This window comes from Mobula hypostoma, chromosome 6 (genome assembly GCF_963921235.1).
Source record: "Mobula hypostoma chromosome 6, sMobHyp1.1, whole genome shotgun sequence".
NCBI classification, from domain to species: domain Eukaryota; kingdom Metazoa; phylum Chordata; class Chondrichthyes; order Myliobatiformes; family Myliobatidae; genus Mobula; species Mobula hypostoma.
The window spans coordinates 176,183,634-176,471,991 of record NC_086102.1 but is presented as its reverse complement, the minus strand read 5'-3'; the positions used below and the strand labels follow the sequence as shown (position 1 = coordinate 176,471,991).

At 41.3% G+C, this 288,358-nt stretch overlaps 1 protein-coding gene across 1 annotated transcript; it reads left to right on the top strand.

Annotated features, from left to right (window-relative positions):
- The first annotated feature begins 88,242 nt into the window (after positions 1-88,242).
- Positions 88,243-274,387, top strand: ly75 (lymphocyte antigen 75). Its single transcript, XM_063052314.1, has 35 exons — positions 88,243-88,424; positions 90,864-91,241; positions 115,681-115,851; positions 123,343-123,507; positions 125,449-125,559; positions 126,640-126,783; positions 129,785-129,973; positions 132,930-133,087; positions 141,289-141,402; positions 143,555-143,643; positions 160,316-160,485; positions 163,995-164,191; positions 166,176-166,318; positions 167,635-167,716; positions 172,340-172,411; positions 178,244-178,358; positions 181,156-181,191; positions 188,884-189,059; positions 195,501-195,565; positions 206,702-206,796; positions 212,182-212,324; positions 213,762-213,867; positions 223,546-223,700; positions 226,811-226,934; positions 229,283-229,509; positions 231,909-232,077; positions 232,709-232,876; positions 233,129-233,245; positions 238,275-238,472; positions 239,929-240,152; positions 245,347-245,521; positions 249,234-249,398; positions 264,071-264,193; positions 269,079-269,252; positions 271,302-274,387. The coding sequence occupies exons 1-35, from the start codon at positions 88,328-88,330 to the stop codon at positions 271,505-271,507; spliced, it is 5,241 nt and encodes a 1,746-aa protein (XP_062908384.1). The 5' UTR covers positions 88,243-88,327; the 3' UTR covers positions 271,508-274,387.
- The last annotated feature ends 13,971 nt before the right edge of the window (positions 274,388-288,358 follow it).

Here is a 288,358-nt window from a genome sequence, read left to right as displayed (position 1 = left end):
AATTGATAAAGGAATGTCCTGTCATGGTCCGGTCTGTGAAGTCCGCATTCCGGTTCACGGTCCAGTCCATGGACTCAGGACTCCGGGTCTTCCAGCTGTCCCTTGCTTGAGTTAATCATAGGCACCTGATTCCCATCTTTGGGCTTGCAATATAAGTAGCCTTGGGATTGAGTGTGGGCTGCTGATTTGTCTTGTCAGTCCTCCTTAGAGCAACCTGCTGATGGAAGGTTAGTGAAACAATTTGTGATCTCTAGGCCTGGTTGGAGGGCCACTGCTTCATGGAGCCTTGTTGCCACTTGTTGGAGTGGTCTTTGTGGTATGGATTTGGCTGTTTCCTGGGCCAGCTGACTGGCTGCCAGCCACTCTGAGCTAGGTATGGATCTGGCTGTTTCTGTAGCCTGCTGAGGTTGCTGGCTGAACTGAGACTTGGAGCTACCCCAGAGCAGAGATGGAACTGTCTGTTGTTCTTTGGTGTTTGTCTCTTCTTGTCCTTGCCTCTGTGGGGTAAGTCAGGCTGTCATGCTGTTGCCCTATGGGGTGTCTTGTCTTGTCCTTGCCTCTGTTGGGTAAGTCTGGCTGTCCTGCTGTTACCCAACAGATGGACCTGTCCCACCTTGGTGTGGAGAAGTTGAGTCCCAGCTTGTTGAAGGATGAGCCCCAGCTCTATGTTGATGTTTAGTTCCCAGTCTGTCTGAGCTCCAAGCACCCAAGCCTCGATGATCCCGCAGCCAAGCTTGACCCAAGACCCTAGCCTCAAGCCATGTCATGTCCTTGCCTGGTTTTGGGGTCTGAGCCTGAGGTAAGACCCAGGTTCTGGGTCCTTGTCCAGTTTTGGGCTCAGAGTCCAAGCCTTATCTCCTAGTCCATGGTTCCTGGTCCTGCTTTCCCTAGCCCAAGTCTGCATTCTTGTCCCTGCTCCTGGTCTGAATCCTGTCATGTCCCTACTCTAGTTAAGTCCTATTTCTTGTACTTCAGTGTCTGTTTGCATTTGGATCTGTTCCTAGTACCCCCTTGTGACATATCCTGTCTTAAGCTCCATCAGCAACTGCCTTTTGTCAAAACAAAAAGGTGTGAAAAGTCAGGAGAACATTTTTTCTTTTCAAATCTTTTTATTGTTATATTATACAAAGGAAACAACATGAATACATTGAAGTAACAACACTTACAATATCTCAAAAGACATTATCTTAAAGATTAGAAAAAAATTTGATAACAGAAAAAACTTAAGCAGAAAAAGTGAGGGGGGGGGAAAGAAAGAGCCCATTAGTTGTACAACCCTGGAGCCATGCATCATACAAAAGCTTCTAAAAATAAACATCAAATTGCCAGCAAGAAAAGGAAATGTACCAAAAAATTTACAATTAGATCGTGGAAAAAATCTATCAATTTGCTCAAATGATAATAGCAAGCAAATGAGCCCCATCTTTTCTCAAAATCAAATAAAGGTTCAACTTCTAATTTTCTCCAAACTAAGACATAGCATCACTTGAGAGAACCATTGTGACAAAGTGGGAGCTGATGTATCCTTCCACTTCAACAAAATGGCCCTCCTAGCTATCAATGTAACAAATGCAATAACATGTTGGTCAGACACTGAAATACCATGAATATTTTGAGGAATTATTCCAAAAAGCACAGTTAATTTATTAGGGTTGTAGATTAATTTTAAGTTCTTTAGAAACTGTTGAAAAAACCGACTTCCAGAACTGTTCCAATATAGAACAAAACATATCAGTGTAGCGATCTCAGTTTTACATCTATCACAATGACTATCAATATTAAAAAGATTTTAGAAAGTCTCTCCTTTGTCAAATGATAACGATATTCAATTTTTAAATTGAATTAATGAATGGCTAGCACAAATTGAAGAAGAGTTAACCAACTTCAAAATCCGCATCCAATCCTCAGTCACGAAAGTCAAATTGAGTTCCTTTTCCCTATCCTGCTTAATCTTAGATAAAGGATGTTTATCCCATTGTAATAATAAATTATAAATTCTTCCAATAGAACCCTTGATCGAAGGATTTGTACTCATAATAGTATCTAACAGGTCAGCCTCCAATATGCAAGGAAAATTACTTAAATATTTTTGTAAAAAATGTCTAACTTGAAGGTATTGCAGAAAGTGGGAGTATGAAAGAATATTTCTCAATTAATTGTTCAAAAGACATCAATCTGTCTTTAAATAAATCCAAAAAAATTAATACCTTTATTTTACCAAAGTAAAAAAATTGGATCACCCAAAGAAGGCTTAAAAAGTAATTTCGATGAATTAAACTACAAAGTTTAAATTTTGAGATTTTTATAAAAAAAAATTGCAGAACTGGAGCCAAATTTGTAAAGAATACTTAATCACAGGATATAGGTTTAAATTAACAACTTTAGCTAATTGCATAGGTAAAGCAGCTCCCAATAACGAGGTTAAATAAAACTGTTTTACAACTTTCAGTTCCAGGTCTACCCAAATTGGCCGATCACTCTTATCAACCCCAATATAACCAAAAAGACATGTATTGCACATTAACAGCCCAATAATACATTCTGTGTGCATACACCTATTGGAGCTTCTGGACACATCTTCAGTGATGTTCCTGGAATCATCGGGTGTTTCAGGTCTTTCAACATCATACACCCTCCTCCAGGTGACCCAGCCGGGGCTGATCAGACCCCAGCTTGTGTCCAGATGGCTAGCTACTTATGATTCCATGGCTCTCCTCTTTTGAGCCACAGCCATCTTGAGGCCCTCTCTGCTGCTTTGGTGGTACTGCAGATGGCTCTCCTCTTCCTCTCTCCCTCGATGCCCAAAATGCTGAAGGCTCTAACTAAGGAACAGGCTACGAATCCCCTACAACCAACCTCCACTGGGAGACACCTCACTCTCCATCCAGCCTGCTGACAGTTGCTGACCAGTCCTGCATACTTGGAGAGCTTCCTTTCAAACGCCTCTTCCAAGCTATCTTCCCATGGGACTGTCAGCTCCAGCAGCACCACTTGCTTAGTAGACTCAGACACTAGGACAATGTCTGGTTGCAGGGTGGTGGCTGCCCTTCAAGGTCCACCAACAGCTGCCAGTCCCTTGCAGAGGTCAGAATGCCTGCAGATGTTCTTTTAGTAGGTATTGGCTGCTCCCTAGCTCTGACAAAGGCAATGGTCTACTTGGAGGGTCGGGACCACTTCACCCAATCATCTCCTGCGCTTCACCGATGGTCTTCAGGACCTGATCATGCCTCCACCTGTACCGTCCCTCAGCAAGTGCCCTTGCACAGCCACTGAGGATGTGCTGCAGGGTTCCTCACTTGGAGCGCAGTGGGCACGCAGATGTTAGATTAGGCAAAGCAAGACCTCCATCCTTTTTCAATTTTTGTCAGTGACATTTACTAATTCTTGGTCTTCTATTATTCCAAATAAAAGATAAAATAATAGAATCAATCTGATCAAAAAAACTTCCTAGTCAAAAAAATCAGGAATATTCTGAAATAAATATAAAAATTTTGGTAAAATCATCATTTTAACTATATGAATATGACCAACAAGTGAAAATGTAAGTGGACTCCATCTACTAAACAAATACTTCATAGAATCTACTAAAGGAACAAAATTGACTTTATAAAGATCCTTATTTTTTAGTAGTTTGTACTAACTAAACTTCTAAAAGAATCCGTGACTTTAAAAGGAGTATTATCATATAGAGACAATCATTTAAAGGAAACAACTCACTTTTACTAAATTTATTTTATATCCTGTAAAACCTCCAAATTCATTAAATTTTAGCAAGGCAGGAATAGATTCATCAGGATTAGAATCATAAACCAATAAATCGTCAGTGTAAAGAGAGATCTTATGCATGTTCTCATTCACAAATATCCCATGGATATTTTTAGCCTCAAGAAGAGCAATAGCAAGGGGTTCTAATATTAAACAACAAAGGACTTAATGGACAGCCTTGCCTTGTCCCCCGTGAAAACTGGAAAAAAAAAGGAGACCTACAATCGTTAGTGACAACAGTAGCAATAGGGGCTTTATATATCATTTTAATCCAATTATTAAAATTAGCACCAAAGCCAATTTTCTCTAAAACATTAAATAAATATTTCCATTTGACTCGATCAAACATTTTTTCAGCATCCAAAGATACAACACGTTGTGGAGTTTTAAGAGGATGAATATATAATATTAAATAGTCCCCGAACATTTGAAAAAGAATAGCAACCCTTTATAAAGCCTGTTTGATCTTTAAAAATAATTTTACCCAAAATATTCTCCAACCGATTGGCCATTATCTTTGACAGAATCTTAGCGTCGACATTCGGTAATGAAATAGGTCTATATGAAGCACAGTCAGTGGGATCTTTATCTTTTTTAAGAATTAAAGAAATACAAGCCTCATTAAAAAGTAGAGGGTAAGTCACCTTTCACAAAAGAATCTTTAAACATTTCCAATATATACAGAGAAAACAACTTTCCAAATTTTTTATAAACTTCTACAGATTAACCAAGTCCTGGGGATTTACCAGATTGCATTGGAAAAAATAGCTTATGAATTTCAGCTTCAGTGATTTGAGCATGAGTTTTTTGATCCTCAGCCGAGATTTTAGGAAAAACAATCTTTCGTTTTTTAAAAAAAAAAGCATTCATTTCAGAGGAATCTAACAGACATTGAGATTTATAAAGTTCAGCATAAAAATCTTATTTCTTCATATTCCTGAGCCAAGGTACCATCTTTCCTACGAATTTTCATGATTTGCCTTTTGGCTGCAGCCATTTTTAATTGAGATGCAAGCAGTTTATTATTTTTATCTCCAAACATATAAAATTGACTCTTTAACTTAAGCAAATATCCTTCAATGGGATAAGTTAATAACAGGTTATATTGTGATTGAAGTTCCACCCTTTGTTTAAATAAATCAATATTGGGAGAAATTGCATAGATATTATCTAAATCTTTAATTTGTTTTAATTCTATCTAATTCTGCTTTAGTCTGTTTTTTAAATTTAGCTGAATAAGAAATAATCTGACGACGTAAAAATGCTTTAAATGTATCCCATATAATTTAGACGTGCCCCCTATATCATTAAAAAGAAAAAAAAAACTTTTATCTGGGTTTCAATGAACCTGACAAAGTCAGAATTTTGCAGTAATGTCTGAGACATGCGGCATGGTGGGCGGACAAGAATGACATCATCAAATTCAAAAGACAACTCAGGTGCATGATCAGATATAGCAATAGTGTCATATTCACAATTTTTAACACTAGGCAAGAAGTGGGGATCGATTATAATATAATCGATCCTCGAATATTTTTTTATAAACATATGAAGAAAGAATATTCTGTTATCGGGATGGAGATACCTTCACAAATCAATCAACCCAAAATCAATCAAAAAGGAATTAATAAATGACGTGGATCCATTTGGAAGTCGCTGATTGGTTGAGTTCTTATCAATCATAGGATTTAAGCAGCAGTTAAAATTCCCGCCTATTATCAGCATATATTCATTTAAATCAGGCAGTAAAGCAAATACCTTATTTTCAAAAAAAAAGGATCACCTAAGTTAGGACCATACAAATTAACCAAAACAACTTTTCTGTTACAGATCGTTCCTTTAACAATTAAAAATCTACCATTAGAATCTGATTCAATATCCTCTTGAATAAATATATTAGATTTAATAAAAATAGACACGCCTTATGTTTTACTCCAAGTAGAGTGGAATTGCAAACCATTCCACCATGCAAAAAATGTATTTTGATCTCCCGCCCCAATATGTCTCTTGAGCAAAAATTATCAGGTTGGAATTGGTTCATATTTTTGTCTTTTTTCATTTAATAGAATGATTCCAACCATGTACATTCCAACTTATTATATTAATCCATTTAAATACCATACTATAATTTTATTCTACTTTATACATGCGCAGAGCACATACCAATACGGGATGAACAAAATTGGCAGTGATGAGGAATACAACCACATTAAAAAAAACATGTATGCTCCAGAACCACCCATTGGGGGGGAAAAAACTTCTAACTCTAAACCCACCCACCCACACCCGGAAGCCCGAAAAAGGCAAGCAATCTATGATAGAGTTCAAAGCTACTGACTGCTGTTTTCTTTCCCTCCCCCCAGTTAGTAAAAGAAGTAGTGTCCTTGTAAAAACAGTCTCAGCAAAGAAAGGTATTTACATTCCATCATCTAATAAACAAGAACCAAAATAATGTTATCTCAGAGAAAAACCAGCGCCATCTTTAAGTTTAATATTAATTCCCTAAAAAAACTTTAAATTCAATTATAAAATGTTATAATAAAACAGAAAAAAATAGTATATTTGGCCCAGCTGAATTTTCAAAAATACTAATTAATAATATCATAAGTAATTAAACCCTCATATATCCCTATTAGTAGGAAAAAATTACCAATTAGCTGATTTTAAAAAGAAACAAACCAAGTATTAAATTAAAGGAACAAATCTGCTGCTTCTTTCAGTCAAATGTTCAAATGATCATTTAGACAGTCATACTTGAGCCGTAAATCTTCTTTCCAAAGGAAAACCAACAATATGCAATAATGAACAACTCCCCTTGTCTTCTTTAATTGGGCTCTCAATGAAATATACAAATGACCTTCATAAATCTTCTTTCCGAAATGTGAATAATATACAGATAGTTCATTCAGCAGCGGTGTCAGTAACAGCGGCGGGTATAACCTGAACAAAGTCCAGTGCAGCTTTTGGATCAAAAAAAGTACGAGGAGGAGAATTAGCAGGAAAAACTTTAAGTCTTGTTGGGTACCTCAGAGGGAAAGAATTTTTTTTATCATATGCCTGTTTCATTACCAGGGCAAATTTTGATCTTTGTTCCATTATCTTTCTTGGGTAATCTTCGTAAAATCGGAGCTCGGACTCCATAAATCTAAAAATTCTGTTTTCTTGCCTGTCGCGTTATTTGATCTTTAATTTTAAAGTGATGAAAGCAAACCAGAACAGATCTTGGTTTACTAGAATCCTTCAATTTCAAAGTAAACACCCTGTGTGCCCTTTCTGTAGCAGGCAGCTTTGATAAAATGGTACGAAATAAAGTGTGGAAAAGTTTACCAAAGAAAGCAATTAAAGCTCCATCTTCAGCTCCTTGCAGCCCAACAATTCGTATATTCTTTCGGTGAGACCTAGTTTCCAGGTCTGTGATCTTATTTTGATATCTTTCCAAATGAGTTGTAGCTTCAGATAACTTTTGTTTAATTATCTTCAATTCCTCTTCATGTGTAATGACTTGAGTTTACAGGTCTTTAAGTTTTCCCAGAAATGACTTCATTTCATTACTATTCTTTTCCAGCTGGTCTTTAATTGATCCATTCTGATCCTTAATTGAATTCAGTGTCCGAATGATATCTTCAGCCCACGATGGCATTTCATCAGATCTTTCCTTTTGCACCTTTCCTTTCCCATTACCTTTATCACTAGATTCAGGTAAATTCTTCCCATTTCTCGTAGACATAGACGTATTGTTCCCCCTCAAGAATCAGCACAAAAATTTTAAATTCAAAGTTTAAACTAGGGGGAGAGAAAGAAAACTAAGAGCAGCACAAAATTACTGCTACTCCATTTGCAGACAGGGGTGGTCCTCCAGGAGAATGTCTTTTGTGGAAAACTTAACTTTATGTGGAAAAAGTCAGGAGGCGTCTTCTGTGGAGAACTTAACAACTTTATCATATGCTTATGTAATTTATGGTTTTTATTATGTATTGCAATGTACTGCTACCATACAGCAACAAATTTCCTGACATGTGATATTAAACATGATTCTGATTCTGACATTGGCCAGGCTAGTACAAGGTCTTTATTACTTGGGATGTAGGATAATTAGAGTAATTAGGATAATTAGGGGGACTGATAGAAATCACTAAAATTATGAGAAACATGGATGAGGAAGACGGTCAGTCTTTTCCCCAGAGTAAGGGACTCAAAACTAAGAGGTATAGAGTTAGAGTAGGAAGGGGAAAGATGGTCAAAATGGTGCCAGTGAGCAACGATCCCTTGGGCAACATCTTCCAGATAGCTGATCTCTTCAATTGTTTCACTTTTTCAACAACTGCTTGTTCTTTATGACTTGATTGTGTCATGGAAACTGTTGGAACTTGTGACGTGCTGTTTGGAACTTGATTGAACGATCTAGCTCTCTGCTGTGTCTGAAGAGCTGCCTCGTGGAGAAGATCAGAGACGGGGTCTCAAAATGGACTGAGAACACGAGCTGACTCCTGGAAAAGACTAGAGGCAGGGTACAGAGTCTTGAACGACTCCACTTCAAAGCGTTTGAAGAAGATTGAAACATTGAGGCAAATAGGGTGGGGGGGGGGTTGGTGGCGGTCAGTGATTACACTCAATGGCCACCAGGGCAACAACCATCAGCAGATGGGTCAACAGCATTCATACCCAGCATATGGATTCTTCATATTCTTTGTCCATAACTAATAAAAGATGAATATGAAAAAACATATTACTTTATATAGTATATAGTCTTTATAAATATATGCCTTGCAAATTATCCCATTAGTAGTGCTAAATGTACCATATTGTCATGTTGGCATATAGAACTTCAAAATTCATTACCATTAATTTAAACTGAATTTGCTTTCAGAGGCATGATACAACCCAGCAAGGAACTACATGATTACTAGGCAATAGTTAATAAATTTTACATCAGCAAATTCAACATTTCATACATTTAAAGAATATCAATATTTATAACTAAAAACCTACACCATAAAGAAACTTTACTGATGACAATGGTTATTCTTACAATGTTTCCTAGTTTATGTACCAAAGGACAAAAGTCAACTAAATAAATAAATAAATAAAGACATCCATTAGTCTTGCAAGACCATGGATCTGCACCTGGTAAGTCTTCACTCTCCAGGGCACAGGCCCAGGCAAGGTTGTACAGAAGACCAGCAGTTGCCCATGCTGCAAGTCTCCCCTCTCCATGACACCAATGTTGTCCAAGGGAAGGGCATTAGGACCCATACAGCTTAAGTCAACTAAAGCATTGGTATTCTTCTCAAATGTTCTGCACATTCCACCAAGAGGACCACAGCCTTGTCATGCTTTGGAGGCTTATGTGCCTTAACAATCTGGAGAGCTATGTTGTCAGGGCTCTATGGTAGGGTCACCCATGCCAAAGCCAAATAGGTCAAAGGGTAGAGGCCAGTCCACCGATCCTCCAGGTTCAGGGGTTCATCTCGGGGCTAACAACCCTGACTGGTTAAAAACACAACTGTTACAGAAACAGCAATGAGGAATCCTTCTACATCTGAGAGTGATGATATTCCTGAGTCTCCACCTGGGACTTGCATGACTGACAGCTGTGAAAATCGAGAGGAAGTTGAAGGAAGCCTGAGCTCCACCAGAGATGGAGGACCTTCGTTGCTGTCTTAAATGCCAGAGGCGTAATGGACAGCAAGTAGAAGTAAGCCCATTCTATGTGATACATGGAGTGAATCTACCTACAATAGAAAATGAAAGGGAGCAAAGTAATTGAAATCAGCTTGTATATATTATGCATTCTTTACATCTATTTTTCAAATAATTGCCCGTAATTGACTGTTCCAATAACTGTTCCAGCTGCTATCATTTGAAAATCGGTACCGCAGCTTTAAAACCAGGACCAACAGGCTCCGGGACAGCTTCTTCCACCAGGCCATCAGACTGATTAATTCACACTGATATAATTGTGTTTCTAAGCAATATTGACTGTTCTGTTGTATATCTTATTGTACATACTATTTATTACAAATGACAATAATTTGCATATTTTCAGATAGAGATGTAACATAAAGATTTTTACTCCTCATATATGTGAAGGTTGTAAGAAATAGTCATTTCAATTCACCTGGAGGGATCAAATAAAGCAGTGATGTGGGGTTTCACAGGTGGAAGAAAAAAATGAGAATTCCTTCCACAGTTGAGGCTTATGATTCCTGGTTGGGGCAAGTGTAACTATATTATAGTTTGTTAAGACAAAAATGCCAGTTACAAGTTTCATTTGTTTATTTAGTAGCAAGCATATTGCCTCAAAAGTAAATCAATAAAAGTTAGTAAAGTAATAACTTAACTGCTGCTACAAAGAAAAGTTCTAAGAAAATCTATTATCAAAGTAGATATAGGTCACCATATACAACAGTGAGATTCATTTTTGTGGGTATACTGAAAAATCCATAATAGAATCATAACCTTAATAGAATCAGTGAAAGACCTCATGAACTTGGGTATTCAACCAGTGTGCAAAAGACAGCAAACTGCAAACACAAAAATAAATAATAATAAATGAGCAATAAATATTGAGAACATGAGATGAAGAAGCATATATTCTAACAGGTTGTATCGTTAAGAATTTTTAATCTACAAAATATTGTAGACAACTATTCTAAAATCACCTTATGTCCAAAATGCAGCCAACCTTTTGGACACAAGATGCCTGGCAGATAACGGTCAATGGTGTGAACCTCCAGCGGTGATATATTGGGATATTTATATTTTAAGAAAAGGAATACAGCCCAGGCCTTGTGTTTTGTGTTTGGTGTTTACTCTGTTACCTTGTTTCTTGTGTTTGTTTAGTCAGTTAATTTGCTTTTTAAAAAATCTTATGTTTATTGTGTCTTAATCTGTTACTTTTTACTTATTTCCCAATCTAATCGGTTTAGGGATAACTCATTTTACACTGGCCATATGAAATTTGGTAGAAATTTGGGCAACTTTATTCCTGATATGAAATCCCATATTTCAGAGGAAATTGAGCATCTGCAGAGTAATTCCAGTAGTAATACTGTTTTTGTGTTTTCTAAATACCTGGTGACTAATCAGAAGCAAGTGCATTTGTATCTTCGTGCATTTGCATCTTCCTGCATTTAGAATGGAATAGTAGTGGATGCTGACTTTTGTGGGAGATCCTGTGATATATTCCTGTGGATGGCATTTGAATTTGCACACCAGACCAATGGTTCAGATCACTGAATTTGTATGAAGACTCCTTACAACATCACAGAAGAGATGCTACTCATACAGATCCCTTTGACAACAAAGAAAAGACTGTTGGGGAAATTATCTGGCTCTTTGGGTTTTGGCTTTCTGTTTTGGGGGAGCCAGGAGCGAGTAGTCTATTTCAGTCAACCTCAACCCAGAGTACAGTAACAGCCTACGCACCATTTATATAATTGGAATGTCCTGACTCCTAAAGTGATTTCCCCACCTGACAGTGTTGGTGTAGCTGGCATGTTGAGTACTGGTACAAGGTACAAGATGGATGGCAAGTGTGAGCAGGAACAGTATGCTGGGGCGGCCGTGTCTCTGCCAAAATGTGCTGTGAAGCTGGGCACTTGTTGGACACTGAATGGCACCTACTGGATGTGCAGTTCCTGGCCTACCCCTTGTTCCCACTGAGTGGTGCAGTTGAAATGTAAAGCTGTATGTATGCCACCCCAATGCCCTGGATGAGCACCTTAGAAACATAGAAAACCTACAGCACAATACAGGCCCTTCGGCCCACAAAGCTGTGCCAAACATGTCCTTACCCTAGAACTACCTAGGCTTGCCTATTGCCCTCTATTTTTCCAAGCTCCATGTACCTATCCAGGAGTCTCTTAAAAGACCCTATCGTTTCTGCCTCCACCACAGCCGCTGGCAGCCCATTCCACGCACTCACCGCTCTCTGCGTTTTTTTTTAAAAAAACTTACCCCTGGCATCTCCTCTGTACCTGCTTCCAAGCACCTTAAAACTGTGCCCCCTCATGCTAGCCATTTCAGCCCTGGGAACAAGCCTCTGACTACCGACACATTAGTCAGAGTCTGGTTGGTGAGAGGGCTACTACAAAGGAAGGATGTTCGAATGATAACAGGTATTCTGCAGATGCTGGAAATTCAAGCAACACTTTTCGATCATTAAGTTCCCTGGCTCCCACTGCTTTATTGTCACCATGGATGTCCAGTCCCTATATACTTCCATCCCCCATCAGGAAGGTCTCAAAGCTCTACGCTTTTTGGATTCCAGATCTAATCAGTTCCCCTCTACCACCACTCTGCTCTGTCTAGTGGAATTAGTCCTTACTCTTAATAATTTCTCCTTTGGCTCCTCCAACTTCCTCCAAACTAAAGGTGTAGCCATGGGCACCCGTATGGCTCCTAACTATGCCTGCCTTTTTGTTGGCTTTGTGGAACAATCTATGTTCCGTACCTATTCTGGTATCTGTCCCCCACTTTTCCTTTGCTACATCGATGACTGCATTGGCGCTGCTTCCTGCACGCATGCAGAACTCGTTGACTTTATTAACTTTGCCTCCAACTTTCACCCTGCCCTCAAGTTTACCTGGTCCATTTCTGACACCTCCCTCCCCTTTCTAGATCTTTGTCTCTATCTCTGGAGACAGCTTATCCACTGATATCTACTATAAGCCTACTGACTCTCACAGCTATCTGGACTATTCCTCTTCTCACCTTGTTTCTTGCAAAAATGCCATCCCCCTTCTCGCAATTCCTCCATCTCCGCCGCATCTGCTCTCAGGATGAGGCTTTTGATTCCAGGACGAGGGAGATGTCCTTTTTTAAAGAAAGGGGCTTCCCTTCCTCCACCATCAACTCTGCTCTCAAACGCATCTCCCCCATTTCACGCACATCTGCTCTTTCTCCATCCTCCTGCCACCCCACTAGGAATAGGGTTCCCCTGGTCCTCGCCTACTACCCCACCAGCCTCTGGGTCCAACATATTCTCCGTAACTTCCGCCACCTCCAAAGGGATCCCACCACTAAGCACATCTTTCCCTCCACCCCTCTGCTTTTTCGCAGGGATTGCTCCCTATGTGACTCCCTTGTCCATTCGTCCCCCCCATCCCTCCCCACTGATCTCCCTCCTGGCACTTATCATTGTAAGCAGAACAAGTGCTACACATGCCCTTACACTTCCTCCCTTACCACCATTCAGGGCCCCAGACAGTCCTTCCAGGTGAGGCAACACTTCACCTGTGAGTTGGCTGGGGTGATGTACTGCATCCGGTGCTCCCGATGTGGCCTTCTATATATTGGCAAGACCCGACGCAGACCGGGAGACCGCTTTGCTGAACACCTACACTCTGTCCGCCAGAGAAAGCAGGATCTCCCAGTGGCCACACATTTTAATTCCACATCCCATTCCCATTCTGACATGTCTATCCACAGCCTCCTCTACTGTAAAGATGAAGCCACTCTCAGGTTGGAGGAACAACACCTTAAATTCTGTCTGGGTAGCCTCCAACCTGATGGCATGAACATTGACTTCTCTAACTTCCGCTAATGCCCCACCTCCCCCTTGTACGCCATCTGTTATTTATTTTTATACACACATTCTTTCTCTCTCTCCTTTTTCTCCCTCTGTCCCTCTGACTATACCCCTTGCCCATCCTGAGTTCCCCCCTCTGTCTTTCTCCCTGGGCCTCCTGTCCCATGATCCTCTCATATCCCCTTTGCCAATCACCTGTCCAGCTCTTGGCTCCATCCCTCCCCCTCCGTCTTCTATCATTTTGTATCTCCCCCTCCCCACTTTCAAATCTCTTACTAACTCTTCCTTCAGTTAGTCCTGATGAAGGGTCTTGGCCTGAAACGTCGACTGTACCTCTTCCTAGAGATGCTGCCTGGCCTGCTGCGTTCACCAGCAACTTTGATGTATGATGTTCGAATGATGGTCCTTCTCAGTGTGACACGGCCAGACTGTCCCAGGACTGATTTTGATGTTCAGGATTTACTTGCTCAGAAGGAAGGTGGCATTCGTACCAGTATTGGTCATGAACACTACCTATCTGCCTGATGGGATGGTGAACATCACTCACCTGGTTGGTCATACCTCAAATTCAGTGTGTAAGATTAAGTGGGGGACCATCTCATTGACTAATACACTCCATGGTTGGGCTGGTGTCCTTTTGGGGCACAGGAAGGCTGGTGGACTACTGTAGTATACTGGGAGCTGACTATTGAGTTTACAGTACTGGTTAGAAACATAGAAAATCTACAGAACAATACAGGCCCTTCGGCCCACAAAGCTGTGCCAAACATGTCCTTGCCCTAGAACTACCTAAGCTTACCTATAGCCCTTTATTTTTCTAAACTCCATGTATCCATCCAGGAGTCTCTTAAAAGACCCTATCGTTTCCACCTCCACCACTGCTGCTGGCAGCCCATTCCACGCACTTACCACTCTCTGCATTAAAAAAATTACCCCTCACATTTCCTCTGTACCTACTCCCAAGCACCTTAAAAATATGCCCCCTCGTACTAGCCATTTCAGTGCTGGGAAAAAGCCGCTGACTATCCACATGATCAATGCCTCTCATTATCTTGTACACCTGTCAGCTCACCTTTCATCCTTTGTCACTCCAAGGAGAAAAGGCCGAGTTCATTCAATCTATTCTCACAAGGCATGCTCCCCAATCCAGGCAACATCCTTGTAAGTCTCCTCTGCCCCCTTTCTATGGTTTCCATATCCTTCCTATAGTGAGGTGACTGGAAGTGAGCACTGTACTCCAAGTGGGGTCTGACCAGAGTCCTATATAGCTGCAACATTACCTCTCGGCTCTTAAACTCAATGCCATGATTGATGAAGGCCAATACTCCGTATGCCTTCTTAACCACAGTCAACCTGCACAGCAGCTTTGAGTGTCTGATGGACTCTGACCCCAAGATCCCTCTGAGCCTCCACACTGTCAAGAGTCTTACCATTAATACTATATTCTGCCATCATATTTGACCTACCAAAATGAACCACTTCACACTAATCTGGGTTGAACTCCATCTGCCGCTCCTCAGCCCAGTTTTGCATCCTATCGATGTCTCACTGTAACCTCTGACAGCCCTCCACACTATCCACAACACCCCCAACCTTTGTGTCATCAGCAAATTTACTAACCCATCCCTCCACTTCCTCATCCAGGTCATTTATAAAAATCACAGAGTAGGTGTCCAAGAACAGATCCCTGAGGCACACCACTGGTCACCAACCTCCATGCAGAATATGACCCGTCTACAACCACTCTTTGCCTTATGTGGGCAAGCCAGTTCTGGATCCACAAAGCAATGTCCCCTTGGATCCCATGCCGCCTTACTTTCTCAATAAGCCTTGCATGGGGCACCTTATCAAATGCCTTGCTAAAATCCATACACTACATCTACTGCTCAACTTTCATCAATGTGTTTAGTCACATCATCAAAAACTTCAATCAGGCTCATAAGGCACGACCTGCCTTTGACAAAGCCATGCTGACTATTCCTAATCATATTATGCCTGTCCAAATGTTCATAAATCCTGCCCCTCAGGATCTTCTCCATCAATTTACCAACCAGTGAAGTAAGACTCGCTGGTCTATAATTTCCTGGGCTATCCCTTCTCCCTTTCTTGAATAAGGGAACAACATTCACAACCTCCCAGTCCTCCAAAACCTCTCCTGTCCTCATTGATGATGCAAAGATCATTGCCAGAGGCTCGGCAATCTCCTCCCTCGCTTCCTACAGTAGCCTGGAGTACATCCTGTCCAGTCCCGGTGACTTATCCAACTTGATGTTTTCCAAAAGCTCCCAGCACATCTTCTTTCATAATATCTACATGCTCAAGCCTTTCAGTCTGCTGCAAGTCATCCCTACAATCGCCAAGATCCTTTTCCATAGTGAATACTGAAGCAAAGTACTCACTAAGTACCTCTGCTATTTCCTCTGGTTCCATAAATGCTTTCCAACTGTCACACTTGATTGGTCCTATTCTCTCACGTCTTATCCTCTTGCTCTTCACATACTTGTAGAATGCCTTGGGGTTTTCCTTAATCTTGTCCGCTGAGGCCTTCTCATGGCCCCTTCTGGCTCTCCTAATTTCATTCTTCAGCTCCTTCCTGCTAACCTTATCTTCTAGATCTCTATCATTACCTAGTTTTTTTAACCTTTCATAAGCTCTTTTGTTCTTGTCTAGATTTACAACAGCCTTTGTACACCACGGTTCCTGTACCCTACCATCCTTTCCCTGTCTCATTGTCATGGCAGGCTGAAACCCCATGCAAATATCCCCTGAACATTTGCCACATTTCTTCTATGTTCCCCTGAGAATATCTGTTTCCAATTTATGCTTCCAAGTTCCTGCTTGATAGCCTCATATTTCCCCTTACTCCAGTTAAACATTTCCCTAACTTGTCTGTTCCTATCCCTCTCCAATGCTATGGTAAAGGAGATAGAATTGTGATTACTATCTCCAAAATGATCTCCCACTGAGACCTGACACCTGACCAGGTTCATTTCCCAATACCAGATCAAGTACAGTCTCTCCTCTTGTAGGCTTATCTACATATTGTGTCAAGAAACCTTCCTGAACACACCGAACAAACTCTACCCCTTCTAAACCCCTCACTCCAGGGAAATGCCAATCAATATTTGGGAAATTAAAATCTCCCACCACAGCAACCCTGTTAATATTACGACTTTCCAGAGTCTGTCTTCCTCTCTGCACCTCGATGTCCCTGTTACTATTGGGTGGTCTAAAAAAAAAAACACCCAGTAGAGTTATTGACCCCCTTCCTATTTCTAACTTCCACCCACAGATACTCAGTAGACAATCCCTCCATGACTTCCTCCTTTTCTGCAGCCGTGACACTATCTCTGATCAACAGTGCCATGCCCCCACCTCTTTTGCCTCCCTCACTATCTTTTCTGAAACATCTAAAGTCTGGCACTTGAAGTAGCCATTCCTGCCCCTGCACCATCCAAGTCTCTGTAATGGCCACAACATCATAGATCCAAGTACTGATCCACGCTCTAAGCTCATCAGCTTTATTCATAATACTCATTAAAGTAGACACATCTCAAACCATCGGTCTGAGTGCATCCCTTCTCTATCACCTGTCTATCCTCCCCTTTTCACTGTCTCCAAGCTTTCTCTATTTGTGAGCCAACCTCACTTCAGTTCGGTTATTGTACTCTTGTGTTTTATGCACAATTTAGTTGGGAGTTTGTAAGAGTCATACTGGTCTGAGGGTTGGATCATCACATTCACAACTTTTGAAGGGGCAAGTGTCCTGTGAGGGTGTGCCTTATTCTGATTATCGAATGTGGCTTCCATTGTGATGGATTGCAAAAGAAGCTGCAGCTGCTTTTCCCATTGGATAGCTGCCTGGTGTCTAGTTTCAAATATCCTGGGTATATAAAACAGCACATGGAAGGAGCTTGCTCTCTTCTTCCTTTGTTTAAGGCAAGGAAGCACATGACCGTTGAGAAGGTATGCTCTGCTGGCACTTTTAACTAAGTATGTTTGTTGAACATTCAGCCTTGTGTCTGTAACTTGGAGAATGTAAAGATTTGGTTCAATTTTTATTTGTAAATAAATGATGAATATACCTATCTGCAGAGAGTGCTTTCAATTGTGAACCTGATTGACAATATATCCACAAAACAGCTTATTCTTTTCTCATGTCTTTCTTTCCTTTTCAAGGTGGCTGGGGTTCTGTTTGAGTCTGTGATCTACAGCTTTAGCTCAAACTATGGTTCTCTATGTGTGGTGGGTCCTCATGTAGGATGGGCATGCGGTTTGACGTATTAATGTCTCTAGGAGCAGTCTGGAAGACGTGCACCTTTGGGGTGCAACCTTGTAGGTGACTAAATTCTTCTCTGATATCGCCGGCTGAAGAGTCGTGGCAGGCTGAAACATCAAGACTGCAGGCGGTGTGCGTGGCCATTAGCAAAAGGCCCTTGTACTGGAGCAACCCTCTCTCTCGTTCTCTCTTTTTGATGGTGAGTGAGAGCCTGACAGTCCTCGAGTCGGGAGGCTTGAAGAAGCAACACTGAAGATTATAACATCGGAACAGTGAGCTGCTGGTCCCCACTCTCGTTGCAGGAGTGATTGCTCTCTCCCTCGCTAGCGAGGGACAGAGGCTGTCTGACACACTGAAGTGTTGGGTTATGGACTATAGATCAAGGTCTCTCTGGGGCGGCTATTGCAACTGCTTACATGATGTAGGGGAGAGGATCAGTGTTTTTGCTGTTGCAAGTCGGAAGCGGGGGTTCAATACTTTTGCTGCCTCGTGTGTGAGGGGAAGGGGGTTCTGGGGTTCTGATGTTTCTGTTCATTCTTGTGGCTGTCTGTGGAGAGTAGGACTTTCAGGTTGTACACTGTATACATTCTGATAATAAACAGAACCATTTGAAGTGGATGAATAGCAACTCAGTGGCTTCTGTATAAACCTACACACAATTTTGAAAATGGAGCTTTCAAGTGTTAAAATCTTAAATAAACTTGACATTTCCTGTAGTTAGACTACGTTTGTAAGATTAATTAAACGATTCCTTTCTTCAGGTCTATGGAACACAAAAATTTTGTTGACACATGACATGCAGTGCCACCCCTTGATTCTTTAAACTCCACTCATAATAAAAATACATAATGATTATCTTTACTGCCAAATGAAGCAGTATGATTTTTTTTACAACCCAAGCAGTGAGATGTTTTTACAGGAAATATCTCACACCTACTTGGAACCAGCAGATGCTTGTAAGAACACATGATGTCAGATTATACATTTCAAAATCCTGGTGTACACATCAGTATTTGAATAGCAAATGGTTGGGCCAGTTGGCATTGGTTTCACCCTGCTTACATTTTTTTTCCTTCTGTTAGAGTGAACACAGACTATTCAGTGATAATAATGGTAAATATTGTGCGTGGTTTAGCACCTCCAAGAATATATTAGTAAAATTGTTATTTATGTTTATTGTTGAGATATTTTTAAATTGTTTACCTGTTCCAGCTTGTTCAGAATGTCAGATACAGTATACCAGCAGAGAAATGTTCAAATGATAGAAGAAGCAACAGAGATGTAATGTAGTGAAAGATTTGGCATGATTAAAAAGATGCATCTTATGTTCTGAAACTATGGTGTGCAGGACTTCCTCTTTAACAGCATTGAGACTATAAATAGCTTTGCGAGCTATAACAAAAAGTGCATATTTTGCAAGAAATCAATAACGAAGTTTTTATATTTGACGTCATTCTTGATTGGTCAGGACACGAAGGGATACGGAGAGAAGGCAGGCAATTGGGGCAGACAGGAAAAATGATCAGCCAAATGGCCTAATTCTGCTCCAAAACCTTATGGTCTTATAAACATTTATTTCAGGTAGTTCCAACTTAGTTCCTGCTAGTTTTGAAATTTCAAGGATTATTGCTCAACACTGAAAACCTCTCAGTAATTGGGAGTATGTAAAGAATCATGGCTAGAGTGTGCTCCTTTATGATGGTTCTCCAGAAAAAGAAAAAAAAATATTCAGCATACTAAGGATTTGCCAGTAAGCAGAAACACAGTAAAAGATAGAATATTAATGACGGGAACAAACATAACAGGCCAACTAACAAAAGATATCAGTTCATGTAAATTTCTTTCCATTTGTCTTGAGAGCGCTATTGTTAGATAATCACCTAGGCCAGCCAATATTGCTCAATTTTGTGATGAAATATGCAGTGCTAGTTAATTGGGTAACATTATTTTAATACACTACAAATGCTGAAATATGTAAGGCAGCAATAAATGAATTGTCTGGTCGCCACTTTCAAAAATGGTTTCTGTGACAGTCAGTAAAGAGGAAAGGCTCAACCTGTTTGCAAAGTACTGTATTTTAGACACCACTAATAGGCTTTCATTGCAGAATACATGAGGCAGCTTTATTTGCTAAAGCTGGCCTTAAGGAATTTGAATAAGTGATAAATTATAACCAAGGTATTTCATTTTTTTTGCCTGGATCTGCTTTGTGAAAAAAGCAATTTGGGAATTTATAAACACAAGAAATGCTGCAGATGCTGAAGATCCAAAGCAACATGCCCAAAATGCTGGAGGAATTCAGCAGGTCAGGCAGCATCCATAGAACTGAACAAACAGTCAATGTTTCAGGCTGAGACTCTCCTTCAGGACTGGAAAGGAAGGGGGAAGCACCCAGAATAAATGTTGGAGGAGGGGAAGGACGCCAAGCCAGAAGTTGATAGGTGAAGCCAGGTGGGTGGGAAAGGTAAAGAGCTGGAGAGGAAGGAATCTGAGAGGAGGGGAGAGTGGTCCATAGGAGAAAGGAATGGAGGAGGGGCACTAGGGGGAGGTGATGGGTAGGTGAGAAGAAGTAAGAGGCCTCAGTGCACAATAGAAGAGGGGAGGAGAGTAAATTTTATTTTAACCAGAAGGAGGAATTAATATTCATGCCATCAGGTTGGAGGCGACCTAGATGGACTATAAGGTGTTGTTCTTCCACCTTGAGGGTGGATTCAACACGGCACAAGAGGTCATGGACCAATATGTAGGAATGTGATTGGGAATGGAATTAAAGTGACGGACTGCTGCAAAGTTCCACTTTTGGTGGACGGAGTGGAAGTGCTTGAAAAGGAGGTCCCCAATTTACTATGGGTCTTACCAATGTAGAGATGATCGCATCGGGAGCATTGGATACAATAGACAACTGCAGCGGATTTGCAAGTGAAGTATTGCCTCACCCGGACAGACAGTTCGAAGTTCTGAACGGAGGTGAGGCAGGAGGTAAATGGACAGGTGTCGCATTTTGGCCGCTGGCACGGATAAGTGCCAGGAGGGTGATTGAAGGGATATGAATGGACAACAGTTATGGAGGGAGCAATCCCTATGGAAAGTGGGGAGAGGGGGTGATGTAAACATGTGCTTAGTAGTAGGATCCCTTTGGAGATGTGAAAGATGCGGAGAATGATGTGTTGGGTACGGAGGCTTATGGGTTGATGGGTAAAGACAAGGGGAACTTTTATTACTCTTAAGGTGGCGGAGAGTTGGGGGAGCGTGGATGTCAGGTAAATGGAGGAGATGGAGGTGAGGACAGCATCAATGGTAGAGGAGGGAAAACCTGGTTCTTTGAAGAAGGACATTTCTGATGTCCTGGAAAGGAAAGCCTCATCTTGGGAACAGATGTGACCAAGACGATAGAACTCAGAAAAGGGAATAGCATTTTTTCAGGAGACAGGGTGGGAATCAGTAGGTTTATCAAAGATGTTGGTCAACTGTTTGTCTCCAGGGACAGAGATATTGAGAAAGGGGAAGGGGGTGTCCGAAATGGACCAAGTGAATTTAAGGGCAAGGTGGAAGTTGGAGGCAAAATTGACAATTTTAGCATGAGTGCATGAAGCAGCACTAGTGCGTAGGAAAAGCTGGAGAGTATTATTGGGGAAGGCTTGGAACATGGACTGTTCTCCGTAGCCGATGATGAGGCAGGCTTAGCTAGAGCCCATGCAGGTGCTCATGGCTTCCCCTGGAGTTTTTAGAAAGTGGAGGAGCTGAAGGAGAAATTTTTGAGGGTGAGGACCAGTTCTGCCAGATGGAGGAGGGTGGTAGTGTTGGAGGAGAAATTTGTTGGTTCTTTTATTGAGAAAAAAGTGGGGATAGTCACGTATAGGGACTGTACATCCATGCTGAAAATGAGGCGGTCAGGACCAGGGAATTGGAAGTTAGTGAGGAGACTGAGAGCATGAGAAGTGTCATGGATGTAGGTAGAAAGGGACTGAACCAAGGGGGTTAGAATGGAGTTGAGGTATGAGGACACGAGTTCAGTGAGGCGGGAGCAGGCGGAGGCAATGGGCCCAAATAGTCAATCAGGTTGATCTTGGTAGAAAGTAGATGTGAGCAGTGTGGGAACTGAGTTTGGTGGCAGTGGCTGGGAGTTCTCCAGAGTTGGAGGTCATTAATGGTGTTGGAGGGAGTTTACTGATGAGGTGAGGTCCTCTTCAAGAGGTAGGTATGAGGAGATGTTTGAGAGTTGCCAGTTGGCCTCAGCAAGATAGAGGTCAGTGTACCACTCAATAACAGTATCTCCTTTATCTGCGGGTTTGATGGTAAGGTTGAGGTTGGTGCAAAGAGTGGAGAGCAGAGCATTCAGAGGGGGCTAAGGTTAGAGGAGGAGAGAGGAGTGCTAAAGTTGAGCCAGTTGATGTTTCAACAGCAATTAGAGATGAAATTTAGGAATTTACTGAGCAAGGTGAATTCGATGTATACAGGGCTATTTATGTCTAACAACGTTCATTGGCTGAGTAGAGGTTCTTAAGTGATATGTTGAATACTTTGATGAAATTCATCTATTTTTGATGAATAGAAAGTTTTCTTGTCAAGAATTGTATGACAGTGTGGATATGAATACTGATGTCTTTTTGCAGATTTCTTCACATTTGAGCACATTGTAGGAATCTAACAAAACACTAGATATTATATTTAATAATATGAAAGCTTTGAAATGAAACTGGAAGTGTTTATACATGCTGAAAATAGCACTTTTCAATATTTCCCAAACCTAAAAAAAGATATGGCAGATATTGAAATTCCTGAGAAGTCAGACATTCAGAGCTTTCCATGCAATTTTTGATCATCATTGGTTCAACTACTGAACAATTTTCTGTAAGTTTCACTGAGTTTGGGGTCATTTGAAGAAACTGCAACGTTGATACAGTGTGCAGACTGTGCAACATTATACAAACTGAATTAGGAAACATTGCAGTAGATTGATTTGGATAACTTCAAAATGCAATTAATTGATTTTTTAAAAAAACAGATCAATTTGCAGGCAAAAATTTGTCAACTTAAGAGCTAAAGTAAAAAATATTGAAAGAGGTTGATTAGTGACTGGATCTAGGCATAAAAATCCAGGCAATGAGGTTCACAAGCTCTGGAGCTCCATACCTGGAAAATCTTGCAATGGTAATATAGAGATGTGTGCATGAAACATGTGAGCTTCAGTAATGAATTTGATCAAGTCTAATCATCACAGTAGACTTACCAATGAACTAGTGTTTCATCCATAGCTCTCAAACAACAAATACAAGCCAGGTATGAAATATTTGTCATTGTTAGTGCAGCAACAAAAGTCTTATTCAGAGTAAGGTATGCACAATGACAATACTATTTAGAAATGATGCTATTTCTTGATTATTTACTTAAAAGATTAACATTAATAAATTCTGAACAGGTTTTCTAATGTGCTTTTATTTCCAACTGTCTGTTATAATGTTATTAATAAAACAATACACAAATAAGTAAACAGTTCAAAATTATTGTTTCTAATCCATTAATCACTGATGATCTCTACTCAAAGTTACAATGACACAGGAAAGAACAGTTTTGAAAATTATTGCCAATTTTGACACTTTGAAAAAGGTTCACCACTTTGAAAAAGGTGTACACACAACTTTGCTATAGGGGTGAAATTGTCCTCAATTTTTTTTCCAAATCGTTATGACATGATATTTTAATGCATTTGTCCTTGTCTCTGGAATCAACTACATCTAGAACAAAAACATCAAATAAAGAACAATAACAGGAATTCTGCAGATGCTGAAATTCAAGCAACATATATAAAAGTTGCTGGTGAACGCAGCAGGCCGGGCAGCATCTCTAGGAAGAGGTGCAGTCGACGTTTCAGGCCAAGACCCTTCGTCCGGACGAAGGGTCTCGGCCTGAAACGTCGACTGCACCTCTTCCTAGAAATAAAGAACAATATCTTGTTTAAGCTCTCACATTCCTCAGTCATTTCCGAGAGCACACCCTACTATAATTTCACAAGGAATTGGACAAACATCTTTCTAACGAGTTGAATGCTTGTATCTGAATTACTGAAAAGAAAGTTTGACTCGTGGGAGACTTTGTTCAGGCAACTCAAGAAAAAAGTCCAAAACTAATGAATAAACAGTTTTTGTAGCCTGTATAGTTATTACTTGGGATCAGTTACAATGAAGGAAAGCCATATAGAAGCATCTGTAGATTGGTTAGCAACATTACCGATTGCAGAGTAACTTCGAGCAATTCAGTCCTGATGAAGGGTCTCAGCCTGAAATATGGACTGTTTATTCCTCTCCATAGATGCTGTCTGGTCTGCTGACTTCCTCCAGCATTTCGTGTGTGATTTTTTTTTTGTTGATCGTTTAAGAATGCAAATATTTAAGTATGCTAAGATTGCTAACATTTGAGTACGCTTAAATACGGTTATACTGCTTATTTCATTATATCATTAGTTTTAGTTTCAAGTTTTTTTTATCATTACAAGATTGTTCACCTTTGCTGGTTTCTTAATAAAGGATCAAACATATTTTCTTCCACATAAATCTTTGCTACTCTTAGTGTGTCACGTTGTGTTCACACCCCACCTCCTACCCCATAATCAGACTCTTGAATGGTTTCAGTTTGTTTTCAAATAACTGCTACAGTAGGCATTTGTAAACTGGTGAATACTTGTATTATGAATAACTGTCTATGGATTGAAACCTGAGATACGCCTCTGGGCGTAGCTTGCCTCTCAGAAAATATGTTTGAGAGATATATATATCAAACATATTTTCTGAGGCAAGATATATATATATATATTTTTTTTTAATATATTTATATTTCAACCACAAACTGTTTGACAATTCTCTGCAATTATAAATTGTTTGAATTACTATTACCGTTTGTGTTTATATACTTAAAAAAAAACTTTGTATGCATATAGCAAGCAGAAAGCTTTTTTTATGGACATGGAAAATTACAACAAGCTGCTTAACCTTACAGCTACAAAATCTTTCATTTACATATGAAAGATGGAGAGGAAAATGATAGTATTCTTCAACAGGTAAAACCTACAGCTATACTGCAGATGTAATCTGGTTGGGTAGCATGTTTAACACCAATGATAGTAAAGACTAAGCTCACTTGAAGACAGTGAGGAGCATTTATTAAAAAATCCAAATCAAAAACCAGAGGACCATTTATTAAAAATACTACCTTGTAATAAACAATCCAGGAGTTTCTTTCAGATATCTTTTAAAATATCCACTTTGTATTTTAAAATCTAGATTTGGTGATCATTATTAAGATTATAATGGTGCTAAATATATGAAAAAGTTAAGTCTGTACCTTTTAAGGATTTCCAAGGAAAAGGCATAAACTACCTTTTTTCCTCTTAATTTTATAAATGTCAAATATGTTTTACTAAGTAAGTGTTATTTATTGCCTCTAAGCATCATTGGTCACACTCTATGAATTTCACTTGAAGTAATGAGCAGAAATATATAGGCAGGGAATTGTTATTAAGTACCAAATCAAAAACTGAATTTATCATTTCCCACACAGTGCTTCTCAGCAAATTTACGGTATTAACCTCGACTTAATTTAGGTAGATAATGCAATCATAAAGTCTGAGGAATACTTTACACTTTCAGAAGAAATTTGGATTATTTTCATCCTTTAATCTTAAATGACTTGGCATCTGCACCACTCACCCCTCCCCAACCATTTTCCCTGATCCCCATCTTGAGCATCAGCTTGTTCATTTTCTTCTGTTGCACAATGTCATTCACAATTATATGTTGATTGTTAGTGTGGAGAGCAAGTCTTAGAAGATCAATGAAGTAACATTACTGCTTTGGGACCACAATCTTTGTACTTTTGCATTTGCCACTGCATGCATTTAATCCATTGGTCATAGAAAATATTACATTAGAATTGAATTGATTTTATTACTTACATCCTTCAAATACGAGAAATAAAAATCTTTATGTTATGTCTCCATTCAAATGTGCAATGTACAATTATAGTAATTTATAAATATTATGTATGACAAGATGGTCAATATAACAGAAATAGTTACATCAGCACAAATTAAGCAGTCTGATGGCCCGGTTGAAGAAGCTGTCCCGGAGCCTGTTGGTCCTGGCTTTCATGGTGTGGTACCATTTCCTGGATGGTAGCAGCTGGAACAGTTTGTGGTTGTGGTGACTCGGATCTCCAATGATCCTCCAGGCCCTTTTTATGCCCCTGTCCTTGTGAATGTCCTGAATAGTGGGAGGTTCACATCTGCAGATGTGCTGCAGAGTCCCGCAATTGAGGGAAAGTACAGTTCCCATATCAGACAGTGATGTAGCCAGTCAGGATGCTCTCAATTGTGCCCCTGCAGAGAGTTCTTAGGATCTGGGGGCCCATACCAAACTTCAACCATTTGAGGTGAAAGAGGCGCTGTTGTGCCTTTTTCACCACACAGCTGGTGTGTACTGACCATGTGAGATCCTCAGTGATGTTTATGCTGAGGAACTTAAAGCTGTTCACCCTCTCAACCTCAGGTCCATTGATGTCTATAGGGGTTAGCCTGTCTCCATTCCTCCTGTAGTCCACAACCAGCTCCTTTGTTTTTGTGACATTGAGGGAGAGGTTGCTTTCTTGACACCACTGTGTCATGGTGATGACTTCCTCCCTGTTGGCTGCCTCATTATTTGAGATTAGGCCAATCAGTGTAGTGTTGTCAGCAAATTTGATTAGCAGATTGGAGCTGTGGGTGGTGACGGTCATGGGTATACAGAGTAGAGGAGGGGGCTTAGTACACAGCCCCGAGGGACACCTGTGTTAAGAGTCAGAGGGGCAGAGATGAGGGAGCCACTGTTACCACCTGCCGGCAATCTGACAGGAAGTCCAGGATCCAGCTACACAAGGCAGAGTAAAGGCCAAGATCTCTGAGCTTCTTGTCGAGCCTGGAGGGAATTATGGTGAATACTGAACTGTATTCCAAGAACAGCATTCTCACATAAGCGTCCCTCTTCTCCAGATGTGTAAGGACAGTGTGTAGAGCTGTGGCTATTGTGTCATCTGTCAATCAGTTGTGTCGGTAGGCAAATTGTAGGAGGTCCAGTGTGGGTGGTAGCAAGCTGCAGATGTAGTCCTTGACAACCAAATTATTGAGGTGAGCATGACAGGACGCCAGTCATTCAGACGTTACCTTGGTCTTTTTAGGTACAGGGACAATGGTGGATGTTTTGAAGCAGGAGGGCACTCTACACTGGGATAGAGAGATTAAAAATGTCTGTTAATGCACCTGCCAGTTGTGCCATGCACATCCCAAGTACTTGCCCTGGGATGCCATCTGGTCCCACAGTCTAGCGACTGTCCACCCATTGGAAACACCTGCGTACTTCGGCCTCCAAGATGACCAAGAAGATTAGCTAGATTATGCTAGTCATAGCATGACTTAGCATATCCTTGTATCTTTTCTGTATGGAATGGGACATTTTGAAGGTGGGGACTTCAGAAAGCAAGATGATTGCCTGACATCTTTTAGATTATGAAGACACTCAGTCCTCGTTTATTGTCATTTAGAAATGCATGCATTAAGAAATGATACAATGTTCCTCCAGAGTGATAGCACAAAAAAAAGACAAACCAAAGACTAACACTGACAAGACTGCATAATTATAACATATTAGTTACAGCAGTGCAAAGCAATACCATAATTTGATAAAGAGCAGACCACGGGAACGGTAAAAAAAGTCTCAAAGTTCCGACAGACTCCCGATGGTCCCTGATAGCAGACGGCTGAAAGGAGAAACTCTCTGCCATAAACCTCCAGGCACTGACAAATGTCAATGCATTGGAAGCACCCAACCACAGCCGACTAAGTCCGTCCGAAAACATTGAGCCTCCGACCAGCCCTTCAGCACCGAGCACCATCTCTGCCGCACGCTTCGACCCCGTCCCGGCCGCCGATCTACAAGCAAAGCTGAGGATTCGGGGCCTTCCCCTCCAGAGATTCTAGATCACAGCGAAAACAGCATTTCAGAAGTTTCTCCAGATGTTTTTCTGTTCTCTCACATCTGTCTTCATCAAATCAGGATTGTGCACGGCACCCTACTTGACAGATTACAGATATTCATCACCGGAGTGGCCGCGCAAGCTGTGTCGCGCCGCCATCTTCTCTTCCTCCAGTACATTCAGTATAGACTTGATTTATTGAATGGTGATTATCACAGGAAGATGCCCAATTCTCATAATTGTGGAAAGCAATGTTCATATATGTGGATCTACAAAACTGAATTAGCTGCTTATTTAGTATGTCACTGAACTGGATGTATTTCATGGTCACCTTCATACTGCTGCATTACAGAGAATACATTAAAATGGTTTGATGGCATCCCAGCAATGTATTCAATCTGGGATGCAGAAGAGCTCACCACAAATCATCTTTCAACTCATTCCCGTGCTGCGGTGAGATCCCTCAGATGGTACTTGGTTTTTGATTGATTGTGAAGAGTCCCTTGGAGCAGTTTGTCAAACAGGTATGTGCTAAAATGTTTCAAAGATCATGCATTGATAACAACAATTAGTGACGCACTTTAGTGGTCACGGGTACATGCTTTAGTAATGATTTTAAATTATTAGATGCATCTGAAGCCCGAATGACAAATCTCAAATTTAGTGGTTCTGAAAATATGCACAGTAAATAACTGAGTTTTGCAGAGGAGGATGATGCAATATTGGATATTTTATCTGTCCTGGGCCCAGCAGGTAAGTGCAATGACGAAGAAAGCACAGCAGCACCTCTATTTCCTCAGGAGTTTGCAAAGATTTGGTATGACATCTAAAACTTTGACAGATTTCTATAGATGTGTAGTGGAGAGTATATTGACTGGCTGCATTACAGCCTAGTATGGAATCACCAATGCCCTTGAGTGGGAAAACCCTACAAATGTAGTGGATAAGGCCCAGTCCATCATGGGTAAAGCCCTTCCCACCAATGAACACACTTGCATGAACTATTGTCGCAGGAAAGCAGTATCCATCATCAGGGACATCCACCACCCAGGGAATTATTTCCTTTCACTGCTGCCGTCAGGAAGAAGGTACAGGAGCATCGGGACTGACATCAGCAGGTTCAGGAACAGTCATTACCCCTCTGTCACAGGGTTCTTGAACCAAAGGGGACAACTTCACTTGCCCCATCATTGAAATGTTCTCACAACCTATGGACTCACTCCCAAGGACCCTTCATCTCATGTTCTCAATATTTATTGCTTATTTATTTTTTATAATTTGTATTTGCACAGTTTGGAAAAGAGTACAGTCAATGTTTCTAACAGAGACCCTTCATCAGGACTGGAGAAAAAGAGGAGGAGTTTGAGTTAGAAGGTAGGGGGAAGGGAGGAAGAAACACAAGATGATAGGTGAAACCCGGAGGGAGGAGAGGTGAAGTAAAGAGCTGAGAAGTTAATTGGTGAAGGGGGAATCTGAAAGGAGAGGACAGAAGGCCGTGGAAGAAAGAGGGGGGGAGGAGCACCAGAGGGAGGTGATGGGCACATAAGGAGAAAAGGTGAGAGAGGGAAAGGGGAATGAGGAATGGTGGGGGGATGCATTACCAGAAGTTCAAGAAATTGATGTTCAAATCCATTATGTAAGCTTTATATATAAATATATTATGTATACTTTATTGTATTTTGGTCAAAGTTCCTGTGTAGGCTTTGAAACATTTTGCTGCCTTTAAAGGATTTGGATTAGATTAGATTATGAGGACACTGTCCTCGTTTATTATCATTTAGAAATGCATGCATTAAAAAATGATAATGTTCCTCCAAAATGATATCACAAGAAACACAAGACACACCAAGACAAAAGCTGACAAAACCACATAATTATAAAATATAGTTACAACAGTGCAAAGCAATACCATAATTTGATAAAGAGTAGATCATGGGCACGGTAAAAAAAAGTCTCAAAGTTCCGATAGTCTCATCTCACGCAGACGGTAGAAGGGAGAAACACTCCCTGCCACGAACCTCCAAGCGTCACAAACCTGCCAATGCCGCACCATTGGAAGCACCCGACCGCAGCCGACTCTGAGTCCGTCCGAAAACTTCGAGCCTCCGACACCGAGCACCATCCTCTGCCGAGAGCTTCGACTCCACCCCAGCCACCGAGCAACAAACAAAGACGAGGACTCGGGGCCTTCCCCTCTGGAGATTCTGGATTACACAGCAGCGGCAGTGAAGCAGGCATTCAGAAGTTTCACCAGATGTTCCTCTGTGCTCTCACATCTGTCTCCATCAAATCAACATAACAGACATCACCAGTGTGGCTGTTGCGAGCTGCATTATGCTGCCATCTTCTCCTCAGAGTTTAATAAGTGTGATGAATGGTCATATGAACAGCTGATGCATATCACAAGTCCTGATTATGCAACCACTGATGCCAGGCAGACAATCTCGGAATTGTCTTGTAAAGACACTGCCCAGCTGGCGGCAAAGGAAAACCACTTCTGTAGAAAAATTTGCCAAGAACAATTATGGCTATGGAAAGACCATGATTGCCTGCGTCATATGATGTGACACGATGATATAAATGAAATTAGTTTTGAATCTGAAACAGGAGAGACAAAGAACAGCTGTTGAAGCATTTGAATAATGATTGACACATTCTGGGAGTGAATTGCTTTTTTGTATTTGTAAGAGGATTTTATAAAAGATTTTCTTGAAAATCAGAAAACTTAAAATCCTAACTCCAGAATAGGCAACAGGTCTGAAAATCTATGGAGAGAGAAATAGAATCGATCAGTATTTTATTCACCATTTCTTGTTTTGTCAAATAGTTATTGTAAAAATGTCAAATGATTTCTCCCAATCCTGAAGAAAGGTCTCAGACCAAAATGCAGACTATCTATTCATTTCCATAGATGTTGCCTGACCTACTGAGTCCCTCCAGTATTTTGTGTGTTGCTTTGGATTTCCAGAGTCTGCAGACTTCCTTATGTTTAACACTGTTTGGGAATCTTCACTTTTTAAAAGATTCTAATATGAAAGTAATTATGGTAAAAAAAAAATTGTTAACTACATTCTGAGAAAGACAAAATAAGATTATAATTAAAAATAAAGCAAAATTATACTTTATGTTTAAAATCTATTGAACCTGGGATAGAAGTGTTGAAAGCAGAGGAGTAGAAAGAAATCAGAATAGAGATTTACATGAAAAATGTAGAGAGATGACATGACATTATGAAATAAAGTACAAAGTTAGGATGGTCCTGTGAAGAGAATTTACTCCTCTGCTTTCAACACTTCTATCCCAGGTTCAATAGATTTTAAACATAAAGTATAATTTTGCTTTATTTTTAATTATAATCTTATTTTGTCTTTCTCAGAATGTAGTTAACATAATTTTTTGTTTACCATAATTACTTTCATATTAGAATCTTTTAAAAAGTGAAGATTCCCAAACAGTGTTAAACATAAGGAAGTTATATATAAATATATAAATATAAATATATATAAAAAAAAAGGAGAATCCTATCTGCAAGCTGAGAATAAATGGAGAAGACATAAAACAAGTACAAAACTTTTGCTGCTTAGGAAGCTGAATGACAACAGATGGCAGGTGTGACATGGACATCAAAAGAAGAATAGGGATGGCAAAACCTTTATGAGAATGAAGAGTATGCTGACCAACACTAAACTAGGCATGAAAACCCACCTCAGTACTGAAATGTTACGTTTATCCAGTTATGTTATATGGTTCAGAATGTTGGACAATATCTAGTAACATGAAACGAATTGAAGCAGCAGAGATGTGGTTTTTGAGGAGGATGCAAAGAATATCATGGATGAAATGAATATCTAAAGATGTCATGAACAGAACAAACACAGAAATAATGTATGAGATCATGAAAAGGCAACGTAACTTCATTGGACATGTGATTAGGAAAGAGGAGTTAGAATGCATGGTAATTATGGAAAAGATTGAAGGGAAGAAAGCAAGAGGAAGACAAAGACAAATGATGATGGAGACAGTAGCCAGAGAACTGGAAATGAATGCCAATGATTTGATCCACTTGACCCGAAACAGGAGTGTCTGGGCCATGGCAGCCAAAGCTCACTAGGCATGGCAGCTGATGATGATTATATTTCCAAAAAGACCATTGAAGGAAATCTTCCAGCTTGGCAGATTCACTGTCACATGCTGTGTAGCCTTGCTAAAGTCCATTTCTTTGCTAGTTTGAAATGACAGCAGTGTTTTCCAGAATGTCACCATATAGAGACAAACAGGGCAGCATGAGCATTAATAGAATTTCCTGGCTCTTCAGCTTACAAATCTGCTGATTAGTCTTGTACCATGTTTACCCTAGTGCAAACAGAATATTTGTTCATGTTTATGACTGTTTGGGACACATTTGGCACATATTTCTGAACATATTTCTGTTCTCTTCCCTCAGAATACCAAATGGAAAATGCAACAGTGCCCAAATTCTATCTATCTATTTACTTATTGATTGATAGACAGAGTGGAAAGGGCCCTTCTGTCCCTTCAAGCCACATCGCCCAGCAATCCCCTGATTTAATCCTAGCCTAACCTCGGCAATTTACGATGACCAATTACTGTACCAACTGGTACATCTTTGGATTGTGGGAGGAAACCGGAGCACCCAGAGGAAACCCACGTCACAAGGACAATGTACAAACTCCTTACAGGCAGCAGCGGGAATTGAACCGGGGTCTCTGGTACTGTAAAGCGTTGTGCTAACCACTATGCTACTTTACCATCCTCACAACTGGGACAGCTTTGCTGATAACTCTGGTTGTTGTGGTAGTTAGTTATTACGTGGCATCTATGGAAGTGGCATCAACATTCTATTAGAAAAGCATCTTAGACAGCTTGCCCCTGAAGCTTCTGACAATGATGAGAATATTCTCATTTTTGCCTTTGAAAGGAAAGGTGGAGATTGAACAAGTGAGTAGATTGTATTTATAGGCAAAAATTTCTTGTTGAATTAATGTAGTGATATAAATGTTCAACAATATTGGTCATTTAATCATGAGTATGTTGAATTTGTTATATTGTGCACTCAGTACATGGATAACAAATATTTTTGAGGCTAAATAGCAGCAAGTGATTAGTCTATAGTTTTTACCAAATGATTCAGTGTTTCTATTTTTTTGTACTGTAGCAAATTGTCCAGTTTCAGTTCTGAGGTTTGAGGACTTTTCACATGGGTATCTGTGCAGATGGATATATCTCGCGTTTGGTATGTCTGATGCGTCTCCATTACGCACATTGATTCAAAATGGGAATTAGTTTTGGCGAGTGCAGGCAGTACCAGAACATGTTGCAATTTCTGTTGTTGTTCAGTCAATGATTGAATTCCCTTGATGTCCTACCAAATCAAGAGTGGATACTCTAAAATTTGGATTAATTAGAAAGAGGGTAAATACTGGAACATGGAAGGAGATCTTTATTTAAATATTTAGATATAACCAGTCATTTTGAGGCCAACATGTTCTCATTAGTCAATCGCTCAGCTGGTGTTGCTCCAATAGGGAATGATGTCAAGTTAGACTGACAGCAGTTTAAATATAATCATTACTGGACCAAAAAGGACCGCTACATACCATTTTGATTGTCAGTTTTGGTATCTGTTTGGCAGAGGGAATTATAGTCCTCTCCCCACCATTCCACTCTGGCCATTTGTACTAGATGTTAGGAAAGAAGACAGATGTTGTAGCCATATGTTAAATATGTCTGGAATTAAAACTTCTGAACTTAAGTTATGTATGAAGTAGATGGTTTTGGCCTGAAACATTGACTGTACCTTTTTCCATAGATTTTCTTGTTTGTAACATTACATTCATTGCTGATATTAATATGACCCTTCAGGGTTCTCAACCTTGCTTAATGGTATTGGTCCACATTCTAAAAAAGGTTTGGAACCCCTGCATGATTCAGATTGGTATTTTCAGTCTCTTCGTTCGAAAGTATATGTAGTTTTGAGGAACTTTTTTTGAGAGGAAGTGCATTACTCCAGGTTTAATTATAATGTGCAATTACACCTGAAGCAAAGCATCAAGTCAAAATATTTTAAGGTTTGCTCACTGAACACCCGCGAATATTAAAAGAAAATGGGTGAACTAACATTGCATTTATCACTTGCAATTAAAGAATTCAAATCACATTTCACTGCTGGTTTTGCTCTAATTTCTACATCCATAAACACAAAGGTGTAGTTTGTCCCTTCATCCCATATGGTGAAGATGAGCTCTTCATATACAAAGCTCAATAAACCTATTTCTGCTGAATAATTAATTCTAGCTTTAAATCTTATTAAAACATTTGAGATACAATGCTTGTAAAATCTACTATTGAAATATGTCAGGAATATTATAAAGTTTGTTCATTATTCGCCATGCTGTATGATATGGGTGATCATGGTCTTTCCATGACCATGATTGTTCTTGAAAAATTTTTCTACAGAAGTGGCTTGCCATTGCTGCCTTCTGGGCGGTGTTACAAGACAGGTGACCCAAGCCATTATCAATAGCTTTCAGAGTCTGTCCGAATGGCATTTGTGGTCACATAACCAGCAGCTCATACGACCATCCACCACCTGCTCCCACGGCTTCACATGAACCTGATCATGGGGCTAAGCAGATGCTACACCTTGGCCAAGGTTAGCAGAGGGAAGGATTGTCTTGCACCTCATTTGGTAGAGACGTTATCTCCAACCCACCACTCAAGCTAATAGAGAATATTTTTATTTAGATTATGCAGATTTTTTTCATTTTTATTGCTATCATGATTCTGATTCTGCATTAAACTGAAGATGGGCATACTGTAAATATTGAGTGCACACCAGAAGCTACTACAAATAAGTGTTGTTCAAGTGTGATTTTTCATGCGTAAAATGTCTGATTTGTTTATATCCAACAGCATAGATAATGTCTGCAGTTAGGCTTGATTTCTCTAGGAACAGAGTGTGCTGTTCAGTTATGTTTATTTTTGCCATTTTATTTATGCCTTGCCTGAAATCTGACTTTGGTTTATCTCCAGTCTGCTCAGAGTCCTTTATCCCTGCTAACAAAAGTTTTTCCAAACCCCACCTTAGATTTACATTGAAGGCAGCTTTTGAGGAAAATTGTCTCACTATCTTTGGACAAACTTGGTTTCACTCTGAATTGATATGACTGCAAATTTTTTGAAGATTACATAACTTGTTCTGGAATATGATACTACAGGAAATAACTTTGTAAAACCCTGTTAAAATGCTCCAATGCTGTAACTAAAAAATACTCCAGTCTTCTGAACTTAACCTCAAGAAATCGCTGTCATTCTGGCAAGTCTGCATTGAAAACCTCTCTACAAGTCCATTATATATAGGTTAAGACTTTTATTCCTTGGAAGGTAGAACATTGAGAGGAGATTTGATGGAGATGTACAAAATTATGAGGGGTATAGATGGGGGAAGTGCAAGCAGGCTATTCTACTGAGGTTGGGTGGGACTCCAACTAAAGGTCATGAGTTAAAGGTGAAAAGTTTAAGGGGAACATAAGGGAAAACTTTTTCAGCACAAGCTTGATTTCAACATTCAATTGAAGTTTGGATAGGGACATGAATAGAGGTATAGAGAGCTATGGTCTGGGTGCAGGTCGAATGGAGTCGGCAGCTTAAATGGTTCAGCACAGCTAGATGGGCAAAAGTACCTGTCTCTGTTGTACTTTATGACTCCATAGCTCTACATTTATATTCTGTACAAGGGAAATCAATCAAAGACTGAACAACAACAGAACTTGCACCATATTCTGGCAATGTCTGCACTTGCCAAAACAAATACCCATTTTGAATCAGTGTACATAGCTTATACAGATTAGTCACACCAAACAAGAGAATTTTCCAAACATAAGCAGTACATTTATACAGTATATATTTACTGACTGGTGATCTCCTAACGTCAGTACTCCCAATGTCATTTGATAATGCTCTGCAGGAAGCATCATCTCCTCATTTTGATATCCAACCCTAATAACCAACTATTCTGTTGCCAATCTTACTTGATTACTTGGGCCCTTTGCTCCTACGTGGAGCACAGGCCATTGATGACCACCTGTCTCCATTGTCCAAAGTTGATGGTACGGTTGGAGTTCATCAACACTTCTGCAATCCATTGCATGCCCTGGACAGAGGATTGGCTGTCACAGCTTCACCAGAGCCTCTTTGACTGGCCTTATAGTCTCCACCTCTCACGATGGGGATGTATTTGGACTTCGAGAGGCCTGTTGCCATTCTACTTTTTCTTAAAGGATGAGAATGAAATAAGATGCACTGTGCGATAAGATCACCTGCCAAATGGGATCACTGATTTGACTTGTTGGCCAATTAAACACAAAAGTTGTTGTATACTTACTCTGATTTGCAATAAAATTCTGGCTTCAGTAATGAAGACACATAGCCTGAGTATTACATGCAACACACATCAAAGTTGCTGGTGAACGCAGCAGGCCAGGCAGCATCTCTAGGAAGAGGTGCAGTCGATGTTTCGGGCCAAGACCCTTTGTCAGGACTAACTGAAGGAAGAGCTACTAAAAGATTTGAAAGTGGGAGGGGGAGATCCAAAATGATAGGAGAAGACAGGAGGGGGAGGGATGGAGCCAAGAGCTGGACAGGTGATAGGCAAAAGGGATACGAGAGGATCATGGGACAGGAGGCTCGGGGAGGGGGGGGAAAACCCAGAGGAAGGGCAAGGGGTAGAGTCAGAGGGACAGAGGGAGAAAAAGGAGAAAGAATGTGTGTGTATATAAATAACGGATGGGGTACGAGGGGGAGGTGGGGCATTAGCGGAAGTTAGAGAAGTCAGTGTTCAGTCATTATGTACTGAGTATTACATAATGATTTTGTGACAGTGTTGCAAATCACTCTCTATAACTTCATTTATACTTTCACTGTTGAATATATGTAAAAATGTAATCTTAATCACGGGGGAGGGTGAAGTCTGCTTTTATCAAGAGTACTGCAGAAAAATATGAAGAATTGGATATTTCAAGAATTGTTCAATTAACAAAATTTTATGCAGAAGTTAATTTTCTAGAATGCATTTTTCTATTGTGTACTACTTTAATTAACACAGCCACTAACCATATATTCTATTGTTTAATGACTGTTGAATATGAAATGTTGCAGTGTTAGTTTGTCATGTTCACTTTTACCCAGTTATCAGTCAAAGGGATCTGCAGTACTGTGCAAGAGCCTTGGGCACATATATGGAACATAGATAAGGTGCCCAAGGCTTTTTTTACAGTACTGTATTTGTCAACATGGAGTAGGGAGCAAGTTGGTAAATCAGGATAAGGTGGAGGGGTGTGGGATAGGTGGCAGAGAAGGAATGCCAGGGGCAGGGGGTGGCATGGGTGCAGACACACCCAGTCCTGAGACACCAGGGAAGGTCATTTGATTCCAAACAACTGGTTTATTGATCATTACAGAATATCTCTCTGGTGCTTCCCACTCCCTCCCCTCTCCTTTCCCCTTTTCCCAACCATGATTCTCCTCTCCCTGCCCCTTCCCACCCTCGGTCTACATTGGAGACCCATTCCAGAATCAGGCTTATCATCACTTACATGTGTCATGAAATTTGATTTTTTTGCAGCAATGGTACAGTGCAATACATAAAATTACTACAGTACTGTGCAAAAGTCTTGGGTATCTTAGCTATAAATATGTGCCTAAGGCTTTTGCACAGTACTGTACCTATTCTCATGCATTGAAAGCTCGAGAGCACTTGGTACCAAATGAACTTTTATTACTTTTATATGATTAACCAGATATAACTTATGAACTTAACATTAGATTAAAAAGCTCATTATTATCAGATTTCTATCTGCAAGGGACTGGCAGCTGTTGGTGGACCTCGAAGGGCAGCTGGAGTTCCCCAACCATATCACAGCCACCACCCTGCGACCAGACATTGTCCTAGTGTCTGAGTCTACTAAACAAGTGGTGCTGCTGGAGCTGACAGTCCCATGAGAAGATAGCTTGGAAGAGGCCTTTGAGAGGAAGCTCTCCAAGTACGCAGGACTGGTCAGCAACTGTCAGCAGGCTGGATGGAGAGCGAGGTGTCTCCCAGTGGAGGTTGGTTGTAGGGGATTCGTAGTCCATTCCTTAGTTAGAGCCTTCAGCATTTTGGACATCGAGGGAGAAAGGAAGAGGAGAGCCATCCGCAGTCCCACCGATACGGTAGAGAGGGCCTCAAGATGGCTGTGGCTCAAAAGAGGGGAGCCATGGAGTCATAAGTAGCTAGCCATCTGGACACAAGCTGGGGTCTGATCAGCCCCGGCTGGGTCACCTGGAGGAGGTTGTATGATGTTGAAGGACCCAAAACACCCGATGATTTCAGGAACATCACTGAAGATGTGTCCAGAAACATAAATAGATGTATGTACACAGTACCTGGACCTCAGAGGAAAAATATCTTGGTACTTCATTTACTCATGATTTCCTTGATATTCTTTGTATTACAGAAAACATTTCAACTTGAGTCTCTTGCATATTTTCAATTTTTTAAAACTCAAACAATTTAGACAATTGTTTACTATGCAAGACGTAGTAAAGAAAATTTAGTGTGGCCTTGTTCTATTGAAGTTTCACTACAAATGTTTTAATAACTTGATAAATATTGTGGCTGAGAAATTACTTGATAAATAATACATTTTTGGATTTGCACACAATGTCATGTCTATCCTTCTGACTATACTATCCGCAATTACTACTACATTTCCGTTTTTCTCCCTTCTTGAGTGGCTCCCTGAACTACAGTGCCACAGTCAGGTTGCTCATCCTTCCGACAGCCCCCACTCTCATCCTTCCGACAGCCCCCACTCTCATCCTTCCGACAGCCCCCACTCTCATCCTTCCGACAGCCCCCACTCTCATCCTTCCGACAGCCCCCACTCTCATCCACACAGGGAGCAAGAATCTCAGACCTGCTGGACAAGCTCAAGGGCTGTGGCTCCTCTAGCACTGTCTCTTAGATCCCACCACCCACTTCACTCGCAGTCACACCCTCTTGCCCCTGACGACAGACCAAATTTGAGGCAGTTAATCTAATTGGTGTGACTACCTCCTGAAACAGAATCCAGGTAACTCTCTACCCCCCGCATCGCGTATCACAGATGACGCAGTGGCATGATGACATAGGATGATGATGACGTCGATTCACACCTGAGGCCAGCGTCCGGCATTTTCATGCCTTACAAGGCGCAGTTCGAAAGGCTGTGTGGGGCGCCTCTCCTCGCACAGACATTTTGCAATATTATTTTTCGAGGCCAAGTTGCGAGCTTGACATCAACCGGGCGCGGATGGAGAGCGCGCTCAGGGGCTGTCTGTCATTGGATCGAACTTGGGAACCTCCGTTCTCGAGCCCGGCGCTGATCTCACTGTGCCACCAGCCGACCAAATTCCGTTCACATATTTTGTACGTATAACCATAATGAATTATTTAAACAAAGAATGCTTAATCAAACTATATTTACAATATTACTCAAATAGTACTGATATATAAAACACACAACAAGAAGTTTATCCTTACCTGGTGCTGCCACATGGCCCATCTTGGTAGTTCAAGAAACCTTCCGGTTGTAGTGCTGTGCTAAGAATTGGGAGTGAGTCATAGCTCTGAAACAGAGTACACAGCAGTCTCTGAAGTGCCTCTGATAAAGAAAGCATTCTTGTTTACTAGAAACTGTACATTAGCTGGAAAGGTGCTAGAGAGGGAGGGCCTTAAGAACCTGCACTTGTCTTTTCTGAAGCTCTCCCCATAAACCATGTTTTCTGACCCAAAAGAGGCTTCCATCTGCTGTAATCGCCTTCTGGGTAGTAGTTCCAAGTACGCCCGTTCTGTCTAGGGTTTAGTGATTTAGTCATTTAGTGAATAACTTTAAAGCACGTTGTTTGCTGGAGTAGTTTCCACGGCAGTTTTCGGGTTTAACAGGTCAGATCTGGAGTATGAAGCTGTGTTGCTGTCAGCTGCCAGCAAAGTGTTGCCTCTCTCCTGCACCACCTTTCAGAACAGAAAGGATCCAAAACCTTTGCCAGGTCTGGAGGACCTGGGTTATCAGGAAAGATTGAGTAGATTAGGACTTTATTCCTTAGAACATAGAAGATTGAGAGGGGATTTGATAGAGGTATACAAAATTATGAGGATTATAGATAGAGTAAATGCAAGCAGGCTTTCACTGAGGTTGGGTGGGACTACAACCGGAGGTCACGGGTTGAGGGTGAAAGGTTTAAGGGGAGCATGTAGGGAAACTTCTTCAGAGGATTGTGAGAGTGTGGAACGAGCTGCCAGCACAAGTGGTGCATACGAGCTTGATTTCAACATTTAAGCAAAGTTTGGATCGGTACATGAATAGTAGGAGTATGGAGGACTATGTTCCCACTGTGTAAATGGTTATGGCATGGACTACATATGCCGAAGAGCCTCTTTCTGTGCTGTACTTCTATGATTCTTTACCATAAACCGAACTAATCTCCCAAAGCTAACAGCCTGAATACCAGCCTTTCAAAAAAGCTGGTTGAATTGTCGATAATTGTCTGGGATTTCCTGTGTTTTGGAACAGTCCCATAGGTGAGTTATTACAAAACTACTTTTGTTAGCAACATGATGAGGAACAATCATTACAAAGAAAATAGTATGCAAATATCATGCTTAACCCATCAATTAGCCTGTTCTCAGCTTCCCGAACATTTTCTGCTGTCGGGTTTAATCGTTCAAGGCTCTGTAAGATCGTTTGACTGGAGGTCAAGCTGTGTTTGCCATCATGCAAGGTGGAGCAGACCACAAGAGATCATTAGACTCCAGTGCTCGATCCTGTAGCCTCGATCCTGAATGCCCCACTGGTCTTCGATAATTCACCATAGTCAACAGCCATCTGAATAGTTTTTAAATGTATCTAACAATAATGGAACTAATTTGAAAAAAAGTGAATAGTTATATAAAATATATTAAAATTAAATTTCAGAAAAGTAGAATAAAGACAAATGTTTTTAATCAAGATCAGTAAATGTGAAAGGTTACAGGGAGAAGGAAGAAGAATGGGGTTGAAAGGGGAAATGGATCAGCCATGATAAAATGGTAGAGCAGACTCGATGGGCTGAATAGCCTAATTCTGCTCCTATCTCTTATGGTCTTATAGACTTTCTAACCTATCCTTGCATCATCATCATCAAATTTGTGACAGTGCAATCTGTCCCTTCATCTAAAGTAATAAAGTAGGTTGAAAATATTTGGTGAAAACAAAATTAATCCCAGTATCTCCCCACTAATTATCACCCTCAAACCTGAAAATGACTGATACATTTATCCTAACAACCTGTTTATTAAACGGTAAGTTGGGGTACCATTGCTGCAATGGAATTAATGGCAGATCTAGCACAATCTGTCACTTATGAAGTCCTGAATCACAGTATTTGAAACTAAATGTAGAGAAGTCTGTCATTTCACAGCTAATCAAACCACTAAATACTGACAGTTCCAATTAGAAATACAGATCATATGCCTTTTTAATTTAAATTGTGGCGTCAGAAGAAACTGAGTCTACCAAAAAAAACATTAAATATTATTTATGCAGTTAAGCATGATTAGGCAACCAGGAAGACGATCACACCAAGTTCCTAATGTCAGCAGGCAACGTCTAGATTGGCAAGACTTGTCATGCATCCTGTTAACTTGTTGACTATTATCAACTAGTCTAGGTCGAGGTTAGGTAATTCACTACACAACTTTTAATTAATCAAACCTTGTGCATAATCGTTTCTGCACAAGCAACAAAGTAACTATGTTGACCCCAGACCCACAGCTTAAAATATGAATTCTACTATCCTCCCTGTACCAACACTCACTAAGACCACTTCTCCAATTTATAACACCAGATCTCCCAGTGGCCAAACAATTAGTCCTCCTCCTCCCAGGCCCTGGCATGGGGTTCTTTCTTGCGATAGTTAGTCTCTGGACTTCTTGTTGCTTTGCATTCGAAGCTCCTTATTCTTGTACTCTTTCCTTATCTGTTCAAATACTACATATCAATCTTGTTGGCTCGAGGTCATCTGATTGACCTGTGTCACATTCCCATTGGATCTAGTCCAAGCCAGCATCAATTTATTGCCCTCCTGCAAGTGACAACTCATAATTAATGTGTCTTTGTTCTGAATCAGCCGGCTACCAGTCTCGAGTTACTGAAGTCAGACACAGAGTCCCCTATTCATAAACCTGTGTCTCCTAGAATACCAAAGAACAACTCACAAATAACTACTTCTTTGGAAAATTTCCCTAGTTCAGCAGATTATCAGGAGCATCACTGTGTCAACTTTAAAGCACTTTGTTTGAATGATTCCTGAGCAAAACTAGTTCACAAGACTGCTCACACAATGGAGGTTACAAAGCAGCTTCATAAAATGACAGCACAATGACATCTACTTTGCCTACTCCATTGTGCTTGACCCATCTGAGTTTGATGCTTTTTCCATATTTTAATTCCTTCATGGCCAACAAATTTACCACCTGGGAACATGTGGAAGAACTGATTGAATTTAATTTCCATCTGACAGGCAGAAATAGCCCATCAGAGTCATAGAGTCAAAGAAAAGTACTGCGCAGAAACAGGCCTTTTGAATCATCTAGCTTGTGCTGAGCCATCTAAACTGCCTGCTCCCATCAACCTGCACTGGGAGTATAGCCCTCCATATCTCTACCATCCACGTATCTATCCAAACTTCCGTTGAAATCGAGCTTGAATGCACCACTTGCATTGGCAGCTCATTTCACACTCTTACGACCCTCAGAGTGAAGAAGTTTCCCCTCATGTTCCCCTTAAACTTTTCACCCTTCACTCTTAATCCATGAAATCTAGTTGTAGTCATACCCAAAGTCAGTGGAAAGAGCCTGCTTGCATTTACTCTACCTACAATCCTCATACTATTGTATCCCTCAATCAAATCTCCCCTCAATCTTCTACATTCCAAGGAATAAAGTCTTAATCTATTCAATTTTCCTTATAATTCAGGTCCTCCAGAACTGGCAACATCCTTGTAAATTTTTTCAGTACTCCTTCAACTTTATTTACATCTTTCCTATAGGTGGGTGACCAAAACTGTACACATTATTCCAAATTAGATTTCACTGATGTCTTATACAACTTCAACATAACGTCTCATCTCTTGTACTCAATACTTTAACTTATGAAGGCTAATGTGCCAAAAGCTTTGTTTATGAACTGATCACCCTTTGACGCCACTTTCAATAAATTATGGACCTGTATTTCGAGATCCCTTTGCTGTACCTAACATTCACTGTGGAGACCTATCCCAGCTGGCCCTACCAAAGTGCAACTCCTCGCACTTGTTTGCATTAAGTTCCACCTGCCATTTTTTCACCCATTTTGCCAGCTGGTCCAGATTCCACTGCAAGCCATGATAGTCTTCCTCACTGTCCACTACATCCCCAGTCTTATAATCACCAGCCTACAATGACCTGACTTATTTTTTAGAGCCTTTCGTAAATAGCAGAACAACATTGGCTATCCTCCAAATCTCCAGCACCTCACCTATCACTAAGGATGATTGAACTATCTCTGCTAGGACCCTGGCAATTTCAGTAGTTGCTTCCTGCAGGATCCCAGGTAACACCTTGTCAGGCTCTGGGGATTTATCCACCCTAATTGGCCTGAAGACAGCAAATACCTCTTCCTCTGTAATCTATATAGAATCTAAGAGGGTGATGCTGTTTTGACTTGCTTCTACAGACTCTCTGTCTATCTCCTGAGCAAATACAGGTGCAAAAATGCACGTAGTACCACCATAAGACAATATAGGAGCAGAAATAGGCCAGTTGGCCCATCGAGTATGCTACGCCATTTCATCATGGTTGATCCATTCTTCCTCTCTGCCCCAATCTCCTGCCTTCTCCCCGTATCTCTTCATGCCCTGAAAAATCTATCAACCTCTACCTTAAAAATACATAAAGTCTTGGCCTCCATAGCTGTCTGTGGTAACAACTTCCACAGACTTGCCACTCTAGCTAAAGAAATTCCTCCTCATCTCTGTTCTAAAAGGACACCCATCCATTTTGAGGCTGTGTCCTCTGATCTTAGACACCCACACCAAAGGACAATCTTCTCCACGTCCACTCTATCAAGGCCTTTCACCATTCGATAGGTTTCAATTAGGTCACCCCTCTTTCTGCTAAATTCTAGTGAATACAGGCCCATACCAATCAAATGCTCTTCATATGACAAGCCATTTAATCCTGGAACCATTTTCATAAACCTCATTTGAACCCCCTCCAGTTTCAGCACATCCTTTCTAAGATAAGGGGCCCAAAACTGCTCACAATACTCCAAGAGAAGCCTCACCAGTGCTTTATAAAATCTCAACATTACATCATTGTTTTTATATTCTAATCCTCTTCAAATGAATGCTAACATCACAGTTGCCTTCGTCACCACAGACTTGGCCTGCAAACTAACCTTTAGAGAATCCTGCACAAGGTCTCCCAAATCCCTTTTGCCTCAGATATTTGCATTTTCTCTCCATTTAGAGAATAGTTAACCCTTTCATTTCATCTACCAATGTGCATGACCATACACTTCTCGACACTGTATTCTATCTGCCATTTCTTTGCCCATTCTCCTAATCTGTTTAAGTCCTTCTGTCTATTTCCTCAAAACTACCCTCCCTCCACATATACACGAGGAAATCTGCAGATGCTGGAATTTCAAGCAACGCACATAAGTTCACCAGCAACTTTTATGTGTGTTGCTCCCTCCACATATCTTCATATCATCTGCAAACTTTGCAACAAAGCCATCAATTCCATCATCCAAATCATTGACATATAAAAAAGAATCGATCACAACAGACTCCTGTCGAACCCCACTAGTCACCAGTAGCCAACCAGAAAAGGGTCCCTTTATTCCCACTCTTTGCCTCCTGCCAATCAACCAATGCTTTATCCATGCTAGTATCTTTTCTGTAATACCATGGGCTCTTAACTTGTTAGTACCTTGTCAAATGCCTTCTGAAAATCCAAGTATGCAACATCCACCAATTATCTTTTGTCTAGCCTGCTTGTTATTTTTTCAAAGAATTCCAACGGATTTGTTAGGCAAGATTTTCCATTGAGGAAACTGTACTGAATATGGCCTATTTTATCATGTTCCTCCAAGTACTGCAGAACTACATCCTTAACTATCAACATCTTCCCAACCACTGAGGTCAGACTAACCTTTTATATTCCATCTTACCTTCTTAATGACTTTTTAGTTGCCTTCTGTTGCTATTTAAAAATTTCCCAATCCTCCAACTTCCCACTAAGTTTGTTCTATTATATGCTCTCTCTTTTGCTTTTATGTTGGCTTTGACTTCCCTTGTTAGCCATAGTTGTGTCATCTTGCCTTAGAATACTTTTTCCTCTTTGGGATGTATAAATCCGATGCCTTCTGAATTGCTTCCCGAAATTCTAGCCGTTGCTGTTCTTCTTTCATCTCTGCCAGTGTTCTTTTCCAATCAATTCTAGCCACCTGCTCTTTCATGTTGCTGTAATTTCCTTCACTCCACTGTAATACAGATACATCTGACTTTAGCTTCTCCTTCTCAAATTCCAGGATGGATTTGATCACATTATGATCACTTTCCCCTAAGGGTTCTTTGACCTTAAGCTCTCTAATCAATTCCAGTTCATTGCACAACACCCAACCCAGCTTAGTGGAAGAAGGGTGGGTGAGGTCTTTGACTATGCTGGCTTCTCTCCTGAGGCTGCAAGGTATAGACAGAGTTCAGAGAGGGGAGGCTGGTTTCTGTGAAGTGCTGAGCTGTGTCCATAGCTCTCAGTAATTCCTTGTGTTACATGAAAATCAATTTCCATACCAGATAGGTATGGTAACTGCTATACATCCAAATAGGATGCTTTCTATAATGCATTGATAAAAATTGGTAAAGGTCGATGGGGACATGCCAAATTTCTGTCATCTCCTGAGGAAGTAGAGGCATGGGTGAGCTTTCCCTGCATGATGTCTACGTGACCAAGGCAGGCTATTTATTGGTGATGTTCATTACTAGGAACTTGAAGCCCTCAACCTTCACAACTTCAATACTGTTGAGGTAGATGAGAACATGTACAACCCCTAGCTGCTTTTGGGAAGTTAATGACCAGGTGTTATGTTTTGCTGACATTGGGTGACACCATGTCACTACGTTCTCTATCTCCTTCCTGCACCTTGGCCCATCGCTATTTGAGGTATGGCCCACTCCAGTGATATCAGCTGCAAACTTGTAGATGGAGTTGGAGAAGAATCCGGTCACACATTCATGAGTGTTCAGAGAGAGGGAAAGGGCCTGAGGGTGCAGGCTTGTGAAGCAGCAGAGTTTAGAATAACCAAAGCAGAGGTGTTGTTGCCTATCCCTACCGAATGCAGTCTGCTGTTCAGGAAATCAAGGATCCGATTTCCAAAGGAGGTCTTGATTCGCAGGGTCCAAAGTTTGGTGATGGGTTTGTTTGGGATTAGTAGTCAATAAACAATAGTCTGACACAGGTGTCGATACTGTCCAGATGCTCCAGTGATGAGTGGAGGGCCAGGGAGATGGTGTGCACTGTGGACATGTTTCAGTGTTAGGCAGACTGCAGTGGGCCAAGGTTGTCTGGAAGACTGGAGTTAATATGTGCCGTGACCAGCCACTCAAACTATGTCGTCATGGTAGATATCAGAGCCAATGTAGGAATATTATCTTGTTTCTCATGAGTACTGTACCAGGATGGTAGTGGTCCTCTTAAAGCAGATGGGAACCACAGATTGAAGCAGGGAGAGGGTTAGAAGTGTCTGTAAATACTCCTGCCGGCTGATCTGCACAGAATCGAAGGACACATCCAGGGACACTATCCAGGCCAGGTGCTTTCTGTGGGTTCACCCTCCAGAATACTGATCTTATGCATGCAACATGTCTTTCTATCGATTTCTGTTCTCACAATCTGAGGTACTTCAGTGATATTGTATACGTTCTGAACAAGATGAAAATGGAACAAATACAAATATATTGGAAACACTCAACTTTCCATCTGTGGAAAGAGAAACAGAAGTTGTGTTTCAGGTCCTGATGAAATATTAAATGCCACTTCACCTGAGGATTGTCAAGCCTTCTCCCGCACGCACCTCCCAGTTGCCACTCAGCTAATAGGATTCACCTGCATCCTATTTAACCCCACTCATCAAGCAAGCTGGCCTCAACCAGTGGCTTTAAATGCAAACAAGAGGAATTCTGCAGATGCTGGAAATTCAAGCAACACACATCAAAGTTGCTGGTGAACGCAGCAGGCCAGGCAGCATCTGTAGGAAGGGGTGCAGTCAACGTTTCAGGCCGAGACCCTTCGTCAGGACTAACTGAAGGAAGAGTGAGTAAGGGATTTGAAAGTTGGAGGGGGAGGCAGAGATCCAAAATGATAGGAGAAGACAGGAGGAGGAGGGATAGAGCCAAGAGCTGGACAGGTGATAGGCAAAAGGGGATACAAGAGGATCATGGGACAGGAGGTCCGGGAAGAAAGACAAGGGTGGGGGGGGGGTACCCAGAGGATGGGCAAGAGGTATATTCAGAGGGACAGAGGGAGAAAAAGAAGAGTGAGAGAAAGAATGTGTGCATAAAAATAAGTAACAGATGGGGTACGAGGGGGAGGTGGGGCATTAGCGGAAGTTAGAGAAGTCGATGTTCATGCCATCAGGTTGGAGGCTACCCAGACGGAATATAAGGTGGTGTTCCCCCAACCTGAGTGTGGCTTCATCTTTACAGTAGAGGAGGCCGTGGATAGACATGTCAGAATGGGAATGGGATGTGGAATTAAAATGTGTGGCCACTGGGAGATCCTGCTTTCTCTGGCGGACAGAGCGTAGATGTTCAGCAAAGCGGTCTCCCAGTCTGCGTCGGGTCTCGCCAATATATAAAAGGCCATATCGGGAGCACCGGACGCAGTATATCACCCCAGTCGACTCACAGGTGAAGTGTTGCCTCACCTGGAAGGACTGTTTGGGGCCCTGAATGGTGGTAAGGGAGGAAGTGTAAGGGCATGTGTAGCACTTGTTCCGCTTACATGGATAAGTGCCAGGAGGGAGATCAGTGGGATCTCCGCCACCTCCAACTGGAAGAATTAGTCCTTACTCTTAGTAATTTCTCCTTTGGCTCTTCCCACTTCCTCCAAACTAAAGGTGTAGCTATGGGCACCCGTATTGGTCCTAGCTATGCCTGCCTTTTTGTTGGGTTTGTGGAACAATCTATGTTCTGTGCCTATTCTGGTATCAGTCCCCCACTTTTCCTTCGCTACATCGACGACTGCATTGGTACTGCTTCCTGCACGCATGCAGAACTCGTTGACTTTATTAACTTTGCCTCCAACTTTCACCCTGCCCTCAAGTTTACCTGGTCCATTTCTGACACCTCCCTCCCCTTTCTAGATCTTTCTGTCTCTGTCTCTGGAGACAGCTTATCCACTGATGTCTACTATAAGCCTACTGACTCTCACAGCTATCTGGACTATTCCTCTTCTCACCCTGTCTCTTGCAAAAACGCCATCCCCTTCTCTCAATTCCTCTGTCTCCGCCGCATCTGCTCTCAGGATAAGGCTTTTCATTCTAGGATGAGGGAGATGTCTTTCTTTTTTAAAGATAGGGGCTTCCCTTCCTCCACTATCAACTCTGCTCTTAAACGCATCTCCCCCATTTCACGTACATCTGCTCTCACTCCATCCTCCCGCCACCCCACTAGGAATAGGGTTCCCCTGGTCCTCACCTACCACCCCACCAGCCTCCGGGTCCAACATATTATTCTCCGTAACTTCCGCCACCTCCAACGGGATCCCACCACTAAGCACATCTTTCCCACCCCCCCCTGCATTCAGCAGGGATCACTCCCTACGCAACTCCCTTATCCATTCGTCCCCCCCATCCCTCCCCACTGATCTCCCTCCTGGCACTTATCTGTGTAAGCGGAACAAGTGCTACACATGCCCTTACACTTCCTCCCTTACCACCATTCAGGGCCCCAAACAGTCCTTCCAGGTGAGGCAACACTTCACCTGTGAGTCGATTGGGGTGATATACTGCGTCCGGTGCTCCTGATGTGGCCTTTTATATATTGGCGAGACCTGACACAGACTGGGAGACCACTTTGCTGAACATCTACGCTGTCTGCCAGAGAAAGCAGGATCTCCCAGTGGCCACACATTTTAATTCCACATCCCATTCCCATTCTGACATGTCTATCCACAGCCTCCTCTACTGTAAAGATGAAGCCACACTCAGGTTGGAGGAACAACACCTTATATTCCGTCTGGGTAGCCTCCAACCTGATGGCATGAACATTGACTTCTCTAACTTCCGCTAAGGCCCCACCTCCCCCTTGAACCCCATCTGTTACTTATTTTTATGCACACATTCTTTCTCTCACTCCTTTTTCTCCCTCTGTCCCTCTGAATATACCTCTTGTCCATCCTCTGGGTTTCCCCCGCCCCCTGTCTTTCTTCCTGGACCTCCTGTCCCATGATCCTCTCGTATCCCCTTTTGCCTATCACCTGTCCAGCTCTTGGCTCTATCCCTCCCCCTCCTGTCTTCTCCTATCATTTTGGATCTCCCCCTCCCCCTCCAACTTTCAAATCCCTTACTCACTCTTCCTTCAGTTAGTCCTGACGAAGGGTCTCGGCCTGAAACGTCGACTGCACCTCTTCCTACAGATGCTGCCTGGTCTGCTGCGTTCACCAACAACTTTGATGTGTGTTGCTCAACCAGTGGCTCCTAGCTTTTTCTCTCCCTGTCTAAAATTTACCTTGTTGTCTCTTGTGCTTAGTTTCTGTTCTCTCTTGTTTTGTGGCCCCTTGTGACATGTTATTTTGTAGAAGTTATTGTTTCCTGCTACATTGTTTCCACTGTTCTGCTTTTGGGTCAAGCCTCCTCTACATTTCCTGACAAGTATTTGTAGCATTTTCTGTTTTTATTTGGAATTTACAGCATTTGCAGGTTTACTCTGCACATCAGAATGGGTTTTTAACCCAGGAAGGAGGAGAAGATGGCGACGCGATGGCAGCGTGCGCGGCCTCTCCAGTGAATATCTGTAATCTGTCAAGTAGGGTACCGTGCACAATTCTGATTTGATGGAGATAGACGTGAGAGTACGGAGAAACATCTGGAGAAACTTCTGAAATGCCCGCTTCATTGCTGCTGCTACTGTGTGGTAACCGGAATCTCCGGAGCAAAAGGCCCCGAATCCTCGGCTTTGCTTGTTTCAGCGGCCGGGGTGAGGTTGAAGGCGCTCAGCAGAAGATGACGCTCGGGAGGCTGTATCAGAGGGGCCGGTCGGAGGCTCGAATTTTTTGGATGGACAGACTCAGTGTCGGCTGTGGTCGGCTGCTTCCAAGGCATCGGCAAGTTTACGGTACCTGGAGGTTTATTGCAGAGAGTTTCTCCCCTTTGCCGGGAGTCGATCAACTTGGGGACTTTGAGACTTTTTTTGCCGTGCCCATGGTTTGTTCTTCATCAAATTATGGTATTGCTTTGCACTGCTGTAACTATATGTTATAATTATGTGGTTCTGTCAGTGTTGGTCTTTGGTTTGTCCTGTTTTTCTGTGATATCACTCTGGAGAAACATTGTATCATTTCTTAATATATGTATGCATTTCTAAATGACAATGAAAGAGGACTGAGTGTTCTCATAATCTAACAGTACTCAGGGCTTCCTTTGTACCTCAAAGAGATGAGAGTGGCCGGACTTGATATTCAGCAACATAAGTACATCAAAGAGCACTGGACATCAAGGGTAAAACTCTCTATAGTGGGAATCAAAATTCATACCAAATAGAAAAATTCATACCTAATAGTGCTTATTTAAGGTCAATTATCATATCTCCAGAAGTACTTTCAGATAGACTGCTAGACCTGATCTTCTTCAACTGCTTCATTGATGAGCTTTCATAATTTTCTTTTGCAGCTGGAGCATCTCTGCAATGAAGTAGCCATGCCTACATGCATATGACAATGTTCAGATATAGTGTCAACATATCTACTATTGCTAGGTTTGAATCCTGAAACAGTGCCATGAAGTATCTTCAGAAAGACAACAGAAGTTTAGAAAGACTTTCTCAAGGATAAATGTGGATGGGAAATGGATACTAGCCTTGTCAGTGGTTCCCAGATCCTGAAAACTGAATAAAGTAAACTACAGTGGCTTCAGGTTAATTGGGACACATTGAGACTACTACATTTTGGCCCAATTAAGCATCTGCACCAGTTAGCCAAAGTTTCATGGAAATAGTTAAAAAGATATAAAAAGACAGTTGAGTAACAAATTATGCACTAAATGAAATACAGAACAAATTAGAACACTACCAATGCCACTACTGTACTACAAAAATGTACATTAGTTCCTGATTAGTAAGCCTGAGCACCCAGAAGAAACACATGTGATCACAGGGAGCATGTACAGGCAGCAGTGGGAATTACAATTATCACATAACAGAGGAAGTAATTTTTGACCTTTTCCTCTCTGAAGCATCATGACTTAATGAAAATTAAGATATTTATTTGCATTGTTTGTTGAAAGGCAAGGACGTAAGTAATACTACAAAGAAATCTGTACAGATATGTAACACACACAAAATGCTGGAGGAACTCAGCAAGTCAGGCAGCATCTATGGAAATGAATAAAAGGGGCTGAGACCCTTCTTCAGGACTGAAAAGGAAGGGGGAAGACACCAGAATAAAAAGGTGGTGGGGGGGGGGGGAGGAGGAAGGAAACTGAGAAGGGTCCAGTGATGACAATGCCATTAGTTGCAATATAATTATGGAGAAGGATAGGTCTAGACCCAGGGCTGAGATTTTTGATTGGAGAAAGGCTAACTTTAAGGAGATGTGAAAGGATTTAGAAGGAGTGGATTGGGAAGGATGTTATAGAGAAACGGAGATCATTTAAAGGTGAAAGTTTGAGGGTACAGAATCTTAATGTTCCTGTTCGGTTGAAAGGAAAGGTTAAAAGTTTGAGAGAGCCATGGTTTTCAAGGGATATGGAAACTAAGTTCGGAAAAAGAGAGATATCTACAATAAACATAGGCAGCATGGAGTAAATGAGGTATTCGAGGAACATAAAGAATGTAAAAAGAATCTTAAGAAAGAAATTAGGAAAGCTAAAAGAAGATAAGAGGTGGCTTTGGCAAATAAGGTGAAAATAAATCCCAAGGGTTTCTACAGTTATATTAATAGCAAAAGGATAGCGGGGGATAAAGTTGGTCCCTTAGAGAATCAGAGTGGACAGCTATGTGTGGAGCCAAATGAGATGGGGGAGATTTTAAACAATTTCTTTGGTATTCACTAAGGAGAAGTATATTGAATAGTGTAAGGTAAGGGAAACAGATAGGGAAGTTACGGAAACTATGATGATTAAGGAAGAGCAAGTACTGGTGCTTTTAAGGAATATTAAAGTGGATAAGTCTCCGGGTCCTGACAGGATATTCCCTATGACCTTGAGGGAAGTTATTGTGGAAATAGCAGGGACTCTGACAGAAATATTTCAAATATCATTAGAAACGGGGATGGTGCAGGAGGATTGACATATTGCTCATGTTGTTCCATTGTTTAAAAAGGGTTCTGAGAGTAAACCAAGCAATTATCGGCCTGTGAGTTTGACGTCAGTGGTGGGTAAATTGATGGAAAGTATTCTTAGAGATGGTATATATAATTATCTGGATAGACGGGGTCTGATTAGGAACAGTCAACATAGATTTGTGCGTGGAAGGTCATGCTTGACAAATCTTATTGAATTTTTTGAAGAGGTAGCTAGGGAAGTTGACGAGGGTAAAGTGGTGGATGTTGTCTATATGGACTTCAGTAAGGCCTTTGACAAGGTTCCACACAGAAGGTTGGTTAGGAAGGTTCAATCGTTAGGTATTAATATTGAAGTAGTAAAATGGATTCAGCAGTGGCTGGATGGGAGATGCCAGAGAGTAGTGGTGGATAACTGTTTGTCAGATTGAAGGCCGGTGACTAGTGGTGTGCCTCAGGGATCTGTACTGCGTCCAATGTTGTTTGTCATATATATTAATGATCCGGATGGTGGGGTGGTAAATTGGATTAGTAATTATGCAGATGATACTAAGATAGGTGGAGTTGTGGATAATGAAGTAGGTTTTCAAAGCTTACAGAGAGATTTAGGCCAGTTAGAAGAGTGGGCTGAAAGATGGCAGATGGAGTTTAATGCTGATAAATGTGAGGTGCTACATTTTGGTAGGACTAATCAGAATAGGACATTCATGGTAAATAGGGAATTGAAGAACGCAGTAGAACAGAGGGATCTAGGAATAATGGTGCATAGTTCCCTGAAGGTGGAATCTCATGTGGATAGGGTGGTGAAGAAAGCTTTTGGTATGCTGGCCTTTATAAATCAGAGTATTGAGTATAGGAGTTGGGATGTAATGTTAAAATTGTACAAGGCATTGGTAAGGCCAAATCGGGAGTATTGTGTACAGTTCTGGTTACTGAATTATAGGAAAGATGTCAACAAAATAGAGAGAGTACAGAGAAGATTTACTAGAATGTTACCTGGGTTTCATCACCTAAGTTACAGAGAAAGTTGAGTAAGTTGGCTCTTTATTCATTGGAGCGCAGAAGTTTGAGGGGGGACTTGATAGAGGTATTTAATATTAGGAGGGGGATAGAGTTGACATGGATAGGTGTTTTCCATTGAGAGTAGGAGAGATTCAAACAAGAGGACATGAGTTGAGACTTGAAGGGCAAAAGTTTAGGGGTAACATGAGGGGGAACTTCTTTACCCAGAGAGTGGTAGCTGTGTGGAACGAGCTTCCAGCAGAAGTGGTTGAGGCAGGTTCGATGTTGTCATTTAAAGTTAAATTGGATAGCTATATGGACAGGAAAGGAATGGAGGGTTATGGGCTGAGTGCAGGTCGGTGGGACTAGGTGAGAGTAAGAGTTCGGCATGGACTAGAAGGGCCGAGATGGCCTGTTTCCGTGCTGTAATTGTTATATGGTTATATCAGGTGATAGGCGAAGCCAGGTGGGTGGGAAAGATAAAGGGCTGAAGAAGGGATCTGGAAGGAGAGGAGAGTGGACCATGGGAGAAAGGGAAGGAGGAGGGGACCCAAGGGGAGGTAATAGGCAGGTGAGTAGAGCTAAGAGGCCAGAATGGGGAATAGAAGAAGGAAGGGGGAGGGAATTTTTTTGCCAGAAGGAAGAATCAATATTCATGCCATTAAGTTGGAGGCTACAGAAAAAGAATACAAGGTGTTGCTCCTTCACCCTGAGGGTGGCCTCATCTTGGCACAACAGGAAGCCATGGACCGACCAGATATGTAGTGTTTGTTTGAACAAAGTCAGCTTTGAATAATTAAATACAATAAACAATGTGAACAGAGTGAAAGTGACACAATAGCCAGTGTTACCAAATCGCCAACAAGAGAAAATCTGCAGATGCTGGAAATTCGAGCAACACACACAAAATGCTGGAGGAACTCAGGAGGCCAAGCAGCATCTGTGGGAAAAAGTACAGCTGATATTTTGGCCCGAAACATCGACTGTAATTTTTTTCAATAGATGTTCCCTGGCCTGCTGAGTTCCTTCAGCATTTTATGTGTGTTACCACATCATGTTTGATTTTTTTAAACTTTTGGGCTAAATTATGATCATAATATGTGCATAACTATGAGCTTACTGTTCCCTTTAGTCTGCTATCTAATTTAGCCCAAAAGTTTTAAAAAAAAATCAGACATGATTTGGTAACCCCCCGCATCCCACTGGGCTCATATGAAAACTTGCCTCATTAGCCAGTTCTGCTAACAGCCATGAGATTCAGCAGTGAGAAGGCCACCCTTTATAAACAATATATGTCTAGGGTCGGTATAATACGGGGTTCAGCCAAACGAGAACGTCATGATGTTCCAATTAAAGCAACCTTCCGAACTTCGCTCGAAATCCATCTTGAACAAATGGGCTTCCTCTTGCAAGTATTGGTCCTTCCTCCTTGGAGCCATTCATCTGCTCAAAGCACTGGGGACCTTCCTTCCCACAGCATTCTCAGCCATCTTCCTTCCTGTCCTCTTCGCGACTCCCGCCAAAAAAGGCCGCAAACACCACCAGTGTCAGTGACAAGTGTTTCTGCACCCAATTCTCTCTAGAACCTTTTCCCAATTCCACCATCCTGGTTGGTGGAACAGTTGCTGAGTTGAAGATCATAGCCCCTTATCTTTAGCCGAAACCAAAACATTCTACCAGCAGGACACATTGTTTTTGCAGAAGCTACTAAAATGAAATATCTGCAGCATAACAGTAGAAATCTTAACCAGGGCTTTGCATAACGCTTGCCTTTTAGAATAAGTTTAAAACATAACCAAGGTTTCTGCTCTCACCACACTATCATGACTTCTGTATCCTGTCAGCTCTAATCATACAGGTGGTTATATTCATCATTATCCATGAGGACCATTGAAAGTGGTGGTGGAATTAATTTGACAGGTTTGACAAATTTTAAAGGCATCTGTGGGTCTTGTGAGACCATGGATCTGTGCCTGGAAAGTCTTCACTCTCCAGGGCGCAGGCCTGGGCAAGGTTGTATGGAAGACCAGCAGTTGCCCATGCTGCAAGTCTCCCCTCTCCATGACACCAATGTTGTCCAAGGGAAGGGCATTAGGACCCATACAGCTTGGCATCGGTGTCGTCGCAGATTAAGTACCTTGCTCAAGGACACAACACGTTCCCTCGGCTGGGGCTCAAACTCACAACCTTCAGCTCGCTAGTCCAATGCTTAAACCACTTGGCCACGTGCCCACACCAGGTTTGACAAGGCCATGATAAAACAGAGTCAAGAATAGGTTTTCCAAAATTTGAATGAGGTCTTCATTATCCAGAGGGAGGGAGTGAAGAAGATCTCAAATGTAGAGATCTAGGAAGCACAATGGAAAGTCAGTGTAACAAGTGACTTCCCAAAGACATGGCACCTCTCTGCAAGAACTTTTATTGCCTCATAAGCTTAGTCCAGGTCATATAACATGGAATTAAGATGGCAATACTAAGCATCATTTTAAAACTGCTGCATTTGTGAAGAGAAGAAAAGCTCTATGGTGATATTGGTAAAGAAGCCAATATTTAAACCTATGTACTAGCAACAAATGAGTGCCGTATTTCCAAGCTACTGTTATGAATGGTTGGAAAGGAATCTAAGCCTAAATGTTCTGTGGATCTCAAATTCAAAGTTCAGTGTCATCCGACTGTATGTATATACAACCAAACGAAACAGCATTCATCGGACCATGGTGCACCCACAAAACATACATCGCACACAGCACATAAACCAAAATATTACCATAATTAAATTAATAAATTTTAACTCAAAATGCATGCAGTGCACAGCACAAGTAAACAGCTTGTTATTCTAAAGACGAGAACTCGGAGCTGGCAAGGTATTCATTAGTCTCACAGCTCCAGGAAAGAAGTTGTTCACTAGTCTGGCAGTCCTAATCCTGATGCTACTGTACCTCCTTCCTGATGGTAGTGGGTCAAAGAGATTCTGGGATGGGTGGAAGGGATCCTCAACAAAGCTTTGGGCCCTTCATCTGCAATGGTCCTGGTAAAGATCAGAAACGGGGAGAGAGACCCCAAAGATCCTCTCGCCAGTTCTAACTGTACTCTGTACCATCTTGTGGTCCGATGCCTTGCAGCTTCTGTACCACACACTGATGCAGCCAGACAGGACACTCTCGAGGGTGCTCCTGTAGAAAGTTGTTAGAAGGGGGACAGGGAGCCTTCCATGCCTCCATCTCCTGTAGAAAGTGTAGATACTGCTGTGCCTTCTTGGCTAGTGAGGAGCTGTTGTGGATCCAAGTTAGATCATCCAATATGTGCACACCAAGGAACATCGTGCTCTTCACCCTCTCCACAGCAGAGCCATTGAAGTGTAATGGAGAGTGGTCGACCTGTGCCTTACTGAAGTCCACAATCTTTTGTCTTACCCACATTGATACTCAGGTGGTTGTTCTCACACCATTTGACAAGCCTTTCTACTCCTCTCTCTATGCCAACCCATCAATGTTGCTGATGAGGCCAACCACTGTAGCATCATCAGGAAAGTAGATGATGCAGTTTGAGCTGGATCTGGCAATGCCGTTGTGAGTCAGCAGTGTGAATAGCAGGGGACTGAGCGCACAACGCTGAGTGGCACCAGTGCTCAGTGTGATCTTGCTGCCAGCTCGGACTGATTTGCGTCCTTCCGTCAAGAAGTCAAAGGTTCAGTTACAGAGAGGTGTGTTGAATCCCAACAGGGCTAGTTTGCCCACTAGCCTCTGAGGGATAATTGTGTTCAACACCAAGATGAAGTCAATGAACATCATCCTGCCGTATGAGGAATCATTTTCTAGGAGCAACAGGACAGAGTGACTGGCCAAAGCTATGGCACCATCAGTAGAAAAGTTTGAGCAGTAGATGAACTGGAAAGGGTCCAATATGGCTGGAAGTTGGGATTTTATATGATCCATTACCAGCCGCTCAAAGCACCTCATGAATGTATAGTTGAATGTATGCACCTCATGAATGTATATGTATGGCCTGTCATTTATCAGGCCATGCCTAAAAGTTTAGTTCTTGCTGAGTGTATGAAGTGCTACATTTTTAAAGGAATGGTAGTGAACACCATACATTCATCAAGGTTGTTGTTACTGCTTGTATTGTTTTGTTGAACATTATGGGTATGGTATGTTGGCACAGGAATATTGTGATAAGCAGAATAGCCCAGTAAAACTCTGTCGAGCGTGATATGGACAAGTACTGGACACATTTCACTGTATGTTTTGATGTACATATGATAAATAAATGAATATAAATTTGACTCTGAAGTAGGTGCTGCTCAAATGGACTGAAGCTGATACCTTTCATCATTCTGGTGATAACTGACAGTAGACTACATTGGGCTGTAATTTATTGAATTGGATTTGCCCTGCAGTTTCAGGACAGGCCAAACCTAGACACATTTCCTCGTTTTTGGTTTGATATCAGTGTTGTAGTCATTACCATCAACAGCTACGAGCTGGAGGTAGTTCACGAGTTTACATACCTTGGCTCCACCATCACGGACAGCCTCTTCCTAGACACCAAGATCGGACGAGCAGCCTCAACATTCGCCAGGCTAACAAAGAGAGTCTGGGGGTACAGAAAGCTGACGACGCACACCAAGGTTGCAGTCGACAGAGCCTGCGTCCTCAGCACACTGCTTTACGGCAGCGAGACCAGGAGCCTCTACTACAGACAATAGCGGTGTCTCAACGCCTTCCACCTTCGCAGCCTGAGACGCATCCTGGACATCACGTGGACTGACCGAGTCACCAACAATGAGGTCCTGGCCCGCGCCCAGATACCCAGCCTCTTCACCCTGCTCCAACAACACCATCTCCGCTGGCTGGGCCACGCACACCGCATGTCAAACGGGAGGATCCCGAAAGACCTGCTGCACAGGGAACTGGCCTCCGGCAAGAGAGCACAAGGGCGGCCCCATCTTCGTTTCAAAGACGTTTGCAAGAGGGACATGAAGTCACTGAAAATGAACGTCGAGAGGTGGGAAGACATCACAAGTGATCACTCTCACTGGAGGCTGGAACTACGCAGAGGTCTAAAAAGAGGAGAAGAGAAGCTGAGGCTTGCTGCTGAAGAAAAGCGTACTCGTCGGAAAAACAGCACCAAGCCAACACTGGAGGACAGCGCCTTCAAGTCCAGTCACTGCAGCCGAGACTGTCACTCCCGTGTGGGCCTCTACAACCACAACAGACGCTGCTCTAACACAGACTGAAGCAAGATTTTCCAGGCGCAGATCTATGGTCTCGCGAGACTAACGGATGCCACCAAACAGCCATACTGAAACAGTTTGACTAAAGCAACAGCTGGTTTTAGAGAGCCAATCACCAATGCAATAGCTAGAAAGTTGCATGTTCCTGCAACCTTTGATCTCAGTTGTTCATTGATATCAGCTAGTGTGAATCAAGTTGGCTACTTTCTAACACAGTATAAATTACAAAATTATGAAGGGTATAGATTGGGTAAACACATGCATGCTTTTTCCACTAAGGTTGGGTGGGACTATACCCAGAGATCATGAGTTAAGGGTGAAAGGTGAAAATTTTTCGAGGAACATGAGGGGAAATTTCTTCATTCAGAGGGTCGTAAGAGTGTGGAACAAGCTGCCAGCGCAAGTGGTACATATGAACTCACTTTCAACATTTCAGGGGAGTTTGGATAGGTACATAGATGGTAGGGGTATGGAGGGCCATGTTCCCGGTGCAGGTCGATGGGAGTCAGCAGTTTAAATGGTTTGGCAGGGACTAAATTGGCCAAAGGGCCTGTTTCTGTGCTATGGTTCCATGATTCTAAATAATTAAAATTCCCATTAATTTTCCTCTTTATCATCTCAACCCTACAAATGCCAAAATACATAAATCAGATTCCATGTGATTCCAATGCACGCTGCTCCGTGATGTCCAAACCCCAAATGTGGCTGACACAATTTGCCTCTAAAGCAGCCAAGGAAACAATTGGGAATGGCACTGACATTCATCTGTGAGCAAATAAAAGAGGATGGCTGTTACATTATTGGTAATGTTAAGACGTAATCTATCTCTGAAAATGTTAATTTTAGTCCTCTTTCTGCAGATTCCACCTGGCTTCCTGAACAATTTCAGGGCTGATAGTTAACTTCACAATGAACTGGGAATAAGTAGGTGATGTTGTGATGTTTCTTCACATCAGTGGGTGAGAGCACCAATTTTTCAGATACCCTCTGATGTGAAACTTTCTACAGAAGCCAAGTGGGCAGGTCTGAAAGTGTTAAATCTGAAAAGCAAGGTTGATAAATTAGCAATAATCCTCTTAAAACTTTCTCTGAACACCATTTCTGGTGAAGAAACCTTTCTAACATGTACTCAAGGCAACAGGACCATTGATTGGCACATTAAGTTGTCAGCTCTTCATGCACAGCACATTGCAGAGTTTAACAAATCATGGATTAAATTCAAAAACAGTGCTCATAATGAGCAATTAACATAGTTAAATTTGCAACCAACTTCTCCAAGTTTAGGTTGCCACAGTTTTTTGATAAGCTTAGGTTAAATCGAAAAGTTTGCAGATTCACGCTGGGTTTCAACTGATATCAGCTGTAGAATTTAACTGCTCCTCCACCTGATACAAATGCCATGGAATCTCAGATTAAAGTATCCTGCTCAGTTCTTGTTTCAGATTTCCAGCATATGCAGCTTTTTCCTTTCTCACAAAAATGCAGAAAACTAAATCTGCTGACCGGCGATTGTCAATGGACCGCATTGTTCCTTATTGTCTACCCACATGACTATTAATATCCTTATTCAATATTTAATTAACATGCTGCCTTGCCAGAAGTAAGTGATCAGCTGACATCTCTTCCACAATCCCAGTCACACGGGGAAGACCTACATGAAATGGGTGGCATAATTTTGTTAGTGTGGAATGTAAAGGGCCAATTAAATTTTGTGAATAGGTTCCGGCTTACTCATTGAAGCTTGGAACTATTTGAGGCCTGAAGTGGGAGCTTTGTGCTGAGTATGTGATTTTTTGCTTCTGATATGCATTATTCAGTACGTCATTAATACTCTCTGCCCATGAGGTGTTTAGAACTGGACAAATGAAGTTTCCACTCAAAGCACGGAAGTGAATATTTAACAATATTGCCCATACTTTCTGGACGAATGAGGAGGCATAAATGACCAAATTTGGTAGGCTACAGCATCCACCTGAAAAAAATAATACAGCGTGGCTTCTACGGAAGATAAAGAATATGGAATTTGAAGGGCAGTGGAATTCTTTTAAGTGCCTTAGATAGCAATTTCCCCTCAACCAATATCACATATTATCAGGCCATTTAATTCACCACATATCCATTAGGTTCAACATTACCCAGCATCATAACACTTTAGCAGAGCTCCATTTGCTGCAAAATGCTTTGCAATTCCCTGAGGTCATGAAAATATGTATAGCAATCCAATTTCTTCCATGCAGAATCAATCGGAACTAATTAATCCTAAATCTTCTTCTTTTCCAAAACAGCTTTGTATAAACACCTTGGGATACAGTTGGTTAGGTAAGTATCATTCTAAATGAATGTCTTCAACAATGAGGTTGCTGAGGATAAGAAAAATTACTGTAAATAAACCTTTTAAAATCATGTCAACTACGACACATAAAGCATAATAACCTATCATTCATTTCACTGACAAATTGCACATCTCTATCAATAGCTAGTTCCATCCTTTGCTGCTCAGTAAAATACAGAGCGTTATTACAATTGAAAACACGAGAAAATCCGCAGTGGCTGGAAATCCAAGCCAGCACACATAAAATGCTGGAGGAGCTCATCAGGCCAGGCAGCAGCAATGGAAAAGAGTGAACAGTCGATGTTTCATCTGGATTGGAAAGGAAGTGAAAAAGTCAGAGTAAGAAGGTGGGGGGAGGGGAGGAAGAAGCACAAGGTGGCAGGTGATAGGTGAGACCGGGAGAAGGGGAAGGGGTGAAGTAAAGAGCTGTAAAGCTGATTGGTGAAAGAGATCAAGGGCTGGAGAAGGGTGAATCTGAGAGGAGAGGATAGAAGACCATGGAAGGAAAGGAAGGGGGAGGAGCACCAGAGGAAGATGGCGGGCAGGTAAGGAGAGAAAGTGTGAGAGGAAAACAAGAATAGGGAAGGGGGGCAATTACCGGAAGTTTGAGAAATTGACATTCATGCCATCAGTTTGGAGACTACTCTGACAGAATATAAGGTGCTGCTCCTCCAGCCTGAGTGGGGCTTCGTCACTGCAGCAGAGGAGACCATGGACTGACATGTTGAAATCAGAATTGAAATGGATGGCTAACAGGAAATCCCACTTTTTGTGGCAGGCGGAGCAAAGGTGCTCAACAAAGCGGTCTCCCAATCAACGTCAGGTCACACTGATGTACAGGAGGCCACATCAGGAGCACCGGATACAGTAGATGATCCCAACAGACCCACAGGTGAGTCTCACCTGGAAGGACTACTGGGGCCTAATTACTATTACAATTAGCTTCCTTACAGATATTGAGCAATGACATGTTGCTTGGCTGGTATTTACCTTAATTAGTAACAACAGACAGAGTTAATCAAGGTGAGAAATGGACACAAAGTATCTAATACTCCTGTTCAAATAAGACACAGTTCAGTTACTTCTGACCTTTGCAATTCATTGCATTTTAAATCTGACGAATTTTAAAGAGCAATCAACATACTCCCAAAGTTAAAAGTGGTAGAAGCATTCAGCTGTAAACTCCAGAATCATCTGAACGTCATTATGGTCATAAGTTAATTTACAACCTAGTTTCAATCTTGTAATATGAAGCAGAAATAAGGTTTGAAACGAAGTTATTTTCCAGTTGCTTCTATGAAGACGTAAATAATCAAAGTTCAAAGTCAATGTAAAATTTATTATCAGAGTGCATACAACCCAGCGATTCTTTGACCCAGAACATCAAGATGGCGCCGTGTTGCGAGCTCCATTCCAAATCTACAGTATACTACTAAATTCTACAATTTTCTTAGCATTTTCTGTTCGAATAGCTGTTAGTCACATCGGATACGATAGACTGACCCTTCTGAACTTTGGAAAGACAGCATTTACCCACTACGTGCCACCTTTCCAACACTGGGAACCCCTGCTTGCGCGATCCATGGGAGACTCATCCCTTACACCGCCAGTACCTCGGAAGAAGCTCCAGAGGTGAGGGAGAAGGGCCAGCGTCCTGGTGAGGCTGAGACAGCATGCAAATCGGCCGCCACTCCCGAGCATACTCCTGGTTAATGTTCAGTCCCTGGATAGCAAACTTTGTGAACTGAGAGTCAGATTCTCCTATCAGCAGGAAACAAAGGAATGCAACGTTTTGTGCTTCGTGGAGACCTGGCTGATGGAGGAGATACCAGACCATGCTCTCAAACCCTCTGGGTTCTCCCTGTTCCGGGCGGACAGACCAAAAAACCTCTCTGGGAAGAGTAAAGAAGGACGGGTCTGCTTCATGGTCAACAATGTTTGGTGCAACCCCCAGAATGTGCATGTCCTCAAATTTTTTTGTTCTCCAGACCTGGAACACCTGGTTCTGGGGTGCAGACCTTACTGGCTGCCGAGGGAGTTCACGGTTGTTACCGTCACAGCGGTGTACATTCCGCCGCAGGCTGATACTGACCTGGATCTCAAGGAACTGTACGAGACCATCAACACGCACAGGTGTGAAAAGAGGGCTCGGAGGATCATTGGGGACCCGAGTCACCCCTACCACAATCTACTCCAGCTGCTACCATCTGTGAAACGGTACCGCAGCATAAAAGCCAGGACCAGCAGGCTCCGGGACAGCTTCTTCCACCAGGCCATCAGACTGATTAACTCACGCTGATTTCAATGTATTTTTATTACACCTCTCAGCCAAGTTTTCAATTTCACTCCTATATGCTGATTCATCATCCCCTTTGATTCAGCCCATAATAGTGGTGCCATCATCAAGTTTGCATATGGTGCTGGAGCTGTAATTAGCCACAGAGTCATAGGTGTAAAGTGAATAGAGCAGGAGGCTAAGTACATGACCCTGTGGTGCTCCTGTGCTGATGGAGATTGTGGAGGAGATGCTTCTGCCAATCCAAACTGACTGGGTCTACAAGTGAGGAAATCCAGGATTCAATTGCACGTGGGTCTCGAGGCCCATGTCCTGGAGTTTATTGATTAGTTTTGAGGGGATAACGGTGGTAAATGTCAAGCTGCAAAGGATAAAGAGCATCCTGATTTATGCCCCTTTGCTGTCCAGATGTTCCAGTGTTCATCACGGGTAAAGACCTGTGTGTAAAGTTGTGTGAAGAGCCAACAAGATGGCATCTGCTGTAGACTTGTTGCTTCAGTAGGTGAACTGGAGTGGATCCAAGTCACCATTCGAACAGGAGCTGATATGCTTCAACACCAGCCTCTCAAAGCACTCCATCACTGTGGATGTATGTGCCACTTAGGCAATAGTCATTTAGACAGGTTACCATGCTCTTCTTGGGCACCGGTATAATTGAAGCAGGTGGGTACCACACACTGCTGGAGCAAGAGATTGGAGATACCTGTGAATACACCAGCCAGTTGGTTGCACAGGTCTTAAGGACTCCATGCAGACTGGATGCTTTCCTGTGATTCACTTTCTTGAAGGCAGCCTGCACGTCACCTTCAACTGCTGGATCATCGGGAGACGTGGTGCGCGATGGTTCCTCCCTTTTCTGGTGCTCAGAGAAAGCATTGAGCTCATCTGGAAGCGAAGCTCTCAAGATTTAGCTTTGTAGGAAGTTAAGCCCTGCCACAGCTGTCGATCATCCCTGGTTGATTCCAGTCTAGTCCAGTATTTGCACTTCGCCTGAGAGATGGCTTCCAGGAGATCATCCCTGCAGATCTTGCAGCCTTTTTGATCTCCAGACTCGAATGCTTCTGATCTGGCTCTCAGCGAGGTCCGGATTCCATTGTTCATCCAGGGCCTCTGATTGGGGAAAGCCCTGAACAGCCGCATGTGGCCACACTCATCTACATTTGTTTTACTAAAGTCAGTAACAACCCTGGTGTAGTCATTCAGGTCCTCAGATGAGTCCTTGAACACGGTCCAGTCCACTGACTCAAGTCAATCCTGTAACCGTTCCTCAGCCTCCCACAACCACTTCTGAGTTGTCTTGATCTCTGGAGCCTTGCTCCTTAGCCTTTGTCTGTATGCAGGTAGTAGGAGAAAAGCCAAAGGATTTGACCTGCCAAAATGCAGTCTTGGGAAGGAACAAATAGGCATTCCTTATCGTAGTGTAGCAGTGGTCTAGTGTGTTGGGACCCCTGGTGCAACAGGTTACATGCTGATGATAATTGGGCAGGGTTGTCCTCAAACAGGCCTGGTTAAAGTTGCCAGCTTTATTTTCAAGTGAATGCACATTCACCAACGAGATGCTTGGAAGAGATGCTTCAGCCTGGCTTGAATCCCTTCTCTCCTGCTGCTTTTTCTGCCACGACATCGACACTTAAAGCTGCCACGCTTTAACTGCTCCACATTTAACCGTCGGATGTGAGATCTGACGATGATTGACATAATTCCATAGTTCATTGTCAAGAGGAAATCTACATGCTGCAGATTGAAGTGAAAGTGGGTTCAGAAGGAGCATAATTAAGCGGAAAACTGGTACAATTTTCTGCAAACAACAGGAATTCTGTAGGTGCTGGAAATTCAAGCAACACACATCAAAGTTGCTGGTGAACGCAGCAGGCCAGGCAGCATCTCTAGGAAGAGGCACAGTCGACGTTTCAGGCCGAGACCCTTCGTCAGGACTAACAATTTTCTGCAGCCCACAGAGAATTGCAGACATAAATTATATATATGCTTAAGATATTCTGCTTAATTTTCTGCCCGCCTCAACACTGTAAAATAGAAGAGTTAAATGACTTGCTCAAGTTCCTGGGAGTACAGAAGAATTCTACACCTTATTTCTTAATGTACAATGTCTACCTCAATCCACCCTGATCACTAACTCAGGCCAGCCATCGCCTATACCCAATATATCCTTCCTCGAAGAATTGAGAGAGTTTATAGGAATTCAAGAGAAAGCAAAAGAACCTGACAAGATAGTTTGGATACCACAAAAAGGGAACTGGGTCCAAGAAAAGAAATTCCATAAAAATAACGCCGGCCCTTGCCTCCGTCCTTGATGCAAAGTCCTGATGATGATTCTCTGCCTGAAACATCTTCTCTTTTCTGTAGATGCTTCCTGGCCTGCAGAATTCCTCCAGCATTTTGTGTGTATAACTTTGATTTCCAGCATCTGCAGAATTTCGCAGGGGCATTGGTTATGTGGATAGCCAGAGGCTTTTTCCTAGGGCTGAAATGGCTAACACGAGAGGACATAGTTTTAAGGTGCTTGGAAATAAGTACTGAGGGGATGTCAGGGGTAAGTTTTTCACACAGAGAGTGGTGGGTGTGTGGAATGCACTGCCTGCAGCGGTGGTAGAAGCGGATACAATAGTGTCTTTTAAGAGCATCTTAGATAGGTACATGGAGCTTAGAAAAATAGAGGGCTATGCACTAGAGAAATTCTAGGCAGTCTCCAGAGTAGGTTACATGGTTGGCACAACATTGTGGGCCGTAGGGCCTGTAACATGCTGTAAATTTCTATGTTCTATGTTCCAAATAGCTACATACAAAACAAAGAAAACCATGGAGCCCATTCAAAGAAAACATCAAACACCCAACTCGCAAATAAAGAACAAATTGTGAAAATGGCATAAAATGAGCAAACAACACATTGAATATCAATCATCAAACCACAGAATAGGAACAGTCTAGGAATGTTCATTTTAGTCCAGTTTAGTGCTGAGTCATCCATTGACTGCAGGCCACAGGCCCGAATCAAAATTGCACAAAATAACAATAAAAAAAGGAGCAACTAGAAATCAGAAACACATATAAGACGAACTGCCGAGCCTTCCAAAAGTGAAATGAGTCAAATCCACAAACCACGCCGATCAAACCTTGCCCGAGATCCAAGACTCCTGTCCCCCCACCCCTATTTTATGTGAGGGTGGGAAACTAGCAGCAATTTACTGACGAAGGAATCCATGACCAAGTCTGCAGGAAAACACAACTGAATTCTCCACCCAATAACAGTTCTAGTCTTACTTTCCCTTTATTGTTGACCATCATTTCATTTCCACTTTTCTTCCTCATACTTAACCAGCTCATCCCTTAATGTGCTTTGTCTGTCGCTCATCCATGTCTGAAAAGCATGAACAGAAACCAACAAGTCTATTAAGGAAAGCTATGAAACATATGAAGAGAGAATCTAATGAGTGATGAGCCATATTGTTTGTTATTAATCAAATCAGATAAATAAGTCAAAAAATGAAAAAATCTCTAACTTTTGACAGGAATTAATCATGCACCTTAGAAACTATGTATCATGACTATATCTGACCATAGTGGCATTGCTTACAAGAATTTTACCCTTTGTTTGGTTCAGCAGTTGTAAAACAAAATGAGTAATTTTATATTCAATTAGGGACAAAAGATTAGCAGACTCAGAATCCGAGGGAGAGCCGCACCAGCTGGTGCTTAAGCCTTTCTCAGTCAAAAGCTTGAAGACAACTCACAGCTGACTACAGCAAAGAGGAGTTATGGTAGTAGTCACTTCATCCCTTTCCTGCCACAAAGGTTAATATGGAAGGCAACCAGCCGCCTGGTTCAAACTAGGTCGGACTCCATGAGGGCATGGTATCGCTTTTCAGGTGAGTTATTACCTTGGAAGTTCCCTCGATAAATGTTACTGTTCAATCATTGGTTGTACTGGAGTCAGATAAATTGCTGATATGAATGCATCTAGTTTGCTCTCTAATTCCCATCCCTACGTTCACGAAACTCAATTATAAGCCTAATGTGCAGTATTTCTCGCAAATACAAAAGTATCACATCTTCTACATTACCCTTGTCCATTCTTTCTGTTACTTCAAACAGCTATAATTATCCATTTTGTAATCTAAGTCAATTCCTGCATTATGTATTCAGCTCTGATGTTTATTTTCTATGACATTTTTGTGTAGATTTCATTAATTTTCCTATAATTTAAGAGAAGGAGGCTATGATTTTTTTTTGGTGTCCATGGAAATACTGGGTGTTCCTTTTTAAAAATAGGAATGATATTGTGGAATCTTAAGTTTTTTGCAGCATAATATGATATTATTATTCCTGCTAAGTTTCCACTTGTTAGCCCCATTTTCCCTGCTCTTTCCCATTACCTTTCAAATTTGTCTCTTTTAAGCATTTGTCCAAAGCATTAAATAAATCTGTTTCCACCACTGCTGCACAGTAAATTCCAGAAATTAATTACTTAAAAATGTTTGCTTCCCATGCCCTTGTACTTCTGCCGTAATTTTTATATCTATGTACCCTGCCCTTGGGACAGGGGAAATGTTTGCCCCTGTCTATCCTATATAAACCATCCACAGTCTTGCACATACGTATGTCAGATATCTTCTCAAACTTTATTTTACTCCAGGTAGAATGATGCCAGTTTCTTGGAACCATTCCAGTTTTATTTTCTTGTATCTCTCCAGGAGCTTCAAAACCATTCTAAAGTTAGGTGATTAGAATTAGACACATTGCTACAACTGTGGCATTAAAATGTTTTATTTTGTTTCGTCTTCGCTAGTTTTATACCTAGATTTTTTTAAATTTTACTAAACGCTCTGTCAACATGCACTTTTGGGAATATACAGTATATCAAATATGATCTAATGATAATTTACATTTTAAATTACCTAAGATTTCTGTTTCAGTTTTATTTCTTGACCGTTTAATCTTGTACCATGATTCCTCTTTTCTTGATAGTCATAGAGTCATTGAGTTATACGGCAAGGAAGCAGACTGTTCAACTTAACCTATCCATAGCAGCTAAGTTGCCTACCTAAGATAGTTCTATTTGCCTGCTCAATCTTCCTCATATGCCTCGAAATCTTTCCTAACCATGTACCGGCACAATTCTTATTTGAATACTGTACTTGTACCTGCCTCTACTATTTTTACTGGCAGCTCGTACCACACACCTTCTGTGTGAAAATGTTTTTCTTTCAAATCCCCTTTAGATTTCTTTCTATTCAATTTAAATCTATGCCTCACAAGTTATAGGTTTATAATAGTAAAAATATGGGGACCAACTTCCTAATTTTGCGTACCTCATCATTCTTTATATGCCTTGATAAGGTTACCTCTCAGCCTCCTATGCTCCATGAGAAAAAGAACTATCCAATCTTTCCTTATACCATGCTCATGCCATCCAGACCCAGTAACATCCTTGTGAATCTCTTCTGTACCCTTTCCCGCTCCTTCCTATAGCCAGACAACCAGAACTGTGCATAATACTCCATTGACTCTTGTCAATGTCCTGTACATGATGTGTTAACGCTTGTACACCATGTCCTGATATATATGTATGCAAATATATATGGGGAGAGAGAGAGATTGATGGAGAGATTTCATTTGTAAAATGGTGTCATTTGTAAAATTATCAATCATGCCAACCATATTTTCATCCAAGCCAGTGATATTGATGCCAAACAACTGGGGATCCAAAGGTGATCCCTGTGGCACACCACTCGTCACGGGCCTCCAATCTGTAAAACAAGCCTCTACTACCACAGTCTGACTCCTTCAAGCCAATTTTGTCTCCTATTAGCTAGCTCACTCTGACACCCATATGATCAGATCTTGGTCACTTTCTCATAGAATTCAGTCAAACTTGTGAGGCACAGCTAACCACAAAACTAAGTTGACAATTTCTAATCAGTTCTGATAAAGGGCCTCGGCCTCAAACACTGACTGTTTGTTCATTTCCGTAGATGCTGCCTGACCTGCCTGAGTTCCTCCAGCGTTTTGTGTGTGTTGCTTTGGATTCCCAGTATCTGCAGGTTTTCTCATGTTTCTAATCTGTCCTTGTTTTTCCAAATGCAGATAGATCCTACCTCAGAAATATTTCCACCATTGACGAAGACCTACAGCTCTTCTGAACCACAGGCCAAACATTCGCCAGTCTTCAGTCCACAGGTACCTCACCTGTGGTTAATACTACAAATATCTCTGCCTGGTCCCCAGCAATTTTTTCCTTATCTTCCCATAATATCCTAGGATACATTTGATCAGGCCCTGGGGATTCATCCACCAATATGCACTTTAGATCCTCTATCAGCTCCTCCTTTATAATGCGGATAGATTTCAAGACTTTGTCATTCTCTTCCCTGAACTCTTAAGCTTTCACAGTAACTCCTGACAAGAAATACTAATTTTTGACTTTGTCCATCTCCTATGGTTCCATGTAGAGACAACCATATTGATCCTTAAGGGTATTGATCCTTAAGGGGACCAACTCTCTCCTTTGTTTCTCTTTTATTTTTATATGATATATTTATATGATTTAAAGATTAAAGATTAGATTTATTTGTCAAAATTACACTGAAAACGTGCATTGCTTGCATCAAATCAGATCAGCGAGGATTGTGGTGGGGGCAGCCCACAAGTGTCACCGTGCTTCCAGCACCAACGTAGTACGTATTGCCACAATTTATTAACCCTAACTGTAAACCTTTCGAATGTGGGAGGAAACCGCAGCATTTATATACAGTGGAGGGAATCAAACTCCAACTGGTGATCGCTGGTGCTGTAAAGTGTGCTTAACACTTCCCTAGCGCACTGTCCATTTCCTTACGTGCCAAAGCTATCTCCCGTCCTCTAGTCTCTCCTCCTAACTTCCCTCGTTGTGTGTTCCTACCAGTGCATCGCACCTGTGGTACACATAGTACCATCTAGAACATATCTGGTGGTGGTGGTGGCATCCGTTAGTCTCGCGAGACCACGGATCTGCGCCTGGAAAGTCTTACTTCAGTCTGTGTTAGAGCAGCGTCTGTTGTGGCTGTAGAGTCCCATACGGGAGTGACAGTCTCGGCTGCAGCGACTGCACTTGAAGGCGCTGTCCTCCAGTGTTGTCTTGGTGCTGTTTTTCCAACGAGTGCGCTTTTCTTCAGCAGCAAGCCTCAGCTTCTCTTCTCTTTATAGACATCTGCGTAGTTCCAGCCTCCAGTGAGAGCGATCGCTTGCAATGTCTTCCCACCTCTCGACGTTCATGTTCAGTGACTTCATGTCTCTCTTGCAAACGTCTTTGAAACAAAGATGGGGCCGCTCTTGTGCTCTCTTGCCGGAGGCCAGTTCCCCGTACAGCAGGTCTTACGGCATCCTCCCATCTGACATGCGGTGTACGTGGCCCAGCCAGCGGAGACGGTGTTGTTGGAGCAGGGTGAAGAGGCTGGGTATCTAGGGGGCGGTCCAGGACCTCATTGTTGGTGACTCAGTCAGTCCACGTGATATCCAGGATGCGTCTCAGGCTGCGAAGGTGGAAGGCGTTGAGACGCTGCTCTTGTCTGTAGTAGAGGCTCCTGGTCTCGCTGCCGTAAAGCAGTGTGCTGAGGACGCAGGCCCTGTAGGCTGCAACTTTGGTGTGCGTCATCAGCTTTCTGTTCTCCTAGCCTCTCTTTGTCAGCCTGGTGAATGTTGAGGCTGCTCGTCTGATCCGTCTGTTGATCTCGGGGTCTAGGGAGAGGCTGTCCGTGATGGTGCAGCCAAGGTATGTAAACTCGTGAACTACCTCCAGCTCGTAGTTGTTAATGGTAATGGTAGGGGGGTGCTCAACGCATTGGTTTTCTTCAGACTGATGGTCAAGCTGAAGCCCTGGCAGGCTCTCGAGAAGCTGTCCATGAGACATTGCAGTTACTCTTCAGAGTGTGTTGCCAGTGCCGCATCGTCTGCAAACAACGTGTCCCTGATGAGTACTTCACAAACCTTGGTTTTTGCCCTCAGCCAGGACAGACTGAGCAGCCTCCCGTCCGATCTGGTGTGGAGGTAGACACCATCAGTTGACGTTCCAAAGGTGTGCTTCAGCATGACTGCGAAGAAGATGCCAAACAGGGTGGGGGCAAACACACAGCCCTGCTTCACACTGCTGCAGATGTCGAAGGCCTCCGAAGAAGAGCCGTCGAACTGAACGACGCCCTTCCGGTCTGTGTGGAATGACTGAACTATCCTGAGGAGCCTGTACTGCAATTACCATCCAGATTACTCCAGTAGCAAATTCCAAGCCCATATCCTCTACCTCAAAAAATAACCACATTAATGAAACGTATTTAACATAGGTCTCACACTCTTCTGTACTCAGTGCTTTATTCATTCATGATGGATAATTTCTGACGACACACAGCCAATCATACCAGCTTCTGGGGTTTAGACACTCTAACTCTTCAGAATATGGATAGCTGGTGCAGTGTTTTTAAAGATTCAGACCTACCCCACTAATTGGTGGCTATATTTTGGTGCCATGCTTTTACTATTTAAAGAGCACCTGAACCGAAGTTCAATGCTCAATCATCAGTTCCACATTGGACTTTCACCTAGTTTCATCCTCCTTTCATGTCTCAATTCCATAAGACCATATAGGCATCCGTTAGTCTCATGAGACCATGGATTTGTGCCTTGGAAGGTTTCCAGGGCATAGACCTGGGCAAGATTGTATGGAAGACAGCAGTTGCCCATGCTGGAAGTCTCCCCTCTCCATGCCACTGATGTTGTCCAAGGGAAGGGCACTAGGGCCGATACAGCTTGGCACTGGTGTCGTCGCAGAGCAATGTGTAGTTAAGTGCCTTGCTCAAGGACACAACACGCTGCCTCAGCTGAGGCTCGAACTAGCGACCTTCAGATCACTAGACCGACGCCTTAACCACTTGGCCACGCGCCAACAGCATAAGACCATAAGATCATAAGATATAGGAGCAGAAGTAGGCTATTCAGCCCATCGAGTCTGTTCCACCATTCAATTATGGGCTGATCCAATTCTTCTAGTCATCCCCACTCCCCGGCCTTCTCCCCACACCCTTCGGTGCCCTGGCTGATCAAGAACCTATCTAACTCTGCCTTAAATGCACCCAATGATTTGGCCTCCACAGCCGCTCATGGCAACAAATTCCATAGATTTACCACCCTCTGACTAAAGTAATTTCTCCGCACTTCTGTTCTAAATGGACATCCTTCAATCCTGAAGTCGTGCCCTCTTGTCCTAGACTCCCCTACCACAGGAAATAATTTTGCCATATCTAATCTGTTCAGGTCTTTTAACATTCGGAATGCTTCTTTGAGATCCCCCCTCATTCTCCTGAACTCCAGGGAATTCAGCCCAAGAGTTGCCAGATGTTCCTCATACGGTAGCCCTTTCATTCCTGGAATCATTCTCGTGAATCTTCTCTGAACCCTCTCCAACGTCAGTATATCCTTTCTTAAAAAAAAAGGAGCCCAAGACTGCACACAATACTCTAAATGTGGTCTCATGAGTGCCTTATAGAGCCTCAACATCACATCCCTGCTCTTATATCCCTGCTCTAGAAATGAATGCCAACATTGCATTCGCCTTCTGTGCCACCGAATCAACCTGGAGGTTAACCTTTAGGGTATCTTTCACAAGGACTCCCAAGACCCTTTGCACCTCTGCACTTTGAATTCTCTCCCCATCTAAGTAGTAGTCTGCCCGTTTATTTCTTCCATGACCATACACTTTCCAAGATTGTATTTCATTTGCCACTTCTTTGCCCATTCCCCTATACTATCTCAGTCTCGCTGTAGGCTCTCTGTTTCCTCAACACTACCTGCTCCTCCACCTATCATTGTATCATCGGAAATTTAGCCACAAATCCATTAATCCCATAGTCCAAATCATTAACATACATCATAAAAAGCAGCGGTGCCAACGCCAACCCCTGTGGAATTCCGGTCCCAGACAGTCCAGCACTTGGGCCCTAATCATCCTTGCCTCAGTCTCTTGTCACATAATTTTTCTGAACTATATCTACTTTCCACAGCCACCAATCTCTTCCACATGAGGTGGAGGTGATATCTTGATGATGTGAGTATGTCAGACTCCAGAAGTCAGGCCTAAGCAGTGCCAGGGTTTGCCTCATCACACTGAGGGAGACCCATTTGAAAACTTTGCCAGCCACCAAAATCCTACCCCAGATCTGTTGAACGTTAGAGCTGCCGAGAATTTTTAATAGTTTTTATTGTCTGACAAATTAAGGAAATAATTTCAAAATTAGAATCTATTCCTCATTTTACTGAAAAAATAGTCAGAAAGTTCCCTGGTTTGCCCAGGAGATGATTCCTCAACATAAATGCCCGGGAATCTCAACAGTGGGGAACTCTGCTCCAGGACCCCATCAGGAATTCAGAGGCAGAACAAAAATTACAGATAGTATTCTGAAGCTGTCTGTAGGTTACACATATCTTTGCCCATGCGTGCATAGAATTCCCAGACTTACTTCTTTATCAAGAAGGTAAAGGCTGACAATTCCATATGGAACATCAATATTCACAAGATCCAGGCAAGAGATTCTTTTTCTTTCTGTTGGAGTCTAATGATAATTTTTTTGTGGTACATTAATAATTTAAGATGACTCTATTGCAACCCGTGGCAGCGCAACCCAGTCCCCACATCACTAGACTATTTTGTCAATATCAGCGAGTGATGCTTTTTTGGCCTCCTTTATGATGTCAGGAGCATATTGATGCGGCGGGGCCCAGGTCCTGGGGGACAACCCTAGGACCTGAGCCTAAACTAAATTGTTTGGATAATTTAAACACTGGGCCAGATGGATTGAAAAGGCATGGTTGTCAGGACCGGAAGCAAGGGTCAGGCCGATTCTGCTCGCTACCCCCTGACGCTGAGGCTATGTCCTGCAATGGCTGCTTCACTACAATTTGCCCCGCTGTGTGATGAACCGAGGCTGAGGCTATGGGTCTGTTCCAGCCTTTGGATCTATGCCTTCTCTTTAGTTCTGACTGACGTTGCTTGTGTTCATTGTTTGCATGATTTGCGTTTTTTTTCTTTCTCTCTCTGCGCATTGAGGTTGGTCTTTATTTTATTTTGGGGTTCTTTTGGGTTTCTTGTTTTGTGGCTGCCTGTAAGCAGATGAATCTCAAGGTTGCTTAATTTATATTTACTTTCATAATAAATGTACTATGAACACACTGTAGTGAAGGCAATGGAATGAAGGGCATTGTAACAGACTGGACAGAAAGTTATCAGGAACTGGAGAATAATAATGAAATATTGCTTATTGCTTCATATTAGTGGGTAGTGTATAGTGTCATTCTGCAGTGTTTTGTACTAAGACCACTACTTTTTATATTTATTGAGCCTAATATTATATAGACCTTCAATACAGGACACATTTTCCAAATTTTCAGTTTTCACAGTTAGACATCATGGGAGTAAAGAGACTTACTGGTTATAGACTTCATGGTTACAAAGACAGGTTGAAGGAATATGCAGGGTGGTGGCATATTCAAGGTTCAAGATTGTTTGGTGTCATTTCCAGTACATAATTGTAAAGGAGAACGAAGTGGTGATTACTCTGGATCTGATTCAGCACAAAACATAGTAATATAAAGAACACTATAATAAAAACACAGAAAATATAAATACATAAATTCGCCTACATACATAGATTTTAAAAGATCCCTTCCCCCTCCCTCTTCCTCTATTTCCCACTCTGGCCTTTAACCTCTTCTCACCTGCCTATCACCTCCCTCTCCTTCCCTTTCTCCTATGGCCCACTGTCCTCTCCTAACAGATTCCTTCCTCTCCAACCCATCACCTTTCCCACCCACCTAGCTTCACCTACCACCTTCCAGCTAGATTCCTACCCCTCCCCCCACTTTTTTTTATTCTGGCATCTTCCCCCTTCTTTCTCAGTCTTGAAGAAGGGTCTCGGCCCCAAACGTCGACTGCTTGTCCATTTCCATAAATGCTGCCCGACCTGCTGAGTTCCTCCAGGTTTTTGTGTGTGTTGCTTTGGGATTTCCACCATCTGCAAACTTTCTCCTGTTGATTTATTCATTGATTGATTGTATGTCCATAAGGTGATGCTAGGCACAGAGTGTCTGTACATAAGATGCTTGATAGGAAATGAATGGGGGGTTGGGTGTAATGTAGAGAGGTGGACTAGTGCGTGGAGGTGGGGATTATAACTCTTTTTGAGCCTGGTGGTCCTGGCGTAGATGTTGTATAGCCTCCTCCCTGATGGGAAAGGGACAAACAGTCTATGAGCAGGGTGGCTGTGATCCTTCATGATGTTACATGCCCTTTTCTGGCATCTTTCTGCATATAGTATGTTCTTGATGGTGAGTAGGCTGGAACTGGTGATGGACTGAGCAGTTTCTGGAGCATTGCACTGCAGTGCAGCTTCTGTACCATGCGGTGATACAGCATGTTAGGATGCTCTCTACTGTGCATCTGTAGAATGATATGAGTATAGATGTGCAAAGTCCAGCTCTCGACGGCCTCCTCAGAAAGAAGAGGCGTTGGTGTGCTTTCCTGATTGTGGGGAGTGTGTTCAGGGACCATGAGAGGTTGTGTGAGATGTGCACTGCCAGGAGTTCGAGTCTGCTCACAGTTTACACTGCTGTGCCACCACTGTAAAGAAGGACGTGAGTGGTGCAAGATCTTCTGAAGATGATAACCATATCCTTTGTCTTGTTGATATTAAGGAACGGGTTAGATGCCTGGCACCAAAAACGATATTTAAAGCTGAAAAATATGTTATTTTGATAGGAAGAATGAGGAACGGTGATATGAACAAAGTGTATGATTCTAAAATGTAAACGAGCAGAAAGATCTTGGAGCATTCTTTGCTGGTAGTGACAGGATTTGCTGAGAAAACAGTTACAAATCCATACAGGATCCCAGTCGGAAAGCCAGAAACTCCAACAGGAAGGACGTCATGAAGGGTGTTTATGAGTGAGTGAAAGTCTGTTGGTCCTCGAGACAAGTGACACAGCAGATTGTCACATTCAAACAGTGAGCTGCTGGCCTCCCTTCTCATTATTGCAGGACCAAAATCTCTCTCTCACTCTTTAGTGAGAGACAGTCTGTCTGGGATGTCCAAGTGTTGGGATGCACAGTAGTTTTTGATGGACTCTATATCATGGTCTCTTTGTTGACCTTGCCATTGTTTGCATGATGGGTGGTGGAGGCTGCTGCTTTGGCTGGAGTGTGTGAAGAGTTGGAGGGGGTAGGGTTGATGCTTTGGCTGACATTTGTGCATGGGAGGGGGAAAGGAGCTTTGAGGTTCTAATGTTTTCAGTCCTTCATTCTTTGGGGTTTCTTTTCTGTCCCATAGATGTCGGCGAAGAATAAGAATTTCAGGTTGTATACTGCATACATTCTCTGCTATTCAATAGAACCATTGAACCATTGAAACATTGGTTTGGCCAATATTGGAATATTCTATCCAGCTTGCAGCCCAAATATTAGACAGGCTGTAAATGAGATTTTCTAACATATTCCCATAGTTAAGAGATTCTAATAGTGTGGATAGACTGGTGAAGCTGTAGTTCTCCAATCAGAGTCAGTTGCGAAGAGAACTTTAAAAAACAAAAGTCTGGAGAGAGCAAACCAGTTCCACTGTTGCAGAGGTTAACAACTAGAAAACATGGAATGAAGGTCATTGTAAATGTGACGTGAAGGGTTCTGTTTAAATGCACAGCAAATAGTTATGGTGAATTTGGAAACTGCATTAAAGGTTTTGACAGTGAAAGAACACTGGCTAACATTTAAAGTAGTAATACATAATCTTCCAGTGAAAAGACACAAATACTAATGAAAAATACCAATGACTGTTTACTCCTTTCCAGAGATGCTGCCTGGCCTGCTGAGTTCCTCCAGCATTTTGTGTATGTTGCTTTGGATTTCCAGCATCTGCAGAGTTTCTCATGTTTCTAATCTTTCCTTGTTTTTCCAACTGCAGATAGATCCCACCTCACTAACTTTTCCGCCATTGACGTAGACCTGCAGCTCTTCTGTACCAAAGGCATGTTGTCACAAATATCTCTGCCTGGTCCCCAGCATTTTTTTCCTTATCTTCCCATAATATCCTAGGATAGATTTGATCAGGCCCTGGGGATTCAATACGCACTTTAAAACTTCTAGCAGCTCCTCTTTTATAATGTGGATAGGTTTCTAGACATCATCATTCTCTTCTCGAATTCTTATGCTTTCATAGCTTCTCCACAGTAAGTACTGACAAGAAATACTCATTTTTGACCTCATATGCAGTACCATCTAAAACTTACACTCCAATTATCCTCAAGATTACTCCAATAGCAACTTCTAAGCCCATATCCTCTACCTCAAAAAATAACTACATGAATGAAAAGTATTTAGCGTAGGTCCCACACTCTTCTGTACTTCGTGCTTTATTCATTCATGATGGTTAATTTGTTATGACACGCCCCCTATCGCGCCAGTTTCTGGGATTTAGTTGCTCGAACTCTCTGGAAAATGGATAGCTGGAGTGGCTCCTTTAAAGATTTAGGCCTGCCACAATAATTGGCAGCCATGTTTTGGCACCAGGATTTTAATATTTAAAGAGCACCTGAACTGTGGGTCGGCGCTACTTTTGATTTTCACCTAGCATCTAGCTTAGTACCCAGTCCTCGTTTCATCTTCGTTTCGTGACTCAACTCCAGTCTTGGACACTCGAACACTTGGGTCCTAATCATCCTCGCCTCGGTCTCTCATCACATAATTTTGCTGGGCTTTACCTACCTTCCACAGCCACCAATCTCTTCCACATGAGGTGGAGGTGATATCTTGATGAAGTGAATATGCCAGACTCCAGAAGTCAGGCCTAAGCAATGCCAGGGTTTCCCTCATCACACTGAGGGAGACCCATTTGAAAATTTTGCCAGCCACTAAATTCCTACCCCAGATCTGGTGAATGTTAGACCTGCCGAGAACTTGTAACAGTTTTTATTATCTGACAAATTAAATAATTTCAAACTTAAAATTTATTCAGCATTTTACCAAAAAAAAAATAACTCATAAAGTTTTACTGGTTTCCTCCAGGAGATGATTCCGCAACATAAATTTCCATGTTTCTATGTTCTATAAATGCCGGGGAATATCAACAGTGAGGATCTCTGCTCTTGGACTCCACCAGGAATTCGGGAGCAAAACAAAATTCACAGTTAGCATTCTGAAGCGGTCTGTAGGTTAAGCACATACCTTTGCACATGTGTGCATAGAATTCCCAGACTTACTTCTTTATCAAGAAGGTAAAGGCTGACAATTCCATCCGGAACATCAATATTCTCAAGATCCAGGCAAGTGATTCTTTTTATTTCTGTTGAAATCTATTGATCAGTTTTTTGTGGTACATTAATAATTTAAACTGACTCTATTGCCACCCCTGGCAGTGCAATCCAGTCCCCATGTCACTAGACTCTTTTGTCATTGACTTCCATTCAAAGTCAGCTAGTTTTTGATGCTGTTTGGCCTTATTTATGATGCTCAGAGCATATCGATGTGACAGGCCCAGGCCCCAGACGACGTGGTGTTTGGACAATTTGAACACCAGGCCAGATGAATTGAAGAATCAGGATGTCGGGACTAGAGGCGAGGGTCGGACCGATCTGCTCACTATTCTATGACGCTGAGGCTGAGGCTGTGTCCTGCAACAGCTGCCATGAGCTTTGTGTGTACAAGCTTTGCTACAGTCTGCCTCGCTCTGTGATGAACTGAAGCTAAGCGTCTGCTCTGAGCTTTGGGTCTATGCACTCACTTTAGTTCTGAATGCTGTCGCTTGTGTTTACTGTTTGAACAATCAATCTCTCTCTCTCTCTCTCTCTCGATAGTTGATGAATCTCAAGATTGTATAAATTATACATACCTTCATAATAAATATACGTTGAACTTTGAACATACAATAGTGAAGTCTATGGATTAAAGGGAGCTGTAACAGACTGTATAGAAAGTTATCAGGATGTGGAGAATAATACATGTTTCAAAAGGGACAGGGAAGGAAGCTAAAGAGGTGGGGGGTGGCATTGCTAATCAAGGATAGCATCACGGCTGCAGAAAAGGAGGAAGTCATGGAGCGATTGTCTGCTAAATCATTGTGAGTGCAATCAGAAACAGGAAGGGGATAATAACTCTACTGGGTGTTTTTTATAGACCGGCCAATAGTAACAGAGACATCAACGAGCAGATAGGGAGGCAGATTCTGGAATGGTACAATAATAATAGGATTGTTGTAATGGGTGATTTTAACTTTCCTAATATTGACTGTTATCTCCTTAGAGTAAGAGGGTTAGATGGGATGGAGTTTGTTAGGTGTGTTCAGGAAGGTTTTCTGACACAATATGTAGATAAGCCAACTTGAGGAGCGGCTGTACTTGATCTGGTATTCGGAAATGAACCTGGTCAGGTATCAGATCTCTCAATGAAAGAGATTTTGGAGGTAGTGATCACAACTCTATCTCCTTTTCCATAGCACTGGAGAGAGATAGGAGCAGACAATTTGGGAAAACATTTAATTCATTTAGGGGGAAATATGATGCTATTAGGCAGGAACATGGGGACATAAATGGGGAGTAGATGTTCTCAGGGAAATGCATGGCAGAAATGTGGCAAACATTCAGGGAACATTTGCATGGAGTTCTGCATAGGTATGTTCCATTGAGGCAGGGAAAGGATAGTAGGGTAAAAGAACCATGGTTTACAAAGGATGTGGAAAACCTAGTTAAGAAGAAAAGAAAAGCTTACAAAAGGTTCAAGAAACTAGGTATTGTTAGAGCTGTAGAAAATTACAAGGGTGCCAAGAAGGAGCTCAGGCTCTAGAAGGGGCTATGAGAAGGCTTCAGCAAGCAGGATTAAGGAAAACTCCAAGGTATTCTACAAGTATGTGAAGAATAGGACCAGCCAGGTGCGATAGTGGAAACATGTGCATGGAGCCAGAGGAGGTAGGGGAGGTATGTAATGAATACTTTGCTTCAGTATTCACCAGTGGAAAGGACCTTGGCAATTGTGGGGATGATTTACAGCGGACTGATACATTTGAGTGTGTAGACATTAAGAAAGAGGATGTGCTGGAGCTTTTGAAAGGTATTAAATTAGATAAGCTGCTGGGACCAGACAAGATATACCCCTGGCTACTGAGGGAAGCGAGAGAGGAGATTGCTGAGCCTCTGGTGATGATCTTTGCATCACCAATAGGAGCAGGAGAAAGACCAGAGGATTGGAAGGTTGCAAACGTTGTTCCCTTGTTCAAAAAGGGAGTAGAGCTAACCCAGGAAATTATAGACCAGTGAATCTTACTTCAGTGGTCTTACTTGTTGGAGAAGATTCTGAAAGGCAGGATTTATGAGCATTTGGAGAGACATAGTCTGATTAGAGACAGTCAGCATGGCTTTGTCAAGGGCAGGTCATGCCTTACGAGCCTGACTGAATTCTTTGAGGATGTAACACAACACATTGATGAAGGTAGAGCAGTGGATGTAGTGTATATGGATTTCAGTAAGGCATTTGCTAAGGTCTCCCATGCAAGGCTCCTTCAGAAAGTAATGAGGCATGGGATCCAAGGAGACCTCGCTATTGGCTTGCCCACAGAAGGCAAAGGGTGGTTGTAGGTGGTTCGTATTCTGTATGGAGGAGAGTGACCAGTGGTGTTCCACAGGGATCTGTTCTGGAACCCCTCCTCTTTGTGAAAACACACACGGCTCGAAAACACACCATTAAACCATAGTTCACAGGCTCCAACAGTAGCAGAATCACATTGAAAAGAAAAAGATATAAAAGAAGTGATAGAATCTGTTTAATGGAAGAAGATAGAAACCTTCCAGAAATGATGGGGTAAATCAGATCTATAGTATACGAGGAACTGAAATAAACCTGTGCTTGTTTAAAAAAAGTAGCAAATATATGGATTGGTCAAAAACCAATAGTCACACATGATTGCCTGTATTCCAATACATTGTAAGAGATGGATATAAAGATAATGAAAGAACTGGATATCTTTTTCCTAATTCCACGCATTCTTCAGCTGTTCCCAGAGATCAGAAGGAAGCAACTACCCAAAAAGTATTAGAATATTTTTTGAAAAAATTTCACAATCCAGAAAGTAGGAAGAGGGAAATCAAAGAATCATAGATCCATTTGTTTGACATCTGTGACAGGGAAAGTGCTGGAGAAGAGTAACTTATAAATAATAACGAGGCTAGGTGAATGTCATGGAAGAGACATCACATTTGACAAATCTGTTCAACTCTTCTGAAATTGCAGCAATCAGAATAGATCAGAAGTAAGGGGCATTTGGACTTTCAGAAGGCATTATATCAGGTGCACACAGAAATTATTAAATAAAAATCCATCATTGGGGATTGGAGGGAATACTCCAGTGTGCAGAGAGAATTGATTAATGGACAGTAGATGGTCAAGAGGAATAAATGGGACATTTTCAGATTGGTAGACTGATTGATGATGTACTGCAGGGAACAGTGCAAGGCCCTATTTGTTCATCTTAACTTGGATGAGAAGAACATACATATTATTTCCATGTTTGCTGGAGTGCGCTGTTCCCCACACAGCCAGTCACTGGGATGCACTGTTCCCCACACAGCCAATCACTGGGGTGCATTGTTCCCCACACAGCCAGTCACTGGGGTGCACTGTCCCCGACACAGCCAGTCACCGGGGTTCACTGTCTCCAACACAGCCAGTTACTGGAGAGTACTGTCCCCCACACAGCCAGTCACTGGGGAGCACTGTCCTCCACACAGCCAATCACTGGGGTGCACTGTTCCCCACACAGCCAGTCACTGGGGAGCACTGTCCCCCAAACAGCCAGTCACTGGGGAGCACTGTCCCCCAAACAGCCAGTCACTGGGGAGCACTGTCCCCCAAACAGCCAGTCACTGGGGAGCACTGTCCCCCAAACAGCCAGTCACTGGGGAGCACTGTCCCCCACACAGCCAGTCACTGGGGAGCACTGTCCCCCACACAGCCAATCACTGGGGAGCACTATCCCCCACACAGCCAGTCACTGGGGAGTACTATCCCCCACACAGCCAATCAATGGGGAGCACTGTCCCTCACACAGCCAATCAATGGGGAGCACTGTCTCTCCCCCCCCCACACACACACACATACACACACAGAGTCACTAAGGTACACTGTCCCCCAAACAGCTAGTCACTGGGGTGCAATGTCTCCCACATAACTGGTCACTGGGGTGCACTGTCCCCCACATCACCAGTCACTGGGGAGCACTTACCCTTACTGGGAATTTAGCTGTTCGGCATTGTAACATTACAGAGATTCTACCAGCCACTGACCTATTTAGAGTAGGGGACATTTCTCTCAATGAATCCTTGCAGTAGACGTAGCTGAGAAGATTACTGTCCCCCTCTGCAGGTCAGTGGGGTCAGTGACGATGAGAAGTATGTTGTTTATTTGAGCTGAAAGGACCACCTCTACGCCTGGTCATTGTAGACCAGCGCCGTCAGCCTCCTTCAATTAAGCTGGGACTGGCTTTAGGCAAAAGGAAGGGTTGCAAGGTATGGTGGGGCTGTGAGGGGTGGGTTGTCTTTATGCAAAGATTCATAGGTGCCAGAAATGAATTGCTGGGATACCACTGTGGGCAGGCAGTTAGGTGGAGTTCAAGAGGCTTTGAGAGAGTCAAGTGAGTATGAAAGGAATGGAGGGAAATTGATGATACTTTGTACAGGACGTAGTATAAATTCAAATCAAATCTGGCACAACTTCGTGAGCTGAATGCCCTGTCCAGTGCTGTATTCTGCTTTGATTAAAAGCTTGGCTCTGAGGGTGATATGGCTTCAGCTGTCTACATGATACAAAAGCCAGGGCAGTATGATATGGAGAGCAAGTTGTTGCCCAGGCAGCAGGCTCCCCCTCTCCACACAGATGATGAATCAAAAGGAATGGCAGAGACCAAAACAGTTCGGTACCAGCGACATCACAGAAGTTGCCAGTCATCATTGAACTCAACATAGAACTGCCTTAGGAGCTCCAGCTCCAGAGTTTTCCTCGGGGTTTACTCCTGAAGCCTTCCTCCACGAGCAGGTATATCTGCAAGGCAGCAGAAGTTTGAGATCAGAGTTTTTCTTCTAGTTGAGCTCCCAGCTATGACTGAGGAGACCCATCCGCTCAATGCCAATGGTTTTAGGGAGCCAGTAACCTACTTTTGCCCCTTCTCTTGTCAGTAGGAATGGTTCAGCTGGACTTTGTAGCAAAGCCGCCCGTGAAGGCCAAGAGCTGGACTTGGTTGTCAGAGGTTATTTGAGGCACATGCCATTGGGAGCATTTTATAGGTATTGAGAGCTTATTCCCACTAACTCCCCCGGCTATGACAATCCTAAAGAACTGATATGGGTGATAAGGACAGGCTAAAATTGATGTGCAGGGCCATGACAGATGAAATGTAAACCAGAACAGTGTACCACAGGAATAAGCCCTTTGTTCTGAGGTCTAAGATCTAAAATCTCATATTCTCGATATCACTGCTGAACAAATTTTTTTTAAATGTTGCTTCCTCAGAATCGTTTTTGTTTGCGATAGACTGCTTGAAGCTGAATTCAAATATAATTTCAGTCTATTTGTGTCACGTAGGACATTGAAGAAACAAGAAATGATCTTTTATTGAATATAATGCATTTTATTGCATAGTGGTGCTGATGCTTTGCAATAGATCAAGTAAGCTAAAAATGTTTTGTTGATGATTTGCATTTGTACTCACTGTCTGAGGTTTCTTGCTTAAGCGTCCCACAATATTCAGCCAGGATTGATGAGTTCCAGTTGTCCTGATACTGTTTCTCCACGACTGCAATGACCTGGTGAAACCTTTCACCATGCTCATCACTGACAGCACCAAAATTTGCAGGGAAAAAATCTCAATGGGTCTGCTGAAAATGAATCTTTAGTGGCATGTTGCACTTCAAGGTTTTGTATGCTTGAAGCCTGTTGTCAACCAGCTGCACCTAGTTTAGTGCTCTGTAGTTCCCAAGAAAGTTGTCAACAACAACCTGCCATCCAATTTTCTCCGGTCCCAATAGATTTCCTGGTCTTTGATGATCTGTTTGATTTGTGGACCAACAAAAATACCTTCCTTGATCTTGGCATCATTTATTCTGGGAAACATCTGTTTCAGATCAGAATCAAGTTTAATATCACCAGCATATGTCATGAAATTAGTTAACTTTGCAGCAGCAGTAAGAAGCTGTTCAGGAATCACTGAGTGTGTGCCTTCAGGCTTCTGTACCTTCTTCTTAATGGTAGCAATGAGAAGAGGGCATCTCCTGGGTGGTAGGGAGTCCCTGATGAGGTGAGCTGATTTTCCGAGGCACCCAGCAGCAAACTATGCTGTTACATGGAGAACATACCCAACCTCCTCACAGACAGCAGTGGGAGTTGAACCCAGGTCATTGGTACTGCCACCTTGAAGATGGCTTCGATACCTTGGAGGCTAATACCCATAATGGAGCTGAGCAAGTTTACAACTCTCTGCAGTTTACTTTGATCCTGTGCACTCCCATACCTGATGGTGATGCAGCCAGTCAGAATACTCTCCACAGTACATATGTAGAAGTTATCGAGTGTTTTAGTTGACAAACCAAATCTCCTCAGACTCCAATTGAAATATAGCCGCTGTCTTGCCTTCTTTGTAGCTGCATCAATATGTTGGGATTAGGTTAGATCCTCAGAAATATTGACTCCCAGGAACTTGAATTTTCTCTCACTCTCCACTTCTGATCCCTCTATAAGGTTTGGTTTGTATTCCCTCATCTGCCCTTTCTGAAGTCCACAGTCAGCTCTTTGGTGCCAGGTTGTTGCTGCAACACTACTTGACTAGTTGGTATATCTTTCTCCTGTACACTCTCTCATCACCATCTAGGTTCTGCCAACAATGGTTTTATCATCAGCAAATTTATAGATGGCATTTGAGCTATGCTTGGCTACACAATTAATCTTGAGTATAGAGAGGGTAGAGCAGTGGGCTAAGCACACATCCCTGAGGTGCTGATTGTCAACAAGGTGGAGATGTTATTACTAATCCGCACAGATTGTAGTCTTTGGTTAGGAAGCTGAGGATCCAGTTGCAGAGGCCCAAGTTCTGTAGCTTTTTAATCAGGGCTATACAATAACGGTGTTAAACGCTGAGCTATAATCAATGAGCAGCCTCCTAACATAGGTATTTGCATTGACCAAAGGCCACGCGAAGAACCATTGAGAGCATATCTGCTGTAGACCTATTGTGGCGATAGGCAAATTGCAGTGGGTCCAGGTCCTTCCTGAGTCAGGGTTGATTTTGGCCATTACCAACCTCTTAAAGCATTTCATCACCAATGATGTGAGTTCTACTGGACGATAGTCATTGAGACATCTCACACTGCTCTTCATTTAATTGTTGCTCCTTTGAAGCAGGTGGAAACTTCCGACTGTAGCAGTGAGAGATTGAAAATGTCTTTGAATTCCCCCGCTAGTTGGTCGACATAGGTTTTTAAAGCCTTACCGGGTACTCCATTGGACCCTGCCACCTTGCGTGGGTTCACCCCCTTGAAAGGCAGCCTGACATTGGCCTCTGAAACACAGGATCACTGGATGCTGCAGAAATCGTCTTAGCTGTGGTCTTATTCTTCCTTTTCAAACGAGCATAAAAGGCATTGAGCTCATCTGGTAGTGAAGCATCGCTGCCATTTATGATATTGGGTTTTGATTTACTGCTCAGATCACGTTTAAAACTCCTCTCTTCCACTTTAAGCCTAAACCCTCTAGTTTTGGACACTCCTACCTCCGGAAATAGTCATTTGTTACCGTCACAGAATAAGCCCTCCTAGCCCGTCAAGTACGCCACCCAGTAATCCTCCAACTTAATCCTAGCCTAATCACAGGATAATTTACAATGACCAATTAACCTACCAACTAGTACATCACATGGAGAATGTACAAACTCCTTATAGACAGCAGTGGGAATTGAACCCGGATCATTGGTACTGTAAAGTGTTGTGAGCAACACACACAAAATGCTGGAAGAACTCAGCAGGCCAGGCAGCATCTGGAAAAAGAGTACAGTCAACATTTCGGACCAAAGGGTTTCGGCCCAAAATATTGACTGTACTCTTTTCTCAGACGCTGCCTGACCTGCTGAGCTCCTCCAGCATTTTGGGTGTGTTGCTCAGATTTCCAGCATCTGCAGATTTTCTCTTGTCTGTAAAGTAATGTGCTGACCACGATGCTACCATATAATCCAATCCAGGGTAACATCTTTGTGAGTTTTCTGCACCCTCTCTAGCTTATTTCTATAGAGCCTACAGTGTCACTTTTGTGATGGTAATCCTTCCTATAGTTTGGTGACCAGAACCACAGACAATACTTACTTACTGGCTGGTTCTGCCACTAGCATTTAGTGCAGCAATGAAAGTCCTCCATCTCCATCTGTCCATACTGTCGCACACAGATAAAGAAGGATCCTTCATTGCTGTTTCTGTAACTATACATTTTTAACCTGTCAGGATTGTTAGCCCTGAGCTGAACCCCCAAACCTGGAGCATGCTCAGTCTGGCCCCTACCCTTTGACCTGTTTGGCATGGGAGACCCTACCACCAGCCAAAGCATTAAGCCCTGACTCCAGCCAATATAGCTCTCCGGGTCATCTCGGCACACAAACCTCCAAACCCTCTGACGAGGTTGTGATCCTCCTGGAGGGCACACAATACTCTTAAGCATTAAATACGCAGAACCAATGGCTTGCACAACTGTAACACGACATCAAAACCCAGATGAATACAGGCATGTCATACACCTTCTCACCACCTTGTCAGCACATGTTCCCATTTCCAGGGAAGTACGTACATGTACCCAAGGGTTTTCTGTTCAACCACACTCCCCATGGTGCTGACATTCACTGTCCTTTCCTAGTTTAACCCAAAATACATCAATTTGCACTTGCCTGAATTAAATTCCACCTGCCATCCATTACCACTTTCCCAGTTGGTTTACGTCCTGGTGTAAACTTAGACAATCTTCTTCACTGTCCACTATATCAACAATTTTGCAGAATTCATAATCATTCCACCAATGTCCTCATCCAGATCATTAATGTCTACAGTAAACAACAAAGGGCCTAGGAAAGGGTCCTGAAAAAGGGTCTTGACCCGACAAATCAACTGTTTATTCATTTCCAGAGATGCTGCCTGACCTGCAGAGTTCCTCCAGCAGTTTTGTGTGTGTGTTGACTTGTATTTCCAGCATCTGCAGACTTATTTTTGTGTTTATGAAGGGCCCAGCACTGATCCCTTTAGCATACAACTTGTCATTTGCCATCAACTTGAAAAGCAGCCTTTCACTAACACTCAGCCAACTTTGTATGGAATTTGCTGGCTCACCCTAGATCCCTTGACTGTAAGTACAGACTGGAAGTATTTATGTAGTAGTAATAGTGCCATGGTTGGGCTGTCTCATTCATTCATTCATTCATTTGTAAGATGGACCTCAAGGTTGTATAGAGTGTACATACTTCCATAATAAATGTACTTTGAACTAATACAGACTGGATGTATTCATTTACTACCTCTCCCATTTCCTGAGCTTACAAACATCGACGACAACACTGATCCTTAGAGGACCGACCTTTTCACTCTCTGGCTACCCCTTTGCTCACAACATTGTTGTAGAATATCAAACCTACATTCTCATCCTCTCAAAATTAACTTATTTTGGTCTTATTTATGTTTTTTTTCATATTAATTGCGTCATTAACATCGAGATGAAAAGACGTTGTTGGATTGTTTTCAGTTTCGTTAAGGCATTGGAACTGAGTGAGGTCTCATCCTAGAGATAAGAGAGCGCTTGCTCAATTCGAGCAGAGATCGCTTGGCTATGTGTGTGTTTTGCTTGTGCCTGTACCACAGCTTGAGCTGAGGAAACATTAAACAATAATAATAAAGTTTATTTATAGAGCACTTTTCATGCAAGTGATATAGTTCGTAGAGCTTTATAGGAACTCGAGGGGAATTTTGGATGGCGGCGGCTTTCACTTTCGAGTTGGTCTGCTGAACGCGATGCCAAGCCGTTTAACCAATGAGAACCTGCTGGCTGAAATACTTTCTGCATCCACCAATCAAGTGCGGTGTTGCTTGTGAGGAGCAAGAGAGAGGCGAGGATGGGCTCAGTTAATTTCATATTCTGCCGGCATCACAGTGGGAGCACCCGAAATATTCTGGAAATCGCGTAGGCATGAAGAGCTGGTGTACCGGACCGATTTCTTTTTATTTTATTCTCATATCTGATCTCTTTCTTGTGTGTCGTGTCGTAACAGCGTCTCCGACCACAGGTGCGGTTAAGTTTAGTGTGAAAATATATGTGCGTTTTGCTGCTCTAGTATTTTTAGTAACATTATAGATTTTAAAAAATAGTCATCGCGTTAACGCGTTTTACGTGCTATGCTAATAATATGTGTACAAAGATGATAAAGAAGAATAAACATTTGTTTCTCCAGTGGCGTTATAGTCCTTGGCTCAAATCCAACAATTTCATAGTATGGGTGAAGAAAGAATTCGCCCGGCTGTTTACTTGCAGCTGGTTTCTTGTAAGGGTGGTTTGTGGTGATTTTCTGAATACCTGTACTGAGTTTTAACTGGAAGTTGGACTCTGTCTACATTTACCCTTTTTTTTTGGCAAGAGCTTGTACTTCGCAGTTAAAACAACTACTCAGTTTCTCGGCTTAGATCTTTGTTCTGTTTCCCCCTCTATAGATGCTGCCTCACCTGTTGGATATTTCCAGCACACTTTTATTTCAGATTAAGACTATCTGCAGTTTTATGATTTTAACGTTTAAGATTTGGACTTTGTGTGCCCCTCATTGCTTTGAACTAACAGGTTCAATAATCTATTCTAGTTTAGGTACCTGAACTTAAAATATCTAAATTCCAGACAGCTTTATAACTACTTTATGCAGCACGTGGTACATTTGGAAATAGACAATGCCAGGAACTGTGTTGCCTCGTGCTCGAAGGCACCAGCTTGTTATTTAGTACTTATATGACATTCTCACAGATAAACCTTTTCAGTGGCTGTCAACCTGTGCTAAACATTTGTGACCTGCTCTCACTTGACAAGTAGCAGTTGAAAGTAAAGCATCTCACTCGCTTTTGCTTCAAATCATACTTGCCATTAAATTCCAACCTAGTACATTGACTGTTCTATTTGGAATAGTTCCGCATCAGTTCAGGGTACTTCATTTTCAAATCATCATTTGTTACATTGTTGGCAGGAAGAGCTATTTTATTGAAGTGGAAAGATACCTCTGCTCCTACACTAACTCAATGGTTTTCCCAAGTTATGTTATGTCTTAGTTTGGAAAAAATTAGAAGTAGAACTTTTGATCCCCAATTTGATTTTGAGAGAAGATGGAGCTCTTTTGCTAAATATTATCATTTAATTTGAATCAATTTACATGGTTTTCTTCCAAATTTATGTTATATAAATATGAAATGGCAGTTGTTGCTTTCTTTTTCTTCTTTTATATATATAAATGATTGTAAGACGTATTGCTCCAGGAGTTAGTTCCTAATGTTTTTTCTCTTTTTTTGTTTTATAGTTAGTGGGGTTTTGTTTTAGTTAGCTTTTTTCCTTCTCTTCCTTTTTATAAAAATTTTTTTTCATTATCATGTTTATTTTCAGCTTTATTAATTATATACATACTAATTTGTTGAATTTCTGTATTTTATAGCTGTAGAAGATTATATATTAATAAAAAGATTTAAAAATAAAGTTCACTTTGATCAGGGTGCCATTTCATTGTCTTTCACCCTGATTGCAGAAGACTGGAGAAGCCTTGAGCTTTTCTGAAAATCCTTTGTGGTCTCCAGAGGAAGAAATGTGGCTAACGTTTCTCTGTCTTTTGACAAAGTACCTAATATTTTTCTGTTGCTTGTTAGGTTGCCTCTGCATTAGAAGGTTTAGGGATTGACACCTACTCCAAAGACTGGAATATAGAACTTTAGGCTGACACTACAGTTTTACAGGGGTTATTGTGTTCAGGATGTCATCTTCGTACGTGACAATAAATAAATTCTATTCCTTCAAGTAGATAGAGAAGAAAACTCAGGGCCACAAACATTGACAGTATTTATCCCTCAAGCAAAATAACAAAACTTGTCATTAACCCCTTGCTATTTGTGGGAAATTGTCATTCAGTAGTAGTTCATTCCCTTGAGGGCACTTTCTAGAATTTTCTGAAAGTGGTATGATGTTAATTTGTACTTCTATTGTTTGCTACTCTATTAATTTAAAAGCAAGTGCATCATCTAATATTTTTATTAATATTCGTGATAGCCCTGCATTTTTATGCTGAGCAATTCTAGTTGCTGTAAATTTGTGGTCAGAAAGGTTACTGCTTCATTTCTAAAATGGCAGCAAAATTACTTGTCATCAAATTATTCTATCTTGAATAAGAATGCTTCGTTCCTCCAGTTCAGCATATTAATCTCTTACTCTGTTTTAACTTGTAAAATGCCATACCAGTCACTCGACAATCAAAGTGATACCCTTGTAGAAAATAATTCATAAGTTTGGCCTGAAAATTTGTGATTAGGCCATGACAATATTAACTTTTACTTCCTCAAGTGAGGAACTTCCTGTTTTGTGAAATTACCTGGGTACCCATGTTTCACCTAATGGTATTATTTGTTATCATTTCATCAAACTTTTAGTTAAACTGTATCTAATTGTTTTAGTTTTTCATAATTCTAACTTTCCTCTTGCCCCTTAGGTAATGGCATCTTTACTATCCAGCACCAAAATACTACAAAATGCCTCAAAGTAAGATCTTCTGGAATTACAATGGACGCATGCAATCAACAAGAGGAGCTTCAGCAATGGAAGTGGGTATCCAGGCATCGGCTGTTTAACATTGGAGTTAAAAAATGCCTCGGTCTTGATACTTCCAACAAAGCAGAACCATTGAAAGTATTTGAATGTGATGCAGAAGGTATAGCTTTGTGGTGGCGATGCAAAGATAGAGCAGTATATAGTCGCTCCTCCAATAAACTGACTGTTAAAAACAGCTATCCAACAGTGGGCATTGATGCAACTGATAAGTGGAAACAAAGTGGCTCGGACAATGACGTTTGCGAGCAGTCTTATGAGGGTAAGTAATACTGAAATTTTAAGTTCGCAATGATATGAGGAATGTTGTATGAATCAACTTATTTACATTGAACAGTAACATTTTGGAAAAAAACTACATATTTGAACAACATTGTTAATCAGTTTTGTAGAAGATTGTGAAATATTCCTATTTTAGGAAAATTTAGGCAGAATTTGGATTCAGCTGTACATCCTAAAGATGCATATCTAAGTCCTATTCTTGTCAGGATCCAAAAACTTCTCTGCATCCTTGCCAGAAAATAGGTGAAATTTAAGGAAAATATGCTATAATTCTGGCATCTTATACTTGTAAATCTTTTTAGTAGTTCAGAAACTGTCATATAGAGTGAGACCAGTTTTTTACCTACGCTCTGTTATGCCACTGGCGTTTAGGGCAGCAATGAAGGTCCTCCATCTCTGATGGTATTCAGGTCTTCCTTCATCCTGTCAGTACATTTTTCTTCGTTTTCACTATTGTCAGTCAGGCAAGTCCCGGATAGAGACTCAGAAATACTGTCACATCAGATGTAAAAGAATTCTTCATTGCTATTTCCATAGCAAATCTTTTACCTGTCAGGGTTGTTGGCCGTGAGCTGAACTCCCGAACTTGGAGGACTGATGGACCTCTTTTAGTCTGGCCTGTACCAGACTACTCTTCCTTTGGAGGAATACATTTGTAGAAGGAGGGAGAGGGAGAAGATTGTGATATTAGGCAATTTTAACTTTCTGGGACCCCTGTACTATAAAACAACTGGATTGGATAGAGTTTGTCAAAGTGTTCAAGAAAGTTTCCTTAGTCAATATGTGGAAGTCTCAACTAGAGAGAGTGCAATACTGAATCTCCTATTAGGGAACAAGACAGTTCAGGTGACAGAAGGTTGTCATTTTGAATTCCAGACTGCACACAGGTTTCAAGTTGCCATCTTAACTAGAAGAGCATGCATCTTTTGCAGCCATGTTCCTACAGCATTTTATTTTAAATGGTGGGTGCTGTGTGGAGGTAGGCTTGCTTTGTGGACAGATGAGAAATGAAAAGATCAAATCTTGCTGTTATATGCTAGTAATTAATCAATCAAAAGTAGAAACTTCCCTGGTAATGGTCTTAGTTCTAAGCTCTAGGAAACAACATCCTGACATCAATAAACGACAAGAAAATTATTCAGTTTGTGAGTTAGGAAATCCACAGCTTTAGGACTTCATCAATATTTGATAGCCACCTTATCTATACTGTTTGTTCAGTGTGATTTTCCTTCCATTTGTCTCATAGATTTGAGTGAGGTGGGGACATGATGGTATCTGACTTAAGTCTGCATATGAATAATCATACACCTAACACTTAATTTCAAAATGGGAATGAATTATAATGTGCTGATTTTACTATTCGCTAAAGGTGTAGTTTTTAACTATGAGAATGTAAAACTTCCAATATCAGGTCACAGATTACCTATAAATTCTTTGGAGTTTGAACTTTGACCAAGACTTTGCTGGGAGTTTCTTCATTTAAGTTGTTGATTCAAATCATAGAAAGTGAAAGCAGCTGGAATTTAATAGTGAGACCTATAGTGGTGGAGTGGTGAGGCCTGAGTTGTGGTGCAGGCTAGGCCCTCATTCGATCTACAGGCCATGACGCTCAAGGACTTGGGCTATAATATTACTTTTTTGAAATATTATTTCTTTTTAACTGTCTTTTGCTGTCATAATTATATGTGGGGGATGGGCAGGCAGGCATTGAATGGTGATCATTTGGCTTTTTATTATTTTTGTAACTCTTTTCCACTTCATAATTTCATATACTATATGTCCCTCAAATTTTGTTCAGTTTCTCCAGCACAAAAAAATTGTTCAATGGTTATGGTAGACTCTATTCCTCTTGCTATTAAACTTGTTCCTAATATACATACATATTGCCCGAAATGTTGACTGTTGAGTGGCCCGAAATGTTGAGTTCCTCCAGCATTTTGTGTATGTTGCATTCGATTTACAGCAACTGCAGATTTTCTCTTGTTTAGTCATCTTCTGCTTTTTCAATCCCTCTTATTGCATTGTTTTTCTTGATCTTTCTATATTGAACATACCTTTCACTTTCATCTTTTCCTCCTGCTTTTCCAGTTTCATCATCACCATTTCTTCAAATTAGGTTTAAGGATTCATTTTCACTTATTTATCCCCTGTACATTAAATCATACAGTGAAGGTCAGGATGTCAGAGACAGCACAAATTATCCAGAAGGGTTAGAGAGTTCCATTTCACATTTTCCCTTCTTCATGACAAAATGATGAGATCACTTGCAGTCTAGTAACATTAGGAGAAATTCCAACAAAATCTTGGCAGATGTTCAGTTTGTTAACATTGTCTCAATTATATTTGTTACTTAAGTTGTTTGGGTAGCAAGGTGGAGATGCAAGGAGGTGTAAGGCACTCTTTCCCTCCACTAGCCTGCAGCTTTTGCCATAGCCTACAAGGCCACATGAAGCCATCGGAGCACATGGTGAATGGTCGTATGTGCAGCTGATGGCACCCGTCTTGTAAAGACACTGCCCAGAAGAAGGCAATGGCAAACCACTTCTGTAGAAAAATTTGCCAAGAGCAATCATGGTCGTGGAGAGACCATGATCACCTTCATATCACAAAATAGCACATCACGAATGAATTGCTGACTTAACCTGGAAGTTACCTTTCAGAGAATCCTGAACTAGGACTCAAGTTTCTTTGCAATTTTGTTTTCTGAATTTTCTCCCTTTATTCTTCCTACAGTTGTTCAAGACCCCACATTTCCCTACACTATATTCCATCTACCATGATCACCTACATCACACGACATGGCACATAACATAACAAACAAACTTAACTTGCTAATACTAAAACTGAGATTGAAATATTAGTTTGGTGCTTTCTTTATCTAATGTTTCGTCTCCATTGTTGACCATTCTATAGCTTTCTATCCTCTTGTATGCCTACCATAAAAGGTATTGTGACGCCCTGCATTTCTAATGACCAGTACTGTTTATTCTTGTGTTAAAATGCTTTTGTGGGATCATGGTGGGAAGTTCCAGTTCATTTATTGTTACATTTTAGCTTGGGTTATACAGCTATTTGCTTGTGTATTTGTGGGTTACCTGAACCGTAACCAGGGTCACCTCCCCCGACTGGTTGGGTTCACTCTTCGGGTCAATGTACCCGGTCTGTTCTGTGTTTATCACAATAAAATGGTTGTTGAGTTAACGAGCTTCCTTGTCTGTCATTATGGACCAAATGCTTGCCACATTGGTGTCAGGAGTGGGATGTGAGATCGACAACAAGAGTGAAGAGCTATGACGTCGGATAGAGTGCCTTAAGACCTGGGGAATCAGACAAAGGACCGAGCAGTATACCTCCTTTGCACCCACAGGCAGTGCTCGTGAAGACGAGACCCGGAGGGAGGACCTGGGAACGGAGCATTGTGCCTTTCAAGGAGCCCCGACAGAGCGAGCGTACCTGGGAGACAGAGCGGAGCGCATCACTCGCCTCCGTAGCGACCCGCACCGGGGAACCCAAGACTCTGTAGCCATGGGAGGATGGGCACCATAGCAGTTGCCACCGGAGCAAGAGGGAGATCAAAGAGCCTCGACGATTTGCGCCTCAAGGTTCACCCTGAAGCTCCCCAGATACGATGGTACCAGCCACCTGGAGCTTTATCTGGCGCAAGTCAGACTTGCCGCATAGCACACTGGGTGGAGTCCTAACGAGACGGTGGCACCTTGCCCTGGCACTGGAGGGAGATGCCCTGTGGGCCATCCTTGACCTAACGCTGGCAGAGCAGCGTGACTGCAGGGCCCTCGATGGAGTGGCGTTTCGAGCAGAGGGCGTAGGTGGAAGCAGTGAGGGAAGAACCGTGTAGTGGATGGTGCCGTATAGGAGAAAGTCTGGGCATTGGCAGCTAATCTTCGCCACGCCTTTGTAAAGGCACTGATGCTGGAGTGCCTTCGGCAGCATGTTCACCTGACACCACCATTGTCGCTGGACAAGGCATTGGCCGAGGCAGAGAGAGCAGAAATAATTTTAGACCCCCCCCCCCCAGGTGTTCCCGCATCATCCCGCACGCCATGAGCCTGGGCTTGTGTCACTAAGGCGGAGGAGGAAACTGACAAGGAGGAGCCGTGAGACAGGTCCGACCAGCACTGTGCCGACCCCGCCGCAGGCCATGAAACGATCTCTGCTGCCGGTGCAGTGAGGCAGGTCATTTGGCCCAGGACTGTCCTGCACTGGCACCACGCCACAGCTCAGCGCAGCCATCAGGAAATGCTGAGCGGGCAGCGCCACCCGAATCCTCCAGCAGAACCACTGCGTTGTCACGCCTCTGGGTGGGCTGTTTGGGTGAAGAGTAAGGCTTGTATGTGGACTGTATCGTGGAGGGCATCAGATGCTGTGTGCTGGTGGATACAGGGTCAACCATCACCGTCATCCGTCCCGGTGTTCTCCCCAACACGGACCAGCATCCCCGCCTGGGTGAACGACGACAGCGGCCCAGCTGGCTACGGTCACCAGCAACGCGAGGGAAGAGGAGGCTGCGCATTGCAGTGGGGGAAAAACGCAGTGGAGCATAAGGTGTGTCTCGCCGACATCTGAGAGTCCTGCATCACTGGCCTGGACCTGCTGACCCGCTGGGCAGCCAATGTGGATGTGTCGGGGGCAACACTCTGCCTCGATGCTGACACTGTGGCTCTCCAGCAGGGCAGCTCCAGGAAGTGCTCCCAGCGTGAGCCGCAACCACCGCTGGTTTCGCAGCGGCCCAACGCAGCGTCGCTGACCCACGGGCAAGCCACAGTGACTGTTCTTCAGGTGACAGCCAGTGACGACCCCCCCACCCCCTGCTCTGGACCACGAGCAGCTGCGCAGTGAACAGGTGACTGATTCTGTGCTGGCCCCGGGTGAGGGACGACGGCCGGAGTGGCCCTGAACCCAGAGACCAAGGCCCTGTACTCGCAGTGGGGAGCACTGGAGGTCCACGAGGGGTTGCTGTTCCAGCGGTGGCAGTTGTCCGATGGCGCAGACATCTTTTGCATCCGGTGGGCCCCCGGGGGCTCCACACCATGATGCTGCGGTCGGTGCACGGGCTGGTGGGGGCTGGCCATCTCGGAGTGGCAAAGACGTTGGGCAGGCTGCGTGAACGTTTCTACTGGCCTGGGTACAGGCAGGACATGGAGCTATTCATGCACGGCTGCGACGCCTGCAGGTCCCAGAAGGGGATGGGCCACCAGTCTAGGGTGCCAATGCAGCAGTACATGGTGGGAGCCTCAGTATTGGTCTACTGCCCCTTCCAGAAGAAGGGACTATCCCCCAGGCTTGAAAGCCACTGGAAGGGGCCGGGAGATGTGCTCGATCACACCTCTGATGTGGTATATTGGGTGCAGTTGCCTGAGCGGCGGAAGGCAGTCGAGCTGCACCGGGACCAGCTGGCACCGTTTCAGCCCTTGGCCACCGCTAACCCAGCGAGGCTGAAGGAAGGAAGTGACACTCTGGGTGCCCTGCCTCTTCCCTCACACAAACAGGTGGCAGTGTCAACGTCCACTGGAAGTTTTGGACCTTGCTATGGACTCTGGGGTTGCTGGGAACAGCTGACCCCCTCAGGTGAGGCAATGTGACGCTGTGGGGGGGTGCACGTGTTCAACAGCCCACCCCTGCATTTCTAATGACCAGCGCTGTTTATTGTTCTCGTGTTAAAACACTTCTGTGGGACTATGGGGGAAAGTTCCAGTTCATATATTGTTTAAATTTTAACTTGGGTTGCACAGCTATTTGCTTGTGTATCTGTGGGTCACCCTAACTGTAACCGGGGTGTGTGATGGTCACCTCCCCTGTCTGTGTAGGACTGGTTGGGTTCACTCTCTGGGTCATGGTGCCTGGTTTGTTTTGTGTGTATCACAATAAAACAGTTGTTGAGTTAACGAGCTTCCTTGTCTGTCATTATGGACCAAATCCTTGTCACAGTATAATAACAGGGCTTGCCACTATATAATCCTGCTATAGCAAACTTGGCCTATTGTTTGTTGTCATCTACACTAAGGGGTAACAAAATTCCTTGCTTGTGTAAGGCTTATGATAAACAGAATACATTGTAGTTTGGTTTTGTAATACCTGATTTTCTTTTTGAGTATTTTAAATTGGAATGAAACCTTGACTTAATTATGGTAAAATAATTATGCAGATGTGTTTACAAACTTTTGTGTTTTAATGTTGATTAATCATCATCATCATCATCATCATCAGGTGTCGTGCCCAGTTTGAGCTTTGACTGCCATGGCCCACACACTTCTGTTTCAGGTCAAGTGGATCAATTCATTGGTATTCATTTCTAGTTCTCTGGCTGCTGTCTCCATCATCATTTGTCTTTGTCTTCCTCTTGCTTTCTTCCCTTCAATCTTTCCTATAATTTCCATGCATTCTAACTCCTCTTTCCTAATCACATGTCCAGTGAAGTTACGTTGCCTTTTCATGATCTCATACGTTATTTCTCTTTTTGTGTTCATGACATCCTCATTAGATATTTGTTTCATCCATGATATTCTTTGCATCCTCCTCAAAAACCACATCTCTGCTGCTTCAATTCGTTTCCTCATGTTACTGGATGTTGTCCAACATTCTGAGCCATATAATATAACAGGATAAACGTAACATTTCAGTACTCTGAGGCCGGTTGTTATGCCTAGTTTAGCATTGGTTGATTAATAAGCATTTAAATTTATTGCTGGTCAAGACGAAAATCTTTGCTTGTTGTAGAATTTATTTTTGATAGTTTTAATTTGAAGTTAAAGACTGGTTTCAACATGTCACAGAGCAGGAAGATGTAGACCTAATAACTATTGTGCAGTTTAATCAGTGCATTCTCGAGTTATTGCACCAATAAGCATTTCAGGAATTGCTAAATTGGTGTTGCCTTCATACTGTGAAGCTTGTAAAGGAAGTATTGTTCAGGCCTGAGAACTTGGGGTTCAGAGCCAGTAAACTGGGGATCCAGCCACTGTCAGAGTGAGGGTTTGTGTCTGGCTAGAAACTTCCTAGTGTAGGGGAGCATTCGTTTAAGTGGTGGTGGGAGGCCTTGAAGAGAGAAGGGCTGCTCACAGATTGCAATATTTGCCATTCAGTGGATTGGACAAGGGCAACTTCCAGAATAAGTAATGGAAACTATAACCTGTGACTGCGTGGGTTTCCTCCAGGTGCTCCTGTTTCCTCCCACAGTCCAAAGATGTACAGGTTGGTAGGTTAATTGGTCGTTGTAAATTGTTCTGTCATTAGGCTAGGACTGAGTCAGGGGATTTCTGGACAGTGTGGCTCAAAGGACCGGAATGGCCTGGTCCACACTGCTGGCCTGGTCCATCCACATTATGTTTGCCTTGAGAGTTCCGAACAAACGATGCTTCATGACATTGTGAACAAATTTCTACAGCAGTACTCAAACGATTGTTGTACTTGGAATTCTTTCTTGTAGTGTACAGCTGACATGGTGTGATGCCTGGTTCCTGATCTGAAGGACAATGTTCTTCCTTTATCTATATCTGTAAGTTCACGTAGATCAGGCAGAAAGAATTCTTTCTTTGAATCTGGCATCAGTTCCTTCCTTTTGTGGTACTGTTAGCAAGGGCGACCTCAGCCACATGGGCGTAACATTAACATTTTTCTCCTTAAACCCACTTTTCAGGCAATTATCAAAACCCGACCATAAGACATAAAGAGCAGAATTAGGCCATTTGGCCCATCAAGACTGCTTCACTATTCAATCATAGCTGATCCTTTTTCTTCCCCTCCTCAGCCCCACTCACTGGCCTTCTCCCCATAGCATTTGATGCCATGTCCAATCAAGAACCTATCAAGCTGTGCCTTAAATACACCCAACGACCTGGCCTCCACAGCTGCCGGTGGTAACAAATTCCACACATTCACTACCTTCTGGCTATTTTTTCGTCTTTTGCCTAGTGTTCATTTACATGTTGATTACATGTTTTAATTTAGGATGTATTTTGGCAATAAGCTACAATACAAATGCTATTGCCGTTTACAAGATGCTGTCTAAGCCACAGGGTATTGCTAATTTGGGGAAGAAATATTTTTATTACAAATTCTCCTAGCTATGGTGGTGGGGGGGGGGCGAGGGCAGGGTGGTGACTGGCGATACATCTCTACCAAAAGAAGTACAACGTGCTCTTTCCCTCCGCTAGCCTGCAGGTCACTCTCGGGCAAAGTGTATCATCTGTTTAGCCCCTGATCAGGGTCATGTGAAGCCATAGGAGCATGTGGTGGATGGCCGTATGAGCAGCTGGTGCACATCACAAGTCGTGGTTATGCAACCACTGACACCAGGCAGGCAACCTCTGAACTGTATTCGTATTGGCTCTGGAGTCACCCATCTTGTAAAGACACTGACCAGAAGGCAGTGGCAATCCACTTCTGTTTTTTTTTAAAAAATTACCAAGAACTCACATGGTCATGGAATCACAATCACCAGTGTCATGCAGCACAACACATAATGATGATGATCATTCCAAAGAATCTAAGATTAGTTGGTTTGTTGTTTTTCTCTGACTTCTTAATTCATGGCACCATAGTATTGTTCTGGAATTGGCCTCTAAAAAATGTACCTTTCCATATGAAAGATACCTCGTGCAACTCACAAATTCTATTTTAACCATGACATTTAGTAGATGCATGGTAACCTGTCCCTCTTGGTATCCTCTTGGTAAAAGGGCATGTACTCCATTAACATTGTTGTAATTTCTATAGATATATTTACTGCATTTTAATTATTTTCGTCTTTTTTTTGTTGATCCTGATATCTTTGTTTCAAAAGTACTGTAGACACAAGAGTTTCTGCAGATGCTGGAAATCTTGAGCAACATAAGAGTACATGCTGGAGCAACCCAGCAGGACAGGCAGCATCTACAAAGAGAAATGAACCATTGACATTTCAGGCTGAGACCTTTTATCAGAATTGGAATGGAAGGAGGCAGAAGCCAGAACAATAAGGTGGAGGGAGGGGGACCAGTATAAGATGGCAGGTGTGTTCTTTCTAGGTCAGACTAGATTACCTCATATATACCTCATGTTGTTAGCCATTCACTTTATGTTAGGGTTTTTTTGTCTATACTGTTAGTGGCTTGGTGTTACTCAAACATGGTTTGTTATTCATCATTAAGTTATGGCAATTGTAATTAATATTTCTTGCTTCAACTTGCATTCTTTTATGGCCAGTCATGTTTGAAAGCCCACCCAACATGGACGATAAACCAGAGTACAAAAGACAGCAAACTGTGCAAATACAAAAAGAAAGAAATAATAATAAATAAGCAACAAATATTGAGAACATGAGATGAAGAGTTATTGAAAGTGAAAGTGAATGATGAGGCGAGTGAAGTTATCCCCTTTGGTTCAAGAACCTGATGGTTGAGGTGTAATAACTGTTCCTGAACCTGGTGGTGTGAGTGCTGAAGCTCCTGTACCTTCTCCCTGATGGCAGCAGTGAGAAGAGAGCATGCCCTGGATGGTGGGGGTCCCTGATGATGGATGCTGCTTTCCTGCAACTGTTTCATGTAGATGTGCTCAATGGTGGGGAAAGGATTACCCGTGATGGACTGGACCATATCTACTATCTTTTGTAGGATTTCCCATTCAAAAGATTTGGGGTTTCCATAGCAGGCTGTGATGTGTCCAGTCAACGGACTCCCACTACACATCCATAGAAGGTTGTTAAAGTTTTAGATGTCATGCCAAATCTCTGCAAACTCCTAAGGAAGTAGAGGCGCTGCTGCGCTTTCTTCATAATTGCACTTGTGTGCTGGACCCCGGACCGCCCCTCCAAATAATAATATCAATAAATTTAAAGTTGCTGATCCAATTGCACAAGGAGTTATTGAGGCTGGGGTTTTGGAGCTGATTGATTATTTCTGGGAGGATGATGCTCTTGAACGCTGAGCTGTAGACAATAAGTAGCATCCTGATATATGCATCTTTGCTGCCTAGATGTTCCAGAGTTGAGTGAGGAGTCAGTGAGATGGCATCTGCTGTAGACCTGTTGTTCTGGTTCTGCTACGTAATGTACCTGCCACCACCCCTTCTTGACACTTTCCCATGACATCAAGCCCTTGTGGTGTACTTGGTAGTGCTCTTAAAAATCTGTGCCAACAAACTGGTGGACTCGCAAGGATATCCTCAATGTCTCACTGCTGCAGGCAAGGTTCCTACCTGCTTCAACTGGATAACAATCAAGAAGAGCAGGGTGAGCTGCCACAATGACTATCACCCAGTTGCACTCACATCTACAGTGACAAACTCCTTTGAGAGGTTGGTCATGGCCAATATTAATCCTTGCCTAAGCAAGGACCTGGACCTTCAGTCACAATAGGTCTACAGAAGATGCAATCTCACTGGCTCTCCACTCTGCCTTAGATCACCAGGACAATCGTAATACTTGCATCAGGTTGCTACTTATTGATTACAACTCAGTGTACAACACAATCGTACCCTTATTTTTAATCTAGAAGCTCCAATACCAGGGCCTCTGTACCTCATCACTCTGCATCTTCCTCATTGGGAGACCACAGTCTTGCTGATTGGAAGTAACATCTCCTCACTGGCACACCTCAGGGATGTGTGGTTAGCCCACTGCTCTACTCTCCACATCCATGACTGTGTGGCTAGGCACAGCTCAAGTGCCATATGTCAACAGCAAATTTACAGAACTATTGTTGGCAGAGTTTCAGATGGTGGCAAAGAGATGTTCAGGAGTGTGATAGATCAGCTGGTGGAATGGTGTTGCAAGAACAACCTTGCACTCAATGTCAGTAAGGCCAAGAAATTGTGGACTTCAGGAAGGGGAGGTCAAGGGAACACACACCAGTCCTAATCGAGGGATCAGCAGTAGAAAGAAAGGGTGAGCAGTTTTCAAGTTCCTGGACGTCAACTTCTCTGAAGATCTATCTAGGCCTAATATATTGATGAAATTACAAAGCAAACTCAATAGCTGTATTTAACTAGGAGTTTGAGGAGATTTGGTATGTCACAAATGACACACACAGTTTTCTACAGATGTACTGTGGAGAGCATTCTAACTGGTTGCAACACCATCTGGTATGGAAGGGCCACTGGACAGGATTGGGAAAACCACAGAAAGTTGTGAACTCAGCCAACTCCAACATCAAGGATATCTTCAAAAGGCGGTGCCTCAGAAAGGTGGCATCCTTGTGGCTAAATACTGAATTTTGAGTAAACTTTTTTCTCCTCTACTCCTTCCCCTCCCCCACCCCCCAACAGCTGGTCTGACAAATGTGCCTCTACCTTTCTGGTTTTGTTTTTTCCTCTTACCCCCGCCCCAGTCTTTGCTGATACGCAGTCCTCGCTGACTGCTGATTTTTAATTTAATTATTACTTCTAAGCTTTGATCAGCATCAGGTTTACTCTCACCAGCACATGTTGTGAAATCTGTTGACTTTGTGGCAGCAGTACAATGCAATACATAATAGAGAAAAAAAACTTGTCTTCCTCTTTGCCTGTGCAGCTGCATAACCTGCATGTTGCCTTTTAGTGACTTGTCCCTTTGAAAATCAACATAAACTATTATGTCACCCTGCTTTTCAAAGAATATATTTTGTGCACCAAAAAGAATGGCTGAGCTGCAACTGCCACGTTATAACCTCTTAACATCCTCAACACGTGCAGTCCCATTTGGTTTCATATCACCAGCAAACTTGAAATACGAACTTGGCCCTCCAGTTGAATTACTGATAGCTATGCACAATCGTTGGGGCTCAAGCACAAACATCTATTGTACCCATTAGTCACAGTCTGCCAACTCGAGAAAGACCTGGTTATCTCAATCGTAGCTTTTTGTTGACCAGTCATTTCTAAATCCATGTCAATGTAACCCCCAACTTGTTATGCTGAATCCTTACGGACCAACCTTTTGTGTGGGATCTTGTATTAAATAAACTTGTCTGCCTCTGAAACTACGTCCACTGGTTTTCACACCCCTGTCCCCACATGACCCCGTTATGTCATTTAATAGAGACGCCAGTATTTTTCCTGCTTCTGGTGTTAGGCTAATAGGTCAATTTTTCTGTTTTTGCTTCCACTTTCCAATCCACAGGCACAATTCCAGAAACTCTGAATTTTTCGAAAATAGGAAATAGAAAATTCACTTTCTCTTATAGATAAAGACTACTGAGTCCTTGGAATTTATTAGTTTTTATCACACTAACTCGTCTCGCTCTACTTTTTCTAATGTTGCTTATTCCCAACAGTTTCTTGCTTCTGTCATATCTCTGGCAGGCTTTATGTGTCTTCTCTGAAGACTAATACAAAGTAGCTAGTTAATTCCTTTTGTCCATCATAAATCCTTCTTTATTTACTTATATGGGACCCACATTTGATGCTTATTTTCAATTTGAGTTATACACTCAAACTTCTTTAATCCATTTTTGTTTCTTGCTACTTTACACTTGTATCTCTCTTTTGTTCTTTCCAAATTTTTATCTTCCTTGTTTGCTGAGGTCCAAACTTGGGGATTGGTGATTACTATTGAAGGAATGATATGCTTTTACAGGCGCGCATTTCTTTATCCGAAATTCTGAAATCCAAAAAGCTCCGAAAACCAAAGTTTTTTTCACCAACAGCTGACGTCACTCAGGTGTGACGTGGTGGTACTAGTAGAGGCCGCCAGATATCAGTTGTGGCTCAGCACTCGTACTAGTTACACATGCATTTGCTGTTCAGTGATATTTTGTGTTCACTGTTGACTTTGTGTTTAATTTCACTGTGAAAATGTCAAAAAGAGCTACAGATACCCCTATGGGTAACAATGAGAAAAAGAGAAGGAAGCATCTATCTTTATCAATAACGCAGAAAGTGGAGTTATTGCAGAAGCCTGATCGCGGTGTGTCTGTGCGGCGTCTTACTGAAGAAAGTAGTGTCAGAACTACCGCTGTATATGATTTAAATAAACAAAGACAAGTTACTGAAGTTTTACAGTGACATTCTACATTTATTCCAATAAGTCATTTACCATGTGTTTGATTCGGTTTGTTTGAAGCTATATATTTTTATGTTGAATGTTCTTGTTGGAAGTAAAATTGCCATTATTCCCTAAACAATATAGTATAACAACTATTTACATAGCAGTTACATTGTATTAGGTATTATAAGTAATCTGGAGATGATTTAAAGCATATGGGAGGATGTGCGTAGGTTTGGTGCACCGCTAGGTCCTAAAGTCCACCACACTGAGACAGATTAAATACTTGAGCATACGTGTTTTTTGGTATGGGGGGGGGAAGGGGTGGTGTCTGAAATCCGAAAAATTATGAATTCCGAAATGCAACTGGTCCCAAGGATTTCAGATAAGGGATTGTGGACCTGTATTTGACTCTTGCTCTTCCCCACGGATGCTGCTTGACTGTTTTGATCCTTTGATTAGTTTGCTAATCTTGTTGAAAAAATAATTAGGGTGCATTTAGAATCAAAGTTGAAAGTAAATTTATTATCAAGTCCAGGCAGTCCCCAGGTTACAAACGTCTGACTTACAGACAACCCGTACTTACGAACAGACTGCCATGAAGCCTAGTATATTAAAAGTTGAGTTAAGTACAATGGTTCGTATTAACGAACGCACGCACTACTTTGTGATGCTCATGAAAACATTGCGCGGCTTCAGCAGTTCGTCGGCTCGAGGAAGGAGAACGCCGTCCGCCATTTTAAATCTGATCACGTTGCCGTTAACACTGTGTTGAGTGTGTAACTTTGTATTTGGCTTAAATTTTTCTCTTATTTACCCTTATAACCATGCCTTCAAACTGTAATTCCGATACAAGTGCTCGTGATGCATCAAAGAAAAGGAAGAGGATCACGGTTGAAAATAAGGTGGAAATAATAAAGTGACCGGAAAGAGATGAAACACCATCGGTCATTGGAAAAGTGTTAGGCTACAGTTGGTCAACGATCAGAACAATTTTAAAGGATAAAGTGATGATAGCATTTGAGGAAGAAGACTGGGACATAAAAACTCCAGAACCGAAAAAGTTTTTGACAAAAGAGTTAGCTGAAGCCTTTCGTCTCGTTGAAGCAGGGATGGCAAAGTTAGAGGAGCAAGATCCTAATACAGAGAGGTTCACCAAAGTTTACCATACAGTTACCGAGGGCCTCAGCTGCTACAAGGCCATTTATGATGAGAAAATGAAAAGTTCTGTACAAAGTGTTTTATATGCCTAGAAAGGTAAAATATATACTTTACACTAAGACAATTATTTGACTAACTGACGCTAAATAAGAACCTTATGTACCTGTTCCGACTTACCTACAAATTCGACTTAAAGACAGACTTAGGATCGGATTTCATTCGTAACCGGGGGAACTGCCTGTACATATTTGCCACCATATTCAACCCTGAGATTAATTTTCTTGCGGGCATACTCAAAAAATCCAATAACCACAAAAGAATCAATGAAAGGCGAACTAACAGGGCAGATAACCAGTGTGCAAAAGACATCAAACTGTGCAGATACAAAAAGGAAGGGGAAAAAAAGGAAATATAATCAGTAATAAATATCAAGCATAAGCTGGAGAGTCCTTGAAATTGAGCCGACATGTTGTGGGAACAGTTCAGTGATGAGACAAGTGAAGTTATCCCCTTGGGTTCAAGAGCCTGATGGTTGTGGGGTGAAAACTGATATCAGCAGTGAGAAAGAGTGTGTCCTGCATGTTGGGGATCCCTGATAATGGATACTGCTTTCTTGTGACAGTATTTCCTGTAGATGTACTCAGTGGTGGAGAAGGCTTAACCCATGATGGATTGTGCCATCGAAGTGCAAATGCAATGTTCTGCTACCGCCGATTTCTCCAGGTAACCCAAACAGATACACCTCCTATGCTCCTTGATGAGGATTTCCACCGTACGCCCATCTGACCAATATACAGTGCTCTGCATTCACTGGGAGTCCTGTAAGCGCCAGGGGTTCAGAGTCCTAAGTCATCTTTGACCCACATAAGCTGGGAATTGAGCTTCCTATCACAAACAAGAGAAAATCTGCAGGTGCTGGAAATCCAAACAACACACAAAATACTGGAGGAACCTAGCAGGTCAGACAGCATCTGCTATCTGAGTCCTGAGGAAGGGTCTTGGCCTGAAACGTCGACTGTACTCCTTTCCATAGATGCTGCCTGGCCTTTTGAGTTCCTCCAGCATTTTGTGTGTGTTGCATTGATTTGAGTTTCCCTTGCGGGTTTGTGGATTGCCCGGAGAAATCGGCTATAGCAGAACATTACAGATGCAATGACCACAGGATTGACTTTGACACAGAACTGCTGTGCTGTACCAGTGGTTTTTGGGACTACATGGTGAAGGAAGCCATTGAAATAAGACTGGAAAATTAGAATTTCAACAAAGATAAAGGTCTTGCTCTAAGGAAGAACTGGAATATGATTTTTAAACAAGGTGGGACAGTGGAAACCAGATTGGTTGAGGACTAGCTACTCAGGAAGGACGGATGATGGGAGTATATAAACCACTGAATTAGATGTGCCTAGGCATCATCCCTGATGAAGATAGTGGAGTTTGTCATCAAAACGTCAATTAAAATTGACACCTGCACCCAGTTGTACGTCACTGGTAGCAACATGGAGCATGACCACCCTCCCACTTTAGAATGCCGAGGACTTGATCTGAGATGTCACGGGCTCTGGCACTGGGAGGCAGCATGCTATTGGGGAATCTCCTTCTTGTCCATAGAGCCTCCTTTCTGTTCCCTGAACTAACTCGGGCTTCTGATCTCTCCAATTGAGCACTGCTCAAAGCTCCAAACTGCCACTAGTCACTGCATTTTCTACTCAGTCGGTGAACCTGAGTGAACTCCATCTTGTCAGGCTTCCAATCTCTCTGATTAGGGGCTGTTCAAAGCTGCTAAGTGAAGTTATCCTCTTTGGTTCAGGACCCTGATGTTTGAGGAATAATATCTGTCCTGAACCTGGTGGTTGAGAGTCCTGAGGTTCCTGTAATTTCTTCCTGATGAGAAAAGAGCATGACTTGGGTGATGGTGCTGGTCCCTGATGATGTAGACTCCGTGTAGATGTGCTCAGTGGTGGGGAGAGCTTTACCTGTGATGGACTGTGCTTACCTTTTCATAAATCTTTTAATGTCAGTTCCTTGAAAGTCTTGTTCTATTTTTATTGGGCCAGGTGAATGGGCAGGGGACAACAACAGGAATACTTTTGACAGTTGGGAAGAGAAATGTAAGTTTCTGAACTCTCCTGCTCTGGGGAATTTTACAAAATTATTTTCTGAACAAATGTTTACAATGAATGCTGTTATACAGAAATCTCACGTCCATCTGAGGAAAATCCCCAGAGGTTATGTCACCTGGAAAGGCCAGAAATGGGCTTTGACATAGTTGACTGGTTGTTTTAAATTATTTACTTTTAGCAAGGGTGTAATGTAGAAATACTGACAAGTTTAACCCAGCTCCCAATCATATCTTCTACAACTTTGTTGGCACTGAATGAATAGAAAAAGAACAACAATTGATAAGGAGAGAATTTGGGATTAATAAGGGCATTACATTTGTAATAAGCAATAGAGAGGAGCCTCTTTTGGCAGTGGAGAACCAGAGGAACAAAATGAGGTACGCCTTTGAACAGAAAATCCTATAAAAGGTAGTGGATTCCAGTACATCACGGGTAACCCCCAACCATTGAGCACATCTGCATGAAACGCTGTCGTAGGATCTCAAATTTAAAGACTCTATATCTTGTTATTTCTTGCTCTCATTATTTATCGCTATTTACTTATATTTGCATTTGCAGAGTTTGTTGTCTTCTATGCTGTACCTGCTTGTTCACTGATCCTGTTTTATATTCTATAGATTTGCTGAGTATGCCCGCAGGAAAATGAATCTCAGGGTTGTATGTGGTGACATACATGTGCTCTGATAATAAATTTTACTCTGAACCTTCCTGAATGTTCCCAAATACACAACTGTGAGAGTTCTCCTCTTCAGCTGGAGCCTGCTTTTGTGGTCTTTTTCCCCTAAATTAAAGTGAAGTTGTTATCTACGCCTCTATTCCACAGAACCTAATGTCTCAATGATGAATTATCTCCTTGAGCCCACATGCATCAGAAATTTAGTCAGCTACCCTATTATCCCACAGATATTTGATTTTTTTTCTCTGTAAATGACAAGTTTGCTATGACTACCTCATGTTTTGCATTTGAAAATTTCCTCATTCATCCTGCTTTACCAACTTCGGAGTTTGATTCAGCTGTTAAAAGATTTCAGAACACGTTTAGCTCCATCTATTCCATTGCTGTTTGTGTGTGTTGTTTTTCGTTTGTCTCAGATGCCAGCCCTTTGTGAAAATGGAATACCATGAGAATCAGGTTAAATATCACCAGCAATTTTGTGAAATTTGTCTTCACAGCAGTAGTACAATACATAATATTAGCAAACACATGAATTACATTAAGTATATATTATAAATAAATAAGTTGTGCAAAATAGACATAAATAAAGTATTCATGGGTTCATTGTCAATCCAGAAATCAGATGGCAAAGGGGAAGAAGCTGGTTTTGAATCATTGAGTGTGTGCCTTCAGGCTCCTGTACCTCCTTCCTGATGTTTGCAATGAGCTCAAGGCATGACCTGGGTGATGCCTTGTGAGAAACAGCTAAAACTAATAAAGCTAAGGAAATGAAAATATGAAGTACTCGTGCAGACACGCATAACAGATTAGGAAAAAGACTGAGTTACAAAAATAAAGTATGAGTGGAAAATAAATGCTGTAAACTTATAGAAGTGATCATTGCACATGTGGATAGATTTACTTGACAAACTGTACTTCAATTGTGTGCATGTATGCATGATTCTGATGCTAACTTTCATCTGACCTTATCAGAATGGCCTGTGTTTTTTCTGCTTGGTGTTCATTTTAGCGTCCCAAACACCTTGCGGCTGTAGACGCCTTTTAGTGCTCATTTAATCTCTTTCATGCATCTGTGCTATTTGCTGTAAACCTCTTTCTTCCACTCCTGAATATAGGAATTATGTTTCTGGATTTCCTCATTGGTTTGTGTCTGTCTTGTTTGGAATCCTTGACTTTCATCTCAAAATGCTGAATTTTGACATTCATTGAACAATCTTTTGATGTACGTGTGACAAATAAACCTAGTTGTCATGGTCTTAGAAAGTAAAGTTAAAACATAAAACACAATAATGTTGCATTGAAGTTAGTTATTTGCATGATTCCAAAGGGATGTGGGATGAAACTGGAACACTCAGAGGATGCCTGTGCAGTCACAAGGAGAGCATGCAGACTGCACCCAGAGCAGCAGAAGTTATGACTGATGCTGGGTTGCTTTGGCAGTGAGGAACATCTCTACTAACTGTACCACTATTAGCTTATCGTGTTAATATCCACACCATCTTCTCAGTATCTACACTTTCACATTCCATGAAACTCCAACAGAAGAATCCGGTTTCATGCCACTGACATATGTTGTGAAATTTGTTGCTTCTGAGGCAGCAGTACAATCCGATATCTAATAATAAAAACTGTGAATTTTAGTGAGTGCAAGCCCTGCCAGCATTGATGTGCATCTGTTTCCAACTTCAAGCTTGTGCAATGTTGCAATTTAATCCCTAACCTGTCCACACCAATTTGTGCTCTTGCAGTGGGACTCGTAGAGTGATGATCAGGAATAGGAAAGTCAGCCAATTAATTCTTGTCTGATCAAGAGGTACAGAGGCTTTTTAAGTCCTTTATTTTTTTAAATTTATTTCTTTGACATATTGTGTTCAAAAAATTTATATTGAAGATCTCAATAAAATGGACATGGAGAGGATGTTTCCTATGGTGGGGGAAGTCTAAAGTCAGAGGACACAGCCTCAATATAAAGGGATGTTCTTTCAGAAGAGAAATGAGGAATTTTAGGCAAAGTAGTGAATCTGAGGAATTCATTGTGGAAGCCAGGTCATTGGGTATACAGGTGGCCCCCGTTTTCCAAACATTGACTTTATGACACCTTGCTGTTACGAAAGACCTACATTAGTTACCTGTTTTCGCTAACAGAAGGTGTTTTCACTGTTACGAAAAAAGGCAGCGCGCGCCCAGACAAGCTCCTCCCCCGGAACTGGATTCTAGCCGCCATTGCTTAAACACATGCTTTATCTCGATTTATTTTGTGCATCCTTTAGCAAGATGAGTTCTACGGTATTGGAAAAGCCTAAGAGAGCTCGTAAGGGTGTTACACTTGGCGTAAAACTAGACATAATTAAGCATTTCGATCATGGTGAACGAAGTAAGGGCATTGTTCGCGCGTTGAACTTGCCTGCGTCCACCATTCGCACTGTTTATATGCAGAGAGAAAGAATTTTGAAATCTGCCGGTGTTACTGTTGGTTCTGCTCGTAGCAAAGTGGTCTCTTTTAGTCGGCATCCAATAATGGATAAAATGGAAAGTCTATTGCTTGAGTGGATTGATGGGTGTACAAAGTGTGGTGTTCTGTTAAGTTTTCTTATACTTAAGGAGAAATCAGTCAGTCTTTTTAATAAGCTGAAACAGAAAGCACTGGACGATGGTGATGAAAGGGTTGCGAAAGTGGAATTAAAAGTGGGTGGTTTGATCGGTTTCTGAGGCGAGGGCAGCTTCATAGTTTAAGCAGTGGTCCCCAACCTCTGGGCCCCGGACCAATACATTGCAGCAAAGAATGCAGCGGTAGTCGCAACGCACCCAGCACATCTTTAAGAAGGAAAGTCAAAATAAACAAAGCTAATTAATTAGGTGCCGCCTGGCACGTAAATGTCGGCTCAGATCAGAGGCGACTGCCGATTGCGTCAGATGGTTATTTGTATAAGCAAGTGTTTAACTGTGACGAAACTGCAATTTATTGGAGTCTTCTCGATTCCGGTAAGTGAAACTACACTGTACATACATTATTTCTACTTTATATAGGCTGTGTGTTTTTATGTGTTATTTGGTATGATTTGGCAGCTTCATAGCTTAAAGGTTACTGGAGAAAGTGTTTCTGCTGAGAGTGCTTCCGCGAGATTTTCGCTGCACTAGACAGTGCTGACTAAAAGTATTTCTACTTTATATAGTCTGTGTATTTATCATATCATACCTGCTTTTACTATATGTTATTGTTATTTTAGGTTTTATGTGTTATTTGGCATGATTTTGTAGGTTAATTTTTGGGACTGGGAACGCTCAAAAATTTTTCCCATATTGATAAATGATAATTGCTTATTCACTTTATGACATTCCGGCTTACGAACCATTTCATAGGAATGCTGTACCTTCAGATAGCGGGGGAAACCTGTATTTAAGGCAGAAGTTGATATATTGTTGATTAGTCAGGGCATGAAGGGTTGTAGAGAGAAGGCAGGAGACTGGGGCTGAGAGGGAAATGGATCAGCCATGATGAAATGGTGGAGCCTACAATGGGCAAATGGCTTAATTCTGATCCTTTATCTTCTGGTCTTCTGGAAAAGCTGGAGACACAGACCTGAATGTTGGTTTATTCAATCATGCTTTGGATTAAATTTATTTTGATCTTTTCATGATGCCATATTATGACACAAGGCCCAACTGCTGCATAAAGCCTCCTCATTTTGGACGGGGAGCTTGCCCCTCAGTGAGTCAATTGATCCACACCAGTTAGTGTAAAGGTTTCTATATACCCACAGTGGATAGCTTGCTGTCATCAGGAAGTTCAGTTCGAGGACAATTTTGTTTCAGTCTCTGTAGCTTCCACATATTCTGTCTGATCTACTCTCAATAATATGCTTACCACCAGAACCACACTACAGATGCCATACCATCTGCATGCACCTGGCCCCGATGCACCTAGAAAGCAAGGACTCTTGTATCAGAATGTTGTTTTTGGATTTCAGTCTAGCATTCAACACTGTTGTCCCACAGACAAACTCCTACTCTTTGGTCTAAATACAGTGGCGTGCAAAAGTTTGGGCACCCCTGGTCGAGGTTTCTGTTACTGTGAATAGCTAAGCAAGTAAAAGATGAACTGATTTCCAAAAGACATAAAGTTAAAGATGACACATTTCTTTAATATTTTAAGCAAGAAAAATTTTTTTATTTCGATCTTTTACAGTTTCAAAATAACAAAAAAGGGAAAGGGTCCGAAGCAAATGTTTGGGCACCCTGCATGGCAGTACTTAGTAACACCCCCTTTGGCAAGTATCACAGCTTGTAAATGCTTTTTGTAGCCAGCAAAGAGTCTTTTGAATTCTTGTTTGGGGGATTTTCACCCATTCTTCCTTATAAAAGGCTTCTAGTTCTGTGAGATTCTTGGGCCGTTTTGCATGCACTGCTCTTTTGAGGTCTATCCACAGATTCTTGATGATGTTTAGGTCGGGGGACTGTGAGGGCCATGGCAAAACCTTCAGCTTGCGCCTCTTGAGGTAGTCCATTGTGGATTTTGAGGTGTGTTTAGGTTCATTATCCTGTTGTAGAAGCCAACCTCTTTTCATCTTTGGCTTTTTTACAGACAGTGTGATGTTTCCTTCCAGAATTTGCTGGTATTTAATTGAATTCATTATTTCCTCTACCAGTAAATGTTCCCTGTGCCTCTGGCTGCAACACAAGCCCAAAGCATGATCGATCCCCCCCCATGTTTAACAGTTGGAGAGGTGTTCTTTTCATGAAACTCTGCACCCTTTTTCCTCCAAACATACCTTTGCTCATTGCAGCCAAAAAGTTCTACCAGTATTCAGAAGGTTGAAAGGAACGTCTAAACAAGCCTGATGCATTTTGGAAACCAGTCCTGTGGACTGATGAAGTTAAAATAGAACTTTTTGGCAAACATCACACCGTCTGTAAAAAAAAAGCCAAAGATGAAAAGAAGATAGCTTCCACAACAGGATAATGATCCTAAACACATCTCAAAATCCACAATGGACTACCTCAAGAGGCGCAAACTGAAGGTTTTGCCATGGCCCTCACAGTCCCCTGACCTAAACATCATCAAGAATCTGTGGATAGACCTCAAAAGAGCAGTGCATGCAAGACGGCCCAAGAATCTCACAGAACTGAAAGTCTTTTGCAAGGAAGAATGAGTGAAAATCCCCCAAACAAGAATTGAAAGACTCTCAGCTGGCTACAGAAAGCGTTTACAAGCTGTGATACATGCCAAAGGGGGTGTTACTAAGTACTGTCATGCAGGGTGCCCAAACTTTTGCTTTGGACCCTTTTCCTTTTTTGTTATTTTGAAACTGTAAAAGATGGAAATAAAGAAGTTTTCTTGCTTAAAATATTAAAGAAATGTGTCATCTTTAACTTTATGCCTTTTGGAAATCAGGTCATCTTTTACTCAGCTATTCACAGTGACAGAAATTTTGACCGGGGGTGCCCAAACTTTTGCATGCCATGGTACATCACTGTGCAACTGGGACCTCAGATTGTCAGCATGCATAGCTTCTACTCCCTCCCCATCATCCTCAACATAGGTACCCTTCAGGGCTGTGTGCCAAGCCAAGTGCTCTTCATTCTCCTCGCACGTGACTTTATGTCCAAACACTTGAGTAATCACATTGTCAAGTTCGCCGATGACACAACAGTGGTGGGGCTGATCACTAGCAACAATGAGAGGAGGTGGAAGAGATCAAGGCCTGGCAAATGATCTCTTCCTCAGTGTCAACAAGACAAAGGAGAACTCATACCAGTCGCACCCCTCGTTACATCGGCGGCACAGCAATGGAAACTGCAAGCAGTTTCAAAAACCTGCACGATATCTTATGCTCCCAGAACACTTCCTACACAATCAGGAAAGTTCACCAACACCTCTATTTTCCGTGAAGGCTGTAGAGAGTTGGACTATGCACATCTATACTTGTCATTGGCCATAGAGAGCATCTAACAAATTGCATTGTTGCATAGTACAGAAACTGCACTGTGGCGCATAGGAAGGCTCTGCAATGAGTTGTCAAACTGCCCAACACATCACTGGTACCAGCCTACCCACCAGCAAGGGCATGGGTACAGAAAGGTGTGGGGTAAGGACCAGAGTCGTGAAAGATCCCACCCACCTTGCTCATAGGCTGTTTGTCCTACTCCTATCAGGGAGGAGGCTACACAGTGTCCATGCCAGTACAACCATACTCAAAAACAGTTGCTTTCCCCAAGCAGCAAAGCTGATCAGCACCTCTGGCAATTAACTCACAACTCCACACTACTGTATCATTTCCTGTCAGTCACCTTGAGAAAAGACACTCCAGTGCCTAGTGTCACTTTATTAACGTACAATCAATCTGTGTCTACAAACTATCCTTACATTTATTGTCCTGATGAAAGGCCTCTGCCTGAAACGTTGACCGTTTATTCCCATCCATAGATGCTGCCTGACTTGCTGAGCTCCTCCAGCACATTGTATGCATTACTCTAGATTTCCAGCATCTTCAGTACCTCTTGTATCTTATATTTCTTGAGGTTTTTTTTGAATTATTGTGTTCTTTATATTATTGCATCAGATCTGGAGTAACAATTGTTTCGTTCTCCTTTACACTTGCATACTGGAAATGGCATTAAACAATCTTGAATCTTTTTAACACCATATTGTGTGTGTTTATCTTTTTCAATTCTTTGTATATATGGAAGTTATTTATCATCTTTACAGTTCATTACAACTAACGATCATTGAAGCAGATTTGGATGTCCCTGAGGTGACAATCACCATTTTGTATTTGTAAAGCAAATACAATCAATGTATTTGTAAAATAAATACAGTGTTGTGCAAAAGTTTTGGGCACATATATACAGCTAGTGTGCCTAAGACTTTTGCATAGTACTGTATTTGTCGATGCAAAGCAAAGAGTGAGTTTGTAAATCTGGCAGGAGCAAGCAATGTTAGGACTGGCGAGAGTGGGATGCTGCTGGACGGGTGTGGGAAAGGTGGCGGAGGACGAGTGCCAGGGGAATGGGGGTGGGGGGGCCGCGGGTTGCATGGCCTGGGTGCAGACACACCCAGCCCTGAGACGCCAGGCAAAGTCATTTGAGTCCAAATAATTGGTTTATTGATCATTGCAGAATGTCTCAACTCTCCCTGCTGCCTTCCCACAGTCATTCTACAACAGAGGCCCATATCACAATCAGATATATTATCACTCGCCTATATCATGAAATTTGTTTTGTTATTTTCTGCGGTAGCAGTACAGTGCAGTACATAAAATTACTGCAGTACTGCACAAAAGTCTTGGGCACCCCATCTCTCTGTCTCTGTCTCTGTCTCTCTCCATATATAGTTAAGGAATGCTGGAGAACTCTCTCTGATATAAAATTGTGCAGTTCCTTCACTTAACAGGCCCTAAAATTTGTATTTATGTAATGTAATCTTCATTTAACAAATGCTTGGAACTAAATTAATGCATCTGTCTACATTCTTGCACTTTATTCATCTAAATGATTTTTCTTGCTGCAGAAATTTATACGACCGATGGGACTGCTTTTGGAAAGCCCTGTGATTTCCCTTTCAAGTACAAAAGTAACTGGTATTATGAATGCACCAGGGAAGGAAATGGAACAGTGGAATGGTGTGCTACAACTGATAACTATGACAGAGACAAGAAGTGGGGGAAGTGCTTGAAACCAGGCAAGTAACAAGTTCGCACTCTAATACTATACGTACACATTGGCTGTTTAAAATGTATTGACAAGGTTATGTGAACTTGTGTGTGTATATATTCCGTGGTACTTGTGTTTTTAAATGAATCCTGCAAAGTGAGTACTAAAATTACCACAGAATTTAAAGAAGTTACTTGCTGTGTCAATAATATCCAAGTTATTGCTTGGGAAAGCCGTTTAACCACACTTGATCAATGCTAGGTCCTATAGCTCTGCATCTGTTTCCTGTTCACACCTATCAAGCCATTTAGATACTCATTCCAAATGATCACCACTCTGCATGATATCAACCCTAATTTAATATACAGATTACAGATGAGGGGGTGCTTACTGTCTTGAGGCCCAGGGCCCAGCAAGGTGTCCCATTGGATCCTGTGGGAGGCAAACGCAAAAATTGCCTGTGCCCTAGCAGAAATATTAAAATCATCCTTGGAAACAAACGAGGTGCCGGAGGATTAGAGGATAGCTGGTGTTGATCTGCTGCTTAAGAAAGGCAGGGTGTAGAAAGGGTAAACACAAGGAGGCTTCTTCCACTGAGGTTGGTTAGGACTAGATTTAGAGGTTGTGGGTTAAGGATGAAAGGTGAAAAGTTCAAGGGGAATGTCTTCATTCAGAGGGCCGTGAGAGTGTGGAATGAGGTGCCAGCACAAGTGGTGCAGATGGGCTCGATTTCATTGTTTAAGAGAAGTTTGGATAGGTACACCGATGGTAGGGGTATGGAGAGCTAAGGTCCCGGTGCAAGTCAATGGGTGGGAGTAATCAGTTTAAATAGTTCAGCACGGACAAGCTGGGCCGAGGGGCCTGTTTCTGCCCTGTACTTTTCTATGACTCTAACTTTTAACTGCTTTAAATTCTTTTCTATGTGCTACTCTTAAATTAGTTAAGTAGAAACATAGAAAACCTACAGCACAATGCAGGCCCTTCGGCCCATAATGCTGTGCAGAGCATGTACTTACTTTAGAAATTACCTGAGGGTTACCCATAGCCCTCTATTTTTCTAAGCTCCATGTAGCTATCCAGGAGTCTCTTAAAAGACCCTATTGTATCTGCCTCCACCAGCGTACCTATCTGTAGTTTGCGCATCTTTCCTGTAGTGAGGTAACCAGAGCTGAGTACAGTACTACAAGTGGGGTCTGACCAGGGTCCTATATAGCTGTAACATTACCTCTCGGCTCTTAAACTCAATCCCATGGTTGATGAAGGTCAATACACCGCATGCCTTCTTAACCACACAGTCAACCTGTGCAGCAGCTGTGAGTGTCCTATGGACTCAGACCCCAAGATCCCTCTGATCCTCCACACTGCCAAGAGTCTTGCTATTAGTAGTATACTCCGCCATCATATTTGACCTACCAAAATGAACCACCTCACACTTATCTGGCTTGAACTCCATCTGCCACTTCTCAGCCCAGTTTTGCATCCTATCAATGTCCTGCTGTAACCTATCCACAATACCCCCAACCTTTGTGTCATCAGCAAATTTACTAACCCATCCCTCCACTTCCTTATCCAGGTCATTTATAAAAATCACGAAGAGTAAGGTCCCAGAACAGATCCCTGAGGCACACCACTGGTCACTGACCTCCGTGTAGAATATGACCCGTCTACAACCACTCCTTGCCTTCTGTGGGCAAACCAATTTTGGATCCACTAAGTAAGGGCCCCTTGGATCCCATGCCTCCTTACTTTCTCAATAAGCCTTGCATGGGGTGCCTTATCAAATGCCTTGCTGAAATCCATATACACTACATCTACTGCTCTAACTTCATCAGTGTGTTTAGTCACATCCTCAAAAAATCCAATCAGGCTCATAAGGCACATAAAATTAGTACATGGCCTTTGACAAAGCCATGCTGCTTATTCCTAATCATATTATGCCTCTCCAAATGTTTATAAATCCTGCCTCTCAGGATCTTCTCCATCAACTTGCCAACCACTGAAAAGTAACACTCACTGGTCTATAACTTCCTGGGCTATCTCTACTCTCTTCCTTGAATAAGGGAACAACATCTGCAACCCTCCAATCCTCTGGAACCTCTCCCATCCCCATTGATGAAGCAAAGATGATTGCCTGAGGCTCAGCAATCTCCTCCCTCACCTCCCGCAGTAGCCTGGGATGTATCTCATTCAGTCCCGGTGACTTATTCAACTTGATCTTTCCAAAATCTCCAGCACATCATCTTTCTTAATGTGTAGATGCTCAAGCTTTTCAGTCCATTGTAAGTCATCCCTACAGTTGCCAAGGTCCTTTTCCATAGTGAATACTGAAGCAAAGTATTTATTAAGTACCTGGCCTGCTGCGTTCACCAGCAACTTTGATGTGTGTTGCTTTCATTAAGTACCACTGCTACCTCCTCCGGTTCCATACACACTTTCCACTGTCACACTTAATTGGTCCTATTCTCTCACGTCTTATCCTCTTGCTCTTCACATACTTTTGCACTTCATAAATTTTGTTTTCTTTTTAAGTAACCATTATAAACCTGTAGAAAATGATCTCCCATAGATCTTAAATAGATGTTTTGTGTTTGGTGGAGAGAGAAAGAGGCGATGTGGAATTGTTGAAGCATTTTGGAAACTATCAGTGGCTTCCTGTGATTTTTAAACACTGGAGATTTGTTTCCTACAAGATATTGTTTGTTTTAATGACAAGTTGGCTGGGCCACTCCTCTATCACATCTTGATTAGCCACCTGATAAACTATAGTTTGGTCTTAACAATCCACATCTTCTCCAGGATACAGTACCCAGGTTTTTTGTTCAAGTCAGACATTTTGAGACAGCCTTCACCTATTGGAGTCGGAGTGCACAGCACAGCAATGGGCTTTTCACCCCGCCCTACCCTTGCTTCCATGGAATGCCCATCATTTGGTCTTCCCTGCGTTGATCCCTGCTCTTGAATATTTTCTGAAGCTGCAACCAGAACTTGTTGTTGCTTTGACAAGGATATTACAAGATTTGACAACCAAAAGGCTGTTCAACATGCTGTTGATTCCCCCCCCCCACCATTAGCCTAAGGTTTAGTTTGCTTACAGCTATTTTTTTTTCAAATCAATGTGCTATTTTTCTGAAAACCAATTAAATTAGTAATCGCTAAGATTTAAAAGGGGGTGTCTGAGAAGGGGCAATATACAGGACACTAACATTCAAAGTTCAAAGTAAATTTATTGCCAAAGTACATGTGTGTCACAATATAAAAACCTGAGACTCATTTTCTTGTGGGCATACTCATTAAATTGATAATAGAATAATAACATAGAACATAGAAACCTACAGCACGTTACAGGCACCTTGGCCCACAATGTTGTCCCGACCATGTAACCTACTCTAGAAACTGCCTAGAATTTCCCTAGTGCATTGCCTATTATGACCACAATAGAATCACTGAAAGACCACACCAACTTAGGTTTTCAACGAGTATGCAGGAGACAACAAACTGTGCAAATACAAATGGAGAATAATAATAAAAAATAAGCAATAAATATCAAGAAAGTTAGTCCTTGAAAGGGAGTCCATTTGTTGTGGGAACATCTCAGTGATGAGGCAAGTGAAGTTATTCCCTTCAAGAGCCAACATTATATTGTTGGGACTTGATGATGGAAACTTTTTGTCACATGATATCATTCATGGCATTAATATTTTACATCTGCATGTTCGTGAAAATTTGATATGGAAGTTAAAATACTGGTACATTAGATTGTATTTTAATTTTGCAGAAAGGTGTTGATGTTCATAGATGTCTGTGTGCACTTCCTGGTGTTTCCTCCCTTGTACCACCCCACCAAGTAATTTTAATGGATGAAAATTTAGGAACTAAGGAGAGAAGAAACAGAAAGCCCAACTATAAGGATACTTCCGTGAATTTAAATGACTGTCAATTAATTTAACTGGAAATGAGTGCATCTTTTATATATCGTCTTCGTATAATGGAGAAAAAATGTTGAGTTGAATTTGGAATGGGTAATTATTTATAATCTGTTGCAGAAAATCTGCAAATTCTAATTGAAAATCAAGAATACTGCGGATGGCCTGATTCTGAAATAAAAACAAACAAAAAAAACTGCTGGTGGCGGTGGTGGAGGCTAATACAATAGGGTCTTTTAAGAGCCTCAGATAGGTACATGCAGCTTAGAAAAATAGAGGGCTATGCACTAGGGAAACTCTAGGCAGTTTCTAGAGTCGGATACATGGTCGGCACAACATTGTGGGCCAGAGGGCCTGTAATGTGCTGTAGATTCCTATTTTCTATGTTTAAAAAATATATATATTTCAAACCACTCAGCAGAAATTGGAGTTGACTCTACAGGTTGAAGATTCTTCATCAGAACTTCAACACTTTGTATTTGTTTTCCTACTGAAAACCGCTTGCTGAACAATCTGAAAGGTCATTCATCTGAACAATGGAATCACTTGTACAAGTACTGAATTGGGTCAAAGAATGAAGAATGTATTGATTTATCAATTAATCATTTGCAGAGGAAGAAAAGCCACTTGCTGTACAGTTGTCTAAAGGGTGGCATTTTACACACATTATAGAAGTAAGACGCAGCATTATTCCCCAGTGTTCAGTTACCATTTCTTAACCAACCCTAGGTGAAAAGGCACGTGCTTGGTTGCTCCTGACATTGCCTTCCTTGCATGATCATCATATGTTTTGGAAAGCCCTGCCTTTTGGGGGGTTGGGAGCGGGGGGGAGTCTGGTAGTTGCTTGTCTAAAGCATATCTTTGTTCAGTTAAGGTCCTGGTGATACAATCAGAAGCAGGTATATCACTTGTGATCTAACAGTCTCCTCCAGAGGCTACCTTGTATCTCCATTGCCTGCATTTATTGAGATCGGAAGTTTGTCATATGGCCTTCAGTATATTTTACTTGTGTTTGCATGCCCATGTCAAGTCCTTGTTCTAGCTTAGCTTGGGCCCCTGGTTACTGTGGAGATGACATCTGGATATGCAGGAGTTATCTCTGCGTCCATAGAGAAGTTCCTGATCTGTTATATATACAGTGCACATGAAAAGCATTCACCCCTCCCCCCCCCACCGGAAGTTTTCATGTTATTTTACAACATTGAATCACAGTGGATATAATGTGTCTTTTTTGACACTGATCAACAGGGGGAAAAAAACGCTTGTGTCAAAGTAAAACCAGATCTCTACAATGTGATCTAAATTCATTACAAATATAAAACACAAAATTTTGATTGCACAAGTATTCACCCCTTCAAATCAGTTGTTAGTAGCTGCACCTTTGGAAGCAATTGCAGCCTTGAGTCTGTGTGGATAGGTCTTTATCAGCTTTGCACAACTGGACATTGCAATTTTTCCCCATTCTTCTTTACAAAACTGCTCGAGCTCTGTCAGATTGCATGGGGATCATGCGTGAACAGCACTTTTCAAGTCAAGCCACAAATTATCAATTGGATTGACGTCTGGACTTTGACTTGGCCACTCCAGGATATTAACTTTGTTGTTTTTAAGCCATTCCTGTGTTGTTTTGGCTTTATGCTTGGGGTCATTGTCTTGCTGGGAAACAAATCTTCCCTAAGTAGCAGTTCTCTTGCAGACTACATCAAGTTTTCCTCCAGGATTTCCCTGTATTTTACTGCATTCATTTTACCCTCTCACTTCACAAGCTTTCCAGGGCCTGCTGTAGTGAAGCATCAGCACCATGATGCAGCCAGCACCATGCTTCACGGTGGGGTTGGTGTGTTTTTGACAATGTGCAGTTTTTTTGGCTTGCGCGTAACATAGCATTTAGTCTGATGGCCAAAAAGCTCAATTTTGGTTTCATCAGAGCATAGGATCTTCTTCCAGCTGGACTTCAGATTCTCCTATGTGCCTTCTGGCAATCTCTGAGATTTCATGTGAGGTTTTTTCTCAACAGTGGCTTTCTCTTTTCCCCTTTCCCATAAAGCTGTGACTGGTGAAGCACCCAGGCAACAGTTGTTGTATGCGCTATCTCTCCCATCTCAGCCACTGAAGCTTGTAACTCCTCCAGAGTTTGTCGTAGGTGTCTTTCTTTTGATCAGTATTTTAAAAAGCAAAATTAAATCCACTGTGATTCAATGTTGTAAAACAATAATAAAACATGAAAACTTCTAAGGAGGGTGAATACGCTTAATAGGCACTGTAAATATATTAAATGAAACACCGCTACGGTCTTATTGCTTCCTGTGATGATAAGAGTTATCTCTGAGGTTTCATGCTTGGATTTTCTGTTTTCCAAATTTCTGATGTCAGCTGTATTTTGTTTTTTATATTACTAACAAACTTCATTACCCTGTAGAGGTTCAAAGGTTCGTTTCATTGTCAAAGTATGCATGTATAATACATCTCTGATATTTGTCCACTGCAGATAGCTGTAAAATACAGAAAGACCATGGACGTTGATGAAAGAAAAGGCATCAACTCCTCCCCCCCAACAGACACTAAAAAGAAAAGAAACGAAATTCACAGATTCCAAAATCAACCCCCCTCGCCCGCAGCAAAAAACAGCCACAATAACAATCAACACCCGTCTACACATAACAATCCCCAACCCCATCACTCACAGAAAAGAACAACATCCGTAGCACCAAACCCCCAATCCCCCTCTTCACACAAAAAATTGACAGATCACCCACCCACCAGTCGTTCAGAAGAAAACAGCGAGAATCTGAAGGAAACCAATATACAGTCCAATCACATAAACCTCAGAATACGGGAAATGTCTTATTACTGCATACTTGGAGAGCAGCTGCATGAACTCAGTCCTTCCGTAAAGAGTGACTGCTGAGCTATGGTCCGAATGCCGCCGACCCGAGGTTGAATACACCAATCTGGCTGATGACTGTCTTGTGCCGAGCCATTGCTGAACCCCTCCACTCTCACCTCGATGCTTCAGTCTTCCTTGCTGCTTTGAGACAGAGTCATTCATGACCCGCGCCTCGTCTCTGGTCTTTTCCATGAGTCAGCTTGTGTTGTGGGACCTTTTCAGCCCCCCTCCCCCGTCTCTGATCTCCACAAGTCAGCTCGCTGGACACAGCACGGTGCTGTATCCTTCGACTGAGATTCAAACTCTACATCTTAGGCACGAGCAGTTTCCATGACTCAAACAAAACAAAAAGAACAAGCAGAAAACGTAGAAAGACTGGAAAAATTGGAAAGATTTGCTACCTGGAAGATGTCACCCGAGGGATCATTGCTCACTGGTGCCATCTTTACCGGAAGTATGCTATCTCTTGACCAGAACTACAGTATTTACTATATTTTTGTAATTACTAAACTTCATTATTATAAAACTGGTACTGGAAGTCTGCTTTTTTTTTTAATCCAAACCTGCTTCAGGCAGAAATTTGTCTCGAAAGCTGTCTTTTTGCATTACTTTCCCTTCACTAATATCACTAAGTAAACCCATGGATTGTAATACTGTTTGCATTTATTCAGCATGACTAAAATTATTTATATTGCTTAATATTTTTCAGATCCTGGATGCAAAACTTTATGGGAGATAGATAACTCAGGACAGACTTGCTACCAGTTTAACTTTCAGTCTTTTCTTTCTTGGAATGAGGCTCGTCTTTCCTGTCAGAGGCAGGGAGGAGATTTATTGAGTGTTCCTGATTCACAAATTCAGAAGTACATTGCTGGTGAGTTAAAATGTCAAATGAGGAGACCATCCCTTAAAAGAAGCCAATACTCTTTTGTCATGGTAAATACGTTAGTGTCACTTTCCAATAATGTATAAACAGTATGCAATCTGAGATCAACCTGAACATATTTCTGTGTGAAATATAATTTTCAGAGCTTTGAATTTGGTCAGTGCCTCTATTTTAAACAGGATGCGTCGTGGCCAGTGAATGTTTGTGGATGCACCATCCTACAGCTCAATAGTGTGTGAGGCTCAGGGCCTGAATGTTGGCCTTGTACGTGATACATTGAGGAGCACAGAGGAAGTTGGGCATGACTAGGTATTGGATAGAGGGGGAGAAGGAGAGAGATCCTGGGTTTGGGATGAAGATCAGGAGCCGGGTAAGTTAAAGTAAGGATTTGGAATAAGGGAATAATAGTTACAGTTGGATTGTGGGGGTAGTAAGGTGAGAGTTTTTTTAGATTATTGAGTGTGATGACGCTTGAATTGTTGGGTTGAGATGGGTCAGGTGATCATTCCCCAGCAGGAAGATGTGAGCTGGTCACGTGTGCTGGCGGCCATCTCTAAGTGTGGTTGCTGCCACAGATAGTAGCTGGGATGGAGAACAATATTGGCCATGGTGGGTTTTGAGTGCAAGGGAAAGGAGTTAATTAGATGTTACTTGGGGTATTAAGTAAGAGAAGATCGTACTTTTGTGGGATGGAAGTTAATGCCCCAATATAGACAACCACCAGTGCTATTATATATTATCTTGTGCTGTCTCTCAAAGTTGAGGATGACTTGTTTCCACTCCAGTTTGGTGGAGCTGAGGTGCGTGGCTGTGGGCCAGGTATTTCTTGGAACTGGCTAGAACGTTGCAATTTTTTTTTGAAAGAACTGAAATATTTTATTTGTCCTTCAGAATACCTCTTGAGATTGGAGTACAATTTTAGGTTTTGGAGGTTCTGGAACATTCATTGCTCTGAGGTATCAATGGTAGAATTTCGGCAATGCGCCTTTACACTTAATTACCTGATAGCACCAGATGGCATCAATAGATTGGGAAGTGAATCCATTTGTGTGTTTAGCTGTTATAGCATCTTCTTTCTCCTCAACTCTCCCATTGCTGCTACCTCACAACAGAAGCAGAGTTGTTCTACCTGCGTGGATACCCATCAAAATAAGTTGAGAATTGCCTCTACACATTACCAAATCACAGGAATGTGCCTCCTCTTGCAACCTGAATGTTGATGTTACACTCCCATGAGATGATGGGGAGTTTGGGGGGAATGTTACTTAAACCATTAATCTAACTCTATTATAAAATTCCCATTGCATGGATTATGACAATGTGCATAAAGTGTGTCCCATCTTAGAGAGCGTGACCATTTCCGTCAGGGACCCACAATCTTATTGGAAGTCTAGTTTAAATATTAACTTTTAGCCGTTCTTGCCAGAACTAGTAAAACTTGGTGGTGGAAACTGACAACTCCAAAAGTTAAGCCTTATCCCCTGACTTCCTCTACAACTGCAAAAGTGGGGGTCATCTTCCCCAGACCACCAGAACAGTCATGATCCATCATCAGCTGTTCTTCAGTCACAGGCAATGTTTTCCCATTAGCTTATCCCACCTATAGAGCAATTAGCTGTCTGTCCAGAAGTTAGTGTCTCATATCACTAGTTTTGTTTGACATCCTGCTTGGCATAAAAATTCTATGGCCAGTTTTGTTCCATTCATTAACAATTCTGCTCTTGGACACCCATTCCATTTACAGGAAGTATCTGAGGCTCAAAATCAATTTGAAGCACTGGTTTGGAGATGGTGTAGCAAGTTCTCCTGTGTACAGAACTACTGCCTAAACCAGAATAATTCACTTTCAACAGAAGACTGGTATCCAGCGCTTTTAAATAGTTCTTTAAATTATGTAATTCAATACATCTCTTGTTTTTTTTTAAACAGAGCAACCAAATACTCCACGAAAAGTATGGATTGGTCTGAATCAGCTGAACATAGCAGGAGGTTGGCAGTGGTCGGATGGAACACCTTTAGTATTTGTCAATTGGGATGATGGTAAATAAGTACTTTTCAGATACGAGCATGAATTATATATATATTTGGGTCAAAATATGTGTTGTGTAACAGAAGAGATGTTGTTTCCAACAATCAGGACACTTTGCTGTCACAACAAAATAATACTTTTTTAAAACATAGTTTAGTGGTGTGGCTTGGATAGTAACCTGATGAAGGTCATTTTCTGTTGCCATTTTATTTTCTGGTAACATTGCCTGCTGTAAGCTCCTCAGTTATCAAGGTCTTTTATTTTATATTTGTTTTTTTAAATTCTAGTTAATTTCATGATCTTGTTTCTTTCACAAAAACATAAAATGGGGCCAAGAATAGGCCACTTGCCCCCTTACTTCATTATCATCATGACTGATCTATGCTGGCCTCAACTCCTTTTCTGTGCAAGTTTTTTAGTGCTCAATTCTCTGATCTTTCAATTATTTATTACCTTCACCTTAATATACCTAATGGTCTGGCTTTGCCAACATCTAGAGGTTCATTTCCCTCACAGCAAATTTATGCGCACTACATTTTAGTTTGGGTGGTGGAATGGAGATGCGTCTCTACCAAAGGAGGTGTAAGATGCTCTTTCCCTCCACTAGCCCACAGGTGACCCTTGAGCAAGATGTGGCGCCTGATTAGCACCCCCCCCCCCCCGATTAGGGTCACGTGAAGCCATGGAAGCAGGTGCTGGATAGTTGTATGAGCAGCTGGTACATGTCACAATTCCTGGTTTTGCATCCTCTTGACACCAGGCAGACAATCTTTGAAGAGTATTGATAATGGCTGAGGTCACCTATCTTGTAACGACACGGCCCAGAAGAAGGCAATGGCAAACCGCTTTTGTAGAAAATTTTGCCAAGAACAATCATGGTTGTGAAACCGTAATTGCCTACGTCTTACGGCACAGCTCATAATGATGATGGTACTTTTCCACAGATTCTTGCGCATATAATTCCTCCATCCTGCCTACTTGTTTTAATGAGTTAGTTGGAGTTGATCTTTTTATGGAAGATGCAAACATGCCTTTAATGTTAATTTGTATAGTAAATACTAAAAGTTTTAAGTGTTGCAATTTAAATTTAGGTCTGCTTGGGTTATTTCACCCTGAAGAATCCAGCTGTGCTATAATGAACTCTGATTCTGGATACTGGCAGATAAGCCCTTGCGAAGCTGCTCTACCATATATATGCAAGAAATCATTAAAGCAAACACAGTTGGAGAATGGTGGTAGGTATAATATTGTTTCCTTTTTCTGAGTGGTCTAAAATCCATGGAACATAGTTTAATGTACCAATGATTCTGCTTTAACTTTCTTTAGAACTTAAGGCTTTAATTTTCTCCTTCCTGATTCAGTAGCTTCTTCTGTCTTCACCCAGGTGAATATCTCAGCTAGCTTCCAGCTAGGGAAGAATTGGTATGACGGTGACTTTGGTTTTTGCATTATTTGATTGCGAGGAAAATCTGGTCATTAACTGCAGCATGTTTACTATATAAAGACCTGAGAGGATTGAACAAGTCATTATTGAAGTAGAACTGGTTGTATGACACACATGCAGAAATGAAATGCAATGTTTTCTGATGCTGTAGATGAGTAGCAGAGGAGGATACTTTTGGGGGTGAGGGGGGGGGAACAAAGACTTTTTGGATGACCCTGAAGCTTGCAGTGTTGCACGTGAACAGAAACTGTCGTAAATGGTCCTGGATAGATGGGAATGAAAGATTCCGGTAAGATAGCGGTGTACTTGGACACACTGGCCTTTCTGGATCCACCCAAAGGTGTGATTGCTCATCCTTTGTCTGCTTTCACAATTACAAGACACTGCTGGATATTAAGAGACGTCAGAGTAGACATCAGAGCTCGCTCCGTGCCACTGGATCCCTTACTGGGTTGAAGACTTGCCCCCTCCTGTCAGTGCAGCCCTCCAGTCTTCACTCGTTGGCAGACCAGCTGGATTGCCTTCATCTGTGGATGCAAGGTTCTGTACATGTTTGGGGTACCACACAGATGCCAAAACAAAGAAATAGTTGTGATTTGTTTTTTTTTTGTGTATCACAGTTACTCAAGAATCCATTGGTTCAACCATCAGCTAATACATTGTAATCAGATTAACTAACAGACAGCATGTTGATACTGGTCTGCTTGCAAAACAGTGCGTATAAGATGGTCAGATCTCCTTATTTTGCTGCCTAACTTCATTACCTTCAGCTCCTGAAGTACAGCTGTAATGATTTGCATTACTGGGCTTGCAGCCTGCAAAGTATAGAGATAGTTTTTATATTGGTGTTTGTGCAGCAGAATCATCTCTGGGGATGCACACACCCACAAGCATTTGCAAAGTGTGGCTTGACTACTGAAGTTGAAGCAGCTTTGGGTCCAGAATTTGGTTGCTCAGTGACTGTTAACTGAAACAGTTTCATATTTGTTCTGGTGATTTCTGTGGGTGTTTTGCTGGAGGTGCAGCACAGAAATCTTGCTTAACAATTATCATCACTGATAACACTTTGGATTTGATTTGCATACTGCTATAAAGCTTCTTTAAAATGATAATGATTAGTTTCTATGTGCAGACAGACTGGAGGAAGGTGTGGTTACCAGAGCTAGACATTCTCTTGAAAATGATCATGATTGTAGCTTCTCTGAGGACTGAAATATATCTTCTGCTGCCAGATGCTGTCAGTGAGACTATGGATTTGTGTCTGAAGCAGTTCACTTCCAGTTTTAGGCTTTCAATGGGGATGCTGTCTTGTCCTGAGACTAAGTTTTTTTTTGGTTATGATTACTGGAATGGTCAGGAATGGCAGCGAGACTGGTCCAGGTAACCTGCTGTGAGATGGAGATGTATACACACATGGAAATGACAGAAGGCTTTCAAAAGAGAGTTGTAGAGAGATACAGAATGGAAATAGGTGCCTTGGCATATCGAGTCTATGACCACCAAAAATCCACCCTACTGACTTCCTCTGGGCTTCATACATTCACCTCTATTCTTGAGTGTGCGTGTGCTTATACTTTGGATGATAACAGCATTGCTGAAGAACAAACGTATGTCTTGGTCTCTGCTATCCATGCAATAACTAGCTCCAGCTCCCACTCACTCACTTGGTTTCACCCATTCTAATGTGCACCTCTATTAGGCAATTTAAAGCACAAACCCGAAATACAGAATTTTTTTTAGTACGAAGTGGTTAGAATTTAAAGTTGCAATAGGATATGAGCCATTTGATGTTTTTTGAAATCTCAACATTTGACGTTATTTTGAAATCTCAACATTTGATGTTATTTTGAAATCTCAACATTTTTTTTTCAATCTTCAAAGGTTAGGTTTATAATTTAACCAGGGATAGAATCACTTGAATGAAAGTGTAAACACAAGAAAGTCTGCAGATGCTGGAAATCCAGAGCAACACACACAAAATGCTGGAGGAACTCAGCAGGTCAGGCAGGGTCTATGGAAATGAATAGATGGTCAATGTTTTGGGCTGAGACTCTTCTTCAGGATTGAGAAGGAAGGGGGAAGATGCCAGAATAGAAAAGTGGTGGGGGCCTAGGGAGGGTAAGTAGACTAGCTGGAAGATTAATCACATCAATTTTGTAAAATTTGTATGTTAAAAGCTGAACTGTTTTTGAAATTTACTTTGTTCATCAGCACTTATGCTTTGAATTTCTTGGAAATATTGAAAGCCTCAAGGTCCCCAAATGAAAAGCCAGAAAGAGAATCACAAAATATTGGGCACCAAGCTTCACTTATTTAGCACAGGCTGCCTCAGCCAGTAATTGGCTCTTGAATGGATCTTGGAACCGTAGAGCTGCTTTCAGGTGGGGATTCTTAGGACTCGCAGTGGGTCATTAAAAGTACCAAAGCTGCAGGCCTACACCCCCTGACCAACTGAGTTAGTTCACTTTCCTTTCTCATGATAATTATCTGGATGACCAGATTGCAATTTAGAAAATTCACCCATGTAGACCTTTTTGGGGTAGTCCATTTCCTGATGCAAGTACCTAAAAAGAAATTAAATCCTTCATTAATGTATGCTCATAAATCAGCATACAGTGACACTTGAATGGTCACTTGGTTTCAGTCCTGGGTGAGCAGTTTAATCTGACTGAAATATTTGTGTAACCAAAGTAAAATGTTATCATATAAATGTATTTCTTTTACTAAGTTGCTCTACAGGAGGAAAATTATATAATATAGAAATTGTTAACATATACTTTGGTTTGTAACAGATTCTTGGAAGTACTCCAATACAGAATGTGAAGCCAACTGGCTTGCATACAACGGCTTCTGCTTCTATATGCCTAAGGAAGTGTTGAATTGGGACGCTGCAAATAGCTTCTGTAAATCCAATGAAAGTGAGCTCATCAGTATACATTCTTTGGCAGATGTAGAACTAGTTGTCACCAAGCTTCAGAAAGGTAAGATTTGGCACACAGTCGAGTCAATCCTGAATATAGTTTAAAATATATGCTTCCTGAAAAGTTCAAAGTACCAATGGTATATCTTTGGACTGTGGGAGGAAACCAGAGCACCCTTCGGGAAACCCACGTGGTCATTTGTTATCAAAGTGTATATATATATGTCGCCATATAAACTGTAACTCCCTGGGATTCATTTTCTTGTGTGTATAGTGAGTAAACCCATAAAATAATAACCATAACAGAATCAATGAAAGACAGCACCAACTTGGGCGTTTAACCAGTGTGCAAAAGACAACAAAGTATGCAAATGCAAAATGCAAACCAGTGTGCAAAAGACAATAAAGTATGCAAATGCAAAAAGAATAATAAAAAATAAATAAACAATAAGTATTGAAAAGATCAGATGAAGAGTCCTTGAAAGTGAGTCCATTGGTCGTTGGAACATTTCAGTGATGGGGGAAGTGAAGTTTATCCCCTTTGGTTCAAGAGCAATCTAGCAATGTCGAATATGTTGACAGTCGCCAAGGAAATGACATCTCAATAATGACCTGTATTAAAAGCTTGAGGTTTCAGAAAATGTCAGGTGGAAAATGTAACAAGAATAGTTGCCTCCTTGGATGCTATTCTACTCTCTTCTGAAATTTGCAAAGAATGTCCTCTGTACATCCTTTTCTTTCCTAGACAGATACATAATCATTTTGCTGGAGTTTTCAGTTTAAAATTTCCAGGCAGTAGCTTGGACCATTTCTTTGTCCAAAAGTACTTTGAATACAGATTGCATTTCACAAAATACCTGTTTTCCAGAAAATTGTGTGCATGGAGGGAGATTCAAATGTCAGTAGAACAGTGCTCTCTTTCTGTTGGCTTTGGGTTCTGCTATAAAGAAACAGAATTTTAACATGTTTCTTTCTCAACTATAAGCATTGCAACTTCGGTAATAGATCTTTGAGACCCTCCATTAGTTGTGGTTGACCACGGAGGTTGCGTCCCAGCTGGCTACACGATACACAAGCCAATATGCAAGCCAGGGCAGTATGATATGGAGAGCAAGCTGTTGCCCGTGTATTAGGGTCCCCCTCTCTACACAGCATGAATCTAAAAGAATGACAGAGACCGATATAGTTTGGCATCAGTGGCATCCCAGGAGTTGCCATTCAGTGTTGCACTCAATATAGGACTGCCTTACTCCCAAAGCCTTCCCCATGCGTGGGTATAGTCACAAGGCAGGGGAGGTGTGAGATCAGAGTTTTCCTCCTAGATGAGCTGCCAACTCCCTGATGAGCCCTATCTGCCTGAAGCAACTGGTATTAAGGTGCCAGTAACCCACCTTTGCCCTTTCTTCTGTCAGTAGATCCAATATTTTTAATGTTTAAAGTAATATTTTTAAAGTAATTGATGTAATATTTTAAATTAATCATTTTTCTTAACTTCTGTTACTGGCTTGCTGTAGTGGCTTTTTTTGAAAGTTAGAGGCACTGGTTTCAAAAACTGATAAATCTCACCACCAATTTCAGCATGCATTCATAAAGCTGGATCCACCTCTGTCTGCTAGAACTTCCTTAGCCCCAACCAATGGTCACGTTTTCCTTTCAATAATCTCTCAGTTAATGCTGCCACTCTCTTTTATGCCATTCCGTGAAGCATTACATCCAGAACCTGCCCTCTCGCCTTCCTCGTCACTGCAATCTACTACTTTCCACCTGCCTTCTCCTTTCTCTTCCATTTTTACCACTGCATTATGTTCAGCCCTACCTTGGCTTGCGGCCTCCTAAAGGTTGCTTGAGAGTTTCTTGGAAACTAATCTTTATCTCCTCATACCGCTGCTGACAACCAAAAAAATATATTTAATTCCTCCAGTTTTAAACTGCGGCAACATTCAATTTCTCCTGTTCCATAACGTCACCAGCTGTGGACAGACATCCAGCTTGGTAACGTTGACACACTGACATCACACTAAGATCTCTCCTCTTCCAAGTGGTCAGATAAAGGTCTGGTTGTCTGAGGCAAAGTTGAGAAACTTTAATGTAGAATGGAAAGAAGTGTATGACTTGGAACAAACCTAAGTTTGGGTCTCTGTGGATGGGAGAGCATTTGGGGAATGCAAGTCAGAGATTGAGCTTTCCTTCATTTGGGCTGAAGAGCAGGGTTTTTGGAGTTTGCATGGTAAGGAACTAGAGTAATGTGATTTGAGTGCTGCTCAGTGTACTGTGTAGAGTAATAGCAGCAGCAAAATGGTCAGAACTAGTATGTTTAAATCATAAGACCATTAAGCAGAATTGGGCCATTTGGCTCATTGAGTCTGCTCTGCCATTTTATTATGACTAATTTATTATCCCTCTCAACCTCACTCTCCTACCCTATCCCAGTGACCTTTGACACCATTACTAATAAAGAACCTACCAGCCTCCGCTTTAAATATATCCAACAACTTGCCCTCCATAGACATCTGTGGCAACAAATCTGGCCAAGAAATTCCTCCTCATCTCTGTTCTAAGTGAATGTCCCTCTGGTCCTAGACTCCCCCACTATAGGAAACACCCTCTCCACATCCACTTTATCTAGGCTTTTCAATATTTGATGTTTCAATGAGATCCCACTCTTCCACCACCCCCCCCCCCCCATTCTTCCAAGTACAGGCCCAGAACATGACGTCATTGTATTCACAAGCAAATGAGGATCAACAGAGTGGAAACTGTGGGTTCTCTTTCAAGGAGGAAAAAACATAGACAGAGGAGTTGTCATTTTATTGTCATCACGTTAGCTGAGGTTAATCATCTGGGATAAGAATTGTAGTGGTAAACCAGGTTTTCTTTGGCAATCTTACCAAAGGCTGAAATAGAAACCCTTAATCTGCTGCATCTTTGCTCCTGTAATTTATTTAAGTTTTAAAATGATGAATTTATCTTAAATTAATCATGATTTATTTTCTTAGCTATTGTTATTTGTTCTTTAGCTGACAGTTTGGATGTGTGGACTGGATTAAGAAGTAACAGTTTCCCAGCCTTGTTTCATTGGTCAGATGGATCAAAAGTGACATTCACTTACTGGGACCAGGCTGAACCTAATATACCCTTTAACACCACAACACACTGTGTATCCTATTCGAGAAAGGTAAGTTCTCTTTTTTTAATAATTTTTTTAAATAATCTTTCCGATATAATCTACTTCGTTTGTTAATGCATGATCAGACTTAATTTTACTTGGGAAATAATCAACAGATCTGATTCAGGGAAAATGAGGCCCAAGAATACTTAGCTTATCCAACACTTGGTTGACTATTAAACATCCTCACAATTGCACTTTTCATCCCCTTTCAGCATTCTGAATGGACTGCCCTTCCATAATTGCTGGGCCAAAAGATCTTGAGGAGTAGAATTTAAAATTCTTTTCATTTTGACTAGTTCTGTGTTCTTATAATGTTCAAACTTCAAAATAAATTTAATATCAAAGTACGTATGTCACCATGTACAACCTTGAGATTCATTTGCTTGCAAGCATACTCAATAACTCCATAATAGAATCAATGCAAGACTGCACCAGCTTGGGCGTTCAACCAGAGTGCAAAATATAACAAACTATGCAAGTCCAAAAGAAGTAAATAATAAGAAGAAATAAATAAGCAATATATATCGAGAACATGAGATGAAGAGTCCTTGAAAGTGAGTTATTAGCTTGTGGGAACATTTCAATGGTGCTTTTTTTTTAAATCAATTAGTGGATGACATTGGAGGGTGGTGGGATGGAGATGTGTCTCTACCAGAGGAGGTGAAAGGTTATCTTTTCCTCCACTAGCCTGCAGACCACCCTTGGGCAAGGTGTAGTGCCTGCTTAGCCCCCCAGTCAAGGTCACATTAACCCATGGGAGCAGGTGGTGGATGGTCCTATGAGTAGCTGGTACAAGTCACAAGTCCTGGTTATGCGACCACTGAAGCCAGGCAGATGATATCTGCAGGGTGTTGATAATGGTCAGCCTACTTCATTATTTTAGGGTATAGTATTGCACTTGAAGATTATAATACTTGGAAATAATATTCCACTTATTTTCTTTGGATGCTCTGCTCTTTTTGTTGTGGCTTTAGGTAAATAGTAGCAAGAAGCTAGGCAGTAGTTCCTGATTATTTTAGATACCCTTGTGAGTTTAAAGGACTGAGTTCAGTTGGCACAGTGTTGAGCTAAGGCTGGTATTCAAGTGCTCCAAAGCAGTCAGCAACTCAGATATGGAATAGCTTCAACAGCCTCAAATTTGCTTAGGTGAATTGGAATGCAGATATTACCATCCAAGTCTGCATTTATTGTCCATCCTCAATTGACCTTTGCAAGGTATAAGTGAGATGCTCATCCTTTCTAAGATGAGGGGCCCAGACCTGCTGAAATACTCCAAGTGAGGCCTCATCAGTGCTTTTTAAAGCACTCTCACTGGAGAGTGTTCAAAGGAGATTCATGAAAATTACTCCAGCATTGAATGGCTTGTTACATGAAGAGCGTTTAGCGCTGGGCCTGTATTCACTAGAGTTCAGAAGAATGAGGGGTGACCTCATTGAAATCTATCGAGTGGTGAAAGGCCTTGATAGAGTGCATGTGGAGAGGATGTTTCCTGTGGTGGGAGAGTCTTAAGACCAGAGGACACAGGCTCAGAATAGAGGGACGCATTTTTTAGAATGGAGATGAGGAATCTCTTCAGCCAGAAAGTGGTGAATCTATGGAATACTTTGCCACAGGCAGCTGTGGATGTCGAGTCTTTATGTATATTTAAGGAAGCGGTTGATAGATTCTTGATTGGTCAGGGCATGAAGGGATATGGGGAGAAGGCAGGAGACTGGGGTTGAGGGGAATATTGGATCAGCCATGACAAAATGGCGGAGCAGACTCAATGGGCTGAATGACCTAATTCTGCTCCTATATCTTATGGTCTTACAGTTTTATAGATGTCATTCATGACAGTTCCCATCAAAGGAAGGAATTAATGTTTAAGATAATGGATGAGATTGAGCAGGCTGCATTTTTCAAGATGCTTTTTGAGACTTATTCGAACAGCAGTCAAACACTGGAGTAAAAGTATTCCATGTTACTTTCTGTAGATGTATGTGAAGCGTGGCTATTTGAGTGTCCGTGGGCCCGTTGGGTTTATGGAGTCTGGAAGAGAACTCCTTCAAATCTCTCCTAACTAAAAAGGGACCTGCCTTTCAAGTGCACTGCAATTCCTGGTTGTACCATGTATATTCTAGACAATTCAGTCAAATGTCGTGAAACTACTTTAACATTTTAAATGAGCTTTCTTTTCATTCTTGAGAGGTCACTTGGGTTGCTCAATGGATGATTCTGGGGAAAAAATTGATGCTTTCAGCAGTAGTCTCAACTTCAGTGGTTGGTAGGTGCCCGTTATTCCTCGGGTGTTATTCCCTACTTAAATTAAAATGTAGTCCTGAAAATTCAATCTGCAAAGCAACCTGCTTAATGGTTTTGGGGTATGACATAAAAAAGGTTGGGAACCCCTAGATTAATGGAAGCAATGAAGCATGGATTTTTTTTTTTCTTTACTAGTAATTGTAGTTCAGAGTAGGTTATCCTATATTAATTTTTTGACCTAACTGGTAAAAATTATCCTTGTGCAACACGTATGCCTGAATTTGCAGCATCTTGTGTTTATGATTATCCGTGATCACTTGTGCGGCACTGTCAAGAAGGCGACTCGTGCGAGCATCTCTGATGGGATCAGTCACGTATTCCACTTTCAGTCTGCTACAGCAGAGAAACTACATCTAAGGTCTGTACACTTAGTAACATGACTTTAAGGCAATTTAAAAAATCACTACTCAAAGTCAACGGAACTGGAACGGACTTTGGTCACTTGCAAGGTTCCTTTTAAGCAGAAGGAAGGATGATTTGGTTTAACACTTCATCTAAGAAAGCGTGGCTTACAACTCCCAATACCAACCATCTTCCTGGTAAACATAGTCCCTGGTAAATAAAGCCGAATATTTCAGAACTAGATCGCTGTACCAGAGAGACAGTAAAAGTTGTTGCATTCTTTGTTTCATGGAACCTTGTTCCATGCCATTCTGAATGAAGTGGTATAGCTTGAAAGTTTCATAATATGCGGCCAGTATGGGACTGCTGAGTCTTTGAAAGGCAGAGGAGGTGGAGTTTACTTCAGGATTGACCTGTTGTGATGCTATCCTCGTCCTGCTCGTCCAACCTGCAATATCTCACAATCAAGTGTCATCTATTTTATCTGCCATGGGAGATTTCAACAATCATTTTGGTAGTGGTGTACATCTCACTTCAGGCTAGTGTCAAACAGGCTCTAGACAAACTGAGCAACAGAATAAACAGGCATAAAACAGCGTATCCTGGAGCCTTCCCCATCATTTGGGGGAATTTTAACCAAGCCAGTTTGAAAAAATTTCTAAATAATAATTAACAACAAATTGCTTGTGGTACAGGAGGGACCAAAACGCTGGACCACTGTTACACCACCATCAAGAGTGTACTTCTACTCCCTGAGTATAGGCAGAGACTAAAGACTGCAGCACCAGTAGCGAGGATCAAACAGGAGTGCTTACAGGACTGCTTTGAATCAATGGATGGACTGGACTGCATTCAGGGATTCATCTTCAAGTTTGAATGAGTACGCAGCGTCTGTCACTGACTTCATTAAAACCTGTGTGGATGAGTGTGTGCAGATGAGAACATGCTGTACGTAGCCAAATCAAAAGCCGTGGATGAACCAGGAGGTCTGAAGACTGCTGAGGGCTGGATCTGTTACATTCAAGTCGGGCGACCCAGGTCTGTACAAGAAAACCAGGTATGCCTTGAGGAGGACCACCTTGAGCAAAAGAACAACTCCGAGCAAGGTTGGAGGTGGAATTGGATGCAGGTCAACTTTGGTAGGGTTTGTAGGCCATTACTTATTACAAAGTAAAACCCAACATAATGAATGGCTGTGATGCTTCACTCCCAGATATGCTCAACCCCTTTTATGCTTTGAAAGGGAGAATAAAACTACAGCTAGGAGGATCCCTTCTGCACCCAGTGACCCTTTGATCTCTGTCTTAGAGGCTGTCGTCTTTCGAGGGAGTGAACCCTCACAAGGTGACAGCCCCGAAGGAGTACCTGGTAGGGCTCTTGTGTAAATATTCAGGCTTATGGGAGCAACTCCCCCTCTGTTCCAAGGACTGAACTCGTCCCTTTTCTCCTCGAGTAAGGACATCCTTCCTTAAAGGCTCATTTGGTGTAAGTGAAGAGGGAAAGAGGGTGTGGTTGTAGTTAGGTGAGGTGTATTACTGATGTTTTCGAGCTGTTGTCCTAAAGGTCTGATGGTATATACCTGCATTTTCTCTCTTTGTCATTTCGCTATCTTTTGCACTGGAAATATTTTTGCATTTTGTTTAAAAGTTTTTCCACTTCCGGCACACCATAAACACCTCTGCACTGAATGTACTTTAATGTCCCGCTGTTGGATTTTTTTTAAAGTCCACACCTTCATAAGGGCACACAACCCTCAGCAAAACCCTCGGTATGACAGACCACATCACCCAGGCCATGCCTTGTTCTCGTTGCTACCGTCAGGAAGGGGATAGAGATGCCTGAAGGCACACACTCAACAGTTCAGGAACTGCTTCTTCCCTGTCGTCCAATTTCTGAATGGACATTGAACCCATGAACATTACCTCACTACTTTTTTGTGTTTATTTTTACACTACTTATTTAATTCAACTGTCTATATGTAAATATGTATGTGTGTGTATGTATATATGTTTTTGTATATATTTACTGTAATTCACTTTTTTCTCTTTTATTTATTGCGTTGTACTGCTGCTGCAAAGACAACAAATATCGTATGCCAGTGATATTAAACCTGATTCTGATACCAATTTTGAGATGTCTGTAATGCAATGTAACAGAGTTTGGTGGCTCAAAGTTTATGTAACCGTGCAAATCTCAGTGAAAGGACTTTTCATTGCTTTGCAATCTATCATGCAGTAATGGACACTAAAAGGAAGCTTCAAGGTGCTGAATTTGTCCAATGTGAATTTGATGGGAATCAAAAACATTGTTGAATTCCTTCCTGGTGCCAATGAAGAACACAATAACTAGCCAGCAATAGAAATACTGATTTTTTTTTTCATTTAATATTTGTGTGAAGCCGGAGAATGAAATGTATTCACCATCCACAAAGTTTTCAAAATATCTTAGAATAAATAGCAAACAATTCCTTAAAGTGCCATAAGTAGGGTCATTTTGTGTGATTCCTAATCTTTCAATAGAGTCATAGAAAAGCACAGCACAGAAACAGACCCTTCAGCCCATATAGTCTGTGCTGAATCATTTAAGCAGCCTACTCCCATCGACATCACCAAAACCATAGTCCTCCATACCCCTACCGTCCACATACCTAACCAAACCTCTCTTAAAACATCAGAATTGAGCTCGCATGCAGTACGTGTTGGCAGCTCACGACCCTCTGAGTGAAGAAGTTTCTCTTTGTGTCCATATCGACACCCATCATAATTTTGTATACCTCGATCAAATTTCCTCTCAATCTTCTACATTCCAAGGAATGAAATCCTATTCAATCTTTCCTTACAACTCAGGGGGTCCTCCAGACCTGGCAACATCCTTGTAAATTTTCTCTGTACTCTTTAAATCTTATTGATGCCTTTTCTGTCGGTAGGTGACCAAAACTGCACACAATATTCCAAATCAGGCCTCACCAATGTCTTGAACAACTTCAGCATAACATCCTATCTCCGATACTCAATAATTTGATTTCTGAAGGCCAGTGTGCCTCCTATGGACCTGTATTTCCAGATCCTTTTTGTTCTACTGCACTCCTCAGTGCTCTAACGCTCATTGTATAAGGCCTATTCTTGTTGGCCCTATCAATGTGCACCACATCACACTTGTCTGCATTAAATTCCTTCTGCCATTTTTCCAGCTGCAAGCTCCAATAGTCTTCCTCGCTGTCCACTGCCCTCCTCCCCCACCCCCAAAATCTTGGTGTCATCCACAAATTTGCTGATCCAGTTAATCACATTATCATCCAGATCGGTGACAAACAGCAATGAACTCGGCACCAATCCCTGTGGCACTCCACCAGTCACGGGCCGCCAGTCAGATAGTCCACCATCTACGACCTCTCTCTGGTTTCTCCCACAAAGCTAAAGTCTAATCCAATTTAGTACCTCATCGTGAATGCCAAGCAACTGAACCTCTTGACCAGCCTCCCATGCAGGATCTTGTCAAATGACTTACCAAAGTACATGCAGACAACATCCACTACCTTGCCTTCGTCCATTTTCCTGGTAATTTCCTAAAGCTCAAGATTGGTTAGGCATGACCTATCACACACAAAGCCACACTGACTGTCCTTATTCAGTCCATGTTTATCCAAATACTTGTATATCCGGTCCCTTTGCATACCTTCCAATAACATCCCCACTACTGATGTCAGGCTCAGCAGCCTATAATTCCCTGGTTTAATTTTAGGCCTTTCTTAAACAATGGAGCAACATTGGCTATCATTTCAATCCTCTGGTACCTCACCTGTCACTAGGGATGATTTAAATATCTCTGCTAAGGCCCTGGCAATTTCTGCTCTTGCCTCCCGTACAGTCCGAGGGAGCACCTTGTCAGGCCTTGGGGATTTATCCACCTTAGTTTGCCTCAGGACCACAAACAATACCTCGTCTGTAATCTGTATAGGATTCATGAAGTTGATGCCTCACTTCTATAGACTCTGTGTCCATCTGTTTAGTAAGTCTATGGAATCCTAATTCTAAAATCTATCCCTGAACAAAAGGGATCATTTTTCTTAGTTTAAAAACTATAAGGAGACAAATTATTCATTCTTTCATTGGTCATGTATTCTAATTAATAATGTGATTTGAGTTCTTTTTTCCATCAATTGCAATTCAAGTGTTTTTAACTCCATCTCCAGAGACCCGAGCATAAGAAGGTTCAGGTGGGCTGCCAAGACAGGGCTGTTGATATTTGGATGAATCCTTAAATAGTTGTGAAAACCACTGTGATATAAAGAAAGAACACAAGAATCCTCATGGTCAATTGGCCAAAATCTTTCCATCACTAAAACAGATTGGTTGAACACAATCTCATAGCAGTTTGAGTGAAATCTTAATTATGTTTTGGCAGAATCCTCCAGGTTCATTGGAAGGACTATTCACTTTAGTGTCTTCTCCCAGGCCATGTGACACTTGATGAGTTACACTGGGTAGACGAAGTTGTTTGTAATGCTGATGCCAGACTCCTGAAGTAGGTGTTCTGCTCCAAGTTCTGTCGTGGAATGAGATACGAGGTGGATGGGAAAAGTTTCAAGAATATTTTCCAAGCCTCTGAAGAAATGTGAACTTCCCACTGCCTCTTTAAAATCCTCTGGCCCATGACCATTCAGTCTAAAAGAAGCATGTGAGAATGTATTGAGAATCATGAAGTCAAGAATTGGAACCATACATAGTAACAGGAGTCGGCTAGCTTACAAATTACCCACCTGCTAGTTCTTGAGCCACTCAGGAACCTTCAATCTGAAATGGAAGTAACTTTGTTTTGATCCAGAGGAGAAATTTAAAGGAACTTTATGCAAATCAGCAGCCATATTTTCTCCATTGCAACACTGGTCCCATTTCAAAACTTCATTGACTGATGAAACCATTTGGAACAGGCTGAGTCTTAAAGTGCAATGTACACTTAAACGCCACTTTGTTAGGTACTTCCTGTACCAAATGACGTGGCCACTGAGCGCCCATCCACTTCAAGGTTCAATATGTTGGCCATTCAGAGATGTTCTTTTGCACACCACTGTTGTACTGCATGGTTGTTTGAGTTGCTGTCGGCTTCCTGTCAACTGGAACATGTCTAGCTTTTCTTCTCTGTCTCTCATTATCAAGGCATTTTTGACCACAGAAATGCTACTTAGTGGATGGCTTTTGTTTTTCACACCATTCTCTTTTAACTCTAGAGACTTGTCTGTGAAAATCCCAGAAAATCAGCAGTTTCTGAGATACTCAAACCACCCCATCTGGCACCAATGATCAAAGTCACTTAGGTCACATTTCTTCTCCATTCTGATGTTTAGTCCGAACAACAACTGAACTTCTTGACCATGTCTGCATGATTTTACGCATTGAGTTGCTGGCACAGGATTGGCTGATAAGGCATTTGTATTACCAGGCAGTTGCACCTGATGAAGTGATGGCTGAGTGCACGTAGACTTCTTTAGATACATGTAGAGTATTGCATTCAATAAAAATTAATAATTTATCGGTTAAACTTTTAAAAACTTTTATATTTTGCAGTTGGGTCGATGGAAGTATAAAAATTGTGACAACAAGCTGTCATATGTTTGTAAAAAGGCAGGGAAGATTAAGAATGAATCCAGCCTCTCTGATGTAGGGTGCCCTGAGAATGAGGTAATTATTATAACCTTCAAAAGTGCATCTTTGATTCTTTTAACTTGGCTTTAGAATGTTTGTTCTGTTTACATCTCTAAATATACCAAAAAAAACCCTTGCAAACAGCTTCTCAGCTAACAATTAAATGTTACATGGGTGTTATTTTCACTATATTCACTCAGTCGTATTTAGAATATTGTCTTATTCGGTGACACCTGCAAATAGTATTTTCTGCTGTGCCTTTTTTCTGTGTTTCTATTATAGCATCCTGTTCTACAGACTAATAAACCAAGAACTTATGCCTACAATTTCACTGATACTCTTAGTTATGTCACTTTTGAACATTCCATAGGAGAGGGTTGATTTGTATTAGGTTAATTTTACAGGGAATTGCAACAGAATTCTGGTATGTTTGAAGCACGGCCAATCTTGATTCATCCAGACAAGAGAATGGGCCTCACTTTTGCATTCAATAAAGCAAATGTCCTCTACCCAACTTTCATGACAATAAAAGTCTATGATAAGACCCAGAAATTGTGGATCATTTATCATATCTCAGAACCTCTCAATGAAGGTGAGATCATGAAATTTATCATCACCGTAAGAGAATCAGTACAGTTTTTGCCATTAATTGACTTGATACAAATCTCATTATCTATGGATTCATGAATAGCCACCCTGTCCTTAGTTTTTTTTAAATACAGGAATTGATTCAAGGATCTTCTCAAAGTATCCTTGGGGATGGTGTGTCTTTTTAACTTGTAGGAATCCCTAAACCATCACTGTTCAAAATGGGAAAGGAGTATTGGGTGATGTTGAAATATTTGATCTGTTTGTCAGGAGCAAAGACATCCCCAGTGTGAATGTTGGAAGGAGTGTATCACCCCCAAAATGGCATACCCCAACCCATGTTGGTCTGCTCAACCATCACACATTGAATTGATCAAGTCACTCTTGCTACCGAGCTACAGTCAAGGAAGTAATACACAGCAAGTTGGATTGGGGATGGAGCTTCAAAAAAAGCAGCATTGATATTTTAAATGAAAAATCAGAAACCTGCAGAAATATGGCGGGGGGGGGTGAGAATGCAAAACTGAAAACACACAGCAGGTCAGTCAGTTTCTGTGGGAGAAACGGGTAGAGTTTCAGATCAAAGGCTCTTCAGCAGGAATGGGAAAGCAGTTCAATTTTAAGATGCAGAGAGGATGAAACACAGGTTAGAGCCTTTGCAATGAACTGAAGAGGAAAGGAGAATGTTGGAAATGTTGAGCAGGCAAAACAGGTATGGGATGATCTTCGTCCTCTGCATTCTTCTCCCACCTTCTCTGCAACTCTAAGCCAACTTGTATTACGTTTTCCCAATTCTAATGTAGACTCTTGACCTGTGACATCGACTACGCACCTTCACCCACAGACACTGCCTGGCCAAAGTGTTTGCAGGAATTTCTGATTTTAAACACCTTGTATGCACTCAGTGGCCATTTATCAGATACTTCCTGTACCTAATGAAGTGGCCACAGAGTGCATGTTCCTTGTCTTCTGCTGTTGTGGCCCATCCACTACAAAGTTGAACATATCCATTCAGACTTGCTCTTCTGCATGCCAATGTTGTAACGTGGTTATTTGAGTTGCTGTCAGCTTGAGTCAGTTTCGCAATTCTCCTGTGACATCTCTCAGTTCTGTGATGCCTTCACTCACAGAACTGTCACTCACTGGATGTCTTTAGTTTTTGTTTGCACCATTCTGTGCAAACTCTAGAGACTCTTGTGTGTGGAAATTCCAGGAGATAAGCATTCTCTGAGATACTCAAACCATCCCATCTGGCAACAGCATCTATTTCCATAGTCAAAGTCACTTAGACCCCATTCCATTCCTTCCACATTCCGATGTTTAGTCTGAACAACAATTGAACCTGTTGAACAAGTCTGCATGCTTTTACACTGCCACATGATTGGCTGATTAGATATTTGCATTAATAAGCAGGTTTACAATAAAGTGGCTACTGAGTGTATATAGTTATTAGAGGTTTATGTAAATAAGTACAAAGTTTGCCCATTTAAAATTAACTTTAGTTCAAGAGGCAGAAAAACATAAACCAGTAAAATTTGAAAAGGTGTAACCTGTTTAATTTTTGAAGGTTGAAAATTTTATTTTCTTCCTTTTTTTAAAGAACTGGAGAAGGCATGGAGATTACTGCTACAAACTTGATTCAGCAGAGGTCAAATTTGAATCCAAATGTCACCTAACAATACAAAACAGGTATACAAGACTTTGCAATTTATTTTTTTGAAAATGTTTACATTTTAAAAATATTTTTATCCAAACACAACATTTTTATGTAAAAGTTTGACTGACATAACTTTTGTAGTCTAGACGTTAATTTGCGTTTTAGCCGGTGTTTTCCGAAAAGCCCTGTTTTTGTATGGGGGGGTGGTCCATATTGGTGCATTCTTTTATGCACTTTTTGTGAAATAATAGAAACCAAAACTTGGAAAGTAATAATATGCTTTCAGAACAAACAGTGGACCAAAATTTAGCTTGATGATTTTAAATCTAAAACAGATTACTACTTTGTTTTGTTTCTATTGTGATGGCATTTATTTCTGCTTATGCAAAAGTACCAAATATTACAATTGTGGTGATTGCATATATACACTAATGCGAGCAACTCACTAGTTTTTAGGTGCTTGAAGCTGTAAGGCATGCAATTCTCCCAACCTTAATGGAGGTCAGCTGTCAGCTTTTCTAGTGAATCTGGAATATTGCAGTAATCACATGATTGTTTTTATGTGTGCAGATGCTTCCAAACTTGCATTCCCCCACTCGTAGATAGCTGAAAATGTAGTTCAAATCGCTGCTCTTCAGGTCTTTCAAAGTTCCAAGTAAATTTATTATCAAGGTACACATGTCAACATGTACAACCCTGAGGTTCATGTTCTTGTGGGCATACTCATTAAGTCTGTCGAATAATAACCATAACAGAGTCAATGAAAGACCACCTAACTTGGACATTCAACCAGAGTGCAGAGGTCAACAAACTGTGCAAATACAAAAATAAAGAAATAATAATAACAAATAATAAATGTCATGAACTTGAGATGAAGAGTCCTTGAATGTGAGTCCATTGGTTGTAGGAACACTTCAATGATGGGCAAATGAAGTTATCTCCATTGATTTCAGAGCCTGATGGTTCAGGGTTAGTAGCTGTTCCTGAACCTAGTGATGTGAGTTCTGAGGCACCTATACCACCTTCCCAAAGGCAGGGGTGAGAAGAGAGCACGTTCTGGGTGATGGGGGTCCTTGATGATAGATGCTGCTTTCCTGTAACAGTGTTTCATGTACTGCTCAATGGTGCTGAGAGCTTTACCCATGCTGGCTTGGGCCATATCCAATACTTTTTGTAGAAGTTTCTGTTCAAAGACATTGGTGTTTCCATACCAGGCTGTGATGCAGGCAGGCTTTATACTTGTAATGAGAAAAGGAAATGTATTCTTGACTGTACATATGGTTTTATATATTGACAAGAGTCTGCTGGACTCCAGGAAGTATTTGCACCAGAGGAGGATGACTCGTACTTTGTTACAAACTGGGTTCAACATGTCTTAATGGTACCATCTTCCAGTAAAACTGTATTCCATAGGACTAATGTACCAATGCTCACTCTGCATTATTATGCAACTTGGATTCGGATAAGAACAGGAGCAGGAGTCGGCCATCTGGCCTATTGAGTGTGCGCCGCTGTTCAATAAGATCATGACTGATCTGGTCATGGACTCATCTCCACCTACCTGCCTTTTTCCCATAACCTTTAATTCCCCTACTATCCAACCTTGTCTTAAATATATTTACTGAGGTAGCCTCCACTGCTTCATTGGGCAGAGAATTCCACAGATCACAGCACATATAACTCTACAGACCTGTAACAGAAGGTAATCAAACTCTGGTAGTGTTATTCTATTGAACATTTATAATGAAAATTTTTTGAAATTTTGTCTTTGTTTTCTAATTCAGCAGCAAAAGGTATCAAAGGAGGCACTGAACATGTATTAAGGTTATAACTTACCTCCCATTCTGCCGTTGGCATTTAGGGCAGCAATGAAGGTCCTCTATCTCTGTGTGTCCTTGGCCACTCAAATGTTGAAGGATTCTTCATTGCTGTTTCCATAACAATTTTTTTTGTCCAGTCAGGATTGTTAGCCCTGAGCTGAACCCCGGAACCTGGAGAACAGGTGGATCACTCTTGGTTTTTTCTCTACCCTTTGACCTGTTTGACATGGGTGACCCTGCCAAGAGCCAAAGCATAAAGCTCTGACTCCAGCCAACATACCTCTCCGGGTCATTAAGGTGATAAGAAATTACTTCATTAGAGTTATGTAAAGAATAAAATATAGAAAGAAAGAAAAAATGGTTAATAAATTAGTAAAAGAGACAAGATGATATTTATCAACCAATGACTAAGCCATGTCGCACAATAATCTGTCAGAGGGAACTGCAAGTGCCCAACAGCTTTTCCAGTCTTCCTTCCCTCCCAGTGTCTGTCTGTCTGGCTCTCTCGCTCTCTTGAGGCTAGTTGTGACACAGCCTAAGAGAAGATTCCCACTTAAAGAAATTGTCCCCTTTTTATACCTTTCAAGATGCCTTTAAAAATCTAATATAACTTTTACCCCAGTAATTTTCCATCCCTTAGTGGTACTGGCCTGTATTTAATTACGGCTTTCAGCCTAGGCACGTAACAGGGCAGCACAGTAACGTATTTAGCAGAATGCTTTACAGTATCAGTGGCTGGGGTTCAATTCCCACAGCTGTCTTTAAGGAGTTTGTACGTTCTCCCCATGACCACATGGGTTTCCTCCAAGTACTCTGGTTTTCTCCATCAATCATTGTAAATTATCCCATGATTAGGTTAGAGTTAAATCAGGTTGCTGGGCAGCGTGACTCAAAGGGCCAGAAGAGCCTACTCCGCACTAATTCTCAGTTAATCAATAAATAAACCAATAAACACTTGACAATAAAGAGGAAAACCAGTCTTCACCAGTATCTCATCTCGAAGATGCATGTTTACGCACCGCTCTAAACTATTACCACATTCCAAGCTGACACCATTTTGTCTTCAAAAGCTTCTATTTTGTGTTGCACATTTTAACATGTACTAAGGAGGAATCAAATCTTTTCTTACAACTATGTTCTCACAAACTAGCTTACAGAAAGACTACCCCAACAACATGTCAAGTATCGGACATTAGCCAAGTTTCTCTCGTTCCACCACTTACTGGTAATATAATGATGCTGTTATCAAAATGTAACACAAGTTCTTTTATTTATTTCTTTTGTGATGCTCCGGGTAGTAGGCCTTTCTGGCCCTTCGAGCCACACTGCCCCATCAAACCCGATTAACAGGAACCTAATCACGGGACAATTTACAATGATCAGTTAACCTACCCGGTAAGCCTCTGGACTGAGGGAGGAAACCGGAGGACCCAGAGGAAACCCATGGGGCGGACGTACAGAGATTCCTCACAATGTCGTACTGGAGTTGAATGGCGAATTCTGGAATGTTCTGAGCTGTAATAACGCTGCGCTATCCGCTGCACTACCGTGGTATATTGTAGTTTCTAAATGCCTCTGTTTAACCATTCAATCATGCTTCGCTCAGTAAGTGGATGTTATTTCTACCAATCCCTTCTCACTAAAACCCCCGCCTTCTTCATCATCATCATCAGCCTTGGGTCATATGACTTAGGAGATCATGCTTCCATGACCGTGATTGTTCTTGGCAAATTCATCCATAGAAGTAGTTTGCCATTGGCTCCTGAGCAATGTCTTTACAAGATGGGTGACCCCAGCCATTATCAATACTCTTCAGAGATTATCTGCCTGGCATCAGTGGCCGCATAACCAGAACTTGCGATGTGCACCAGCTGCTCCTATGACTAATCCACCACCTGCTCCCATGGCTTCACAGACCCTGATCAGGTGGGTGGGTGGGGGGGCTAAGCACCTTGCCCAAGAGTGACCTGCAGGCTACCGGAGAGTAGGAGTACCTTACTCCTCCTTTGGTAGAGATGTATCTCCACCCTGCCACCTACCTTCTACCTTCTCTAAAACTAACCTGTTTCTTTCCTATTTTCAAGTTCTGCTTAAGGTTCTCCAACTGGAGATGATAACTCCGTTTCCTTTTACACAGATGCCTCCTAATCTATCTGATTTTATCAGTTTTAATTTTTATTTTAGATTTCCAGCACCTGCAGGCTGTTGAGTCTAATGGAATCTGAAACTCCTGCAATACCATGTGGGAATCATACTCTGGAATGCTGAATGAATAGTACTACATTACGAGGACTCGTAGTCTAGCTTAGATTTATGATTTTGGTTGGGACCGGAGATAAAATAATCATGCCAATGTACAAGGTCTGAGGTGCTACAGTAGTTGGAGGTATCTTAGTCAAGCTTGGAATCTATAGGACAGCAGAAGAAAATTCAACCAAATAAGCAAATTTCTGCATGTCCAGAATCTGAAATTAAATAAGAAAATGTTAAAATATTCAACAAATCAAGCAGCTCCTTTGGGGAGAGAGAAATAGAGTTGAAGTTTGATTTCCATGAACTTTAATTGTAAGCAGAAGTTAGAAATGTAATTGCTTATGTAACCGAGAGAGTTGTAGTGTCGTGGTTAGCGTAACACTTTACAGTCGCAGTGATTCCATTGCTGCTGCTGCCTGTAAGGTGATCGTTCATTCACCCTGCACGGGTCTCCCCCAGGTGCTCTGGTTTCCCCCTGCAGTCCAAGGACGTACTAATTGGTTGGTTAACTGGTCATTGTCAGTTGTTCCGTGATTAAGCTAAAATTAAATCGGGATTGCTGGAAGGCACAGGTAGAAGGGCATTTTCTGTGCTGCATCTGAATAAAAATTTAAAAAGGAATAATGGGAGTGTGTTAGTGACAGATAGAACAAAACCAAGAGTGTGTGGAGTCCTGGACTGTATGAATAAACCAAGTGAAAGTGATAGCAGAAATGAGAGGAAATAGCAAAATAGCAGGTAAGGAGAGAAGAATCAAACCTAGGAACTCTGGAATTTTGAGTTGTCTGTGTAGCTGTGAGGCTTCTTTATTTTTTACAATGTAAGTTATCTGTAGAAATCTATTGAAAACTGTATATAATGCCTCACAGCTTCAGCAATAGCTCAAAATTCCAGGATGCTGGGTTGATTCTTCTTTCCTCTCACTTCTGCTATTTTGAATGACATTTATCTCCAGTAATTCACATCTGCTCCCTTTGCCATTGGTATCACTCAGTTTATTTAAACATTCTAGGACCCCACCCAGTCATGCACTCTTGGTTTATTTCTATCTGTCACTGCCACGCTCTTATTATGACCCATAACTCTCTTGGTTACCTAAACAATTATGTATCTAATTTTTTTCTGTTTACGATGAAAGCTCATGAAGAGCAAACTTTATCTCTCGCTCTCTCTCCAGTACAAAACCAGAACGGCTGATCGAGTGTGGCACAGTAATCTAGTGGTTAGCACAACACTCCAGTACAGTTGACGGGGGTTCAGTCCCCATCGCTGTCTGTAAGGAGTTTGTATGTTCTCCCGGTGACTGGCTTTCTTCCAGGTGCTCCCGCGGTACAAGGACATCAGTTGGTAGGTTAGTTGTAAATCGTCCCATGATTAAGCTTGGATTGATGGCAGCATGACTCAAAGGACTGGAAAGGGCTATCTGTGCTATATCTCAACAAAATAAAAAAAAAATAAAGAATCTGTTGTATTAATCAGTCTGGAAGATGGTAATCTGCTAAGGCAGGTGATGAGCTGCTGTTAGTTACATTTCCAGAAAAACTCAATGCTGCCTGCAGGAGGGTGAATCTGAGTTTTATTCTGAATGCATACTTTGATCATAAATATTCTTTGAACTTTTAAACATAGGTCAAAGATAGGTCAGAGTGAGATAGAGAGCAAGTGAACACAGATGCTCTGCAAAGTTGTCATAACATGGAAACCAAATGCAGACTGTGAGAGGAGGAAGTATAGTAAAAATAAAAATAAATCGGTTATGAGGGAAAAGAACGGAGGGTCCACCACAATAATCCAGTTTGTAGATTGTGGACATGGGGTACAAGTAGGCTGTTTGTGGTTGAAGATTGTGGGGAGAAGATCTCCAGAAGAAATTTTCAGTGCCAGAGTTGTGGTGTGAGGTGTTGGAGAACTGGCTACCGGCTTTGCAAAGACCTAGGTTTGTTCAGTGGACATGTTCAGAGAGTACATGTCATGACAGCAACGAGTGAAGACACTTGCTAATAAAGTGGTGGAAGGAGAGCTCAGTGTTAATGTTGAACCTATGGTTCATTACTATGGAGACAGATCAAAGTCTGTTCAGCTCAACTGCTAGGCATGGTTGGAGAACGAAACAGCTTTCAGATGGGGTATTCCCTGTAATTTTCCCAGACCTGACAGATTAGTTAGGATTGGGCAGTAGTTAAGCCCTCAGCGGAAATAAATTTCTTGAGGAGAAAGAGAAGATTAAAACAAAAGCTTGTGGGTGAAACGTGGGTGCAAGAATATGTAATTTCTTTGAGAGCAAGTACTTTAGTCTAGCTTCCTGCTCTCAGTAAAAGACTTGCTCATGAATGACAACAACTGAAATATCTTCCTGTGCTGCCACGCCCTAAAATTGCAAAACACCATGGTGGTTTATTCATTAAACCAAGATCTGGATGTTACACACATAACGGTAGCAATGTTTTTTACATGCTGAATTAAGTGTCTGTATGGCAGCCATGTGCAGTTGGGCATTATGAGGGAGAGTAATCACTTGCAATCCTTTTGCTCATCACATATCTGCAAAGTCCTTCAGGATTCCCCTTCACTTTGTCTGCTGGGACAACTACATAGATCCTTTTAGCTCTCCTGATTTCTTTTGTAAGTGTTCTCTTGCATTTCTTATACACCATAAGCACTTCATTTGTTCCTATCTGCCCATACCTGCTATGCACCTCCTTTGTTTCATTAACCAGTGCTTTAATATCTCTTCAAAACCAAGGTTTCCTACACCTGCTTTTTTATTTCTTTTTTTTTGAACCTTTTATTCTGACAGGTGCATACAAGTTTTGTACTCACAAAATTTCACTTTTGAAGATCCCCCATTTACCAAGTACCCCATTGCCAGAAAACAGCCTGTCCCGATCCACACCTCTTATTACATCAGAGTTGGCCTTCCTCCAATTTAGAATTTCAATCTGCTGAGCAGACCTATAGTTTTGCATATTTACTTTGAAACTAATGGTTTAATGATGGATTTCTTTTTGAGGCTTTGCTCATTGAAGATGTTCTGGATGCTGGGGAGGCTAGTTATAAAGGAAGGTTATAATACACATGGGTCTTCAGCGGTATGCCCCCTCATCCTGCCCTTTCACCAAGCACAGAGCACAGATCTTGCTATCTCCAAACCTCTGCAGTCAACAGCAGCATCAGCCATGCTGAAGGATCTATGGACAATTACGAATACTGGGTCTTCCTTGGAACCAATTATGTTCTTAAAAGAACTTAGAGGACGAATGTTTTCTTTAAAACCCCCACAGATGATTGTGCGCAGGCCACAACAATGTAATCATTGTGAAACTGTGAATAAATAATCATGGTCACAAATCACAGTCAGAAAACACCTTGTTAGTCCTAGTTCAGTCAGGAAATGATTTGTGTGCACTGTACTGCTATTGACATCATCATGTACAAACCATCTTATGGGGAAATGACATTGTAATGAGTCAGAATTCGACAAGACATGGATGTAGTTATTTCAAAACATATACAAAGTTGGTTCTTAAATCTAGATTTCCTGTTATAAAACCTGTCAATATTTCTAGTTTCTAAGTATTAGCTTTTGGATATTCCTTGTGCTATTCTCTGTGGGAAAATGAATCAAATATATTTATTGTGATCACCACACACAAAATACTGAGGTAACTCAGCCGGTTGGGCAGCATCAGTCGACGTTTCGAGCTGAGGCCCTTCATCAGAAGCAGGCAATCCTATTGGTGCAACCAAGACTGCTGATAGTGGGGACCAATAACTGACACAGTGAGTACAGGCCCAGAGTGTTTGATGGCTCTGGGCCCATACTCACTGGAGTTTAGACGATTGAGGTGGAGAAAATCTCATTGAAACCTATTAACTATTGAAAGGCCTAGTTTGAGTGGATATGGAGAGAACCGGATCGTACAGCCTCAGACTAGAGGGACATTCATTTAGAACAGAAATGAGGAGGAATTTCTTTAGCCATAGAGTAGTAAATCTGTGGAATTCACTGCCACAGATGGCTGTAGGGACCAATTCATTGGGTATATGTAAAATGGAGGTTGATAGGATCTTGATTAGTCAACGTGTGAAAGGTTACAGTGAGAAGGCAGGAAAATGGGGGAAAGAGGGGTACTATATCAGCCATGATGGAATTGCAGAGCAAACCTGATAGACTGAATGACCCAATTGTACTCCTATGTCTTTATAAGACCATAAGACATAGCAGAATTAGGCCATTTGGCCTATCAAGTCTGCTCCACCATTTAATCATGGCTGATCCTTTTTTTTTTCCCCCTCTTCAGCCCCATTCCCTGGCCTTCTCCCCATAACCTTTGATGCCGTGGCCAATCCAGAATTCATTAATCTCCACCTTAAATACACCCAATGACCTGGCCTCCACAGCTGTCTGTGGAAACAAATTCCACAAAGTCACCACCCTCTGGCTAAAGAAATGTCTCCGCATCTGTGTTTTAAATGGACACCCCTCTATCCTGAGGTTGTGCCCTCTTGTCCTAGATCCCCCCACCATGGAACTATCCTCTCAACATTTATTCTGTCAAGGACTTTCAACATTCGAAAAGTTTCAATGAGATTTTCCCCTCATCCTAAATTCCAGCAAGTACAGACCCAGAGCCATCAAACATTCCTTATATGATAACCCTTTCATTCCTGGAATTATCCTTGTGAACCTCCTCTGAACCCTCTCCAATGCCAGCACATCTTTTCTTAGATAAGGAGCCCAAAACTGTTAATAATAATAATAAAGGTGAGGCCTTACCAGTGCCTTATAAAGCCTCAGCATCACATCCCTGCTCTTGTATTCTAGACCTCTTGAAATGAATGCAAACATTGCATTTGCCTTCCTCACCGCTGACTTGACCTGCAAGTTAACCTGGTGTTCTGCCCAAGGACTCCCTAGTCCCTTTGCATCTCAGATTTTTTGATTTTCTCCTCGTTTAGAAAATAATCTGCACATTTATTTCTTCTCCCAAAGTGCATGACCATGCATTTTCTAACATTGTATTTCATATCCCACTTTCTTGCCCATTCTCTTTATCTAAGTCTTTCTGCAGCTGTCCTGTTTCCTCAACAATACCTGCCCCTCCACCAACCTTCATATCATCTGCAAACTTAGTAACAAAGCCATCTATTCCATCATCTAAATCATTGATATGCATCATAAAAAGGAGCGGTCCCAAAACTGACCCCTGCAGAACATCACTAGTCACTGGCAGCCAACCAGATAAGAATCATTTTATCCCCAGTTGCTGCCTCCTACCAATCAGCCCATCATGCTAGTAACTTCCCTGTAATATCATGGGTTCCTAACTAGGTGGCATGTGTGGCACTTTGTCAAAAGCCTTCTGAAAATCAAAATATACAACTTCCACTGCATCCCCTTTATCTCTCCTACTTGTAATCTCCTCAAAGAATTCCAACAGGTTGGTCAGGTAATATTTTATGGCCTTGTGTATGTTGCAGTATTAGCCTCCATGGAACTGAAAGCTACAGTAAAGGACTGGCTGCATCAACATGCAGCAGAATTCTAAGGCCAGTGGCTTTGCAGAAGTGTACCTTCCAGCATAAGTGCTAATGAACATAGATTCCTACTGCTCCAAAAGTGCTCTATGGGATTGCTTTTAGTTGAAGAAAAGTTTTCTTTTATACAGATTATGGTTGATGCCTGCAACACACTGCCCATGAAAGTGGATGTGATTGCAACATATATAACATGTATGAATATAAAATGAGTCTTTATACACTCAGTGGCCATGTTATTAGATACCTCTTGTACCTTATAAAGTATACCTGTAAACCTGCTCGTTAATGCAAGTATCTAACAGCCAATCGTGTGGCAGCTACTCAATGCATAAAAACAAACAGATGGGCCGGCTGGTGGCACAATGACATGAGCGGAGGTTCCCGGGTTCGAAACTAGTCGGGTCCGCCCCCAAATACACTTTCCATCCGTGCCGGGTTGAGTGTCGAGAGCGCAACTTGACCTCGTAAAACAAAGGGAAAATACTGCGAAAAGTGTCTGTGTGAGAAGTGGGGCGCCACACAGTCTCTCTCTCTCTCGCTCCATGCCTTGTAAAAAAGCCATGAAAAATCCATCATCACGGACGCACGCACGGACACGCAGACCACACGCACAGACTCGCACGCACACAGGCACACGCCAAAAATAAATAAAATAATAAAGAAATAAAAATGGACATCCTCAAGAGCTTCATTTGTTTTTCAGATGTGTTGGTGCCAAATGAGGTGATTTGAGTACCTTAGAAACTACTGATCTTCAGGGATTTTCACGTACAATTTCTAGGCAGGAGTTCCCAGCCTTTTTTAATGCCATGGATCCCTTCCATTAACCAAGGGGTCTGTGGACCCCAATTTGGAAATCCCTGCTCTAGAATTTACGGACAATGGTGCAAAAAGCAAAAGATATCCTGTAGTAGTAGTTCTGTGGGTGAAAATGAGAGAGGTCAGAGGAGAATAGCCAGATTGGTTCAAGGTGACTAACTCATCTAATCATGTGTTACAATAGTGGTGTGCAGAAGAGCATCTCTGAATCCTAAAGTGAATGGGCTACAGCAGCAGAAGACCGTGAATATACATGCAGTGGCCACTTTACAGAAAACACCTAATAATGCAACCACTGAGTATATAAGAGAGTAATTTAGAGGAATGGGTAGGGAATGGAAGGCTTAGAGATATTGTGATCCTAGGAAACTGTTCATAGCAATTAGTTACCAGAAAGCAATAAGATGATGATGAAATAGATGGGATTGTATCAAAAAAGTGGGTACAGTAATTGATAGAGATAGTGAAAGAGGTCAATTGTGTCAGCATGTCAACTACAAAAGCAAGGCAACAGAGTAAAGCCTACTTTGACTCAAAAGTCAGTCACATAGAATTAAGCTCAGGACAATGAGTGATGATTAGAATACACCAACCCACCTCATTTTTAAATCCAAGGCTTGCAGGGCTCTGTGAAAAAATAGGCAAAGCACGTGTACATATCAGTACACATGGTACTGATTTCTCCAGATGAAAGTGGATGGTATCACATCATCCAGTCGAAGTTGGTGGGGAGATACAGGAAAGTTATCACCATCGGCATGTAATAATTGATGTACACAATGGTCCCAATTTTGGAGACTTGACAATCAATGTACATTGTAATCTTGATATAGAAAATTTGACGTTGGACCGGTTGTTCCAAGTATAGGGTGGCCAAGGAGGAATTTTTCTATTCTCTCAGTCTGAGAATCAGGGGAGTTTTGTCAAGAAAATAAAGAAAAGGAAGAAACATGTTGGCTCCTGTCTCCCCTATCCTCAAATGAAATTTGGTGGAAGAAATAAGATGGATGACTGGAGTCCGCAGACTATTGGGAGCCTAGATTGGATGGGCTAGAAAACAGGTAGAAAATATGACCGATGATTGAAAATTGAAACTGGAAGTAAGGGTAGAAGTTACACTTGTGTTTTACAGGTTTAATTCAATATTATGAAAATAATGTAAAATTCATCAAGTAGCTGGAACCATACCAGAGTCTAAACGTAGTGAGACCCAGCATAACACAAAGGGGTAGGATCAGTATTAGAAGATACAGGGTAGTTTGTCGCTTTGGTGCCTGGATACCAGCATGTGTAGGGAATTTTTAAACTAACTGAAATAATGGTGCCTGAATGGTGCTTTTTGACAATGAGACAGTTATTTACTCACTTTCTTTAGAGACAGCTAAGCAGGAGTGAGTCTTAAGTTGGTCAAAAAGAGAGGACTATTGGAATTAGTGGAAGTATGTTGTGCATCAAGATTTGCAATGGTCAGTACTTCAGATATAGCAGAGTTAAGAAACCAGATATAGTCCCTTCAGCAGAAAATGTGGGATATAACTGGAGAAAATTAACGGAATCAGATACAGACCAGTCAAACACGACAGGGTATATCATGTGTAATTCTGGATTCAGTTAAATTTCTGAAGCCCTTCAAGATACCATGAGTTTAATAACTGACGGCATCGATCTCATATCTGAGGGAACGCATGAAGTTGAGATCTGTGCTACCTATACTAGTTGGTTGCTCACCGTGATTGGTACAAATTTATTACAACTTGATGCACATCAAGTACCAAATTGGGGATCAGATGAGCAACTAAAGCAAAGGGCTGGGGAAAAGTGCCCATTTGTCATACTTGGAGTATTGTGAGCAGTTTTGGGCCCCTTATCTAAGAAGGAATGTGTTGACATTAGAGAGGCTTCAAAGGAGGTTCATGAAAATGATTCCTGGGTTGAAAGGCTTATCATATGAGGTGTGTTTGATGGCACTGGGCCTGTACTTACTGGAATTCAGAAGAATGAGGGAAATCTCATTGAAATCTACCGAATGTTGAAAGGCCTGGATAGAGAGGATGTGTAGAGGATGTTTCGTTTGGTGGGTGAATCTAAGACCAGAAGACACAGCCTCCGAATAGAGAGGTGTCCATTTAGAAGGGAGAATGGGATGAATTACTTCAGCTAGAGTGGTGAGTCAGGAATTTGTTGCCCGAGGCGGCTGTGGAGGCCAAGCCGTTGGTATATTTAAGGCCGAGGTTAATAGATTCTGCTGCTAATACTGATCGTTTATCTTTTGTTCACTGATGCTCGGCTTACCAGCCTGTAGTTCCCAGGTTTGTCCTTCTGGTCCTTTTTAAATAAAGGAAAACATTAGCCCTCCTTCAGTTTCATAGTGTTTTACTGATGGCTAATAAAGGTACAAAAATCTCTGCCAGGGTACAGGCAATTTCTTCCCTTGCTTCCCGCAATATCCTGGGATATACTTAGATCATAAAGCCATAAGATACAGGGAAGAATTAGGCCATTTGGCCTGTCAAGTCTGCTCCACCATTTCATCATGGCTGATCCAATTTTCCTCTCAACCCCAATCTCCTGCCTTCTCCATGTATCCCTTTATGCCCTGACCCATCAAGAATCTATCAAACTCTGCCTTAAATATACATAAAGACTCCCCAGTATGCACTTCTGGAGGAATCCCCTCCAATCAAAACAATCCAAGTCATCAGGACTTGCAGATTTCCCTGGATTCCTTGTCCTGGGTCTGTACTGAGAAGCTATCCAGCCTCCAGATTGCTCTGGTTTTCACCCATGTGGTCTGACTCAAGTTTTCCAATGACGGAGAGATTTAAACTCGATCCCACAACAGGGACACCAATTCTGTTATCAGAATTCTACTCCTCGTAATAAATGATCAGTGAGATACAGAGAGAGAATCTATAATCACCGACAAATATTTTGTGTCAACAGAAGAACATATGAACTTACACAACCAATCCCTGTGTACACACCAACTAATTTTTCATACCTTCCATGAACAGTCAAAGAACAGAAAATATAATACCAGTTAAGCAGGAGTTTCTGCTACTGGCCACATTTCCCCATCATCCCATTTCAAATCTCCACATATCCGTGGGGCACATCACATCCACAATCGCTGCTCTGCTACAGAGTTACCACTGCCAGCACACTTGAACCGTCTGCTTTTATATTCAACTCCTAGCAATTAAAAATTGTGTTCCAGTGTCATTGGCTGTAGGTCAAGTGTCTGACCTTTAACAACTTTTTATTGGCTCTGCTCCAGTCCAGCTTCATTTATTGCCCTCTTCCCAGTAAGTGCCAATTAGTAACCTATGGCTTTGTTTTCAATCAGCCACCAGCTTGAATCACGCAAACCAACACATATAACTTCTTATTTGGAAATGATCCCTAGTTCAGTGGATTATCTGAGGTGTCATTGTGTCTGCTTTAAAATGCTGATCAAGCCAAGCAAATGACTCAAAAATGGAGAAGCAAGTATTCTTCATAAAATGGCAGCCTCTGTCTCCTCCCTCATGGCAAGAACAAAGACAATTGGTCCGTCAGTTTCCACTGTCCTTAATTCATTTGAACTCACTGACTTGCAGACTATAGTTCTTTCTGGCCAACACTGCTAACAATATGAATGAGAATATCAGTGGCAGGATTACTAAATTTGCAGATGACACCAAAATTAGTGGTGTGGATGGTGAAAAAGGATTACAACAGGATCCAGAATCAGAAAGTGATTGAAGGATTGGCAGATGGAATTTTACTTCGTCAAGTATGAACTGATGTATTTTGGCAAGATAAATTAAAGCAGAACCTGCATAGTAAATGATAGGGTCCTGGGGAATGTTATTGACCAGAGAGACAATTGTAGCTCCCTGAAGATGGCAACACTGGTAGACGTGAAGAAGGTGTATAAAATGCGAACCTTCATCTGATGGAGCATTGAGTACAAGAGCTGGGACATCAGGTTGCAGCTGCTTAGGCCATCAGTGAGACTGCACCTGGAATACTGTGTGCGGTTCTGGTTGCCATACTCTTGGAAGGATGTGATTAAGCACGACGGGCTGCAGAATAGATTCACAGGGATATTGCATTGACTGGAGGGCTTGAGTTATAAGGATAAACTGGATAGGCTGGCACTGGCATTGTTTTCCCTGAGTGAAGGATACTAAGGGGTGGGGGGCATGGATTAGGTGAAAGGTCACAGCCTTTTCCTAGGGTTTATTCATTCATTTATGTGCCATGTCGTATGGCCTGGGCGATCATGGTCTTTACGTGACCATGATTGTTCTTGGCAAATTTTTCTGCAGAAATGGTTTGCCATTGCCTTCTTCTGGGCAGTGTCTTTACAATACGGGTGATCCCAGCCATTATCAATACTCTTCAGAGATTGTCTGCCTGGTTTCAGGAGTCGGATAACCAGGACCTGTGATATGCACTGGCTGCTCATACGACCATCCACCACCTGCTCCCATAGCTTCACGTGACCCTGATCGGGAGCTAAGCAGATACCACACCTTGCCCAAGGGTGACCTGCAGGCTAGCAGAGGGAAGGAGTGCTTTGATAGAGGCGTATCTCCACCCTGCTACCCAGGGTAAGGGGAGTCTAAAATCAAGGGAATGTTTAAGTTGAAAGGGAAAAGATTTAAAGGGAATATGAGGGAAAAGTTTTGAAACTGAAGATAGTGGGAGGATAGAATTGGCTGCTAGAGGATGTGGTAGAGGTGTGCACTATTACAGTGTTTAAAAGTGATTTAGATAAGTTCATGGATAGGAAAAGATTGGAGTGATGTCAGTCAAATGCAGACAGATGGCACTTTGGTCACCATGGAATAGTAGAGCCTGTTTGTGTAATGTCTTATTCTATGACTTGATAGCCTTGAATACTGTTGTAATAAGCTGTTGTTATGGTCTTGCCTTTTCACAAATATTGCACATTGTATTGTGTATGCCTTTCATTCTTCTTAATTTAAACCTTATTAGAATTTGCCAATTTTAAAAATATTGGACTGTATCTTTACATACTTGCATTTCTTAATCATTAATTAAGGACTAATTGTTCCTGGAAGTTTCTTTAGACTTTCAGCACTTTATTTCTCTTCAAAAGTGAGACTATGTGGTTTCTATGTTGGAAGCTCATGGCAGGACACAACACGCCTTTTCTGTTTGCTTCATTTGAAAAATGCTCTTTCAATTATGATTCACTGATGTTTCAAAGATAGTGAGGAGATTTATCAAATGATGGTTATTTTATATGTTGGAATGAGTAATTGTCTATATATACACACAGTAATGTAAAAAATATTTAAATATTTCTATACTCTCAAGCTGTCCGAGATTTCTTTTTGGAATTGTACCTTACTACTGTTTTATGGGTTTTTTGGTCTGAGTCTGAGGCCTCGAAGCTATCTAGATATGCAAGCCAGGTCAGAACAATGTGGAGAGCAAGCTGTTGCCCATGTAGCAAGCTCCACATCTCCATACATCTGACAAACCCAAAGGAACAGTTTCGCACCAGCAACATCACAGGAGTTGCCAGTCAGAGTTAAACTCCACATTGAACTGCCTTAGGGTCTCCAGCTCCAGAGTTTTCCCTCTGGGTTTACTCCCGAAGCCTTCTCCATGAGTGGGTATAGCCACAAGGCAGCGGAGGTTTGAGGTCAGAGTTTTCCTTCTCCCAGATGAGCTGCCTATCATGGCCAACAAGCCGCATCTGCCCGAATTGACCGGTTTTAAGGCACCAGTAACTTGTCTTTGCCCCTTATTTTAATAGAAACAGTTCCACTGGACTTAGTAGCTAATCCACATGTGAAAGCCAAGAGTTGGACTTTGTTGTCAGAGATTATTTGAGATGCACACCAATGGGAGCATTCAATAGGTAGTGGGAGCTTGTTCCCATTACCGTCCCCCGGCTATAACAACTAAATTTTTTGGTAGTTCGTAAATATATCACGGCAGGTTTAGTTGTATAATTTGCCTTTATTTTCTATTGTTGTGAAGTCTCACCTTTCAACCTTAATGCAATTTTGAGTGAGAACTTATCCAAACTGTTTGAGTAAACTCATCGCTTAGCACCATATGGTAGGATGCAATTATTCTTTGGTGTAACCACAAATAATTTACATGCTAGCAGCAGAATAGTTAGCTCCTCTGTACATGTGTTACTTGTCATCACAGCCATTGAAAGGTTGTTATTTTGTGCAGTCTTTGTGCAATGAGAAAGATACAGTTGTATGTCAAGTAAATATACGTTTTCCCTAAATTACAGGTTTGAGCAAGAATTCATTAATAGTTTAATTGCAAAACATACGACGGAAAACGACAAGTACTTCTGGACGAGTTTACAGGATAAAAATGGAACAGGAGAATATACATGGTCAGTTATAAATAAGAAGAAAGAACCCGTAACATATACAAACTGGAATGCGTATCAACCAGGTAGGTGCAATGAGTATTTCTGATAAAGCCCTTGATCACGCTTGTGTTTGTGTTCAAAACAGAGAAGGAACCACAGGCTTATTTTCTGCCACATTTGAAGCGGAGCCATAACTGGAGCAGAGGAAGCTACATAGGGCTCAGTGACCTCCGACCTGTGATAGCGGCAGAGCCGGCTTTATTATCACTGCCATATACAATATGAAAGTTGTTGCTTTGCAGCAGCGGTACAGTGGAGAAGCATAAAATTGTTACGAATTACAAAATAAGTAGAGCAACGACAAGGAAATGATGAGGCGGTGTTCAGGGACCATTCAGAAAGCCAAAGACAGTGGGGGAAAGCTGCCCCTGACTCAGTGAGTGTGGGTGTTCAGATTCCTGCACCTCCTCCCCAATGAGGTGCGTGTACTGGATAGTGAGGGCCCTTTATAATGGGTGCTGCCTTCTAGAGGCACCTCTTTGATGGTGAAAATGTTGTGCCCATGATGGAGCTGGTGAGTCTACCAGCCTGTTGCCACCCTGTGAAGCCTCCATACTGGGTTGTAATACAACCAGTCAGAATGCTCTCCACTGTACGCCTATAGAAATTTGGAAGACTCTTGATGACATACCAAATATCCTCAAACTCCTAACAATGTAGAGGACTAACATGCCTTCTTTGGGATTGCATCAATCTGTTGGGCGCAGGACAGATCCTCAGAGAAGTTAATGACAAAGAGCTTAAAGCTGCTTTCCCTTTTCACAGCTTACCTCACAATGAGGACTGGTGTATCTTCTCCCAGCTTCCCTTTCTTGAAGTCCAAAATCAGTTCTTTGGCCTTGATCATGTTTAGTGTTGTTGTTTTTGTGACACCACTCAACCAGCCTATCTATCTCACTCAGTCCTGAACACCTCTTTTTTTGCCATCTGAGATTTTATCAGCAATGGTGGTGTCATCTGTGAATTTATAGATGTTGTCTGAGCTGTGCTTAGCCACACAATGAGTGCAGAGAGAGCAGAGCAGCGGGATAAGCACAGATCCTTCATGTGCACCTGTGTTCATTGTCCACGAGGAGGAGATGTTATCACAGCAGTGTACTGGCTGTGCTCTCCTAGTAAGGAGATTGCAGAGGGAGGTACAGAGGCCCAGGCTTAGAAACTTGATAATTAATACTGAGGGAATGCTGATATTGAACACTAAACTGTAATCGATAAACTGCAGAATCACATATGTTGTGCTGTTGTCTTGGTACTTCAAAACAGTAAAATAAAACTATTTATGATTTTTCCTTTGATTACTAGCTGGTGGTGGTCATCGATTAAGAATAGTGTTAGGTTTGATTTTGATACCCATCAATCCAACAGCTTAACTCATTACCCAAGCATCCTCACAAGCATTTAATACAGGAGCTTAATTGTATTCATTAATGAGAGAGGAGAAAAATGGAAGAATCAACAAGCTGTGTGTGATCATCTAATCAGGCTAAGGGGATTAACAGAGCAGTGTATCAAGTTAAGTATATGAAGGGCTGCTGCTCTTTGAACTAGTCACAGCCAGGACCCTCCAAGAGGACCATAAGCTTCTTGTGGTTTGGAGGCTTGTGTGCCTCAATGAGCTGGAGAGTATGTTGTCTGGAGTCAGGGCGTTATGCTTTGGCTCTTGGTAGAGCCACCTATGCCAAACAGGTCAAAGAGTAGAGGCCAGACTAAAAGTGGTCCACCGGTCCTTCAGGTTCAGATGTTCAGTGTTATGAACCCTAACTGGTCAAAAAAAGTTGTTACGGAAACAGCAATGAAGAATCCTTCTATGTGGCCAAGGACAGACAGAAATAGAGGACTTTCATTGCTGCCCTAAATACCAGCAGTATAATGGTATTAAAAAATAAGAAGACAGAGGATACACAATCAGTTATGAAACCACTTGCCAAGTAATGAAAGCATGTGATTACAATGAAAAGGAACTGCTTGAGCAATTGTATGACCCAGCGCTACACAGCAAATGCGGAATTCAGTGATAGTGTATCAAAGGTCAATCATTCATATGGGCACATAGCTCTACTGCATAAAAAACCTTGACAATTTGTAATTTGATGGTAAAGCCTTTGGAGCTGTTTCTCCACATGCATGTGACAAAACCACTTGCATCTGGAGACCTGGCCCCTAAGTGTCAATTATTGTTAGTTCAGTGTGACCATTATCACCAAATAATATTTTATTCTTTAAAAGTTCCATACAATATTAATAAATAATATGACAAATCTTTAAGTATTGATATTCTTTAAGAATATCAAACAAATGAGCAGAGGGAGTAGATATCAAACTAAGTACCATCCAACGTCAATTCAAAGTAGTCAAATCAATTTTTCATTGTCGCATAATTGTGTAGTTACCGAGATCTGCATTAGTATTATGAAGTTAACTTTTCAACATTTATAATAGAAAGAAATAGAAAAAAATGTGCTACTGTTTCTAGTAGCAATTTCTTTGAGATTGCATGCTGATGAGATCATTTGTAATGTCTCTCACTGGAACTGACATGAAGCAAGTTTGCCTCGAATGACTGTGATCTTCACCCTCACTACATTCATGACTAAACAAAAGGAGACTGTGACAGAAAGAAGTCGCCATACTTTGACAATTTTCCCACATTCAGCTGTATTGGATTCTATACCAGAAAGCCACAATTCCAGAAAGCCTTTCCTCCAGGTTCGAATCCCATAGCAGTAATAATCACCTACATTATAGCAATTCCCACAATGGTTCTTTTATAAATTGCTGGAGAAGGCACTCTCGCTGTCACTGTGTCCTTCCCTAGATAAATATAAATGTTGCTGATGTATGGTTCGGGCACATCCAATGGTAAAAAATGATAACCGAATTCCGGCTGGAATTGAAAACATGAAACAGTCTTGAGATCTGTGTTTGAGGCTTACTCGACACAAGCTCACTCCCTCCTTCCTCACAATAACAGCAGTGATTCTAATTGATACAATAACTAGCCATTGAGGTGGCTTCTTCCCCGTGGCCACCCAGCTGCATGACATGTTAACAGATTTGATAGATCTCACACTTGAATAGGTGAGTCATCTGCAGACCATGGTAGCATAGTGGTCAGCACAATGCTTTACAGTACAGGTGACCCGACTTCAACTCCCATTACTGCCAGTAAGGAGTATGTTCTCCCCATGACCCCATGGCTTTTCTTCAGGTGCTCTGGTTTCCTCCCACAGTCCAAAGATGTACCGGTTGGTAGGCTAGTTGGTCATTGTAAATTGCCCTGTGATTAGGCTGGGGTTAAATCAGGAGTTGGTGTGTAGCGTGGCTTGACAGTCTGGAAGGGCCCATCTTGCACTGTGTCTCAATAAATAAACATGTAGGAAATATACAAATGTCTTTGCACTCTTTAAGCATCATGTAATCAAAAATACAATGGTTTTCAAAAATATGAGAAACAATTTTGAAATTAATTTAAAATAAATAAACAATGAAAGTTATAATGAGGTTATTTACAGGAGCTCTTTATTTGTTTCAGAGCATCCAGGTGGATGTGTTGTTATGGCCACAGGAAAAGCTCTTGGACGGTGGGAGGTTCGAAACTGTATGACAACAAAAGCAATGTCCATTTGTAAGAATCGGATTGGCAATGACACAGAAACCGAAGACACACTCCCGACTGGCTCTTGCCCAGTTGGTTGGCAGACTCATGCAGAAATTGCTCACTGCTACAAGGTGAATCACCGGAAAGCCAACTGTATGATGTATGCATGTGGGAGAAAGCGAGCAAAAGCCGATATACACAGCGGATGGTTACTTATGTCTGAGCATTAGAGGGTGAAAGAGTCAAACATGGTACCACATGGCATGTTTATGAAAGGATTTAGTAACATCCTTCTGCAGGTGGTATAGTGGCATCAGTGCCGGACTTCAGGACGAAAGGTCCTGAGTTCAAATCCAGCCAGCTCGCTTTCCATCCGTGCTGGTGATCTCTTTGGAAACTCACTTGGCAGAAAGCAGTGGCAAACCACTACTGTAACTTGCCTCGTACGCGGTTCCCCACTATGTCAGAGAGGCGTGAAGGGAAATCGTCGTTCCGAATGCGACGTACCTTTTTCCTTCTGTGGGGAACATATAATTACAGTCCTATATATTCTAAAAAGAAAAGGATGTGTGCCCTCCCAACAGCCCCCTGCAACTGTAAAATTAAATTAATCATTTTATCATTCCTCAAGATACAAAGTGGAATAAGAAAGGAAACACAGGCATTTGATATTCCTATTTACTCCTTTAAGATGAATATATAGTATTGTGCAAATCACTTAGGCACATGTGCTGTATACAGCTCAGGTGCCTAAGAGATTTACACAAAACTGTATTGTCAATGTGGAGCAGAGAGCAAGTTTGTAAATCTGGCGGAGCAAAGAATATTGGGAAAGGCAAGGTTAGAGCGCAGTTGGAGGGGTGTGGGACAGGTGGCAGAGAAGGAGTGCTGGGGTGGAGAGTGGCACAGATGCAGACACACCCAGCCCTGAGACACCAAACAAGGTTATTTGATTCCAAACAATTGGTTTATTGATCATTACCGAATGTCTCTCTGGTGCTTCCTGCTCCCTCCCCTCCCCCTCCCCCTTTCCCAACCATGATTCCCCTCTCCCTGCCCCTTTTCCACACTCAGTCCATGATAGAGACCTATAAAAGAATCAGGTTTATTATCACCCACATGTCATGAAATGTGTGTTTTTTTGCATCAGCAGTATGGTGCAACAATCTAAGGCACTCCTGCTATATTCATGTGCCTGCTAAAACTTGATGTCACAGTTTGCTGGAGTGTCAGAGGGATCTTGGGGTCCAAGTCCATAGGACACTCAAAGCTGCTGCGCAGGTTGACTCTGTGATTAAGAAGGCATACAGTGCATTGGCCTTCATCAATCGTGGGATTGAGTTTAGGAGCTGAGAGGTATTTTTGCAGCTATATAGGACCCTGGTCAGACCCCCACTTGGAGTACTGTGATCAGTTCTGGTTGCCTCACTACTGGAAGGATGTGGAAGGATGCAGAGGAGATTTACAAGGATGTTGCCTGGATTGGGGGGGGGGGGGTCATGCCTTATGAAAATAGGTTGAGTGAACGCAGCCTTTTCTCCTTGGAGCAATGGAGGATGAGAGGTGACCTGATAAGAGGGATATAAGATGATGAGAGGCATTGATCGTGTGGATAGTCAGAGGCTTTTTCCCAGGGCTGAAATGGCTAACTCGAGAGGGCACAGTATTAACGTGCTTGGAAGTAGGTGCAAAGGAGATGTCAAGGGTAAGTTTTTTACACAGGGAGTGGTCTTCTTCTTCATATCGTGTCCATACAGTCTATACATGGTCCCACCAGAACTGGGCACATTTTTGTGCCTTGTTGTTGAATTCAGCAAGATCTGCAGCAGAGAGTGGTGAGTGTGTGGGACAGGCTGCCGGCAACGGTGGTGGAGGCGGATACAACAGGGTCTTTTAAGAGACTTTTGGATAGGTACATGGAGCTTAGAAAAATAGACGGCTATGGGTAACCCTAGGTAATTTTTAAGGTAAGGACATGTTTGGCACAGTTATGTGGGCCGAAGGGCCTGTATTTTGCTGTAGGTTTTCCTTGTTTCTATTTTGAATTTCTAAACTCTGCGGTACATTGTTTGTCCATGTAAAAGAAATAACGATTACCCCAAATTACATTTGTAGATATTTCATCACGAGAGAGTGGCAAGGAAGAGAACATGGGAAGAAGCTGAACGATTCTGTGAGGGATTAGGAGCCCATTTGCCAAGTTTCAGTCATAATAATGAAATGGTATATCTTCACAACTTGCTGAGAAAAACAATTACGTGAGTAAAGCCATGAAAATATGTGTACCTTTAATTACTTATTTTTTAACTTCAATTTGTTTTTACTGTTTACAAACTGTAACTTTAAAAATGTTTCACATGTAGCAGAATGGAAGTTGGATACTGACTGGTAACAATGTTTGCCAAATTATTTAGAGTCATAGAAAAGGACAGTGCAGGAACAGGCCCTTCAGCCCATCTCGTTCATGCCAAGCCATTTAAACTGCCTACTCCCGTCGACCTACACCCGGACTATAACCCTCCGTACCTCTGCTATCCATTTGCGCAAGTAGTCCCCAAAATCAAGAATTTGCCTTAAACTATAATGGTGAAATTGCGATTAATGGTAGAAAAGCACATTGAATTTCTATATTGCACACAGCTTTTACATTCACAAATGTAATTTGGGGTAATGGGCTCCTAATCCTAATACACGTCAGGTTGTTACATTTGATACTGTTGAGATGTCAGCAGGTTGAAGATGAAATTTTTTGGTTCCTGCTGGTTTAAAACTCAGTGAAGCTTAAATTGGCAAAAAAGCCAAGCTGCTGGAGGAACCCAGTGAGTCAAGCAGCATCTGTGGTGGCAAAGGGATGATAGACCTTTTGGATTAAGACCTGGCAGCCTGATCCCAGCATCTGCATTCTCTTGTGTCTGGAGGTTTAAGTGGACATTGCCTTATTTTGTCTAAGTACACAATTTAAACTTTGCTACTTGCTTTTGGGTATTCCAATTTACATCAGAATTTTTGAAGTATTGTGTCATTGCGATGTAGGAAACACAACAGCCATTTGTGATCAACAGGTTCACATAAAATGCCCTGTAATCCTCATATTTTTTGCTTCATTTTAAATTTATTTGGGCTGTAAATCAGCTTGGGTGGTGGGCTAGAAATAACGTCTCAACCAAAGGAGGTGTAAGGCCCTCCTACCCTCCACTAGCCTGCTTAGCCCCCCCCCCCAATCAGGGTCATGTAGAGCCATGGGCGAAGATGGTAGACGGTCGTATGAGCATATTGCAAGTCCTCATTATGAGACCACTGATGCCAGGCAGACAATCTCTGAAGAGTATTGATAATGGCCGGGAGGGTCATCCACCCAGTAAAGTCACTGCCTAGAAGAAGGCAATGGCAAATCACTTCTGTAAAGAAAAATTGCCAAGAACAATCATGGTCATCATGATCGCCTACCTCAATATGAAACAGCACATAACAAACGAATGATAGATCAGCTGCTGCCTCATAGAGTTAGCAACTTTGATGGACTAAATGGCCTGTCTTATGTTTTTAAACATACTATTCATTCCATCCTTTGCAGTGATGAACGCTGGTTTTGGGTTGGATTAAATAAGAGAAATCCAGATTCTAAAGGCACTTGGGAATGGAGTGACGGCAGGCCGGTAAATTTATCTCTTATAAAGTTTAACAGATTCTGTTTGTTGATAAAAGCTTTGTGGAAGTCCATCTTTATGCCAGACTGTTTCAGTTTCAGTGGTTGTGTGTCATAAGCATGTACTCATGATTTACTCCCCTGGTGATTGTGTCTTTTTCTTTAATGATGAACATTGAACAGGACATCTGCTCTTCTTCATGAAGTCGAGAATTTAGCCAGTGATTTAACACCTCAGTCAAATCTGTCACCGAAGAGTGAAGTATTCCTTCAGTACTGCACTGGAGTGTCTGTCTAGATTCTTGTGCTCAAGTATCTGAGGTGGATCTTAACTCTTAAAGTTGTAAACTCAGTCAGCTCCATCATGGGCACTGGCCTCCCCAGCATCCAGGACATCTTCAAGGAGTGACGCCTTAAAGAGGCAGCATCCATCATTAAGGACCCCCACCACCCAGAACATTGCCCCCATCAGGAAGGAGATACAGAAACCTTAAGGCATACACTTGACATTGCAGGAACAACTTCTTCCCCTCTGCCATCTGATTCCTGGACATTGAACCCATGAACGCCACCTCAGTACTTGTCCCCCCTGTTTTTACACTACTTATTTAGAGTCATAGAAAAATGCAGCATGGGCACAGGCCCTTCAGCCCATCTAACCTGTGCCGAACCACTTAAACTGCCTACTCCCATCAACCTGCTCTGGGTCCCCAGCTCTTCACAAACCGACCATCTATGTACCTATCCAAACCTCCTTTAGGTGTTGAAATCAAGCTGGCAGCTTGTTCCACACTCTCACGGCCCTCTGTGCGAAGAAGTTTCCCGTCATTTTCCCCTTAAACTTTTCACCCTTTACCCTTAACCCAACTCTTTTAGTTGTAGTCTCACCCCACCTCAGTGGAAAAAGCCTGTTTGCATTTACCCTATCTATAATTTTTTTGATATATACTTATAATTTATAGTAATAATAATGGTTTATTATTATGCATTACAATGCACTGCTGCTGCATAACAACAAATTTCACGACATATGCCAGTGATATTAAACCTGATTCTGACTCTGAAATATAGGACATCCTGATGCACAGATGGGAGGACATATAAGGCACACTGAAGTAATAGGTTGATTCAACAGTGGCCTGAATTTACAATGACATTTGCAAAGGAAATGCTGGGTATTTGAGTAAGGAAGTATAATTGAGAAAAGGTTTCAGCTTCTTTTGTTACCCATTGAGACTTAAAAGTGGTTCATCCAATCTGTACACATCTGTTCTCTTGCGCTGTATGCATTTCAGATTCTTTTTGTTAATTAACGATTTGCTGCCCGAGAAGTTTAAAAATGGCACCACTTGCAAGTCTTACACAATGCACCGATTAAAATAATCTTCCACCATGTATTTGCATTTAAACTTAATCAGTGTATCATTTCATGGTGTGTATTTTCCCTTATTTCCCACCACTTTTTGTAGACATCTTAGATAACTTTGTAAACCCGATAGGAATTTACAGTCACAATGTGGATCTAAGATTCCTTTAGCTGATCTGGCCTCTATGGTAGCAGCTGTACAGAAAGAGAATAGAAGAAGCCTCAGTAACCCAAAGTTTCTGCTAGGCTGTTGTCTATCTGAATTAGCAGACCATCCCTCTGCTGAACCTGTTCTTACCTGGAACAAGTCCACTCAGTAGGCATCTGCAAAGGAAATGACTCTGATCTTCTGATCTCTGGGCGCCACGGTAGCGTGGCAGTTAGTGTGACGCTATTACAGTTTGGGGCATTCCAGAGTTCAGAGTTCAATTCTGTCGCTGCTCTGTAAGGAGTTTCTGTGCATCCTCCCCATAGAATACGTGGCTTTTCTCCAGGTGTTCTGGTACAAAGATGTACTGGGTGGGCTAGTCGGTTATTGTAAATCGCCCAGTGATTAGGTTAGGTTCGGGGTTGTGGGGTACCTGGACTGGCGTGGCTCGAAGGGCCTACTCCCCACTATATTGCTAAATAAATAAATCTCTTCAGTAGGCCATCTATGCTGCTATTATAATAAATGGCTTGAAAAGCAGTGACACTGTGCCCCAGCCCGAACCAGCAGTCAAAGAAAAAAACAGAGAAAGCCTACAGCACAATACAGGCCCTTCGGCCCACAAAGCTGTGCCGAACATGTCCTTACCTTAGAAATTACCTACAGTACTCCAAATAGTGTCTGACCAGGGTCCTATATAACTGTAACATTACCTCTCAGCTCCTAAACTCAATCCCACGATTGATGAAGGCCAAATCACCATAAGCTTTCTTAACCACAGAGTCAACCTGCGCAGCAGCTTTGAGTGTCCGATGGACTCTGACCCCAAGATCCCTCTGATCCTGCACACTGCCGAGAGTCTTATCATTAATACTATATTCTGCCATCATATTTGACCTACCAAAATAACTACCTCACACTTATCTGGGTTGAACTCCATCTGCCATTTCTCAGCCCCGTTTTGCATCCTATCAATGTCCCGCTGTAACCGCTGACAGCCCCCCACACTATCCACAACACCCCCAACCTTTGTGTCATCAGCAAATTTACTAACCTATCCCTCTACTTCCTCATCCGGGTCATTTATAAAAATCACGAAGAGCAGGAGTCCCAGAACAGATCCCTGAGGCACACCACTGGTCACGAACCTCCATGCAAAATATGGGCAAGCCAATTCTGGATCCACAAAGCAATGTCCCCTTGAATCCCACACCTCCTTACTTTCTCAATAAGGCTTGCATGAGGTACCTTGTCCAATGCCTTGCAGAAATCCATATACACTACATCTACTGCTCTTCCTTCATCAATGTGTTTAGTCACATCCTCAAAAAATTCAATCAGGCTCGTAAGGCATGACCTGCCTTTCACAAGGCCATGCTGAATTTTCCTAATCATATTATGCCTCTCCAAATGTGCATAAATCCTGCCTCTCTGGATCTTCTCCATCAACTTACCAACCACTGAAGTAAGACTCACTGGTATATAATTTCGAGGGCTATCTCTGCTCCCTTTCTTGAATAATGGAACAACATCCTCAGCCCTCCGGAACTTCTCCCGTCCCCATTGATGATGCAAAGATCATCGCTAGAGGCTAAGCAATCTCCTCCCTCACCTCCCATGGTAGCCTGAGGTACATCTCATCCGGTCCTGGTGACTTACCCAACTTGATGCTTTCCAAAAGCTCCAGCACGCCCTCTTTCTTAATATTTACATGCTCAAGCTTTTCAGTCTGCTGTAAGTCATCCCTACAATCGTCAAGATCCTTTTCAGTAGTGAATACTGAAGCAAAGTACTCATTAAGTACATCTACTATCTCCTCCAGTTCCATACACACTTCTCCACTGTCACACTTGATTGATGCCTTGGGGTTCTTTGTAATTACAAGAACTTGAAAGTTTCTAGGTGCAACTACTATTCATAAATATCCAAGAACTATTACAAGTTAAATACACTACTTGAAGAACACTTCTTCTAAATTAAAAGTTATGACAGTAGAAAATTATTTAGGTTTAAGTGTAATTAGTTAATTTTAAAAATGCCTGCGCTTGCCACTCTCCCTTTTAATTCCTGTCCTTTGAAGTGAATGCTGTTGCTGAATTTGGATGCAGTTTAATTTGACAGATTTTGTTTTAATTTAGGAATACAGCATGGAACAGGCCGCACCACCCAGCAAACCCCCCCCCCCCCCGATTTAACACAAGCCTAGTCACAAGACACGTTACAATGACTATTTAACAGACTAAGTGGTATATTTTTGGAATGTGGGAGGGAACCAGAGCACCTGGAGGAAATCCATGCACTCACTGGAAAGGCATACAAACTTCTTACAGATAGCATTGGAAATGAGCTCTGAACACCAACGCCCTGAGCTACCATGGCATCCCAGATCTTTCAGTCTAAGTGTTGGAAAAGTACAGAATCTTTGCACTCTACAGTTTGTGAGAAGTTCATTGTCCAAACACAGTTAGGATGACAGTAACAACAAAATGTCCCTTCCCTGAAATGTTGGCATTTTACAGTACTATGCAACAGTCTTTGGCACATACATATTGCTAGGGTGCCCAAGATTTTTGCACAGTACTGTAGTCATTCTATGTATTGCACTGTACTGCTGCGGCAGAAAAAAAAACAAACATCATGACAAATGTGAGTGATGATAAACCTGATTCTGATATGGGTCTCTATTGTGGATTGAGAGTGGGCAGGGGGCAGGGAGAGGGGAATCATGGTTGGGAAAAGGGGAAGGGAGAGGGGCAGAAGTGGGAACCGGAGAGACATTCTGTAATGATCAATAAACCAATTGTTTAGGATCAAATGACCTTGCCTGGTGTCTCAGGGCTGCGTGTCTGCACCTTTGCCACCCCCTGCCCGTGGCACTCTTTCTCTGCCACCTGTCCCACACCCCTCCAGCAGCTCTCTGCCCTCACCATTCCCAACATCCTTTGCTCACATCAGATTTACAAACTTGTTCTCTGCTCCATGTTGACAAATACAGTACTGAGCAAAAGTGTTAGACACCCTGACTGTATATATGTGCTTCATACTTTGCACAGTACTTTACAAAAAGGTTTAGGCTCTTACGTATATCCGCTGTGTTCTAATACTTTACTATTTTGTAGGTTTCCTTGGTTGTCTTGCCTGTTGAATTTAAGGAAGACTATTATGCTGTTCGAGACTGTGGTGCATTTCAGGTAAGTCTCCAGTCTTAATTAGTTGAGCAACACCTTGTATTCCACTAGATATAAACACTGAATTTACCAATTTCAGGTATCTAGCAGCCCCAATATTCTTTTTCTGCTCCTACCTATCCACCCAGCTTTTTTGGCACCTTTGTTCACTTTTTCCATTTCCGTCTGCACATCACCCCTGCATTAGCAGCTTCCACAACAGCTACCACCCTTGTCTCTACCTGCAGCAACACACACAAAATGATGTCAGACAGCATTTATGGAAATGAATAAACAGTCAACATTTCAGGCCGAGACCTTTCTTCAGGTCCGAAAAGGAAGGGAGAAGATGCCAGAATAAGAAGGTGGGGGGAGGGTAGGAGCCTAGCTAGAAGGTGATAGGTGAAGTCAGGTGGGTGGGAAAGGTAAGGGGCTGGAGAGGGGAGTGGTGCACTTCACCTGGTTCTATTAGTTGCTTACCAGCCCTTGTCTTACCCCTCCCTCTCACCTCCTTGTATCAAACATCCTTCTTTCACAGTCTCATTCATGATGGAGGAAGGCATTGACAATCCTTGGCCTCAGTCAGACCCTGCTCAGCCTGCTGGGCTTCCAGGTTTTTTGTTCAAGTCTCCAATCTTATTTTCTGGATGTCATTTTTGTTGAGGTACCATGTCTATGCTGAAGGCAGGTTTGTTACCTAGTATCATAGGTTCTGATAAGATGGTAAATTTCACCTGTGCTGACATTTCATACCACAATTGTGTTCCTATGATGTTGTTATGGGTGGTGGGGTGGAGATACATCTCCACCAAAGGAGGTGTAAGGCACTCTTTCCCTCTGCTAACCCACAGGTCACCCTTGCACAAGGTGTAGCACCTGCTTAGCCCCAGATCAGGGTCACGTAAAGCCATGGAAGCAGGTGGTGGATGGTTGTATGAGCAGCTGGTGCATATCACAAGTCCTGATTATCCAACCACTGATGCCAGGCAGATAATCTCTGATGTATATTGATAATGGCTTGGTTGGGAGGGTGGGAGGGGTCATCTATCACCCAGAAGAAGGCAATGGTAAACTACTTCTCTAGAAAAATTTGCCAAGAATAATCATGGTCATGGAATGAGCTTGGTCGCCCATTTCATACAACATGGCAGATAACGAATGAACAAATAATGTTACAGGTGGTTCTTATTGTGGAGTTCGCAAGACTCGGTGGGTACCTAAGTAAGAACGTTCGTCCCATACGTTCTGTAGCCCAGCGTGCACTTACAGTTGAGGGAATATTTATCCATGCAGAGACAGGGAGATAAATGCAGCACATTGCTCAATTCTTAACGGGGTTGTTTTTTGAGTGTTTTATAATGGTAAAATCAGGTGAGCAGTGAAGATTTCATTTCATTTCTAAATCTAGTGGATTCAGCCCAGTACGTCGCCGGTAAAGCCCTCTCAGCCGTTGAGCATGTCTATGTGAAACGCTATCATAGAAAAGCAGCATCCATCATCAGAGATCCTCACCACCCAGGCCATTCTCTTTTCTTGCTGCTGCCACCAGGTAAAAGGTACAAGAGCCTCAGGACTCGCACCACCAGGTTCAGGAGCAGTTACTACCTCACAACCATCAGGCTCATGAACAAAGGGGATTACTGCACTCACTTGTCCATCCATTGAGATGTTCCCACAACCAATGATCTCACTTTAAGTCTCTTTATCTTGTTATTGTTGTTACTTATTACTATTTATTAAAATTTACATTTGCACAGCCTGTTGTCTTCTGCACCCTGGCTGATCTTAGATTGATCTTGTTATAGTTACTATTCTACAGATTTGCTGAGTATGACCACTGGGAAATGATTCTCTAGGTTATTTGGGGTGATATCAGAGTGTGTGTGTGTATGTATATATATATATATATATATATATATATATATATATACACACACACATATACATACACACACTCTGATATTAAAATTTACTTTGAACTTTGAAAGTGGAGAGCATTTGAATGGCTGAGTTGTACTCTGCAGCCTGCTTTTGAAAGCACATAACGATGTGACTAGTCCAGTTCAGCATCCTGTCATTGGTGAAGATTTTCACTTGTTTTTGATAAAATTGCACTTCTTTATAAAATAGTTCAAGGAAATGTTTAGCCCTTTGGTTGTTCACAACTGCTATTGTCAGACAACTTTGTGTGTGTGAGCGCTGTCAGCTTATGATCATACAGTATATCTGCATTGAAAAATTACATATTGCAAAAGTCAGTGAATTGTGTGATTATATATTACTGCTCATTATGCCACTAGCATTTAGGGCAGCAATGAAGGTCATCCATCTCTGACGGTCTTCAGGGCTTCCTTCTCAAGCCCTCTCAATTTTCAGTAGCTTCCTCTCAATTTTCACTACTGTCAGTCATCCCAGGTGGAGACTTGGGAATACTGTCGCACTCAGATGTAGACGGATTCTTCATTGCTGTTTCTGTAACAATTTTGTTAGGGTTGTTAGCCCTGAGCTGAACCCCCGAAGCTGGAGGACTAGTGGACCACTCTTAGTCTGGCTTCTACCCTTTGACCTTTTTGGCATGGGTGACCCGACCATGAGGCAAACCATAAAGCCCTGACTCCAGCCAACATAGCTCTTCAGGTCATTGAGGCACACAAGCCTCCAAACCACAACAAGGCTTTAGTCCTCTTGGAGGTGAATTGTGTGAGTTCTGAACTTCAAACTAAAGAAAATTTAAAAGCAAAATTATGCAACTGATGGAAATCAGAGAGTGCATCTTTAGTCAATTCTAGGTTGATATTGCAACAGCACTTGATGTGCTGCTCACATACATTTCAAACAGATGATTGATAAATTGTGTGCCATTATAAGCACTTTAATCATCATTCCCAATTACAATATATGTATTTATATTGTGGCTTGATGTAGAAGTCTATCTCTAGAGGTTTTAAAGGGGGCATTACAGGGTTTCTGAGGTTATAACAAGGGAGGTGACCAAAAGCTGGGTCAATCAAGTAAATTTTAACAAGCCTCTTCAACATAAAAAGCAATAAACAGAAACACGTTTCCCTCATGACTTCTTAGGCATCCACTGCCATTCAGTTAATTTAAAGCTAGTCCATAATACCCTGCCCATTCACTTGATTTCCTAATTAAACATAAATCCAGCTATTTTGTCCTTGAATATAATCAAAAGCTGATCATGTACTGCTTCTTAGCAAAAAAAATAATTTCCAGGAGTAAAAATAATCTCAGTATCATTGTTATATTATTTTATCTTGAGACTCTGCCCCTTAGTTCTAATCATTCCAACTAGAGTAAATGGTCTCAGCATTTGCACTGTCTGTCCCAGTCTTGTTCAGCTTAAAGTGTGCATATCTTATTCTTTCAAATTCCAGTGTGCATTGGCCCATCCCCTTGAATCTTCCTATAGGAAAGTTCCCTCAACTTTGTTATTAGCTTAGTATTAGTATCAGAATCAGATGTAATATCATCAGCATATATCATAAAATTTGTTAACTTTATGGCAGTATTACAATGAAGTACATGATAAATAAATGTAGAGAAATAGCTGAGTTATGTAAAGTATACATATGTCTGTTAAATAGTTAAGTTAAATTAAGTAGTGATGCAGTGTTCATGGGTTCAGTGTCGATTTAGAAATCTGATGACAGAGGGGAAGAAGCTGTTCTTGATTCCCTGAGTGTGTGCCTTTAGGCTTCTGTATGTCCTTCCTGACGATAACAATGTAAAGAGGGCATGTCCTGGGTGGGAGAGATCCTTAATGACGGATGCCGCTTTCCTAAGGCACCGCTCCTTGAAGATCAAAGTTCAAAGTCCCAGAGTACATACACATCACCACATACAACCCTGAGATTCTTTTCCTGTGGGCATACGTAGCAAATCTAAAGAATGGTAACTGCAAACTGTAAACATCAGGAACTGTTAACTGTAAACAAATTGCGCAAATGCAGATATAAATAAATAGCCGTCAGTAATGCACCTGAAATAACAATATAACAGGGTCATTAAGTGAGTCCTTTTATGAGTGTAGTTATCCCCTTTTGTTCAAGAGCCTGATGGTGGAGGGGTAGTAACTGTTCTTGAACCTGGTGGTGTTGTGAGTCTTGAGACTCTTGTACCTTATATCTGATGGCAGCAGTGAGAAAAGAGCATTGCCTGGGTGCTGAAGCTCTTTGATGATGGAAGCTGCTTTTCTACAGCAATGTTTCATATACATGTGCTTAATGGTTGGAAGGCCTTTACCTGTGATGTACTGGGCCAAATCCACTAGAGTTCTTGAATACTAAGGAGGCCAGTACCCATGAGAGAGCTGGCTAATTTTAAAAGTTTTTGTGGCTTATTTAGACTTTGTGCAGTAGCTCCTTTCCCCCCCCCCCCCCCGTACCAGATGGTGATGCAGCCAGTCAGAATGCTCTCCACGGTACATTGTAGGTTTTCGAGTGTGTTAGTTGACAAACCAAATCTCCTCAAATTCCTAATGAAATATAGCCACTGTCTTGCCTTCTGTATAATTGCATCGATATGTTGCGTCCAAGTTAGGTCCTCAGAGATATTGAAATCGTGTCACCTATCTCATTGGGTTTTGCTTTGCAGGGGATATTGCCATTGAAGCCTTGCCACATTCTTCTGTTATTCAAGTTTGGTCCAGAATTGCCACTTCACATGTGAGATGGCTTTCCAGGACCTCTTGTGCTTTCTTGGACGATCAGTCCTGAACACCACCGATAAAGCCCTCTGCAAATCATGAATCTCTTGGTTCATCCAAGGTTTCAGGCTGGGGAACACACTGAATGATTGTGAGTGTCAAACTCATTAACAGGTGACTTTATAGAGTGTGTGACAGCCCTGGTATATTCATTCAGATCTCCTGAGTCCTTGAACGTGGTCCAGTCTACCGAATCAAAGCAATCCCTGCTCCTCTGCCTCCCATGACCACATCTTTGTTGGTCTTACCTCTAGTGCTTTGATGTTCAGCATCTGCCTGGATGGAGGTAGGAGGAGGGCTACCAGATGATCAGATTTCCTGAAATGCAGTTTAGGGATGGAATGATAGGTATGGAATGTTGAGTGTGTTGGGACCCAGGTGCTGTACGTGATATGCTGATGATAATTGGACAGTGATTTCTTCTAAGCAGTTATTTCCTGTAGGATTTTGGCTAGTTTCTGGTGCAGGGCTAACTACTCACCAAGACCACAATTTGACCTTCAGTATTTAGAGCTAAAACCAATGTTTTCGATTTCTAGCCCCAACTTTGGTTGCCATCTACCAGAAATGAGTAGTGTTAGGCAATGTGCATGTTTGGTGCTCACACAAATAGTTACTGGAAAATGGTCAACTTCAGTACTTTGGCACTTTGGGGAAGGGGCAGGGGAGATCAGTCCCAATAACGAAGGCACAGGTGGACATTAGGCATCAGAGGCATGTAGCTTCTTGTCCCCACATGTCTCCCATTTTCAGTCATTGAATCTTAATATGAGGTACAGGTGGGTTTGCTGAAAACTGGTTTTAGTTTCTAAAGCTAACATTAATTAAAATATTTATGATTATGGAATGGGTCACAAAGAGACTGTAACTTTAAACCTGAGCAGTAATTGTTTAAGCTCATACTTGACTAAGCTGCAATGGAGTAAGTTTGACTACTTTTTGGTAGAATTCATTATCAGTAATAAGTGAGATGAGCACATTCAGCAACAGAGTGTCTCTCTTTTTTGGCTTCTTTGCTATTGGGAGTTGTCAGCTGTTAACTGGCATCAATTAGAAGTATCAAATGTATTACAAACTTTCTAGATGAAATAGAACATTATCTCAAACTTTTTTAATGTATATTTTCACAGACGCAGAAACCTTTGTGGCACTATTTTATGTTTGAGACCAGAAGGAAATTTGATTATCACTTGATGCCTTTCCACTGTGGTATTAAACTTGAATGGGTGTGCCAGATACCAAAAGGTAATTAATTACTTACCTTAGTAAACTGATTTTATTCACTGCACTTCAAAGAGGTTATTGCCGTAATTTTTTTGCAACTTTTAATTACTAAACATTTAGTGCTGCAGATCCTGTTTCACTATAGAAATTGTACGGCACTGAAGAACTTTCAGCCCATCATTTACAGCCTGACTTCAAGAAGTCATTTGGCTTAACTCATTTCCATCTCTTGGTTCATAACTATACTGACTAAGACAAGTTATGTAGTCTGTGTGCATACTCTTATACTGGCTGATAATGGATTCTGTCTCTGTCACAATGAAAATGCAATTTCCAAATTTCCACAAGTCTGGATGAAGTTTTTTATCCACACCTCTCCTTTTAAGTCTTCAGCAAAAGAAAACAAAACGTCTGTTTTCTCCAAGTGCATAACCACCCACTTCCCTGGATTTGAATGTTATTTGTCTCTTCTGCCTCTCTGTTCAATCCATTGGTAACACCCTACAGTGTCCAATTTGCTTTCTTCCTGTAATGTACTTGACCTATTACTGTCAAACCTCTTAATAATATATGGAAATTAGCAAAACTGCACACACTGAAGTAAAGACAGAAAATTCTGGAGAAGCTTTGCAAGTCAAGTAGTATCTATTAAAATAGAAACAGATAATGTTTCTGCTCAGAATTCATTGACCCCACTTAAGCAGGTTGTTTGTTAATTAGCACTGTGAACTTCTCTTTAGTAATTTCAAGTGAAGTCAAGTTTATTGTTGTGCACCTGTGGGGAAGGAACAGGTGCAATGGAAGACTTGCTTACAACAGCATTACAGGCACATAGTTTCAGACAACATACAGATTACGAATTACAACAGCATTACAGGCACATAGTTTCAGACAACATACAGATTACGAATTACAACAGCATTACAGGCACATAGTTTCAGACAACATACAGATTACGAATTACAACAGCATTACAGGCATGTAGTTTCGGACAACATACAGATTACGAATTACAACAGCATTACAGGCACATAGTTTCAGACAACATACAGATTATGAATTACAACAGCATTACAGGCACGTAGTTTGAGACAACATACAGATTACGAATTACAACAGCATTACAGGCACGTAGTTTGAGACAACATACAGATTACGAACTATACAAAGCAGTGAAGATGGACACAATGGCATTCCTTGACCAACATCCTTTGCGAGGGCATTTCGGATTTGATTTACCACTTTCTTCAGATCCCATGGTCTTCTATCTTCAACCATGTGAGACCTTGTGGAAGTCTCTTATAAAGTGCCACATACATTATGATATTAACCCCAAAAAGATAAGTCAAATTGGTCAGGCAAGACCATCCAGAAGGAATTTACTTTGGTTGTCCTGGAACACACAATCCATGGATTCTAATTCTTGGTTAATTATCTTGTTATTTTATTTTTTTTCCATTGGTTTGACTACTACTGAGGTTGGCCTGAATAATCACAATTACTTGTTTGAACACTTCTTTACTTTTAAAGCAACAGTATGATATTAAGTATCCCTCACATCAAACCTGCAGCCAGGAAGGATTACAAGTGCCCTTGCCATTTCCTCTTTCCTGCTTAATTTCACTTAATAACCTAAAATGCTTTTCATCAGCATCCGGCAGATTATCGTCCCTCAAAGTTGTTAAATTCCTCTTTCACTGCTCAATCTAGTCTCCTTAATTACAATATTTGCACGGCCGTTCCCCCTTTTCAGAAGTCTTAAAGAACCATATTCAGATCCTTGTCCTTCATGGATAAAATGATAAGATGATCTCTTGATAGATGTTTTTCTTTCCGGGGTTACCTATTTGTTTTTAATGTATTTGTAAGATGTCCTTAATTTTACGTGATGTTTTTTCTTTCTTTTTCCCCTAATTCCTGTTTGTAATTTTGTTCCTAATTGTTTCATACTGCCCTTGTACTTCTGCATATTGAATTCTCAATATATGATGTAAGCTTCTCTTCTGTTCTACATTCTATTCTGTGATGTTTAGGAGATGCTATATTTGCTAATCATACCTTTTTTGTTTTTTACACACTTACTTACCTAAACCTTACTTTCTCCAGCTTGATTTTTTAAGTAATATTTGGAGTAATTTTCTTTACATATCACACCTCAGTTTTGCTAAATTTTGTATTCCCCAAAATGATTAAGAACATTTAATCCATGTATCCTTGTCAATTTCCATTGCTGCACTAAGTCACAGCTGCATGTGTTAAAATGCCTCCTGTCCATTGTCAGTGTTCATTGTCCAGAACTGCCAGAAAGCCTGTTGCTTTCTGCAAACTGGCTACAATTCTCCCAAGAGGAATGTTATTATTTCTGTAGCCTTTGTACCTTCTACATAATTCTATCATAGTTAATACTGGTGTTGTCAAATATTGCAAATATGAAGAAAATTTATAATTTATTTAATCCTGTTTTTAAAATTGTTCTCTTTTTATTGTTTAAAGTGGTCTGGGGAAAGGAATTGTAGCTGGATTAATTAATAATTCTGTTAAAGAGTGCTAATATTAGAATAGATGTCCTGGGAGCATCCATGGGTTCTCCCCAAATATTTTGGTACTTGAGGGAAAATTGGCAGCCTAAGTGGCCATGCAAACCCACTGATATGTGTTCTTAAAGAAGTTGGCCTAGGTAACAGAGAGGGATATAGAGAAATGATATTGAAACACAATTTGACCTTTGATATAGTGATACCTTTTTATTAAATCCATGCTTCATAAGTTGAAATAAAACATTGCCACTATGTAAAGTATTACACTCTTTCTTTGGCAGGTGTTCAACTGAAAACTCCAGACTGGTATATTCCTGGTAAGTTAATTTGCCAAGAACCTAATCGAGGTCTGAATTGCACTGCATGTATTTTAGAACATAGAACATAGAACATAGAAAAGTACAGCACAGTACAGGCCCTTCAGCCCACAATGTTGTGCTAACCCTCAAACCCTGCCTCCCATATAAGCCCCCACCTTAAATTCCTCCATATACCTGTCTAGTAGTCTCTTAAACTTCACTAGTGTATCTGCCTCCACCACTGACTTAGACAGTGCATTCCACGCACCAACCACTCTCTGAGTAAAAAACCTTCCTCTAATATCCCCCTTGAACTTCCCACCCCTTACCTTAAAGCCATGTCCTCTTGTATTGAGCAGTGGTGCCCTGGGGAAGAGGCACTGGCTATCAACTTTATCTATTCCTCTTATTATCTTGTACACCTCTATCATGTCTCCTCTCATCCTCCTTCTCTCCAAAGAGTAAAGCCCTAGCTCCCTTAATCTCTGATCATAATGCATACTCTCTAAACCAGGCAGCATCCTGGTAAATCTCCTCTGTACCCTTTCCAATGCTTCCGCATTCTTCCTATAGTGAGGTGACCAGAACTGGACACAGTACTCCAAGTGTGGCCTAACAGAGTTTTATAGAGCTGCATCATTACATCGCGACTCTTAAACTCTATCCCTCGACTTATGAAAGCTAACACCCCATAAGCTTTCTTAACTACCCTATCCACCTGTGAGGCAACTTTCAGGGATCTGTGGACATGTACCCCGAGATCCCTCTGCTCCTCCACACTACCAAGTATCCTGCCATTTACTTTGTACTCCGCCTTGGAGTTTGTCCTTCCAAAGTGTACCACCTCACACTTCTCCGGGTTGAACTCCATCTGCTACTTCTCAGCCCACTTCTGCATCCTATCAATGTCTCTCTGCAATCTTTGACAATCCTCTACACTATCTACAACACCACCAACCTTTGTGTCATCTGCAAACTTGCCAACCCACCCTTCTACCCCCGCATCGAGGTTGCTAATAAAAATCACGAAAAGTAGAGGTCCCAGAACTGATCTTTGTGGGACACCACTAGTCACAATCCTCCAATTTGAATGTACTCCCTCCACCACGACCCTCTGCCTTCTGCAGGCAAGCCAATTCTGAATCCACCTGGCCAAACTTCCCTGGATCCCATGCCTTCTGACATTCTGAATAAGCCTACCATGTGGAACCTTGTCAAATGCCTTACTAAAATCCATATAGATCACATCCACTGCACTACCCTCATCTATATCCCTGGTCACCTCCTCAAAGAACTCTATCAGGCCTGTTAGACACGATCTGCCCTTCAGAAAGCCATGCTGGCTATCCCTGATCAGACCATGATTCTCTAAATGCCCAGAGATCCTATCTCTGAGAATCTTTTCCAACAGCTTTCCCACCACAGACGTAAGGCTCACTGGTCTATAATTATCGGGACTATCCCTACTACCTTGTTTGAACAAGGGGACAACATTCGCCTCCCTCCAATCCTCCAGTACCATTCCCATGGACAATGAGGACATGAATATCCTAGCCAGAGGCTCAGCAATCTCTTCCCTCGCCTTGTGGAGCAGCCTGGGGAATATTCCGTCAGGCCCCGGGACTTATCCATCCTAATGTATTTTAACAACTCCAACACCTCCTCTCCCTTAATATCAACATGCTCCAGAACATCAACCTCACTCATATTGTCCTCACCATCATCAAGTTCCCTCTCATTGGTGAATACCGAAGAGAAGTATTCATTGAGGACCTCGCTCACTTCCACAGCCTCCAGGCACATCTTCCTACCTTTATCTCTAATCAGTCCTACCTTCACTCCTGTCATCCTTTTCTTCTTCACATATTTGAAGAATGCCTGGGGGTTTTCCTTTACCCTACTCGCCAAGGCCTTCTCATGCCCCCTTCTTGCTCTTCTCAGCCCCTTCTTAAGCTCCTTTCTTGCTTCCCTATATTCCTCAATAGACCCATCTGATCCCTGCTTCCTAAACCTCATGTATGCTGCCTTCTTCCACCTGACTAGATTTTCCACCTCACTTGTCACCCATGGTTCCTTCACCCTACCATTATTTTATCTTCCTCTCCGGGACAAATTTATCCCTAACATCCTGCAAGAGATCTCTAAATATCGACCACATGTCCATAGTACATTTCCCTGCAAAAACATCATCCCAATTCACACCCACAAGTTCTAGCCTTATAGCCTCATAATTTTCCCTTTCCCAATTAAAATTTTTCCTGTCCTCTCTGATTCTATCCTTTTCCATGATAATGCTAAAGGCCAGGGAGCAGTGGTCACTGTCCCCCAGATGCTCACCCACTGAGAGATCTGTGACCTGATCCGATTCATTACCTAGTACTAGATCTAGTATGGCATTCCCCCTAGTCGGCCTGTCCACATACTGTGATAGGAATCCGTCCTGGACACATTTAACAAACTTTGCCCCATCTAAACCCTTGGAACTAATCAGGTGCCAATCAATATTAGGGAAGTTAAAGTCACCCATGATAACAACCCTGTTATTTTTGCACCTTTCCAAAATCTGCCTCCCAATCTGCTCTTCTGTATCTCCGTTGCTACTAGGGGGCCTATAGAATACCCCCAATAGAGTAACTGCTCCCTTCCTGTTCCTGACTTCCACCCATACTGACTCAAAAGAGGATCCTGCTACATTACCCACCTTTTCTGTAGCTGTAATAGTATCCCTGACCAGTAATGCCACCCCGCTCCCCTTTTTCCGCCCTCTCTATCCCTTTTAAAGCACTGAAATCCAGGAATATTGAGAATTCATTCCTGCCCTTGTGCCAGCCAAGTCTCTGTAATGGCCACTACATCATAGTTCCACATGGTAAATGCGGGCTCACTCTTAAGTTCTAAGAATAAATACCAAAATATGATGTAAGACGTTATTCCATACTGTTTCTCACAGTCCCCTGGACAAGATACATATGCAGACAAAATATAAGAAAATTTAAATTAAATTAACCAGACCCTGAGCATAGATTAGTACCAAGCAAAGGAAATAGCCATTGCATGATTTTTAGCAAATTCCCACCTGAACAATTTTAGTCAATGCAGATGTTAACTAAATAAATTTACTTTGAAGTTTGAACAATACTTACTTGCTGCCTGTTACACCGCTCGCATTTAGGGCAACAATGAAGTTCCTTGATCTCTGCTGATGGTCAGGTTTCATCGTGTCACTAACTTCCTCTTGGTTTCACTACTGTCAGTCATGCAAGTCCCGGGTGGAGACTCAGGAATACCGTCACACTCAGATGTAGGAAGATTCTTCATTGCTGTTTCTGTATCAATTTTGTTTTACCAGTCAGGGTTGTTACCCCTGGGCTGAACCCCCAAACCTGGCTAACTACTCTTATACTGTCCTCTGTGCTTTAACCACTTACATGGATGGCCCTTTCAAGAGCCAAAATATAAAGCCCTGACTCCAGCCAACATAGCTCTACAGATCATTGAGACACGCAAGCCTCCAAACCCTACAATAAGGTTGTAGTCCTCTTGGAGGTTTGAACAATAACTTTAAATATTGTCAAATCTATTTTGCTTATAAAATGACAATTTAACAGCTGGAAAAATAGAGATTTGCCTATATTTTGCAAAGAAGTCATATATACAGTAGATTTCACCAGTGCAGACCATAGAACCATAGAAACATACTACAGCACAGAAAACAAGCCATTCAGCCCTTCTAGTCTGTGCCGAAACTTTATTCTGCTGGTCCCATTGACCTGCACTCAGTCCGTAACCCTCCAGACCGCTCCCATCCATGTATCTATCCAATTTATTCTTAGAGCTTAAGAGTGAGCCCGCATTTACCACGTCAGACAATTATGTTCTTGCATACACTGTTCAGAAATGGACCGTGTCATCACATCCTGCTCTCGGTCCATATTTAATAGAGATAGCTTTTAAATAATCATCATACTTGCAAATTTAGTACCTTCACTCACTAAGTTTATAAATATATCTCCACAGATATAGTATGTGCAAGACAAAGAGGAAACTATGTTTAAGTAGTTAACAGGGCATGATTTTGCAAAAGATAAACAAATCATTTCTTTCAGATTGTTAAGTTGTCACGCTATGAGCAAAATAAATTTGAATATTTTAAAAGTTATTGTTCAAAGTGCAAAGTAAACTTATTATCAAAGTACACATATGTCACCATTTGTAACGCTGAGGTTCATTTTCTTGCTAGTATACTTTATAACCATAATGGAATCGAAGAAAGGCTGCACAAACGGGGCTGACAATCAGTGTGTAAATACACTAAGAAAGAAAACTAATAATAATAATAAATAAGCAATAAATATCAAGAACATGAGATAGAGTTTTTGAAAGTGAGTCAATGGGTTGTGAGAATGATAGGGCAAGAGAAGTTATCCCCTCTGGGTCAAAAGCCTTGACGGTTGAGGGGTAATAGCTGTTCTTGAACCCGGTGGTGTGAACCCTGAGGCTCCTGTACCCTCTTACCAATGGCAACAGCAAGAAGAAATTTTACGTAATCATAATGAAATGTTTTTTTCAAACCAGCCCCATCCAAGTAATCTTTTGATATTCATTGCATCTTTGATTGTTTCATCAGGGTCAAGTTGCAAATATAGGAAAGGTGTCAGACATTGCAGTTCCAATCTTATTGCTGACAAAAACAATTGAAGAATATGTATTGAACAACTCAATAAGGGGCAAAATGTAACCCCAGGATGGCTTAGTGGATCAGCCACCCATTATTTACCTTCCTGACTTTCTCTTCCATTGATTTCAATAAAGTTTTAATAAATTGCTTATGAGTGGCCAGACAGTTGCTGCTAGTTTTGTAATCTGCTGAGGCTGAATTCAATTGCAATGTATTTGACACAACAAATTCATAAACTATACTCCATGTTACACTCCAGATTCACTGTAGTGTCAATATTTGGGAGTTTAAAGATGCAAAAAAAAGTCTGACAGAAAATGAAGGACACACCCAATATTCTTATCGCCCCAGTGTTTCACTAGATTTTCCCCTTAGACAACTGCTAGTTGATCATCCATACTTCCTGTTCACCCATGTCTCTTAACTCTGAATTTAGAGGATTTTACTGTGTCACATGGTTTACAAATGAATAGCTATGTGGGGCACTGTTTGGCTGTTTACTAAAGAGGTGTCCTATCATTGCCACAGAGCGCTTGAAAAGATGTGCAATATTTTTTCAGGCTTTGCATTATTCATGCACTGTTTAAAATGCCAACCAACTCCTCCTCCTCTTCAACAACTTTGAAATACAGTGACTAACACAAGAGCAAAACACTACAGATACTGGAATTAAAAAACAGAAAATTCTGGGAATATCAGGAAGATTGGGGACTTCTGGAGACACAGACTTTGTACTTCAGGGCTTTGATTTCTATTCAAATGTTGTCACACTGAAGCTTTAATTGCATCTTCATTGATCATTTGTTTCAATTGCTCTTTACCTCTGGTGCTTTGCCCATTAAGAACTTCCTGGCAAAGCCACCTCTAGCCTCAGCGGTGATACCTTGAACTATTATAGTGTGTTCCACACACAAGTCCTGTTATTGGGGAGATTTGGGGGAGGGGCTGCAGGGGTAGTGGGTTGAAGGGGGTAAGGAACCAACAACACTGCTGAAAGACTTTGTTAGCCAGCTAAGCTTAGTGTACACCAGCTTATCAGACTATCAAAGCCAATTTTTATTTGATATTCAAAAACTTTCGGAACTAAATAAAGATATTTCAGGAAAAAACTTTTAATATGCAATCTCAAAGGAAAAAAACAATGGAAATTGATATATATTGATCTACACACACACACACACACACACACACTTGCTTTAAAGCCACCAAGCATAAATTGTTGAAGCAGATTTTCCAGCCAACATGGTGGAGAGTTGCCACGATTTGCACTGTGCTGCTGAAACCTTTGGGTGCAACATTCACCTAGCACAGAGCACGGAGAAACTTTTGGACACATACTTGGATACATCTTCTCGCTGCTGCCAGCAAGAAGTTAGGTACAGGAGCCTCACTTAACTCAGTTAAGTGAAACCCTTGGTTTCAGGAGCTGATGGTTGAGGGGTAGTAACTGTTCCTGAACCTAGTGGTGCGAGTCCCACTAGGTTCAGGAACAGTTACTACCCCTCAACCATCAGCTCCTGAAACCAAGGGTTTCACTTAACTCCATTTGTCCCATCATTGAAATGTTCCCACAACCAACGGACTCACTTTCAAGGACTCTTCATCTCATGTTCTCAGTATTTATTGCTATTAGATTTGCATTTGCACAGTTAGTGGTCTTCTACACTATGGTTGAATGCCCTAGTTGGGTGATCTTTCATTTGTTCTGTTGTAGTTAATATTCTATAGGTGAGTTGAGCATGCCCACAAGAAAATGGAATCAGAGTTGTGTATGGTGACATATATGTTCCTTAATAATAAAATTTACTTTGAACTTTGTCAGGCTACCTTGAACCTGCAGGCATTTGCACGGAGAAATAACAGTCATTGTTTCTGCCACCCGCAGCCATTCACTTGTGAAATTTCTTTGAGTGGCTGCTCTTCCTTCCCTGTCGGTGTTGTCTGAATTGCTAAGTGTTTCCATTGTCCTTATTTTGAAATGTAATAGTATTGCTGTTTTCTTGCATTAAATTGGGATTAATAAAGTAAGGTATTTTGATTAATTCCTGCCTTGTGCCAAGTCACTTGCAGCATCTGCCATTACTTTCAGAAGATGCTTCCAACTTCAGGGTGGGAGACAGATCAACTCTGACTAATAACCCAGTCTGACATGTAGCCAGAAGTGTGGAAACCTAGCCTGCTGTCTCTCTTAACTTGAAATGTTCCAATTAAATGACGTTTACTATACAATGTGTAATTTTTAAGGAATGATGTAACAGTGCACAAATTGATGAAATCTTGCTTAGTGCCTGTACTTTTTTCACTTTTCTATAAGCTTACCAGGCTGTTGGCTTCCAGTTGGAGCCAAACTGTGTGGAAGTCGTTGTCTTCTGGCTGCAGAGGGAAACAAAAATAATCTGAATTACTTCAAAAGTCAAAGTACATTTATGATCAACATATTTATAAATGATACAGCAGTAAGCTTCATCTCCTAAGAGGCAGCCACAAAAGAACCCATTAAATAAAAAGACTAATGAACACCCAATGTGCAGAGAGAGTAAAAAAACACAAATTGTGCAAGCAGTAGCATTCAGAACTGAAGTGAGTATGTTGTCACGAAGCCCAGAGCAGGGTTACATCCTCTGCCTCAGTTCATCACGCAGTAGAGCAAAACAGAGCTGGCGGACACGCAGACGCACAGACAGAGCAGGCTCACAGTGGAGCAGTGAGCTGAACCGGCCCGACCCTTCCCTCAGTCCCGACACCCGACCTTATCAATCCATCCTACCCAGCATTTAAATTGTCCAAACACTGGGTCATTCCTCGCGCTAGGAGCCGGGCCTTGTCACATCGATACGCTGTGGGCCTGGACCCCACGGTTTGCATTTTCTTATTTTTGCAAACAAAAACCTGGCAGAAGCTTAACAACGAACTCAAAGTGAAATGTAGTATGTTGAACTAAAAGGGTGTCATTCTGCTTTTACAAAAAAATCTAATACTGAGATTCTGTTTTTTTTAATTGTGGCACCATTTTTTTGTTTGCATTTCTTTAGATGGAGAGAGTATTCATGGACCCACAGTTGTTATTGATAAGAATGAGTATTGGTTTGTGAACAATACCATGCTAACTTACCAAGAAGCAGAACTGTATTGCTCAAGAAATGACAGCAAGTTGGCTTCTATATCATCCAGACCTGCAATAAAAATGATCAAGGCTCATCTTCAAATGGTAAGCTGCATTTCCCATGTCAGGAGAAGATGAGGTAGTAATGAAGATTAAAGTAAATTTTATTATCAAAGTACGTATATGTCACCATATACGTCCCTGAGATTCATTTCCCTGTGGGCAAACTTAGCAAATCTATCGAATAGTAACTATAACAGGATCAATGAAAGAGTACAGAAGACAGCAAACTGTGAAAATGCAAATATAAATAAACAGCAATAAGTAATGAGAACATGAGATAAAAAGTCCTTAAAGTGAGATCCTTGGTTGTAGGAACGTTTCAATGATAGGGTAAGTGAGTGTAGTTACTCCCCTTCTATTCAAGAGTTTGAGGGGCAGTAACTGCTCTTGCAACTGGCAGTGCGAGTTCTGAGGCTCCTGTACCTTCTACCTGATGGCAGCGACAAGAAGAGAACAAGACTTGGGTGTGAATATGTTTGGATTTTGTGGGGAAGATACAAAAATGGAGGTTGACAAATGTTGATGTTATGAGATAGGAGCTGGGGGAGATAATTGGGAGCAGCTGTTATCAGGTAAGTTCTCGTCTGACTTAAGACCATAAGACATAGGAGCAGAATTGGGCTATATGGCCCATCAAGTCTGTTCCGACATTCAATCATGGCATTCCTTTTTTCCCCTCCTCAGCCCCACTCTCCAGCCTTCTTCCTGTAACCTTTGATACCATGGCCAATCAAGAACCTACCAAGCTCTGTCTTAAATATACCTGACAAACTGGCCTCCACAGCTGCCTGTGCTAATAAATTCCACAATTCCACCACCATCTAGCTCAAGAAATTCCGGCATCTTCGTTTTAAATGGACGCCCCTCTATCTTGAGGCTGTGCCCTCTTGTCCTAGACCCCTCCACCATGGAAAACGTCCTTTCCACATCCACTCTGTTTCGGCCTTTCAACATTCAAAAGGTCTCAATGAGATCCCCCCTCATCCTTCTAAATTCCAGCAAGTACAGACCCAGAGCTATCAAACATTCCTCGTATGATAACCTTTTCATTACCGGAATCATCCTTGTGAACCTCCTCTGAACCTTCTCCAATGCCAGCACATGTTTTCTTAGATGAGGAGCCCAAAACTGTTCACAATACTCAAGGTGAGGCCTTACCAGTGCCTTATAAAGCCTCAGCATCACATCCCTGCTCTTGTATTGAAATGAATGCTAACATTACATTTGCCTTCCTCGCCACCGACTCTGCCTGCAAGTTAACCTACAGGGTGTCCTGCACAAGGACTCCCAAGACCCTTTGCATCTCAGATTTTTTGATTTTCTCCCCATTTAGAAAATAGTCTTCACGTTTATTTCTGCTATCAAAGTGCACGACCATGCATTTTCCAACATTGTATTTAATTTGCCACTCTCTTGCCCCTTCTCCTAATCTGTCTAAGTCCTTCTGCAGTTTGCCTATTTCCTCAGCACTAGCTGCCCCTTCACCAATCTTCGTATCATTTGCAAACTTGGCAACAAAGCCATCTATTCCGTTATCTAAATCATTGATATACAGCATAAAAGAAGTGGTCTCAACACCGATCCCTGCAGGAAACCATTTGTCACTGGGAGCCAACCAGACAAGGATCTTTTTATTCCCACTCGTTGCGTCCTACCAATCAGCCAATGCTCTAACCCTGGCCAGTAACTTTCCTGTAATACCATGGGCTCTTAACTTAGTAAGCATGTTGTAGGTGTTGTTTAAAGACCAGCTGATCAAACTCACTGCCAGCATGTCCCAGTAAGGAGGAAGGATTACAATGGCAGGGCAGCAGAAATTTGAATGACAAGAGAGGCTATGAACTTGATCAAAAACAAAAAGGAAGTGTATGCAAGATTAAGAAAGTTAACATCAGTCAGAGTCTTTAAAGAACAGAGGGGATAGCAGAAAGTAGCTCAAGCAGAGGATTAGAAAGACTAAAAGGGGCCATGAAATGTTCTTGGTAAGTAAGGATAAAGATAATCCCAAAGCATTTTATACTTTCATTAAAAACAAAGAAGATTATTGGTGAGGATGGTAGGACTACTTAAGGATTAAGGAGGAAGTTTATGCGTGGTATCCAAAGATGTGGGCGAGGTACAAAATAAATACAGTGCCTTGGAAAAAGTATTCAGCCCCCTCAACTATTTTCATATTCTACTGTCTCATTTTCTAAAGTTAAAATATATTTAAGTAGGATTTTTTGAGCTGATCAGCAAAACATTGTGCATCATGTCAAATCAAAAAAAATTTTTTTAAAAAGTCAACAATTTACTAAAAATTATAAACCAAAATTGTGACACTGAAAAAGTATTCATCCCATTTGTAAGTATGACACTAATTTTCCTCAAGTGCGATATACAATATTACTTTACCAGCTCACCCAGTTTGTTGATGTAGAAACTTGAAGGATCACCTGTTTTCAATCAGTTCATTACAATCAATACTCCCTCTCTCTGTAATGTCCAACAGTATGTTAGGTTTTCAACAGACCAAAACAAAATGAAGGCAACGGAGCACTCAAGGCAAGTCAGGGAAATGATAATAGAGAAGCATAAATCTGGAAAAAGATACGATACTATCTCAAAGGCACTGAACATATCTCAGAGCTCAGTGCAGTCCATTGTGAAAACGTGGACAAAATATGAAACCACAGCCACACTGCCTAAGTCAGTCTGCCCCTTTAAACTTAGTTGCCAGTAAAGAATGGGACTTGTAAGAGAGGTTACTGTGATGCCAACAGTCATTGAGTGAGCTGCAGAAGTCAGTGGCTACAACTGGAGATGATATTCATGGGTCCACAATCTCCAAGTCCTTGCACAAAAAGGGCATTTATGAAAGAGTGGCAAGGAAGAAGCTCTGGCTAAAAAAAAGAATTGTATCTTTGTCTGCAAAGACTTTGCAAAGTGTAAGCTAAAAGATACTGCAAAGATGTGGAAGAAGGTCTTGTAGTTGGATGAGGCTAACGTGGAACTTTTTATCCTCAACACTAAGTGGCACATGTGGCGTAAAATCAAATACTGCACATCAGCCAGGTAAGATCATCCCTACTGTAGAGTATGCTGGAGGTAGCATCATGCTATGGGGATGTTTTTCCTGCAGCAGGAGCTGGAAACCTGGTCAGGGTTAATGGGTAGATAAATGCTGCTAATTACAGAGAGATCATGGATAAAAATCTGCCAGCGTCTGTCCAAAAATTTAAGCTTGGGAGGAAGTTCGTCATTCAGCTTTAAACAACAACCCAAAGCACGCTACCAGGGCAACCATGGAGTTGCTTCAGTTGATGAAAATTGATGTCCTTTAGTGGCCCAGTCAGGGTCCTGATGTTAACCTGATTGAACATCAATGGCAAAACCTTAAGACTGCCGTCCACCTCCACTCCCCAACTAACCTGGCACAGCTTGAGCAATTTTGCAAAAAGGAATGGGCAGCTTTTGCTCCATCACATTGTGCAAAGCTAATAGAGACTTATCCAAAATGACTACTGGCTGTAATAGCTGCAAGATGTTGTTCAACTAAGTACTGAGCAAAGAGGGGTGAATACTTTTGAACTGCCGGCATTTCAGTTTTTGAATTTTCAGTCTTTCATGCTTTACAATTTCCCTGTCTTTTGGGCTCTACTGAGGAAAAAAGAAGGAACATATGATTCACGAATAAACATTCTCAGTGAAAATGATCAAAATCCTTGATTGAAAATCTCATTCATGTGAACAAAGTGTTGGGGGCTGAATGCTTTTGTAAGGCACTGTGCTTTGCAACATAATTTGCCAAAGAGATGGATGTGGAAACAGTACAGGGAATGCTAATGTGCCAGGGCATTCATAAATCTGACAGGAGATGGTGCTCAGTCTCCTGAAAAGCATCAAGGTGCTTAATTCTCCAGGGCCTGATGGCATATATCCTAAGTTAATGAAAGAGGAAATAGAGGAGATTGTTGAAGTCTTGACAAAAGATCTTTGTAGCTTCACGAACAAAAATCAATATCCCAGAGTACTAGAGAGTAGCCAATGTTATTCCTTTCTTCAAGATGAGGAATAAGAGATAATTCAGGAAATTATAAACTGGTGAGCCACACATCAGTGGTAGGCAAGCTGTTGGAGAGGATTCTTTAGGTATAAGATTTACATGCATTTGCTTAAATATGGCCTCATTGGGGATAGTTAACATGGTTTTGTGCCTGACCACTTATGCGTTACAAACTGGACGAAGTTTCTTGAGGAAGTGACAAATGTAATTGAGGGTAGGGCAGTGGATGTAACTACATGGACATGTAGGGCATTTAACAAGCTCTGCTATGGAGGGCTCATCTTGAAGGTTAAGGTGCCTGGGTGCCTTGGTAGATCGGATTCAGAACTGGTTTCCCAGCAAAGACATAGGGTAGCTGTGGAAGTGTGCTATTCTGGCTCGAGACCCACCACCAGCAGTGAGTCCTCTGTTAGTTGTGATAATATGAGACTTGGATGAAAATGTAGATGTGCGGGTTAGTGTGTTTACAGATGACATAAAGATCAGTGGAGTTGTGAAATAGTGTAGGGAGCTGCCAAAGTCTACAGCAGACTTTAGATCAGCTACAGTCATGGGTGAAGAAGTGGCAGCCCTCTTTAGTCCGAGAAGCGTGAGGTGTTGCATCTTGTGAGGTCCAATGTAAGAATAAAGTGTGCAGTCAGTGGCATTGGTGGAAGCAGATAAGGTCGTGGTTTTTGAGAGACTGGGAGATAGTCACATGAATGTGAAGGCAACAGAAGTATATGCATCGATCGTGGACAGGCAGAAGAGAATTAGTTTAGTTTTGCATCATTTTCGGCACAGATATTGCGGATCAAAGACCTTTTCCTGCACTGTACTGTTGGATATCATATTTACAATATATAGCTGGGTTTCTTGAGAGAAAATCTGGCAATTCTCTGCTGTAAGATTCTGAGCCAACAGTTTGATTATTATCCTAAAGATTGAATCATACAGGGAACAGTCTCTCCTCTCAGCCAAGAGTTACAGAATGCTATGTAATCCTGGATGTGTGAACTTTAAGGTTCCAATAATGTATTAATTAAAATATTTAGCCTTTTTATATCTGTGATTCTCAAAGGAAATCATTGTGGACTTCAGGAAGGTGTAGATGAACCATCCCCCTCTGTGAATACATGGGTCTTCCTTAGAGAGAGTTAAGTGCACCAGGTTCCTGGGAGTTCACCTCATGGACGACCTCACCTGGTCCCTCAACATCACCTCCCTGAATAAGGTGTCACAGTGGCGCCTCCACTTCAGAAGGAGATTGAGGAAAGTGAGGCTCTTCCCCCCCCCCCACACCAGTTGCATTTTATGGGAGCACGGTTGAGAGTGTCCTGACAAGTTGCATCTCCATCTGGTATGTGAGCAGCCGAGCATTGGACTGGAAGTCACTACAAAGAGCTGAGAGGACCATTGGGGTCTTCCTACCATCCATCAAGGACATTTATCAGGAGTGCTGCATACACATGACCTTTAGTATTATTATGGACCCCACCCATCCATCCAGCATCCTTTTTGACTTTCTACCATCAGGCAGGAGACTCTGATGCATAAATGGTTAGAATGGGAACCAGTTTCTTCCCCCAGGCCATTAGGCTTCTGAACCCCCTGCCACGTCACATTCAAAGTGTCACTGGTTAATCTGCTCTGTATCCTACAATATTGAAGTTATACACTTTAGTTTGTTTATGTATAATTCATGTGTAGATTTCATCCTTACCTTCATAAGTTATTATGTGTTATGTATAATATGTATACTACAGTCCTTTACACCGTGGTTTGGAGAAAGGTTGACTCATTTTGAGGGTGTATATGTATATAGGTAAATGACAATGGACTTGACTTGACATGCAATTTCAATGATGTCAGGTTTTTTTCCAAACCCTTTGTTATTTTATCTTGTGTTGTTGTTACCAATGTTCTCTATGCTGATTTATATGAATTGCCTCATACAACTTGATCACCTGGTCCATTACGCCTACAGCTACTAATGATTTAACACTGCTGAAATAGCCTTTTTAAATGTTCAGGCAGTTAGAATTCACATAGTTGAGTGGAAGAAGGACTGTGTTACCTAAATCTTGATGGCACACTGGATATAATGTACCTTTTGAATTCAGAAAAATGAATCATTGACCTTTCTTCAAAAAAACCATTTGTTAATATTTATGTCTGCATTTGGGTTAGGATCACCAGATTATGTATAGGCTCATCTGGAGTAATGAAAATGCTGGACCAGGTTAAGGAAAAAGAGCTTCCCTATGGGTCAGAGACAGATATCATGTCAAGAGGCAAAGCACATCACCAATCTCCCGAAATGGAAAGGAATTTTGAGATGATGAGTTATTTTTATCAAACAGAGAATAGAACTGGAAGAAAATAATGTTCAGCTTGAAGCTGCATTGAATGAATATTTTGTTTTTATTATTTCCTTTCCTCATCCCCATTCCTCACAGTACTTCCCTTCATTGACAAAGTGGTGGATAAAGACAATCGATTACAGTGGAATGCATGGTCATTTGTAAGTATATAAATTATTATTAGCATAACTTTAATGCTCGTTGTGTTCCTTTCATTTAGTTTACAAATTGCTTCCACAATACAGTAGAATTGACCCATCTGATCTTCAGAAATGCAGTTTATTGAAATATTCTCACTCTTTTCTCTATTCTTTTATCTTTGTGAAAATTTACTTCAAATGCAATATATGTTGTATTTATATAATATTATCTTGTAATGGAAATGGCGGTTTCAACACCGAAGCCCTGTGCTTTAGAGTGCTACCTAGTAGTTTAATTAAATACTTCTGCGCACTGGAAATCCATAACATCTCCACATGTAGTTATTGATCTATTTGACCTTACTGAAAATGATTGGAAGTAAGTTATTGATTATTATCCAGTAATCCAATTCCAGAAGTAAATGTGCAAGTGTTGCTGTTAGCTGAGGATTTATTCTTGCTGACCTATCTAAGAACAAGTGTTTAGTTGATTGAGATAGTGATCAGCAACTAGTAAATACAACACCCTTTGCTTACTAGGATCAGTTTTAAATATAAAACACTTTATTTGTTATCATAAATAGCTTCTTTAAAAAATGATACTTCTTTTTTCAAAGGCAACTCATCAAATCAAAGGAAGTTCCCTTGCTGGAAGCGCGAAATAAAAACTCGGGACGATAGAAATATTCAGCAAGCTTTTCGCAGATTACTGTCTGTGAAAAGAAACAGTTAACATCTTGGGCCTCCAGCCCTTCGTCAATTAAATGATCATTGACCCACATCGTTATATCTGTTTCTCACTGAATACCTGATCTAATTGGGATCATTTGTTCACTTGCCTTTGTAATTTTACCCACTTCCCCTGCTCTGCCCTTCCTTACACTCACCTCCCATATGTTCATCTCATCCACAACTGTTCAACCAGCCTTTTCAAATGTTCAGGCAGTTGGTGCTACTTTGACCTTGTTCCCTTGAAACAAGTGACCACCCAATTTCTCATCCTGTTCTTCACATTATCTGCTGTTTTAATTGGTTTCCCTCATCACAGGCACAGCCGCATTCTCATTAAGATTGATGTAAGTTAAAACTATGCCCACCCCCTCTTTCCTTTCAATGTGTTGTCTATATCTCCATCTTGCAAAGTTTGAAACTTGGAATTGATATGATAACTAGATTCGAACTGACTTTCTGGCTATTCTCCAGTTGAATTTCCATTGCTTCCACCTGGACTATGGGAGGAACAGAATCACGTTAGTGGACAATGTGATGCATAATGGTTCAAGAGCAGTCCCTGTCTGAGCTCTCTAAAACAGTCTTTGTATGGATCAACTCTTTAAAAACTGATTGGAGCTGGGACACCTGCAAGCTGCCCTCTGAGCTGTACACTGTCTAGATTTGGAGATATTTCTCCGGTTCTGTGACACTGGTGGGTCTGTGTCCCAGCACTGTCTGCCTTGCAGCATTCTGGGAGTATGTTCGCCAGAATGATTACAGCTGCTCCAGAAGACAGCTTGCCATCACCTTCACAGAAGTCATGAAGAATGGGAAGGAAATGTTAGCCTTGCCAACATTGCTGAGAACCCAAAACAGTGAATAACCTTCAACCCTGTAACCATCTTCAAGTTTGACAATTACCATCAGTGAATGTACTCAGCTTACCCCTGCCTCATTCTAGTTGGTACTGAAACATTCCAATATTTTTGTGTTACTTCGAGTCATAGTTAGTTCAGTACTTCCAGGTTACCTTTCAATTCTCTGCCCTTAATAAACTTCAACATTTCCAAAGCTATGCACCTATGTTACCTACTTAATTACATTAACACCCGAGCCAATTACATATGTTGGACAATTTAACTGATAGGTTGGCTGTCTGAGTAAGCCTGTGGTCCCTAATTCCTCCTGCCCCACTAAATTTGTTTCCTCATACCTTGACTCCATTCTATCTCCCTTGGTTCCGTCCCTTCCCACCTACCTCAGCAATGTTTCTCATGCTCGCAATTGCCTCAGTAACTTTCAGATTCCTGGCCCTGACCACCTCACCTTCACCATGGATGTCCAGATCCAATTCTCTTCTATTGCCCATCAAGAAGGCCTCAAAGCCCTCCGCTTCTTTATCAATAAAAGAATCAACCACTTCCCCTCCACCACCACCCTCCTCTGTTAGGCAGGACTGATCTTTGCCCTCAACAATTTTTCCTTCAGCTCCTCCCACTTTCCCCAAACTCGAGAGGTTACCAGGAGCACCCATATGGTTTCTTGCTATGATTGTCTTGTCGCTGGCTATGTAGAACAGTCCATATTCCAAGCTTTCCCGGGTAATGCTCCCCATCTCTTCCTCTGCTATATTGATGACTGCATTGGTGATGCTTCATGCATCCATGCTAAGCTCATTAATTTCATTGACTTTGCCTGCAACTTTCACCCTGCCCTTAAATTCAGTCAGTCTATTTCTGACACCTTCCTTCCCTTTCTCAATCTCTTTGTCTCCATCTCTGGAGACAAACTGTCAACCAACATCTTTTATAAACCTACTGATTCCCGCAGTTATCTTGACTATACCTCTTCCTACCCTATCTTCTGTAAAAATGCTTTTCTCTTTTATCAGTTCCTTCGCCTCCAACACATCTGTTCCCAGGATGTAGATTCTGTTTTCAGGACATCAAAGATGTCATCCTTCTTCAAAGGATGGGGTTTCCCTTCCTCCTCTATTGGTGCTGCCCCCGGCTGCATTTCTTCCATTTCCCGAACATCTACGCTCACCCTATTTCCCAACATCTTTGCAGAGAGAGTTCCTCTGTCCTCACCTACCACCCATGTGCCTCCACATCCAACACATCATTCTCCAGAACTTCTGCCATCTCCAAGGGTTCCTACCACTAAACGTGTCCGTACCTCCCCCCTCTCTCTGCTTTGCATGGGAATCACTCTTTCCGTCATTCCCTTGTCAGTTCATCCCTCCCAGCACTTGTTCCTGCAAGTGGCCCAAGTGCTTCAGCTGCCCATGCACCTCCTCCCTCCCTCCATTCAGGGCCCCAAACAGACCTTCCAGGTGAGGCAACGCTTCACCTGTGAATCTGCTGGGGTTGTCTCCTCTAACTGGTGAGACCAGCCATAAATTGGGAGACAACTTCGTCGAGCACCTCTGCTCCATCTGTCATAAGCAGAACTTTCCGGTGGCCAAACAGTTTAATTCCAATTCTCATTCCTGTTCCAACATGTTGGTCCATGGCCGCCTCTTGTGCCAAGATGAGGCAACTCTCAGAGCAGAGGAGCAATACCTTATAGACTGTTTGGGTACCCTCCAACCTGATGACATGAATATCGATTTCTCCTTCTGCTAAAAATAAATAACCTCCCACTCCCCTTTTCTATCCCCACTCAGCCTCTTGCCACTCTCATCTACCTGTCACCTCCCTCTGGGTCCCCATCCTCTTCCATTTCACTTACGATCCATCTCCTCTCTATCAAGTCCCTTCTTTTCCAGCTCTTCATCTGCTTCACCCATCATCTTCTAGCTTTCCTCCTTCCCCTCCCATTTCCTTTTTATTCTGCTATCTTCCCCCTTCCTTTTCAGTCCTGAAGAAGGGTCTCAACCTGAAACATCGACTGTTTATTCATTTCCATAGATGCTGCCTCACCTGCTGAGTTCTTCCAGTGTTTTGTGTGTGTTGTTTTGGATTTCCAACATCTGCGGACTTTCTCGTGTAGGTGATAGGAACACGAAAGAGTTCCAAGCTAATCCATGGCATGGAGTGATATCTTGCACAAAGGAAGATTACTGTCATTATTGAAAGTTAATTATCCCAGTCCCAGGCCATCATTGCAAACAATTAACCTTCTTAAGATTGGCAACCTAGGTCCAGCCATTTTCATCAGTCTCCGTCCTTCCAGAATAAGGTCAGAAGTGGGAATATTGATTGATGGTTACACGAGCTCAGTTCCATTTCTAAATCCTCAGCAAATGCTTGCATAAAGCAGTGCCTAGGCAACATTTACCACTTAAATAAAAGGCAATAGCCATCGTTAACAAGAGAGTCTAACTATCTACCATTGACAATTAATAGCAATGCCGTCATCAAGACCACTGTCATTAATATCCTGAGAATAGTCAATGGCCAGAAAGTCAATTAGAACAGCCACATAAATTTTGTCGTGACAAAAGCACCTCAGAGACAGGAATTCCTATCACAAACACACTTAACACCAAAAGGTCTTTCTACCATCTACAAGGTGCAAATCAGGAACAAGATGGAATGTTCTCTAAATGCCCAGTGGTGTAGAGCACCAAAGACCCTTTGTGTGGGCCTATTCAAAAACACTTGAGTACTCCAATACATACAAAATGCTGGAGGATCTCAGCAGGCCAGGCAGGGTCTATGGAAAAGAATGCAGTCGACATTTTGGGTTAAACCCTTCAGCCGGAAATCATATTCATGCCATCAGGTTTTGTAATATATTTTTTATTGAGTTTTCAAAAAGAATACATGAAAAGATAAAATCTACCCTCCCCCCCCCCATATATAGTCCTACCTAAAAAGAAAGAAAAGAGAAAAAAAAAGAGCCGCCTGGGTATTGGAATGTTTCCACACGCTCCATGGGATTCAAAATAAATTTGGTATAATTATTCATTACTTTCCCCAAGGGACCAAGATCTTTATCGGAGCACTTAAATATGCCATCCTATCTTTTGTAAATAAGGGCGCCAAATATTCAAAAATGTTGCATATTTATCTCTTAAATTATAAGTAATTTTTTCGAGTGGAATAGAACTAGCCATTTCATCATTCCAACGATCCATACTTAAATACGAATCAGATTTCCAAGTAACTGCTATGGTCTTCTTAGCTACTGCCAATGCAATTTTTATAAATTCTTTCTGATATTTATTCAATTTAAGTTTCGGCTTTATCCCTTCAATATCACCTAATAGAAATATTACAGGGTTATGTGGAAGTTGAGTTCCAGTAATTTGTTCCAATAAGACTCTTAAATTTATCCAAAAGGGTTGAATTTTAAAACAAGACCAAGTAGAATGTAAAAAAGTACCAATTTCTTGATTACACCGAAAGCATTTATCGGATAGATTTGAATTTAATCTATTTACTTTTTGTGGTGTAATATATAATTGGTGTAAAAAATTATATTGTACTAATCTAAGTCGAACATTTATTGTATTTGTCATACTGTCAAGACAGAGTCTTGACCAATTTGTTTCATCAATATTAATATTCAGATCTGTTTCCCATTTTTGCTTTGACTTATGGGTTCCTTGTTTAATTGTCTGTTCTTGAATCAAATTATACATACAAGAAATAAATTTGTTAATTTTCCCTTTTTGAATTAAAATTTCAATTTCATTAGGTTTTGGCAAAAACATTGTTTGACCCAGCTTACCTTTTAAGTAAGCCCTTAATTGAAAGTAACAAAAGAAAGTATTATTTGATATTTTATATTTATCCTTTAATTGTTCAAATGACATCAATATACCTCGTTCAAAACAATCTCCTATAAATTTAATCCCTTTTTGGTAACAATTATATAAAGGTTGATTGTCCATTGTAAAAGGAATAAGTCTGTTTTGGAACAAAGGTCTCCTTGCTAATAGAGATTTCTGTGTTTCATTATCAACATTTATCTTATTCCATAGATCAATCAAATGTGTTAATATAGGAGATTCTTTCTTTTCCCGTATCCATTTAGATTCCCATTTATATATAAAATCTTCAGGTCTATTTTCTCCTATCTTGTCTAATTCTATTTTAATCCATGCTGGTTTTCAATCATCGAAGAAAGATGCAATAAATCTAAGTTGATTTGCTTTATAATAGTTTTTAAAGTTTGGAAGTTGTAACCCTCCTAACCCAAATTTACATGTCAATTTTTCCAATGATATTCTTGACATTTTACCTTTCCAAAGAAATTTTCTCACACATTTATTTAACTCTTGAAAATATTTCTGTGGCAATTGTATTGGTAATGTTTGAAACAAATACTGTAATCTAGGAAATATATTCATTTTTACAACATTGACTCTACCTACTAATGTTATTGGTAGTATCATCCATTTGTCAAAATCTTCTTGAATTTTTTTCAACAGTGGTAAATAATTAAATTTATATAAATTCTTTACATCATTATCAAGTCTTATACCTAAATACTTTATACCATTTACCGGCCATCTAAATTGGGTTACTAATCGACATTGACTATAGTCTCCTTTAGTAAGAGGTAAAATTTCACTTTTATCCCAATTTATTTTGTAACCTGATACCTTCCCATATTCATCCAATCTAGAAGATAATTTATGTAACGAATGTTGTGGGTTTGTTAAGTAAATCAAAACATCATCGGCAAAAAGATTAATTTTATATTCCTCCTGATTAACTCTAAAACCCATAATATCTGGATCAATTCTGATTAGTTCTGCTAATGGCTCTATCGCCAGTACAAATAAAGCAGGTGATTATGGACAACCGTGTCTAGTTGACCTTTTTAGCTGGAATGGTGTTGAAATTTGAGAGTTTGTCACTACTTTAGCCTTAGGGTTAGAATTTAAAGTTTTAATCCAATTTATAAAAGATATTCCTAACCCATATTTTTCTAATACTTTAAATAAAAAATCCCATTCTAATCTATCAAATGCTTTCTCTGCATCCAAGGCTACTACTATACTCTTCTCGTCCCTTTTTTGTGCCAAATGAATTATACTGAGTAGCCGGGTTACATTATCTGCCAATTGTCTATTTTTAATAAATCCTGTTTGATCCATATGTATTAATTTTGGTAAATATTTAGATAATCTATTTGATAAAATTTTTGCTATTATTTTATAATTGGTATTCAATAAAGAAATAGGCCTGTATGATGTTGGTTTCATAGGATCTCTGTCTTTTTTTGGCAATACTATTACAATCGCTGTTGAAAAAGACTCTGGAAGTTTATGTATTTTTTCTGCTTGACATATTAGTTCCATAAAGAGAGGAAATAATAAATCTTTAAATTTTTTATAAAATTCAGGTGGAAAACCATCTTCTCCTGGAGATTTATTACTTTGGAGTGATCCTAAAGCTTCTTCAACTTCTTTTAATGTAAAAGGCATATCTAGTCCCTTCTGTTCTTCCAAATTCAATTTTGGAAGAGATACTTGTGATAAAAACCTTTCTATCTCATTAACATCATTTTGGGATTCTGATTGATATAATTCAGAATAGAAATTTTTAAAGGTTTCATTTATTTCTAGAGGTTTATAAGATATTTTATTTGCCCTTGTTCTGATTGCATTTATTGTTTTGGAAGCTTGTTCTGTTTTCAACTGCCAGGCAAGAATTTTATGTGCTCTCTCACCTAACTCATAATACCTTTGTTTAGTTCTTATAATTGCTTTTTCCATTCTATATGTCTGAAGCGTATTATATTGTAACTTCTTATTGACAAGTTGCCTTCGTTTTTCTTCTGACATATATCTTTGAGATTCTTTTTCTATTTTTGTAATCTCTTTTTCCAATTGATCTAGTTCTGCCATATATTCTTCTTAATTTTAGACATATAACTTAATATCTGGCCCCTAAGATATGCTTTCATCGCATCCCATAACATAAATTTATCATCCACTGAATGAAAATTTGTATCCAAAAAAAATTGAATCTGCTTTTTCATAAAATCACAAAAATCTTGACGTTTTAATGATGTTGAATTAAATCTCCATCTATAAGCCACTTCTTCCTTATCAGCCATTATTATTGTCATTAATAAAGGAGAATGATGTGATAATATTCTTGCTTTATATTCCATATTTTTCACTCTGTGTTGAATATGCATTGATAATAGAAAAAAATCTATCTTTGAGTAAGCTTTATGTCTATGGGAATAGAACGAATAGTCTCTTTCTTTAGGATTGATTCTTCTCCATATATCAATCAAATTTAAATCTTTCATCAATGATAAAGTTAAATTTACTACCTTCGATTTTATAACAGCCTTGGTTGATCTATCTAAGACTGGGTCCAAGCGAAAATTAGAGTCTCCTCCAATTAATATTTTTTCATGTGCATCCGCCAAATTCAAAAAAGCTTCTTGTATGAATTTTGCATCATTTTCGTTTGGTGCATAAATATTCATAAAAGTCCATAGTTCAGAAAAAAGTTGACAATGTATAATCACATATCTCCCCGCAGAATCAGTTATTACATTTTGTATTCTAATTGGTAACGTTTTATTGATCAAAATTGCTACTCCCCTCGCTTTTGAATTAAATGAAGCCGCAACAACACTACCCACCCAATCTCTCTTTAGTTTCTGATGTTCTGTTTCTGTTAGGTGCGTTTCCTGTAAAAAACTAAATCTATCTTCATTTTTTTTAATGTGTGTTAAGATTCTTTTTCTTTTCACTGGTCCATTAAGCCCATTAACATTAAAACTCAAAAAATTCAATAAATTAGTCATTATTCTTAACAAAGTTACTCCAATCTAAAACATTACTTATCTTCTCAACTCTCATAGTTCCTTGGGGAATCTCTTTAAACTTCACCATGTTGCTATGTGTTTCCCTCCCAACCTTCCAGGCAAAAAGAAAAAAAAAGATAGAAAGAATACAAAAAAAGAAGAAACAAAATACCCCCCCACTAATGTTGTGAATGGAAAGATACACAACACTACCTCCCTCCATTTTACGGGTCGTGGCAAAAGCCACGCTTGCACACATGATTAGCATAGCAATTGGTCAGTACTTCTTCCAGCTCCCCCACAACAAAAAAAAATTATATATATATAGATAAAATTAGTGTTACTATTCCCAACTAATATTCCTCCAATTTTAACCTTTCTTAGCCCCCTCGTATAATTAATAATATATTTATACATTCATCCACCTTCAAAAATCCAATAAGTCCATTCTTTGACCCAATCTTCATCTTCAATCTATCTCGCTCCCCTGGATTTGTTCTTGTATCTGGTGAATATTCAGAGAATCTTGCACAAACTGCTCTGCTTTCTGGTAATCATCAAAAAATCTTTTTTCTCCACCAGGCAAAAAAATCTTCAAGGTTGCAGGATAACGCAATATAAATTGATAACCGTGATCCCATAGGGTTTTTTTCACTGGATTAAATTTCTTCCTTCTCTTCAAAAGTTCATAACTTATATCAGGGTAGAAAAAAACTTTGTTCCCTTGAATCATCAATGGCCCTTTTCTATCCTTGTCAGCTGGAGCAGCTGCCTGTAGAATCCTTTCCTTGTCTTGAAATCTTAAGAATTTTATTAAAATCGATCGTGGATATTGGTCATCTTTTGGTTTTGGTCTTAGAGCTCTATGTGCCCGCTCAATTTCAATTGGTCGAACATCCTCTTCCATTTGCAAAACTTTCAGGATCCATCTTTGAAAAAATTCTATTGGGTTTTTCTCCCTCCGTACCTTCTTTAAGACCAACAATTTTAATATTATTACGTCTACTGAAATTTTCCAACATGTCCACTTTCTCCAAGAGTCGATTTCTTTCCAAGTTCCAGACAAGCAGATCATTTTCTGTTTTTTCCACTCTATCATTCATATGCCCCATTGCTCTTTCCATCTTCTGAAGCTTCTTATCCATTTTGTCCTGTCTTTCCATAACTTTATTATGGCACATCTTCGTATCTCTAAGCTCTTCTCTTACTTTTCTTAGTTCAGCCGTTAATTGCAATATAGCCTCTCTTATGTCTCTATCATCTCCTTTACTTCCAATCGCTTCCAATTCTTCCTCCTCTTCTTCATCTGTGTTCTCTGCAGAATCCAATTCTGACTCTGAGTCATTTTCAATTGCAGTGGCTGTCGGTTCTTGTAGTTTGAGTTGTGTCGATTTGCGCATGCGCTCTTCTTTGCACATGCGCATTTCCGGCATCTTCTTCGGAGAAACCGCTACCACCGCCATTGCTCCCTGTTCTACCGAAGGAGATCCAACCTGAGTCCGAGGCTCCATCGTTGCAGTAGGCCCTTTTTTCTTCCCCTCTCGCGGCTGCTTCGCAACAGCAGACTTCTTTTGTTGCGGTTTAGGAGGCATATCGTAAAGTAGTCTTGCAAAGTTTATAAATAGTTTTCAGAAAATATTTATTAACTTTATTTTGTTTAAACGGTACTTTGCTGATATGTTGCGGGAGAGCTGGATTTGCACGTCTCAATCCCACGTCATCACATGACGCCCCCCCATGCCATCAGGTTGGAAAGTACCCACACAGGATATAAGGTATTGCTCCTCCACCCTGACGGTGGCCTCATCTTGGCAGAAGAGGAGGCCACGGACCAACACTTTGGAATAGGAATGGGAATCTGTAAGCTTTCTTCAATTAAACAATTTAGTCAGCTTGTCTGTTTTGAAACAAGCCAAGTTAAACAATCCATTATACTGCACCTTTCGAACAGCAAAATACCAGGTGCAGTAACCAACATTCTACTTTCTACAGACAATGCATCTGCTATATACAGAGCTTGTTTGCAAAGTTGTGTTTTCAAACTTCAAGCTGATTACTGCTTGCCATGTTCAGTTTCAGAATTGAAGAGTAACTCTCGTTTACAATCAGAAGCTGAACAAGGGATATAGTTGGAAGTTTAACCTACAACTGTTTGATCTTACAAGTGACAGCTGTTGTGTTTAGAAAGCCAAGGTTGGCAAAACATGAGGCCCCTGGCCCAGGAAGTGAATATCCAACACAGCCTTTGCTGAATTGCATTGACTTCCAGACCTGCAGATCCTCAAATTTGAAAGTTTTGTCCTTTTGGTTAGACATCTGTAATTATCTTCCAGAAGTACACTGAGATATAGGATGTGCATTCTATCTGCTCCTTGACATACTTCCTTTCCTTTCCTCCTCTTCAGTGATCATACAATCATTCACTTACCCCATGCTCTAGAATATGTTTTCTGAATCCCTTGCCATTCTCCCAATTCCTTTTTTGAGATCCTCCTTAAAATCCACTTCATTATTTGCTTCTTGTAATATTTCTCTTTGGGCTACCTACCCATTTTTTTCTCTTTGTGCTGCTGAAGCAGTTTGTTGCAATTATATATATTATATGGATATAGATAGATACATATATATTTAAAATCTTAACCTAAAGCAGTTTTAAAAAACAAACAATTGTACCTTTATTTCGACTGTGACCTTACGTATTTTCTTCCTTTCTAGTTTAAGTCCATATGACATTTACCATCGGTTTATCTCCTTCCACAACCAGTACCGGGATTGTTGGTTTATAACTTCTCATTATGTCAGATGGAGAGGTAAGTAATCTGTGTGTAATATTTTAATTATGATTCCGGTTACTGGTTCATTGTTCTCATTGATAGAAGTATAGTGTTTAAGATGGTAGCTCAGGTTGAGGCGTGTGATGTTGTGGCGTTCGCTGAGCTCGGCAATTAGCTTACAGACATTTCATCACCAGTCGGGGTGACATGCTCAGTGTGCAGTTGTTGGTGTTTCTCTCTGGGAGTGATCGCATTTATATAGGCCCCCATTCATTTGCCTCGATCCTGATTAGCTACCCCTTCAATTGACCTTTGAATTCTATTGGCTCACATTTTTTTTTACTCTTAGGAGTTTGTAGACAGTGTCTATTTCTATGTGCTTGTTTATGGAGTTATCAGAAGAGAGCCATGCTTCTAAAAATTCTCATGCATGCCTTGTGTTTGCCTGCGCCAGAACCTCCACAATGTTCCACTTCACGTGGTGTCCTTCTTGGTCTTTGTGTACCGAGATCAGTGACAGTGCTATCTTTTCTAGCCTTTCAATTCCACATTTCAAATTTGAAGGGCAGGTTTATAAGCAACTCAAAGAAATGCTAGTTGAATTACCGATATCCGCTTCGTTGCTGAGGCAGTTATGCAAAGGCTAGAAAGGATAGTGCTTCCAGACCTCAAACCAAAACTCTGGGTATGGTATGTAGATGATACCTTTGTCATGATCAAACAAAATGAAATATAGGATAGCTTTAACCAAGTCAACAATGTAGTCAGGGACATTGTTTACGAATGGAAAGCAGAAGTAGCAACTGGCTCACATTCCTGGATGTACTTGTCACAAGAAGGACAGACAGTACATCAGAGATGTCTGTCTACCGGAAGTTTGGTATTGACCTACCATAGCAACTACCCAGCCTGCCACAAGAAAAGCATTCGCACCCCATTTGAGTACTAACGCACTCCAGCACCACCGAACTTCGAGCCAGAGAAGAGAAGCACTTGTACAAAGTGATTACCCGCGGTATTTCATCAGAAGATGCTTACTAAGGAGAGAAAGTCGCACAGACCGTACTCGACGCACACCGAGTGTGTGACCTTGTCCTACATCAAAAGTATCTCAGAAATGACAGCTCAACTGCTCAAACCTCTCAGCATCACAATTGCTCATAAACCAGCAGCAACTTTAAGGAGCTTGTCTCAAGAACCAAGATACCGGTAAAGACAACTGATAAATGCAATGTGGTGTACAGGATCACCTTTGGAGACTGCAACAAGAACTACATCGGACAGACAGGACGCAAACTCTCAACTCATTAGTGGGAACACAAACTGGCGGTACATAAACATGATCCACTCTTGCTGATCTCGGTAAGTGAAGACCAGGGAGGACACCACATTAACTGCGGCATTGTGGAAGTTCTGGCGCAGGCAAACCCGAAACAGGCATGGCAATTTTTAGAAGCCTGGTAACTCCATAAACAAACTCAGAAATAAACACCATTTATGAACCCCCTAAGAGCCAAAAAAAAATGAGCCAGTGGAATTCAAAAGTCAATTGAAGGGGTAACCAATCAGGACCAAGGCAAGTGAACAGGAGGCTGTATAAATGTTAGCACTCCCAGACAGAAACACCAACAACTGCACACTGAGGATGTCACCCCGACTGGTGATGATATGTCTGCAAGCTCAGTGAACGTCACAATATCAAACAGAAAAATAATATAAAATCTTCTGCAATTGTATTGGTTTAAGTGTCATCAGTTATCCTACTTAACCAATTGTTTCTCCCTCAAACACGAGAAAATCTGCAAATGCTGGAAATTCAAGCAACACAAACAAAATGCTGGTGAAACACAGCAGGACAGGCAGCATTTTGTTTGAATTGTTTCTCCCTTTTTTTGTTTGATTTCGCTCCATGCTGCTGAATTTCCTCAAGATAATTATTTTTGGAGCACCACTGATAACCATGTGAAATGCCGATCATGTTCAGGCTTATAGACAGATAAATGGAATGTGTTTTTAATTGCATTAGTTCGTCACTTTTCCACTGCGTAAGGGTAACATTAATCTGCCTTCTCCCTATCCTTCATTGACCAGGGTAATTCATTCCTATTTCTTTCTCAAACTGGTTTGCAGCTTGAATTTCCTTTATATATTAGTGGGTTCAAGCTGCTGCTTACACACAAAGTCTCGGATAAGATCTTTCTGTTATGGTACGACCGCACCAGCCTCCAGGGTTTTAGATGCTCTGATTCTCTAGAGTATGAATAGATGCTCCTATTCATCTTTAAAGATTCATGTTTTGGTGCCAACATTTGGACATTTAAAGAGCACCTGAACCCAGGTTGGCACTCAATCGTCAGCTCAACTTTGGTTCAGTCTGCGAACATATTCAGGATTTCTGTCTTGCTTGGATTCTCGTCTAGTCGCATCAGGTTGTAGGCTAGCCTCTAGTCAAGAACCCTGTTCTCATCTCAGTCCTGAAATGATGTCTCAGTTCTAGTCCCTGTTATGCCAGCACTTGAGTCCTTACCATCCCCACCTCGGCCTCTCGTTGCACTTTTGGAACCCTTCTTTCCTGTCTCATCCTCTTCCTGATATTTTTCATAGAATTATGTATCATATGCTGTATGTAACGAATGCAGTTCATTTAGCCCAACAGGTCTATAATATCATCATGTTCAAGGTTTCTCCCAATATTCCCTATTAAACTCTATATTCCTTCCTCCTTTATATGCTTTTCTAACCTCTCCTTAAACATAATTTCACTATATTTGCCTTAACCAATTATGTGGTGGGAAACTCCACATGCTCAAGCCTCCTCCTGTAGTTTCCTCTGGGTTCTGTAATAGATGTTTACTTTCATTAGGGTTCGAAGGATTCAAAGATTCATTTATTATCAAAGTATGTATGCAGGATACAACTCTGAGATTCGTCTTCTCCAGATAGCCATGAAATAAAGAACAATGCGATCATCAACACCCCTCTCTTCTCACATATGGAAAAATATTGCACGAACAGCAACAAAAACATCAACCCTCCCCCACACATAAAAACAAATCATGCAAATGCCATGAATATCAAACCCCCAAACACCCTCTTGCATTAAAAAAAACTAACAAATCATGCTAAATGGTAAAAAGAAAGCACAGAATATAAAAAACCTAAAGCTGAAAGAGACCAATTTGAGCTGCAGTCCACAGTCTTTCAATCTATAAACATAGAAAACCTACAGTACAATGTAGGCCCTTTGTCCTACAATGCTGTGCCGAACATTTACGTACTTTAGAAATTACCTAGGGTTTCCCATAGCCCTCTATTTTTGTAAGGTCCATGTACCTATCCAGGAGTCTCTTAAAAGATCCAATCGCATCCACCTCCACCACAGTCGCTGGCATTCCATTTCACGTACTCCACCACTCTCTGCGTAAGAAACTTAACCTTTACATCTCCTCTGTACCTACTTCCAAGCACCTTAAAACTGTGCCCTCTCGTGTTACCCATAAATCGCAGAACTATTCTCTACTTTAAGAGTTTTCCCAAGATTTCCTACACCATTCTTAATTCTCTCCTTCACAATGAAGACCAATATGTCATCTCCCTTCTCAACTACCTGTTGGACCTGCCAACTAACTATGTGTGTTTAGTGCACTGAATCACCCGGATTCTCTGGGCTTAACTCTTTTTCTCAGTTTTTCAACGTTTATATAACAATTCGCATTCCTGTTAATGAACTGCAGGACCTCCTAGATCACCATATTACACAGTTAGGTGGCCCCCGTTTTCCGAACATTTGCTTTACGACACCTTGCTGTTACAAAAGACCTACATTAGTTACCTGTTTTCGCTGACAGAAGGTGTTTTAACTGTTACGAAAAAAGGCAGCGCGCGCCCAAACAGCCAAGCTCCTCCCCCGGAACCACATTCTCACTGCCATTGATTAAACACGTGCTTTATTTCGATTTATTTTGTACATCCTTTAGCAAGATGAGTTCTAAGGTATCGGAAAAGCCTAAAAGAGCTTGTAAGGGTGTTACACTGAGCATAAAAGTAGACATAATTAAGTGTTTTGATTGTGGTGAACGAAGTAAGGACACTGTCCGCGCATTGAACTTGCCTGCGTCCACCATTTGCACTATTTATACGTAGAGAGAAAGAATTTTGAAAGCTGCCGATGTTACTGTTGGTTCTGCTCGTAGCAAAGTCGTCTCTCTTAGTCGGCATTCAATAATGGATAAAATGGAAAGTCTATTGCTTGAGTGGATTGATGGGCATACAAAGCGTGGTATTCCGTTAAGTTTTCTTATACTTAAGGAGAAATCAGTCAGTCTTTTTAATAAGCTGAAACAGAAAGCACTGGATGATGGTGATGAAAGTGTTGCAAAAGTGGAATTTAAAGTTAGTCATGGGTGGTTTGATCGGTTTCTGAGGCGAGGGCAGCTTCATAGTTTAACATTTACCGGAGAGAGTGCTTCGGCTGATACTGAAGCTGCCGAAAAGTTCCCGGCAGAACTGAAGAAAATAATTACAGAAGGTGGTTATTCGTATAAGCAAGTGTTTAACTGTGACGAAACTGCAATTTATTGGAGTCTTCCCGATTCTGGAAAGTGAAACTACACTGTACATACATTATTTCTACTTTATATAGGCTATGTATTTATCATATTATTCCTGCTTTTACTATATGTTACTGTTATTTTAGGTTTTATGTGTGATTTGGCATGATTTTGTAGATTATTTTTTGGGACCGGAACGCTCAAAAATTTTTCCCATATTAATAAATGGTAAATGCTTGTTCACTTTACGACATTCCGGCTTACGAACCATTTCATAGGAATGCTCTACCTTCGGATAGTGGGTGAAACCTGTATTGCGCAGTCACTAAATCTATCTCAAATCCAATTGCAGAATCATTACATCCTCATCACTATATGTCCTTCCACTTAATTCAATATCATTGGCAAACTTGGAAACCTTTTATTTCATTCCTCTTCCAGATCATTAATGTAAATAATAAACAATTGAGAGTCAAGAACCAGCCTCTGGGGTTCTCTTCTAGTTAAGGACCCATTTATGCCAATTCCATGTTTCTGGGACAGTGAGTTTTCAATCCATGCTAGCACCCTTCCTCCAATACCATTGGCATTGGCCCAGCCTTTCAAATGCTTTTGAAGAATTTTGGATGTTGCAGTACTCTTGATGTTGTTTGGAGTGGAAGGATGGTGGTTTCAAACAGAAAAAAAGTGATGGGGAGACTAAAAAAAAATCAGATGTTTCCCAGGGAGGTGGAGTGTCAAGTCATCCAGATATATGTGGGTTAATCTGAATTTTCAAAAGCATAGCACTGTTTTATTTTAGTGCATGGGAACAGATTTCTAGTCCTTTGTGCCTTTAATGTTTCGGTGTTTCCCCCTCCCTCCCCCACAGAATATTACGAAGATATTGACTGTTTAAGACGTCTTCCATTTATTTGTCAGAAGATAAACATATCTTCTCTGGAGCCATGGTCTCATGAAGCCAGTGATAAAGATAGCCCCTGTACAGGTGATTGGATTCCTTTTGGAGATAAAGTAAGTCAGGACACCTATATGTCACTTCGAACTTTAGCAATAAGGAGCTCTTACTCCATAGAATTTCTAATTTTAATTGAATTTTCGTGCAGTTTTGTAAGATACTGAAAAGTAACGTTTAGGATGATGCATCACAAAAGACAGAATTAAGAAAAGATAAGGAGGGTTAGATCCAATTGTCTGGCATTGATCCAGAATGATCCGACCTTTACCTCCTTTTTTTCAGTGTTGTTTGGGGTGCAGATTACTCTTGTGTTTGCAAAGCCTCCAGTAAGGAAGTCCGAATTTTCCTGACTTTCTTTCATCATATAGTTGGTCCTTTATGCTTTTCTCATGACATTATCTCTTGTGAATCTCCATTCACTTGCCTTTACTTGTGACTGTGGTTCAGTGCATTGCCTCCAGCAGTGGAACAAGCATGCAACAGGCTAGCATGCCAGCTCTTCAGCATCTGGCAATTGGGAAGATGCTGTTAGGAGTATTTGGAAAAATGGAATTGTATTGTAATCCTGATCTTGTCTGTAAGGAGTCTGGCCCTTCTCCCCATGACCGTGTGGGTTTCCTCTGGGTGCTCCAGTTTCCTCCCACAGTCCAAAGAAGTTCGAGTTGGTAGGTTAATTGGTCATTGTAAATTATCCCGTGATTAGGCTAGAGTTAAATTGGGGGCTGCTGAGCAGCACGGCTCAAAAGGCCAGAAGGATTATTCCTTGCTGCATCTCTAAATAAATAAAATAGAGAAAAGTAGGAAAGCTATGTTTTGTATTCTCCAAACACATTATGTGATTTTGTTTTTTTTTTAACTTTGTATATGCTAAACCTTTTAATTATTGCAGATCACTCACAAATATTTCTGATTTAAGATTTTGATACCAGGATTGCAAAGTTGTAAAAGAAGTGCTACTTTGCGAAAGGAGACTTTTTTTCCAAAGTGTTCATGACTCTGATCAAAATAATCACTTCCAAAAAAAAAGTAAATATCAAAAGATTCCAATACTAATTTAAAATTCTTTGTTCAAAATAATAGCATTATTATTAGTCATTATCACAACTATCATTGAGGCTGATAGCAAACTAACTTCTTGATTTAACGCCTACCTTGGATAAAGTACTTCCCCTGTATTATTAAGTAATTTTGTTCCTAGATTTTGGCACCGATGATGATAGACAAGGATAGATTTCCAAATTAAGATGCTGTGTGACTAGGACAGGGGATCTTGCTTGCTGCCTACGACTAAAAGATCATGGGTTTGAAAAGTAATTTTGAATAAACTTGGTCAAGTTGTTGAGTCTTGCTTTGGTGTGCAGTGCAGTCCTGGAGAAGTTTTACTTTTCAGGCCAGTGGAGGGTGCCCCAATCAAAAATCTTGTTGTGTCTCTTGACTGCTTTTTTGGAGTAGCAAAATTATATTGATAATGATGTTTATCTAATTTGATCTAGTGCTATAACTTTATAAAGCCACGATACCTTTCATGGGAAGCAGGACGACGTTTCTGTCAGAGCCTTGGTGGTGACATGCTAACGATAGGCAATTCAGTAGAGCAAGGTATGTTATTAGTTCAATGATATTGTAAAAATATTTGCAATTCCTAAAGCATTGTGTTTTGTTTACAGAAGATTTGCAGCAATTTTTAATGTAGTATTTTAGCAATGTAGTCTAGCATTTGGGTGCCACCTGTAAGCTTTCTTTCAGTCAGGTAATTAAACACATCTTCAGTCTGGTGGGCTTGAAGTGTGAAGTTATTGCAAATTAACTTATAGCTGAAGACAAAACATATTCATAACATACATGTGAAATCAGTGACCTAATATTCATCTGACAACAAGAGATTCAGTTGCACAGAACACCATTGCATAGACCTTTCTGTCTACATACAACCTGTGAAGACAGCTGCACAATTCAGACAATAAATTAAGTACTTAAAGTATATTTTTCTGAATGTAGCACTGGAAAGAGCTAAGATCCTAGTCCCATTGTAACGTCCATAAAACATCAAAAAAGAGTAGATCATGGATTTAGCCCTTTGCATTTACTTTGCTTTTTGGGGTTAAAACTGATCTAATCTTAACCTCAGCACCATCTTCTTGTCTCTTCTCCATCATTCTTGGTTTCCCTGCAGTTCAAAAATCTATCCCTCTAAGCATTGAATGTATTCAAAGACTCAGACTTCACATTTATCTTGTGTTCCAAAGATTCTATGAACGTTTTTTTACGAATCTCATTTTGAAATAAGTGATCTCTTGTTTTGAAATGATATTCTGTTCTAGATTCCCTCATGGGGCAAATTGTCATCAACATCTAACTCGCTGGCTCTTATCAAATACAGCTTGTGTTTGTCATGCAGCTTAGGTTGACGTTTCCTTAATTACTTCATCAGAATCAGGTTTAATATCACCAGCATATGTCATTAACATTTGTTGTCTTTGCAGCAGCAGTACAATGCAATACGAAATCATAGGAAAAAACTGAGAATTACAGTTAGAATTACAATTTACAGAATCAAATAGTTAAATAAGTAGTGCAAAGATAGAAATAAAAAAAGTAATGAGGTAGTGTTCGTGGGTTCAATATCTATTCAAAAATCGGATGGCAGAGGGAAAGAAACTGTTCCTGAATCGTTGAGTGTGTGTCTTCAGGCTTCTGTACCTCCTTCCTGATGCTAGCAATGAGAACAAGGCATGACCTGTGTGATGGGGGTCATTAATGATGGATGCTGCTTTTTTGAGGCATTGCTCCTTGAAGATGTCCTGGATACAATGGAAGCTGGTGCCCATGATGGAGTTGACTGTTTACAACTCTCTGCAGCTTATTTCAGTCCTGTGCAGTAGCCCCGCCCCCCCCATACCAGACAGTGATGCAGCCAGTTAAAGTGCTCTCCACGATGTATCTGTAGAAATTTGAGAATGTCTTTGGTGACATACCAAATCTCCTCAATCTCTGACTGAAGTATAGCCGGTGTTGTGCCTTCTTGGGAGCTGCATTGACGTGCATTCCTTAATTGCTACCATACATCACTAACCAACATTGATTTCCCGGTGTTATTACTAGCCACAATGTCTTTTAAGGAATTGAATCACATTGTCTCAGGTGAGTCGTAGTCATAGAGCTTAGAAGCAGGGCCTTGGACAGTCCAATTTGTCCATGCCAACCAACTTACTGAGCTGAACTGTTTCTGTTTGTCTATATACCTCTTAAATGTCTTGTATCTATGTACCTGTCTAAGTTCCTTCTGAACATTGCAATCCTTCTTGCCTCTAATCATTTCCTGTAGCAGTACATTCCATTTACCCACAACCACAAAAATCCGTGTGAAAAACTTGCTCCGTCATGTTCCTCTTTAATTGTTCCCTTTTCACAGATTTATGTTCTCTCCTTTTAAACTCCTCTCTCCTTTGAAAATGACTGCAACATCCTACTGACAACAGGCCCACATGACTTTATATATTTCAACGATCACCCCTTAGCCTCCACCCCTCCAGGGGATGAAACCCAAGCTTATTCAGTCTCTGCTTTATAACTCAAGCCTTCCAGTTCTGGTGACATCCTTGTGTATCTGTCCTGTCCCTTGATGAGATTCTCCCCAGAGAGTGGCAATCAGAACTGCTCCAAGTGTTGTCTGACAGAAGGACAACCTGAAGGTGGCATTGACAGCAGTGCCAACTTTCACTGTGCCAGCTGGGCTGCTGATTGCTCTCAAACTGTAATTCCTGACCCTCCGCAGATTCCAGTCTTTAGTTATGTGGGTTCTGACCAAAGGAAAAATGGCTGGAGTCACTTTGCTCTTCAGCACAAGGGTGTTTATCAGGTGCATCAAAAGTCAAACTTACTTAAAATAGTGAAAAGAAAAGTATCAATATTTTCAAAAATATATCTATCAGAAAACACTATGATACCTTTGTACTTCACCCAGTGTGAACTCCTGGCAGCCTTGATATATATCTATCTCTCAATCTCTCTGTCTCTATGTCTCCCTATCTCTCTCCCCCCTCCCCCTCTCCCGAGAGCTATGAGCTCCTTTTTGTTCGCACTAGGACATAATCATCTTTTGAAATTACCAACAAAATTAACTTAAGACTACAGATGAATTAGAATTTGAGTACAGAATAAACAGAAGTTTCGACCTTAAATGCAGTGTACAAACAACATATACACATTTACACATCCCCATTACTAAAGAAATGGAATATTCTGCTGTGTAAGGTGGGCAAGGCAGCATAAAGCCAACCTGAGTGCGTCAGCTCGATTTATGACTATTATGAGAATATACCGGGGAAGGTGTTGAAGTACGCACACTTAACATGACAGCTGAATGACAGGATGTTTGTGTGTGGCGGGGGTGGGGGTGTAAATGCACGTGTGTAAGGAGTGTGTTTGCCAAGTGCTCTCCGTTGCACTAGTGCAGAAGCAGGTACCTCATCTGGACACCTTTACAGTGGCAAGAGTTGATGTCATACTTCACTGGCCATGGTTAAACATTTTAAAGATCCCCAGGGGCCTGTGGAAAGATGGGGCCAAGCTTCAGAAAATCTGCAGTAAGGGCAATCCATACGGGGAGGGAGCATCCGTTATTGCGGGAGTTCAACAGTCCAGCATCCGGGGGGACAGCGTAGGAAGAATTATATGGAGCTAAAGTGGGGAAGTATAGTTAAGATAATTCTTCATCAATGATACTGAATAGGAAGCAAACTACAGTAATTTGTATTAGTCCTTCCGTGGACATGTGCTTTATCATATTGAATGTCAAACCAGTCTTGTTTACCCAATTTCCTCTGAAGTTGAGCAACACACACAGAACGTTAGAGGAACTAAGCAGGTCAGGCAGCATCAATGGAAAAGAGTAAACAGTTGACGTTTCAAGCCGGCACCCTTCATCAGGACTCTGTTGATCTTGTATGTGTGTGGGGGTGGAGGGAAACTTTGAAGTACTGAGAAACGATACCACTTTGCACAGTAGTTTATATTGCCCTGAGACCTGACTGTATTTTCAGCAGTGTAATCTATGGCTACAACTCCACAATGATCAGCGATTCTAAGATGGCTGGGCAGTTCGCAGCCATATCAGTGCTGGGGTGATGGGGGATTAGCAAAAGGTTTTGCTGGAGGGCAGGCAGTGGGCAGTGGTGCATCATGGGAGTAATTCAGAGCCAAGTGAGGTCTGAACAGAATACTTGAACCATTGTGTATAGTGCTCATTTTATTGAGTAATCATCTGCTACCTGGCAGTGCCAATTATGTAGTAGGCATTACTTTAATTCTGCAACATTTTAAAATCCAGCCAGATTAATGGTATGACTGCCCCCATTTCATAGTCTTTTTTCCGCCTGAGGCTCCGAAATGAATTGGCTTTGACAGCTTCAAGTTCTTACCTCACTGGCACATGTTCACAGTGATGCAGTAATTGCATCCACCTTAACCTGTGAAATTTGCATCATATCCCTGCAATAAAATCACTTCAATGAATGTTAATTCTGCTTGACATGTTCAGAGTAGTGCAAGGTAGGAATTAATGCAATACATCTAAGTCTTCTGCATTTCTTTGTGTTGGCTTTGGTTCCATGTTAGTAATTTCTAAGTTTTTTTAGCACGGAGTCTCCAACAGCGGTTGCTGAAGAATAGAATGAAGTTTGTGTGGCCAGTTAAATCAGACTGCTGTTTATGATTATAAGAAGATATCCCAGCTGAAGTGAAGACATATGGTTTGTTTGGGAGAAGTAGAGTAAAATTAACATGGATATATAGTTGAGACAATACTTGTAGTGTGCTTTTCAAAGTACTGAACAAATGGCTTCAGTAGAAAAGTGACAAGAATTAAAGACAAGAGCATAAGACATAGGAGCAGAATTAGGCCATTCAGCCCATCGAGTCTGTTCCACCATTCTATCATGCTGATCCCGGATCACCCTCAACCCCATACACCTGCCTTCTCACCATATCCTTTGATGCCCAGATTGATCAGGAAACAATCAACTTCTGCCTTAAATATACCCACAGACTTGGCCTCTACCGCAGTCTGTGGCAGAGTGTTCCACAGATTCACTGCTCTCTGGCTAAAAAAAAATTCCTCCTTACCTCTTTTCTAAAGGTTCACCGCTCAATTCTCAGGCTGTGCCCTCTAGTTCTGGATACCCCCACCATAGGAAACATCCTCTCCACATCCATCCTATCTAGTCCTTTCAACATTCGGTAGGTTTCAATGAGTTCCCATGCATTCTTCTAAAGTCCAGTGAGTACGGACCCAAAGCTGCCAAACGCTCCTCATATGTGAACCCCCTCATTCCTGGAATCATCCTCGTGAACCTCCTCTGGACTTTCCCCAATGACAACACGTCCTTTCTGAGATATGGGGTCCAAAACTGTTGACAATACTCCAAGTGCAGCCTGACTAGTGTCTTATAGAGCCTCAGCATTACTTCTTGTTTTTATATTCTATTCCCCTTGAAATAAATGCCAACATTGCATGTGCCTTCTTTAGCACAGACTCAACCTGTAAATTAACATTCTGGGAGCCTTGCTCGAGGACTCCCAAGTTCCTGTGCACCTCTGATGCTTGAACCTTGTCCCCATTTAGATAATAGTCTGCTCTATTCTTTCTTTTACCAAAATGCTTTATCATACATTTCCCAACACTGTATTCCATCTGCCACTTTTTTGCCCATTCTTCCAATTTGTCTTAAGTCCTGCTGCAAACGCATTGCTTCCTCAGCACTACCTAACCCTCCACTTATCTTTGTATCATCCATAAACTTGGACACAAAGTCATCAATTTCATTATCGAAATCATTGACAAACAAAGTGAAAAGTGGCAATCCCAATACTGACCCCTGAGGAGCACCACTAGTCACTGGCAGCCAACCAGAAAAGGCTCCTTTTATTTCCACTGGCTGCCTCCTGCCTGTCAGCCATTCCTCTATCCATGCCAGTATCCTTCCTGTAACACCATTGGATTTTATCTTGTTAAGCAGCCTCATGTGTGGCACCTTGTCAGATACCTTCTGGAAATCCAAGTGAATGACATCCACTGCCTCTCCTTTGTCCACCCTGCTTGTTACTTCCTTGAAGAACACTAACAGATTTGTCAGGCAAGATTTCCCTTTACAGAAACCATGCTGACTTTGTCTTATTTTATCATTAGTCTCCAAGTACCCTGAAGCCTCATCCTTGATGAGGTTAAGGGAGGGAAGTTTAGGGGAGCCATCAGGGGTAAGTTTTTTACACAGAGGGTTGTGGGTGCCTGGAATGACTTGCCAGGGATGGTGGTGGAGGCTAAAACATTAGGGGTATTTAAGAGCCTCTTGGACAGGCACATGGATGAAAGAAAAATAGAGGGTTACGGGGTAGTGTGGGTTTAGTACTTTTTTTTGGAATATATGGGTCGGCACAACATCGAGGGCTGAAGGACCAGTACTGTGCTGTAGTATTCTAGTGTCTAGTGTCTTGATAATAGACTCCAACACTTTCCCAACCACTGAGGTTAGGCTAACTGGCCTATAATTTCCTTTCTTTTGCCTTCCTTCCTCCTTAAAGAATGGAGTGACATTTGCAATCTTCCAGTCCTCTGGGACCACGCCAGAATGAAGTGATTCTTGAAAGATCATAACCAATGCATCCATTATCTCTTCAGCAATGCCTCTCAGAACTCTGGGATGTAGTCCATCTGGTCCAAGTGACTTATCCACCTTAAGACCTTTAAGTTTGCCTAGCACTTTTCCCTTTGTAATAGCAATGGCAATCACTCCTGCTCCCTGACCCTCACGGATCTCTGGCACACTGCTAGTGTCTTCCACAGTAAAGACAGATGCAAGATACCCATTAAGTTCATCTGCCACTTCTTTGTCCCTATTACAACCTCACCAACATCACTTTCCAGTGGTCCAATATCAATTCTCACCTCCCATTTTACTCTTTATATAACTGAAAAAAACTTTTGGTATCCTGCATTATATTATTGGCTAGTTTGCCCTCATATTTCATCTTTTCCCTTCTTATAGTTTTTTTGTTGCCTTTTGTTGGATTTTAAAAGCTTCCCAATCATCCAATTTTCCACTCACTTTTGCTACCTTATTTGCCCTTTCCTTGGCTTTTATGTAATCCTTAACTTCCTTTGTCAGCCGTGGTTGCCCAGCTGTGCCATTTGAGAACTTCTTGCAGTATGAATTCAATCATGTTATGATCACTGTCTCCTAAGGGTTCCTTTACATTAAACTCCCGAATAAGATACGAGTTACAACCCAAGCCTTTCCCTGAGTAGGCTCAAGCACACCTGCTCTAAAAAGCTATTTCGTAGGCATTCTACAAATTCCCTCTCTTGCGATCTGGCACCAACCTAATTTTCACAGTCCCCTTGCATACTGAAGTCCCCCATTACAATTGTGTCATTCCCCTTATTACGTGCCTTGTCCAGCTCCCTTTGCCATCTTATCCCCACATATTGGCTACTATTTGGAGGCAAATATATGATTCCCATAAAGCAACACACATCAATGTTGCTGGTGAACGCAGCAGGCCAGGCAGCATCTCTAGGAAGAGGTACAGTCGACGTTTCGGACCGAGACCCTTCGTCAGGACTAACTGAAGGAAGAGCTAGTAAGAGATTTGAAAGTGGGAGGGGGAGGTGGAGATCCAAAATGATAGGAGAAAACAGGAGGGGGAGGGATGGAGCCAAGAGCTGGACAGGTGATAGGCAAAAGGGATATGAGAGGATCATGGGACAGGAGGCCTAGGGAGAAGAAAAAGGGGGGGGGGAACCCAGAGGATGGGCAAGGGGTATAGTGAGAGGGACAGAGGGAGAAAAAGGAGAGAGAGAGAGAAAGAATGTGTGTATAAAAATAAATAACGGATGGGGTACGAGGGGGAGGTGGGGCATTAGCAGAAGTTTGAGAAGTCACTGTTCATGCCATCAGGTTGGAGGCTACCCAGACGGAATATAAGGTGTTGTTCCTCCAACCTGAGTGTGGCTTCATCTTTACAGTAGAGGAGGCCGTGGATAGACATGTCAGAATGGGAATGGGATGTGGAATTAAAATGTGTGGCCACTGGGAGATCCTGCTTTCTCTGGTGGACAGAGCATAGATATTCAGCGAAACAATCTCCAGTCTGCGTCGGGTCTCGCCAATATATAGAAGGCCACATTGGGAGCACCGGACGCAGTATATCACCCCAGCCGACTCACAGGTGAAGTGTCACCTCACCTGGAAGGACTGTTTGGGGCCCTGAATGGTGGTAAGGGAGGAAGTGTAAGGGCATGTGTAGCACTTGTTCCGCTTACAAGGATGAGTGCCAGGAGGGAGATCAGTGGAGAGGGATGGGGGGGACAAATGGACAAGGGAGTCGCGTAGGGAGCTATCCCTGCGGAAAGCCGGCGGGGGGGAAGGAAAGATGTGCTTAGTGGTGGGATCCCACTGGAGGTGGCGGAAGTTACGGAGAATAATATGTTGGACCTGGAGGCTGGTGGGGTGGTAGGTGAGGACCAGGGGAACCCTATTCCTAGTGGGGTGGCAGGAGGATGGAGTGAGAACAGATGTGTGTGAATTCCCATAATGTGTTTTTTTTTAACCCTTGCAATTTCTTAACTCCACCCACAAAGATTCAACATTCTCTGCCCCAATGTCACCCCTTCCTAAAGATGTAATTCCAGTAATGCCACACCACTGCCTATGCCTTCCTACCTTTGATGTTAAACTACGGCCTTCTTTCAGGCAAGAGTTAGTGGTGCCTACAATGTCATACTGACCAATCTCTAATTCCACCACGTTTGTCCACCTTATTCTGAATGCTACGCACATTTAAATACAGCACCTTCAGTCCTGCATTCTTCGTCTTTTTGAAATTTGCTTCTGTGGTACAATTTAACTCTTTACTTTCTACTTTATTGTCGCCAAACAATTGATACTAGAACGTGCAATTATCACAGCGATATTTGATTCTGCGCTTCCCACTCCCTGGAGTACAAATCGATAGTAAATATTAAAAATTTAAATTATAAATCATAAATAGAAAATGGAAACTACGGTAGTGCAAAGAAACCGAGAAGCAGGTCCGGATATTTGGAGGGTACGGCCCAGATCCGGGTCAGGATCCGTTCAGCAGTCTTATCACAGTTGGAAAGAAGCTGTTCCCAAATCTGGCCGTACGAGTCTTCAAGCTCCTGAGCCTTCTCCTGGAGGGAAGAGGGACAAAAAGTGTGTTGGCTGGGTAGGTCGTGTCCTTGATTATCCTGGCAGCACTGCTCCGACGGCGTGCAGTGTAAAGTGAGTCCAAGGACGGAAGATTGGTTTGTGTGATGTGCTGCGCTGTGCTCTGTCTGCATTTGTACCCAATCATTGGTTTGTCCTTCCTTACATTCATATTACATCCATCATCTACTTGTAAATCTGCTTCTTCATCCTCAGCTCTATCATACTGGTTCCCATCCCCCTGCCATGTTTGTTTAAACCACTCCCAACAACTCTAGTAAACCTGCCTGCAAGAATATTGATCCCCCTCAGGTTCAAGTGCAACAAATGTCTTTAAGTACGGTGGAGTGACACAGTGGCGTAGTGGTTAACACAGTGCTTTACAGTGTCAACTGTAAGGTCAACTGATTGCCACTGCTGTCTGTAAGGGGCTTGTGCATGCACCCCGTGACTGTGTGGGTTTCCACTGGGTACCTCACCTTCCAAAGACATGTGGTTGGGATTAGTGCGTTCTGAGAATGTTGTGGTGGTGCTGCAGACAGCACAATTCACGCTCTTTTGATTTGGTAAAACAACACATTTCACTGAACCTTAAGTGTTTGAATGATTTACTGCAATTCCATAAACTGAACTTCAACAATAAGGTACCTGTCTGAAATCCAAATTAGCTTTATTTCTCATATGCACATATTATGTATCTTGTGTACAGATGAGAAATAAAGCACATCTTTGCTTGGGCCCACTAAATTAAAAAGAAGACGGCTGAATAGTTAATCTCAACCAGCAGGGGACAGTCTTGGTATGTGTGTTTAAGAGGTACACCAGTTGTATACTTGGGTAGTAATAGTATCTCAAAATTAGATATGCTGTCAGTTGGCAATCACAAAGTTTCAACATGCTGCTGAATGCACCAAAAGCAGTCCAGTTGATAAAACAAACACTTTGGGAGATGTAAAGGGGAGATGTGTGGGCTACCACTGTTTATAAAACTTGTCTTGTTCCTGTTGACTGAAGTTCACATCTTAAATCTGATGCATCTTTTTACAAACAGACTTTATTGTATCCCGTTTACCTTGGCTGTCGCAAAAATTTTGGCTTGGTATCCAACCTTCAAATGGAATTGAATACAAATGGGTGACGGGAAGACCAGTTGACTATGCAAATTGGCTACCAACATTTGACGTTAATCAGGAACTAAGCATATCTGTAAGTAAAATGCCTAATAAATTCTGCAGAGTATAAAATACTGCCTCTCCAATAAAATGCAGATTTGAGATCGAACAAATACCTCAAAGCTGCTTCTGATTATGGCTATCATTCAAGTATTTCTTGCCAATTACAACTTCCAACTTAGAGTCATAGGAAACTACAGCACAGAAACAGGCTCTTCGGCCCAGCTAGTCTATGCCAAACCATTGAAACTGCCTAGTCTCATCGGCCTGCACCAGGACCATACACCAACCATCCATTTCCCTCTCCGAACTTCTTTTAAACATTGATGTCGAAATCACATCCATCTCTTACGCTGGCAGCTCATTCCACTCTCTCACCAACATTTGAACAAAGTTAATGCAAATTTGCCCTGATATCTATCTATATTTTATCTCTAATCAGCATTATGCCTTATGAACGATACTGTCTATTGAATAGTTTATATACATTAATGAAACAAAATTCACTCTTACTCTATCAGGCTATTCTTAGTCGGTCAGTCAATCCACCCTCATCTCTGATATCCAGTAGTTAGGTTTCAGAGGGTGGAAGAACATACAACGCAGATAAGTAAATTATCATATTTCAATCAATTGTGGATAGGCAATTTAAATTGGTAAATGTATTGTACTTCAGAATCAGGTTTAATATCATCAGCATACATTGTGGAATTTAGTAATTTTGCAACAGCAGTACAATGCAATACATGATAATATTTTAAATACTGTGAATTACAGTAAATATACAGTGCCTTTTGAGAGTATTCAACCCCTTGGAAGTTTTCATATTTTATTGTTTTACAACATTGAATCACAGTGAATTTAATTTGGCTTTATCGACACTGATCGACAGAAAAAGATTCTTTCGTGTCAAAGTGAAAACAGATCTCTACAAAGTGATCTAAGTTAATTACAAATTTAAAAAACTGAAAATAATTGATTGCATAAGTATTCATCCCCTCCCTTTTAAAATAACACACCAAATCATCACTGGTGCAGCCAATTGGTTTTAGAAGTCACATAATTAGTTAAATGGAGATCTGTTTTTGGAGACCTGTGTACAGTCAAGGTGTTTCAATTGATAGTAGTAAAAGTGCACCTGTATCTGGAAGGTCCACCTGCTGGTGAGTCAGTGTCCTGGCAAAAACTACACCATGAGGACAAAAGAACACTCCATGCATCTCCACATAAAGGTAGTTGAAAAGGACACAGAAGATGGATATAAGAAAATTGCCAAGTTACTGAATATCCCTTAGAGTACAGTTAAGTTAATCATCAAGAAATGGAAAGAATTTGGCACAGCTGTAAATCTGCCTAGAGCAGGCCGTCCTCAAAAACTGAAGACTGTGCAGAAAGGGGACTAGTGAGGAAGGCCACCAAGAGACCTGTGACAATTCTGGAGGAGTTGCCAACTCCAGTGGCTGAGATGGGAGAGACTGCACATACAACAACCGTTGCCCGGGTGCTTCAGCAGTCACAGCTCTATGGGAGAGTGGCAAAGAGAAATCCACTGTTGAAAAAACTCACATAAAATCTTGGCTAGAGTTTACCAGAAGGCATGTAGAAGACTCTGAAGTCAGCTGGATGAAGGTTCTGTTGTCTGATAAAACCAAAACTAATCTTTTTAGCCTTCAAACAAAATGCTATGTTTGGCATAAGTCAAATATATCACATCATTGAAAACACACTACCCCTACCGTGAAGCATGGTGGTGGCTGCATCATGCTGTGGGGATGCTTCACTGCAGCAGGCCCTGGAAAGCTTGTGAAGGTAGAGGATAAAGTGAATGCAGCAAAATACAGAGAAATCCTGGAGGAAAACCTGATGCAGTCTGAGAGAGAACTGCAACTTGGGAGATTTGTTTCCAGCAAGTCAATGACACCAATCATAAAGCCAAAGCTACACAGGAATGGCTTAAAAACAACAAAGTTAATGTCCTGGAGTGGCTAAGTCAGAGTTCAGACCTCAATCTAATTGAGAATTTGTGGCTGGACTTGAAAAGCGATGTTCACTGACAATCCCCATGCAATCTGACAGCTTGAGCAGTTTTGTAAAGAAGAATGGGGAAAGATTGCAGTGTCCAGATGTGCAAAGCTGATAGGGACATATCCACACAGATTCAAGGCTGTATTTGCTGCCAAAGGTGCATCTACTAAATACTGACTTGAAGGGGGTGAATACTTATGCAATCAATTAATTGTGTTTTATATTTGTAATTAATTTCGATCACTTTGTTGGGATGTGTTTTCACTTTAACATGAACGAGTCTTTTTCTGTTGATCTGTGTCAAAAAAAAGCCAGTTTAAATCCACTGTGATTCAATGTTGTAAAACAATAAAACATGAAAACTTCCAAGAAGGGGGCTAATAATTTTATAGCTACTCTATATATTTTTAAATAGTTAAATAAGTAGTGCAAAAAAATAGAGATTAAAAAGTAGTGAGGTCATGTTCATGGATTCATTTTCCATTCAGAAATCAAATGGCAGAGGGGAAGCAGTTATTCCTAAATCATTGAGTGTGTGCCTTCAGGCTTCTATGCCTCCTTCCTGATGATAACATTGAGAAGAGGGCATGTCCTGGGTGATGGGGATCCTTAATAATGGATGCCACCTTTTTGAGGCATCACTCGTTGAAGAGGTCCTGGATACTACTGAGGCTCATGCCTGTGATGGAGCTGACTAAGTTTACAACTCTCTGAAGCTTACCTCAATCCTGTGCAGTAACCCCCACACCCACCCACCCCCATATCAGAGGGTGATGCAGCCAGTCGGTTTTGGTATGTCACCTCAGACACGTCTGCCTTCAATAAGGACTGTACTGTAAACGTTAGAATGACTTACAACAACTGCATCAACCGAACTTCAACAATAAGATACCATTCTGAAACCCACATCTTTGAAGAGGAAAGTTGAATAAATATTTCAAGTCTTGGACCTTTCAATTTCTTGTTTGTCAGTTTTCTAACATTGAACTTGATTTTTTTTGCTAAAATTGGTGCAAAACTAGTTCAAGAAATAGGGGGCTACTTTAAACAAGTGAATTATTTACAACTGAAGATCAGAAACTGCAGTTTTATGTTTGTTTAATTTGTTTTTATTCTCAGTTCTTTGATAACAAAAAGGAATGTGCTATCCTAATAAATGAACCAAACAGTCCATTTATTGGAAAATGGGATCTTGTAGCTTGTGATGATTACCAGTTTACTGCAGTATGCCAGAAACATAAAGGTAATAACATATTTTTTATTTTTTATAATAGTTCCAAATAATGTTAAATGATTAAATATTGAAACTGTATTTCAACATGTTTTCAAATTATTGGCTGGGAGTGTAAATGGGAGTAAGATGTTGTGGTGTGGGACAGCCAAATGAACATCTCTGTACAGTGTATTAAGGGCAAATTAGGATAATGATTTCCTTCCAGATAGCTTCAGTTGGCACACTTGTATTAAAAGCTTGGAAAATGCAGGTGTTAGTTTGCCAAGAACATACTTAAATCACTGCATCTGTTAAAGGTATTAAACATATAATGAAAAGCTGATTATGCGATTGTATCTAAGTGGCATGAAGGCAGGAGTCCTCACTCCCTTGATCACCACTGATGTGATTTCCCCCAACCCACTATTTCAGGCTAAAACAGACAGCTTGCAATCTAGTAGAAGAAGTAGACTGCCCATTACGCTGCTGGTGTTTAGGGCAGCAAGAAGTGTCCTCCATCTCTGGTGGTGTTCAAGGCTTCCTTCATCGTGTCAGTAGCTCCGTTTTCACTGCTGTCAGTTGTGCAAATCCCAGGTGGAAACTCAGGAGTACCATTGCGCTCAGATGTAGAAGGATTCTCCATTGCTGTTTCTGGAACAGTTTTGTTTTGCCAGTCAGGGTTTTGACCTTGAGCTGAACCCCGGAACCTGGAGGACTGGTGGAACACTCTTAGTCTGGCCTCTACCCTTCGATCTGTTTGGCGTAAGTGACCCTACCAAAAACCAAGGCATAAAGCTCTGACTCCAGGCAACATAGCTCTCGGGGCCATTGAGGCACACAAGCCTCCAAACCCTATGGCAAGATTCTGGTCCTCTTCAAGGTCGTAATCCAGTGGACCCCAAGCAAAATTTGTGAAACCATACACAATCCAATAAAAGGATTCCTAATGTCATCTGTGTCAGCAAGTACTTCCTCCTGCTGCCTTTGGGGGGGGAAAGGAAACTTCAGCCATACCAGTTCCTAGCCTATACCCACTGCTACAAGTTAATATTTATATCTTACATGTTTAAATCTTCTTTAGGGCTCTAACTTCCACAGTTCTAGCCGCACCTTTTTGAAGCTACAATTTGAGGATGATCCACTTTTCAAACATTGTTGCCAGGTAGAAAGTTGGAAATTGCCCAGCTCCCTCTTTGGTTGTGAGCAGTCTGAACCTGGGAGCAGAGAAGAAAAATAAAGAGAAACAATAAGGGCTTGCAACGGGAAGAGCACAGGAAAATGCAGAGCAGACTGGGGAGTTAATACAATAGTTATTTTACCTTTGAATTGTCCTACAAGAGTTAATAGTGTGAGTTAAATGCTAACTCTGTTACCAAACTCATTGGTTTTAGAAAATAAGATGTATTCCGCGCATAAGTGCCTCCATGAGGGCAGTGTATTTTATACTTAGTTCTACAGAGAGCTAGAGGTGAATGAATGTACCTGATCAGATTTTATTTGTTTAACAGTCAAAAGAATACCATGACATAAGAGTGTGTGCATTGCATGTTTGGTATAATTCAGAGCAGTAAGACTGTCAATCAAGGTGACACACACACACACAAAATGCCAGAGGAACTCAGCAGGCCAGGCAGCATCTGAGGAACTGAATAAACAGTCAACGTTTTGGGTCGAGACCCTTCTTCAGGACTAGTTAGGAAGTGGAGAAGTCTCCCCTTTTCCCCTTCCTTCCAGTCCTGAAGAAGTGTCTCAGCCTGAAATGTTGACTGTTTACTCTTTTCCTTAGATGCTGCCTGGCCTGCTGACTTCCTCCATCTTTATTTTTATGTTGCTTTGGAATTCCAGCATCTGCAGATCTTCTTATGTTTGTTATTAACTGAGATGAATCATTATTGAAATAAATTGCAACTTTGGCATGTTGGAAGTCTAGTTTATTAGGGTCTGTTATGCAGCAACATGTGTGGCACATAGCCAAGTGGTTAGCGTGTTGGGCTCACGATCTGAAGGTTGTGGGTTCGAGTCTCGGCCAAGGCAGTGTGTTGTGTGTTTGAGCAAGGCACTTAACCACACACTGTTCCAGTCCACCCAGCTGAAAATGGGTACCAGCAAATGCTGGGGGTTAACGGTTAACCTCGCGATGGACTGGCGTCCTATCCGGGGTGGGTGGGGGGGGGTAGTCTGGTACTCTCAGTCGCTTCACGCCACAGAAACCAGCATAAGCATCAGCCTGATGGGCCACAAGGCTCGGGACAGACTTTAACTTTAAAATGCAGCAACGTAGTTTTAATGTTAATTTCAGAAAACTGACATTAACAGAGATGCTTCGAACATCATTTTATGAGCAGTCACTGTCAATTTTTCATATTTTCTTTTGGAAGGCTCTGTCAATGGGACAGTCACTCAGATTTTAAATGACACCTTGAATTTTCTAAACCATACGTACATAATAATCAGGAAGAACCTAACTTGGGAAGAATCGCTAACAGAATGTCGGAAGAATGGTTACAAATTGGTTAGCATCACTGAAACCTATCATCAAGGCTTCCTCACAGTTACTGTCAACACACTTGGATATCCAGTATGGATCGGACTGTACAGCCAAGATGTGAGTACCTGTTGCGTCATTTCCAAATTGTTATTTTATCCAATGGGAAAGGGGAGGTGAATATACAGAGGCATCTTTTTTTTAATGGAGATGGATTATAATAGAAACATAGAAAATAGGTGCAGGAGTAGGCCATTCGGCCCTTCGAGCCTGCACCGCCATTTATTATGATCATGGCTGATCATCCAACTCAGAACCCAGCCTTCCCTCCATACCCCCTGACCCCTGTAGCCACAAGGGCCATATCTAACTCCCTCTTAAACATAGCCAATGAACTGGCCTCAACAGTTTGCTGTGGCAGAGAATTCCACAGATTCACCACTCTCTGTGTGAAGAAGTTTTTCCTAATCTCGGTCCTAAAAGGCTTCCCCTCTATCCTCAAATTGTGACCCCTCGTTCTGGACCTCCCCAACATCGGGAACAATCTTCCCGCATCTAGCCTGTCCAATCCCTTTAGGATCTTATACATTTCAATCAGATCCCCCCTCAATCTTCTAAATTCCAACGAGTACAAGCCCAGTTCATCCAGTCTTTCTTCATATGAAAGACCTGCCATCCCAGGAATCAATCTGGTGAACCTTCTTTGTACTCCCTCTATGGCAAAGATGTCTTTCCTCAGATTAGGGGACCAAAACTGCACACAATACTCCAGGTGTGGTCTCACCAAGGCCTTGTACAACTGCAGTAGTACCTCCCTGCTCCTGTACTCGAATCCTCTCGCTATAAATGCCAGCATACCGTTCGCCTTTTTCACCGCCTGCTGTACCTGCATGCCCACTTTCAATGACTGGTGTATAATGACACCCAGGTCTCGTTGCACCTCCCCTTTTCCTAATCGGCCACCATTCAGATAATAATCTGTTTTCCTATTTTTGCCACCAAAGTGGATAACTTCACATTTATCCACATTAAATTGCATCTGCCATGAGTTTGCCCACTCACCCAACCTATCCAAGTCACCCTGCATCCTCTTAGCATCCTCCTCACTGCTAACACTGCCACCCAGCTTCGTGTCATCCGCAAACTTGGAGATGCTGCATTTAATTCCCTCATCCAAGTCATTAATATATATTGTAAACAACTGGGGTCCCAGCACTGAGCCTTGCGGTACCCCATTAGTCACCGCCTGCCATTCTGAAAAGGTCCCGTTTATTCCCACTCTTTGCTTCCTGTCTGCTAACCAATTCTCCACCCACACCAATACCTTACCCCCAATACCGTGTGCTTTAAGTTTGCACACTAATCTCCTGTGTGGGACCTTGTCAAAAGCCTTTTGAAAATCCAAATATACCACATCCACTGGTTCTCCCCTATCCACTCTACTAGTTACATCCTCAAAAAATTCTATGAGATTCGTCAGACATGATTTTCCTTTCACAAATCCATGCTGACTTTGTCCGATCATTTCACCGCTTTCCAAATGTGCTGAAATAATGAAATAATGAAAGCTCTTAAAATTTCAATGACAGTTAATTGTTCATTGATCCCCTTCAACCAAAAAGAGCAAAAGCAAATTAATTTCTGAATTGAAATATTTATTTCTTTAGTGCAACAGTAATGTCAGCAGATGTCATGAATCATTGTTAATGTGATAATTATTCCAACAAGTCTGGAGCAGGGGGGAGGGAATGATGAGAAAAGTTTTCTCCAAAAATATAAGTACTAGCTTCATTCCATCTTGCTTTTCTGCTTTTTTGATATCTCTTGGAAACTTCAGCCAATATTTTCTGTATTTCTAAGTAATTGGAAAATGATAACTCAACATCATCTTTTTTATTTGAAAATATCTTGGTATACATTACTGATTCATGGTTCAGCACAATTAAAATTGTCTGTCTACTACATAATGAACTTCTTTGGTCAATTTGGCTGTTAGTGAAATGGACTACTTGGCATTTCTTGGAGATATTGCAACAAGCTTGCTAGGTTGGTGAATCTTCATGAGTTTAATGACTTCCATGAACTGCTTACTTTTCAAATCTCGAAGTACAATGCTATTGATACACTTTTCCCACCTTGTATTCTGTTGTTTACAGATACCTTGTTGAAGATCTGAGATTCTTCAGTTCATTCTCTACTGTTCAGTGAATCATACTCCAACTATTGATTAGCATTTCCAGAACTGGGGAAAGCTGTTGTTAAATGTGCATTTTGTGTAGTGCCTATACCAATCTCTATTTAGATAGATGACATTGATGCATGTATAAATCCAAGAAACTGTGCTTTTAGTGTGTTATATTTTGTAGAATGTGGTAATTGATTTATTTATTTTATTATTATTTTTTGTCTTCTAGGTTATGTATTGCATTGAACTGCTGCTGCTAGGCTAACAAATTTCACATCACATGCCGTTGATAATAAACCTGATTCTGATTATAATGTTTTATTTTCAATTCCAGGATGGATTATACTTTCGCTGGTCTGATGGAAGACACTTAGCATACAGTCATTGGAGTATGGACAATTCAGCACCTACTGATAACTGTGTGTACATGGATGTTGACGGGTACTGGAAAACTTTGGGTTGTGATTCAGTATTAAAAGGGGCTATTTGCCATCTTCAACAAAGTAAGTATCCCAGTTTTTCTGAAGGAAGTGTAACAAATATTTTCAGAGGGAAGATGGGTACCAACCTTTGAATTGGTTATAATACTCCAAATGGAGTCTGATTTGGTTGTAGCACTATTCGAAGAAAAGTTAGGGAGTTCTAATGGAGTTTCAATATTTCTGATATTTATCTCTGACCTATCACCAAGATTTATCTGAACATTTATATCTTCTGCAAATTTGCTGTCATGTGCCCCTAAATTACACAAGAAGCCGTTCCCAATTAATATTGAATATGTGTAAAGTATTTTGGGCTATTCTGAGGACATGAAGAAAACCTGATAAATGTAAATTCTTACTTGTTTCTTGGGTTCAATCACCAAACAGCTTTCAGCATAGGAGAGGTGGCAAACTATAACATAGAATCTAATATGCAAATATTCTGAGTTAGAGCATCAAAATATTGTAATGAGACAAAAGGCCAGTGTTGGTTTTAAAGGTTAACAGGGATCTGTTGGGGAAAAAGTTTCTAAAATCTTCAAAATAAGACTTATTGATTGTGATAATGGGATATTCTATCTCCACTTTCATAAACTGCTAAGGATAAAACTAGTACTTTGCATGTTTTAAAATAAATATTTTAATGTGACAGATGAACAACAGCCAGAACCAACTAAGACTGAAACTGTGAGGTGCCCTCATAAGATTCAAGGAGCAATATGGATACCATTCAGAAATAATTGTTACACTTTTCTAAGTAATCCTGAAAGGACTAATATTTTCCAGGAGAGCACTGTCCACACTATGTGCAAGAATTTAGGTAAGAGCTATTGTGAATGGCACCTGTTATTCTACAGGTAACGATTTGTAGGTTTGAAGAAGTTCATTGCCACTTCACAGCAGGTGTGCTAAAGATCTGTTTATAGTTTGAATATTATTCCGATGTTAATATTGAAGAATGGAGTTGTTTATCTGATCCCTGTTGTCACATTTTTAAATCTTTCATCCTTTCTAATTGAGGCATTTTGACTTGGTGAAAAGTAGAACTTACTCAAAAATCTTTGTCAAACAGATCCACGTGCCACAACATTGACTATTAGGAGTGAAGAAGAAAATAATTTTATCAGTGAGCAACTTAAAGTTCACAGATACCTATACAAATTCGTGTTGCTGAATATCCTAAATAATGGTAAGTAATGCATGATATCTTTCTCCTGTTATTTGTTGTAATAATTTATTTCTGGTGTTTCAATTGATTATAGATGGCATGTTCTTTGAGCAGTGATCTTCGTTGTCTGCACGACTGGGTATTTTGGCAAATAATGCGCAGATTTTTCATACGTTGCTCAGCCAATAAAATTAACGTGCTTTCTGAAATGGCACTCATTATGGAAACTTGCAGGAGTCTGTTATCTGATCCATCACAGTTAGACCCTGCATGTTGCATGGTCCAAGGATGCAAAACAAAAACATTTGGCAAACACAAGTTCCAGCCATTTAAAAAAAAACATCTCATCAGGCTCAAACTTCAGAATTCAGAATCAGGTTTATTGGGGTGGCACTGTAGCATAGTGGTTTGTGCAATGCTCTACAGCGCTGGCAATCACCTATCAGGGTTCAATTCCCACTACTGTCTGTGAAGAGTTTGTACGTTGTCCCCTGTGACCGCATGGGTTTCATCTGTGTCCTCCAGTTTCCTCCTACTTTCCAAAGATGTACAGGTTAAGGTTGGCAAGTTGTGGATATGAAACGTTGGTGTCAGAAGTATGGTGACACTTGTGGAATGCTCCCAGCACATCTTTGTACTGTGCTGGTTGATGACACAAAATGTGCATTTCACTGTATGTTTTGATGTACATCAGAATCAACTTTACTATCACTGGCATATGTCATGGAATTTGGTGTTATACAGCATCAGTGCATTGCAATACGTAACAATAAAAACTGTGAATTATAGCAAGAAATATATATTAAAAAGTAGGGCAAAAAATGTAGTCAGGTAGTGTACATGGGTCCTTAATGATGGATGCGGCCTTTTTGCAGATCGCTCTTTGAAGATGTCCTACTGGTGTACATGATGGAGCTGACTGAGTGTACAACTCTCTGCAGCACATTTCAATCCTGTGCAGTAGCCCCACTGCCCCATATGGTGATACAGCCAGTTAGAATGCTGCACAGTACACCTGTAGAAATCTGCAAGTGTATTTGGTGACATACCGAATCTCCTCAGAATCCTAATTAAATATAGCTGCCGTTTGTAACAAATAAAACTAATCTCTGTCTTTTACCTTTATTGCTTTTTATCATAAAATCTGTTGTTTTGTGGCAGCTGTATATTGCTAAAATTATCGTAAATAAATATACAGTGCAAAAAGGAATAATAAAATGTTCATAAATTCATGGACCATTCAGAAATCAGATGGCTTAGATTGTGTTCCTAAATTGTTGTGTGTGTCTTCTATTTCCTGTACTTCCTCCCCAATGGTAGTACAAGAAGAAGGCATGTAGCAGATGCTGGGGTCTTTGCTGGTGAATACTGCCTTCTTGGGGAATTGTTTCTTGAAGGTATCATCAGTTGTGGGGAGTTTCCTTGTTGGGTTGTGATGCAATCAACCAGGATGCTTTCTACTGTACCTCCATAGAAGATAGCAAGAGTCTTTGTTGACATACCAAATTTTGTCAAACTCACAATGAAATAGAGCAACTTCTGTACCTTCTCTGTGGTTCCATCAATGTGTTCGACCCAAAACAAATTCTTCAAGATGTTGATTGCCAGGAACTTGAAACTACATATGTTTTGTACTACTGATCTTTCAATGAGAACTGTGGCATTTTCTCCTGATTTCTCCTTCTTGAAGTCCACAGTCATTTCCTCAGTCTTGCTGATGTTGAGTGTGTGGTTGCTACTGCAAAACCACTCAACCAGCCTATCTATCTCACTCCTGTAAAGCCGCCTCCTCTGGAGCACCTTGCTAAAATTGTGCGAAGGATGAATAATGAGATAGTCGGTCTTTTTCCCAGGTGGAAATATCAAATACTAACTGGCATAGCTTTAAGGTGGGAGGGAGATGTACAAGCCATGTTTGGGTTTACAGGGGGTGATTGGTGCCTGCAACATGCTGTCAGAGTAAGTAGAACGAAGACGAGAAAATCTGCCGATGCTGGAAATCCAAGCGACACACACAAGATGCTGGAGGAACTCAGCAGATCAGGCAGCATCTATGGAAAAGAGTAAACAGTCTGAGTTTCAGGTTTACTCTTTTCCACAGATGCTGCCTGGCCTGTTGAGTTCCTCCAGCATTTGTGTGTAGCCTGTTTGGGGAGTGGTGGCAGCAAATATGACAGCAGCATTTTAAGACACTTTAGAGCAGGGAGCAAATGGGAGGATGTTAGAACATATATTAGTGGATGGGATCAGTTAAGTTGCATCTTGGTTGGCACAAAAGTTGTGTATGAAAGAACATAGGAACTACTGTACTGTCCGATGTTCTTAACTGTCATCGTCATCATGGGCCACGTCATGTGACGTGGGTAATCATGGTCCCATGACCATGATGGTCCTTGGCAAATTTTTCTACAGAAGTGGTTCACCATTGCCGCCTTCTGGGCAGTGTCTTTACAAGACAGGTGACCCCAGCCATTATCAATACTCTTCTGAGATTGCCTGGCATCAGTGGTTACATAACCAGGACTTGTGATGTGCACCAGCTGCTCATCCACCGTCTGCTCTCATGGCTTCATGTGACCCTAAGCAAGTGGTTCACCTTGCCCAGGGGTGATTTGCAGGCTAGTGGAGAGAAGGAACACCTTACACCTCCTTTGGTACAGATGTACAGTATCTCCACCCTGCCAACCAATCTTGTTTGAGACTCTTCCACGTGAGAACATCCCAGCAACTACATAGTCATGTGCCCACTTTAGGATTTTGTATCTCAATAAGATTGCACCTCATTCTTCCAAAAACCAAAGAATATGAGCTATAGACCAGCAAGCTTTACACCAATGTTGAACAAACTATTGGAGAAGATTCTTAGAGACAGGACTTATGAGCATTTGAAGAAGCTTAGTCTGATTTGCCAGAAGGTAGGGGGTGGTAATAGATGGAGTGTATTCTGCCTGGAGTTTTGTAACCAGTGGTGTTCAGCAGGGATCTGTTCTGGGACTACTACTCTTTGTGATTTTTTATAAATTACTTGGATGAGATAGTGGTTGGTGGTGTTGTGGATAGTGTAGAAGTTGTTGTAGGCTACAGCAGGACATTAATAAGATGCAGAGCTGGGCCAAGAAATGGCAGATGGAGTTCAACCACGAAAAGTGTGAAGTGATACACTTTGAAAGTTGGAACTTGAAGGCAGAGTACAGAGTCAACGGCAGGATTCATATTGTGGAAGATCAGAGGGATCTTGGGGTCCACGTCCGTACATCCCTCAAAGTTGCCACGCAAGTTGATAGGGTGGTTAAGAAGGTTTATAGTTCAATGGTTCAATAGTTCCATTTAATATCACAGAATGTATACAACATACAACACAAAATTCTTGTTCTTCACAAACATCCATGAAAACAGAAGAGTACCCTAAAGAGTGACAGTAACAATGTTAGAACCCCAAAGCCCCCTCTGCTCCCTCCCCACTTACTTCAGCAAAAAAAGCATCAGCACCCTCCACCCACCAAGCAAGCAATAGCAAAGCCTTCAAGAAAGACCATGATCTGCAGTACAACAAAAACTAATCGTTCACCCCAACAATTCGACATGCCACAGACTCTCTGTCTCTCCCCAGTAAAGGGACAAAGAGGTGTCATCCTTTCACAGCAAGAGGGAAGACATAAACAAATCAGGTCATTGATTTACGATGATAAAGTCTGCCACATTGCTTTTTTCCCCAAGTTCTCCGACTCTAGAATCGGCAACACTCTCCCTCCAATGAGAGAAAGAGAAAGCACGCGATTCGCCAGATACTGAGCCCCCGACAGCTGATCTGATGTTCCGTTTCCTCTCGTGACACTTCAGTCAGTGATACTGGCATAAAATCGGTTATGTCCACAAGGCCACAAACCCTCAGAACCCCAAAGGTGCTCTCATCTTCTGGACCACATCCTTGGAATATCAAAAAATGGCCAGCAGATGAGCTCTGGAAGTGGATCCCACAGCCACAAAGAACCAAAGACTGAGAGTAACTCTAGGCCAAGGTCTTCAACAGAGCCCCATCCAGCTCGAAAAGTAAAAAGAGGGACATTAAGTGTAGAAATTAAGCTGCTTCCACAGATGTACTTGAAGGAGTCACTGTCAAGCATCATCGTAGCCCTTCATTAGGGCTGTGTTGACTTTCATTAGTTCGGGGATTGAGTACAAGAGCCATGAGGTAATATTGTAGCCCCATAAAACTTTCGTTAGAACACACGTGAAATATTGTGTTCAATTTTAGTCAGCTCATTGTAGAAAGGATGTGGAAACTTTAGAGAGGGCACAAAGGAGATTTAACAGGATGCTGCCTAGATATGGGAGCATGTCTTATGAGGACAGGTTGAGCGAGTTAAAGCTTTTTGTTTTGTAACAAGAGGAGAAATGACTTGATAAAATTTTACAAGATGATAACAAGAAACAATAGTGACTTATTTTCCAGAATGGAAATGGCTAATACTTTAAGGTGATTGGAAAAGAGTATGAGAGGACATCAGAGTTTTTTTTAACACAGAATATGGTAGGTGCGTGGACTGTGCTGCCAGGGTGGTGGTAGAGGCAGAAACATTAGAAACATTTTTAAAAGCTCTTAGATGCGTGAATGAAAGAAAAACAGAGAGCTATGTGAGAAGGAATGGTAAGATTGACCTTCGAGTGGGTCACAGCATCATGGGCAAAATGGTCTGTACTGTGCTGTGCTCTGCTTTACTATTTTCGAGTTTAAGTTCTGCCTTTGTTTATACCATTAAACTTTCTTCCGTTTCATTTTGGTAAACATTTTCAGCAATCATCTGTTGTGCAGTTAACTGCTAAGTGACAGATTAATTGAAATTCAGCATATGATACAGGTGTTGATAGGAAAAATTCTCCTGTAATAATATACAGCAGTGGGATTTTCTTATATTGAAAGCCTTTCAAAGTTTCAGACTCTTCAAAGACAATCTGATTTGTTTTTTTTTGAATTAATATATAATAATTTTGTCTGATAAGCTATGCTTTTATTCTGGAAATCACGTTAACTGTGTTTGTTTGGTTTTAGGAAAGCATATGATGTGGTATGATGGTTCCTATGTGTATTTTTCTAAGTGGCAGTCTGAAAGGCCCAGCTTTGTCAACACAGATGAGCATTTCCTAGTGGCTGTCCTAGATGCATTTGGATTTTGGCATTTGGCTCACCATCCTTACTACCAGACAAAATTATCACTTCAGAGTGCCTTCGTTTGTAAAATTGAAAATGGTAAGACTACCAATCTCTGTCAGTTAACAGTGCTTAGAATCTGTTGCTGAATCTGAATATTCATTGACCTTGTTGTGAGCATCCAAATGTCATTTTGTTGAAGTATTGCTGAAAACAATCTCAGTTATTTGCACATCTGTAGATATTGATGCCATTCCAGTGAAGAATGCACTGATTTACAAATTCATGAATTTTATCAAACTAAGTACTATAATATGCAGCCTTAAGAGTACAGATCCAGAAAGAGTTTATAAGCTCAGCAGTGCTACTTTGGAGAAGAGTGGGAATTTGAAATTTCAACAGAATACATCGGTTTTAAAGCTGCTTCAATAACTGCCATTTCTGTAACTTCCATTTTAAAGTTGAACAGATCAGGTTGCCTCAGTTCATAAGTGAACATGCAAATGTTTTTGTGTTAGTACAACTTTTGTTTTTTAATCCAGTTAATTATTTACTGAGTATTTAATAGATTTTAAATGAATGTGAAAGACAATTTTTAAAACAACTTAAAAGCAAAGGCATCTTTGAGAAAATGAAAGCCTCCAACACAGATTTGCCTCCTGTCATTGGTTATCACCCTCCAAGAAGATTACAGCCCCAATGTAGGGTTTGGGGCTTGCGTACCTCAATGACCTGGAGAGCTATGTTGGCTGGAGTCAGGGCTTTAAGCTTTGGCTCTTGGTAAGGTCACTCATGCCAGACGGGTCAAAGGGTAGAGGCCAGACGAAGAGTGGTCCATAGTACTCCAGGTTTGGGGTTCAGCTCAGGGCTAACAAACCTCACTGGTCAAAAAAAATTGTTACTGAATCAGCAATGAAAAATCCTTCTATACCTGTGTGCAAAGGTTAATGACCAAGGACAGAGAGAGATGGAGGACCCTCATTACTGCCCTAAATATCAGCAGTGTAATGGGCAGTAATTAACTATTGGCTATCATGGGAGTTTCACAAATGATCAAGCATCCCAGACCAGGGTTCACGGAACCAATGAGATAGATTTTACACTTCCAGTTTGGATAATCACTGCTATTGGGATCATCCGGATAGCAAATCTGGGTGAGGAATGCTTCTCAGACAAACAGGGCCCTAAGATACATCATTTTGAATACCTACAGAAATGATTGAATTAAATTGCACAAGAAGCTGCAAACGCTGGAAGCTGGAGCAACAGACAAAATGCTGGATGAACTCAGTCCTACATAAATAACTGCCTGACCCATTGAGTTCTTCTAGCAATCTGTTCCTACCTCCTTTAACATGGCCATTCGTACTAAGTTCTGCCCTCCCTTCAATGATGCAACATTTGACAAATTGTGAATAAATTTCTCGGTATATTCTTCTGTGCGTGTGCTACATTTTCAATGTACAATTAATCCCACAATACACTTCTCTAAATATTTAGTTCCATTGAAGTTAATTAAAATTGTTTTAAATTAGTGTATTTTTTTCCTCTTAAGACCCCGATCCAGTTCATTTTGAACATCCTCCTGAAAAAGTGGAATATGGAAACCACACTTATATGTTAATTCGGAAGAAGACAATGTGGTATGATGCACTGCAACAATGCAAAAAGTCTCAGTATCAACTTGTCAGTGTCTATGATGAATTTCAGCATGTTTTCCTGAAGAATCTGGTGAAATCAGATGGTTTTCCTCTCTGGATTGGTCTTTTCAGCCAAGATGTAAGTTTTCAAATAAAAGAGCATGTTACCCATCTTAACTATATAGCCCTAATAGATATCAACCAAACATCAGTTTAAACATTATATCTAATCCATGCAAGTATTTAATAGTTTTCTGGAGAACTTTGCTTTCTATTATAATATGCCTTTGCAATTACGCAAGTGAGGTCAGAAAGTTTACCTGTTCATTCAGAATCAGAATCAGGCATCTATCAAAATTTGTTCTCTTTGTGGCAACAGTACAATGCAATACATAATAATAGAAAAAATGTGAATCGCAGTAAGTGTGTGTATGCATATATGTGGGAGAAAGAGGCATCACATAACACCAGTGCACAATGGCTGAAAGACCTACAAGCAAGGCTCTGTAGTCTCCCAGAGGAAGAACCCGTCACCATCACAGTAGTAGATATCCAGCAATGAAGAACTGGATATCACCAGGGCCTGACACGCAGGTTAAGTTGGTGGCGAGGAAGGCAAATGCAATGTTAGCATTCATTTCAAGAGATCTAGAATACAAAAGCAGGAATGTGATGCTGAGGTTTTATAAGTCACTGGTGATGCCTCACCTTGACTATTGTGAACAATTTTGATCTCCTTATCTAAGAAAAAATATACAGTTCGACCCTCACTAAGCTGGCACCACCGGGACCTGAGGAGTGCCGGATTAGTGAAAATGCCGCATTACAGAAGGATCACATTAAGCATAATCAGTGCCGGATTATCGAAGGAACCGGAAGACAGGTAGTCGGATTAGTGAAGGTTGACCTGTACTGGCATTGGAGAGGATCCAGAGGAGGTTCACAACAATGATTCCGGGAGTGAAAGGGTTATCATATGAGAAACATTTGATGGCTCTGGGCCTGTATTTGCTGGAATTTAGAAAGTTGGGATTTCATTGAAACCTTTCGAATGTCGAAAGACCTAGACAGAGTAGATGTGCAAAGGATGTTTCCGATAGTGGGGAAGTCTAGGACAAAAGGGCACAGCCTCAAGATAGAGAAGCATTCATTTGAAACAGAGAGGCGGAGTAATTTCTTTAGCCAGAGGGTGGTAAATTTGTGAAATTTGTTACTACAGGCAGCTGTGGAGGCCAGGTCATTGGCTGTATTTAAGGCTGAGATTGATAGGTTCTTCACGCCATGGCATCAAAGGTTACGAAGAGAAGGCCAGGTAGTGGGACTGAGGAGGGGGAAAATAAAGGATCAGCTATGATTAAGTGGCAGAACAGACTCGATGGGCCAAATGGCCTAATTCTCCTATGTCTTATGGTCTTATGATCTACACCTATTGGCTGAAGAAACTAACAGCATTACATACATGGCTGGCAGCTCAAGTGAACCAGCTGCCTGAAGCAGATTCCCACCCTGACTGGCTAACTCGAGGAAGGACAGTACTCAGAATGAAGGATCCTCACAACGGAGCAACACCATCAAACTACCGGTCTATAAACTGCCTGTCAACAACATGGAAGCTCCTAACAGGCATCATAGCCCCTAAGCTGATGGAACATAATTGTAAATTCCTGAGCCCTGCTCAGAGGGGGATGGGTAATGGAACCAGAGACTCCAAGCACCAACTACTGGTAAACCAGTCATGCGAGACTCCAAGACCAGGCAAACCAACCTAAGCACACGACCTGGATCAACTACGAGAATGCATACAACTCAATGCGCCACACATGGATCCTGGAATGCCTGTCTCTATACAAGGTCAAAAAGACACTAAGGACCTTCTTCGAGAACTCAGTGAGCCGCTGGAGGACAATGCTAGAAGTTAACTCAAAGCCAATAGCATAAGTGACCATCAGATGTGGAATATACCAGGCTGATGCACCATCCCCACTGCTGTTCTGCATAGACTTGAACCCCCTCAGCCAGATCATCTCAAGGGTACAAGTCCAAGAGTGGAGTGGAGTGGAGTGACCATCAGCCACCTCCTGTGCATGGATGACATCAAGCTGTATGCCAGAAATGAAAGAGACATTGACTCACTAATCCACCTGACAAGGATATACAGCAGAGACATTTAAATGTCATTTGGACTGGAAAAGTGCAGCAAGTTAGTAGTGAAAAGAGGCAAACTCATCTAGACCGAAGGAGTTAAGTTAACCGAAGGCCACATACCAGATGTACAGGACAGCTACAAATACCTGGGGGTCCTGCAACTGCATGGAAGCCCCAATGAGGATACAAGGAAGGCTGCAACATCCAAGTACATCCAAAGAGTTAGACGGGTCCTAAAAAGCCAGCTGAATGGGAAGAACAAGATCAAAGCCATCAACACATTCGCCCTACCAGTCATCAGATACCCAGCCACAATAGTGTGCTGGCCAAGGAACGAACTGTAAGCCGCTGACATCAAGACCTGGAAACTACTAACAGTACTTGGAGGATTCCATCCAGAGTCCAACGTCGAATGACTGTACACCCGCTGGAATAAAGGAGAACAGAGGTTTGGAAGTGTCAAGGCCACAGTCCTGGAAGAAATGCAAAACGTCCATGAGTATGTCAGGAAGATGGTCCCTAAGGACAGCCTGCTAGGAGAATACCTCAGGCAGCAGGCAGGGATATGGAAATGGAAGTGGGTGAAAAGCCAGAGGATCAGAGGTCATGGCAAGACAAGCCACTGAACGGGATGTACCATCGCCAGATATCAGAGATGGCTGACATAAGGAATGTCCTACCAATGGCTGGAAATGGCAGGGCTGAGGAACAGCACAGAGGCGCTGCTCATGGCTGCACAAGAACTGGCACTGAGCACAAGAGCATTAGAAGCAGGGGTCTGTCACACCAGACAACACCCAAGATACAGACTGTGCAAGGAATCCACTGAAACCATCTAGCACATAGTAGTAGGGTGCAAGATGCAGGCAGGGATAGCATACACTGAACGGCGCAACCAAGTTGCAGGAATTGTGTACAGGAACATCTGCACTGAGTATGGATTGGACACCGCCAAGTCCAAATGGGAAACACCCGAGAAGGTAGTGGGAATAAACAGAACTAAGATCCTGTGGAACTTCCAAATTCAGACTGATAAGCAGGTACAGGCCAAACCACCAGACATAGTAATACTGGACAAGGAACGTAAGAAAGCCATTGTAGCAGTACAGTGCAATACATAGAATTACTGTTATGTTTTGTAGCTTCAAAACATGAAACTACTTCAAAGGAAGACACCAAAGTCCAGGAATGCGAATCTAACTTCGTGTTTACTTTAAGCAAGGTGCACACATATCACATGGAAGCATGATAATGTATGCATTTCACATATTTGTACAAATAACCCGCAATGATTTATTTAAGGTAAATAAACAAGAATGCTTAATCAACTAATATATATAATAATACACACACATACAAGACTAATGAGATACTACTGAAATATTAAATGCACAACCATAACAACAGTATAGGTCGACCATTATGAATCTTGCAATCAGTAGTCTGGTTCCTCTGCTAGTTCAGAAATAATTTTCACTACCCTAATTTCAAATTTCCCACATTGCCCCCACAAACCATCACCACTTTTTGTTGGTGCCATTAACAGAATCAGCTGGTGTGGTGGCATGGTTTTTAAAAGAAGCAAGTTGTTCCTCTGTGTTGTTCTACATTTATTTTTATAAATTTTACTTATCTAGCCCCAGTCATGTCTTCATTGAATAAAGAAAGTGCTTCTCGTGGTGTAAAGCTCAAATACCGTATGTTAACCGTATGCATAAGGTGAAAGTTCTGGAAAAAACTCGACAGTGTCTATGAAAATATGTGTTGGCGCGTGGCCAAGTGCTTAAGGCATTGGACTAGTGATCTGAAAGTCGCGAGTTCAAGCCCAGCTGAGGCAGCGTGTTGTGCCCTTGAGCAAAGCACTTAACCACACATTACTCCTGCACGTTTATAGCCCAGCGGCGGTGGTTGGTGCAGTATGGACAAGACAAGAGCGTATGCGACTTGAGTAACATTGGCTTTTCCACAGTTTATTTCTTTGCTGACAGCGAATCAAAAAACCCAGATGTGCATAAGGAAAACAATGAAAGATGGAAGATGTTCACGACTAGATAACATTCTCAAAGTGGTTTAAACTTTGCATCAGCGAAGGTATGGAACTGTCAGGAGAGACGCTGAAGGAACGAGTGAAATTATTTCCTGAAGAACTAGGATTATGAGTGTGATTACAATGAAGAGAGACTTCAGCATTTCAAGCAGCAGCATGGCATAACATTTTGTGCAGTGTGTGGTGAGAATCAGACAGCTGCTGAGTTAGTTTCTTATGAAAATATAAGTCCTGAGCAGGACTACAATGCGGATGAATTTGCCTTATATTGGCCTATTACAGCTATGATTCAGCAAAATCACTAATCTGGCACTACGCAGGTCCCAGTCATTCCGGATTTGTGGTGGTCAACCTGTACTGTGCAAGAATAATAGGCACCCTAGCTATATATATGTGCCTATGACTTTTGCACAGTAGTATATAATACCCTCATTAACCTTTTGGTAAGGTTAGTAAGGGCAATTTTAGTAAGTATACACATAGATTCCTTTGCTGCCCTATTTTGGAATTTTGTTCTTTTAATTCATTCTTACTAGAAGATAAACGTAAGAAATCCAAACTGGGAAAGAAATGCATCAAGATACAATCACCCGCTTGGTAGTATCTCAAAACTTACTCTGTGTCTGAGTAAGTCAGATCGACCTATCGAACATGTACAGCAGTTCAGACAGAATCAAAGACAGGCATTACCTTATCACATTTGATAAGGAAGCTTGAAGTTTTAAGTTACAAATATCAGAGATTTTTTTAAAAAATGAAATCAAAAAATACATTTTGATGACTTCTCAATATTTGGGTAAAAGCTTTGAAGAGAAACAAAATGTAAATTTTCTAATTTTCTACGAGTAGCAATGTGGTCAGATCTGTATGAGGAAAATGCACTTTTCATTTAAAAGTAGAAAAAAACTATATCGACCAAGCTGTGGCAGTTAACGATGAGTCATGTTATATAAACAGTAGTTTAATAAGCACAATAAATTCCTGGGAAAAATGAATTGCTAATGATTGATGAAAGAAATTAATATCTTCCACTATTGAAGATGTGGCCTCAGTTCAATGTCACTGCTGAGAGTGCACTCTTATTAATAATTAGTTCATTGCAATTGTTCATTTAATATTAATTTTCCTTTACCTGCACCAGGGAGGATCAACATTTGAATGGTCAGATGGAAGCAATTCAGATTACAGACCTTGGGAGTACTCCCATCTTAATTCAAACGGCAGTTGTGTGTACATGGACACAAAGGGCTTCTGGAACCGCACTAGCTGTAACGCAGAACGAGATGGGGCTATATGTTATGTTTCAAAGAATGAAGGTATGATTGCAATTTAGACAAAATAATATGCTCTTTCCTGTTATTAAGACAGTGCAAGTTAACTGATGTCACATCAAAAACTTCTTAGAACTTTATTTTAAGCATGTAACAAAGCATTACTTGTAAGATACAAATGTCAAACACAGAAGAAAAGTTAAAAGATTCTCTAAGCCATCTGATGTCTGTTGGAAATCAGATAGTTGGTGAATTATTAATTAGCCAAATTTATTGGAAACTTTTCATTTTTTTAAATTTTTCATTTTCACCAGAACATGTGTCCATTGTAAGCTTTATCTTATTGATGTCTTAATTCCATCACTAACACCCTGACTACTCTGCCTCTGGAAAATCAGACAGTTTCCAATCGATATGAACACATTCATAGACAGACAATGACACGTGCCTATCTCCTCCCCTGGGTCCCCTCCTCCTTCCCTTTCTCCTATGGTTAACTCTGCTCTCCTATTAGATTCCTTCTTCTCCAGCCCTTCACCTTTCCCTCCTACCCAGCTTCACCTATCAGATTCTAGTTATTCTCCTCCTCCTCCCCCCCACCTTTTTATTCTAGAGTCTTCCCCTTTCCTTTCCACTCCTGAAGAAAAGTCTCAGCCCAAAATGTTGACTGTTTTCTATAGACGCTCCCCAACCTGCTGAGTTCCTCCAGCATTTTGTCTGTGTTGCTTCATAGACAGTAGATGTTTTAGGTTGAGATCCTTCATCGGTACTTGGAAATATGAGGTGCTGTTCCCTTAATTTACGCCTAGCTCAACTTGGGAGGTAGAAATAAAAAGGCTGGCCACCAGGAGATCCTGGCTGTTACAGCAGAAGGAATCGACAAGAAGATTCTCCTAATCTGCATTGGATCTTACTGATGTAGAGAAGGCCACTCAGGAAACACTGGATGAATGAATGACCCTGATAAGTTCACTTATTGGGTCCCTAAGTGGTGATGAGAGAGGGGAGCTGTAGCAGCAGATGTAACAGTGTGATTGCAGGACTGACTGCCCAGACAGGATCAGTAGGGAGAGATGAGCAGCAATAGAATCACAGAGCGGTTTTAATTCCACTTTCCATTCCAATGCTGACCTCATATTCCACTGAGATAGGATCCAACCTGATGGCAAGAGCAACAATTCTTCTAATTTCTGGTAACCACCCTCTTTGTCACCCCTGTTTCCCTCATCGCACAGTCCCATCACCCTTCTCTTTCCTCTCCAACAACCTCTTAACCTGCCCTTCACCCACACATCCCTCCCTCCATTTTCCTTCCTCATCTTTTTCTACCCTTTGTCACTTATTTCTTTCCCACTGTCCTCCTTCCCATCTGCCTATCCTCCTCCTCTTTCTGGGATACACCTACCATCTGCCTGTGCTTGCTCCACCACCTGCTTCGACCCTTTGATACTGAGGGCTTCTTCCCTCTTCCTTTCCAGTCTTCATGAAGGATCTCAACCCAAAACATCAACTGTCCATTTCCCTTCATAGATGGTGCCTGTCCTTCTGATTTCCAGCAGCACTTTGTATGTTGCTCCACATTTCCAGCATCTGTTATTTTGCTTCTGTTTCTAGGAATATGGTTATGCTATCTTATATGAAAAAGTATGTTTTTGCTTAACACTTGGTAGAGAGTTTGTGCCTAATTGAGTTTAAATTCAAAGTTCAAAGTAAATTTATTGTCCAAGTACACATGTCACCATATACAACCCTGAGATTCACTTTCTTGCGGGCATACCCAATAATACACAAAATAATAACCATAGCGGAATCAATGAAAGACTACTCCACTTGGCCATTCAACCAGTGTGGAAAGACAACAGACTGTGCAAATACAAGAACAAATAAGTGGTAGTAATAATAATAATAATAAATAAACAATAAATATCGAGAACATGAGATGAAGAGCCCTTGAAAGTGAGTCCTTTGGTTGTTGGAACATTTCAATGATTAAGTTGAGTAAGATTCAAGAGGCTGATGGTTGAGGGGTAGTAACTGTTCCTGACCCTGGTGGTGTGAGACCTGAGACTCCTGAACCTTCTTCCTAACTACGTAGGAATTCTTGAAGCTAACCTGTTCTATAATTACAAATGTATATTAATATAATAATCTGATAATACTAGCAAGTCTATACTATTTTCTTCCAAACTTTTTTGATGTTTGTGTTATTATGAATATTGTTTCATTGTCAGAATTTTGCCAAACTATTTGCAGATTACTAATTAATGAATATCTTAAGTAAGCATTTTGGGCGATCTCACTCAAAATGCACGGGTTTGCCCTGGTGCTGTGCTTCCCTTACACTTACCAAAGATATCCTGGTCACTAAGTTAATTCGCTGATGTAGTGGTTGGTAATTAGTAAGAGGATGTGATGGGCTGGGTTGATCAGACCCAAAATAATTTGAGTGTCCAAGAAATGAGGTAATAAGCATAGAAGCACAACAAAGTAACTTAAGCCTAATTTATTATCAATAAATAGAAAGCACAAATAAACCACAACAAAATATGTAGTAGGTTACAAAGATTTCAGGGCTCACAATTTGTAATCTCCACTTGATTGTTGCTGTCATCATGGGACTTGATTTTTGCTGTCGTTGGAATTCTAACTTGCGAAATCACCCTGGTTCCGTCGAAGGCAAAAACGATCGTGATCCCTCAGTCTAGGTGAAGTCCCAAGAACCAAGCATAGGTACATCAATAAGTAAGGGTTCAATCCACAAGCAGAGTGAGACACACAGGGACAAGCAAACCATTTAAGGCAAGAAAGAATTCAGCCGCTGCTAACAAACAATTTAACAAACGTACAGTGTAAGAATCCAGCTGCTATTAGCAAACATTTAACAAACCTTACATGCTGTGAGCTCACAAAGAGTTAAAGTGTCACTTGGAATTGTTCAGACTTTCATCTAATATTTTTACAACATTTAATACACCACAACACTGAGGAACAGCAGGTGTTCATGCATATGCGAGAGAATAGGTTGCAGGGAAAGAGTGATGAAATGGAATTGATGAGAAAAGTAAGAAATGAGTTGTAAAGACCAACTTAGTTTACAACTCATGTTTTCAGTATTATTTTAATTTGTGTAGTTTTTTTCTGCATGGTGTTTGTCAGTCTTTGTCTGTTAATACGTTTTTTTTTGTAAAATTCCATTGTAGTTCATTTTTCCTGTAAATGTCTGCAATAAGATTAATCTCAAGATGGTATATGGTAACATACTTTGAAAATAAATTTACTTTGAAATTTGAACAGTCAGGCAGTGTTGAAAAACAACAAGCTGTCTTATTGTGCTTCCCAACTTGGTCTTTGGTGTTTAATTTATTTATGATACTTGAAGGTGGGGTGGGGGGAAAATGAAATTTCCACCATCAGTTCATTCAGTAATGTACATTCAGATGGTAGCAGAAACTTCCGAAGTGTGATTTTGGCCTCTGTGATTCTCCTTCCCTTTTTTCTTTCTGGGAAATTCTTATTATGGAAGAGATAAAAGAAATGTGATTGCAAGATGTATGCAAATACAACTGTGTTCAAACTGAGCACTATCACTATGCTGCTTACAGTGAGTTCTAACAAGGACAATCTTTTCAGCCTACATGTCATCTATTGATCTAACTCAATTTCAAAAAAATATAGCTACAACATTTTTTATTCTAATCTACATTTAAAAACTTTTTAAGGGAAGTACATTTGTATAACTGAAAATATATTTTTGCAGCTACATCCTCTAATGATCAGCAAGCAATTTCAGAGTTCTGCCCCCAGAAAGATGGACAATCATCGTGGATCAGATACAAAGACCACTGCTATGCATTTGACATGGGGTTATACAACTGGTCTGTATTTACCATGGACGAAACTAAATCAGTTTGCCACGAGCTAGGTACGTTCCATTTTCATCTTTGATGCAACTAAAGTAGCTCTTGGTAGAACCGCAGGAAACACCTGCATTGGTTTTAAAAATGTCTTATTTGTGCCTGATCTTTGATTAATTACAGTTATTGCTCATGTAGATTTATTCTCTGATATTATAATGTGCTTGGACAATAATACAACCATCTGTGCACCTAAGTAATCATCTGCGCAAAATCTTCAAAGAACTTGTGTATGATCTTGTATGTGGAATGTAGCCGATTAAGATTGAAGGGAGATTTGAAAGAGGTATACAAAATTATGAGAGGTATAGGTAGGGTAAATGTAAGCAGGCTTTTTCCACTGAGGTTGGGTGGGATTATAGGCGATAAAACCATAAGATGTAGGAGCAGAATTAGGTCATGGCTGAACCTTTTTCCCCCTCCTCAGCCCCTTTCCCCTGCCTTTTCCATGTAACCTTTTAGACCATGACCAATCAAAAACCTGTCAATCTCTATTTTAAAAGCACCCAACGACCTGGCCTCCCCAGCTGCCTGTGGTAACAAATTCCACAAATTCACCACACTCTGGCTAAAGAAATTTCTCAGCATCTCTGTTTTACATGGATGCCCCTCTATCATGAGGTTGTGCCCTTTTGTCCTAGACCCCGCCCCCACTAAGGGAAACATCCTTTCCACATCTACTCTGTCAAGGCCTTTCAACATTCAAAAGATTTCAATGAGTTACCCCCTCATCTTTCTAAATGCCGGAAAGTACAGGCCCGGAACCATGAAACATTTCTCATATAGTAACTCTTTCAAACCCGGAATCATCCTTGTGAGCCTCCTCTGAACCCTCTCCAAAGCCAGCTCATCTTCTCTAAGATAAAGAGCCCAAAACTGTTCACAATACTCAAAGTGAGATGTCACCAGTACATTATAAAGCCTCAGCAAAACATCTCTGCTGCTGTGTTCTAGACCTCTTGAAATGAATGTTAACATTGCATTTGTCTTCCTCACCATTGACTCTACTTGCAAGTTAACCTTTAGGGTGTTCTGCACAAGGAGTCCAAAGTCCCCATGCATCCCAGGTTTTTGGATTTTCTCCCTGTTTTGCCACTTTCTTGCCCATTCTCCTAATCTGTATAAGTCCTTCTGCAGCCTTCCTGTTTCCTCAACACTACTGTCCATAAAACCATAGAACCATAGAATATTACAGTACAGAAACAGGCCTTTTGGCCCTTGGCTGTGCTGAAGCATTTTTCTGCCTAGTCCCACTGACCTGCACCTGGACCATATCCCTCCATACACCTCTCATCCATGTACCTGTCCAAGTTTTTCTTAAATGTTAAAAGTGAGCCCACATTTACCACTTCATCGGGCAGCTCATTCCACACTCCCGCCACTCTCTGTGTGAAGAAGCCCCCCCAATGTTCCCTTTAAACTTTTCCCCCTTCACCCTTAACCCATGTCCTCTGATTTTGTTCTCCCCCAGCCTCAGTGGAAAAAGCCTGCTTGCATTCACTCCATCTATACCCATCATAATTTTATATACCTCTATCAAATCTCCCCTCATTCTTCTATGCTCCAGGGAATAAAGTCCTAACCTATTCAACCTTTCTCTGTAACTGAGTTTCTCAAGTCCCAGCAACATCCTTGTAAACTTTCTCTGCACTCTTTCAACCTTATTAATAACATTCCTGTAATTTGATGACCAAAACTGCACACAATACTCCAAATCTGGCCTCACCAATGCCGTATACAACCTCACCATAACATTCCAACTCTTATACTCAATACTTTGATTAATAAAGGCCAATGTACCAAAAGCTCTCTTTATGACCCTATCTACCTGTGACACCACTTTTAGGGAATTTTGTATCTATATTCCCAGATCCCTCTGTTCCACTGCACTCCTCAGTGCCTTACCATTAACCCTGTATGTTCTACCTTGGTTTGTCCTTCCAAAGTGCAATACATCACACTTGTCAGTATTAAACTCCATCTGCCATTTTTTCAGCCCACTTTTGCAGCTGGTCCAAATCCCTCTGCAAGCTTTGAAAACCTTCCTCACTGTCCACTACACCTCCAGTCTTTGTATCATCAGCAAATTTGCTGATCCGATTTACCACATTATGATCCAGATCACTGATATAGATGACAAATAACAATGGACCCAGCACTGATCCCTGTGGCACACCACTAGTCACAGGCCCCCACTCAGAGAAGCAATCCTCCACTACCACTCTCTGGCTTCTTCCATTGAGCCAATGTCTAATCCAATTTACTACCTCTCTGTGTTACCTAGCGACTGAATGTTCCTAACTAACCTCCCATGCGGGACCTTGTCAAAGGCCTTACTGAAGTCCAGGTAGACAACATCCGCTGCCTTCCCTTCATCCACTTTTCCGATAACCTCCTCAAAAAACTGTAATAGATCGGTTAAACATGACCTACCACGCACAAAGCCATGTTGACTCTCCCTAATAAGTCCCTGTCTATCCAAATACTTGTAGATTCTGCCTCTTAGTACTCCCTCCAATAACTTACCCACTACCGACGTCAAATTTATCGGCCTATAATTTCCCAGATTACTCTTAGAGCATTTTTTAAACAACGGAACAACATGAGCTATCCTCAAATCCTCCGGCACCTCACCCGTAGATACCGATATTTTAAATATATCTGCCAGGGCCCCTGCAATTTCAACACTAGTCTCCTTCAAGGTCCAAGGGAACACCCTGTCAGGTCCTGGGGATTGATCTACTCTGATTTGCCTCAAGATAGCAAGCACCTCCTCCTCTCCGATCTGTATAGGTTCCATGACCCCATTACCTGTTTGCCTTATTTCCATTGACTCCATGCCAGTTTCCTTAGTAAATACAGACGCAAAAAAAACATTTAAGATCTTCCCCCATTTCTTTTGGTTCCATACATAGCTGACCACTCTGATCTTCAAGAGGACCAATTTTATCCTTTACTATCCTTTTGCTCTTCATATACCTCTAGAAACTGTTTGGATTATCCTTCACCTTGACTGGCAAAGCAACCTCATGTCTTCTTTTAGCCCTCCTGATTTCTTTCTTAAGTATTTTTTTTGCAATTTTTATACTCCTCAAGCACCTTATTTGCTCCCTGTTTCCTATACATTACATCTCTCTCTTCTTCTTAATCAGAGTTCCAATAACCCTTGAGAACCAAGGTTCCTTACTCTTATTCACTTTGCCTTTAATCCTGACAGGAACATACAAACACTGCACGCTCAAAATTTCTCCCACTTACCAATCACATCCTTGCCAGAGAACAACATGTCCCAATCCATGCTTTTTAGATCCTTTCTCATTTCTTCACATTTGGCCTTTTTCCAGTTCAGATCCTCAACCCGAGGACCAGATCTATCTTTATCCATAATCAAGTTGAAACTAATGATGTTATGATCACTGGAACCAAAGTATTCCCATACACACACTTCCGTCACCTGTCCTAACTCGTTTCCTAACAGGAGATTTAATATTGCCTCCTCTCTAGTTGGTACCTCTATATATTGATTTAGAAAACTTTCCTGAACACATTTTACAAACTCTAACCCATCTAGACCTTTAACAGTATGGGAGTCCCAATCAATATGTGGAAAATTAAAATCCCCCTACTATCACAACTTTATGTTTCCTGCAGTTGTCTGCTATGTCTCTGCAGATTTGCTCCTCCAATTCTCGTTGACTATTGAGTGTTCTATAATACAACCCCATTAATGTGGTCATGCCTTTCCTGTTTCTCAGCTCCATCCATATGGCCTCGTTAGACAAGCCCTCTAATCTGTTCTGCCTGAGCACTGCTGTAACATTTTCTCTGACGAGTAATGCCACCCCTCCCCCCCCACTCTTCATCCCTCTGCCTCTATCACGTCTGAAACATCGGAACCCTGGAACATTAAGCTGCCAGTCCTGCCCCTCCTGTAGCCAAGTTTCACTAATGGCTATAATGTCGTAATTCCATGTGTCAATCCATACCCTCAACTCGTCAGCCTTCCCCACAATACTCCTTGCATTGAAATAGACACATCTCAGAAGGTTATTACCACCACACATAACCCTTCTATTTGTGACTTTGCATGAACTTTTAACATGATTTACTTTCACCCCCGCTCCACTACCTGCTCTGACACTCTGGTTCCCATTCCCCTGCAAATCTAGTTTAAACCCTCCCCAATAGCACTAACAAACCTCCCTGCAAGGGATATTGGTCCGCTTGTAGTTCAGGTGTAACCTGTCTCTCTTGTGCAGGTCCCACCTGCCCTAGAAGAAGTCCCAATGATCCTGAAATCTGAAACCTTGCCCCCTACACCAGTTCCTCAGCCATGTGTTCATCCGCCAGAGCATCCTATTCTTACCCTCACTGGCACGTGGCACAGGTAGCAATCCTGAGATTACCATCCTCGAGGTCCTGCTTTTTAACTTCCTGCCAAGCTCTCTATACTCACTCTTCAGGACCTCCTCATTCTTTCTTCCTATGTCATTGGTACCGATGTGTACCATGACATCTGGCTGATCACCCTCCCGCTTCAGAATGCTGTGCACGTGATCAGAGACATCCCTGACCCTGGCACCCGGGAGACAACAAACCATCCGGGAGTCTCTGTCACAACCACAGAACCTCCTTTCTGTACCACTAACTATCGAGTCCCCTATCACTACCACTCTCCTCTTCTTCCACCCTCCCTTCTGCACTGCAGAACCAGACTCAGTGCTAGAGATCCGGCTGCCACAGCTTGTCCCAGGTAAGTCACCCCCCTTAACAGTATCCAAATCGGTATACTTGTTGTTGAGGGGAATGGCCACAGGGGAACCCTGCTCTGCCTGCCCTCTCCCCTTCCCTCGCCTGACGGTAACCCAATTGCCTGTGTGCTGCTCCTTTGCCGTAACTACCTCCCTGAAGCTACTATCTATAAACTCCTCATTCTCCCGAATAATACGGAGGTCATCCAGCTCCTGCTCCAGTTCCCTAACGCAGTTTGTCAGGAGCTGCAGCTGGATGCACTTCTTGCAGGTGTCATTGTCAGGGACACTGGAGGGCTCCCTGACTTCCCACATCCTGCAAGAGGAGCATTCCAACATCCTGCCTGGCATTCTCTCTAAACTTACTAGTTAAAAAAGAATGAGAAAAAAACAACAACAACAGCAACTTACCGGCACCTACCTTCACCTCTGCCTGTTGAGCCAAAGCCCTCCCACTCTGACTCAGTCCACTCTGATAGTGGCCGCTTCGCTGGACGAAACTTCTTTTATAGTGCGCTAGCTGACCGGCTGTCTTCAGCTCCTCTGCTCCCAATTGGTTGGCCGTTTAAAAAACTGAAAAAGCCCACGAATCCTCTCCTCCTCAGCTCTGACCAGGAGTCCAGGTGTCCCTCCAGCAATCTTCATATCATCTGCAAACAAAGCTATCTATTCCATTATCTAAATCATTGATATACAACATAAAAAAATCAGGGTCCGAATACCGACCCCTGCGGAACACCACTAGTCACTGGCAGCCAACCAGAAAAGAATTGTTCTATTCCGACTCACTGCCTCCTACCAATCATCCAATGCTCTAATCATGCCACTAACTTTCCTGTAATACCATGATATCTTAACTTGGTAAGCAGCCTCATGTATGGCACCTTGTCAAAAGCCTTCTGGAAGTCCAAATATACAACAGCCACTGCTTTATTTATCCCACATGTAATCTCCTCAAAGAATTCCAACAGGTTCGTCAGGCAAGATTTTCCCTTAAGGAAACCATGTAAACTTGGTTCTATCTTGTCCTGAGTCATCAAGTACTCGATAACCTCAGCCTTAACGATTCACTCCAACATCTTCCTAACCACTGAGGTCAAGCTAACTGGCCTATAATTCCCTTTCTGCTGCCTCCCTCCTTTCTTAAAGAGTGAAATGACTCTCACAATTTTCCAGTCCTCTAGAACCATGCCAGAGTCCAATGATTCTTGAAAGATCATTACTAATGCCTCCACAATCTCTACCACTACCTCTTTCAGAACCCTGGAGTGCAGTTCATCTGGTCCAGGTGTCTTATGTACCTTTAGGTCTTTCAGATTTTTGAACACCTTCACCCTTACTAGTAATAGTAACTGCACTCACTTCTCTTCCCTCAAACTCTTCAACACATGGTAGACTGCTAGTGTCTTCCACAGTGCTCATTTAGTTCATTTGGCGTCTCCTTGTCCCCTGTTATTATTTCTCCAGTCTCATTTTCGAGCAGTCTTATATCCACTCTCATCTCTGATTTTACTTGAAAAAGCTTTTACTATCCACTTTGATATTCTTTGCTAGCTTGCTTTCATACTTCATCTTTTCCCTCATAATAGTTATTTTAGTTGCTCTCTGTAGGTTTTTAAAAGCTTCCCAATCCTCTCTCTCCCTGCAAATTTTTGCTTTGTTGTATGCCCTCTCCTTTTTCTTTTACATTAGCTTTGATTTGCCTTGTCAGCCACAGTTATATTATTTTGCCATTTGAGTATTTCTTCATGTTTAGAATACAGCTATCCTGCCCCTTCCTCATTTTAACCTGAAACTCACGCCATTGCTCCTCTGCTGTCATCCCTGTCAGCTTCTCCTTCCAATTTACTTTGGCCAACTCCTCTTTCATATAACTGTAATTTCCTTTACTCGACTGAAATACTGCTATGTCAGATTTTACTTTCACCCTATCAAATTTCAAGTTGAACTCAATCATAATGTGATCACTGCCTCCAAAAGGTTCCTTTACCTTAAGCTCCCTAATCACCTCTAATTCATTACGTAACACCCAATCCAGTATAGTTGATCCCCTAGTAGGCTCAACGACAAACTGCTCTAAAAAAAACTATCTTGTAGGCATTAAACAAATTCTCTTTCTTGAGATCCATTACCAACCTAATTTTCTTAATCTACCTGCATGTTAAAATCTCCCATGACTATCATAACATTGTCTTTTTGACATGCCTTTTTCATTTCCTGTTGTAATCTGTGGTCCTCATCCCAGCTACTGTTTGAAGGCCTATATATAACCGCCAAACGGGTCCTTTTACTCTTGAAGTTTCTGAACTCAACCTACACCTTCTGATCCTATGTCACATCTTTCTAATGATTTGATGCCATTCTTTACCAAAAGAGCCACGCCACCCCTCTGCCTACCTTCCTATCCCTCTAATGCAGTGTGTAACCTTGGATATTCGGCTCCCAACTACAACCATCCTTCAGCCATGATTCAGTGATGGCCACAACATCATATCCGACCATCTGTAAAAGTGCAACAAGATCATCCACCTTATTTCTTATATTCTGTGCTTTGAGATATAACACTTTGAGTGCTGTATTTGCTATCCTTTTTAATTCTGCATCCTTAATGCACTGATACTCACCCTGTTGACTGCAATTTTGTCTTATTATCTGCCTGCTCTTCCTGACAGTCTGACTGCATGCTATCTTTGCTTTTTTACCATCTGTCCTATCCTGAGTCCCTTCGCACTGGTTCCCATCCCCCTGCCAAATTAGATTAAACCCTTCCCAAAAGCTCTAACAAATCTGCCTATGAGAATATTGGTTCCCCCCGGTTCAGGTGCAATCCATCCCTTTTGTACAGTACATACCTCCCCCAAAAGAAATCCCAATGGTTCAAGAACCTGAAACCCTGCATCCTACACCAGCTTCTCTGCCACTCATTTATCTGCCAAACGATCCTGTTTCTACCCCCTCAGGTAGCAATCCAGAAATTACCACCCTGGAGGTCTTCCTTCTCAGCTTTCTGCCAAGCTCTCTAAATTATCTCTTTAGGACCTCTTTGCTTTTCCTTCCTGTGTCATTGGTAACAATATGTACCAAGACATCTGGCTGCTCTCCCTCCTCTTCCAAAATGCTGTAGACGTGATCTGAGATGTCCTGACTTTGACACCTGGGTGGCAACATACTATTCGGGTGTCCCGTTCATGTCCATAGAATCTCCTGTCTATTCCTCTGACTACTGATTCCCCTATCGCTACCACAAACCACTTCTCCCTCTTTCCCTTCTGCACCATGGACCCATGCTCAGCGCCAGGAATCTGGTCTCAATTGCATTCCCCTGGGAGGACATCCCCCACAACAGTATACTTACTATTGAGGGGAATGGCCACAGGGGTGCTCTGAGCTGACTGACAGCAATCAGAGGTCATAGGTTAAGGGTGAAAGGTGAAAAGTTTAAGGGGAACATAAGGGGAAACTTCTTCACTCAGAGGGTTGTGAGAGTGTGGAAAGAGCTGCCAGCACAAGTAGTGTATGTGAACTCGATTTCAACATTTAAGAGAAGTTTGGATAGATAAATGGATGGTCAGGGTATGGAGGGCTATGGTCCCGGGGCAGGTCAATGGGAGTAGGCAGTTTAAATGGCTTCAGCATGGACCAGGTTGGGCCAAAGGGCCTGTTTCTGTGCTGTACTTTTCATGACTCCACGACATTTGATCTTGTATAATATACTGTATCTTTCAACTCCATTTACCCTCTTTTTACTCAGATTTATACTGTTAATAGACAATATAATCTTGATCTTCAAAGCTCAGTTTGACCCAGTATCTGCAGTATTTCAGGGTATTGCAGACTTCTGCCACCAGATATACAGTAAAATTCTTCCCAATTTCATTCTAAAATCTCCCTGTTCCTGTTTTAAATTTATGTGCCATGGTTCTTTTTCCCTTATCAGAGCAGATTGTTTTGCCTTATCTGCCAAATGATCCAAATCAACCCATTTCTTATGAGGAAATCGCCAAGGCTATACATTCGTTACACTCAGGGAAGGCTCTGGGTCCAGATGGATTTTCTGGAGAATTTTATAAGGCTTTTTCTTCACTAATTATACTGCAGTTACACTTAGTCTTTTTGGATTCTTTCAAATTGGGTAGTTTGCCTCAATCTTTTTATGAAGCTTCTATTTCGCTTATCCTATAAAAGAACAAGGACCCAACTAAATGCTCTTCATATAGGCCGGTTTCATTACTCAATGTTGATACTAAAATTCTTTCTAAAGTTCTGGCTCGTAGGATTGAAAATATTTTACCTTCTATTATTTCTGATGATTAGACGGGATTTATTAAAAACCGACATTCCCATTTTAATATACGTCATGTATTAAATGTTATTTACTCTCCTTCTCAGGAGATATCGGAATGTGCGATATCTTTAGATGCTGAGAAGGCCTTCAATCGGGTTGAATGGAATTATTTATTTAAAACCTTAGAAAAATTTAATTTTGGACCAGATTTTATTCAATGGGTTAAATTACTTTATCTCCTTCTGCTCGGGTTCTTACTAATTTTCAAAATTCCAAACCATTTAAACTTCACCGCAGAACTAGACAAGGCTATCCGTTGAGTCCTTTGCTTTTTGATTTAGCTCTAGAACCCTTGTCATTGCTTTTCGAGAATCTAATGATATCTGTGGTATTTTAAGGAGAGGTATCACCCACAAAATCTCGCTTTACGCTGATGATATATTGCTTTTTATCTCTAATGTTGAGACTTCGCTACCTTGCATACTTTCTTTACTCTCCCATTTTAGCCAGTTTTCAGGATATAAATTGAACCTACATAAGAGTGAATTATTTCCTTTAAATAATTTGGTATCAATTAATACTAAACTCCCTTTTAAAATTGTAAGGAATCAATTTACTTATTTGGGTGTAACAGTCACTAAGAATTACAAACACCTGTTATAAAGAAAACTTCCTTACTTTATTGAACCATGTAAAAAGGATATCATTAAATTGGTCACCTCTTTCAATATCGTTGATTGGACAAATTAATTCTATTAAAATGAATATTCTACCTAAGTTTATATATCTTTTTCAGGCTTTACCCACTTTTATTCCTACAAAATCTCTTGAATCTATTTTATCCTCCTATATATGGAAAAATAAACATCCTCGTTTAAATAAAGTTCATCTTCAAAAATCTATAAAGTCTGGAGGCTTAGCCTTACCTAATTTTAGGTTTTATTACTGGGCAGTTTATATATGGTATTCTACGTTTTGGCTATATTATATTAATCGTGTAGATTGTCCGGTATGGGTTTCTTTAGAAGCTAATTCTGTTAATAAATTTTCTGCCTAATGTATTTTTAAAATATTTTAAACACCAAGTCAATCTATGGTAAAGAGGAGAATATAAAGAAAAGTCTTTAAGATCGCAGCCATGGCAGTGATCTAGTAATTTTGTATAGCATCTCTTTCAAAGCTACGTATTTTTCTTTAAGTTAAATTCCCCATACCATATTTCTGATAGTATTTATACAAGACTCAATGCAATTGAAAATATTCACATTTAGTTATTGTTAATGTTAAATAACATACACTTGATATCATTTAATTTATTTGTTTATTTTTGAAATACAGCACAGAATAAGGCCCTTCTGGCCCTTCGAGCCACAATTTCCCCAATTTGGGATCATTTATAATGACCAATTAACCTACCAACTGGTGTGTCTTTAGACTGCGGGAGGAGACCCCACAGTCATGGGGAGAACATGCAAACTCCTTAGAGGGAATTGAACCCGGGTCTCTGGTACTATAAATTGTTGTGTGAACCACTACACTACTGTGCCACCCTATGGAAAATGCTAGAATCTTTAAACTATGTGGTAACGGGGCACTCAAAAAGTAATTCCAGAATTGGACAGTAAAATAGATTTATGAAAGTGAAATTATGTTAGGTAGATCTATTTTTTAAGGTTGTAATAGAGAGAATAGTTAATCACAAAAGATCAGTAATTTGTTACAATGATCAGTGGGGGTCTTGCTATGCTATGCACAGTCTATATTAATGATATGAATGAAAGGATTAATGTTAGTAGATCCAAGTGAAATCTGATTATGATTCAAAGCTGGGTACAGAGAGACTTCAGTGGGATGTAGACAGACTAAATTTGGATTTGGACTGAGCCCAATCAGGGAGTGGGGGCACGAGAAGAGAGCTATGTTTTCATGTAGATTCACACTCAAGGTTAAAAAGGCAGTGCTTTGTGGCAGTTTTTCAGATTTGGACTGCACTCAGTGAGCAAGAGCACGGGAAGAGTGCGACGTTTTCACTTAGGTTCACACTCAAGATTAAAAAAGCAGTGTTTCACAGCAGTTTTTTCCGATCTTGATGCCACTCAATCAGTGAGTGGGATTCAGTAGAAAGGATGAATTTTTAAAAAGGCAGCGGCAAGCGGATTTGGCCATTGTCGGAGCGATAATTGTTGTGAGTGGACTAGTGTTAGAGGAGTGAGGAGACTTTGGCTCATTAGGCTTGGGTGAGGTAGGTATCTGGTAAGTTTTGTCTTTATTCGTCATTCCTCATCGGTTAGGGCACAGTTAGTGCAGTAGGAATGGCACCAGGGGCAGTGTTTTGTTCTGTGTGAAATGTGGGAATTCTGGGAGACCTCCAGCCTCCTGAATAACCACATCTGCACCAGTTGCACCGAGCTGCAGCTCCTCAGAGAACGTGTTAAGGAACTGGAGCTACAGCTCGATTAACTTTGGCTCATAAGGGTGACTGAGGATGTGGCAGATAGATAGGAGCCACAAAGAGGTAGCCACCCCTAGGTTGCAGGAGGCAGATAAATGGGTGACTGTCAGGAGAAAGAAGGGAAATGGGCAGCCAGTGCAGAGTATCCCTGTGGCCGTTCCCCTCAATAACAAGTTTTGGATACCGTTGATGGGGATGACCTGCCAGGGGGAGCAGTAGTGACCAAGTCCCTGCCACTGAGTCTGGCTCTGTGGCTCAGAAGGGAACAGAGGTGAACAGGTCTACAGTGCTGATAGGAGATTCCATAGTCTCTTATCAGCACTGATAGAGAGGAGATTCAGTGAGCGCAATAGAGACAGCCAGATGATATGTTGCGTCCCAGGTGCTGATGTCAGGGATGTCTCTGATCTTGTCCTTGGCATTCGAAAGGAGGTGGGTGAACAGCCAGAAGTTTTGGTACATATTGGCACCAATTACATAGATAGGAAAGATGAGGAGGTCCAGAAGAGAGATTTTAGAGAGCTAGGTAGAAAGCTGAAAAGCAGGACAGCTGGGGTAGTAATCTCTGGATTTCTGCCTGTGCCACGTTCCAGTGAGGGTAAGAATAGGAGCACTTGACAGATGAATATGTGGCTGAGCAACTGGTGCAGGAAGCAGGGTTTCAGATTAATGGACCATTGGGATCTCTTCTACGGAAGATACGACCTATACAAAAGGAACAGTTTAAAACTGAACCCAAAGAGGATCAATATCCTTGTGGGCAGATTTGCTAGAGCTGTTCAGGAAAGTTTAAAGTAATTTGGCAGGAGGATGGAAACCAGAATAATAGTGCTGAAGATGGGATAATTGGTTTACAAACAGAGACAGTATGCAGTAAGACTGCTAGCAAGGAGGGGCCGATACAGGACAAAGTTGCAGTCGACAGGGTGAGGTACAACGTTGACAAAATCGAAAAGGGTGAATATAGGACTGAAGGTTCATGCAGTATACGGAATAAGGTAGATGAACTTGCAGCAGAGTTCGTCTGTGTTTGACAGCGTATGATATTGTTGCCAAACTGAATCATGGCTGAAAGAAGATTGTAGCTGGGTGCTTAATGTCCAAGGATGCACATTGCTTCAAAAGAACGGGCAGATCGGCAGAGGGGATGGGGCAACGGTGTTGGTATAAAGTGAAATCAAATCATTAAAAAGATGTGACACACGATCAGAAGATATAGAATCATTGTGGGTATAAGAAACGGCTGGAGTAACAAGACCCTGATGGGAGTTACACACAGATCTCCGAACAGTAGTGAAGATGTAGTCTACAAATTAGTAGCAGCATGGTAGCATAATGGTTAGCACAATGCTTTACAATACCAGCTACCCAGGTTCAATTCCCGTTGCTGCTTGTAAAGAGTTTGTATGGTAAAGGGTGGGAATGAAAGGAGTCTTTTCTGCTTGGCTGCTGGTGACTAGTGATGCTCCACGGGGGGCTGTGTTAGGACCGTTTCTTTTTTACGTTAATGATTTGGCCGACAGAATTGGTGGCTTTGTAGCCAGGTTTATGGACAATACAAAGACAGGTGAAATTAGTTTTGAGGAACCAGAGAGGCTACAAAAAGATTAAGAGGATGGGCAAAGAAGTGGCAAATAGGATATAGTGTTGGGTAGTGTATGGTCATGCACTTTGGTAAAAGAAATAAAAGTGTGGACTATTCAAAAATCTGAGATTCCACGGGACTTGGGAGTCCTCGTGCAGGATTCCGAAAAGGTCCATTTGTAGGTTGCATTGATAGTGAGGAAGGCAAATATGATGTTAGCATGAATTTTGAGAGGACTAGAATATAAAAGCAAGGATATAATATTTAGCCTTTATAAAGCACCGGTGAGATCTCACTTGGAATATTGCGAGCAGTTTTGGGCCTCTTACCTTAGAAAAGATATGCTAGCATTGGAGGGGATTCAGGGAAGGTTCACGAAAATGATTCCAGAATTGAAGCTCTTATCGTATGAGGAATGATTAATGGCTCTGGGCCTCTATTCACTGGAATTCAGAAAAACGAGGGGTGACCTAATTGAAACCTATCGAATGTTGTAAGGCCTGAGCAGAGTATGTTTCTCATGCTGGTGGAGTCTAAGACCAGAGAACACAGCCTCAGAATAGAACGAAGATGAGGAGGCATTTCTTTAACCCGAGAGTGGTGAATCTGCACAATTCATTGCCGCTGGTGGCTATGGAGGTCAAGTCATTGGGTACCTTTAAGGCAGAGGTTGATAGACTCTTGATCTGTCAGGCCATGAAGAGATATGGGAAGAGAGTGGGGCTGAGAAGGAAAATGAATCAGCCATGATGAAATGGTAGAGCAGTCCTGATGGGCCAAATGGCCTAATTCTGCTCCTATATTTCATTGACTTTTGGTCTAAATGAATAAGTATGGATGTGGTAGGTGAAATATATTGAAGAAAAATTTAAGATTATCCACTTGAGGAGGGAAAAATAGGAAGGTAGAGCATTTTATAAATGGGAAGAGATTGAACGGAGTTGATGTTTTGAGAGACTTGGATGTCCTTGTACACAGAGCACTGAAAGCGATATCAAGACCGAGTCAATAAATAGTATAGCAGCCTTGATTACAAGCTGATTTGAGTACAAAGTTGGATATACCTTACTCTAATGAGACTACCTGGGCTATTGTCTCCATCAACGTCTATCTACTTCAATAAAATGAATGCATCTCAAGTTCAGCAGATTGATTTATGGGACGATGGGTTTGTTCTCTAAGTAGAGATTGAGAAGGTTGGGACCATAGTCTCTTGTATTTAGGTGGATGGGAGGTTATCTCATTGAAACACCCAAAATTCTCACAGATGTTTTCCTTGGTTGGGGTGTCTGGGACCATGGATCCTGTTCTCAAAATAAATAGTTTGCTAAACTGGATAGTGATGAAAAGAAATGTTATTTCACCGAGTAAGTAGTGAATTGTTATCCAGGAGGAATATCAAGGTTTGGTGGCCATGTATATTCAAGGTAGAGATTATCAGATCTTTGTATATTAACGGATGTGTAATTATGGCAGGTAAGCTGCAGGAAGGTAAAAGATGAACCAATTAGATTAAATGCCAGCCTGGCAGGAGAATTTGAATATCTTACTTCTGTATATTTTTAATGATCTTGTTTGTAACAAAATACAAATATTTTTAAATCTAGATTCTTCTGCTACTATCTTGAGCATAAAAGATAGAGAAGAAAATGATTTTGTAACCGGACAAATAAAGGAAGATCAGGGAATCACCGGACAGGTCTGGCTGGGAATTGTTAAAAATATGAAAGGTAAGGAAAGATTGCTGAGAAATAAAAAGAGCCTTCATATATGCTGAGCTGCAAATATTATATATTTGTATCATGGGCAAAGTTTTTTTACATTTCTTTTCAGCATTTTCATATTTCTTATTGCCTTTCTGCTGCTTTATCTTGAAAAAAACACATCGTGTAGACAATAGATTAACTACCAGTTTTATTCAGAAATTTGGTTTAAGTTCTCATCTCTCCCTGCTTTCTCTGTGCAGCTTCTGTGCTCCTACTGTTGATAGATGGAAACTGGCAGACAGAAAGTGCACCTGTACACTAAATGGCACTTTGCATTGTTGCTCCAACAGGCAATTGTAGTTTATTAAAATACAACCTAAAACTTTGTTTGTCTAGATTCTTTCACCAGCCTCTTCATTTTCTGGAAGCTCTTCATGTTGAATTACAGATTTTTTTACTAAACTAATTTAAGAGACATTTTGCACATTCCTACAAACAACAAGAAAATAGCATTAGATGACAATAAATAAATAAATAATGGATACAGTTAGATCTTGGAGTAGGAGCTCCAATCGCAGTCTTTACATTTTCAGAATGCTATCAGTTATATAATAAGACTATAAGATATAGGATCAGAATTAGACTATTCAGCCCATCAAGTCTGCTCTGCCATTTTGTCAGTTAAAAGGATCATAAAAAATCAAATAGGATCGATGAGCTGTTTGTATATGAATTTGTCAGCTTTATGCAACCACATTAAAGCAAAATAAATTGTCAAATCTGAATTGTTGGATTTTATTGCAGGCATGGATTTGTTTTAAATTCTAGTTAGGAATTTCAAGTGATGTTTTTGTGCAGTTTTTATCAGTTAAAGCCCTAGGTATGTCCAAGATGGACTATTTCTTTTTTTGCAAAGGGATCAGGCAAGAATATGAACTTTGAAGCACAGGCTCAACCAAGATCTTATTGAGCCATATAATGTACTCCTGCTTCGCTTTGTTTTGTTCTCACATTAAACATGTTAACCATTTGGATGAGCACGTAGGTCACAAGATCAATAAGTTTGCGAATGGCAGCAAAATTGGTGATGTCGTAGACAGTAAACAAAGTTGTGTATGATTACAACGGCATCTTGTCCAGCTGGGAAAGTGGACACAGGAGTGGCAGATAGAACCAGCAGATAAAGCTAAACTCTGACAAGTGAGAAATGGTGCATTTAGGAAAGTTAAAATGGGGCAGGAACTACACAGGACCCTGGGGAGTTGTAGAACAGAGGCTTAGCAAAACAAGGAAATGGTTCCTTGAAAGTGGCAGTGTAGTGAGACAAGCTGGTGAATAATGCATATGGCAAGTTTGCTTTCACCAAAGAGCACAAGAGTTGGGGCATCATGTTACAACTGTATACAATATTTAGTGAGACCACATCTGGAATATTGTGTGCAGTTCTGGTCGCCGTACTATATGAAGGATGTGATTGAGTGAGAGAGGCAGCAATAAAGAGTCACAAGGATGTTTGCCAGAACTGTAGGGCTTGAAAAAGGACTGGCTGCAACTGATGTGCCTGGAGCGATGGAGGCTCAGGGGTGACCTCGAAGAATCTATTAAATCACAGTGGATATACATAGCTAAAGTGGATGGTGACAGTCTTTTCCATATGGTAGAGGAATTGAAAACCAGAAGGCATATGTTCAAAGCGAGAGAGAAAAGATTTCAAAGGGAACCTGAAGGTAAGGTTTTGGTGGTGGTTATATGGACTGAACTCAGTGGAAGTGGTAGGGGCAGGTGCCGTTAACAATATTTAAAAGACATATGGACGGGTTCACAGAGAGGAATGATTCTAAAGGATAGAGATTCAGTGCAGGCAAAGGGACTAACTTAGGGAGGCACCTCGGTCAGCGTGAGTGAGTTGCTGTTTTCTTGCTGTGTAATTCCTACGATTGTATCTAAATACTTATTTTTAAAAAATATAAACAGTGGGGTTTTCTCTATTGTGACAAATTATAATCTAACAAGTTTTGTGCATGAAATCATTCAGCGTGACAAGACCACCTTGAGAAAATGGTCAATAATCCTACACAGTTCTAATTAAGGTAGAGGTATTCCAGACGTCCCACCCTGCAAAAACTCATTTCAGGGAGGTAGCACCATCAATTTGCAGGAGACTCCCGGAACTTGCGGGAGAGGTGGGATGTCTGCAATAGAGTAGCACCTTAGCAGCTAGCCAGCTAGTTTAAATAAAGTTAGCTATGCTAATGAACGAATGACACCTGTTAAACTCACCTCAGCATGTCTTTTACAGTCTTAACCCACCATGGGCAATAGAAAAGTCACCGTTGCAAACAGTGTAGCGAGCAACACTGTCATTATTTTTGACCCCTGTTAGGCAGGGGTACACTTTAGTCTGGGGTGACGTACGTTTTATATTTTTTTTTGGAACACTCTGCCATAGGGCTCGCTCTCTCTTGATTTCTGTGATATTGTATATAATTTGCAGGCATCAGGGAGCCACTATTAATATGTGGGAGACTCCCGGAACTTCCAGGAGAGGTGGGATGCCTGGGTATTGGGTATAAATGTAGATAAGTTGTACTGAACCTTAATATAACACTAATCTGGCTTCCACTTGAGTATTGTGTTTAATTCTGATTCAGAGCATTAAAGCTGTTTTTTGAGAATCATTTCTGGGATGAGATCCAATTGCAAGGGTTCAAAAAGTTCAAAGATACATTTAATATCAGAATAGGTATACAATATACAACCTGAAATTCGTCCTCTTCTCAGACATCCATGAAACAAAGAAACCCCATAAAATGAATGATAGAAATATTGTGAAGTCCTGAAGCTCCTCCCTTCACACAAGCCACAGGAAAAGCTTCCCCCTCCCCCCTTCCCCCGCCCGGATAGGATAAAGAGACAGGGATTGTTTCCTTGGAAGAAGGTTAAGGGGAAATTTAATAAATGTATAAAGATGATTAGGGGTCTGACAGGGTGTATCATGGGAGTCTCTTTACTTTGCTGGGGGTCTTGATGACTAATGGTGTGGGTATACAACAAAGGGGAAACCAGATTAAGAGCAACAGATGGGGAAAAACATCTGTGTCCGGTGTGTCGATGGAATCTGGAGTGCTCTGCCCACAACTCCAGTGGGGACCAGTTGTTACGGCTTTCAAGGAGGAGCTGAAAAATGTATGACAGAAAATTTTGCAAGGTTGCAACCTAAGGATTAATGGATATAGCTGGAGACCGCCCTGATAAAGCATTGGCATGGACATAAAGGGCCAATGGTCTCCCTCTTGCTGACCCCATTCTGTAGCTCTACGAAGCTTCCTTTTGGCTTCTGGAGAGAAATGTGTGGCAGAGGAAATCCATTGTATGTTGTTGCTTGTATTTGCAAGTCCCATTAAATTGACTAAGTCTGTTATCACAATAAACATAATGTTGGAAACATCGTGGAGTTGGAGCTGTGGCTAAACTCCCATTGCTTAGCCACTAGTATATTGATACCTGTGCCATATACGCAGACCAAAATAGGTTTTGGCCAACTTAATTAAGCTAACAATATGCAGAATGTCACCCACAGGAATTGTAAGTTTTAATCTAGGAGGTTGGGAAATGTAAGTTAGCCATAATAAAATGTTTGATATGAAAGAGAAGATTGGCAGCTTGGGTTGGCTGCTTGTTTGTAGGGTTGTTCCCCAAGCCTGGAGGTTAGGTCACAAATGTTTCATCACCAGTTAAGGTGACATCATCAGTGTGCAACTAAGTGTTACAAGCACGAGGTTCTGCAAATGCTGGAAATCCAGAGCAACACCCACAAAATGCTGGAGGAACTCAGCAGGTCAAGCAGCATCTATAGAAAAGAGTAAACAGTCAATATTTCAGGCCGAGATCCTTCGTCAGGACTGAAAAGAAATGGGATAAGTCAGAATAAGAAGGTGGGGGAGGGGAGGAAGAAGTACAAGGTGGAAGGTGATAGGTGAAACCCGGAGGAGGGGGGTTAGGGGCAAAGTAAAACAGCTGAGAAGTTGATTGGTGAAAGAGATAAAGGACTGGAGAAGGGAGAATCTGACAGGAGAGGATAGAAGACAATGGAAGAATGGAAGTAGGAGGAGTACCAGAGGGAGTTGATGAGCAGGTAAGGAGATAAGGTGAGAGAGGGAAGCAGGGAAGCAGGAATGCAGGATGTTGGGAGAGAAGTCGGAGAGTGGTTCAGTTACCAGAAGTTTGAGATATCAGTGTTCATCCCATTAGATTGGAGGCTACCTAGATGAAATATAAGGCGTTGCTCCACCATTCTGTGTGGCTTCTTCGTGGCAGTAGAGGAAGCCAAGGGCTGACATGTCAGAATGGGAATGGGAAGTGGAGATGAAATGGGTGGCTACTGGGAGATTCCGCTTTTTCTGGCAGGTGGGGTGTAGGTATTCGGCAAAGCAGTCTCCCAATCTACATTGGGTCTCATCAATATACAGGAGGCCACATACCAGGAGTACCAGATACAGTAGATGACCCCAACAGGCCTGCAGGTGAAGTGTCGTCTCACCTGGAAGGACTGTTTGGGACACTCCTCTTCCCCCACCTCCTTATCCTGACTTCTTCCTTTCCAGTTCTGATGAAGGCTCTCAGCCCGAAATGTCAGCTGTTTACTCTTTTCCATAGATACTGCCTGGCCTGTTGATTTCTACCAGCATTTTGCGTGTGTTGCTTCACAATTGGGTGCTATTTCTGCCGAATGCTCACCTTTATGTTGGCCAAACTCATTGTTCTGATTATTTGGCTGTTGCATTGGCTGCTGGTCCCGGCCAACTGGATAGCAGAGTGATCTCCGAAACAAATTACCATCATATCTTCATACCCACTCCTGGTTAAGGTTCCATTGTATTTATGTAATTACTTTTGTGTTTCTACACAGATAAATCCTTACAGTGGCCTGATGGTTCAGTGATTTCTTATGCTAACTGGATGAATACAAGCCTCCAAAATTTGACTCAAGATAAATGTGCTGTTATATCATCAAAAACTGGATTGTGGATTCAAACCAGCTGCTCAGAGAGGCATAGCAGACTAGTGTGCAAAGCTCCACTACGTAAGTTTAAAACATGGCTCAGCAAGTCTTTTATTAAACTGATCTTAATGACCACTCACTTTAGTGGTTGCCATAAGAGAATAACAGAAAATATGTATGTTGCAGCATAGAATCAGAATCGGGTTTAATATCACTGGCATATGTCATGGAATTTGTCAACTTCGTGGCTGCAGCACAATGCAGTACATAATAATAGAGAAAACATGTGAATTACAATGAAAGCAGGGCATTCCTGGGTGATGGGGTTCTTTGATGATGGAAGGTGGATGGATGTTGCCTTTTGAGGCATTGCTCCTTGATGATGTCTTGGATACTATGGAGGCTAGTGCCCATGATGGAGTTACATTTACAACTCTCTGAAGCTTATTTCAATCCTGTGCCACCAGCCTCCCTCACCCAGATGGTGATGCAGCCAGATTGCATGCTGTCGAAATTTACAGCTGTAGAAATTTTCGAGTGTCTTTGGTGACGTACCACATCTCCTCAAACTCCAAATGAAATACCGCCACTGTCATGGATTCTTTGCAGCTGCATCAATATGTTGGGCCCAAGATAGATATTCAGAGATACTGACACCCAAGAACTTTAAATTGCTCACCTTCCCCCCACTTCTGATCCCTCTATGAGGATAGAATAATGTTGGTAGAAAATACCAGCTGACAATTGACCCAGGCTTAAAGCGGATTTGATTGATCTTCTGTTATAGATTTGTGGAGACAGAATTTTGAATTTGCATGCCAGAAATTAAGACTTAAAACATTGTATGGGGCTACATAAGTGAACTATATTTTACCTAATGTTGTAGTGTTTAGCTATTGGCAAGATTTGCAAATATGATCACATTAGTGTAAGATGTGGGCAATGTACAGAAGATTTTGTATTAGATGTCTGTGATAAGAATAATGTAGAGACTGTCTAAGAGAGCATTGAAAAAAGTGATTCAAGCCGCTGGTGTACCACACAACTGGCAGAATGAGCATGGTGAACTAACATTGCATTAGAAAATCTGGCTCCTCTTGAAGTTGTGAATATGGCAACATAGTGGTGCTGCTCTAGTAATCTGAGTTCTCTATTAACCTTGAGTGATGTTTATGTGGTGTTTGCACATTCTCACCTTTCCCTCAAGCGATCCACGTTCTTTCCACATACAAAACTGTGCAAAAGTCTTAGGCACATAGCTGTAGCTAGGGTGCCGAAGATTTTTGCACAGAACTTTATTTGTCAACATGGAGTGGAGAGCGAGTTTGTAAATCTAGCAGGAGCGAGGGATATTGAGAATGGTGAGGGTGGAGCACTGTGAGAGGGATGTGGAACGAACGGCAGGGAAGGAGGTGCCGGGGCAGGGGTTGACACAGGTGCAGACACATTCAGCCTTGAAACATCAGGCAAAGCCATTTGATTCCAAACTTTTGTTTGTTGATCATTACAGAATGTCTCTTGGTTCTTCAATGGGCCAGTTTGCTCAATTCTGCTCCTATATATTAACATCTTATTATATCTTTTTATTATATTTTATATATTATATTTTGCCCAACGTCGGCCGCCTAAGCCTGAGTCGACGTAGTAGTAGTAGTAGTAGTTATTATATCTTAAACACTTTGTGTCAATCGAAGGTGTTAGGTATCCGCCTTAGATTTTGGGTAAGCTTTATAAATAGAAGCTCTAGAACTCCCATTGAAATCAGCAATGACTTGGATCCTGCAACAGATCTAACCTGGCAAAGAATCATTTCAGGAACTTTGATGAAGTTTATTATCAGATTTGCTATGGTAAATCATGAAAAAATCGCAGTCCTTGTGTGTGACTGAACAGGCGCCATAACTGTAGTGTTATGGGAAACACATATAAAATGTGCAAGCAGTGTTTGTTGATACCTTTAGTCATGGAGATTGCTACTGTTACACTTGGTCATGCATGCCTAGTGTATGGGATCCATATATTTTTACATGTTAAATTTAAATTTTTTATATACTAGAAAAACTGCTGATTGTTCATTGACTTTGGTTTATCTTTTAATTTGACGTTCTATTATTTTATGTTTCCTTCCAGAATCCAATCACAGAATTGCAGCTTTGATGGTTACAGTGATTTTCATCCTGGTTCTGATCGGTGGAATTGTGTGGATTTTATATAAAAAGAATAAGTGGCGATGGGCTAACCCTTTTGGGACTGTGCACTATGAGCGTAGTTATAATGATCCCACAGATAACGATAGTACAATTATGATAACAGAACTTGAGGAGTACCGCGAATGAAACTTATTTGTGGTTTTATCCCCAAACTGCTTGAGAAATTTCAAAGATTGGGCCAGATCATGATAGCCTTGAACCCCTGCACCCCACCTGCTCCAAACCCCATGCTAAATTCATTTAGTTGCAGGGGGCTATTATAATCCCGTGGCATGGCTTGCATACTAAAACATCCTCTGGTGACTGTTGAAGAGGGTCTTTCTTTAAAATGTCCATCAGTCTTTTTCAGCTAAATCAAAGCCCCAACCCCAATTTTGTCAGCTATAAAAACTTCAAGTGCTTCTTTTCAATCTTTTTTGAATGTCCCAAACATCCAGAGATATTAAAACTATTAAAAATTAAGTAAATAATTGTTGAAGATATTTTGAAAGCAAACTTAACTGTAAATAAAAATAAATAACACTGGACAACATTTTTTTTCTAAAGTGTTGTTTCCACAGAATTTTTTTCTTATGTTTATGATAGACCATTTGAAGCTGAACACAAGTATAATTTCAGATTACTTGTATCACATAGGACTTTGGAGAAACAAGAAATTAACCTTTATTGCATCTAATTGCATAACAGTACTGATGCTTTGCAATAGTTCAACTAAGCTAAAAGTGTTGATGATTTTCATTTGTACTCAGTGTCTGAGGCTTCTGGCTTAAGTATCCAACAATAATCAGCCTGCACTGATGGATTACAGTAACCATTTCTCCATGACTGCAATGTCCTGATGAAACTTTTCACCATGCTTGTCACTGACAGCACGAAGATTTGCAGACAAGTTGTCTAAATGAGAATGCGGAAAATGAATCTTTAATAACATGTTGCACTTCATGGTTTTGTATGCTTGAAGCATGTTGCCAACCAGCTGCACATAGATTAGTGCTCTGTAGTTGCCAAGAAAACTTTCAACAATATCCTTGAATGCCTTCCATGCGATTTTCTCCGATCCCACTAGAAGTTCTTCAAATTGCCTGTCCTTGATGACCTGTTTGATTTGTGGACCAACAAAAATGCCTTCCTTAATCTTAGCATCAATTATTCTGACTTGAATTATGAATTGAAATAACAAATATAGGTGATTTCAAAAAAAATGTTGCACCATAGGGAAATTTCATGGTTATTTTCAAGATCAGTAGCTCAAAAATCCATTCGATACACCCAAAAGTGTTCAGGAAGCAAAATCTTTGTTGTCCAGTGTAATTAAACAACATTAAACTTAAGAAAAAATACCTTGGAAAGAAACTTATCTTTCTGCATTCTTCCGAATCTAAACCTCCAAAATATCCATTAGAAGCAGTGGGGTCTCAGATCCTACAATAGGTTAACATGACAAAAAATCTATTAGGGAATTTTGATGGAGCTTATTATCAGATTTGCAATTGTAAGTCCTGAATAAATCCCAAACTTCATACAGTTTGCGCAGCTATATGCTGCCAGTGCTGTACAAAATTGCCAGCAAATCAGCCCCATCAGTCGCATCATCTGAATAATCTTGCAGTTGTGTTAAATATTTCCTGATTTGCACTACTTATACTTTCAGATTAAAAGGCTGCTATGGGGTTACCACTGTAGCAGTTTGTAGAGATTGTGTTCTTTATAAGTATTTGCTTTAAGAACTTATTTTTATACTATGTAATGTAAACATTCCAGTGTTTGACAGAATCATAATATATGCAGAGAATGAACTACAAAAAAACTGTGCAATCTTTTCACCAATTATGTGTTACAATGTAATGCATTTGCGTTTATGGTTGGTGTTTATTGATTTCTTTGTGTATTAAGCCATTAGCAACTAAACATGAAATTTGCATATTTTAAGAGGTATTAAAGTCCAGAATATAGATATGGGTTTGAGATAAGATGTATAAACCGGAGAAAATTGTTCTTGTCTACAAAATCATCCTATCTCCTTTGTCAGTGCCTTGTAACTTCCTCTTTGTAGCTGAACCTCAAATTGAGGATTATTGCTCTGAAATGTTCCAAAGTGATAATACATTCATGGACCACAATAATAATCATATTATCTTATAAGTTCCTTTCTGGAGGATATGGGTTTATTTCTATAAAATACTCCTTTTCAAAGAGTATATGCAATAAAGAAATTGTTGTTTTCAATAAGGCCACTTGTTCTGATTTGGAAAATTGCAGTCTTTAAACTATATGGATATTCCAAGCATCATTTTTGAGGTTCTGCTGTGCTATTTATGCATATTTATAAAGCTGCAACTATTAAAAACTTAACAGTAGAGATTAATTACTGTAATTATTTTTAATTGGGGGATTTGACAGAAGCAGCTCTAATTGAAGAGCATTGGTCTACCTATAATTATACTGCTGTCAATTTAGTGAATACCGTAATGCTGTTTTTGAATAAGAGTGTATTTACAAAGTGTGAAGACCAAAAAGTTGTAGAATTACCAGACTGATGATATTGTGGAATAAACTTGAGTATTTTTAAGTAGTGGCAAACAAATTCAGTAATTGTTCTATGGAAAATTAAACACAATTAACTCAGTATTTGAATGGGCAAGATAAAATTATTTTGAAATTTCGTGTAATTTTGTAATATAAGATTTTGTTGCAAAAGCTCAAGTTCTCAGCTGTAGTATGAGTTTCCCATGAATGAATAGAAATATTTCATTCAATTCACCTCTCATAAAACATGTAAATTAGTAAAAATATTAAAGTATTATCTCTTGTGTGTGTATAAAAACTGCAGTCTGCTTTAAATTTCAATTTTAGTTACACACACAAAATGCTGGAGGAACTCAGCAGGCCAGGCAGCATCTATGGAAAAGAGCAAACAGTCAACATTTTGAGCCGAGACCCCTTATCAGGAAGAAAAGTCAGGGTAAGAAGGGAAGAGGAAGTACAAGGTGGCCGGTACGGAAGAGGAGGAAGGGGTGAAGCAAAGAACTGTGAAGTTGATCGGGATAAAAGGCTGGAGAAGGGGGAATCTGACGGGAGGACGGAAAATCATGGAAGGAAGGGAAGGGCTGTTTTAGTTGCTTTGTGCCATTAGGGCTACAGATTCTTCACAGTTATGTATATAGGGTATCTTCAGAGTTATGCAGTTGTTGCTGAGCTGTTACTATTCTTGTCTTTTTGCACTTGTGCATAGAGGTGATACTAAGATTCTCCGATAAAAAGACTTCATGACCCTTAAAAGAGATGAAGCTCATTATAAGATCCCAAATAGATACTAGTTTATGATTCAAGAATTGAGCATGTCCTGTATTGTGTGGTGCAGCTTATTTCCTGTCCATGCTGTGGTACGGATTGATGGCAGTCATGGAGCAGATCTATTCAGCTTCCACTTCAAGATCTTGGCTTTCAAATTAACTTGAAAATGAAGTCTCTGCCTTCTGGTAAGGTCTTGTGCAATATAGCTTTGGGAGGGAGGGTTGGGTGAGCACTAAAATTCACCAGATAATTTGTTCCTTTTTTTTATGTTGGAGTTACAGAAATCTTTTTCATGTCATTGAGAAATTTATAATGGAGTTATCTTTATCAGTGGGGATTAGAGCCACAGCAGGACAGCAAGTACAGTGGATTCCAGTTCATTGGGACACATCGGGACCGGTACATTTTGGCCCAATTAAGCAGCTGTCCCAATTAGCTGAAGTTTTATGGAAATAATTGGAGGTGTAACAAAAGACAAACTACCGTTTAACTGAGTATTTAAATGAAATACAGAACAAATTAGAACACTACTAATGCTACCTCAGTACCATAAACCTGTCTATTAGTTCCTATCAGTCATCAATGGAGGAATTCATTGGGTATAGACTGCCGGGTATAGTGTGTCCAGGGAGGGGTGGCACCTCTTAAGTTAAGAGGTTTGTTGTGTCCATTCTCAGGAAGCTCACTTACTTTGGTTCCAACCTCACCTCTCATCTGTGGCTCCAGGTAGCTGCTTGCATGTGACAGTGGTCACACCCCGGAACACCACATCGACAGGTGGGCTCAACCAAGTCAGGGTAGCCAGCAGACCACATACACAAGTGAGCTAAGGGACATGCCTGTCCTAACACGTGAAGTCAGCTTCGGCAGACTGGGCGTGTGAGACCAACAGTGAGATCCAACAGCCAAGAATGTAGTCTTGTAACTCTTCATGCAGAGCGAAGGGTGTGATAAGGAATAAAAGAAGTCATGGTTATCCACTGCAACCAAGGAAGACTCCAGTTTCTGTAACTACTCGTACCACTGAATCTGGACTTCTGAGGTCGAGAGGGCGGAACAGCCCCAATATAACTGCTTTTCCGCTTCTAAAAACTCACTGTTGTTGTTGGAGACATGAACAACCAACATGCTGCCATGTCCTTTCGACTGACTGTAAATGAACAGAATTAGTGCAGACACCTAGTGGGGATAATGGACTACTGATGTTTTGTTATTGGTTCATTTTCACTCCTGGCCGTTTCTGCCATCTCCAAGCCTGAATGCTTGAAACCACAGTAGGTGAATTGGTTCTGAACTGTCTTACTGGTTATTTCTTGCCAACTTTCAATTACAAAAATCACTTTTTTTAAACAAGCACATGTAACTGATGCTATTTTAAAATTGTTTGCGATAAGCACGGTGTACCATCACGCAAGTGGGTACTTCTGACACTAGTTAGAAACTGTTCAGCAACAGTAGCCAGACCCAATTAAGTGGCACAGGGTCCCAAATAAACAAAGGGAATCCCAGCTATTTTCTCAAATTGTTTTTGTTTATTAAGAGCTGTCCCAATTAAGTGGCTGCCCTGATTAACCGATGGCCCAATTATCTGGAATCCGCCGTATTCATAAAGTGTAGGTTGATATAAATGCAAAATTCTTCTTCTCCAAAGCAAATATTTTTGATGTCAAAAAGGTATTCAAATGGATTTATTTGTTGTTATTTTGCTTTCATTGGAAGATCTGAAATAACCTGAGGAAAAAGAGTTAATGTTAGTAAATTAATTACTTTAGTGCCAACTACTGCTTCACATGTGTTACAAATATGATCTGTTAAAGACTGTGTCATTTCTTTCATTTTATGGAAAAAACTGGAATGTTTGGGAATATGATGGTACAGCTGGTTAAAAATACTTTATTCCATTTTTATTGAGTAATCCTACTTGGATAGATGAATTTAAATATGTCAAAATTTAATGAGGATGTGGAACACTGCTGTGGTTCAACTAGTTTTCCTAATTATCACCGGAATAGCCACAAAGTAATGTATCTTTGTAAATGGAGTAAGGGTAGTGTGAAAGTGAAAGGGAAAGAAAGTAGAATTGAAAACAGAGAAGAAAGTGCTTTATGAACAGCCAGCATAGAGAAGAAGACCGTCAACCACACTAACTTGAATAGGTGAGGGCAAGATTCTATGGGAGAATGCTTCAGAATGTAATGAGGAAATAAACAAAAGATACAGAGGTGTCAACATGAACACAGAGAGAGTTAGAAATACAATCTGAAATAGAGTGCATAAGCAGAACTTTCAGCCCAGTTCATCCACAGCAACAAAGTTGCTTACCAGAACTGGTCCCACTAACCTGTGTTTGGTCTTTTCCTACACATATACCTGGCCAGATATCTTTGAAAGAGTGTAATTGTGCCTGCCTTTACTCCTTCCTCTGGTAGCTCATTCAATTTACCAATCACCCTCTATGTGGAAAACCTTGCCCCCTCAGAAACCCCTTTAAGTCTTTCCCTTCTCAGCTGAAATCCATGCCTCTAGTTTAAGACTCATCCACCATGGGAAAAAGTCTGCAACCATTCAACGTCATGTAGAACTATAACATCCCACCCCTACTTTTGTACTCAACTGATGAAAGCAAGCATGTCATACTCCACCTTCTGCATACTGTCTACCTGTGTAGCCTGGTCCTCAGTTCTAAAACACATCTCAAGCCCCTGCCAATCACTGTGCATGTTCCACCCCTTAACTTTCCAAATTGCGTCACTTCACACTTGTCTGAGTTAAATTCCAACTGCCATTACTCTGCCCATCTGAATCATGTTGCAACCTTGGACATACTTCTTCACTGTCCACTTCGCAAACAATGTTCATGTCTCCTGTAAACTTTCTCTACCTTTATGTGCCTCAAGGCTAACAATACTTCCTCTTCTGTATTGTTGATAGGTTTCAGAACATCGTTTTCTTCTCTGAACTCCCTAGTTTCCATTAATTTCTCCACATTGAGAAGTACTCATTTAAGACCTCACCCATCTCCTGTGGTTCCACGTATAGATGACTGCACTGACCCTTAAGGGGGCCTACCCTCTCCCTAGTTATCCTTTTGCTCTTAATATACTAATACAATCCTTTAGGACTATCCTTTTACCCTATCTGCCAAGAATATTCACGCCACCCTTTTGCCCTCTTGATTTCCGTCATATGTGCACTACTATATCCCCTGTACTCCCCAAGGAACTCGCTTGATCCCAGCTGCCTTTAACTCACATATGCCTCCCTCATTTTCCAGACCACAGCCTCAATAGCCCTCATCAACCGGACTTCCCTAATCCTGCCAACCTGGGCATTTACTCTAACAGAAACATGGGCATCTTGAACTGTCCCTTTCTTACTTTTTAAAAGCCTTGCAGGCATCCCTTTACCACTAACAGCTCTCCCAATCAACACTGACAAGTTCTCTCCTCTAATCTTAACCCAAATTTAGATTTCAACTTGAGGACCAGCCCTTTTTCCAAGTCTATCTTATAGGATAAGATTATGGTCACTAGTCCCAGAATTCTCCTCCAATGACACATAAGGTATTTGTTCGGTCTTGTTTTCCCCCAAGAGGCGGCTGAGTGATGCCTTCTCTCTTTAGGACATCTGTGTATTTCTTCAGCAAACTTTCCTGTGCACGCTTAATAAGTTCAGCCTCCCAAATCACTCAGCTCTATGGCTGTCCAGTCAATATTCGGGCAGTTAAAAATGCTTACAGATACAACTCTTTTAGTCCTATACCTATCTGTGATTGCTCTGCATATTTGCTTCTCTAAGTCTTTTTGCTAGTGAGGAACCTATAGTACAATCTCGTCAAAGTGATCCCCTCTTCCTTATTTTGAAATTGTATCACACTGGCTGCTCCCCTATAAATACCCTTTCTAATTACTGTGATGTTCTCACTTATCAAAATCATAGCTCCCCCTCCTTTGTTATCTCCACCTCTATCACACCTTGTGGCATCAGCACCCTGGAGCATCAAACTGCCAGCCCCACCACTCTTCAATCACATTTCTTTAATACCACAATCCCATGTGCCTATCCGTACATAAAGTTCACCTGGCTTTCACATCAAGCTGCTTGCATTAAAATAAATGCGATTTAACCTTCCTCACTCCCTATCCAGTCTATTCAACTTGCTCACAGAGATGTAGCACAGACCATCACCAACCAAATACAATTATTCTGAAAATCTATCAGCAATCATTCCAGATTGTTGTGACCACATCTCTCTGGCAAGACAAATACTACCCCACATTTTGTGAAGCCATGAAACCTAAACATATTCAGTCTCCCTTCCCTTCCCTCCCACCCCACCACTATATGTCAGTCTTCATCTTCTTGTTCTTTGTTATGTGAAAAGAATCCAGAGGGAAGTCAAAGCACAGAGTGCACTCTGAACTGTGGATATGTTTATACCTCAAGTGTGTTGAGGAGTGGCAGAAATAATCGTGGCACAGACAGGAAGAATGAGTTACTTTAGGTTGGAAAAGCTGCAAAAGTGCCAGATGGAAGATTTAAGTATCTATATTGGATCTCATTTCAATAGAGCAGGAGGACACAGACAGAAAGGTAGATGGTGGAAATGGAATGCTGAATCAAAGACTTTGATTCTAGTTTGTTGGGTGTGTCCTACAGTCCACCACTACACTTGGATGCTTTTTCCCATGCCCTAGTCATCTCTGGGCATCTTGATAGTAAAGACACCTACGCTAGCCTATTTATTTGCTACAGCTCCACCTTCAACACTATAATTCCAAGCAATCCCATCTCTAAATTCTTAGACCTGCATCTCAAAACCTCCCTTTGCAAATGGATCCTTGACTTCCAGACCAACAGACCATAATCAATAAGGTTAGGCTTCCTCCACAACCATCTTCAACAGTGGTGCTCCACAAGGTGGTGTCCACAGCCCCCAATTCTACTCCCTGTACGCTCATTACTGCGTGGCAAGATTCCATTCCAACTCCAGTGACAGGTTTGTAGATGATACCAACGAAGTGAGCAAAATCTCAAATATTGCCCATATCAATGGTGTTGAGATCAAGAGGGTTGAGAGCTTCAAGTTCCTTGGAGTGAACGTCAGCAATAGCCCATTTTTGTCTAACCATATTGATGCCTTGGCCAAAAAAACTCACCTGTGCCTCCTCCTCAGGAAGCTAAAGAGATTTGGCATGTCCCTTTTGATTCTCACCAGTTTTTATCAGTGTACCATGAAGGAGGTAGAGAGATTGGTGACATGGTGTCATGACAACAATCTTTCCTCCAGTGTCAGCAAAACAAAAGAGCAAGTCATTGACCTCAGGAAGTGGGGCGGTTCACGTGCCCCTCTCTTCATCAAAGAGATTTGCCGTGTCCCTTTTGATTCTCACCAACTTTTATCAATGTACCATACAAAACATCCAATCCAGATGCATCACAGCTTGGTATGGCTACTGCTGTGCCAAGACTGCCAGAACCTAGAGAGTTGTGATCACCGCTCCCCACATCAGAGGAACCAGTCTTCCCTCCAGGGACTCTTGTCTATGTTACTTGCCGCCAGGATTATCAGAGAACCCCACCCACCCTGGACATTCTCGCTTCTTCCCCCTCCCATCGGGCAGGAGATTCAAAAGCATGAAAGCATGTACTAACAGGTAGAACATAGACTGTTATAAGACTATTGAATAGTTCCCTGGTATGATAAGTTGGACTTCACATTCAACCTTGTTGTGACTTTGCATCTTACTGTCAACCTTCACCGCACTTTCTGTAACACTTTATTCTGCATTCTGGTCCTGGCGAAGGGTTTCGGCCCGAAACATCAACTGTACTCTTTTCCGAGATGCTGCCTGGCCTGCTGAGTTACTCCAGCATGTAGTGTGTTATTCTGCATTCTGTTATTGTTTTACCTTGTACTAATTCAATGTATTGTTGTAATGACCTATCTATATGAAACATCATAATGGTGTCGAGGTCCTCATCGACGTCAACGATGGACGAACAACCATATGAAAGGTATGCAAGACAATTTTTTTTGCTGTATCTCAGTCATTGTGACAACAATAAACCAATTTACCAACTTTTCCACAATTTTGCCTGCATTTACCACCAACGTTTAAGGATGGAGGCATTAGAATCTTCCTGCAGCAAACAGCAGACTCTCTTTGGCTGGTTACTAATGATCTCATTGTCACAAGGTCAGGATTATGTTGACAGTTCTACAATATTAAGCTTCAGCCATAATTTCTCCGTATTGTACCAGCTCAAGCTTGCCTGTCGCATAATATCAGGTATCAGCTGACCCATATGCATGCCATGTGACTGTTATCTAATTGGTAATGTATATCTTCTCTTTGATATCAAATTGCATTAATGTTGTGTTTCTCATATAAGCACATTGGGAGCCTTAATTAACCAGATGTGCAAGTAGATTTATCCACAATAAAACAATGATGCTCAGGCAAAGACTGCTTTCTCTGCAACTAACGGCTCACTTGTTACCTCCTGAAAATCTTCCATTAAGAAGGCTTGGCAGCATCAATGTTAAATACTTAACACCCGTTGGGGTGTATTCTCTGTCAGTAACCAGAACTGAATATTATACTTAACTGATATATCTGCCATTAGACTCTATCTCCAATTTCTCTTTCACCAACATAATGAAAACGCAGTGCATTCATTCTATAAGAACCAGTGCATTGAATTTGCATCTGACAAAGAGATGACTGTACAGGGAAGAAAAATGGAATATGCATAATTGTAAATGTATTTTCTACACTTTGTTCAGCTTACTGCCAATTTTTTTTCAGTCCAAGTAACGGTACCAGTATTAAAACAGTTCTCAGTTTGACTAAGCCAAGGAAAAACATGGAATATTGTGTTTGGAGGTATGTTGGTGTAAACAACATGCAGGTCAACGAAGCATCCACATAAAGACTATCCATATGAGACCAGTAACAATGGAATTATTTAAACAAGAAATCAACAAATGGAGACCGAGGGCAAAATACACAAAAATGGAAACTTAATTTCTTGTTTGTGAACACACAGCTGTCTTATTGCTTGTCTGTTAACTTCAAAAATATGAGACAGGTAAGAGTACGTAAGATTTTTATGTGTGACTTCTACCACTAATGGCAGTTGGAATCAAAGAAGAGACTTCAGCTAAACGCACACAAAATACTAGAAGAACTCAGCAGGTCAGACAGCATCTATGGAAATGAATAGACAGCCAATATTTCAGGCCAAGTGCCTTCTTCAGGACTGCTGTTTTTTTTATGAACCCCTTTTCAACTTTATTTTGGATTCAAAGACTAGTATGTGATGTGCTCCTTACTGCTTCCAAGAGTGCTTATTGGTAGTATTGGATGACCAGGCTTGAAGACTTCAAAAGGTTCAGAAATGACATCACAAAAAGCTGTAACATGTTCAGTATTAAAAGGATGGTGAGCATGAAATGAAATGCAGATTGTAATGTATGTTTAATATTCTACCTTTGGCACCATTCAATTTCTCCATGTGTCAATTTTTATTGGAAGGGTAATATCATAATGTATGTTAAAGATCTCTTTCAAAAGGCCGGCCTTCTGGAAATAAAGTTAGCCTACAAGTTTCCACAACTGCTTTATGAAAGTTGAATATATGTTATATCAATAAAGCATTGACACACAAATAACACCATTAAACTTGTCTGTTCATGTTTGTTCCTGAAGAAATCCAGACTGTTGTTTTAATTTTAAATACAGTTAGTCTGTAGGAAAAGCAGTTTTGAATAGAGTCTCAAAATAAAGTAAAGGAGAAATGGTATTAATAATATTGAATATAAAATGGTAATTATATAAATGATGCCCAAGGTTATTTATTAAACTGGAAAAGCACTGCTCACCCTGAAGGCACATTGCAATTATTTTCATGACACCTCATTAAAGCTTTTAAGTGAAATAAACGGCTGTAACTCGTGCTAATTTCCCTAGACTCTTCTCACACATATCCTGGCAGACAGTTACGGAACATCACTGCAGATGCCTGGAAGCAAGCCACCTGTCACCAATTCATCTGGTGAGCGATGAATTGGTGAGGTGTTTCTCTGTGGACAAGAGAAGTTTTCTTTTAAATGGGAATATGTAGCTGAAGAGCAAAATGGAAATACAGTATAATGTTTATCTTTAGTGTAAAAAAATCACAGCTCAAGTGGTGAAAGGCTTATTTAAAAAAATCTCATTTTATAAGTAAAGCATAGCAAAATTTGAGGCTTTGCAAGCCCCATAAATGGAACTAGTGGCTTTGCAGGCCCTTTTGTAATTTGTTCCATAATTTGCAATTACTTTGCTGAGAAATCAATGTTAGGTTTGCCGTTTTCGATCAAAACTGTTGCCTTTAATTTATTTCAACATGATAGTAAAATCATACTCTGTACAAAACACCAATGAAATCAAATTCCTTAAATTTATTGTTATTTTTAAAGATGTCACTCAAAATAGCCTTCAGAGAAATGTACCATACTTGACCTTACAACAGATACAAAATGCTGGAGGAACTCAGCAAGCCAGGCAGCATCATTGGAAAAGAATAAACAGTCGACATTTCAGGCCGAGCGCTCCCCCCCCCCCCGCCCCGCCCCTTCTTACTCTGACTACTTATCTTTTTTTTCCGGTCCTGATGAAGGATCTTAGCCGGAAACATTGACTGGTTACACTTTTCCGTAGATGCTGCCTGGTCTGCTGAGTTCCTCCAGCATTTTGTGAGTGTCAGAAGGGATCTGGTGCTTTCCTGGCATATACGACAAATAAATTCTTCTCAATTTTTGTGTGCGTTGCTTGGATTTCCAGCTTCTGCAGATTTTCCGGTGTTTGTCATACTTGACCTTATGTCAGTACCATCATTCAGTTGGATTATAGTTGATCTGAACTGTAATTTCGTATGCCCTTGCTTTTGTTTCACTTGATATTGTTACACAGCCTTGAGATTTTAGTTCATACAACACCCACAATATTTAGTGATAACATTTTCATGGTTCAACCACTATTGTTTTCTTTTTTATCATTTCTAAATAATCTATTTCAAATTTAAGATCTCTGTTTCCATGTATGTCAGATCTTAAATGTGGGTTTGAGACGGTAAAGGATATTGGGAGAGGTGTTCAGCTTCTTGACCATTCATTGAGAGCACATGTGTAAACGGTGCAAGGAGAACAACGCCTCAGAAACTACTCACTGGTTGCCCCATTAACTTCCTTTTGCCCATCTAAAAGATTCTGAATTTCCCTCATGGGCCACCTCAGAACCCATAAAATATATTGAAAGCAAGTCATACTCAATATTGGGGAAGCAGTCTGAAATAAATATATATCCTTCCTAAGGAATAAAAACTCAACAGAAAAGTGGTCAAAACATGAGCTGAAGTCAGATCAAGGGGCAGCTTGTAATATGACTAAAAAGAGCAGTAAGCCCGAGAAATGGGAAAATTTCAGACTGTGAAAGGCAATGTTAGGGTAATAGTCAACATCTTTTTCCCGTACTGAGTATGCCAAATGAGAGAGGGAAAGGTTAAAGGAAATGTGCAAGCAAGTTTTTTTTTAGAAAGTGGTTGGTGGTCTATAATGCTACCAGAGAGATGGTAGAAGTGGATACGACTGCCTATATAGACATGCGAACTGGGAGAGAGTGAAGTGATATGGGCCAATGGGATTAGCCAGATTGGCATCACAGTTGGTGCAGGTATGGTGGACAGACAGGCGTGGTCTGGTACCGTGCTTTGTTCCATGTTCTAACTCAGCAAAGTGGAGGCAGCAATTTTGGCACGGAAACAGAGAAGAGAATTCAAGTTACAGTCCCAGCCATGTTCTTCTCAACTCAAGGTATCATTGTATGAGTGAATACTGCACTGGATACTTTCTTTCACTGTGTACTGTTTACTGCAGGTTCTTTTCCTTGTAATCGGTCAGTCTCTCTCAACATGAAATACGTTAATTTTTATGTGAACTTGCATGCTACGTACTCATTTCCTGAACTATCTTTCCCTGGAAAATTGCAGTTTTTGTTTTGCTACTATCCCCATTTTGCCTGTCAGAGATTGAACTTTTCCTAGCATCCTCGCTGACTGAGCAACTCTGGTACTATAGTCCGGCAGCCTGTTACTAATGTCATTTGCTTCTCAGGCCTGTTCCTTGTAAACTTTAACTTGTACAGCACCAATCTCTAGCTCTGCAACATTGATATATTGGTTAAAATTTATATAATTTGTTAGTACCGTCCTGGATAAATTTAAATGTGCTTGTTTGGTTGGGAATTCATGACTGCTTCAAAGACAGTGGTATTCTGTCCTTCAGTAATTTAAACCTAACTCTGCTTCGGTAACACACATAAAAGTTGCTGGTGAACGCAGCAGGCCAGGCAGCATCTCTAGGAAGAGGTGCAGTCGACGTTTCAGGCCGAGACCCTTCGTCAGGACTGCTTCGGTATACTCTTTTCAGTAACCACTGTCCTTCGAGTCGGTTGACCATTATATTTCACCTTTATATTTCTAATATGTTATACAGGTATTCAGTTTACAATCTTAACATGAACACATTTAATGCTAAATAAAAATTCAAAGTTCTGGAAGCACTCAGCAGGTCAGGCAGCATCACTGGGAAGGAAAGAGTCAACATTTACTGACATAGAGTCATAGAAAAGTACAGCACAGAAACCAGCTATTTGGCCCATCTAGTCCCTGCCAAACCATTTAACCTGCCTACTCCCATTGACATGCACCGGGACCATATCCAAACTTCTCTTAAACGTTGAAATCGAGCTCATATGCACAACTTGTGCTGGCTGCTTGTTCCACACTCTCATGACCCTCTGAGTGAAGAAGTTTCCCTTCATGTTCCCCTTAAACTTTTCACCTTTCACCCTTAACCTATGACCTCCCAGCCAACCTCAGTGGAACAATCCTGCTTGCATTTACCCTATCTATACCTCTCATAATTTAGTATACCTCTATCAAATCTCCTTTCAGTCTTCTATGCTCCAAGAAATAAAGTCCTAACCTATTCAATCTTTCCTTATTACTCAAGTCCTCCAGTCCCGTGTCAAACTTTGGAGTTCTAAAGTTTTTCAGTCATTCATTCTTGGGGGTTTTCTTCTGTTTCATGGATATCTGTGAAGAGAAAGAATTTCAGGTTGTATATTGTACGCATTCTCTGATATTAAATGGAATCACTGAAGCTAAGTGAGAACATTTAATAAGGTTTTTCCCATAAGTCTATTGGTAGAAATGCCAATAGATTTGCATTAGGAACTGGGTGAGTAGTAGACAATTAGTCTAGACAGGCTACAGATTTAGGAGTTACAATCTGGATTGTCACAACTGGGAATGTGAACATAAGCACCAACAGGCCACTTAACCCCTTCTCCGCATGTGTGCTCTGTCATTCAGTAAGATCACATCTAATCTTTTACCTCAGATCTGTTGCCAGTACTAACTTTGTATACCTCAATTCCTTCACTATCTAAAAATATATTAATCTATCTTGAATATACTCAGCTGGTGGAACTCTAGTGCCCTCTTGGGTAGAGTTTTCCAATGATTTTATCTCTGTTCTGACTGGATGACATGTCATTCTGAAAGTTTAACCCAGGATCTACACAAACCAACCATGGGGAAAATCAATTCTGCATCTGTCATGTCAAGCCACATAAGATCATTTCATTAAAAGATATAAAGGTTGTGGCAGACTTTACCCAGTAGAAACTTATAGGACTATATTTTTCCCTGGCTGTCAAGGCTAAAATTAGTGGTCACAGCCTCCCAATGGGTGGGCAGTCAGTTTGAACTGAGCTGACAAGAAATTCTTGTAATTTGGATTAGGAAGCTTTGGAATACTGACATAAGAGACTACAGATGCAAAAATCTGAGCGTCAGGAGGAACTCAGTGAATCAAGGAGCATCTGTGAGAGGAAAGAAGTCATCAATGTTTCAGGACTGAGAATGGAGAGTCAAAATGACCAGTATAAAAAGCAGAAGGGGAGAGGGAGAAGGGGTAGAGCTGACGGACTGATACAGGTGAGTGACAGGTGGAGGCAAAGAGAGGCAGACAGAGCAGGGTTGAGAGAGGTGAGCATGAAGACTGGAGATGACTGAAGTGGGGGATACGCAGAAACACAAAGCGTTACCAGTGATGAAGATAAGAATGGGAGCTATTAGGGGAGGGGTGAATGGCGGTTGGAACCAGAATCAGGTACGGGAAGGGGGACCTGTGGGTGAGCCTGGTTCTGTGTGTGCGTGGAGTAGGTGGATGGAAGCGGGGAGAGAGGCGAAGGCAAATTTGGGGAGTAGTTGGGCATGAAGGAAAGGAAGCAAAAACAGGAGTATTGAAGGATGGGGTGGGGGGGGGGGGAAAGGAACCTAACACTGAAAAATGTCATATTGATTCCATCGGGTTCCACTTCCCATTCCCCACTGATCTGTACAAGGTCAGCTTTCTCTACTACCAGGATAAGACTGGAGGAACACACCTCACATTCTGCCTGGGTAGTCTCCAGATCAGCGGCACGATTGAGCAAGTGCAATGGAGACCCTGCAAGAGAAAACTTTGGAAGAAGTTTAATTAAGTTAGATGTGGAGCAGTGGGCTTGCAGTGGGTTTTGGTGGTTGGCCACTCTCCCGGGATGATGGCACAAAGGTCCAGAAAGGGAAGAGATAGAAATGTGAAGGTGAGAGTCGTTATGAAAGGAATGAAACTTGAGTTACTTGTGAGTGCAGGAAAGAGCACCTGTTTAGTGATAGTTATACCTGACAAATAATTGAACAAGTTGGCCCCAAGTAGGATGAATTCCATGTTTCCCACAAAAGGGTAGGACAACCTGGGACCAATACAAGTGCCTATTTCTACACTTTTTCTTCAGAAAATGGGTGAAGAATTTCTGTAATGTCAGGGCATTTAATTCTGAACCCAAACCATTGACTGTAAATACTGCCTGACTTGAGTATTATTGGTACTTTCTGTTCTTTATTTCAGATTTCTAGATTATGTGTTTGATAAAACCTTTAGCCAGACTAGCTTTTTCCATGTTTGAGCTGAATGAGCAGGCTGCTATTAACAGTGAAAACTGGATGATCACAGTGATGGGGAGATCTGCCTTACTCTGACACTCATATTTGAATCATTCTGGACAGAAGTGTTGGAAACAAGGGCAAAAAAAAACATGGACAGAAACAAGATATTTTCATCCCCATCTATTTTTTTTTCCTATCAAATTCAATCTAATTGCTCAGTTCAATTATTTTCGCCTTCTGAAACGCGTTTCCATTTTGTAATTTATTGCAAATTTGGACTGGCATTCATCAGCACATAGAGGCTGGTGAAAGCTTAGCCTTTCCACGCTTGGCCACTCAAAGCATAAATATTCAGGGCGGTGCATCCATCTTAATAGATGGACCAGGGGATAAAAGCGTGTCAGATTTTACGCTTCAAGGATGAAATTTAAGGGCAAAGACTAATTCACTTCAAATACTCATAATGCAAATTTGGAAACACAAAAAATAGTTTCACTTTCAAGCTAGTATTTTTTTCTATTTAGACGAAGAGTGGTCGCTCGCGGTAAAATTCGGAGGGTTTAATTCTCTTCTTGGGTTTGGGAAACTATATTTATTTTTAAATTCCATGCGGAATATTTTGGAGGATCAAGAACCAAGAAC

Coding starts and splice junctions, on each gene's coding strand:
- ly75 (XM_063052314.1), top strand. CDS start 88,328: ATGAAGAGCTGGTGTACCGGACCGATTTCTTTTTATTTTATTCTCATA. Junction 129,974..132,929: donor TGTCACCAAGCTTCAGAAAG/GTAAGATTTGGC, acceptor TTTGTTCTTTAG/CTGACAGTTTGGATGTGTGG. Junction 232,877..233,128: donor CACTATGTGCAAGAATTTAG/GTAAGAGCTATT, acceptor TTTGTCAAACAG/ATCCACGTGCCACAACATTG.